This window comes from Lontra canadensis, unplaced genomic scaffold (assembly GCF_010015895.1).
Source record: "Lontra canadensis isolate GAN:19392208 unplaced genomic scaffold, GSC_riverotter_1.0 scaffold1, whole genome shotgun sequence".
In the NCBI taxonomy this organism is placed as follows: domain Eukaryota; kingdom Metazoa; phylum Chordata; class Mammalia; order Carnivora; family Mustelidae; genus Lontra; species Lontra canadensis.
The window spans coordinates 31,806,168-32,051,370 of NW_022630995.1; the positions used below are offsets into that span (position 1 = coordinate 31,806,168).

Below are 245,203 nucleotides of genomic sequence, written 5' to 3' on the forward strand. Positions count from 1 at the left end.
ACTTCACAATTGAAGATATACAAATGACAAATAGGAATATGAAAAAAATGCTTAACATCATTAGTCTCTAGGTCTTCAGGAAAATGCCAATTGGCATATTAGACTGGCTAAAAAGAAGTTCTTTAAATTGACTTTACCAAGTATTGATAAAGATGTCAAGCAACTGAAACTTTCATACATCATGGGTGGAAATGTAAATGGTAGAATCTCTTTTGAAAATTCTTTGGAAGTTTCTTAAAAAATTAACTATGCACCTACTTTACGACCCAGCCATCTGACTTCCAAATGCTTGCTGGAAAGAATTTAAAGTTTCAGTCTACACGAAGACGTGTATATGGATATCCGTAGCAATTTCCTTTGCCATAAACAAAACTGGAAACAAGCCAGATGCCCGTCAACTAGTGAATGCGTACACAAATTGTGATTTATCCATACATCAAAATTCTACTCATCAACAAAAAGGAAAGAAGTATAAATACATACAACAACATAGATGTTATCTCAAAATCATTACGATAGCGTGGAGAGAAAAATAGAATATATATTATTTCATTTACATAAAATTCTAAAAACCGAAGATGATCGTAACAGAAAGTAGCTCAGCGGGTGCCTGGAGGTAGGGGAAGTGGGGTAAGTTTCTTGAAACTAAAGTCAACATAAAGAAAATATTTGTCATTCCCAAAGTGTCCTTCTGTCCTTTGAGGACTCCTTCCATTCTTCTCTCATACACTGCTCCCTCTACCTACATACAATTACAATCGCAGCTTGTTGCAGGTCACTTGCACATCAGTAAAACTGCTCAACATATTTTTAGGGCATCTTACAGAAATGACTAAAAGCCACTCATTCCTGGGCTTGGCAACCTGCAGCCTGTACGTCAGAAACAGCCCTTTGGGTGTTAGATTGGCCCACCTGAGCTGACCGTGACTGGATCCATAGCTCCAGGAACACGGTGATGCCCTTTTCCTGCACTCACTCCTGAAAGCTCAACACGTTCAAGTTGTTGAGCAAAACCACCCACAGGGAGTAAAAGTGCCAGTTGGAAACAGCCACTCCACACGCGGCCCAGCAGGGCTCAGCTCCCTCGCCCTTCTTGTCCAGGATCCCGTGGCTCCCTGCCATTGGATCTGTGACTGAGTCTCCACTTCCAAAGTGTGTAACACCGTGCAAAACACCTTGGTACTCAGAACTTCATTTTGCTTACCTATAGAGTGGAGAATATCATATCTACCACATGAGGGTTGTTCAATAAGGATGTAGTGAGCAGCAGGCCAGAAGCAATTTTTCACAAAAAGCGTCATTCATCTATCATTACAGTTAGAGCAATAACAAGATGCTGTGGTGCAAAAGAGGCTGCTGGGGCTTGGGTTGTAGGACGTCCTTTACGTGTCAGAGAATGGTCCTAAAACCTGCATGCACTCATATTGTTTCCATTTTTGACAAAATAATTAAATACCTTTAAAAAAAATTAGGTCACAGGGCACCTGGGTGGCTCAGTGGGTTAAAGCCTCTGCCTTCGGCTCAGGTCATGATCCCAGGGTCCTGGGATCGAGCCCCGCATCAGGCTCTCTGCTCAGCAGGGAGCCTGCTTCCCCTCCTCTCTCTGACTGCCTGCCTCTCTGTCTATGTGTGATCTCTGTCTGTCAAATAAATAAATTTTTTTTTAATTAGGTCACTTTTACCGGGGAGAGGTCCACGAGTAGTAAGGCATGTAGTGATAGGTTAACTTCAGAGCCATCTTAAGCACATCCAGCAAAATAGACACAAGGAAGAAACGGTTACTACGCTATGGGGAAGAAAGTGTTCTTGAACAAAATGTCTCTTGCTCTGTTACTGAGATGCAGAGTCTCACTAATTAGAATGAATTAGCACTAGTAGTGCTCCCATGAAATGGATTGAAGACTGGCTGACACATTAATCAACACAGAGTAATGATAGATGACGGTGCGCTGAGTTGGGGTGATGTGATTAATAGAATCTATAGAAGTCCAGTCAGCCTCTTACTTGGCTTAATATTTTCCTGAATGAATTCAAGAAGCCAATATTTTAAAGCACATCAATTTAAATGAATAGGAAATAGTGGTGGTGACATATGTTTTAAACCCTCGAGAAGTCAAGCTGAAGATAATATTGCTTCCTTTGGCTCTTACTGAACTAACTTGTTTACAAAGGGTTTTTCATATTCTTTTGTTTATCCTTCCTATTGACATAATGACTTAGGCAAAGCTGGTATTAACCCCACTACATAGTAGAAAAAACAAAATTCAGAAAGCTTGGGTCACTTGTCCATAGTCAAATAGCTAGTGTGTTTCAAAGGTGGGTCTATGATTTAGAACTCTGCTATGGGGTGCCTGGGTGGCTCAGTTGGTAAAGCATCTGCCTTTGGCTCACGTCATGATCCCAGGATCCTGGGATCCCACATCAGGCTCCCTGCTCAGCAGGGAGTCTGCTTCTCTCTCTCTTTCTCCCAAATAAATAAATTAAATATTAAAAAAATAAATAAATAAAACCTAAAAAAAAAAAGAAGAAGAAGAAGAAGAAAAAGAACTCTGCTATACTTTTATCAGCTTGACACCTAGTACCTATTCTAAAAACAATATCCTGATTTTGTTTGGGAAAAACCACCACTCCTCCTCCCTTCAGGCATATACATTTAATGTGGCTAACACAACTGATAAGTTGTGTTTTGAAACTCCTACTAGATTTGTCAAGGAAAAAGAGGAAATCTCTTTTTTATTTCCTTTCCTATATAAGTTGCTTAGTGGAAACAGGAGTATCGAAAGTATGTCATATGGAAAATGTTTGCCTACCAACTCAAAATTAAAGAAGAGTAATGCCAACAAAAAGAAGGGGTAGAGGAGGAAATGAGGGATTGGGGGAGAGAAAGGAGATCATTTGGGGTCATTGTTTGACTCTCTTATTTGTAGCGTCTAGCTGTGCCCAAAACCAGACCTACTCTTAAAATTTAAGTTACATAAACCCACAAATTCCTTCTCTTTTTGTTTCATCTAGCCTGTTTTTTTTTTTCCTTTCTGTCACTTTTACCTGACTAATAAGACAAGAATTCAGATCTTGGGAGCCATATTTCGGTGTTCCTCACTACACTAGAATTCCTCTCTTGGAAAAAAGTAAATAAAACAAAATTATGATAGCACATATTTATTAAGTACTTTGTATATGCCAACTACTCTTTTAACTACATATATGAGCTCTTTTAACCCTTACAACAGCCCTATGAGTTAAAATGCAGAATTATCTGGTGAATAAGCAACACACAGAAAAATTAAATACATATATATACCAAATAAATGGAGGAGCCGGGATTTGAACCCACTCAGTCTGGCCACAGAGCCAGTGCCTTTTATTGTGAGGCTATACTCACTAATTTTTTTATTAAAACCTGGATCATTCTCTAATCAATATGAGACCAGTAGTTGAGTAAATGTTAATTTCTAGTAAGCAGTGAGTAACAAACACGAAAGAAGGAGGAGCAGCCTTAGCCCACGCTCTGGGTCTACTCAAATTAGGGCAAAATCCAATTGGGATGAAAAGTCCCTCCTCACCTGATTTGCTTTTTCTCTGCATATTCCTAGTTATCACTGAGAAATGAGCCGTGGGAGCCTTGATAAAGCTGGCACTCCAGTAGGAACAAATACATCGTATTATATGTTTTAAAGACTCCATGTTTTCCTGAGGCCTCAACTTGCCCACAAATAGGCTGTGAATACCCTGTGCAGGCAACCAACCCAGTGGGTTAAGGCTGGTCTCTGCTACAGGTTCCACTTCGGTCCTTCCCCTGACTGTGATCCAGTGACACTGAAATGCACCAGTGAAATCCCCTCATACCTTTCGCTTGAGCATTCCACCATGCCGCCCAGTGAAAACACTTCCCCACAGTCCCTCTCCTGCTCTCAGTTCCCCACCCCTGCTTGGTTGAGCCCACTCCCTTGGAGGTGCTCCTATGTGCTATGGTGTGCTATGCCTCCTTCTTCTAGGATCTGTTAGTATGATAAATTTATTTCATTCTCAAATGCCATGCTGTAGTGTTTCTCCATGTCCATACTAGACTGATCATCAAAATCCCCAATTTAAAATAATAGAATTGTTCCTTACAACACATATGCACATCTTAAGATTTTTTTCTGCATTCTACCCCTGGGTTCCTTTTCACGGTCTGCCAGGTCATGCCTAGGTTCACTTAGTGAATCTAGAGTCAGAGGATAATAACCTCAACTAATTACTCTGAAATTGAATTTTACATATTATTGAATGTGTTCCCACAAATGTTATTTCATTTGATCCCCCAACAGATCCTTGAGGCGGGCCAGGCAATAAAATCCTTATCTGTGAAGATGAGAAATCTGAGACTCATGATAGGTCTTATTCAGGGTCATCCCACGGTTGGGTAAGGAGAGAACCAGCTTCCCTTCCACTACACCATCTCACTTTTTAGAAAAGATTTAATTTATTTATTTGAGAGAGAGAGAGAGCAGAGCAAGAGAAGGAGAACAAGCAAGGGAGAAAGGGTAGAAATAGAGGAAGAACCAGACTCCCCACTGAGCAGGGAGCCTGACATTGGCTCTATCCCAGGAACCCAGGATCATGACCTGAGCCTAAGGTAGATGCTTAAACAATTGAGACCCAATACCATCCCACCTTTTATTATTTTCTTGGGTGAATTATGCTTGCTTTTAAATCTCATTTATAAAATATGACCCATTTCTATCTCAGATATGTCCAACCCCAAGCTCACAGTCTTCATCTCTAAACCATTCTCTGATGTCACTGGATGTCTTTATTTGCCCTTCAGATATTTCTACTCAGGTTTAGTGGCCTTCTTTGTTGCCATCCACCTCTAGTTTCTATATACTTCCCTGTAGATGGACTTTAGAATTTCAAGCCATGATCCACATTGGCAATCTTTAATTGAATATGACCAACACCAGTATTCTTTCTGATACTCCCTCATGCAGACTGCTTTCCACCTTCCCCAAAACCTTCAGTCACTCACTCCCATGCCCCCCAAACCTCTCACCTTGAACCTTCAGAATAGTAACCTGGTCATAGATGGTAAGGACTCCTAGTCCACCATTTTTAGCAACTTATGGCATTCTTTTCAATCTATCATAAAAAAAAAAAAAAATCAGAACATACACATGTATCACCAATGTGCTTCATTTCATAGAATAAGAAGAGACCTATATACCCAGGCCTCACCAAAATCTACTGATGAGAAAGGTCATCAAGATGACATGGCCACTGGTTGACCTATGAGCTAGACCCCTATAATCAAAAGCTCCTCACCCCTTCCCTGACCTTGGAATGCAGATTCTCCTTGCCTTCTTTACTTCCAGAAACTGTCTCAAGGACACAACCTTGAGATAATAATATGGTGTGGAACCATCTGAATGATATCTTTATTGAACTCAGTTAAGGCCTCCATATAAATTTTTAAGATTTGGCAGGTAGATGCAAAGATCTACTTGTCTTGCAGCTGCCCAAAGCAAGTGTCATGTGTATGTTCCTTTGCTTATTACACCTGCCACCTACTAATCTGGAATGGCCTGCCTTTTTCTTTGGTCTCTCCCTGCCTTCCATGTATCGAGGGCAACTTCAGATTACATCTGGGAAGCTCCCAAAGAAGTTGGGAAGCTCCCAAGGAGGGTTGCAAACCAACATGTACTCTGGTCCCAGATTCAGCATTAAACATTTTTCACCGCCCAAGAGTGTATACTCATGAGGTATTCTATAACCTTAAAGCTTACAGTACCATAGAGTTAAGAGGAATCTGATGGATAAGGAAACTGAGCTCTAGAAAGATAAGGAGGACCTCTACCACTCAGGACAGCCTAATTATTACAACCTACAACATCAAAATTATAATGACTTAGCACAATGCTACTCCACATCTCACTCAAATCATAGACCAATATAGGATGGCAGATCATACATTAGGGGCCCAGGATCTTTTATCTGAGCCCTTGGATTCCTCTTTTTTTAAACTAGTGGTTGGAGAAAGAAAAGTACATGAAACAGGAGGTTTTTTAATGGGCCTAGACTGGGAGTACCTCATGTCAGCTCACATTTCATTGACCAGAGCTCAGTTACATGCACACATCTAACAGCAAGGGAGACTGAGAAATATAATGAAGCTTTAAAAAAACACAGATTTTATTTATTTATTTGACACAGAGAGAGAGATCACAAGTAGGCAGAGAGGCAGGCAGAGAGAGAGGGGGAAAGCAGGCTCCCTACTGAGCAGAAAGCCCGATGCAGTGCTCGATCCCAGGACCCTGAGACAAAGGCAGAAGCTTAACCCTCTGAGCCACCCAGGCACCCCAAAGCTTTTTTTTTTTTTTAATTGCAGCCATCATGTGGTTTATAGGTTGCCTTATTTTACTTTATTAAAAAAGACCATTTAGAAATTTGTAATAAAGAAATCAACTCACACAGTATTAGAAGAACCTAAACAGAGACATATGTCTATTGCTTTATAGTTCAATATTTTTACCCCTTCTATTCAATCACCATTTCAACATAATCTGCCTCCATCTCTGAAATGGTTCAAGCCATTCCATGTAAGCTTCTTCATCTCTCCATCTTGGTTACCAATTTTGTCTCTTAAAAGTGTCCTGTTATATAAAGTTCTCCACAGTCTTCCAACTCTTCTTACTCACTATGGGACTGCATTGCAGTACTGATTCAGTTTTTCTCTCTACTCACGTGCCCCAGCTGAGAGTAGACCCCAAGGTATTTGAAACACTGACTGAAATAAAGCTACAGTATGAAAGCTGCAAACAGTTCTCTAGTTCTCAAGATTAAGGATTTTAATTCCTCTTTGATGCAGCTAATTCTCCCCCAAGGAAAATCACTTCAAGTAGGCTCTTCAATTATTCAAATATTAAGTCAGAAGTTAAACTGTGGTGCAGACATTAACTTAAATACCTATGTTTTACATGGACCATATGACTTTATATGTTACTGTAAGACTTCCTTAGTTTTCTACATGTAAATTTATTTATCATAGTAATATTCTATTTCTTTTCTAAGGAACAATTATCACAAAATAATGACAACACGAATTCATTACCATTCATCTCTATAGTTTACAAGTCTGACAAGGGTCCCACTGGGCTAAAATCAAGGTGCTGATCAGGTCATCTTCCTTTCTGGGGCTCTAGGGGTGTATCTGTTTCTTTTCATTTTCTGTCTTCTGGAGGCCACCCGTATCCTCAGCAGTGGCCCCTTTCCTCCATCTGCAAACTCAACAACATCACACCTGTCTGGCCATTCTGTAGTCACACCTCCCTCGGATGCTCTTCTGCTTCCCTCTCGCACTTATAAGGATCTTCATTATTATACTGAGCCCGGTGGATGATCCAGGATATTAGCTCTATTTTCAGGTCAGTTGATGAACAACTTTAATTCCCCTTTGCCATGTCAGGTCATACACTTACTCGCAGTTTAGGGATTAGAACATGGACATCTTGGGAATCATTATTCTGCCTACCAGTTATTGTGTTGGGAGAGGTACTGAAATGGAGAGATGGATTTCAATGATATATGAGTGGAGACTTGTAAGGCACTGGCCCAAATTACTGTGTATACTTGTAAAAATGAGATGCTCATGAAGACGGCAGTAAAATATTTGCATCTGTAAGAGAAGGGCCAGAGGGGAGAAGTGGAAATAACTGCTCTTATGAAAGACTTTGTAAGTCTCCAAGCACAAGGAGTGTTGATCTAGCACAAGTTTGGAAATTTTAAAAACAAGTCTGGGAATCTGAGAAATAATTGAGCTCACTCTTCCGATGGATCTTGAGTATCTCAAGCCCATTGTTCAGAGGATAGAAGCTACAGCTGAAACTTGGTCTGAAAAAATTAATCCCACTTCAAAATATCCTCAGAGACTTCAAAGTATATACCTATATCTGTATATCTATCTCACTGTTTTAATTCCTCTATGAATTTAAATTTCCTTCTATCATTAAACGTGATCAGAGCAACCAAAAAAGCATTCATTTGACTTCTGCTGCTTTTGTTTCTGTGTTTCAAGATAGAATTTTGAAGTATTGTTTTGTTGCTCTTGTACATTCTGCTATCCCTTCATTCATTTAGGCTTCAGCTGCTTGCTCCGTACATTCTTGCTTAGTGGAAATGTTGTAGGAGTACCGAAAGCAAAAGTTATTGGAAAAACATCTCCCTTGTCAGCTGTTGTTTCTCAAAGCCAAACCCACTGACAAAACTGAGGTATGTTTCCTGGAGAAATAGAGAAGAAATTTGACTTTAGAGGAGTCCATCTGAGAAATACATAAAAAGAAGATCTGGAAAAAGACCTTTCTGAAGACCAAAATAAGAGACAGATACCTGTGGTTGTCATTTGCAGCGAAGGCCTGTACGCTGCTTCAGGTAAATACCTCAAGACGGGGCCAGACTTCAGAAGGGGTTATTACACATCCCCTTAGGAATTTTAGCCATGAGACCCCAGCCTCAAAAGACGCTCATGCTTCAGGTATGACCCAAAGCAGCAGAACCAACTGGGATTCCTGCATGTCTCTACAGTGATTTGTGTCACTGATAACAGATAACAAGAAGGACACCTTCTCGTCTTTAAGACCTGGACACATTCCGATGAAATCTCCAGTGCACTGCCCTTCTCTGGAGAAAGGTGGCAGCAACAATGATGATTTGGTGCGAACGAATTGTCTAGCCCCTTCCCAACCACCTCTTTCCAACAAAAGGAAACAGAATACTCAAAAGTGAGCTAATTTTAAAAAGCAAGGGATGTGCTGTTTTATGCTAGGTTATTACCTGGCTTTAGTTCCCTTCTACTCTTTTCTCCATGATTTTATTGTTAGCGACAGGTTGTCTACAAACACTACCTCTGAATTATTACAATTATAGTACAGGCCCTACCTCTGCATCCACCCCCAGTAAAGGAATCAAAATAAATTGTTACTTTGTTTCTCCTTTGTTTCTCTACCAGTAGCACTTTTCTGAATATCTTCTCTCTACAAGGTCACTAATCATCTTCCTGGATTGCAGGTACAACCGTGACCTTGACAAGACAGCAACTTGGATGTTCAAACTGAAATAATTTAGTTATATATATAATATCTATATATTATACATACATATATAAATTCACTGGGGTATATTATATATCTCATCCCAGTGAAGGATTCATGGTCATCTTAGGGACTGAGAGCCCACACTGCAGCAAAGAAAGGTAGAATGAATGACTGAGAAAACCACTTCTCCCTACAGCCATAGAGATGAGAAGTACCCTTTTCTCCTCTCACTAAAGTGTCATAACAATAAAATTGGCCGATTTTTTAGAAATAATAGCAAGAAAAAGAAAGAAATATATGGAGTATTTTTAGAATTGAATTAGTCAGAAATAAACCATCCAATGATTTTTATATTGTCATAGGAGATGCTGAGTTCTGTTTACTAAGAGGAGAGTCTTCCAGGTCGTCGTATTGTGGGCCCAATCCTCGTTTTGATTAATAATCAATAAAAGCTTATTATTTGCATATCAGATGCTTTTAAAGTTCTTATAGATGAATGTTAGTAAAGTATTTGGAATGAAATAGAGAAGATGTGTGCAAAGCAGCAATGATAAGAAGTTCATGCTTACTACTATGTGATAAGTAATCTTCTGAGTATTTTACTACATTATCTCATTTAATTCAGCCAATCAAAACAATAGCAAGAAATTACAAATTAAAACCATGGAGATTTTAAGCTCATCCGTTTTATTTAGGGATAACATTAAACTATTGCTATTATGCCAACCTTACTATTTTGTAAGCATTTACATTATAAATTAGTAAATATTTCAATAACACTTCACATCAATGAAATTACTGTAAATTCTATTTTACATATAGCTGTTAAAACCTGAATATCCTTAGATTTTTATTTAAATACTTAGAAACATTAAATAATATGAGTGGAGGCATTCATAGATAATGTTCAAAATCCAAAAGAATAAGACCCACTTTTTTTTTTACTTTATTCTGGTACAAAATATTTAAATACAATACCCCTTTCTTTTCTGGTTAATTATTCTCAGTGACATTTTGAGATCAGAATCAGCATATAATTATTCTTTCTCTAAAACCCCTGAAATTAAAGTTAAGCTGACAAAAGAATATTTAAATCTAAGAACTTTTGAAAAATTACCTCTAAGTGAGTCAGCTAGAACTAACTTTATTAAGATTTTAATTTTTTAAAAAAAATCTTTGATTCTTCAAGGTGAATAAGAGGTCTGTGATATTGAAAAAATTTGGGGGTGGTACAGAAAAAATCTGTGACTAAAAAAATGAAGGTATTCTGAAATGCTGAGAATTAAAGGACACTAGAGATTCAGCTCCACTGGCCTTCTTCCAGTTCCTTAAATTGCAAAGATTTTGGCTACTTCAAAGATTTCCCATAAGCCACCTCTTCTCCCTAGAGTGTTTACCCTGCCCCAACCTCCCCTCAATTCTTTGCCTAGTGTCTACTTTTTCTTCCAGTCACTTCTTCTGGCAAGCCTTCCAGACCTCTCAAGCTATCTCATGCCTCCCTCTAAATGCTTGGTATAAGCATCCAGTCCTACAGCTTTTAATTATATTTTTAGTTATGCAAATTTTTGTTTGTCACCCTTACAAAATTGTAAGATCCATCCCAGGAAAGCAAGTGCTATGGCACCCTTGTTTCCTGCTGTAATTTCCAACCCTCACCAACATGTCCATAATATAACATATGTGCCATAGATATTTAATGAAAAAATGAAGAGGATAATGGGAATTTTGAGAGGAAAAAAAATTAAAGGGATTATCATTAATAAAATCAATAATGCAAAAATTATTTTTAATCCCCCATAATTCCGTATCAAAAAATAATATCAATTTCTTCATTCAACAAATATTTATGGAGCACCGGATCTATGCCAGGAAATGATGGTGAACCAGACCCCATCTCTGCACTTGGGGTATTTGTTAGTCAATGGGAGAAACATACAGTGAGAAACAATTATGAAGTACTGTGATGAGCATTACAGTAGGGTAAGGACAGAGCACCATGGAAGCTAATCAGAAGGGTATCAATTCCAGTATCTACCGCTATGTTACAAATCATCCCAAAAGAGAGTGGCTAAAACAATCTGTTGTTTTTATATTTCATAATTAGGTGGGTCAGCTGTTTGAGCAGAGCACATATAGGATGGCCTGTCCATATTCCATAATGGCTGAGACCTCAATCTCATAATTAGAATTGCTGAGGACTGGAACAGCTGCAGGCTGGCCACATACTTCTCTCTGTCTTGTCTGCCAGGCTCTATCTCTATCACTTTTCTCCACCCTTTGCATGTTGCTAGCTTTGGATTCCTCATAATATGACAACTGTAGTAGGACATCTCATATGGAGGTTCAGAGCTGTAAGAGGCAATGTTTCAAGACACAAGGAGTCAACATTACCAGTCTCCTACAATCTGGGCCTTTGGTCAAAGTGAGCATGAATGAAATGCCCATGTCAAATTCCTATCACATATCTTGAAAAGGAGCAGTGTCAAACATCTTGTGTCCATCTACAATCCACCTATAGTACTTAACTCGGGCTTTGGGGGGTTTGTCAAGAGAGGGTTGGTAGAGGGCATAAAATCTTTTCTGACACCTACAACAACTATGAGTTAAGAAGAAGTGGAGGGTAAAACAGGGGAGGCATTTCAGGCAGAGCTCAGTATGCAAAAGTCTTAGTGCAAGAATACCCACAGTCTGGCCAGAGGTAAGAAAGCTGGGGTAGGAAGGAAGAGACACTATGGTGGGGAATGATAAAACTGACTAGAAAACCAGGGATGCACTTATGATGGATCAAGCAGCTCTTCTCTCAACATATCTGTTTCAGTGGTAGCAGTCAGGATGAAGACAGTAAGTAGTATGTACAGGAAAAAGAGGATGGAGTTGGATATGCAAGGTCAGGACAAAATGTCCAGCCCAGACTCTGACACTCTATAACTATACCATCTTGGACACATTCCTTGAGCTCTCTGAGCCACAGTTACTACAACTCTTATAGGATGAATCATTTCTCTTCATCATGATATATCATATTAGTTATTTTGGTAGCTAATATTTATTGCACATGTGAGGTATTGGCTAAAGGCACATATCTTATTAAAAACCCCGCATGGTGGGTAATTTCATCTCATTTTCTAAGGAAGGAAACAGGCATAAGTAGGAAAATTTTTTTTCCTGAAGTTTCCAAAGTTTCAATGGACCATGAAGTTGGCTAGTCTGGCCCCAGAGACACTGTCCTTCTTAACCAGTTCTTTATGTTTCTATGAAGATGAAATAAGGTGTCCATTCTAAAGGTCTACCTCAGAATCTAGCAACCAGTAGAGACATTCAATACTTGATAACTTTATCATTTGAGTAGGATACCTACTTCTTAATAGCGTGTCTTAAAGATTCTTAGGAGCATGTCTAACAGTGCATGCCAATCTTTATTAATAGCAAAATTAGTTAGTATGCAAATTCAGAAAGTCACTCAACCCGCATTGAATTCCAGCTCTGTACAAGTCATGCATGGATAGAGCAGCTGGGATCTCGGCTCAGTTCACTGCAGTATAACCTAGGCTATGGGTTCCATCGGAGACAGACTCTGAGGCAAGGATTCAAACATAGTTTATTTGGGAGGCAATCCCAGGAAACAACCACAGGGAGTGGGAAGCAAAACAAGGAAATAGAGTCCAAAAGGTGCTTTCCCTAGCCTCTGGGCGATAGAACTTTACTGCAAAGAGTCAAGAACTTCAGAGTTATCCCTGACAAGGGACAAAGAAGCTGGTATATCCATTCCTCAACTTCCTGCCCATCATTAGCTGTAGGCTGCTTCTGGGGGTTTTAATTCTCTAGCACTTAGCCCACCTTGCTCTTGAGCCAAAAGCACATGGGCAGCCAAACAGCCCTCAGACCAAGAGTCAGAGGTATTCAGAGTTAACATTCTGTGTGTGGAGGCCAGACTGGGTCAAGGGTCTGTGGAAGGGGCCCTGGCAGTATCTGCAATGATAGGCATGTAAACACGAGAATAATATAAATTAGGATGTGATAAATGCTCCAGTATTATAAGGACTAATGAATGTTACACATTCTCCCTGTTGAAAATAAAGGAAAAGATAACCCCTTCCCTTCTTAGAACATTCACTTTAGAAAACTTGTCATTATATTTCTCCATCATCCTGTAATGTTTTTGAAAGCAAATTTCAAATACTTAATTTTTATAGTCTCCTCTGTCTCCCTACATATAATCCTGTACATGGAAAATCTCGGTGGCATGCGATGTATAAACCGACACCTACCTAATTCCACATCTGTGCTGTGGGGATGCGTCACCACAGGCCATGTGACATAACAAGCCTACCTTGGAGACACTCAGAATCCTCAACCAGCAGGAAATCCTTACTGATCTCAGGGGAAGAGCGACGTACTGACAAGCAAAGCTGTTTGGGCAGCCCGCCTCCGTCGCTGTCAGAGACCTAAACAGAGCATTTATAAGGGAAAGATGAAAAGCTGTGATTTTCATCACACTAAGAAAACTGTGAAGGCCATTTTACAGACTAGAGATGTTTTGTGTTGACCCCAAAACCACCAAAACCTCAAAAGGACAGTTACATGAGGTGAGGAAAAACAATACGGATATAAATAGTAAGACAGAAATTATCTCAGCACTTGAAATCTCTTTCGAATCTTTTCCTATTTTACTGGGAGCTATTACCAGGGGAAACGAATGGTTTCTGTACTCTCCCAGTAGACAATTTTCTGGGGCAATTGGCATTGGAAGTGAATGATTTATTGTTCAGCAATAGCTATTGTGGAAGGATTAAGCATTTCTGATTTTAAAGTAACAGGCAAAACAGGCCTATGTATGTGATTCATAAGCCACGTTAATAGAAAGCCAAATAGCTAAATTATAGTCAGCGATTCGTTCTCTGTCTTTGGGAAAAATCCATCACAGACTTCTGGTTTCGGTGACTTCATTTTTCACATTTGAGGCATTTCTCACCTAGTACTTTTCAAGGGCATCATAATTAATTCAACTTTCATTTGTTTGTGGTACAAATGTTTACTGGATTCTTGATAGGTGCCAAAGCCTGACACTTGACTCTAGGGACTCAGTATTGAAAAGACAGGGACCTACTCTCAGTAAGCTAAATAATCAAACAAATAATTAAAAGTAAATAAGCCAGCACAGTACAATGCAGTAAGAACTTCACTATGGGGTGATTACTGATCCAACTCAGCAAACATTTATTAAGTGCCTCTTTGTGCTAAGCAATATGTTGGATGCTGATGAGGAGACAAAATAAACCACCATTGTTGTAAACAGGACATCATCTACTGCCAATATGTACCACTGTTCATTCATAATTCACAGTATGTGCTACAGTGTGGACAGACACTTAGAGATTTACAGGTAACACCAGCTGCTCTTCAAACACAATGCAATGAAGGCCATTATCTTTGGGTAATATGCATGTCATGAAGGATTTCTCTGCAATAATTATTATACTATCAATGTCTTTAGATCATGATGAATCCCACATTCGATATCGTTTACTAACGTGGTCGTAACTGGAAAGAACTGCTGCTATTCATAGTTAACGCTTTTTACTACTTTGAAGGATGCATAAAGTCTGTCCTTTCTTGTTTGTTTATTTGCTTTTTAAAAAGAATTTCCACATCACGATATTTCAGAATGGGAAATGGCAGGTAAAGTTTGGCCCCGCATAGCAGCCCCTTTTGAGGGAGAAATGAATTTCTTTTTCAATGCATTCTCTAAAGAATTCTTTAGATCCTTTATTTAATTTGTCATACTCCTATCCCTTTTTACTTTGCCGCATCTATTTTGGAATGTGGGGCTTAAAAACTCCCTCTTAAAAAAAAAAAAGTTTACTTTTCCTTTTAACTAACTAGAGAACACACAATCGTGAACCCTTAAGTGTCTTGGTATATGGATTTTTTTTCATTATTAATGGCACGTTGAAAGGATTCACCCTCAGTATTTTGATATCAATTTCAAACAAATTATGAATCAAGTGATTATGGAGGTTGTAGACATTATAATCTCTCCTAAGGCTCAAAGATCATGGTATAAATTTTGAGAAAATCAAGTGAACAGTGTAAACGTGTAATTACATATTCATCTTCAGTTAGAGTAACTTACGATCTGCTTCTAAGATGACAAAAAGATACTCATGAGTCTGTGGTTCGGAACTCTTTTTGTTTGTATATGTGAAACAGGTAAAATAAAATGTGGTTAAAATTCACAGCCCACACACTGGTGGTCAGGAGACAGAGCAGAGACTGGACTCCAGTCCCCTCAACGTTGACTGCAAAATCCAGCCTTCCTGGATGGCTGAAACTCTCTGCCCCTTGAATAACATACAGTGCAGACAAGTGAAAGCAGGTGCGTCCCTAAAGGAGGGACTCCACTAAGAAGGCTGATAAGAGCCAACCGCATCAGTCTCTGTCAAGGTGGACCCCAGAGCCAACCTTTCACGGATTTTCTTTCCAATTATCATACTAAAAGTGACACTCAGAGGTGGAGGTTTAACATGTTAATTAGATATACAATTCCTGATAACGCCTGACCTGTTAAGTGCTCAGGTCCCAAGAAATCCCCACCTCTAAGGGCTTAAATATCATTCCTTTCCTGCTTCAGTCCCTTTAAATATTTCCCAGCTTTTGTTCAAGGAACCAGCCAGAAGGACCCTTTCCTTTGTGTTGCCTCCCTTGTCCTCCAACATGAGTCCCAGTAAAAGCCTTGCCTGGAAATCCCTTTTGGCCTCTAGTCAATTTCTATTGCTTGGCAGCCCAAGGACCACAGTCATCCAGTCAGATGAGCTGCCCTGACTGTCAGTGATTTCCAGTTCTTCAAAGATCCGCTACACTTCTGGGATCCAAAAATTAGCCAGTGCTTGATTCTTATGCATGGTCAAATTTTAACCAGGAGAGATATAACCATTTAAGGAAAACAACAACAACAACAATGTTTTAACTGAAGGAGACAAAGTCTACGATTGAAGTATATCCAGGTAAGAAGTTACTGAGTCAATAGCAATGGGCTGAAAACGCTGGTCCCAACATCTGGCATGATGTGAACTAACGATTCCATACAGTCTTTGTTAACTGATTCATGGTCTAATTCTTATCTCTGATGTTAATTATGGCATTTTTAAAAATTGAATTTTCCACTTAGGCATTTTCTATCTTTTATACTTTTGGTTAGGACAAAATCACCCAGCTTGAGAACTACTTTGCAAGAGTTCACCGGACATTATGGAAAATTGGAAAATATATTGAATTTTTACTTAATGGGAAGATAAATACACTTGATTATCTGTGGAAAGTAAGCCTTATACTCACTAAAAGATCCAAAAAAGAAATGTGATACATGATGTTTCATGTTAAGCTTGTCCTTCCAAATGGGTATATGGAAATATAATCAGAAATTTAGGACTTGACTCTTTTACTTTTAAAATTTCATTATCTGTTTCAGAGAGGTAAGATCAGAGAGGTGGTCAGAATCTGGAACCAAGTGAAAGCAGATACCACAGGGGAAAATTACGCTAATAGTAAATTATGGGAATTAAGAAAGATCAGGAAAAAAGTGACTAAAATTTGCAGCTGAGACACGGGCAGAGTATGGAGGCTTGTGGAAGTATGGCCCGCTACTCTAGCGCCATTCTGAACCCCAGGACACCCATGTTCTTGGCTGTGATGTAACCATAAAGCCTCAGGCACATTCAAGACAGTGCTGTGTGAGGTATATTGGCCCATTGGGGCAGTGTAAATGGCAGTTAACTACAATAGAATCAGAAGCTCTACTTGGTAATAATTTTTTATGACATTTAGTAAATATCCTTTGCTTATGCCACCTAACATCCCTTCCGTTTTCTTCTTTTAAAACAGTACTCCAAATTTCCTTTACACCTACTTCAATGCCATGCTAGGGAATTTGGGAGATTTGCTTCAGCAGACTGCTTTAATTATCCATAGTAATTAGTCAAGGGATGGACACATGACAAAGCCAGAGATAGTGAAACATGATGGAGCTTCTGCCAAGAATCCAGAGGAAAAAGACTCCCTCTCTCTCCCCAGACCTGAAATCTGGTTCAACATAGACAGTAACTCCTACAATCAACTTCCCTCTCATAGACACTGAGAATAGAGAAAACATATGGAAGAGAGTATTGCGAAGCTGAGAGACACAGAAAAATAACATGGGACAAGGCCCTAGTTTGAGGCTGTGGCTTGATCAAGCTACAGATGAAATCAGACTTAGCCCAGGGCTTTTCAAGTATATAAACAAAAAACTCCTTGTTTTTATTAAGCCAACTTCATTAATACTAATGGGCTTCTGCTTAAAATAAAGCAAGGTTCATCAACATAGTAGAAGAGATTTAGAATCATACACGTTTATGTTTAAATCCTAATTCTACCACTTCCAAATGTATAACTCAAGGTAAATTAATTAACCTTTTGACAGGTCAGTGTTCTTATAATTTATAAATAATATAATCCAAATAATTAACAATAAGCCTATGGAAAGCTTTTCTATAGTATATGCCATATAGTAGGTACTCAATAGATGATGGTTATTGTTTTTGGTTTTTGCTTATACCACAGAAATAATGAATCATTCCAAAAGGTCTTTATTGCCATTTATGAAAAACTAAATATATTGTGGGGGAAAAAAAACAAAGATATAATTTTTTTTATTTTATTAATTAAACTCAAATGTTCTAATGCCTACCAGTTATATGACTTTGAGAACATCAGCCCACCTTTGTCATCCCACTTGAGCTCTAAAGTGACTGGATGATGAATTCCAATTCCTCTCTCGGTACCAAACTTTTGATCTGATAGTTCTTAAATGCAATAGTTACAAATGAATAATATGTTAATCAACATGTTTCTTATATAAAAATGGAAAAACCATAGTTCATTCTCTTTATCTTGTTAGTTACCCTGAAGTAGTGATTGAATAGATAACTTAAAAAAAAATACCATTTGAGATTATAAACTCCTTAAATATAACTTCTGTCTGCTTTCTTTCTTTTCTTCATTTTTTTCTTCTAAATAATCTAGCCATTAAGAGGGGGAAGTCAGAGTTGGGGACAGTGGCAGTCATTTGGCATAAGATGTTGGAGTCAACAAGACGAAGAGTGTGTCTACTCACTAGTGAGTGCCCCTGGTAGGTTGTTAACAGAATCCCAGCAAGATAAGGACAGCATCCACATAAGGAGCAAGGGGGTTGTGACAGTGGCAGTAGGTGATTGGAAACATGCTGAGAGACTGAATTCACTAAGTTATAGATTGAAGGTTTTGGAGAAGTGGAAATGCTGGAGTTTCAAGCAAATGGTCAAGAAAGAATTCTTGAGACGTCTTTGGTGCAAAAAAGATTTTTTAAAGCATGGGAACAGGAACAGGGCAGAAGGAGCTGCACTGGAATTGTGAGGGCAGACTGATTCTATACTTTCAAGTTGGGCAGGCTTAGCAAGAGTGTCAGTCTCTAAGAAATTTTGGAAGCAAGGTTTGCAGGACCTTGAAGGAGTTACAGATTGTTGAGGAAAGGTCATTTATTATTGTCTAGTAAAACCTGAGTTATGAGACCCTTCAGATGTCTATTGGTGGGCCATATGCTTAGAGGATAATTGTTAACATATAACTTGGTGGGGTGGGGCACAGAGATAAAGGAAGTTTCTAAATGAATTTTTATGTTAAAGTAGACTGACTTACATATAATGGGTGGTTGGAATAATGTTAAACTAAGACTGCCTTTTGCTCTTAGCAAAGTGTCAACATCAAGGGAACTGAGTTTCTAGAGGAAGGTCACTCTACCTGTTTCAGAGACTTGACAGTGGGCCATAGGCGATAGAAAAATTTAATTTTTTCTCTTGCCTTTGTTTCCCACAACAATAAGACCTCTGTTTTTCCAAAGAAGAGAGTTTCAAATAGGAAAAGGGAGTAAATTAAAATGAACACTTTGTTACAGAATGAGAATTGAAGAAATCAGTTGAACTCATGGATAGATGTGGATGTAGATAGATAAATATTATACAAATATTTATATGTTTAAATGTATATATGTATTTACATACATACTTCCCCTTAACTGTCCACTGAGAAGGTCTAGAGTAGTTACAGCCTGATAACAAAAGCACAACTTGTATCTAGATCATGGTTTTTACTGAAAGGAACTAGAACTTTTTGGTGGAATGGCTTGTTTTTAAAGCTGGGGCAGAGAATAAAAAATGGACCTGAAAAGTTTTAAAAAAGAAAGAAGAAAATGCTCAAATGATGGAGACATGCTAAAAGAACAACAACAAAAAGCCTAGCTTATAAGGATTATTTGGCCACATTTAAGACAATTTGAATATCAAAATAAATAATGACCGTAACAAATTAAACACTATATAAAAAATAGGAACCCATGAAGCCATACCCTATAAATAAGTGAATAAAAGTATTCTGATAAAAGAAAACATTTTCTTTTGGCACAATCTCAACTTATAAATATAGAGTGAATGCTAGAATTAGAAAATCACAATTTGGCATAGTAATATTAATTTACCCAAGACATATCAGTGGATGCTAAAATGATTAAAGTTTATGAGCAAAGGGAATTTGCATGGTCTCAAAGTACCTCTCTACAAAATACTTATTAATCACAAAAGGGCATATGAATAATTTTATATGGAGAAACATAGCAGATGCCAGCTTAATCAAATGATCAAACTTACCACCACCAGTAACTGAACAAATTAAAATCGTGTACCGCCTAATAGGATACAGTGAAAAGAACACATTATTTCTTTGGTATTATTGCCAAAAAAAAAAAAGTATAACTTACATCTAATCATGAGAAAACATCAGACAAAATCTCAGCTGAGGAACACTGAAGGCAACTGGCTGTATTCTTCAAAAACTAAGATCAAGAAAGACAAGAAAAACTAAGTCGACTGTTTTTTTGTTAAAGGGGATTAAAAAAACTGCAACACGTTCTATTGTATACCTGAAACTAATGCAATATTGTATGTCAACTCTATTTCAATTGAAAAAAAAAAAGAACTTCGACATGCAACCTTGGTTTAAACTCTTTTGAAAACAGGTGAAATTTAAGCTTCTATAGATTCCATGGTGATCATGTATCAATGTGAATTCTGATGATTGTGTTTTGATTATGTAGAATATTCTTGTTTGTAGGAATTATACACCAAAGTATTTGGGGTAAGGAAATGTTATATTGTCAACTAATTCTTAAATAACTAAAAGAAAATTAAATTCTTTGTGCTGTTCTTGTAACTTTTATCTAAGTTTGAAATTATTTCTGAATTCTTTTAATAAATAACAAAGTAGAAGTAAATATCATGAAAGCTAAAAGCTGGAGACAACTGAAATGTCCATCAAAAAAACAAATGTGTAAAAAGATTGTAGCATATTCATACAACATAATACCACTGTAAATAAATGGAATGAACTATTGACGCATGCAGTAACATAGATGAATCTCAGAAGCATTATGCCAAATGAAATAAAACAGACACAAAAAATAATTACTGTGTTAATACATATTACTGTGTGATAAGAAATCCTAAACCAAGAAAAACTAAACTATAATAATACATATCAAATCTGTAGTTGCCTGGCTCTGGAGGGTAGAAGATCAGAGATATGGGCAGCGAAGTGGCACAAAGGAACTTTCTGGAAGGATGGAAATGTGCTGTGCTCACTGGAATAGTAGTTAGGTAGATGAACACTTTTGTCAAAAGTCACAAATCTGGGGGCACCTGGGTGACTCAGTTGTTGAGGGTCTGGACTTTCGGCTCAGGTCATGATCCCAGGGGCCTCAGATCTAGCCCCACATTGGGCTCTCTGCTCTGTGGGGACCCTGCTTCCTGCTTCTCCCTCTCTCATTCCCCCTACTTATATTCCCTCTCTTGCTGTCTCTCTCTCTGTCAAATAAATAAAATATTTTTTTAAAAAGTCACAAATCTGAATTTTAAGGATTTTATTTATTTATTTGAGAGAGACAGCACACATACAAGCGTGTGGAAGCAGCTGGAAGGGAAGAGGGGGAGAAAGTGGGAGAGGAAGAGACTCTCAGGCAGACTTCTCACTGAGTATGGGGCTCAATTTCACAACCCTGAGATCCGGACCTGAGCTGAAACCAAGAGTCAAAACTTCAACCGACTGAGCCACCCAGGTGCCTCTACATTTTATTATATGCAATTATATCTTATTAAAGTTGATTTTAAAATAAAATATTTCTGGTAATAATGAAGCAATGACAACAGAGGAAACAAAATAGCAAGTAAAATGTCAATAAAAACAAATTTTAAAAAGCTAGTTGCAACTGTTCTTTTTGGAATTATTCTTAATAAACAGCCACGAAATGGTAAATTACCTGTTTACTGAAAATCAGCTAATAAGTATAATAAGCTTATAAGTATTTAAGTTACTTATGTCTCTCAATTTCAATGCTATGTTTTAATAAAATTCTGTATAAAAACAAAATTTCTAAACCAAACCACTTCATTATGTAAATTTGCTTATATGTGGTGTTCCTTAGCCTAATAGTTTATTTAATTAGGCTTTGTTAAAATAATGTTGTGTTTTAACACCAAACAAATTCAGTTAGCAAATGGCTTGATTGGCTTGGTCAAGGAGGAGAACTCTGGCTTCATTATCCAGATCTCCTATAAATTATTTGAAATGTTTGGCACCAAAAGCTTTGTCATGACTCTAATGTACCTGAACACAATTTACCCATTCTCCTAAAGCTAAAAGCATTTTTAATTCTTACAGTACTATCGTCTTTTAAGAGCATCAAACATTCAAGGAGACAGTGGCCCTTCATATAGGAATGATGAACATATGGGAAGAAGAAAAAAAAAGAGAGAGAGAGAGTGGGATGCAAACCATAAGAGACTCTTAAGGACAGAGAACAAACTGAGGGTTGATGGAGGGAGGTGGGGGGGGGGGGGGCTGGGCTAGCTGGGTGATGGAGACAAAGGAGGGCACTTGTAAGGAGCACTGGGAGTTGTATGTAAGTGATGAATCCCTTGAATTCTACTCTTGAAACCAAAATTACACTGTATGTTAACTAACTAAAATTAAAATAAAAACCTGAAAAAAAAAAAAGAAATACATAGTGTCAGGAAAGGGAAAATGATTTATGTGATATGAGTCTTGCAGGAAAAGTATAGCAAAGTCTATAGCAGATGGGCCTTATATTCTATAATCTTTCAGTTCCTTGCAGAGAATTCACTCTAAGGAGTACTGAGAAGCTGTTCAGAGCAGGTAGTTTCAGAGTTTACTCCCCACTCACTCCTTTTAAAACAATTCTTTTCAGATTCATGATACTAGAATAAAAGAGGAAAGACATCTAAGATTTAAATATCAAAAAAATATGCACCATAATTTTGCTCCTCAATTCATAGGTGGATTAATCAGTGCCTTAAATGCCACCCCTAAATTATTTAAAAGAAACTAAGTAATCTAAATTCTTTTGTGGGCTGAATTATTTAAGGCATAAATGTTTCCTGTTGAATGCTTTCGTGGTCACATTTTGTGTCTTGGCCTAAGTGAATAAAAGTAGCTTTAATGGTATAATACAAAAACAATGGTTAGAAATAATACATGAAGTGATTGTCAAATTTTTTTCCTGAGAAAAGGATGAAGTCGATCTCGAAAATAATCTACATTTCTTATTTATTTATTTAGTTTTAAGTCAAGACTTGTGCCAACAAGAAGTTGCTCTCTTTGGTCTTTAGCTTTCTCTCACTCTTAAACTTACCTGAAAATCGGTCGTAAATATACATTCCTCTGACAAATTTTTAACTCACTTCTAAATCTGACATTGCTAGTTCAGGTTTTCTAATACCTATTACAATATTTTATATTAGGAATAATACACTTACCAGTGTGGCTAATTACCTTGTTGAAGAGAAATTGGCAATCTGTCATTTGATGTGAAATCTAGTGCATTCTCTCTGGGGCAGAGCTTTGATTATATTGCTGAGAGATAATATTGTGCTTTATTTGTCTCTCGGGCTTAGGAACAGACTACCTTGAAGTCTTACTAGAACCTCATTTTTGTCATTAAATTTAATTGTCTCTCATTTAATGCTGCTTTTAGCAAGTCCAAACCACACAGTTTGAGTTTCAGATTTTATTTCTGTTTTCATCTTATCAGTTGGGAAGATGGGATTCAGGAGGACGGAGGTCAATTAAAAGTTAATAAACCACAGGACAGCAGGAAAAATAAAAATTTGGAAATGACCAAATAAATCAGAAAAGCAGTATACTATAATGGCATTATTTTGTTCATTAGATCCTCTCTTGAATTAAATAGATACTTAAATAGATATTTAGATATTCTCTAAATTGAATAGTATTTTAAATGTAATAAACATCCCTTGTTGCTTTATGTTGCAAGTAACAGGAACCAGCTCACAAATCACCAAAGAAAAAAGAAAAAAAAAATAGGTCAGACAGGCTGAGGAGATGGAATTTACTATATGGACATATGGGATATTTCACGGAACCCAAGAGCAACAATTCTGTCTCCAACAGAGATGGAATTGTAGGAGTTGTAGAGATCTAGGGCTCTCATCATATTCCTCAGCCTGCTTCTCTCTGGACTTTATTTCTCTCTCTTCATAGATCGACTTCCCTGCCCACATGGCAGCAAAATTTGGCTAACCCAGAGTTACCAAATTCAGATCTGGTATGAGCAGGCTCACTGAAAATTCCCTGGAGGAAGAATCATTTCAACCTCCTTTGAGCCAGCTGCCTTCCCACGGTCAAATCAACTATGAACCAAGATTTCATTATGTGGCTTTGGGGACTAGGGTTGTCATAAATTTCCAGAGCAAAGGAGAGTCTATTGGTTCATGAGCTGGACAGATACTCAATATATGCTGACCACAGAAACTTATAGCTCAACCATTTTAAAGCAAATTGTCCTTTTAGGTCATATCCTTTAATAACTGGCATCCCTAAAGTAATTTACCAAACACTAAGAAGTCAGACTTCCAGAATTCTATATTTTGTCTGTGCAAGTATAAGATACTCTGTAAAATGAGTGTCCAATTTTCTCCCTCCAGTGCCGAGGTTTTTCAGGTTTTCATATCTGAAACACAATTTCCTGTCCTTCTACGAAGTTGCTTTCAAAAACTAGGCTGGAGAGTTTGCTGTCAATTTATCATGACTGCTATCACTTCTGACATCTAACCCAGGACTACAGGGAAGGACTGTAAAGGTAAGGACTATATTCTGTATTTTCTGTCATCCTTTTCTTTGTGAAGTTCTGGGTTAGAGCTTGCCAATGAAAGGCATTTGCGTGAGATTAGTAAGGAGCCCTTGTTTTCCAGAGAGGGTTGCTGTCAGATGTGTGGACCATCATGAGGCCCAGCCATTGTAGGCAGTTAAAGAACCACCAGCTTCACCACTGATGAACGAGCCTGTTGATAAGATCTTCTTCGGGATGCTTAAGGAGTATGGCAGCTTCCAGGGGAGGACTTCAGAAACATCTATATGACATTTCAGGCTAACTCCCTCTACATTGGCTTCCTGGATTCCAGCTCCTCCAACACCTGTGTATCTCTTTAATTCATAGATCAAACCTTAATATCTGTATATGCTTGGCTTCTGTGTTGGTCCCTGTACCATGTCTGATAAAAAGATTATCAAATTCTGCTATCAGCTGTTATTCATATGCTATGGAATGCAAGTGGTCCAAAGTTTATGCTCTTAATAATTCTCAAATTAAATTCCAGGCTTTCAGTTACATCATTTTCATCTTAAATAATAATTGTGCTCATATAATCTGGACTCTGGTCACTTTCACTCCAAACTTTTCAAAAGTTTTCAAACTCAGAAGTCCCATAAAACATCTACTTTATGATCAACTAATTTTTGACAAAACAGGAAAAAATATACAGTGGAAAAAAGACAGTCTCTTCAATAAATGGTGCTGGGAAAATTGGACAGCTATGTGTAGAAGAATGAAACCCGACCATTCTCTTACACCATACATAAAGATAAACTCGAAATGGATAAAAGACCTCAAAGTGAGGCAGAATCCATCAGAATCATAGAGGAGAACATAAGCAGTAAGCTCTTTGACATCAGTCACAGCAACTTTTTTCAAGATATGTCTCCAAAGGCAAAGGAAACAGAAGTGAAAATGAACTTTGGGGACTTTATCAAGATCAAAATCTTCTGCACAGAAAAGAAACAGTCAACAAAACAAAAAGGCAATCCATGGAGTGGGAGAAGATATTCGCAAATGACACTACAGACAAAGGGCTGATATCTAAGATCTGTAAAGAACTCTGCAAACTCAACACACACAAAACAAATAATCATGTCATAAAATGGGCAGAAGACATGAACAGACACTTCACCAATGAAGACATACAAATGGCTAACAGACATATGAAAAAAAGTTCATCAGCATTAGCCACCAGGGAGATTCAAATTAAAACCACATTGAGAGGGGAGGAGTCAAGATGGCGGAGAAGTAGCAGGCTGAGACTACTTCAGGTAGCGGGAGATCAGCTAGATAGCTTATCTAAAGATTGCAAACACCTACAAATCCAATGGGAGATCGAAGAGAATAAGAACAGCAATTCTAGAAACAGAAAATCAACCACTTTCTGAAAGGTAGGACTGGCGGAGAAGTGAATTCAAAGCGACGGGAAGATAGACCGCGGGGGGAGGGGCCGGCTCCCGGCAAGCGGCGGAGCAACGGAGCACAAAATCAAGACTTTTAAAAGTCTGTTCCGCTGAGGGACATCGCTCCAGAGGCTTAACCGGTGTGAAGCGCATGCGGGGTCAGCGTCTCCTCAGGTCCCGCAGGGTCACAGAAGGATCAGGGTGTCTGAGTGTCGCAGAGCTTACAGGTATTAGAACGGGGAAGCCGGCTACAGAGACAGAGCCGAGGAGTGAGCTCTAAGCTCGGGTTTACCTTGAACCGGTCGCAGGCTCGGTGAGCTCGGAGCGCGGCCAGAGGCCAGGGTGACAGGAGCAATTGGGCTCTGTTCTCTGAGAGCGCACTGAGGAGTGGGGCCCTGGGCTCTCGGCTCCTCTGGGCCGGAGACTGGGAGGCCGCCATCTTCATTCCCGTCCTCTGGACTCTACGGAAAGCGCTCAGGGAACAAAAGCTCCCGAAAGCAAACCCGAGCGGATTACTCAGCCCGGCCCCTGGTAAGGGCGGTGCAACTCCGCCTGGGGCAAAGACACTTGAGAATCACTACAACAGGCCCCTCCCCCAGAAGATCAACAAGAAACCCAGCCAGGACCAAGTTCACCTACCAAGGAGTGCAGTTTCAATACCAAGGAGAGCAGTGGAATTCCAGAGGAGGAGAAAGCAAAGCACGGAACTCATGGCTTTCTCCCCATGATTCTTTAGCCTTGCAGTTAATTTAATTTTCTTTCTTTTTCAATTTTTTTTCTCTTCTTCTGCTAAATTTTTTTAACTTTTACCCTTTTCTTTTTTAACGTTTTTTAACTAGTTTATCTAATATATATATTTTTTTTTCCTTTTTATATTTTTTCATTATTGGTTTTCTTTTTTATTTGTTTCTTTTTTCTTTATACTTTTTTTTTTCTTTTTTTTCTTTCTGAACCACTTTATATCCCTTTCCCCCACCCCCCTCACGATTTGGGATCTCTTCTGATTTGGCTAAAGCATATTTTCCTGGGTTTGTGCCACCCTTTTAGTATTTTAATTGTTCCTTCATATACTCTTATCTGGACAAAATGACAAGGCGGAAAAATTCACTACAAAAAAAAAGAACAAGAGGCAGTAGCAAAGGCTAGGGACCTAATCAATACAGACATTGGTAATATGTCAGATCTAGAGTTCAGAATGACGTTTCTCAAGGTTCTAGCCGGGCTCGAAAAAGGCATGGAAGATATTAGAGAAACGCTCTCGGGAGATATAAAAGCCCTTTCTGGAGAAATAAAAGAACTAAAATCTAATCAAGTTGAAATCAAAAAAGCTATTAATGAGGTGCAATAAAAATGGAGGATCTCACTGCTAGGATAAATGAGGCAGAAGAAAGAATTAGCGATATAGAAGACCAAATGACAGAGAAGAAAGAAGCTGAGCAAAAGAGGGACAAACAGCTACTGGACCACGAGGGCAGAATTCGAGAGATAAGTGACACCATAAGATGAAACAACATTAGAATAATTGGGATTCCAGAAGAAGAAGAAAGAGAGAGGGGAGCAGAAGGTATATTGGAGAGAATTATTGGAGAGAATTTCCCCAATATGGCAAAGGGAACAAACATCAAAATCCAGGAGGTTCAGAGAACCCCCCTCAAAATCAATAAGAATAGGTCCACACCCCGTCACCTAATAGTCAAATTTACAAGTCTTAGTGACAAAGAGAAAATCCTGAAAGCAGCCCGGGAGAAGAAGTCTGTAACATACAATGGTAAAAATATTAGATTGGCAGCAGACTTATCCACAGAGACCTGGCAGGCCAGAAAGAGCTGGCATGATATATTCAGAGCACTAAACGAGAAAAACATTAGCCAAGAATACTATATCCAGCTAGGCTATCATTGAAAATAGAAGGAGAGATTAAAAGCTTCCAGGACAAACAAAAACTGAAAGAATTTACAAACACCAAGCCAGCTCTACAGGAAATATTGAAAGGGGTCCTCTAAGCAAAGAGAGACCCTAAAAGTAGTAGATCAGAAAGGAACAGAAACAATATACAATAACATTCACCTTACAGGCAATACAATGGCAATAAATTCATATCTCTCAATAGTTACCCTGAATGTTAATGGGCTAAATGCCCCAATCAAAAGACACGGGGTATCAGAATGGATAAAAAAACAAAACCCATCTATATGTTGCCTACAAGAAACTCATTTTAAACCCGAAGACACTTTCAGATTTAAAGTGAAGGGGTGGAAAAGAATTTACAATGCTAATGGACATCAGAAGACAGCAGGAGTGGCAATCCTTATATCAGATCAATTAGATTTTAAGCCAAAGACTATAATAAGAGATGAGGAAGGACACTATATCATACTCAAAGGATCTGTCCAACAAGAAGATCTAACAATTTTAAATATCTATGCCCCTAAACGTGGGAGCAGCCAACTATATAAACCAATTAATAACAAAATCAAAGAAACACATCAACAATAATACAATAATAATAGGGGACTTTAACACTCCCCTCACTGAAATGGACAGATCAAGCAAAAGATCAACAAGGAAATAAAGGCCTTAAATGACACACTGGACCAGATGGACATCACAGATCTATTCAGAACATTTCATCCCAAAGCAACAGAATACACATTCTTCTCTAGTGCACATGGAACATTCTCCAGAATAGATCACATCCTCGGTCCTAAATCAGGTCTCAACTTGTATCAAAAGATTGGGATCATTCCCTGCATATTTTCAGACCACAATGCTCTGAAGCTAGAACTCAATCACAAGAGGAAATTTGGAAAGAACCCAAATACATGGAGACTAAACAGCATCCTTCTAAAGAATGAATGGGTCAACCAGGAAATTAAAGAAGAATTGAAAAGAGTCATGGAAACAAATGATAATGAAAACACAACGGTTCAAAATCTGTGGGACACAACAAAGGCAGTCCTGAGAGGAAAATATATAGCGGTACAAGCCTTTCTCAAGAAACAAGAAAGGTCTCAGGTACACAACCTAACCCTACACCTAAAGGAGCTGGAGAAAGAACAAGAAAGAAAGCCTAAACCCAGCAGGAGAAGAGAAATCATAAAGATAAGAGCAGAAATCAATGAAATAGAAAACAAAAAAAACAATAGAACAAATCAACGAAACTAGGAGCTGGTTCTTTGAAAGAATTAATAAGATTGATAAACCCCTGGCCAGACTTATCAAAACGAAAAGAGAAAGGACCCAAATAAATAAAATCACGAATGAAGGAGGAGAGATCACAACGAACACCAAAGAAATACAGACAATAATAAGAACATATTATGAGCAACTCTATGCCAACAAATTTGACAATCTGGAAGAAATGGATGCATTCCTAGAGACATATAAACTACCACAACTGAACCAGGAAGAAATAGAAAGCCTGAACAGACCCATAACCAGTAAGGAGATTGAAACAGTCATCAAAACTCTCCAAACAAACAAAAGCCCAGGGCCAGACAGCTTCCCGGGGGAATTCTACCAAACATTTAAGGAAGAACTAATTCCTATTCTCCTAAAACTGTTCCAAAAAATAGAAATGGAAGGAAAACTTCCAAACTCATTTTATGAGGCCAGCATCACCTTGATCCCAAAACCAGACAAGGATCCCATCAAAAAACAGACCAATATCCTTGATGAACACAGATGCAAAAATTCTCACCAAAATACTAGCCAATAGGATTCAACAGTACATTAAAAGGATTATTCACCACGACCAAGTGGGATTTATTCCAGGGCTGCAAGGTTGGTTCAACATCCGCAAATCAATCAAGGTGATACAACACATTAATAAAAGAAAGAACAAGAACCATATGATACTCTCAATAGATGCTGAAAAAGCATTTGACAAAGTACAGCATCCCTTCCTGATCAAAACTCTTCAAAATGTAGGGCTAGAGGGCACGTACCTCAATATTATCAAAGCCATCTATGAAAAACCCATCGCAAATATCATTCTCAATGGAGAAAAACTGAAAGCTTTTCCGCTAAGGTCAGGAACACGGCAGGGATGTCCGTTATCACCACTGCTATTCAACATAGTACTAGAAGTCCTAGCCTCAGCAATCAGACAACAAAAAGAAATTAAAGGCATCCAAATTGGCAAAGAAGAAGTCAAACTATCACTCTTCGCAGATGATATGATACTATATGTGGAAAACCCAAAAGACTCCACTCCAAAACTGTTTGAACTTATACAGGAATTCAGTAAAGTGTCAGGATAGAAAATCAATGCACAGAAATCAGTTGCATTTCTCTACACCAACAACAAGACAGAAGAAAGAGAAATTAAGGAGTCAATCCCATTTACAATTGCACCCAAAACTATAAGATACCTAGGAATAAATCTAACCAAAGAGGCTAAGAATCTATACTCAGAAAACTATAAAGTACTCATGAAACAAATTGAGAAAGACACAAAGAAATGGAAAAATGTTCCATGCTCCTGGATTGGAAGAATAAATATTGTGAAAATGTCTATGCTACCTAAAGCAATCTACACATTTAATGCAATTCCTCTCAAAGTACCATCCATTTTTTTCAAAGAAATGGAACAAATAATCCTAAAATTTATATGGAACCAGAAAAGACTGCGAATAGCCAAAGGAATATTGAAAAAGAAAGCCAAAGTTGGTGGCATCACAATTCCAGACTTCAAGCTCTATTACAAAGCTGTCATCATCAAGACAGCATGGTACTGGCACATAAACACACACATAGATCAGTGGAACAGAATAGAGAGCCCAGAAAAAGACCCTCAACTCTATGGTCAACTAATCTTTGACAAAGCAGGAAAGAATGTCCAATGGAAAAAAGACAGCCTCTTCGATAAATGGTGTTGGGAAAATTGGACAGCCACATGCAGAAAAATGAAATCGGATCATTTCCTTACACCACACACGAAAATAGACTCAAAATGGATGAAGGACCTCAATGTGAGAAAGGAATCCATCAAAATCCTTGAGGAGAACACAGGCAGCAACCTCTTCGACCTCAGCCGCAGCAACATCTTCCTAGGAACATCGCCAAAGGCAAGGTAAGCAAGGGCAAAAATGAACTATCGGGATTTTATCAAGATCAAAAGCTTTTGCACAGCAAAGGAAACAGTTAACAAAACCAAAAGACAACTGACAGAATGGGAGAAGATATTTGCAAACGACATATCAGATAAAGGGCTAGTGTCCAAAATCTATAAAGAACTTAGCAAACTCAACACCCAAAGAACAAATAATCCAATCAAGAAATGGGCAGAAGACATGAACAGACATTTCTGCAAAGAAGACATCCAGATGGCCAACAGACACCTGAAAAAGTGCTCCATTTCACTCGGCATCAGGGAAATACAAATCAAAACCACAATGAGATACCACCTCACACCAGTCAGAATGGCTAAAATTAACAAGTCAGGAAATGACAGATGCTGGCAAGGATGCGGAGAAAGGGGAACCCTCCTACACTGTTGGTGGGAATGCAAGCTGGTGGAACCACTCTGGAAAACAGCATGGAGGTTCCTCAAAATGTTGAAAATAGAGCTACCCTATGACCCAGCAATTGCACTGCTGGGTATTTACCCTAAAGATACATAGTGATCCGAAGGGGCACGTGCACCCGAATGTTTATAGCAGCAATGTCTACAATAGCCAAACTATGGAAAGAACCTAGATGTCCATCAACAGATGAATGGATAAAGATGATGTGGTATATATACACAATGGAATACTATGCAGCCATCAAAAGAAATGAAATCTTGCCATTTGCGACAACGTGGATGGAACTAGAGGATATCATGCTTAGTGAAATAAGTCAATCGGAGAAAGACAACTATCATATGATCTCCCTGATATGAGGGAGAGGAGATGCAACATGGGGGTTAAGGGGGTAGGAGAAGAGTAAATGAAGCAAGATGGGATTGGGAGGGAGAGAAACCATAAGTGACTCTTAATCTCACAAAACAAACTGAGGGTTTCTGGGGGGAGGGGGGTTGGGAGGGGGGTGGGGTTATTATGGACATTGGGGAGGGATGTGCTATGGTGAGTATGGACATTGGGGAGGGATGTGCTATGGTGAGTGCGGTGAAGTGTGTAAACCTGGCGATTCACAGACCTGTACCCCTGGGGGGAAAAATATATGTTTATAAAAAATAAAATTAAAAAAAAAAACACACATTGAGATACCACCTTACTTACACCAGTTAGAATGGCCAAAATTAACAAGACAGTGAGCAATATGTTTTGGAGAGGATGTGGAGAAAGAGGAACCCTCTTACACTGTTCTTGGGAATGCAAGTTAGTACAACCTTTTTGGAAAACAGTGTGGAGATTCCTTAAGAAATTAAAAATAGAGTTTCCTGAGGACCCTGCAATTGCACTATTGGGTATTTACCCCAAAGATACAGATGTAGTGAAAAGAAAGGCCATCTGTACCCCAATGTTCATAGCAGCAATGGCCATAGTCGCCAAACTGTGGAAAGAACCAAGATGCCCTTCAATGGACAAATGGATAAGGAAGATGTGGTCCATATACACTATGGAGTATTATGCCTCCATCAGAAAGGTTGAATACCCAAATTTTGTATCAACATGGACGGGACTGGAAGAGATTATGCTGAGTGATATAAGTCAAGCAGAGAGAGTCAATTATCATATGGTTTCACTTATTTGTGGAGCATAAGGAATAACACGGAGGACATGGGGAGATGGAGAGGAGAAGTGAGATGGGGGGGAAATAGGTGGAAGAGGTGAACCATGAGAGACTGTGGACTCTGAGAAACAACCTGAGGGTTTTGGAGGGGCATTGGGTGGGAAGTTGGGTGAGCCTGGTGGTGGGTATTATGGAGGGCACATATTACAAGGAGCACTGGGTGTGATGCATAAACAATGAATTCTGGAACACTGAAAAGAAATTTAAAAAATAAATAAAAATTTTAAAAAATTTAAAAAAATTGTATTTCTTTTTAGAAGGGTACAATATCACTATTTTGTTTTTAAAGATTTTTATTTATTCATTTCGTTGACAGAGAGAAAGACAGCAAGGGAGGCAATACAAGCCCTGGGAGTGGGAGAGGGAGAAGCAGGTTTCTTGCTGAGCAGGGACCCCAACGTGTGTCTTGATCCCAAGACCTTGGGATCAGGACCCAACCAGAAGGCAGATGCTTAATGACTGAGCCACACAGGTACCCCTAATATCACTACTTTAAAAAAAAAAAAAAGATTTTATTTATTTATATGATACACAGCGAGAGGGAACACAAGCAGAGGAAGTGGGAGAGGGAGAAGCAGGCTTCCCGCTGAGCAGGGAGCCCAATGTGGGGCTCAATCCCAGGACCCTGGGACCATGACCTGAGCAGAAGGCGGACGTTTAACGACTGAGCCACCCAGGCACCCCAATATCACTACTTTCTTAATGTATTTTCCCCCCTCATCTATCCAGATGCCTGTGGGAATGAAGTTTGGCAACAGATATAAGTTAGTTTTGAAAACTGACACTCCTCGGGGCATCTGGATGGTTCAGTTGGTTGGGCATCTGCCTTCGGCTCAGGTCATGATCCCAGTGTCCTGGGATCCAGCCCTACGTTGGGGTCCCTGTTCAGCAGGAGGCCTGCTTCTCCCTCTCCCACTCCCCCTGCTTGTGTTCCCTCTCTCACTGTCTCTCTCTGTATGTCAAATAAATAAATTAAATCTTAAAAATAAAAAAACCTGACCGTGCAGTAAACATGGAAAAGCTGCCTTCAAAACTTCTACCTTTCTCTCTTTCTGCACTGCTTTGGATGTGACTGCCAACCCAACTGTGTGCTCTAAAGGCTTTCAGAGGCAAAAAGATCTCTATTTTTGGAACACCTTTAGAACTCCTTTGGAACCTTCAGTACCCACTCCTGATAGGATCCTTAGCATATAACACTTGACTCATCCTTCCATACTTTGCTAGCAAGTATTTGCTTTCATTAAAACTAGTTTTGGCTGCTGGGTTTGCCTTGGATATTGAATTTATATTAAGTTCACATCAGAGCACCGGGAGAAATAGGCATAGTATAAATAAATCAAATCAAATGAATAAAGCATTAGGTGGGTTGTGCAATGGGGCCAAAGTGTCTGTATGTTTGCAGAAAATTCAATATGAGATGAATGGTTTTGGAAAACACATGCGTAGCTAGGAAAGGGCTCTAAATGAGCCGGCCAAAGGCAATGCTTTCATTCACACTTCAGTGGCGCGTCCTGCTCAAATTTGCATGTTCCTTGAAACCTAGCCATTGAAGCCCTCTTTTTCACTTTGAATCCCAAGGCGCTGGATTCTACTATGACTGTCACACATTAAAATAAACATGTCTATTGGTAGTTTATTATTCTCTTGGCTAGACTGTTTTGAAGTGATGAAATAATGTTTTTAGTTAATTAGAAGATACTAATGAGGATAGATTCATAATTATCAAGTCCTGTCTTTATGAAAGTCTTTCAGCAGAATTTGACACCCACCAGTTGGTTAAGTTTATTTTTACAGCCCTATTATGGTTTCAGGTGGAAATTTGGTTTTCAAATGGCAGAGATTTCCTTAACTTGTTTTCTTGTTATAGAATAATGTCTACACTAAAACAGGGCAGATTTCCAGGATAAGGTGTGTCAAGCAATGAAGAATAGTAGCAAAAATACAGCTCACCAGCATCCACACCTCCTTTCATACCATTAAAAAAAAAAAAAAAAAGTCATTGCATTTCACCTAGATCTGCTATGTTGGCAACAGTTTGAAAAATATTGGTAAGACTACAAAACAAAAACTGGCCATTTTATTTCAATCACATTTAATTTTGAATGTGTTCATCAACTTCGCTGTCCCCTATTTTGGAAAAAATTATAAACATAATAACTACATGTGTTGATTCTCGATGTTTCCCATAACTTAGGCAAATATGATACCACACATTCTAAGTCATCCTCACTTATCGAAAATTCAGACACGGGCATTTTAGAGACTTTACTTTTCAGACTACTGGGGAACTGTCCCGGGTATCAGCAGGAGACACATATTTAGCAAATACTCTGGTTCATCACTTGGCTCTTCTTAAGACAACAGTTTGAAGAGGAAGAAAACATGAAAAAAAAAAATCAAAGGTTTCTATTCCCATGTTCTGAACCATGAGCAACAGAAAATGGCAGGAGGCTGTCATCTATGCAGAAAAAGTGAAATAAAACTGAGAGTCCGTTAGAGAAGAGTTAGAGATGCATCCCCCTCAAACTATATTTAAGCTCGGAACATAAGAGGCAACAAGAATTTCTAAAAAAAAAAAAAAAAAAAAAAAAAGCCTATGTCTACAGTAGATCTCAGAAAAAGACATTTTACTAAAAACTTACCATCAATTTCCTTGTCAAAATTATCTACTCATGTGGGTTTTATTCTGATTTCAGAATGTCAAACCCTCCATACTGTGTTTGAGCTCATAACCTATACTGTCATCCAGAAAAAAAAAAAAAATCTAGAAACTCTAGTAGCCTTTGTGTTTGGACTTCCTAAGCAAAGAATAATTGATAGAATTATTTGGAATAACATTGTACAAATACAGTCCGAGAAAGTATATGGAGGGGGTGGGGGAATGTATTTACACATGTTGTGAATTTTTGTTCATATTTGTTTCATTGGATCATTATTTTTAAAAATCACTGAATAATTTAGTTTAAAATCTCTTTCAAAGCTGTCAGATGGAATGTCAGCACTAATAGAATCTACCAAGTAATATGTAAGTCTTATGTCACTTTTCTTAAATAAGCAGAGCTAGGTATTAGAAGAAGCACAAAGTAATAGCATTCCAGTTTTGTTTTGTTTTTTTAATTTTAAGGTTTGTCTATTGTATTTGAATAATGATGAATATCTTTCATAGCATCTTGCTGGATTTCAGATTAAAAGATTCCTGGTGTAAGAAAAGCAAACACTTTGCACTTTGAACGAATGCCTTTGAACTAGTGAGAAATATAGTAGCACACTTATACAACAATAAATTCCAATGATAAGTCAGATGTTCTATAATTTAACTTTACATTCATTATATGTTTATGGTATGCCAATTTCAAACATCCCAGAAGGTATGAGCTCTACTGTGTAGCACTGAACTTTCCAGTACCTGAATAAAAAAAGAAAAAAAAAAAAATTGGAGGGGCTAGAATAGTAGTGAATATGCTCTAGTGTGAAGAAAGTAACCGAGGTCATCAGAAACTGCAAAATACATGGATTATAATTGTATATCTGATGTTACTTAAAACATAAGTGTAAAAGTCATAGAGATAGTTTGTTTCTTTTGTTTTATAAACTAAAGGCCTCTAATCCTGTCTTAATATTTTTCAATAATCTTTCTTGAGTATTCTAATAAGTTTCATCTATTTGTTCCCTTTTAACATCCCTGTGGCATTTGGAAAGCACATTGCATTTTTTCCATATACAACATCAGGGATCAGTTAGCAAACTAGAGGGACAATTAATTCTCTCTGAAGAACAAAAAAAGTTTAGATGTAGACTGATGCCATGCGTGGGAAATTCTAAGTAATGCCTAAAAAACTTCTCATTTATAATCTGAACTGTGATTGCCTTACCCCTATTTAGAAAAGTAATAATTTTTTTTCAAACCATGAAGTAAAATTTAGGAGTGAATTACCACTTCTACATATACACTTTTTAATTCATGTTATAGCTGCACTATATTATATTATATTATATTATATTATACTAACATATAAAAATATTTATATGTTTTCAGGAAGGAAGTACATACAAAATACTATTGGCAAGAATTTTGTCTGCCCTATTATGAAGGGAAAAAAAACATGGAATTTTGCCGATGGCTTTATGAAGATGAGAATATTACCAGTTGATTCAGACTCTTGTTTAAATTCAGTGATTCCATGGGTATAGCTTTGGAGGTTATCTAATACTTTGTATTCTCTTGATGGTGGGTCTTCAGAAGCCTCATCACTACCATCCAGGGAAAATCTTTGCAAAGAATTTAATCTCTGTATATTTCATAGAGCTTTTTCTGGCCACTAGATCTACTGAGTGGTAATTACACTTGGAAGGAGAAAACGGATAAATGTGCTGACTCCCTGAGTGTGGTTTACTCTCCTCTTTCTGAGCCATTGAGCATTGCTCAGATTACAGGGGAACAGTAGAGGGAGCATAGAAACCTGAAAGTCCTCAACCTGACAACAAATGTAGTCATTTGCATGACTGCAGCACATGTCAGGTCACTGAACTTCATTTACTCTTCCTCTCCTACCTCCTTATAAGAGGATTTGAATGGGACCAAAAAGAAACAAATGATTTGTTTACAGATTTTGACCAGTTGCAGTGAGAATCAATTCCTAGGCTCTTCCACCTTGGTATGTTTCCATACTTAACAGGTTTGGGTGGCAAGAGATAAAAGAAAAAAAAAATGTGTCAGCGATCAGATAGTCACTCAGCAATTATTAGTTAGGAATATAGTATAATTTAAGCCTTATGCTTAGCATTGACTATATAAAGGTTAAAATATATTACTAACACCTACAGAAGGGTTGCAGTCTATACAGAATATTATATTACTTTACCAATCAATCAACCATTTTCAGCACTCAATTATATAAATATATTTCTGGAAAATTCAAGTGAATCAATTTCAGTATTTTAAGAATCAGCAATAAAGATCAAAAAATGACCAATACAAAACACCTTTAAAAAACAGTCACTTTTAAAAAGAAAATTGCATATAAATCTCTCAAAAATACAATTGGAAAACATAATCATTCATCATAATAATGTTAACAAAAGAAAGGAGGAGAATACATGAAATTAATTCTACCATAATTGGGGCACCTCAGTGGCTCAGTTGGTTAAGTGTTGACTCCTGATTTTTTGGCTTAGGTCATGATCTTGAGGTTGTGAGACCAAGCCCTGTGTGGGCCTCCATGCTGGACATTAAGCCTGCTTAAGATTCTCTCCCTCTCCATCTGCACTTTCCCCACTTCTCTCTCTTTTCTTCTCTTAAAAAAAAAAGAAAAAAGAAAAAAAAAAAAAGAAAGTAATTCTACCATAATTAAAAAAGCCAAACGGGTAGAATAAATAACAATAATTCTAACAAAATATTTAAATTACCTACATAAATAAATAAAATTTTACTGAATTATGTATTTTAATAAATTTACTCAATAAATATTTACTGAGTTTTTATACAAAATTGTCTTTATTCTGGCATCTTGGGATAATGAAGTGAACAAAATCTGTGCCCTAATAACAATTACATATACACTACAATAGCAGGTACCAATAAGTGTTATGAAAAAAAAAAAAAGTGGGAAACAATACAGGGTTGGGAAAGTGATAGTTTAAATAGGATAGTCAGGAAAGCGCTCTCTGGTTGAGGTGACATTTAAGCCAAACTCAAATAAAGAGCTGAAGAAGAGATAGTTCTTTGTTTCTTGATCTGCAAATAAAAAAATTAACTAGCCTGGGTGGCTATCATTGGTCCTCTGCCTTCGGCTCAGGTCATGATCCCAGGGTCCTGGGATTGAGCCCCACATTATGCTCTCTGCTCAGCAGGAGGCCTGCTTCTCTTTCTCCCACTCCTCCTGCTTATATTCCTTCTTTCCCCCCATCCATCTATCTATCTATCTATCTCTCTGTCAAATAAATAAATACAATGCTAAAAATTAGCTAGAGGAAATAAACATACAGAAAGATACAGAGTGATGTTAGCAGGATGGCAGAACAGGAGTTTCCATCATTTGTCCCCTCATAGAAACATCAATTGGAACAACTTATATGTGCAAAAAATACCTTCACAAGAGCTAAGGATTCCAGGTGAGAGATTATGGCACCTGGATAGAGCACAGAAACAAGAAAAGACTCATTCAAGAGTGTAAGAAGGACAGTTTCACCTTCCCTGCATCACCTTTCCCCCAAGCCTAGGTAGTGAAGCACAGAGAGAGATATCCTCCCTGCAGGTTGAGAGAAGAAGAGTGACATGAACAGCAGACTTCTCCCTGGACCTCAACCTCCAGACTCCCCTTCAAAGCCAGGCCAGCTCCAGTACAAAGAACTGTACCGAGCGAGGCTCTCTGTCTACCCCAGCACCTGAACAACCTCTGTGGCCCAAGGCTCCAGCAAATCCAGAGTCCAGGTCCTCTTCTCTGGACCCAGAATCTAGCACACCCAGCTCCAGGTCAGTCCTCACAGCCTCAGGAAGCAGTTCTATGGCCAAGAAATCAGGCAACAAACCTGCCCTGGCAATGAGCCAGCCTCCTAAAGACCCAGGCATCAGGCCTGCCTCATGGACCTAGATGCCAGGCCAGCCCTAGACTCAGGACAAGTCTCATCCTCAGGGACCCAGGTACCAGGCCTGATTCCATGGTCTTAGGTGACAGGCCAGCCCCAGACTCAAGACAAGTTTCATCCCCAGGGACCCAGGCACCACAGATACCCTGGTATCAGGTTGACCTCATGGACCCAGGTTTTAGGCTTCATTCCATGGACTCGGTCTCCAGGATTATCACTATGAAGCAAATCTCCACGCTGGACTCCGTGTACCCAGGCATCAAGTTTACCTACCCACTGACCCAAGAAATGCAATTTTACCAAAATTTCAATGTGTGTTTTTACAGAAATAGAAAACAACAATCCTAAAATTCATTTGGAACCCCAAAAGGAACCAAGTAGCCAAATTAGTCTTTAAGAAAGAAGAATAAAACTGAAAGTATCAAAGTATCATAGTACTTGGTTTCAAAATATACTACAAAGCTAAAGCAACCAAAACAGCACGAAACTGGCATAAGACCAGACTTAATAGACCAGTGGAGCAAAATAGAGAGCCCCAAAATAAATCCACATATATATGGTCAATTAATCTTGAACAAAGTTGTCAAGAGCACTCAATGGGGAGAAGATCATCTCTTCAACAAATGCTGTTGGGAAAATTAGATAACCACATGCAGAAGACTGAAATTGGAGCTTTCTCTCACATACAAAAAATATAGCTCTCTCACATAGCTTTCTCTACATACAAAAAATTAACTCAAAATGAATCAAAGACTTAAAGGTAAGTCAAATGCAAAACTATTAGGGAAAAAGCTTCTTGACATTGGTCTGGGCAATGATTTTTTGGGATATAACCCCAAAATCCAGGCAACAAAAGCAAAAATAGACAAGTGGGACATGGTCAAACCTAAAAGCTTCTGCACAGCAAAAGAATCAACAGAGCAAAAAGACAACCTATGGAATGGGAGAAAATATTTGTAAGCCATACATCTGAGAGTTTAATATCCAAAATATATAAGGAACTCAAGTAATTCAATGCAAGAAAACAAATAACCTGATTTAAAAATGGACAAAGGATCTTCAAATGGACAAAGGAATAGACTTTTCTTTTTCTAAAGAAGACATGCAAATGGCCACCAGATGCATGAAAAGGTACTCAACATCCCTAATATCAGGAAATTGCAAGTCAAAATCACAATATATCACTTCATTTTTGTTAGAATAGCTATTATTCAAAAGACAAGAGACAAACAAGTGTTGACAAGGATGTGGAAAAAAGTGAACCCTTGTTCACTGTTGGTGAAAATGTAAATTGATATAGTCATTTTATGGGAAACAGTGTGGAGTTTCCTCAAAAAAAAAAAAAAAAATAGAATTACTACTTGATCCAGCAGTACCACTTCTGGATATATACCTAAAGGAAATGAAATCAGTATCTAGAAGAGATATCAGTGCTCTTGCGTTTACTGCAGCATTATTCATAGTACCAAATATGGAAACAACTTATGTGTCCATCAATGCATGAATGCTTAAAGAAATGATGCATGTGAGATGTCTGGGTGGCTCAGCTGGTTAAGCAACTGCCTTCAGCTCAGGTTGTGATCTCAGGGTCCTGGGATGGAGCCCCACATTGGGTTCCCTGCTTAACAAGAGTCTCTCCCTCTGCCTGCTGCTCCCCCTGTTTGTGTGCTCCTGCTCTCTCTCTCTCTCTCTCTCTCTATCAAATAAATAAAATCTTTAAGGAAAATAAAAGAAATGTACATGCCTTTAAAAAGAAGGAAATCCTGTCATTCACAATGATATGGGTAGACCTGGAAGACATTATATAAAAAGTTAAGTAAGTCAGTCAGAGAAAGATAAATACTATTTCCTATCACTCACATTTGAGACCTAAAAATGTTGAACTCCCAGACACAGAGAGTAGAATGATGGCTGCCAGGAGCTGGGGGTTTGGGAAAATGGGGAGATGTTGGGAAAAAGACACAGAGTTTCAGTTATGCAGGATAAATAAATTCTGGAGATCTAATGTACAACATAGTGACTCTAGTTAGTAATCCTACATTGTATACTTGAAATTTGCCAAGAGGCCAGATCTTTAAATGTTTTTATCACCCCTACAAGCACACACACATGTACAAAGATAGGTAAATGAGGTAATTAAAATCAGTTAATTAGTTTGATTGTGGTAATCATTTTACAATGCATGCACATATCAAAACAGAATGTTGCACAATGTATATATATATATATATATATACAATTTTTATTTGTCAATTATACTTGTATAAAGCTGGAAATAAAAAAGAATGATCCAAATGTACACAAGTTCATACAAATACAGGTGAAAAGTTCTAAATTAAATAACATTGAAGTGTGCATTTGTGCTGTTTTTTTCCCTTTAGTTTTATCTTTATTTTATTAAAAAAAGGGTCATGTATAAATTTAATATTCAGAAGTTAGTAATTATATGCACTGCAAATCACTCCTGCAACTCAGCCAGGCAAAGAAAATCTCCTTGCCTAAAATCCTACAGCAAGATGACTGATTTTTGCAAGCAATTGCTCAAATAAGCATCTTCCCTATCATCAGGGAATAAATATCTCTCACTTAAGAATTTCTGCAAGCCCTTGGATTTTCCAAAATTCTGGGGAGATCCTGGTTTCCTGAGCTAGCATCTGATCATTCCACTGGGGGTATGATTTTCACAGCCACCAGTCACTGCTGTAGATGTATCCTGCAGAGTCCAGTGACGGGTGCTTGTCATTTCTTAGCAGGGGACACTCCCTAATCCAGATTCCTGTCCAGGATATAGTAAAATAACCACCCTGTTCTTTTTAGTTCACACTCTCATTTCTAGACCCTGTTCTCCAAAACACAATAAAGTTACCGACTGTTAAAAAGCTTTTCTTATCAGCTATGTGCTATGCTGAAAATATCTACCCCCCGCCCCGAACAAGGACCCACATCTTTGATTCTAGCCTAGGTTACTCCTAGGCCCCAAAATGAAATTATAGCTGCATTAAAGAGGGAATGAAACTAACCCAGAGACAGAGACAGTGACTGACAATGATTGATGAGGTTTTGATATGAATTTAAATATGGACTCAGTTACAAAATTAATTACCAACTCCACACTCTGCACAATAGCAGGGGAAGGTGAGGGGGAAGAAAAGACAAAGGTATATGGATACATATAGAGATAATGGGGACACTTATGGCGTATCAATAGCTACTCTGATCCTTGTTTCTACAGTGGGTCATGACACTTGGTGTGTGTTTCCAAATTTCTTGCTCATCTTATTCTATGTTAAGTCTGCCCTCTGTCAACACCTCAGTGGACCAGGTTCTTTTCCTAGTAGAGTGACCCAAAACTTTCTTTGCAGGTTATCTTACTTTTTGGTTGTCCTTCTTTTATTACAGGACTTTAATCCTCCATTAACCTTTATCAGTGAGTTACTTGTAGTTACTAGTAACTAGAAGAAATGTCCTGAGTTCCAGATATCCTCCTTCTTGCATATGTGATGTAAGCTCTCATACTATTCTCCATAGAGAAACAGGATCAATCAATCAGCCAAAAAGTAACTTATTTTCTGTAGGTTTGGTGTCATCATAAGCTAAAAATGGCCTCATGGAAGTCTCAACTTTCAGTTCAATAGACCATTGTTTGGGTCCAGATGCCAGCACTGCTCCTCCAAAAGCTAAGATATTAATAGTGTCACATCATGGGGATAAAGATGAAAATATGTTGAGCTAACCCATAAGACTAATATTTACAGGATCCATTCCTACTTCTACCTCTTGGTTCCCAGATTCATGTATTCTTTTTTAATGTATTCTGATTATTACAAGCAAAATAAAACAACCCAGCACCATTCACTGTCATTGGTTAAAAGTATATACCACACCCTGAATTCTTGAGTTATTATTCCCCACCCCCATCATGTCTTTTAATATATAATCACTTTATTTTTTCCAAACCAATCTTTCAAGGAATAAATAGTTTGACTGAAAAAGTATTCATTGCCTCCAGGATGAATACAAAGTTTTGTGCTTTCAAAGCTTTACACGACCAGTTTCTAAACTATCTCTAATCTTATATGGCAGGTACTGAAATAAATACTTTAATTCTCCCAGTAACCCTGTGAATTGGGTATTAATGTTACTCCCGTTTTGCAAATTAAAAAATCAAGGCACAGAAAGTGTAAGAAAATTGCCTCAGATCACACAGCTCATAAATATCAGAAATGAGATTCAAAACCAGATTGTCAGAATCCAGAGCCTGTGCTCTGAACCACAGTGACTCCTAGCCTGGAAGCATCATCTTTGGGGTCACCTGGAACATGGAGTGATGTTTGCCATCTTGTCAGGCACTGCACAGACAGACCATGGGCCGTGACTTCCATCTCTATCTTGGCTAATAGAAATCCTAGGTATTGCCAAAGGCCCTGCTTCATGCTAAGCCCCCCAAGAAGGCTTCCATGGTGATATATTCTGCTTATTTGAGCAACTTATAATATTTAGTACCCTTACCAGACATCTGAAAAGCAATAATTTTGTGATAGGGTTTGTGTCCCATGGTAAAGACAAAGCTGCATTATTCTCATCTTTGCATCCCTCACAATGCCTGGTATGTCTCTTGACTGAGAGTCACATGCTTACTTCGGGTTCCAGAAACTCAGGGAGTTTTCCACAATTACTTCCTCATTCTCATTTCTGGAAACATGGAAGGAGAAGAAAGTGGGAAGAGGACAAGTTTGGTGGAGGAAATGCAGCAACTGGTAGCCATTCATGTATTTATAATGACACAGGCTTCATGGCAAATACTGGAAAAAGAAAAAAAAAAAAAACCAACAAAGAGAACAGACAATTTTACCTTAGGGAAGAATGTTCTGAAAAACAGATACATTTCTCTTTCTTAAGAATAAAGCCTGCTGTAATATTTCCTAGCCAGCACACAAAAATGTGACAGAAGATGTATTGACAATTCTATCTCCAGGTAAACTCTACAGCAGACAGCAAACCACTCAAAATAGACCTCTAAAGGTCGAAGCAAATATGTAAACTTCAGTGCAACGAGGTAGCATCTGCTTCTCCAGGAAACAGCACCTTAGGTGTTGTCCTGGAGCTCCTCAGAGGGCCTTGTCGGGCTTCCCGATGGCTTTATTCAGCAAATGTGAAGCAATACACAGTATATGCGATATGTGGGCCAATTGGCAAAGTGTAAAAAAAATTTAAAAGGTCACTACTTCCACCAGTCTTAACATTTTTTCTTTTATTGTAATGAACAAGCCCTCTTTCCAGATTTCCATGCCACCACTTTCCCGATTTTGCACTTTTTGTTTTCTCTCACCTTGATTTCGAGTCCTCAGATAACATCTAGTTTGATATTCCTCAAACAAGGTTGCAGAGAGAAAAGGGTTAAGATCACAGAAAATGGAGAGAGAAAAAGTGAGAAGAGTGCAGAATGCTAACTGGGGCAGGTGCGGTGCAGAGAATCGATATGGATTTTCCAGATATTGATTAATATTAAGAGTAGTGTTCAGTTTTGCTGCATACAAGCGATGCTTTTCAGGACATCTTACATTCTTTTACGAGAGCTATAGTCCCATTCAAAGTCACCTTGCCACCAAATCGTGCATTCTGAGTTTTTCAGTGTGTTCTGTGCTAAGTTTAATGAAAGAATCCAAAAAGTTCAGAATGGGACCAGAACAAGACATTTCTGACAGAAAGAGTGATCCTTCTTTTCCTGGAGGAACTGTGCTTTAAGACAAGGATACCTGCCCAGAGTAACAGGAAAGCTTTGTCTCATCAAGGAATTTCCAGAGGTTGACAGTTCTCTAAAGGAGAGGGCTTCTTGATAAGTATCCTTTGAGATTGCTTCCAGGAAAGCACAAGTCCGCATAGCTTCATGCTCTCTGACACTCTCTCTTTTTTAAAAAGGATTATTTTTTTAAAGTTTAATATAAAGGGGCACCTGGGTGGCTCAGTGGGTTAAGCTTCTGCCTTCAGCCCAGGTCATGATCTTAGGGTCCTGGGATCGAGCCCCACATCGCACTCTCTGCTCACTGGGGTGTCTGCTGGCCCCCTCTCTCTCTGCCTGCCTCTCTGCCTACTTGTGATCTCTCTCTCTCTCTCTGTCGAATAAATAGATAAAGTCTTTTTTAAAAAGTTTAATATAAAGTACACATAAGGTGTATAATATTTTGATTTGGTATACACATACATAGTGAAAGGATTAATACAATCAAGCTAATTAACATATCATCTCCTCACATAGTTACCTTTGTGTGTGTGTGTCCGAGAAAGCACCTGAAACCTACTCTCTCAACAAATTTCTAGTATTCAGTGCATTTGTATTAACTATACTCATCAAGATGTGCATGAGATCCCTAAGACTTATTCATCCTACATAAGGCAACTTTGTACCTTCTAACACCCATTTTGCCTATCACCTTTACCCTCCTAACCACTATTCTGCTCTCTGCTTCTATGTATTCCATTTTTTTTTTTTTTTTTTTTTTTTTAGATTCTACACATAAGTGAGATCATGCAGGGAGCATTACACTAAGGGAAGTAAGCCAGACACGGAAAAAGACTGTATCTCAGAAAGGCAGGTGTGGGGGTCTTTCAGCCTTGCGGTGAGCAACGTGCCTTCCTGGGTAATTGAGTCTCTGGTCAAATGCCGCAGGCCAAACACAGCCTGTATTAGAAATGCAGGAAGCTAAGCTAGATAGCAGCTGCTGATAAGCCTGAAAGGTGGTGTGGAAGGTAATGACAAATAACCTTGAGCATATTATCAGCAGCGCCCCTGGTTACTGTTACGGTCACATCAATCCTCTAAAGCCTCCATCCACTTCACGTACACTCCAGGCTGGCAGATGCTCCCCATTCCCTCGTAATACATTCCTTCTGATGCTCTCTGCCTGCTGATGCTTGCAACCAGGAGAAATGCTCTTCTGCCAGCGGACCAATAGATCTCCCAGGATTCAGTTGTTTCTTCCCAAATCAGTAAGATTTATAACTGCATTAGTAATCATATACATAATTGTATAACTAAATCACATTAATTTTAATTAAGTGAAATTGTTATAACTCAATGTCACATGGACTGGTTAACTATGAGAGCAAAGAGATGTTTATTCTATGGAAAAAAAAGTTTAATGCCTTTAGAAATAACTTTATAAAATCAAGTACTAAAAAAAAAAAAATGTCAAATTATTTTGAGTGAGGAAACTACAAAAGATCAGGAGAAATAATCACCCAAATCTAAAAAGATACTACGCTCAGACTACTTGCCCAAATAGTCTTTAAATTTTCACTCCACTTTGAAGAACTCCAGACTGACTTCTTTACTGGGTGTGAGGCTTGTGCATGAAAGACCAGTCAAAATTCTAATCAATTTGCAATAATTTAGCCTTTTTAAAAAAGACCTTGGGATGACAAGAAGATTAAAAAACAAATATGCATTTATACTTATTAGGTATGTATCATTTTTTTAAGCTCTCCCCCACCTTGAATCTTTGTTAAAAATGTTTTCATGGACCATCCTAGCCCTGATGGCATCACTATGTGTCCTTTGCCAACAACCAGCCCTGCCTGGCTTTTGAAATACATGGAGAATTGCAGGCGGGATTGTATAAAATTCTAACAGTGTAGGAGCATGGGCCAGAATTTTCATTCCTATTCTGTTGCTTTGTGTACATGTTATCTTTGAGCAAGTTTGTTATTTGCTTCATTGATTTCCCACTTTACACCAGAAATAAAACCAGCTCACATGAACACTTAGGATAATACCACAAATTAATATGAATTTCAAGACTTTAGGAAAATGAATTAACATTCTGAATCATTTTCTTCCCAGTATGGTAAAGAACAAGTGAGACACCTTCTAAAAACCCAAGCCTACAGAAGGTGTCCAATAAATGTTAATTCATTTCCTTATCTGATTAATAAAAAGATACTGTTGATGTATAAAATTATGGTAATATGAGGTTGTTCTATGCTTCTTTGTAGTGCTTTGTGTTTTTAAAATAGATATACTTGCCTATATATTCTAATTAATCGCATGGAACGCATTGTGGGATAAATATAGATAAGATCCCTTATTTATATTTTATAAAACAGAAATGGATAGACGTGAAACTTCTAAATCAAGTTCTTTCAGAAGAGTAACATAAGTTTATGTTTAAATAAGCATATTTATGAGCTTATTATTCTCACTAACTTCTGTAACTCTATGAGATGTCTGAGGTTGTTGTTGTTTTTTTGTTTGTTTCATTACTCTTCCATAATGTTCTTCTTCAGAGGCTCACAAATAATCAGCAGAAAACATAACACTTTAATTCCATGCCAATGCATGAGAAAAGAAAAAAAGAAACAAAAACAAATTCCTCCTGAACGCAATTGAAAGAGAGCTTTTGTCCAAGATGGGACCTGAAAATTAGAATTCCCTGTAGTATTCTAATTCTCCATCTGGGTTATACCCCAGACAAGGAGGATGTGGGGACTGTGGTTGGATTTGCTGACACATAGCCAGTGCTGGAGTACTCAGGAAACTTCTGGATAGACTCTACTGCTTCATAGAATCTCAGAACCATATTGGAGCTGAGAGGAGAATTTGTTCATTGATTAGAGAAACTCTTCCCCCTTTCTTTCTTTTTTTTTTTTTCCTTAATTTAATTTAATTTTTTTGTGTGTTCCAAAGTTCATTGTTTATGCACCACACCCAGTGCTCCATGCAATATATACCCTCCATAATACCCACCACCAGGCTCACCCAACTCCCAAACCCCTCCCTTCCAAAACCCTCCGTTTGTTTCTGAGTCCACAGTCTCTCGTGGTTTGTCTCCCCCTCCAATTTCCCCCAACTCACTTCTCCTCTCCATCTCCCAATGTCCTCTGTGCTATTCCTTATGCTCCACAAGTAAGTGAAACCATATGATAATTCACTCTCTCTGCTTAACCTATTTCACTCAGCATAATCTCCTCCAGTCTCGTCCATGTTGATGCAAAAGTTGGGTATTCATCCTTTCTGAGGGAGGCATAATACTCCATAGTGTATATGGACCACATCTTCTTTATCCATTCATCCATTGAAGGGCATCTTGGTTTTTTCCATGGTTTGGCAACTGTGGCCACTGTTGCTATGAACATTGGGGTACAGATGGCCCTTCTTTTCACTACATCTGTATCTTTGGGGTAAATACCCAGTAGTGCAATTGTGGGGTCATAAGGAAGCTCTATTTTTAATTTCTTAAGGAATCTCCACACTGTTTTCCAAAATGGTTGCACCAACTTGCATTCCCACCAACAGTGTAAGAGGGCTCCCCTTTCTCCAACCCTTTCTTGACAGAAGAGAAATCTAATCTCAACTAGTGATAATTTGCACCACTGTCTTATTCTGGTCCAGTCATATTTAATTTCATCTTTCTGCCCCTTCCCTCCTGTGAGACAATTGTTCTATAGATCGATTTTGTCCTAATCTATAGTTTCATGTAAGTGGAATCACATAGTATATGTTCTTCAGGTCTGGCTTAGTTTATTCACATAATGTTTTTCAGATTCATCCATGTTATTGCTAGAATCAATAGCTTGGTCTTTTTTTATTATTGGGTAGTGTGCCCCTTTATTAATATATCATAATTTTCTTATTAGTTCTCCTGTCAGTGGGCATCTTGCTTTTTTCCTATTACAAATATAGATTCCATGAAACATGTACACAATGTGGACATAGGTTTTTTTATTTTTCTTGAATAAATAACTAAGAGTAAAATTATTGAGTGTGCAATTACACTTATTAGAAACCATCTAATGATTTTCCTAACTGGTTGTACCAATTAACATTCTCATTAGCAATGTATAAGAGATCCAGTTGTTCCACATCTACATTAACACTTTAGATCTTCAGTCTTTTAAACAATTAGCTTTTTTTTCCAAGATTTCTTTTTCTTTATTTATTTGTGATAGAGAGAGTGAGCACAAACAGGGGGAAGAGCAGAGGGCGAGGGAGAAGCAGGCTCCCCACTTAGCAGGGAGGTCTCCATCCCAGGACCCTAGGATCATGACCTGAGTCAAAGGAGATGCTTAACTGACTGAGCCACCCAGACGCCCCTAAAAGATTAGCTATTCTAAATGTGATACAGTAATTTTGCATTGTGGCTTTAATTTGCATTCCCCCAATGACTAATATATTCCCTTGTTTTCAGCCATCCAAATGTCTTCTTTTGTGAAGTTCCACTTCTTTATTAGATTGTCTTTTTTTTTAAGATTTATTTATTTATTTATTTATTTATTTATTTATTCGACAGACAGAGATCACAAGTAGGCAGAGGCAGGCAGAGAGAGAGAGGGGGAAGCAGGCTCCACGCTGAGCAGAGAGCCCAATGCAGGGCTTGATCCCAGGACCCTGGGATCATGACCTGAGCTGAAGACAGAGGCTTTAACCCACTGAGCCACCCAGGCACCCCTAGATTGTCTTTAATAATAATTTTTCAGAGTTCCTTATGTATCCTAAATAGAAGTCTTTGGACAGATATTTGTACTGTAAATATTTTCTCCCAGTTTTGTCTCCCCTCTTCATTTCTTTTTAATGAGATTTTATCATTTTCTATAGTCAGGTGTCTTGTGACTTATTCAAAACAGCTTTGCCTACGTCAAGACTATAAAGATACTCTCCTGGTTTAGCATTAACATTTAGATCAGAGTTTCTCTGTCTTGACACTATTGACATTTCAAGATGGAGAATCCTTACTGAGAGGTGGGGTTATCCTGTGTTTTGTAGGATATTTAACATCATCCATGGCCTCTAGCTACTAGAGGCCAATAGCTGGAGTGGTGGCAATGGTAGTAGTAGTAGTTTTCAATGTCATTTTTTTCCGTATGGGAATCTAATAGTTCCAGCCTTATTTGTCAAAAAGACTTTCCATTCATCATTGTCTTAAACTGGCATCTTTCTTGAAAATCAATTGACCTTATTGTATGTGTCTATTTCTCCAGTCTATTTGTTTATTTCACTCTACTTATTAAACATTTTCTTGAATACCCTAGATTGTTTGCATTTTTATATAGATTTAAAATTATGGGTCAAATTCTGCAAAAAGTCTGGTGGAATTTAGTTGAGATTTCATTGAAACTATATGTACTTTAAAATGTCATCTTCTGATCCAAAACGTGGGATGTTTCCTCCTGTATTTCAGTTCTATAATTTCTCAGCAAAGTTTACATTGTAGTTTTAAATGGGAAATCCTACACATATTTTGTAAAATGTATTCCACATCCTTAAAGATGGCTGATAAAATTATAAATTGTATGACTTTAATTTTATATTCTGTTTCTTGTGTATTTTATTTCTAACTTTTATAAAATGACCTCAAATCCAACAATATTAACTTCACCTTGAAGTTCAGTAATTTGTAGATATTTTTGGATTTTCTACAATCCAGTCGTGTTGTTTACAAATAATGAGCTTTATTGTTTCCCAATCTTTATGACCTTTTTTTTTCCTTGTCTGTTTCATTGAAGAGGACCTTCATCATAATATTAAAGAGAACCGTTAAAAGTGGACATTTATGTACTCTTCTTGATCTTAAAGGAAAGGATTTAATCTTTTTACCATTAGGTATAATGTTAGCTATAGATTTTCATACTCAATGAGTTCCTTTTTATTTTTAGTTCAAGTGTTGAGTTTTGCTCTAGCAAGCAGCCAGAGATACAATGATACCACAGAAATTTTGTTTTTGGTCTTCTGAAGGCAAGGGTGTTTTGTTTTTTCAATTAGCTTTACAATATAGCCCTTAATCCATGGCCTTAACTCTAAATATGGGGCTCTTCTGGGATTTTAAGGAAATATTCACCGTTTACCACTTCAACTCCAGATTCTGACTTTGCAACATAAGCAGCTATTGAAATCTCTGCTCTACTATCTGGTCTCTCAACTACTTCTTTCCTCTGAGTGATAGTGTGATTTATAATAAATATATATTTGATCTTTGTGTCTTTTTCTGGCACAGAGCTAAAACCCTTAAAATTTCGGACCACTTCTGAGTTGTGGAACATGTGGGGATGCTGGGAGAGTGACATGTTCAGAGAGCACTTGGAAGTTCCTTTCCCCACACTTCACCATATGTGTTTCTTTCATCTGGCTGCTCCTGAGTGATAACCTTTTATAATAAACTGGTAAACTAGTAGGTAAGATGTTTCTCTGAGTTCTCTAATCAATCTCAGATTGAGGGGTCTTTGTAACCTCGTATGTCTAGCTGGTTGATTGGAAGCACAGGTGACAACCTAGGCTTTTGATAGACATCTGAAATGGTGGTGGTGGTGATGGGAGGGCCATCTTGTGGGACTGGCCCTTAACCTCTGGATCTGATAACATCTCCCAGTAGATAGTGTCAGAATTGACTTGAACTGTAGGACCCCCAGCTAGTAACAGAGAATTGCTTGGTGGTGTGGGGAAAACCCACATGCATTGAAACTGATCCCAGAATTTTACTCTGCATGAGTAGGTTAGGAATCAGCCTGGGATTTAAGTGGAGTTAATAAGCAGATTTGGTGGCTCCCCTCTGTTTGGTTCTCTCATTTCTTAGAATTTTCCATTCAGTTCCAGGCATCCTGTAACCCCAAATGTCAATATTTATTTCTTTAATCCAGTAAGTTTTCAGTTTCTTTATGAGCTATATTCTGTGCAAACTGGGAAGTGTTCTCAGAGGAGAAGCTGGATAAATGTAAGTTCATTCTGTTTGTTTCCCTTCCCCCAGTGATTGAATCCCTTCCAATTCCTTTCCGGTAGTAGCTGCTTTCCAAAGCCTTCGACAGTTGTTTATTTTTCATTATTTTGTTCAAAATAAATGTGTTATTAGTCGAAGACTTAGCCTGCTATAAACTGTTCCTCTATTACTGATTGTCCCTCCCCATACTGGATTTCTTACCGTTCCTCCAACACATAACTTTTCTGACTTCTGGGTCTCCACATATGCTATTCCTTTACCTGGAGACCAGTCACCCTTGCTCTGTGGCTAACTTGTTTCCAATTATCCTTCATGCAGGAGTTGAAACATCAGCTGTTCAAGAAAGTCTTTTCTTACCATCTTTAACACATCTAGGTTGGTTCTCATGCTGTAATTCCCATAGCACACTGTACCATTTGTTATGGTATAAGACTCATCTTTCCTATACTTATTTAATACTTTCTTCCTTTTTAGAATGTAAGCTGCATGAGAATAAAAACCATACCTTATACCATGCTTCACCAATAAGAAAGTGTTCGGTAAAGATTATAGCTTTCTTTAATGTCAAAGTATAAAATGTTTTGATTACCTTTTCACAAATATTGAGCAAGTGATTTATTAAAGTTATTCATAAGGGAATCCATCAGGATACAGCTACATGTACAGGTAGGAATCGACCAATAATTACAACAAAATTTCTTTTTGTCCACTTTGCTAACGGTGCCTAGGTGTTCAAACTATGTCCAGCTCGGAAGTACAATAGCACCTTTTTGGAAAGCTTTCAGTGATAGTAGCACAAACCAAATATTTAAAAAACTAAGTCCAGATAAGTCTTCTGGAAGCTTTTAAATCACCACCAATAAATCCACCTGATAACGTTAATGATCTTGATAACGTTAATGATCTATCATTAATGTCATCAACTCCAAGACTGCTTTACAGCTTTAAAAAATCTACTAAGTATAAATATGATTATATTATTTTCCACTCTCCAGAGCCATCTTCCTCTCTGTAGCTGAGACACACAGAAGTGCATTATGCATCTCGAGAGTTGGATTAACTCATTTTAGACAAAAAGGTGACATGGCCATAGGCACTGTTAGATATATTCTGTCTTCTCTTCAGGAAAATCAAACACATTTAGCAAATCAAAGTTTGGATATCCTGGGATACTCCTGGGTACTCCATTAATTCCAGGCAGAAACCATAATCTAGCCCAGGGCATGGCACATCGTTGGGAAACAAACCTTTATTTAATAAATCGATGAAAATGGCCATGGCAAAAATTCAAAACAAAGGCAATTACAATAAACAAAGTTTATTGATTAGTCCATAAACATGACCTTTAAAAAAAAAGTATAAACCATACAACTGACTTTGGTTAATAAATCGAGGTGCTCCCCCGGTGGGAGGTCCACCTAACCAACACAGCTCTTACAGCGCTGAAGACCATTCTCGTTGCAGACAGTACACTTCAGAGCTTTGAAAGAGTCTGTAAAGCAGTTTCGAAACACTGACATCTTGCTCCCGTGGCAGACGGAGCACGGAAGAAAGCCAAAGCCTCCACAGGAGGGGCATTCATGTGGATGCTGTACTCTCTGTAGAGGAACAGGGAGGACAGAAGACGTGTTAGCATGACCAACTCAGTCAGTCTTCCTGTAGTTCTGTATTATGGATGGTCATAAAATAATATTGGCATGATATGGCTGTGGACTTGAAATCACCGACCATTTATGCACATTAGACCCGGGGGGAAGCTTGCTGAAGTTCTACTTATTATCCCATTGATGGCCATCAACAGCAGGTTCGTGAAGACTGGTACATTTTAGATGAAAGGGTCCATAATCCAGGAAATCTATCTTATGGACACATGCATTTACAAACCAAGCAATTCAGGAAATGGTTATTTGCATTAGAGGAAAGTACTGTAGCTTTCCCTTTAATAACTCTTAACAGTTTTCTAGTTTTGTTTATAGAAGAGTATCACTAATAGTGAGTCTGGAAAATCAGAAAACTAAAAGCTGAATAGTGGAGGAGCCACTGTCAACTGAAGATTTATTGTTGTGCTGCACAGAATAATGCTTTGGTTTCTTAAAAGTGCTTTCAAATGCCTTATTGCATAGAGCCTTCCCTAAGCTCATCCTTTACACATACAGACACCTTCTACTACAAAGCAGGTAATTCAGGCATCTTTACCCTCTTTTTTTTTTTCTTTACCCTCTTTTTATATTTAAGGAAATAGGCATTGAAATCTTAAGACATTTATCTAAGTCCATAAAACTTCCCACAATGGCTATCTACCACTCTACCTCAAGTAAAGATAAAACACCCTTCTACTAGAATGAAAATAACTATGCAGTGTGTTGAGGATAATATTTTGAAAATTATTCACACACATTTCTATTTGCTTCTTTGAGCACATATCCTTTGCTGGCATCCACTAGTGGGACTAGTGGGGGGAGATTAAGCAGGAGTCATTACAGAATGAATACAGAGAGAAAAGTGAATTAAGCCCAAGCTTCTGACTTGCAAAATAGGAGTCTGCAGCAGTGTTTGAAAGCTTGGCTTTGTGAAGGGAATAATTGCTAAAATAAGATTGGGAAGGGGTGCCTGAGTGGCTCAATGGGTTAAGCTTCTGCCTTCAGCTCAGGTCATGATCTCGGGGTCCTGGGATTGAGTCCTCCATTGGGCTCTCTGCTCCGCAGGGAGCCTGCTTCCTCCTCTCTCTCTCTGCCTGCCTCTCTGCCTACTTGTGATCTCTCTCTCTCTCTGTGTCAAATAAATAAATAAAATCTTTTTTAAAAAATAAAGAAAGAATAAAATAAAATAAGATTGGGAAATACAATCTATATGCACACACAGAGACACACTCGGACAAACATATTTTACATACACATACATATGGCGATTCCCTGGAGAGTCACAACTGCACACACTGAAGTCCCCAAAGCACCCAAATGAAAGGAAACCATTAACTAGGTTTAATCCACCATTTCCCCAGCTCATACAGCTACGATAACCCTTTTCCCAGGAAACAACTATGATTCTCTCACAATTAATACCTTAAGGAATGCACTTTGGAGAACAAACATGAAGGGCATGATTGCCTGAAAATCTGTATGTTCCCAGATTCATTTTCAGATATACATTTTCTCTATACGACAAAGTTCACTTGCGGTTACAGTTTGACTTAGCTATTAGATCAAGATGGCAAAATCCAGGCAATATCTCATTTTTAGTGGCACAGAATTACTTTGATGGAAAGTAGTGGCTGGCAAGTTGAATGAAGCAAACAAGGAATTTTATCAAGATTATAGACTCAAAACTGCCCCCAAAATATTAGATTAAGGGTGTACAGCAATCTAATTACTTTCTAGGTGGGTTTTTGTTATTCCTTTGTGCAAGAATTGACCAAAGCATGGTATAGTGAATCAATAATTTTACATAATATTAAAAAGTCTTTAGAAAAAAATCCAACAACTTCGAGTAAAAGCAAACCTAGTGATAGGAAATGAAGGGAGGAGAGGAGAAGGGAGTTGAGGGAAACTGGAGGGGGAGATGAAACGTGAGAGACTATGGACTCTGAGAAACAAACTGATGGTTTTGGGAAGGAGGGGGCAGGGGGTTGGGTGAGCTTGGTGGTGGGTATTATGGAGGGCATGTGTTGCATGGAGCACTGGGTGTGGTGCATAAACAATGAATTCTGGTACACTGAAAAGAAATTTAAAAAATAAAAAATTTTTAAAAATAAAATAAAAAGTTAGGGAAAAAAGGCAAATTATAAGAGAATTAGTAAATAATGGTGTTCTTAGTGAATTTTAGAAAGAATATGATGAAGATAGGCCCTTGACATTCATTAGAGCTATGCTAGAAGTTTATATTAAAAATACATAATGACTTGTACAGCAAGAGCCCTGACTGGTCAGAGCAAATGTTGGGTTGGCCTAAGTTCTAATGAAAGGACCTGCAGGGGCCCTGAGTCCAGAACTTCACCTATTCATGCTAGATTATAACAAGGTCTGGTTCCAAGCAGAATAAGGTTATCAAATTTTGCGACTAAAAAGATGAGATGCCCAGTTAATTTGAATTTCAGATAGACTACAAATAAATTTTTGTATGAGTATTTTCCAAATATTGCCAGACTATGGAAACAACCCAAATGTCCCTTGATACTTGAATGGATAAAGAAGATGTGGAAGATATATGCAACGGAATATTACTCAGCCATCCAAAAGAATGAAATCTTGCCATTCCCAATGATGTGGATGCAGCTAGAGAGTATTATGCTAAGCAAAGTAAGTCAGAGAAAGACAAAAACCATATGATTTGACTTATATGTGGAATTTAAGAAACAAAACAAATGATCATTGGGGGAAAAAAAGAGAGAGAGGCAAACCAAGAAACAGACTCATAACTATAGAGAACAAACATAGTTATCAGAGGGGACGCAGGGTGGCGATGGATTAAATAGAGGATAAGGATTAAGGAGTGCACTTGTGATGAGTGTCAGGTGTTGTATGGAAGTGTTTAATCACTCTATTGTATGCCTGAAACTAATATTATACGGTATGCTAACTAACTGAAATTTAAATGAAAACAACCAAAAAAGAGCAAATCCCACAGTCTTTCCTCTTTAAGAGTAGTTTTTAACCTTTATTTACATCCATGCTTGTCTCCAATAATGTATTACATGGGATCCTCAAACCAGAAAGAATTAAAAGGATACGTGCTGTGACCGAAACAGAAGTGGAACGGGGTGAGCAGGTCTGGAGTTTGCACTGCTCCATTAGCTTCCAGGAATCTCATTCCGGTTAAGTCACCCAGCACAATCTACTCCATTTGTTCTTCCAATAAAAATAAATAATTCAGTCATTTCTAGCTGTCTCCTTCAGAGAGCACTTTTGTTATAACGTTATACTTTCACTAGACTTTGGTTCCAACTTAAAAGAGTCTCAACAAAGAAAAAGAACTGGCTTGGATTCGATGTATTAGATGCAGCTAAGGAGATGGTTCTGCCCTCAGGACAGATGTTAAAAGAACTAGAAAAGTCTTCTAAACAGGGACAATGTTCTAGGAAGGAGGAAGAAGGGAGAACCAAACGTAGCAATAGTCATTATTCTTAGCAACAAAGCAGACTTCCACTTTCAATGAAGAGGTTTACTGCAGCAACATTGAACTTGAAGCAATTAGCTCTTCCATGCCCTGTAGCCCAGCAAAGTGAGAAACTATGTAGACCTGGGTGAGAATAGCACACGGAGGACTGAGTCTACAGAATGACCCTCCTTTGAATAGTGGTTTGGGTAAAGGCATGTCCCTTTGGGGTGAAATTCAAAAAGAAAGGATGGAGAAGTCATTCTCCCATTTTACCTATTTCTGTTCACATATACTTGGTGAGAGACTTTAAAAAAATAGACACTCAGTAGGTGAGACACTTTCATGTATTCCTCCATTCCACAAATACTAAGTGTCTACTTGCCAGGCACTGTACAAGGCACTGGGGATAAAGCTGTGAGGCAGACACTTTCCTGTTCACTTCAGAGTAGCTCTCAACCCCACCCTTAGGTCTTTGAATAAGTCTACTCCATACTGCAATCATCTGAATAGAAGCACAGAAGAACTCCAGACTTTCTAACAAAGGACCAAAGACAACAAGGAGAAAAGGGTGGAGGTCATGAATGGTTGTCAAATAGATTTCCTTTGTAGCACAAACTCAAATTCAGAAACATAAAGAGATTTTCCCCTTATCTAATACAGAAACATCAAAGGCTTTCAATGTCTTCCTTGAAATTAGGAAATGAATGTATTTATTATTTTTAACCTCAGATTGCCCATTCCTATTCTAATAGAGCTGGAAAGACTCTTAAGTATTCCAGCAAAGAGGAAGTAATTTATCTGAGTTCCTGTAACCATAAGCCTCATCACCCAGATTGTTTATGAAGCGAATTTATCCACATAAGAAATCGTCAAAGAGTGCACACTTGGCATATAGTCATCCCTGGACAATTTACCTCTGTCTGTGTATTTTGTTTTAAACTATATTCAACAATTTAATACAGCAAATGCTTGCTAAGTGGCTGCTAAACACCTCTCTGTCTGATCAGACTGGTAATAGACACAATCTTTCCTGATAATCAGAGTTTCCAGTGTCCTCCTTTGCAGACTTGAGAAAGAAGCCACTGAACAAAATCCAGACACAGAGGAAATTTGTAGCTCATGATCCTAAATGTGTAAGTTAAACGTATGAGTCTGATTCTTGAACCCAGGGTGATGGACTGCCACAAACGTACTTAAAAAGATGTTCAGATTTCAGAGAAAGGCAGGCAGAGTACATGGCCTGATTTCCCAGGTGAGTAGGTGGTGTTCTGCTGCTGTGGTCTATGACCATGCCATGGGCACCCCCAGTGGAAAGGGCGATCATCCAGAGCTACGCTTCTCCAGGGAGAGTTAGAACACTTTCTGACAGCTCCAATGCCCCGTAAAAATAGCCATAGCATCCTCCACGTGTAGCTGAAAATCTTACCCCTGTTCCTCATGAACAATAAGTAATCACCAGCCCTCAGGGGAGAGTCAGATTTTACAAGAAAAAAGTACAGGCAATGGACACTATATTGGCAATCTCATTAGAAATGACAAGAATGTTTGTTCATATCTTTAAAAAAAATAGCAAGGCAAAAGCATACTTGGAGCTTCTCTACCATCTGCAATCTTTTAATGCAGTATCTGCCATAACCAGGTGTTTGCTAATACATCTCAAGGCTCCCTCGGCTTTCTCTGTGTGGACACCAGCAGGATCAGTCATTCATCATGATTATTGTTTAGGGGGAGCCTGAAACACTTCTTTGCTTCTAATCTTCAGCTTGTTTATTCATATGAAGGAATACATAAATACATAAATAAATAAATTTCACTCAAATGGTGTTTTCATTTCATCCTTCTCACCCAAGCATTATCCTACATAAAATAATAATTTTTATCTCCTTTTTCAACAGTTCACTGCTTTGCCTTCTCAAAAAAGAAACCTTGAATGAAAGAGGATTTATTCATCTTTTCACTCAACAAATATTTATTGTCTATTATTTGCCAATCCCTGTTCTAGGCACTAGAAGAAAAGAATAGAACAAAGTAGACAAGGATCTTGTGTCCACATACTGCTCATACTGTGTCCCCATGGAGCTCATACTCTCATACTGGAAGAATCCCCTGTAAATTTCATCTCAGGAACAGAATCCCCACTGGTGCACCTAGCTCCACTGAGCACAAGTATCCATACCAGCTATTGCTATATTCTAGCTGCTTCTGCTGGCTTTGACCAGCTCCTCATGTGTAAGTCCACTGACAATCTTCATCAATGAATCAGGCTCACTTGGCTTCCCAGAGCCGTTTTCACTTGGGCTGGATGTATGCTAAGATTCTTCAACCAGGAAATTTTAAATTATTTGTTGACTCCATTTTTAATGGTCTAACTGCAACTGCTCTGCCTCTTTGCTCACCATCATTTGGAATAACTACTGAAAACTAGGACCTGAATTATGAGGACTAGGACAGGCGTCATCTACCATGTAGCACCAAGTTACAGCAAACTAGAACCTGGCAAGATTTGTCTGCTTTCTCTCTAAAATTATGACCAATTTACCTATCTTTCAGGATGCCCCACCCCTAGTTTCAGAGCCTAATGTTAAAATCTAGCCTGCTCCCTGGATGTAATTCTCTGTCTACTTGAGCCTTCGGTCGTACCTCATATGATCAGATATCGCAGACAGCTATATGTCACTTAATTTGAGAATCATGGAAGCATAGATTCATGCTGAAGACCATGGGCTTTGGAGTCAAGGTGATTGGAATCATGACTCAAACACTATGTGTAAGGTCTTTAGCAAGTGATCTAATCTTCTGTGCCTCCATTTCCTTGTCAATAAAATGGGGACAATAACAGAACCCAACATGTAGAACTGTTGTGAGGTTTCAATGACTTAATACATGTAAAACATTAAGAATATTACTTGCTACATAGTTAAGTTTCCAATGTTTCCAACCTCATGAATATTTAATTCCTGCTCCACTGCCAAAAGTCATGTGTAGAAGAATGAGATTGGTTTAGACCTGAATCCTGCATCCCTAGCCACTTTTATTGGCTCTTCCAATTGCCTCTCTTGAAGGTATCTTTACCTAGGTTAGTTTGCCTTAAGCCCTAGCCTCTTTCACTGGCAGAGTTTAGGGCTTTCTTGGATGGCCACAATTTCTCTACCAGTTTTGCCATATGGGAAATGCAGCCCAACAGAGTTATAGCACCTTACAGCAACTACAACAGCAGAAGCCAATACCATACAATTCTTTTCAACATCAAGAAACGTCTTAAATATTTGCACCTTATTTATGTCATCTGTAGAATAGAGACAGACTTAGTGAAGAGGACAAAAGCTTCTTTCTAAAATTCTTTGAGCTGAGAGAGAAAGGTTATATATATAGCATGATAGTGTTAACCAATCTGAATTAAGGGATTATAGACACAAAAAACAAAAGTCCATGAGTAGCTAAGCCAATCATCAATCTTCAAGAACAGTAATGAGAAAGATTTACCCTTTATGCTCTAAAAGATGCTGTTAAATGACAGAAATAAAAACAGTATGATATTGGTACAATGAGAACCGACAATGGAACGGACTAGAGAGCTCAAACCAAGACCCGAATGTACATGAGGATTTACTATGGTATAAACTGGCACAACAAAGCAATGAAAAAATGGTAGATTATTTAGTAGGTGATTTGGGGAAGCTATTTCATTATAAGTAAGAAAATGAAGGGCAACCCTGTCAGGACCCTTCTCACTCCTGAGAACTCTTTCTGTATCTTCACTTCAAAAACTTCTATCATTTTATTCACAAAAAAAAAAAGGAAAAAGAAAAGAAAAGAAAAAGAAAGAAAGAAAAAGAAAAAGAAAATGAAAGGCATTCCATATGAATGAAGACCTAGATGTGAGACATTATAAAGTTAATAGAAAGGAATATAGGATACTACCTTTGTGACCTTAAGATGAAAGTTCACTTCATTATGAGGAAGAATAATTTGATTATATCAGAGGATTTCTATTGGATGAAGGACATCGTGAAAAAAACTGGAAAAAGTAAAGGAAATATTGGCAATGACTAAAAAAAACAAAATATTAATATTTAGAATACAGAAGGAGCTTCTGAAAACCAACCAAAACAAACAAACAAAAAAAAACTTTTATGATGTAAGATGTAAGAATATACAATTCACACAAGAAATCCAAAATCTAACAAGAATAAATGAGATACCTAAACTCAGTGGTAATCAGGAAAATATAAATTAGAACAGGAAGGCAATATATATTTACACTTACTACCCTAGCAAAAATTAGAGAACAGTACATTAGAGAACAATGTAAAAAAATAAAGAATGCAGAAACACATAAAAGAATGTGGCAACACACTAAACTTCTTTCTCTACAAGAGGGAATATCTCCAAAGTGAACCATTTCAGAGACACATCTACTTGGAAAATTAAGGGTACACTTAAGCAATTTCTACTCCCAGAGAAATTCTTAAGGGAATATGTTCAAGGCTGTTCCTGGCAGCACTGTCAGAGAAGGATGTTAAAGGACATCTAGGTATCCATCAATGGAAGAGTAGGTATGTAAAAAATAGTGGGTGGTCACCATGGAGTGGCACTGTCCAAAACGGAGCCACTGGCCACATGTGGCTATTTAAATTTAATTTTAAATAAGTAAAATTAAATAAAATTAAAATTTCAGTTTCTCAGTCACACTAGCCATATTATTCACTATAATAGTGGCTATAAAGTGCTTGGTAGCCATATATAGCCTGTGGCTCCTACTTTGGATAATGCAGATATAAAATATTTCCACCCTGGAGTAGTTAGAAGAAATGGATTAAATGTTCATACAGTAACACAGATGATCCTTAAAAACATAGCACCTAGTAAAAATAATTTGCAATACCGTTAGGTACAGTACATAACAGTGGTACATAAATTAAAAATGTACACAGAAAATAACATACCTTAACCAAGTTAAATCATTTAAATAAAAAGATATGCCAGATTAATGGTTTCAAAGGGTTGGAGTCGAATATAGGGACAAAAGGAAAAAAATAATAAATCCATCCATACAGATTTTCAAGCTGAGAGGAGTGGCAGAATATGGAGTACCTGCCCTCATTGTGCTTGTCCTTTGGGAAAGATCACAGTATGAAAAAGGCATGATTCCTAAAACCAAGGAACACATAGTTCATTTGGGACATGACTCAAATAGCCATAGAAAAGTCATAAAAAAGCAAAAAGAAAAAAAATTGATAAGCATCCAACAAAAAGAGGGTTATAGGAATTCCAAGGTGAGAGAGAACCAGGTATGATTTGGGGGAAGAAGGGATACTCTATGTGGGTCTTGAAGATGGTGGAGGGAAATGAGGAGCTGGGCCAAGAGCATTCTAGTCAGACTAGACAGCTTGCCCAAAGGAATGGTAGGAAGAAGCCACACATAGTTCCCTCTTTCAAGTAAAACACAAAAAATGGTAGAGAATCAGACATGAGGTCAGTAAAGGAAACGAAAGCAAGAAGAGCCAGTACTAGCATATAGATACTGGGTGGCCATATTGCCCAGTTCACCTGGGAATGCCCTGGTTCATGTGTGCTGGCCCAGAACAATTATTAGTAGAGCCTTTTCATATTCAAAGTGTCCCAGTTTGAGCAAGAAAATATATCACTTTCCTACCAATAGAAACAGGCTGATAAAATAGTGTAACAGAGGGCTTCCTCTTTTGATACATTATATATTTTGATTTAATACATTATATATTTGAACCAATCACCGTCCTGATGCTATAATCATAAGGATTAGAACAAAATTAAAGTGTGTACTTTTGGAGAAACCATTTTGCTGTAATCTTTAGAAATGATAAGCTGGTCCATGGAAAAAATAATTTAAATGAAAATTGTAAATGTGCTTCAAAACAATTGCCTCATTCTGAAACACTCATCAACATCCCTATTATGACGAATTAGGCTCTAATAACGCTGACTGGAATTCCCAGCTAATAGTATGAGGTTGGTAGAGCCTAACACCAAAGTCACTCCAGCAGGAACAAACCTAATGGCAGGTGATATCAAAACTGCCACATGTATCCTGTTCCATATTTGAAAGAACATGGAGAGAAGAATTCAATTAGGAAAACTCAGTTACAATCAGAATGCGCTTAACATTTTGATTACTAAAAATAAGATGCTAAAAGCACAATTACCTCAATTTTGGTTAAGAGGTCTTGCAGTTCTCCTGATTCATTCATTGACAAAATTTTCTCAGCACCCTATTAACAAGAAAGGGTTGGGGAGGGAAGAAAATCCATTTTGTTAGTATTGGAGGAAACAAAGTTCTAGCCAGGAGATAGCTTAACCCACAAGATATTGAACACCATTCCTCCCTTCAGGTCTAAGTAAACTTACAACCAGGAGGCCAAATTGGGGAGTAAATTTCTTCTTCCCTTCACATATTCTCCCATTTGTTAAGGTTTAGTGGAAGCCAAAGGAAGACTGCCAGCAGGAGGTGAGAGCCAGGAAGCCCACAACTGTCAGATTAGGTCCACATATGGAAGGTTCCAGCACACCCTCGGAGTTGTTCAGAGAGCCTGAAGGCCGCTGTGCCACCTGGGAAAGGAGACCATTGAGCAAATTCCCAGCTGGGGCTGTCTCCACCCTATTCCCATCAGTGCTGACATAACCCTTATAGCCATGCATGTAAAGACAGCAGCAGCTAATAATAATAAGGAAATTAATAACACTGACACTAATTAAGCACACATTATGAACCAGGCACCCAACATCATCTGATTGGAAGTGGTTGACTCTATTAATAGCACAAAGTGAGCCTCAAAAGAGGCTCATACATACAAAGAGAACCGACACTTTCAACAGCCCCCTTGACACAAAACCTGAGCCTGACACTCACCCTAACCCATGCCCTCAACTCAGCCTTTGGGGAAGGTCACCGCAAAGCCAGCTGGTCGGACCTTCCATGCTCCTAGGCCCTAACCCTAACCCTAGGTTGGGTTCTGAGAGGTCCATTCCCAGAGGCCTGGCTCCAAAGTCCAAGGGACTAAGAAATACCGGAGGACTCAGCCTGCAACATGGAAGGAAACAGTGCCATATGGAACTCCAGAAAGGATTCAGAGCAGGAGAAATCTGAATGCAAACCTGAGCCAGTCCTAAACTTGACCATGAAAAGGAGAACAGGGACAACGTTTGCGCTTTCCAACAAACTCATGGTGTTTCTTCTTTTCTCCTTTCCTGTCCAGCCTCTTATATTCTCCTACTCGATTTCCCAAAGTAGAGGCATCGAGAGGGAAGGAAATTACTTCTGATCAAAGGCAGAGACCATGTATGCCTTGTTCACCACATCTCCCTGGCACAGAATAACAACTGCTGGCACAGAAGAGAGGTTGAAACAGTTTTTGATTAATCAACAAGAGTAGGAAAAATAGCATCACACAGTAAGTAGTTCTTGGATTCAATTCGTGCTGGGCAGGGCAGAAAACACAAAGACTCACTTAAAAATTCTTTAAAGCTCTTCGTTCTTAAGAAGGTTAGAATAGGTTTTTATGCAAACACCCAACAAAGCCAGCCACAATGTAGAATGGAAAAGAAAAGTGTCAACTGGGCAGTGCAGAGAAGGACAGTGAGGAAATCCTAACATGGGGGAAAGGATCTGCTTATTGAGGGCAGAGAGGGCGTTCTGAGGTTAGCGGCATTTGATCCGGACCCTGAAGCTGAAGGAGGGTTTCTAAGACAGTGTAGGCAATTTTCATACTGGTGTAGAGGAGCCTTGAGTTCTGGGTTTTATTTTACTTCAGTTTATCTTATAAAATTCATGTCATCTGAATCACCATCAGAAATGTCAACTTGATATATTAAAAAGTACTACAAATGAATACCCAGGGCTACAGAGAATGTATATAGATCAGGTTATTTTGTTTCCATTGGGGGTGGCTTGGCCAGGAGTACAGACAGACATACCTACAGTGGCAACCAAGGTAACAAAAGCACCGAACGAAACATGGAATTCTAAATCATAGCAATAACTGGCACTATTTTACTTTGGCTGCATTCTACTTCTTTAAAGGAGTCAGCTACGCGCTAAAATGGAAAAAGCTTCTGGGGAATCGGGTCCATGAACAAATTCAGCAAGGAGAATATATGACTCATTTTTCTTCAATGAAAGCACATGCACCACAATGACCCTAGACAAAATGAATGTACCAGAGAAGCTATCATGCATCTGCTTTCCAGCACTTTTCTTATCTCAGCCGTCAGCGGAGCCTTCATTGTTTAGAATACAATGCATAGGCGTTCTCATTACCCATCAATACATGAAATTTGCCCTGCAAAGGGCTTTCTCATTACCCGTCAATACATGAAATTTGCCCTTCCTCAGCCAAATAATTCCAGCACCATCAATAATACAAGAGCAGATTCTGCGTTTCAATAGAAACACCAGCTTTGCTCACCTTAAGCTATATACCTAAATGCATGATAGTCACCGCTCTTCAAGACACACCTGGGGTCTGGTGCATAGCCGATATACTAAGTGCTGAAGGTGGGAAAAATTCTGCTCTGTACCTAAGACCGGGGAGCTGAGTACTCGGTCCCTCTCTCCACGGCTGCTACTCAATATGGCATCCACCCACAAGTCCACCTGGCTGGCCCTCAGATCATTTCCTCGGAATGAGCACCCTGCTTTTTTGCCAAGTACTGAACAGAAACAGTAGTCAAAATCCCCGCCTCCCCCCTGGGTCCTGCGTCCCCAACCTCCACCTGACCCTGTCTTTGATGAACCTAAGTGCAAGCTTTTACAAGGCAGGACAAGGAAGTCGCTGTCCTCTCTGCTCCGAAGCAGCAGCAGGATGGGGATCTCAGCTTCGCTGGCAAGTCTCAGGAAAAAATGAGATTCCTCCCATCCTGAGGCTTGGAACATTTCTCAAGCTATCCCACCACCTACCTGGCTCTGCACTGTATTTTGCTGTTCCAAAGGTCTCATTCCCTGCAGTTTTCCATCAAAAACATTCTAATTATTACTTGGTTTATAAAAACACTTTTGTGTCCAAAAAAGGGAGTGTATTTTGGTAAGTGTTGACACTCTTAGGGAACACTCTTTTCCCGGGTGGTATTTGGCTAAGAGTATCATGTGTGAGTTGGTTAGCTTTTAAAATGTAAGTCTACCATTCAGTTCCACACAAGTGGAAAGTAGCAATTAACTAGTCTTTCTGTTCCTCGGCATAGATTACCAGGACTTCCAGGACACCAATGGGAATATTTCTAATGTATTTTTCCAATTGATTCAGAATTTTTTTCTGAAAATTAATACAATCTTGAAATTAATGATCACAAGAAGGTGCTGGGTGCTTTAGAGAAGCTGGCACTTTTCATCATCAGGGCAAAGTAAGCATTATTATCTCATTTTTTTTTTTAAATAAAGTAAAGCTTGAAGAAAATAAGGAACATGGCCAGTATCTTTTAATTCATCAACACAAAGCCTGGCCAGATCTTGAATTCAGGTCCCCCTGCCTCTAAGCCTGCACTCTTTCCACGATGCCTGGTCACTGACAGAATTTTTTAGTTGAAGAAATGCTACAGATAAATCCTATTCTGAGGAACAGGATGGTCTATGATTGGGATTCGCTGTTGACAAGGTGCCCAAGAAAATCAAGCGAGTGCAAGCTTTCACTGTAATGACTTTAAACAATCCATTTAAATGTGCTGGAGAACCTAAGAAACAGCCCAGTTTTGTTCTTATGTCAGTGTCATGCCTTATTTGGTTATTTCAAAAACACTGCATATTCCAGGAAAAAAGGTTAGCTCATTATCAACTTCAATACATAAAATTAGCTCTATTCTCAAATTCTTCCCACCTTAAAGTTCTGAGCAGTGAGCTATGACAAGTGAAGAAACCACTTTATTTTACATGTAACAAGTTCCTCACACTAAGTTAAGTCAAGACTCCATAATCGTTTCTCATATAAGTCACCAAAAAGAGACTCACACTTTCAAGGAACAAGAACAAGTTGAGAAAAGATATCAGCCCCTTGCTGATTAGGACTGCCAGACTCTCACCCACCATTTTTGATCCATGAATGTGCAAAAGTGTGCCACCATACTCACTCATACTCGTGTACACTCACTTATTTCCACATTCGACACAATTTGGAGCCTCCATGGTGGGTTAGGCACTGTGCTAAGTGTTAGAGATCTAAACAATAAACAAACAAAAAGGCTCCCTGTTCCTGAGGGAACCTAAAATCTTTTGGAGGAGACAGATGGTTAACAAAAGATCACACAAAAAATGTAAGTTTATAACTGTCATAAATACCCACAAAAGAGATGTCGGTACAAGATGTTGTAAAAGCATATATAGAAAGGTGTGATTAACCTAATCAACAAGATTGGGGAAACTCTATAAAGTAATGATTAAGTTGTTATCTTTATGAAAAAGAAAATGTAACTGAGCACATAAATGGAAGGAAGGAAGAAAATTAATTAGGGCAATAAGGTGACCAATTATCCTATGTACATGACTTTCGGTGGTCACCATTTCCTTTGATCCAAAATAAGAAAAACCACGTTCCATGAAACATGCTATCAGATTCCACGTAGTATTTTGGATTGGTGCCCTGGAAGAAATGGAGGGAAGACACCAGGCCACAGTGTAAACCATCAATTTTACCAATAAGCCGAGGAGAAGATAAAGTCGGTGTAAGCCAGCTTGGATTCATACTCTTCCAGATCTCTGTGAAGAGTTGTAGGTCAAGGGTTTCCAAACATCATCACCAAAAACCAAAATAAACAAATACAAACAAGTATTCTTTTTCTGAAGAATTAATTAAAATCACACATATAGATTTTAGCTGTCTCCAGGCTGATATATTTCCATGCTGATATCCAGGCTCTGCGAGTCCACATTGAACAACCATGTTTGGAAACCACTGACCTGTTTCCAAGATGTCCAGAAGAACTAAAGAAATGTTCTCATTAACCAAAACCAAACACAACTTTTAAGGTGCATATATATATGAGCATATTGTGAGTTATGCTTATATATTATATATTATTTTGTTTTGTTTTCTATTTACATTTATTCACATACCACTTCATCTTGCTAAGAAAGTTGCCCACAATGAAAGATCCATACAATGATATAATAAAATAAAATTTGAATAAAAATTTAGGACATAAGAAATATTCTAAATACATTTCAAAATGATAGCTAGGATTGAGCCTTTAATTTAATTCTAAGCCAGCTCCTGGGTTGAAACAAAGTTTTTCTTAGCATAGTCACCAAACAACTCAATGCCTTACTATAATACTTTAGATGATCTGGTTACTATAATAAATAATATCCCTGCTTTTTCATTAACCATAAAAACAGTTTCCAAATAAATGCCAGCACAGACAAGTGGCTCTTGACTCAAATAGGGCAAGTTTTCATCCTTCCTGCTGGCTTCAAGCAAGACTCCTTTCGCCTTTTGCTTAACTACCTCCCTGCCATATATTTCTCCCTGTTTTACTGGACACCTTACATTGCTTGCTGGAGTATCTTCTGGTGATGGGGATGAAACCCAAACTCCTCTGCATGATTGAAAAAAAAAAAACCTCTAAGATCTGGAGGTCCCAGCCCTCCCAGCCCTGTCCTTTAATACCTTATACTCATGATACTCTGAATCTCTCTCCTTCTCCTGGACATACCAGGTCTTTCCATGAGATAATATGCCAATACATGTGTTCTGTATCTTTGCCCAACATTTCTTCTATCCTTCCCACACTGTCCTGGAAATCTTCTCGACGTCCTTCCAAACTCATCGCGATGTTACCCTATCAATGAAGCTTCTTTGATTTTCCCAGACAAAAATCAGTATTCCTTCCTCTGGGCTCTCAGACCACATTATGTCCCACTGCACAGTGAGCCCAGCAGTGATGACAGGGGCTGCGACTTCTTCAGGGACCCAGTGCTTTGCGTGGGGCACCAGAGACACTCAGTAAGTATTTTCCACATGAATGTCGTCAGCCATTTTGTAGTAAATACAGCATTAAATTCCGAATGGCTGTTTCTTATCATGATGGCTGATTTAAAAAGGACAGAAAAGCAAAGACATAAATCAAAATTCACGTTGGTGAAGGTAAATGGGCAAGCTGATTTGGGTTGATGATAGAATGCCAGACCCCTAGAGGAGTGAGAGGAATGAACACGGTGCAAATGCTTTCCCCTAACCATCACTTCTTTCAGCCAGGCACTTGATGAAAAGCGAAGAGCCAACCCCTGGAGGCTACGGTCTGACGAAGATGGGGAGGCTAGGACTGCCTAGTGTCAGTTGCTAAAGGATCTTTCTGCTGTGTAATCAGGAGAGCAGATGGCAGGGCTGGCATTCAAGGAGCTCAACCAGTACCTAGCACGGCGATTGCCAAAGGATGCTCTCAATTAATGTTTTGTTTCTGGGGCTGCCATGCCCACCAGAACGGGAGGTTACATCAACCCTGGAGACAGGCCACCTGAGCCCTGCTGACAACGGCAGAATTTATTTCAGGAATCAGCTCTGGATCATCTCCAGGACATGAGCAAACTCCACTGAGACCCTGGAGTTCTACACCAAACACTAGGCCTGGAAAATGTTCAAAGCAGGTGTAGCGGTATCCCTCCAGTGTCTTATAAAACACAGTAAAACCTCCATAGAGAATCTCATTCTAAAGAGCACGGTCTTCCTCTGTCCCTGGCAGGAAAAAGAAACTGCAAAATCAACTGTAAACTAGTGGACTTGTTTTGTGTAATTATATAATACGGACTTTGGGGTTTTAAAAAATGCCTGCCAAAGACAGTGATTTAGGTTTTGGGTAATTAATGCCCAGCCATCTTTTTTTTTTTTTTTTTCAGTGTAGCTATAAAGAACAATTTCTCATGGGGGCCAATTTTGCTCTTTTTATAATAAAGCCATATGATCCAAGTAGATGATCACGGGGATATATTGTTCTCTTTTCTATTCAAAAGTCTATCTCTTTTGTGCCTTTATTTATTTATGTGTTCTTATTCCTTTAACATTAATATAAAATTATATAAAAGTGACATCAAGTTACTAGGTTTAAAAAAAAAAAAAACAATACCAGGGTGCCTAGGTGGCTCAGTGGGTTAAAGCCTCTGCCTTCCGTTCAGGTCATGATCCCAGGATCCTGGGATCGAGCCCCGCATCCGGCTCTCTGCTCAGCAGGGAGCCTGCTTTCCCCTTTCTCTCTCTCTCTGCCTGCCTCTTTGCCTGCTTGTGATCTCTGTCTGTGAAATAAATAAATAAAATCTAAAAAGAAAAAAAAAATAGTACTGGGGGCTAAGCTAGAAGCCAGAAGACTATTTTATTTAATAGACTTAAGACTGTTGTTGTCTACTGTGTCACAAAATTCTCTGCATAAATGGATTTTTAGAATGCAATGACTGAAGTTCAGCAAAAGTTTTTTTTTTAATTCAGATATAATTGACACATAACATTTTCCTAGTTTAAGGTATACAACATAATGATTCAATATCTGTATATGTTTGCAAAATGATCACCACGATAAGTCTGGTTAACGTCCACCACAGCACATAGGTACACATGTTTTCTAGTGATGAGAACTTTTAAGATCTACTTTCTTAGAAACCTTCAAATATACAATACGGTGTTGTTAACTATAGGTACGATCCTGCACATCACAGCCCCAGCAGTTTTTTATAACTGGAAGTTTGTACCTTTTGACCCTCTTCACCTATTTTGCCTCCTTGTCCTATGCCCACCTTTGGCAACCACCAATCTGTTCTTTGTATCTATGAATCCATTGTTTTTTTGTTTCTGTTTTAGATTCCGCAAATAAGTAAGGTCATACAGTATTTGTCTTTGTCTGTCTGACTTCACTGATTACCATGATGCCCTCCATTTCATCCATGTTGTCAAAAATGACAAGATGTCATTCTTTCTTATGGCTGAATTATACATATACATATAACATATATGTGTATCACAATTTCTTTATCCATGCATCCGCTGATGAACAGTGAGGTTGTTTCCATATCATGGCTATTGAAAACTTTGCTGCAGTGAACATGGGAGTGCATACATCTTTTTGAATTAGTGCTTTTGTTTTCTTTAGATAAATACCCAGAAGTGAAATTGCTGGATCATATGGTAGTTCTAATTATAATTTTGTGGGAAACTTCCATGCTATCTTCCACAGGGGCCGCACCAATTCACTTTCCCTCCAACAATGCACAAGTGTTCCCTTGTATCTACGTCCTCTCTAACCCTTGTTATTTCCTGTCTTTTTGATTATAGCCATTCTAACAGGTGTGAGGTGATATCTCATTGTGGTTTATATTTGCTTTTTCCTGAAAATTAGTAATGTTAAGCAACTTTTCATGGACCTATTGACCATCTATATGTCTTCTTTGAAAAAAAAATTTTCCAGTCAGATCATCTGCCCATTTTTTACTTGGATTGCTTATCTTTTTGTTATTTAGTCGTATGAGGGTTTTTTTAAGATTTTATTTATTTACTTGACAGACAGAGATCACAAGTAGGCAGAGAAACAGGTGGGGGGCGGGCGGAAGCAGGCTCCCTGCTGAGCAGAGAGCCCAATGCAGGGCTCGATCCCAGGACCCCAAGACCATGACCCGAGCCAAAGGCAGAGACAATCCACTGAGCCACGCAGGCTCCCCAGTTGTATGAGTTCTTTACATTTTGGGGTATTAATCTTTGATCCGATATATGATTGGCAAATATTTTCTCTCACTTGGTAGGTTGCCTTTTCATTTTGTTGATGGTTTCCTTTGCTGTGCAGAAGCTTTTTGGTGTGATGTAGTCCCAGTAGTAAATTTTCACAACCAAAGGTTTTTCTGAATAAGACTCCAGATTCAATTCTAGTGCTCCGCTTACAAATTAATTTAACTTAGAAAAATAATGTAAACTCTTTAAGATTCAGTCTTCTTATTTGTAAATTGGGTATAATTATGCTTCTAGTGTCATTGTAAAGATTACATGAGTTGATGTATAAGTCTAGAAGACCGTATGACACACACTAGGCATTCAATAAATGGTAGGTGTCTATTACAATAATAATTATTATTATTATTGAAGTCTTTTAGAAATATTTTAATTTAAGATTAATTTTGAGGGTACAAAATTTGGTCTGCAAACATTTCCTATCTAGAGTCAGTAAATAATAAAAGAAAAGTGGAGACCAACAAGATTATTACCTAGTTTTTGGATGATACCACCATAAAGTAAAGAGAATGTAATAAAAAAAAAAAAAGGAGGTGGAGTGTCATACAAACTGGGATAAAAGTGACTTATTAAAAAGAACAGTTGCATGTGGTATAAGGAGCTTTGGGTGTTATACGCAACTGATGAATTGTCTAAATTGTTGAAAACTACATCTGAAACTAATGAGGTACTATATGTTGGCTAATTGAATTTAAATTTAAAAAAGGAAAAGAAAAGGTGATATGAAATTTAAGAACCTTCTAGCTAAGTTGTAGAATTGCTGAAGTATTCCTTATTATGAGAGATTTAACTAGCTTTCAGCCAGGGCTCTCTGGAAAGTCAGAAACTAAGGACAGTCAGTGAACAATATTACCGAAAAAAAACTGAGTTGATTATTTTTCTTGGATAACATGGATATTTAATCACTCAGCAGGAAAAATATATGAGAAAGATTCACATGGTGAGGGGAATTGAGAAATATAATTAGTTGACCAAAATGTCAATTATAATTCCATTACTAGGAGGGAGCTCCTACTTAAATAGGCCTAAATCCCAGAGGGGATCCCAGGATATTTAGACATGGTCAGGCTACTGAAGATTCATCACTGAAGCTTATTTATTCAATAAAAATTACTCTATCTTTCTTATTATGAGCTAAGTGAAATAATCACCCCTACCTAACTGCTACCCAGAAAGACTTTTCTGCATTGTCCTGAAGTTCGGGGTCATGAAATGAAACAGATGTCCCATTTTTATAAGGTACTATAATGCTAAAGAGTCATGAGTTGTCTAATAATGGTTCTTTTTAAACTCATGAGAATAAGCTAATGCATCTTCTCAGATCCCAGCAGGAAACGTGGATGCCCAGAGTTTAATTGAGGAGCACTTAATGAAAGGATAATCCACAGAAGTGTGGACGACATTAAGCAAACACTTCACTTGGTGAAACCCTGGGGGTGGGCAAAAACTAAATTGTAACTAACCCTAGGTCTAGCAGTCTTGAAGAAGGTATTACATGGCAGAGTCTAACAAAAGAGATAGCCATGGGAAGGGGGCTGAGATGAACTCGGCAACTGCCAGACCTGCATTTCAGCTTGAAGGGAGCAGAGAACATAGACAGCCTCTCCATCCAGCCTCACTCAGATTCCCCCCTTAGCCTCCCTCTGACTGAAGTCAGAAGACAGAATATTCCGTGTGGGGGCATCTGTCAAGTTTGCCTTTCTTTGGCTCAGAACAGGCTAGTGAAAGGGAGGGAATGGATCTGGAAGGGAAAACAGAAAGTAACCAGCCCACCAGCCATGAATCACATGATTCCTTTCTTTCTACTGGAGTCGCTCGCCATTTGAGTCCATTTATTACGTGTCTTCAGAGCAAGAGGATATATGAGAATGTTTCTGAAAGCCTAGGGTGAAAGGAAGTGAATTGCGTGGGTAACAAGTTATGTTGGAAAGGCTGGACTGCTGGAGTTAAAACTGTGGGTTTGGCCACGTATTAAATCCTGTCTCTGCTACTTAATTGGGTGTGCAGCTTGGGCAAGTTACTTAAGCCCTCAAAATCTCAGTTTTCTCAGCTATAAAATGAAGGGGGAAATATCTGTATTGGGTAGAGTTGTAAGAAATAAATGAGGGAAGGCATGTGACATGCTTAGCATAGTACCAGGCACATATAGAGCCTTGGGAATGAGAATCATATTTGTTTATTTTTGGTTTTTGTTTTTGTTTTTGTTTTTGTTTTTAAAGATTTTATTTATTTTATTTGAGAGATACAGATCACAAGTAGGCAGAGAGGCAGGCAGAGAGAGAGGGAGATGGAAGCAGACTCCCTGCCAAACAGAGAGCCCTATGCGGGGCTCGATCCCAGGACCCTGGGATCATGACCTGAGCCGAAGGCAGAGGCCTTAACCCACTCAGCCACCCAGGCGCCCCTATTTTTGTTGTTTTCAACAAAAGTAGAAGTAGTGTATTTTCCACTGAGTCTAATGCCAAAGACCTATTTTGAAAGCCTCATTGTCAACTGTTTTCTTTCTTAAATCAACAGCAGTGACCTCCTTATTGTGGGATTATCCTCCTCCTATTATTGGTGAGGAGAGAATATTAATTACCTCCACTCCACTGTCACTATCTATTCTCCTTTTTTGTCAGAGAATCCTCTGAAATTCATTTACACACAGCTTACAGAGAAAGGCTGTTTTCCTCAGCCTCCTGTGCAGTTAAATGTAGCCATGGGTCTGAGTGAGACCTTGCCAGTGAGATGTGAACACAGCTTCCAGGCCAGCCACTTAAAAGCAAGCAGCTCGTTCTATACTTACTGTTTTTACCCTTTAACAAGCCGGAAAGAGTGTAATGAAGGTGAGCCATTTCTACCAGGAAGTGAGGACTTGCCCGGAAGGGAGGTACAATAAGATAAAAATCACTCATGGAGCAGAGACAATCTATACCATTGGGCCACTACCAGCTCAAACTCAGTTGAGAGGCAAATAAATATCTACCTTATTTCAACCAATAATCTTTGATTTGTATAAATGGTGGAAAAACACATACATACATAGATACACGTATACATACATAAGGATGGATAGTTGGACAGATGATGGACAGAGACAGATTTACATTGGGTTATAGAGACAGAGACAGAGAGAGATAGAGATAGGATGAGGATAACATAGATGTGAGTTGGAGCCTGGCATAAACTCCCAGGTACTGTTCAAAATTTAAGAATTTCTTTCAGGTATAAGATTTAAGGAAAGAAGTAAAACAGGGTAGAAATAATAGCCTTGTCCAGAGAGATTTCGAATAGCTATTTTTGACTCCTTCCCCATTCCTTTAGGAACTCTCCCTGCCAGAAATTTCTTCTCTTGGGAGGAGGACACCAAGGAACTAACTGTGTAGGCAGATCAGGAAGGATGAATAAAACTCAGGTCTCTAAATCTGAACTGAGAACAAAGCCTGGTACTCCTTTGTCATTTCCCTTTGTCTTGGCCTCTGTGGCCTCCAAAGAAAGTAAGCTTGGGATTTTCCCAAAGTTATAATGCTCCCATGATTCATCACTTGTGAATCTTGGCTGTTACAGGGGTAGGACAATGCCAGGAGGACAGTTCTTAAGGAGTGTGGGAGGGAGGGGTTCGAGCAATGGCCCTAAGTGAAGCCTCTAGTAGTCAGTCTATTGAGAACTTCCCATTAACCATGACCATGAGCACTATAAGCATTACCCATTTAATCTTTACTGCATCTCTGCAAAACATTTTTTAAAATCCTAAGTTTTAAAATAGGGAAACTAAAACTCGAAGGGTTTAGAAAAGTGTGTCACAAGAGTACTTGCTCAAGATTGCCCCACAGCTAACAGTTGTCAGGGTCAAGGTTCACATCTAGATCTATCTGGTTCCAAAGTCTATACTTTTCTTCACTGAACTTCACTTTTTCCATTTTTAAATATATATATTATATTCATATATATATAATATATATATTTTAATATCTACTTCTAAGGGATGCTATGAGAATAAAGCACGATGCTAACATATTAAGCTACAGTTTAATATAGAACATAGTAAGTACTCAATAAATAATGCCCATTGTACTATTATTCCTATAACTTTTACTATTATCCTCACACACCATGATAATAATATATTACAAATTTTGCCTGATGTTCAGTGATGGTGGATGATAAAGAACATAACTTTTAGATCGTGTCATGTCTTAGGTCCCCTAGACCGTTTCAGCCTTTCATTTATGTCATCAGGGAAGGCAAACTTCTGCTCTAAGGTTCTGACCTGTATCTCCTATTTGCCTCCCTGAAGCACAAAAGTAAATGGCTGTAAATAGAGGCCATCTGTTAAAGGATAGGTCTGTTCCAGAGCAAAACCAGAGGGTAAATATGTAGTGCTCTTATTCAGAAGGTGGGCTAATGCAAAAGTCATTTGTGAAATGACCATTTACCTTACCAACCTTAGTAAGACAAAGTGCGATTATAGATAAGAAATAATACCCAATAGCCAAAGGATGAAATAAGCTAAAAGAAATGAAAGCGTACTTGAAGCAGTAAAAAGTACAATATAAAAGTAGATTCCAAGAGTAAAAAGAAATGTAATATAATCAATGAAAACTAGATAAAATGTAGCAAATAAAAACTAAGAAAAAGATATTAGTGGAATAAAATATTGTGACCAAAGCCCCCACAGACCAAGAAAATTAAGATAAAGAGAGTCCCAGGAACATTTTAAAAATAAAACGAAATAGGAAAAAAATATTTGAAAGTAGGAAATTAACCAGTTCAAGTATTATGAGGTATGAGAATAAAAGCCAAGGGTTTTATTAGAATGCATAAATGAGGCAACCTCTAAGACCCAGTAAACCCTCGCATGGAAACTACCCAGGCTTTCAAAGCCAAAGCACCGAATTACTAACCTATAAAAGGCACCACCAAGCAGACAGTGCCTCCAACCAGCATCCTAGCCATCAACCTCGACACTACCTTTCCTCACCTTACATCCAACCCAACCAGTAAATCCTGTAGATTCACCGGCAATGTTCTTCTGGAATCCACCCATCTCTCACCACTTCTACTGCTGATATCCTACTCCAACGGCTGGACTTTTCCCTGCTTTCATTCTTGCATGCCTCCACGTCTCTGCTCCAGGGAAAGCCAAAGTAATATTCTATCAAGTCAGAAGGGTCATTTCACTTGCCAGTCTCCTGATCAAAAGCACTGAACACCTCTGCCTTCCATTCATATCAGAAGCCAGATCTCCTACCGTGAACTACAGGATCCTGTGTAAATGGCCCAAACTCTCCAACCCACCTCAGCCTCACCTCAGTCTCAAGCTCACAAACTTCCCACTGGAAGTTCCTTCCATGTTCTTTTAGCTCCTAGAACAGGCCAACTTTTTCATGCCTTAGCGTACTGGCATGTGCGTCGATGCACACAATACATCTCTACCATCAGAATGCACAACTCCCAGGACCTCTTGTGATGGCCTCCTTGCAACGCTCCAAGTCTTAGCCTCGAGTCCCAGATCCTTACACCTCCTCAGATCATCCAAGTTAATTACACTCTTTTTCTAATTACTAGCAATCCCAGATCCTATTAGCAGTTCACAGTCTATAATTGAGTACATATGTATTTACCTGCTCATCCCCCCCAGTAGAATGTAAGCTGCACGGGAGCAGAGACAATAGCTAGTTCATTCGACACTGTGCATAGCTGGCATCCAGCATGGGGCTGGACTCCTATTAGTTTCTTATAAATATTTGCTGAGTGAAACACCATGCCGTGGCTTCCTTTCCAAAGCTTTGGACTCCCTGGTGGGGAAGAATACTCAAGATTCAGAACCAAAGGCCAGAAAGCAGGATGCTTGGTCTCCTTACCTAACTTCACCCACATCTGGCCTCCCATGCACCCGTAAGTACTGCCTACCTTAGATATTAGTGTTAGGATAATTGGGTACAACAAGGTTGAATTCTGTGGCCTGTCTCCTTGATGGGTACAGTTTGCAATCTGGTCACAGACTCCCTTCCTGCAGTGGCTTTTTGTTCTTGGATAAAATAAGGTTGAATGACACGGCATTGCCATCATTGCCAAAAATGATCAAACCTCAGCAATTTGTTATTGTTCAAGTTAATACATACATATCAGTCCACAAACAAGGGAGCATAGAATTAATGCTAAAGAATGTGCTACAAATAATAAAATGCATTCAACCAGTTTCTCAAAGGCTACCATAACATGGGCATATTTTTTATGTGTATATATGTATATATTTTTTAATCTAAATTCAATTAGTCGACAAATAGTACATCATTAGTTTCAGATGTAGAGTTCAGTAATTCATCAGTTGCATATATATGGGCATATTTTTAAATAAAAGATGCCAGCAAACACTCAGAAACTGAATTCCGGTTTAATACCGGTTTTGTCTCTATCAGACCATAAGTATCAGTACCTTTTTCTATGAGACCAAAATAAACTATCATCTCTTTACCCCTGATATTTCTGGTCAGGATAAAAAAGCAGAGAGAAAATCATAGCACTGGTTCACCCAGACCAGCATTCAGAAACAAATCAGCTAAATATAAGACAGATATCACACACATGCCCAACAACGACAAGCAAGGCATTTGGAAGCCCCAGGTAAGGTACGTACACTGCTAAGAACTTACATTTTGAAGTATACAAATACATAGGTTTCTCCTCCAGAAAAACTCCACTTACTTCCAGATACCTTTCCTCATAACGCAGAATAAATGACACTGACTCCTGAATTCAGTGTTTTACAACCTATACTTTCCAAGAGTCCAAGACCCAATTGCGAGAGCATGCAGGACCCTTTGTAAAGTCTAGAACCAAACCTCAGGCCAAGCCATACCCACAGAGGCAAGATGAGCCTTAGTCCCTGCTTCAGGTGAATTCAAAAACTAACTGAACAAATTAGACAACCATTTTTAAGGCAGGCAGACAAATGAAGCAGAGACTCCCTGAACATGTATTTTATTAGAAACACAGCTCATTGAAGATCAAGGGAAGCAAATTTGGCAGTTGCACAAAGGTATCCAATAATCTTTGACAAAGAGGTAAGAGTTGAATCGAGGAAGGAGGAAAGTGCCTCCAACTACACATAGTATCCCTAGGGGAAGACTGAAAAAGTTATGAATTGGTAATAAACTCAGCCTCCTCCCACCGCGTGTTTTGATAATAACACAACCACTGCAGACTTATCTATCACCACAGGTAACAAAGGGGATATTAAGGTGAAATTAAACTCCAGCAACTATCTGAAATGGAATGTAGTGGGCTTGTCTGCTTACAGATACTTGCAAAACAGGGAGCCCGCCAAATGCTTTCCTGAGCTACTAGTGAATTAAAACTGCTTTTTTTTTTTTTAATTCAGTGAATGGCAAACTTTATGAGTTTTAAAAAATTCTTGTTGTCACCCCAAGCAAGACACCTTTAAGGGAAAAAGCTGTTTCAAGGATATGCTTTGTTGGGGGTGGGGGGTAGCTTGAGGGAAAAGGTGAGTCGAGGACAGGACAGAAGGACTGTAGAAGCCCAGAGGTGGCAAAGGAGGACAGCTCACTGCTCTTTAGGAGACAAGAAAGATTCTTTATTTTTGCTTTCAGAGAAAGAGAACAGGGAGATGGAAAGAGGGTGGGCAGGGCCGTGATAAATGCAGCCATCTAAGGCTTTGTGGTAAAGAACTTGAAGGGCCCCGCAGCCAAAACAACTTTAAAGAAGCTCATGTTTAATTGGCGTCTGTCTCTCTCAAAGCCTGTTTGTTTAGTGCAGAGAAAGTCTTGAGTAAGTTCTCCCGTTTGCTTTGGAGGTATCCTGTGCAGAGAAACAGGAGAACAGCTAAGTTTCACGCCAATTTCACCACAGTACAGGACAGAAACTGCACAGAGAAGAAATACGTCTGTGGCAGAAGCAATCTTAGTTAACCGAACATAATAAAATAAAATAAGTTTAGGGGCACATGGGTGGCTCAGTGGTTAAAGCCTCTGCCTTCGGCTCAGGTCATGGTCTCAGGGTTGAGCCCCGCCTCGGACTCTCTGCTCAGCGGAGAGCCTGCTTCCCTTCCTCTCTCTCTGCCTTCCTCTCTGACTACTTGTGATCTGTCTGTCAAATAAATAAATAAAATCTTTAAAAAATAAATAAATAAAAATAAATAAGTTTAAAAAAAGAAAGGTAAATTCAGAGCATCAAAAACAAACAAACAAAACAAACAAAAAAAAAACAAACGCTGATCACTCTACTTCATTCCCCCTTCACCCTCAAGAATTCACAAAAGGTCTTGGTGAGGATTTTGGACATGCATCAGGAATGCAGTTTTGCAACTAAACTGAAGGTCACCCATATCCGCGAGGATCAGGAGTCCCAGGCATCGCCTAGGTTTTGCTTCTGTGAAGCCATTTGTTCCTAGATTGTCATTTGAAAATACTTCTTGATGTCCCAGAAGGACCAAGTGTAGGTTCCAAATATCAAATCAACAACACGAGTTGCATTGCACAGTCAAGAAAGCCAAACTAATTGGCTAATAGGTTTTTAAAGTCAGTTCTCAAAATTTATCTGTGACAGACAAAAGTGAACAATGACGAGAGGAAAGAAGAATGATCCAAAAGCTACAAAAATGTCTTCTGTTTAAATTTCCATTTTCAGAGGTTATTGTCCCTTGAAACAAAACCCTCTGCATTATGGAGTAGTCAGAACACACATGACATTTTTAGATTAGATGATTCTCTGCTGGGAAATACAATTGTGGAATTCAAGTATGCCTGCCCAAGGGCAGACCCTGCTGTATTTTCTTTGTTTTATTTTTTTAATAAGAAGACAAAAACTTATAAAACTTGGCCACTTTGATGACTTTTTATTCAGTCATTTACAATTTTAGAATTTACCCTTAACTTCACCAAATATTTGAAGTTTCTCACAGATGGCAAAAAAAGGAAAACTAGCATAGAGGTAATCCAGATTTCAACTTTCAGTGATCTCTTTTAAGACATCATCTGCCCCAAAGTGTATCATACCTCTGGGTAATAATCTGCTATTAATATAGAATATTTTTATACATCTATCAATTAAGAGGTCCATAAATAGTATACATAGAAGTTTGTATGTCATTTATTTGCTCAATAGTCAAAATGGCTACAAACTAAACATGATAAAAGCCTGAATTAGGATATAAGGAAAAGAAGCAGAAATAACCAATATTCAGGAGGTAGAATCCAGAGTTCTTGGTAGTCAAGGGATCATCAAGGTAGTCAAGGGCGATCATCCCATTGTGAGTGATGAGATAAAAAAGAGGACTACACATGCATATTATAAGACATTCATATTTGATTAATGCCTATCTTATTAGTTTGAAATATTAACTCATAAAATTTATAGCACCTACTGGAGTTTATATTTTTATATAGTTGGGATGTTATTTTGCCATCTTCTATAATTACAATTTTGAGGGTGCGTAACAGTCATCTTCAAAACACTATAATTACGGATGACAGCTCTCCACAATAAATCTAAACTTAAAGAATTTACAGTTTTGCTATGTAAATTTGCAGAACAATGAATACTTGACAATTTTTAAAGCAAAAGTAAAAACCGATCACAGGCAAATCTGTTATTACACGGAAATTACAAAAATAAATCTTTCAAGTACATAGATTATTAGTCAAGTTTTCTTCATTGTACAAACCAAAGGGTCCACATATCAAAAAGCAGAAGTTAAAAAAACTAAGATGGTTTATTCTCCAAGTAACTTTAGGTCAAAGTTAAAGATGACTTATTAGGATCATAAAATAGCAATAGATGTAGTAAATTTATGTCTTTGCTTTGTTCCCTGTCATATTGTAACCAAAGCTATTTCTACCCTGCCATAATGTGTATTTTTAATCAGACAGTATTAGCCACAGCAGAGCAAACCACAAGTCACAAGGACAGATGACTGTAACTCTATTTATGTTAGAGATAGATTTCTGTGACACTGCATATAAGCAGGATTTATAAATCAAATTAAATTTCCACTTCACTTCCATAATAATTTTGCTTCTAATGAAATCATTTTGACCTTAAATTTCATCTTTAAAAACATGCTTGGAGAAAATATATACATTTTTCTGCAGGTTTCTAGAGTAACCACAGTAATCTGAAAAAATAATATCTACTCTTTATTGATTAAATGCTGCCCATGATAAAGTACGGTAATGAAGAAATCTGAAAGCTTCAGGTTGCTTATATCTGAAGTGTTCTCCAGTAAGACTCAACACTGGTAGTTAAGGCCTCTGGTTTTGCCTGAGCAAGGATAGCATAGTTTTGCTTTAAACAACTGCTAAGTCCTTAGACTCAATGAGACCTTGTCTTGAGCTGGCTGAATTGGCCCTCCAATTCTTAAAAGGTAAAATTCTGTTGACTTGCACATTACCTTAGAAGGGAAGAAGCATTAAAAATTTAAAATGTCATTTCCCAAATTTACCAATTCATTGTATTGACTTAAAGTGTGGCATACATATATTTCACATACTTTTTTTTTTAAGATTTTATTTATTTATTTGTCAGAGAGAGAGAGAGAGAGTACAGGAGAGGTAGCCGTAGGCAGAGAGAGAAACAGGCTCCCTGCTTAGCAACGAGCCCCATGTGGGATTGGATGATCCCACGATCCTGGGATCATGCCCCCAGCCGCAGGCAGACACTTAACCGACTGAGCCACCCAGGTAACCCTATTTCACATACTTTTTAAGGCAGCAAAGGCACCGGAGGTGCATACCCAAGCCACCCAATTCGGCGGCATGTTTAGAATTGTAGGTACGGAATCTTATGGCGTGGATGTGGTAAACTAGTGACTCCTAGTGGTTGGTACATAGTCCTGCAAATTACCTCTTTGCAGCAAAGTCAAGAAGGGGGAAAATAATATATACTGCCTCATTCCCTTCCAAAACAAGTGAAAAAGAGTTACTGCTATCAGAAATATTTTTATAAGGATAATTTCTACACATGCAAAGAGAACACATGTATAAATAAACATTTTAAAAACTCTTACTAATAAAAGTTACATTGGAAATTGTCTCAAGCAGCAAAACTAAAATTTATTGACACATTTGCTAGCTAAAATACAACTATAGCTTAATATTCTCAGCTCTGGGATTTTGTCCTAAAAACATAATTCACCAGGAACAAAAATCTATAGCCAACATTATCTATAAAACAAACCACAAAACTAGAAAGATTAATTTCCAACAAGAAGGAAATGTTTTAACAAATTCAAATATGTCACCACGATGATACGCAATAAAATCTTCTCATGTTTAATTATAAGTCCTAGGGAAAAAGATGAACACTGTTTTGGTTAACTATTAGGTTTAAAAAGAAAGTAAAAATGGTTCATTTATTATGAAATGTCACCATAAAATATATATACATATGTATATATATACTGGAAGGTACTGTAGAAAGATGGAGGCAGTAATATTATGTATTTTATGTATTTTTCTTGTTAAAGAGAAATTTCTTATTTTCTTATTATTTTTCTTATTAAAGACAATTTTTTTCCAGAGTGGTTTTAGGCTCACAGCAAAATTGAGATGAAAGTACAGTGATTTCCCATATACTCCCAGCTCCCACACATCCAGACCCTCCTCCCTGACTATCAACATCCCCGCCCCAGGGGGGCACATTATTGCAGCTGTTGAGCCTACACTGACACATTGTTATCACCAAAGTCCAGAGTTTATATGAGGGTTCACACTTGGTGCTGTACCCTCCAGGGGTTTGGACAAATGTTTAATGACACGTATCCATCATTACAGTATCATACTGGGTATTTTCCCTAAAAATCCCATGTAGTCTATATTTTTAATGTTTCAAACATCTCTTGTTTCCCCCAATTAAAAATGTTAAAGAAAAGAAAATATCTACATGTAAGCTGACAATGAACTTCTCAAAATTCAAATCTAATCGGCTGCTTCTCTCCAACGTCTATTCCCCCTTATAGCCCACTCCCTCTCACTTCCTCAGGAAAGTCTTCCCTAACACTCCAGTCTGGGTAGAAGTACTTTATTAAACGTTCTCAAAGACCTTATATTTTTTCCTCCAGAACGTCTCTCTCACTTCGTGATTACTAGAATGACTGCTAAGATTTGTGTATTTCACTAGATTGTGAGAGAAACACTGTGTACATGGGAAGCACTCAATATAATTTGTGGGATAAAATGAAGGGCAGCACATGCTCAATGAAGTATTTAACTTGTCTGCCTTTGGCTTCGTTCATGGTCTTAGAGTCCTGGGATGGAGCCCTACATGGGGCTCCCTGCTCAGTGGGGAGTCTGCTTCTCCCTCTTCTTCTGTCTCTCCCCATGCTCCTGCTCTCTATCTCTGTCTTTAAAATAAATAAAATCTTGAGAAAAAAAAAAGAATTTTGATGATCTTAGAATTATGTACTACACTGGGGTAGAGTTAATCAGAATCTCTGTCTCTTTATTTCCTCCTATCAACTCCTTATATCATCTAGAATGACATACATTGAAAGACTGAAAATTTTTCACTTGGGCCCCCTAATTTGTCTTCTGAAGCTGTTTCTCTCCCCTACCCTGCTGCATAATAACTTCAGCCCCTAACCTGTCCTCTCCATCCTTCCTGATATGGTCCTAATCAGCCAAAAGTTGTTGCGAATCTAAAAAAAAAAAAAATCCCTCCTTCAAGAATCAGTTTGGGCCAATATTCCTTAAACCTAGTGAATTTCCTCTGGCCTATGCTTGCTGAAGTCCTATAAAACATTTCCTCCTCCTTTCCTAAGTAATTTAACTGCTGCCATGCCTTATTATAGTGGGCATTATCAGGTAAAGGCTGTGCTCACAGAGTTCTGGTCCCTTTTCTTGCACAACAGCTAAGAAGCCAGTGAGAGAGAAGAGATGACACGTTTGTCCCAATCTTCAGAATGTACACAGCCGCCAGCACAGCCTACTTGGAGCCTGTCGACATTTTTCAGTTGAAATTAAGTGATTGAAAACTAAAGCTTGTTGCTCCGAAACTGTCATGATAGGCGAAAAGCAAGTCTACATCCTCACTACATTTTCCCACTTTTTCAGCTCAAGGTACAGATGCATCAAGGAATGAAAAACCCAGAGTCCAGGAAAAGCAAGGGAGGAAACAGATAATGAAGATGAAGGGGGTGTTCCTGAGATGTTTCGCAAGTGAATGGTTTCCATCTGACCCGGAGCATATTTTTCAGCTGTTCCTCAAGTATCAAGTATGTTTTGCCTGTGAGAGGTCAAATATACTGGAGTTGGAAGGAAGGAAGAAAGGAAAGGAGGAAAGAAGAAAATCCCACCACTAATTAAAGCCACATTTGCCATTTTCAAAGCTGAAATGTAGTATGTGAAATGGGAACTAAGAAAAGAAAGGAGGGAAAAAAAAGAGAGACAGAGCTTTTAAGAAAAACTACATTTTTACTCATTTTCTCCCCAAATTGGAAATATAAGAAATTTTAAAACTCGATAAACCAAAAGAAATACAAAAATGTTCATCTTCATAAAAACTGTGAAAATCTTTTTAAGAAACCCATTTAATTATATTTTATATTTAAGTAATTATATTAAAATGTGTGAACTCTACCCCCACCCACAACCACCTCACTTTAATATTCTGAAGGCACTGACAGCTATGAACAATGCAAAGTCATTTACTTAGCACGTTATGTGCTTGAATCAAACTACTAAACGTTACGGGCTTCTGGGTCCCAGTATGAAAACCAGGACAAGGGTTTCCAGGTCACTAAGGAAACAGTATGATCTGTTATGAATGTATTTAATGTAATGTAAATAAATCTTATTTTCAACTCTTCTCCACACTAATATTAGAGTTCTAAGCAGGGAAATTGTGACAACTATGTATCCGAATAATAAAGTGTTGGTAATCTTCAAAGATAGAAAAAAAATAGCAGGCAGTATAATACATCTTATGTAAAAATATATAAAGCACAAAATCACAATAAATTAGTCATCTGTGTTGTAATTAATTTAAAGTATGACTTTTGGTGTGCAGAGAAATTGACATTCCAATAAAATGATGATCCCAGGTTTGACGTGTAGCACTCCTCTTTCTCCTGATTACAAATTATCAATCATATTAAATTATTTAGCTCTCTGAAGAAGGACATTTGCTGAGTTTCATTTTAACAACATGCCTACGGTTGTGTTCCAGAAATTTATTAGGAAACAGCCATGAGTTTCTAGGTAAGATGATGGCATAACCCTATGGGTCTAACTCCTTTATCCTCCACTACCAAATATCCCCTGAAGAGAAAAAAGAATGTAAGTGTTAGGGGAAATGTGATTTAGTAATAAGGACTAGGAAGGGGTAACATCCACATGTCAGGATGGTAAAGGAAATCTTGTAAAAGAAAGAGCAAAAAGGACTGAAAGTTCCATGAACTCTGCCATTAAAGGGGTTATATGCCTGGGAGAAAAGTAGGAAATACTTCCAAACACTTGACCAACATCCACTCATTCAGAGTTGAGTGGCAGTCAGGAGACCTCTGTTTGGCAAGTGTCCTCCAAAGGGACAATGTTGTCTCCAAGGTGGTGAAAATTGATTCTTCTTCTTTTTTTTTTAAGATTTTATTTATTTATTTGACATAGAGATCACAAGTAGGCAGAGAAGCAGGCAGAGAGTGAGAGAGGGAAGCAGGCTCCCAGCTGAGCAGAGAGCCCGATGCGGGATTCCATCCCAGAACCCTGGGATCCTGGCCTGAGCCGAAGGCAGCGGCTTAACCTACTGAGCCACCCAGGTGCCCTGAAAGTTGATTCTTAAGGGTGGGAGGAAAGGATATATACTCTATAAGTATATACACACTTAACTAGGAGGCAATGATGAAAAACAAAAAGACTGAGAAACACTGATATGTATCACCAGCTACAGAGAAGGGCTTTTTGACTCAGGAACCACTGAGATGTTCACACTTGCTCACAGGGCTCTCTAAGCACCTGTGAGATGCCTTACTGAAAGAGGCAGTTTATTCTTGTAAATCCCTCCGATGCCATCCCCATCATGTTCCCCTTAGACTGCAAAGAAAGCAGAGTACATTTAACAAAAGAAAGAGTTTGGATTTGTTTTTAAAGAAAATAGAAAAAAAAATACACAAACCATAAAATAGAATGTCAACACTAAAGTAGAAAATTCTAGTGATAGGTGAATTCTCTTACTGAAACAGATTCACAGATTAGGACAAATAAAATCCAATTATATTTTTGTTTACAAAAGAGATACCTAAATCAACATTACTAAGCAAAAGAATACAGGCAAATGAAAACAAAGTACATAAATATGCCATGGGAGATATGGAGTGGGCTTTGGGAGCAGTGATATAACACAAGAAAAATTCAAGCCAAAAAGCATTGATTTATCAAAGGTGAGTTTAGAAAAACCATGAACATATCTATCTCTACATATTTAAATATATGAAGTCACACTGGTAAAGACTAAAATGCAATAGCTCTCCTTACGTATTTATGAAAAAAGGAGATTAAAATAAAAATTAGAGTATTTGAATGATATAATGATATAATTAAAATGTTATATGGAGGTTACATATTCTTCTCCCCAAGTAAATTCAAAGAAATGACACAATGAACATCAAAAGTGTCCTATCCATGCAAAAAAAGAGAAAATAATGAAGCTTTAAATTTAGAAATAAGTTTAACCAGACAGTCAAGAGAGTGAGCAGAGAATACCAATAGCTTAAGTCCTGATTATACTAAAATGTCTATGTGCTTTGTTCTAAATTTGAATTACACTAAAATGTTAATGCCCTTGGCTTTAATTTTCTCATTTTTTGAAAGTTCTCTAAAAAAAGATAGTCTAATATGTAAAAATTACATTCACACAGATATTTATTGCAGTATTTTCTACAATGCTGAACCCCAATTCTCAATAACAAGGGAAAGACAAAAAAATGTGGTATATATAATAAAAATATATAAAACCACTAAAAGGAGACTTCATAATTATGGAGACTCTAAAACCCTTTGAGGGGAGTTTATAATGTGGGTGGGAAATATTTAGCATGTTTCCTGATGCCTTTTACCACCACAGCCTGGCTCGAGAAGAATATAAGCAAAGCCAACCAGCTCCATAAAACAGAGCACAACCTGCGAATGACTCCGTTACCTCCAGCAGCCTCTCCAGTCTTACCTCCCACAGCTCCCTCTATATATTTGTGGTAGATAATATCCAATGATGGCCACCATCACTTTCTTCCCTCCCTCCCTCCATCAAGAGGTGGAGTCTGTCCTCTCACTTGAATTCAGGCTGGACTTGTGATTTGTTTGGACCTTGAGGAAGTGGGGGGATACAATGTTCTGGAACCTTGGAGTCCAGACTTTAAGAAGCCCAGCATCTTCCATTTCTTCTCTTTTGGAAGTCAGATGACATATAAAAAGTTGACTACCCTGAGATCATTATGTTGTGAAAAACCCCTAGACAGCTCCCTGGAGAGGCCATGTGGAGGAGCACCAAGAAGCTCTTTGTGTCAGCAAAAGAGAAGAAGAAGAAGGAAAGAAGGAGGAAGATGACAACGACTTTTAAGTGAAGGAAGGGTCCATGTACCTCCCAGCCCAGCCCAACCGGCTGCTAAACACAACTGAGTGAGTGGCCCTAGCAGATGCCATGTGGAGCAGAAAAATCACCCTGCTGAGTACAGTCAACACATGAAATTCTGAAACACAACAAATCATTGTTTTAAGTCACTAACCTTTGGGATGACTTGTTACAAGGAATTCCATAACTGAAACCCATCTGCTACGTTAGCCATACCAAACTATTCAGAAACTACAATGTCTGTGAGTTTGCACATTCTACATTTTTGTTCCTGCCTTTGCCCACTTTATGAACTTCTAGTCCACTTGAAAGACCCAACTGGGTATATTCTCTTTGGTGAAGTCTTCACAGATTATCTCGGGCAGTTACTCTTCGTGCCTCTAGATGTCCTAATATACAGACACAGCACATACTTCTTTCATTGCCCTGTCAGTGCCATGTCTACCTTCCAACTCTTGAGTTCCTTGTAGACAGAGACTGTGATGTTATCATTTCCATATTTCCATTGCTTAAAACAATACCTATGAGGCAAAAAAGATTATTTCTCTTTTATATATGTGGAAATTGACATACAGAGTGCTAAGTTAATGTGCTCAAGGTCACTCAGAAAGTTGAGTTAAATGTATAGATAGTATGAAAGAATGAAATTCTATGAGCTCAAGAAGTGTTTGCAGATGACTCCATCTTTCATTGATCTCTTTCTCCATTATATCCTTTGGCACTTGTAACCTGAAAAAATATCCATATGGAACAAAGAATACTCCACCTACTCTTGTCTTCAGAGTCTTACCACAAGTGTCTAGCATGCAAACATCACAGTTCATATTGCTACTTTTTAAAAAGGCCTGTCCTAGCACACAACAGGTTCTCATTCATGTATTAATCAATCAGTCATTTCCAAAGTACCAAACTAGTCAAAAAGAAGTTCAGGAAAATGTATCAAGCATTTTTCTACAAAATGAAAATATAATTAAACATTCAATTATATTTTCAACCTCCATTTATTAAATCGCAAGGTAATTTAGTTTTAATTTTTTAATTGCAAGGCAATTTAATTGCAAGTAAAATTTTAAAAATTTAATGCAAGTAAAATAAATATTTTTGAACCCAGGGAAAAGAATGATCTTGAATGAATATTCATTGCGAATTAACTCCCTTTCACTTGAGTTCTGTACTACCCAAAGTGAAAGAGCAGACTGAACTTAGCAATCTTCAGGAAAAATCATATTGTTATTTTTACTGTATCTTTTGCTGGAGAACGGACTGGGATTGGGTGTCATTCTGTGTCAGTGCTCTCAGTCAATGAAAGAATAGAATTGATTTATTTCTCATTTTAACTTATAAAAATCTGAAAATTTAAATCTTACCCTTTTTTCCTCAGGGACAAAACACAACAGACAGATAGAAGCCATGATTTTTTGCAAGAATTCCCAGAGCCAAGATAGCACCCAGATCCTTCTCACCCTCTTTACTACATGTTTTAATTTCTCCTGACATGTTCAAGGTTAAACCAGAAGACTAAGGGTCAGATTAAAGTCATTTCAAGCTCCAGAGCACAGCACTGTCCAAAAAATGGGTGACATCAGATGACCTCAATGAGAAGAACAAAGAGGGACCTCCTGCCCTCAGTGGACGCTAATGCCTTCCGGGCTTTTGACTGTCGGCCACAATGGTAGCAGGGAAGCCGAATGCAATCAACACAGAGCTAAGCTATACATCGGAGAAAGCTCATAAAAACTTTTTTCCTAGGTAATACCATTTTATAGAGGTCTAAGTTGATCTGTTATTCTTTCAGGAAAACCCAGTAAGTCCCCAGAATACTTTTACCCTGCATTTCATCACCTGGATCTTTCCCAGAACTAAACTGAATCACACTTCATTAGAAAGAATCAAAGATATTCACAAGAGGGGCGCCTGGGTGGCTCAGTTGGTTAAGCATCTGACTTTGGCTCCCTTGGGCTCTGTGCTCAGTGAGGAGTTTGCTTTTCTCTCCTCCTTCCCTCTTGCTCATGCTGGTGCTCTCTCTCTCATATAAATAAATAATACCTTAAAAAAAAAAAAGATGTTCACAAGTTAGATTTACACTAGATTTCTCTCTAGAAATCTCTTTGCTAGGAACACATATGGCACACGATTAGGGACACATTCCCACCACCTCTGATTAAAATCTTACTCATTTTGCAAAGCACAGCTCAAATGCTGTCTCCTGCTTAGAACCTTCCCTCATTGCCCTGATTGGAATATTTCTCTCTTCCCCTTCTAAACTTTTATAATGAACTTAGCGTTTAGCACAACGAGCTTAGAGTGTCCTAGCCTATATCATGCTCACTTTCTTCTTCCCTTCACACATATCTCACGTTTTGAGCCTAGATGGCAGGGACTGTGCACTTAAAATCTTTGAATCCTTACAACGTTGCACAGTGCTTTGTATAAAGAGGGTGCCCAACGTGTGCTCCATGACTGTTCACTTTATTTCTTCTAGGCTTTTCAGGATGACTACTTTTATGATAGCCCAGAAGCCATTCAAAGAGACATATACAAAGCTGCCCTTACCTGATACAGATCACGACTCCCACCCCGCATTTTAGCGATATGACCCAAGGTCCAGAAAAATACAAATAATACAAAATCCCTGAAGGGAACTGTAACCTTTTGTTTCTGGGTTTTCCCAAGTTCCTCGACTGAACCTTTTTGTTTATTTCAAATCTTTCAACAGAAATCATAGGTATACATAAAACATGTGGATTGGACGTTGTAGTTTGGTATTCCAAGGAGAGCTTGAAATCCTTCCCACTCACACCCATCAGGTGTCCTTTAAGGAAAGGTTGAAGGAACCTCTGGGGCACCACAGAGAGCACGTTGATAATCACTAATTTTGATTCACCTCTTCAGATCCTCAAATAGGCTATAGGAGTCAGAGAGTGTTGCTGAAATCCACAGTAAATGGATGAGCACTGGCCACGGGAGCCACCAAACCTTATTGATTTCCTGCAAGACAGACTTCATTACACCCAAGAGGAAGCCCAGGGTGCAGCTTTTACCTCAGCATTTCAGAGCTTATTATTAGACAGGTGCTTTGCTTCATTTTGCTCATTCTATTGATTCTTTGAATCTAATCCAGAGAATAAACACCACTAGGACCAAACATATGGTCCAGTCTTTAGCTTAATTTTTGTTTTTGGAGAGAGAAGCATCTTGGGCTGAGTTCAGCCAAGCTGGGAGCACAAAGAGTGATTAAAAACAAAACAAAACACAGCACAGTGTATCACAATCCTACCTGAGCATAAGGAAGCCTGCCACTTGGCACAGGAGCTATTTACTTTGTCAAATCCCTGTGTGAGATGTTTGCTCAGTTGTAATCATATATAATATCATGGTAACAAACTAGATGTTTATAGAAAAATATATCCTAAGGGCCATAAACTCTCAGAGAAAATACATGCACTTCGCTTTTATCTTTTTTTCCCATTCAAAATATAAATGAATGGTATAAATGTTTGATTTAAGGTTAAGCCCTCAAAGTATGAACTATTTATTACATTTGTTTTAAGTTTTTGAATGGTCAGTTTAAAATTGTTCCTGATGATTTTTTTATCTTTTCTTAAAAGGAAATCTGGGTTCAAAGCTTTGTCTATTATCCATGTATTTTCGACACTTAACTTTAATTGATCTCATTTATTCTGCTATATATTCAATGTGTTTTCTTATATGGTGAGCGCCCTCTGGTGGTTGAGAGAACACTAAATCTCTATGCTCACAAGAACAGAAATACAGTTCATTACCAACCAAAGCTTTTCCTTACTGATTTCAAGTTCTATTAGAAATGGATGTTCATTAAATTGCTATTAACTTTTACCTACTCATAGAATGGTGCATTATTTTTTTTCATTTCCTAAGATTTAAAAAAAAAAGATCTTAAATGCTTATGTTATGTCTTTAAATCCAAATAAGAAAACACTGTTAATGCACAAAAACATTTTCTTTTCAATCAGATTGGGAATAGTTGGCAATTTACATCTAAATTGAGATACAGGGAAATTGGCTTTTAGACCCTTTATTAGGTGGCATGCTCTCTGTCCTCTTTTAACTTATGGCAAAGTCACAAACAGACACAACTATTATGTATTTCCAGACTACCTAGGTCCATAGCACCAAATTCAAGACTCAGGTTGTGATATATCATGCAAGTCACTAAACAATGAACCTACCAAACACAATGCAAGTATCCCACCATACACAGAATTACAGCAGGCAAAATGAAAGGTGGCAAAGTCTTGATCAAGTGGGACAATGCATTGAAATTTGTGAAATGACAAAGCCAGGATATATATATGTGGTGAAGCCTTTCCTTGGGCATATAATTTCAGAATACTCAATGCCTGATGCCTCCAAATCTCCCTTTAAATGATTCTTAAGTTTTTGGAGTAAAAGTTGAAGAACGCAGAAACAGGTTTCCAGGTGCTTCCTGCTATATGACTCTTCATGGCATTCATTTAAGAGCAGCACCCAAAATATGAGATGAAAACATCATAATCATACTACTTCTGCATTTCCTCTGCAAGAATGAGAGCCAAACAAATCAGCAAAGCTGAAGATAAAGATTTGGTCAATGAACCAAGTACATCACAAGATGTTAGTGGGGAAGTTATTGGATTATTGTAGGAATAAGATGATGGTGTGTGACTATGAAAATCTGAAGAGGATTGGTGCTTTGACTTAGTTCCACACACCTATGCCTTGAATCCCAAACTGTTCCACAAACCAATTTCATGAGCACATGCAATGTTAAAGCATGATTAACGGACTTGGGCAAATCAAAAGTGTGCAATCCTCCAACATGAAAATGTCAGTGAACACACCTGACTCCAGCAAAAAGCCAGGATGGAGGATGTCAAAGTTTTACACTTTGGTGGTTTGTTTCAGTAATTGCCACCAATGTGTTCATACCTATTGTGTGCATATCACTCTACAACGTGATATTGGTGGTCCTCTAAGCAATAGGCAGAGTGTGTTTTCTCCATCTTGAATCTGGCCCTGACCCTATTACCTGCTCTAGTCAACAGGACAAAAACAACCATCATTTAAGCAGAGGTTTTAAATGTGCATGAGCCTCACGGCTTGCCTCTTTCACGTCTAGGAGCCCCTTTGCCACCACGTAACAAGTTCCAACTAGGCTACTATAGAGGGGAAAATCCAAGGAACCAATTTCCATGTAAGTGAGACCATCCTAGACCACTCAGCTCTAGCCAAGCCACAAGTAGACCGAAGAGAGAAGCCAAGCCCAGCCAACATTACAATCTATCCAAGAATTGTTGTTTTAAGCCTCTAAGCTTTGGGGTGCTTAGTTATGTAGCAAAAGCTAGCTGATATGGCTACTTCCATCATACAGCCCAAACTTTGACTATGATTTGTCCAAGTCCATGACCACATTTCTCTGGAGACAGAATTTTGAGTTACTTAATAAATTCTTTGCTTCCTGACTTAAGGAACGATACTAGCACCAGACTGCTTATAGAAAGAGAATGATAGTCATCAAAAATAATGGGCTGTATTTCACAGAAAAATTGTATTTCCTTATTGTCTTAGTTACTGTCTAGTAACCACACATCCATAGGAAAGGGATCTTGATACCCAGTAAAATGGATATAAAAACCAAGGATATAAGGACTTTATCTTGAGAAACAGTTTGCATAAAAGTTACATAAGTATTTTAATAGCCTGAGACTCAATGAGATCAATTGTATGGCATAGACGCTTAAAGTAAACGTAAGCTCCATTAGTAGAGCAATAGATAATGTTCACAGAGATAATCATCTAGAAGCCTGGCTCTAGCTTTGGGTGCTACACTTAAAGACTAGATTGTGTCCTAAGGAGAATAATTAGGATGTGGAAGTTCAGAGATCCAGGAGATAAGAGTAAGAGTCAAGGAAACCACGGAGAAAACTTGCCAACACTTTTGAACATGAAATTATAATTATGGATGAGGGAACACTTTGAATTTGCATCATTCTCAGTAGGAGAACTCAGACCAACAAGTGAAGGCAGAACTTTCTAATATTTAAAAGGGTACTACAATAAAATTGGTTGCATTGAACCATATTGAGGTTGTTGTCACTGGATGTGTTCAAAGGTGGTTCATCTTTGCCCAGGGATGTGGTAGAAAGAATTCCTGCACTGAGAGAAACACTAGACAAGCTGCTATCTAAGGTTCCTTCTAAATGCAAGGTTCTAGGCTTCTGTATGACACTTCTGTATGCATCTATATACATTTGTCTTTACAAAATCTAATAAAATAAGTCTTTTGCAACCTTATCATGATTGTTGCCTCACCAGTATCCCAACTTACTCTTGATCTGTGAGGATATGAGCAAAGAAAGGTGCTACCAGGAGAATGTAAGAAATTAATTCCGTCAGCTCTCCTCCTCTTACTTGGGCACACGCGTTTAAATGGATTAGCTTTGCTCTAATAACAAAGAATAAATCAGATATCACTTTTTTGGTATTTTCACATAACAAAGTGCTTTCTCAGTTGAATAAAGGAAAAATGAGATTTACTATTAAAAAGAGAAAAAAATCAGTGTCATATGTAAGGAAATAATTAAGATGCAGAGTTTCTTATATATAACTCTTATGTTTTATCTTGAGAAAATAGGTATGTTGCTAATAATTTTCAAACCTTATATATATAAAAAATTATCACTAATATGTTGTAGATATCATTGTTAGTAAAAATATTAACAATTTATCTGGTATGAGAAGAACAAATATAACATTTAAATAATTATGTTTAATATTCATGGGAAAGTGTCACGAACAGAGACGGAATATCTTTAACATCCCACACATCAGTTCACATGAATCTGAATGGCATTTGGCCTAATACCTGCTTCATATGAAAAATACTACCAATATCCAAAAGCTCAGGTGCTATGCAGCATCCTGTCCCTATCAGACCATTTGGACATTGATGTTTGAGGACAAACTTAGAATGATACTCCACCTTTTATCCTCTCATGATTTATTGATCCAGCCCTATCTTAATTCTTTTCATTCTCTCTCTTTCTTTCCACCTATACACCCTAAATATAAGCTTTCTCTAAAGTTTCTACCCGAATAATATTAGCAAATGATTATTTAGATGCACCATGTTCCAGGTACTATGAGTTTTTATGCTTCATCTCATTTAATTCTCAAAATACCTAATGTTGTAGGTATTTTATTATTTTATCTACAAATTTTAAAAAAAGAATTTATTTATTCATTTGAGAGAAAGAGAGCACAAGTGGGGGGGAGAGGCAGTGGGAGAGGGAGAAGTAGACTCCCTGCTGAGCAGGGAGCCTGATGTGGGGCTCAATCCTGGGACCCAGAGATCATGACCTGAGCCAAAGTTAGATGTTTAATATCTAGGCCACACAGGCACCTTACTACTTTCATTTTAAAGAGGATAAATAACTTGACCAACACTCATACCAGCAAAAAAAAAAAAAGAACTTATTCCAGCTACCTGCTTCCACTTTACTCTGCTACTCCTATTTTCCAGGAGGAGCTCCCAAAATGTGAAACTTAAGATCCCATAGGATACAATGTAAATCTTGGCAAGAGACCAGATATGAATAAGAGAAAGATGGTGGAGTAAAAGAAAACTGAGCTTTTGAGTGTGAGCGACTGGGAAAATTGTGGGTTCACTAATCAAAACCAGAGAACTGAATTAAGTAACTAATAATGAGGAATCATTCTATGGTATGGTGTGTGTGTGTGTGCGTTTAATGTTGAAGTAAAATATATGCCAAAAATTAAAACATCCTACAAGACTGGAGCTACAAATAGACCTGAAGACTGGAAAAAGAGAAAGATAATAATGAATGTGATAAAGAGGGAGCAGGAGATGCAATGGGACTTCTGTTTGGTGAAATTAGAAAGCATTGGGGCAGTTGGTTATGTGGATTGCAATAGAAAACCAAAAAGATATTAATAAGAATAGTAGATAATGGCCCTAGATAATGCTGACAATACAACTTTTTTGGAGACTTCTTTGCTGTGACTGAGATTTTCTCCAAAAATGCCCTGGGTTGTACTGGAGTAAAAGAGGAAAAACAGATGAAGGGGGTTGCATAGGACTGGGAATGGACAAACATGGAGATTAAGAGAGCTTTTCCAGCAGGTGGTGCTAAATGAGGTATTCTCATATTCCTGAAAGCAGTAAAGTAGGGAAACAAGTGAAACCAAAATTGTGACTATAAACTGAGAGAAGCAAAAAAAGGGAAAGGACAAACAATACATTAATGGTCGAGCAAGTTTAATAGGGAGACAAGGGGAGAGACTCAAGGGCAGAAAATCATGGCCACAGCAAGACATTTCTAAGTTCAAGATCTTGAATGTGGAGCAGTTTCAAGTGATGAAGTAATTCAGGGTGGGAATGTGCTGCTAAAGAGTATAATTGAAAGCCATGTAGATGAGGGTTAAGAACTCTGCAGCCTTGATTTTAAAGGGTCTTATCTCTAGAGTTATATGCAGCCAAATTTGAATCCTGGCTATGTCACTTGTGATCTGGGGGTATTTAAACAGTTTCTTAACTTCTCTAAGCCTTACTTTTCTTCAGGTGCAAAATTTGGGGTGGAGAGATGATAGTAGTATTTTACAATGTATTATATACATAGTACAATAGTACTATGATCATACTATTTTACAATGTAAAAGCAAAAAAGCAGGCAAAAAGCTTGGAAGAGTATATCATTCTAGTTAGCTTTTACTCTTATTCTCATTGTTGTCGATAATAAAAACTACCCTCAGATATTCAGGAGAAAAGAACAAAAAAACAATCACACAAGAAGATATTACTTAACTTAAATTCTAAGAACCTGACTTAAGGCCTAAATTTCAGACATCTCCATCTCTGTGTTTTCTGAAATAGAGTGAATGGTGAGGAACAACTACTTCATGACTTTGAAGAAGGAGGCTTGAAGATTAAACATTTACTGTGCCTATTATGAATAAGATCCAAGACAATAGGGGTAGATTTGAATGTTCAGAGATTCTCATCCATCTAGACCTCTGATGAAGTTGCTAATGATCAAGGAAATTACCACAAAAGAAAAAAGACGACTTGCAAAAGAGAAGAAGAAGGAGGAGGAGGAGGAGGAAAAGGGCGGGGAGGGGAAGGAGAAAAAGGATAGGGAGGAAGGATAAAGATCTAAATTTATTGATTCCATAATTAAATATTAAAATATCAAAATGAGCTATGATTGTACTTACTTGTGATGAAGTGGGTCACATTACTAAATAAAATCTTTAAAGACAACCAAGAAGTGGAGTACACTCCAGTAGGCACCGTCTCCGAAGTAATCCTTTTAATGAAAATTTGGGCACCTAGGGATAAATTCTCAGAAAGCCCTGATATTATAAAGAAGATTGTATACATGTATAATGAGAAGGTCTATAACTTTCATTAGATTTTCAAAGAAGAATATGACCCCAACATTTAGAAACCACTTCTTTGGTCACTTGGGTGGTTCAGTCAGTTAAATACCTGCCTTCAGCTCAAGTCATGGTCTTGGGGTCCTGGGATTGAGCCTTGCATCAGGCTCTCTGCTCAGTGGGGAGTCTGCCTCTCCCTCTCCCTCTGTGTATGTGCTCTCTCTTTCCTCTCTCTCTGTCTCAAATAAATAAATAAAATCTTAAAAAGAAAACACTTCTCATATGTATATGGTAAATATTTTCAAGAGGTTTAAAATATAATGGTCTCAAAACCTATCAAAATATTTAACTTTACATTGATTACCTTGATTGTTTATGACACTAGTTATTATTTCACATCATAATACATTCCCATAAAGAAACCAAATTGACCCAACATTCCCCATTAGTCCTCCCACCATCTTTGTAACCCTCTTAAATAGAGTAAATACTAGGGATTTGTCTGGTTCAAGGAAAGAATTAGTGTGAAACACAAAGCATGGAGTTTATTCTAGTCAACTACTCAAAAAAGTTTTATTTAGTGGCAGACACCAACTACCTACTTGATATCTGTGATTTCCTCTCTTCCTCTTAAAAAAAAAATCTGATTTTTTTCAACATATCAATGTGTCCCTCTGGAAGATCACAGTTCCCCGCCTACTTAGCAACAAAAGGTGAACCATAAAATGCAAATGGAAATTGGGCAAGATTTCTGGAAGAATTCTTCAGAAGAGAGCTCCTTTAGACAGGATGCACTTCTCTTTTCTCTTCTCTTTCTCATACCCTTCCTGCCTGGAATACAGGTATGATGTCAAGAGTTTCAGCAACTACCTTGAACCTTTGGGACGCCTCAAAGATAGACAACATGTGCTAAGAATGGCAATACCATAAAACAGAAAATCATCCCAGGTGAAATCATGAACTTTATGCCCTATCTAAAACATCTTCCCTTATGTTTTTCATGTAAGAAAAAAAGACCATAAAATTCCCAACTTTTAAGTCTTCAGAGTTTGTGGCTATTTTTTGTTTAGGGATTATTTTGTGTGTATAAAGGAATCACTGTCATTCAGAAAAGAATGTGATTCACAACTACCATAGATATCCAGCCTGAAAATTCCACTTTCCTTTGTTACATTGCCTAAGAGTGGACCAATTTCTGATCCACTTTGATAAACAATGACTTTTAATGGATTGTCTGCATGATATTGGACACTAGGCAAAAATGAACTAAGATCTCTGAGAGGCAGGAAATAAATTAGGTGAAGGGGGAATCCAAGCAGAACCTGGTGGATACCCTGTGTTGAGGAAATAAACCTAAAAACACAGAAGACTAAGACAGCTAGAGTTTACAGGACAAAGTACAAGAGAGTAAAGAGCTTCATGGAGACCTCTAGAGATAGGCAGAGAGCCCACATTCTGTTCAGCAGAGTACAGATCAGCACATGCATGAAAGAAAACTACTAATGTCTGGCAAAAGAACCTAAAAAGATTAAAAGGGACAGTAACTAGAGATATGGCTGAGAAGAATGCCTGTTCCCATCAGCCAGACTGGAAAACCTTATAATCAATGGGACTTTAGATAAAGATCCCACAATATTATGCCTCCATACTGGAGAATAATTAGCTTTGGACCAAATTATTCTGGCTCTGTCTAGAAAACCTTAAAAACAAAACCTTAAATAGCAAATTTTTCCAGCTAACTTAACTGCATCCCAGCAAAAAGTTTAAGAATATTTATAGGAATACAAAAATATTCCAACAAGGAATACTTTAACCCACCCAGGTCACATTCACAATATGCAAAATCCAATAAAAGATTACCAGGCAATCAAAGAAGTAGAAAATACGACTCACAATTAGGAGAAAAATCAATCCACTGAAACCAACTCAGAACTGACACAGATATTAGAATTGTCAGACAAGAAGATTAAAACAAGTTATTATACTGATATCCCATATGTTAAAAAAAAAAAAACTAGAAGAAATATTGAATGTGCTAAGTAGAGACATGGAATATATATTTAAAAAAATAAATGTCTAAAGATAAAATTACAATGCCTGAGATTAAAAAAAATAATCTGGATAGGATTAACAAAAGATTAGATATTTTACAAGAAAAGATTAGGGATCTAGGAGACATAGCAAGAGAAATAATCCAAGATGAAATAAAGTGAACTTTGGAACAACTTCAAGCAGCCTAATATGTATGTAAGTAAAGTGCCTGAAAAGAAGAGAAGGGGGGAAACCCTAAATCTTATTTGAAAAAATAATGGCTAAAAGTTTTCCAAATTTGATTTTTTAAAAAGAAGAAAAAAAAAATCCAAGAATCTCAATGAACCCTGAGCAAAAGAAACATGAAAAAAACTATACCAAAATATATCATAATCAAGTTTCTCAAATCCAATGATGAAAAAAAAATCTTTTTTAAGATATTATTTATTTATTTATCAAAGAGAGAGAGCACAAGCAGGGGGAGCAGCAGGCAGAGGGAGAAGCAGGCTCCCCACTGAGCAAGGAACCTGATGTGGGACAGGATCCCAGGACCCTGGGATCATGATCTGAGTTAAGTTAAGGCAGACCCTTAACTGACTGAGTCACCCAGACATCCCAAAAAGAAGAATCTTGAAAGCAGCAATGTGAGAAGATACAAATACAGGGAACAAAGATAAGGATGACAGCATATAATTTATCAGAATTATGCAAACAGGAAGACAAAGGAGCAATGTCTCTTAAGTACTGAAAGGAAAGAAAAAATAAGTTTTTTTTTTTAATTGATTTGACAGAGAGAGATCACAAGTAGACAGAGAGAGAGAGAGAGAGAGAGAGGGAAGCAGGCTCCCTGCTGAGCAGAGAGCCTGATGTGGGATTCGATCCCAGGACCCTGAGATCATGACCTGAGCCGAAGGCAGTGGCTTAACCCACTGAGCCACCCAAGTGCCCCGAAAAAATAAGTTTTAAACTAGAATTCTATACCCAGCAAAAATACCTTGTAAAAGACAAAGGTGAGATAAAAAACTTTTCAGACATAAATATGCTAAAAGAATTTATATACAGTAGACCCGCACTAAAATAGTAGCATATAAGAAGTCCTTCACATAAAGGGAAAATTATGTCAAATGAGTTAATGCTCTACACCAAGCAATAAAGAGAACAAGAAATTGAAATTGCAGAAGGTAGAGCACTTCCAAACTCACTTGATGAGGTCATCATTACCCTGACACCAAAACCAGACAAAGTCATTAAAAGAATAGAAAACTATATTGACAGAAAGATCAATGACCACCAGGGGACTTAGGTTGGAGGCAGAGATTGCCAAATGACATGAGGAATATTGGAGAGTTATGGAAATGCTCTGATCTCAAATGTGTTGATACACTTATGAGTGTACATATCTGCCAAAACCTATCAAATTATAAGTTAAATGGATACAGTTTATTATACTTAAATTGTACCTCAATATTCTGATTAAAACAAAACAAAATAAACGAAAACAGCATATCTGGCAGATACTATGGTTTGGCTCACTTCATAACCAATACAATCACCTTCTAGAATGTCTTCCTATACTGTAGAGGCCAGAAAGCTAAAACCACATTTCCCATTTTCCCTCATTGTTTACATATGTGACTGATTCAGTAACCACAGATACACTCACTCAAGGCTTTACTTAGGAACAGAATTTAGTAGAAAAAGGGGCCAGAGAACAAATCATCAATTTTGCCGGAGAGAACCAAAGATAGCATTTCTAGAGAGCCAGCCACTTTCTGATTGTGGCAGAGGTTCCTTGGAGGCCATTTCTGCAGAGAAGTTCTGCAAGTTGTCTCTAAAAACATGCCTAGAGTCTATATTTCTCATGTATAAACTACATGTTCTCAATAACAATTCCTTCATTCTTAAACTGAAAAAAAAAAAAAGAAAAACCCAGAACTTTCAATGGATACAGAATTATAAATCAGTCACCGCTCAACATCAGCTAGTTTAAAACATCTATCTAGATCCACAGTCCTTCCATTCCTCTGTTACCAGCGCCCCCACTCTGATTCATTCCATGTTTTATAGCTCAGTTCCAATGTAGGTATCATGGATTTGTACTAAAAAGTTTTATCATTGGTCTAGAATTAAGAGAGGACTTCTAACCTATTTCCTACTAGAATTTCCAAGATCATCTTTGTCCGAACAATTGAAATGCAATCTTTTTGTGTAAAGATCTCCCAATGCCAAAGCAACAGGACAATGGCTTTAAGCAAGCTTCAAGATGAACTTGCTTCTCCTCTAACCCTCTGAGCCTCCAACTCTTTGACTGACCCATCCTCTCCTGATGGAGCATCTCAGGGCAGAGGAGCTTTGTTTTCTAAAGTAATTTCTTTCCCTTGACTATTTCACTGCTTTCATCTTTACATAGAAGTTTGGCTGGGAATCAAAGTTGTCAGGGAAAAAAAGCTCAGCATTTTTGTCAATTCTTCTGCTGTCACCCATTGAACTCTGAGAGCTTCCCCTCAGTGAAGATAAGTGAATTCCCTTGGTGCCACCCATCTCTGGCTCTGGTGGCAATGATGGCAGGGAAATAAGGGAGCTACAAAATGGTCTCGTGCTCTCCCTATCCCATCTTACTGCCTCCATAGGCCTATTTCTGTCCCTATCTACCACATTTTCTGGCCCTCTCTAGTTCTCTCTCTCTCTCCTTAAAAAAAAAAAAAAAAAAAAGTTGTATTGCACAGATGATGCATACATCTTGATTTTTCTCACTCATCTAAATTTAAACTAAATCAAGTGGTTTCATGTGACTGTTTAAAACATCACAGATGTTAAGGAAATTACCAACATCAGCGTCCTTTCCTCCCTAAAAATTATGTTTCACCATGTGCCAAAACCCAGCAGAGGGCATCCTTCCATTTCAGATGAATGAATACTGCAGGAAGAAGGCTCTATGATTCCAGCAATGTCTTCCATTTACAAATGTGCCCTGGAATTTAAAATCAAGACACTTTTGTGGTAGGAGGAGAAACTGTTGTAGAAGTTGTTTTCTGGAGTGCTTACCTCCATTTCAAATTATAGATTTTGAAAAATTCTCCATTTATAAGGAAAAAGAAAGAGGAAAACAAAATCTCTGCCTCTGGTCTCTTTCCAGATTTGGGGCATTACCTTCAAATGGCAGAATCAACAAGGTAACTAACATCTGTGCGATCTTTCCTTCCCTAGGCCACTGTGTGCTAATAAAGTAATCACAGAAAAAGCAGCTGGGAAAAAACCCGCACCCTGTTTCTTTTGTCCATTGCCCTCTGCCTCTAGGCATCAAATGCAAAGAAAAATAGCATCACTGCCTGTTAGATTGCCTTAGAAGAAGGAAGAAGGTAAGTATGGTCAAAAGCAGGGTGTCAGGTAAGGCCAACCATATTACACCTGTGTAAGGAGGCAGTCACCCACTAAATTTAACTGGGCAGTTGCACAGAAATTAAAATTCTACAATGGAAAATATCTTACATCATCAGAAGAATTTTGACAGTTAAAATCACTCTTATCAGTGATTTTCTCCCTGGGGAGTAAGTTTATCAGATTCTTTCCTGGTAGAAGAATGTCATAGGGAGAGGAGGAAAGAATGTGAGAGAAGAGTATAGCAACATTCATACACCCATTCAATATACGTTTCTGAGCACGTTGTGCCAAACCCTGTCCTAGGTATAAGACCATATCCGCAAAGTATCAAAGATTCCTTCCTTGTGCTTGCTTCAGCAGCACATATGCTAAAATTAGAACAATACAGAGAAGATTAGCATAGCCCCTGCTCAAGGATGACACACAAATCTGTGAAATGTTCCAATTAAAAAGAGGAGAGAGAGAGAGAGATCCCTTTCTTTGAGGTAATGTGCAAAAAAGCAGGGGTTTGGAGAGTCAGATCTAATTTTGAGTCCTGGTCCTGTCACTTGACCAGCTATGTGACTTGGAGCAAAATAATTAATGTTTTCTTTAGCAAAACAAGGATAGTTAGATTGTTACTATTGACTTATAACTAAGTAACAAAAGATTGTTACTATTTATTAAAAACCTACTTTGTTCCAAGCATAGGAATTGAGTACTTCTATATATTATATATGGTCAAATCCTCACAATTAGTCTGTGACAAAAGTTCTATCACCATGCTCCTTTTACAAATGAGAAAACCAAGACACAGAGAGATTTATAAATTACCCAGAATCACATAGAAGTATCAGAGCAGGAATTTGAAACAAGGCCAATCTTGCCTCTCAACGAGTAGAGCAGAGAAGTGTTCTCTAAGGCTGTCCTGGGGATTAGATGAGATGAATGTATAAAGCTGAGAACACAGTATAGTAACGTTATTACTACTATTATTATTAATTTGCCATTGTTGCGGCTTTCTGGGACCTAAGGGTACATGTGGAAATATAACGAAAGAGGCTCAATGCTTCAAATCTAAATTCCTCCTCTTCAAAATGTAGTCTGTGTCCAACTCAAGTTAAAAGTAAAATTGCAGAAGGCATTGCTAGTGAATCATGGCTTCTCCCCATTTATCTTTCCATCAGATGACAGGCTGCCTCTAACAGCGATGGCTCTAGGCAGGATATCAGAAGAACAGTTTCCCTGTAACAAAACATGAGCATTTCCTGCTCTGGGTTTTTTCTAACCATCTCTGAAAGAGGAAGGTTAAGACCAAATGCAAAACAAAGCCAAGCTCCAAATATCCATCTGCCATTTGAAGGCAGCTCTTTTTTCTCTGATAAGTGATCTGGGGGAGTCAGTCCCACCCCCTCAACCTCTGGCGTCCCTTGGCTCTTTGTTCTTACCCTTTCTAAAGTGCATTCTCCAGAGCCCTCTTCTTGGGCTTCTTAGTGAGGGAGCCTGTTCATAGATCAGTGGGGCTGAATTACGCTAACCGTATTATTCAAAAAGAAATGAGGCAGTCATGTTTCCTTGATGCTCAGGAGTTTGCTCTGTTCTGCTACGGCAAGCCTAAACTTGGATCTCACACTGTCAAATTACCAAAATCCAGAATAATTTTAAACAACAAGAAAATAAAATTCTGGTTCCAGGCCTCATTTCTTACTGATTTTGTTTTGGGACTGCCATCTTAGTTTCATTAGGTAGGAAACTGAGTGTTTGATAATGGGGTGTAAGAGAATTCATAAATGTGTATCTTATAAATATTCCCTTTTTCTCATGTGCACTAAAAAATAGTTTGTATCTCACACGCTAAGCTTCATAATGCAAAACTCAAGTCAACTGAACAAGTGAAAAATGTGTTCCTATTAAAAAAGGCAATTTCATGCTGATTTTATCTCACCAGGCTTCTGTAGGGATGAACACTGTTAGCAACACATCATTTGGGATAGAAATAAGTGCTTCAATCCCTTTGGTCTGAACTCCAAAAAAATAGCAGATGTCCTGGGAGTTATGTTGCAAGTCACCTTGTCATAGGCTTACAGATTTCTAACAACCCTGGCTGGGTTCAATAAAAAAAGAAGATTTTCCTTAGCAGAGTACTTACCCCAAGATAATGGCCATCAATGAACACGACAGGGAGGGAAGGGGCTTCTGAAACACGTCGGCATCGCTCATCTAACTCTTTTCCATAGTCACCATTCAGAGCTATGTTTTTCTCTTCAAATTTTACTCGATGGTTTTGGAAGATCTTTCTAACCAGTTCGCATCTTTCAAAGGTTGTCCGTACCACACGAAGGCAAGTGGTATAAATCACTACGCGGTCAAATTCTAGGTCAATTGATGGTTGCTGAAGGAAGAACATGGTAGCGTAAATATTTTCATTGACTTTCTTCTATCTTATTAAGACAATTAACATTTTGACACATAGAAGACACTTGTCTTCTACATTAAAGGCATGCAATAGAAGTTGAAGTGCCATATTTATCAATCCTAAGACATGCTTTTGTTAGAAAATCTGTACTTGAGAAAGGGAGAACAATCAACATAATTTAAATGACATAATTTACTTGACAGTGTTTTTTCTGTTCTCAGTGGCATATCAAATAATGGCATATCTTAAAACCAATGATGTCTCACATGGCATGCCATGTGGTAAAATAAGGAATAGTTGAATTATCTTTCTCATGTTCCCTAGACAGGGTTCAGTTACCAGATTGGCCTCTTAAACCCAAGTGCAATACGTAACAGAACAGTCAGGTTAGCATTTAACCGTTTAAAAATCCTTCACCTTATCCTTGGGCAACCATCTTCTGGGAATAAGAGGATGGGTATCTTCTTTCAGCAGCACAGCATATGTGCCTGCACTCTGTCGAGTGACAGGGCTCTGACACGCAGTGAGAAGGCGATCCAAAGATTGAATGACTCAGAGGGAGTGCAGAGAAACCAACACCCTAGTGGGCAGTGGGTCAGAGCCAGGCATGGAATGGAAACAACAAAACGGGTACACTGCAACAGATGCAAACAGCTCTCAAAACCAAGGAGACGACTCCCTACGTGTGAATCTTGCTTTCTACATTTCCTGCTACATCAGAAATCAGTGACTAAGTTCCTGGGATGATCAGCCCAGCACTGCTAGGCCCTGACAACATTAGGGAAAAGCCTCTTCTTCTTTACCACAGTCTTCCTTGAAGGAGACTAAAGGGAATACAACTGTACCTTGAGTCCAAGGGATATGTGGGTTTTCATGGGGCTACAGTTGTTGCAACACAACCACACAACTTAGAAACCCCTCTGAAGTCAAAATTTTGACTGGAAACCACTCCAGATAGCTAAATACTAGAATCAGAAGAAAGGATACTAAACTTCATCACTCTGTAGTCAAAGAAATCAGCCCATTACATGCAAATATACAGAGTCCTGAGAAGGTCTTAAATCATAAAGATGGCAATGCAGTGGTCTCCACCTCACCAAGGAAGAGGTCATTTTTTTTTTCTTGATAATAAAATTTACTTCTTCCCTCAATAGAGTTCAGAGGCTAAGCTAAAAACCCAGAGACCTGGAGGAGCCAAACAAGTGTCATCAACATTGGGCCAGGCCAGGAGTAAAAGAGTTATCAGTGAGATGTAGAAAGTCAGCTGGGAGAGAAAAATGTTACTCAGCTTCCCACAAGATTCGGGCTGGCAGGCATGTTACTCAATATTGTCAGATATGATGATTTTATTTTAGTTTTTTATTTTACTTTTTTAAGACATAATTATTCTGAATATAAGCTTGAAATGTGGATTTTTATGGAAAATTTTCTGCTTTCTCAATGGCAGCACCTCATTAAAAATGTATTGAGACCATGTGGACCAATATATTTGAAGGCCGAATTTGGCCTGACACCATGAATTAACACCAGGGTGGAGAAAGCATCAGATATAATGGGACTCTGCCACTGGCTATCTGTGTATTTGGGGGAAAAGAGTGAACTAGTAAGCCTCAATTTTGTCATCTATAAAATGTGATCTACCTAACAGGTTTGCTGAGGAGGCTAAGTAATCGAGACTATGAAAACAACCAGTGTAGGGCTCAATATGTACGACTGTGCTCAGTTACCTAGTGTAAAAGATTACACTCCACAATGGGGAAGTTTCAAACTTAAAAACACAAACAAAAATAAATCAGTGTAATTAATGACAAGAAAGGGGGGGCTGTTATTACTATGCTCTAGATTAAAAAGCATTGATCTTTGTTCAGGGCGCCTGGGTGGCTCAGTCAGTTAAGGATCTGCCTTCAGCTTGGGTCATGATCTCAGAGTCCTGGGATCGAGAGTCGTATCGGGCTTCCTGCTCGGTGGGGGGTCTGCTTCTCCCTCTCCCTCTGTCTCTTCTCCTGCTCATGCTCTGTGTGAGTGTGTGTGTGTGTGTGTGTGTGTGTCTCAAATAAATAAATAAAATCTTAAATTAAAAAAAAAAAAAGCATTGATCTTCAGAGAAAGTAACCAAATGCCCAAACCTATGCTCATCTTTAGGTTCATGGTTATAAGCAAGTAGGAAATCAACAAACTCACTACAAATACTGCAGGTTTTGGAAGTGCACTCTAGTTCTCTTTTCTCTGATGCTATTATGTGAGTAAGTATGCATTGTTCCTCTGGTTGTATAATACTATAACTGCATTTGGTTCTATCAAAATGTAACACTTCTTTCAATAACTACACTTACTTTTGAAATAGTTGATAAGACAAATTTCCCCCGTGAATAGAGGTGGGAAAGTTTAAGATCAGACCAGTCTGCTGCCACATTAACCAACTCCTATGGGATTATCTCTGCTCACACAACAAATGCTAGGTAACACTTTGCTGTGAGTCTCTAAGAGATACACATTTAAAAAACAGTAACAAGATGGACCCCTATCAGGTAGCCATGTTGGATGCTGTTTAATACAAAGGGCAACAAAAATATTCCTTTACCTCCTGTTAAGGATGAACTTTGCCTGGAATCAGTGAATTTCCAAGATCGCTGGATATTAGAATAAACTGGGAAGGTTTTGTTTTAGGGGGTTTTAAGCTGGGGAGTTTATAAAAATTCCCCATACCCAGGCCAAGTACATAACAATTAAACCAGAATCACCAGGAATGAAATCTCAGAATTGTTTGTTGTTGTTTTTTTTAAGCTCCTAAGGTGATTTCAGTCTACAACCAAATTCTAGAGCTAGTCACATACGAGTTGGAAATGCAGAATGACAAGCTAGATCTACTGAATAAGAATCTGCATTTTTAACAAGTTCTCTGGGGAATTTGGATGAATGAATGAATGACAACCTAGATCTACTGAATAAGAATCTGCATTTTTAACAAGTTCTCTGGGGAATTTGGATGCACATTACATTTTAAGGCACCCTACTGTAATCACATTGACAGCTTGACTGAAAGAGAAACTGGGATTATGTCCCTTTAAATAACTGTTAGTCATTTATTCAGTTACTAGAATCATTTATTTGCTATACATGGTGACAGGTAGTAGATATATAATTGTGAGCAAACAATATCATTTGCTTACAACCTGAAGCCCATAGATTTGTTTTTTTTTTTTTTAAGTTACATAAATAAATATAGATTCACAAACTGTTAAGTACTGGGAAAGAAATGCACAAGTTGTTAGGAGAGACTATTGAAGGTGTATGCTTTTCTTGTTTCAGAGGTTGAGAAAGTGTTTTCTGGTAAATGAGCTCTGCTTTAAAGGACAGGAAGGAGTTAGAGATATTAGGTAAGAAAGCATGGGGAGGAGTATTATAGATAAGTGCAAAGATCTTGAGATGGGAGGGAGATGGCATGTTTGAGACTCTGGTTGAAAGGCTTTTGCCAAAACACAGAGAAAGAGAACTACAGTAGTACTAAATGAATCTGGACAGGTATGCAGGATAGATAACATGTTGTACTTTTATAACCACTTTAAAGATCCATGGGCTTTAACCTCAGAGTAATGGGAAATTCCTGAAGGTTTTTAAGGAGGAAGGGAAGAATTTACATTAAAAAAAAAAAAAGTAAGTGAAATATGACCAGTGTAGATAGTTGCACAGAATGTGCACTGCACAAGCCTCAGGGATGTCATTATTAGCATGGTCTAAATAAATTATTCCCTCAGGGTTGTGTAGCCCACAACTTGAGGAATCATATTCAGTCTTATTCCCAACTCTGTTGGTCTGGGAACTGAAATTCAACACAGGATAAAATCAAGGTAGAAAATTTGGTTATCTATTAGAATAAGCTATTATGTAAAATGTTCTAAAGAAGATCTCATTGAACAATTTTTTGGTTTGATTTGGAAGTAGATCATCCTAGAGGTTGTAGGTTGAATGATTTCTCAAGGTCTTTTCCAGTTTTATAATATGAATTTAAATGATATTGTCTTTGGGAAAAAAAAAATCCTCTCCTACATTCGTTTCATTTTCTTTCCCTCAACAGATTTGTCAAAGCATCTGGCCAGAAATCTAAAAATAGCCACTCAATGGTTAGCTGTCCTTCTTCTCCCTGCCTAGGGTTACCATGGGAATAGCGTAATGAAGGATGGATGCTTCTGAGACAGTGCTGAGAAGCCATTGGGATTTGCAGCCTGCTTGTTTTGAGAGAGCCGACCTAGATAATAATAAAGGTAGGCCATTTCTTCCTTTCCACTGATTAAAAAGATGAATCTTAGGAGTGGCCTGAAGCCTCACAAGAGCCTGCAGCAAAAGTAGATGTGTTGGCAAGAGATGGAAATTGCTGGGAACAAGACAAAGAGGTTACCAAATAGCCAATGTATGTCCTCAGCCTGCAACTGTTCTGCAAGTGGCACTGTGAAATGGTCATACCTCGTCATCTTGGGTCAATTCTGGAGTCCCTACACTCACAGTAACTGCCACTGAATTCAGGCCAAGAATCAGTCCCCTCTGCTCCCTGACAGAGGATCAGCTTGGAGCAGACCCAGCTCCTAAGGCTGGAGCAAATCCAGTGGGTTATTTCCACTTGACCCTTTGCCTGTCCAGCCTGGCACTGGTTTGAAAAGGTGTCCTGAAATAGGGGCCTCCAGACACCTCCAGGAATGCACTTCTTAAACAAAAATTAAAAATAAAATGGGAAGTCACACCCCAAAATTGCTAGAATTAGTACAGCAATTCAGTAATGTGGCAGGATACAAAATCAGTGCACAGAAATCAGTTGCTTTTCTATACACTAACAATGTAATTATAGAAAGAGAAATTAAGAAATCCATTTCATTCACAAAAGCAACAAAAATCATAAGATACCAAGGAATAAACCTAACTAAAGAGGTAAAGGATCTATACTCTAGAAACTATAAAACACTTGTGAAAGAAACTGAGGAAGACACAAAAAGATGAAAAAATATTCCATACTTATGGATTGGAAGAAGAAACGTTAAAATGTCTATCCTCCCCAGAGCAATTTACTCGTTCAATGCCATCCCTGTTAAAATACCATTGACATTTTTCAAAGAACTAAACAAAAAATCCTGAAATTTGTATGGAACCAGAGAAGATCCCTAAAGACCACAGGAAGGATGAAAGAGAAAAACAAAGCTGGCGGGGATCAAGTTGTCTGACTTTAAGCTATATTACAAAGCTGGGATCACCAAGACAGCACAGCATTGGCACAAAAACAGACATGTAGACCAATGGAACAGAATAAAGACTCCAGAAATGGACCCTCAACTCTAGGGTCAACTAATCTTTGACAAATCAGGAAAAAATATCTGATGGAAAAAAGACAGTCTCTTTAATAAGTGGTGGTGGGGAAACAGGACCGCTACATATAGAAGAATGAAACTGGACCATTCTCTTACACCATACACAAAGATAAACTCAAACAGATGAAAGACCTCAATGTGAGACAAGAATCTATTGAAATCCTAGAGAAGAACATAGGCAGTTACCTTTTCGACATTGGCCACAGCAACTTCTTTCAAGACATTATCTCCAAAGGCAAGGGAAACAAAAGCAAAAATGAACTTTTGGGACTTCATCAAGATAAAAAGCTTCTGCACATCAAAGAAAACAATCAACAAAACTAAGAGGCATCCCACAGAATGGGGGAAGATATTTGCAAATGTTATTACAGATAAAGGGCTGATATCCAAGATCTATAAAGAATTTCTCAAACTCAACACTCAAAAAACTAATAACCCAGTCAAAAAATGGGCAGAAGACATGAACAGACACTTCTCAGGAAAAAAAAAAAAAAAAGACATACAAATGGCTAACAGACACATGAAAAAATGTTCAACGTCACTAGCTATCAGGGAAATACAAATCAAACCACAATGAAATACTACCTTATACCAGTTAGAATAGCAAAAATTAACAAAGCAGGAAACAACAAATGTTGGCAAGGATATGGAGAAAGGGGAACACTCTTAAACAGTGGTGAGAGTGCAAGTTGGTACAGCCATTCTGGAAAACCTTACAGAAGTTCCTCAAGATGTTAAGAATAGAACTACCCTATGAGCCAGCAATTACACTACTGGTATTTACCTCAAAGATAGAGATGTAGTGAAAAGAAGGGGCGCATGCATCCTAATGATCATAGCAGCAGTGTCCACAATAGCCAAACTATGGAAGGAGCCAAGATACTCTTCAACAGATGAATGAATAACCAAGATAGGGTACATACACACAATGGAATATTATTTCACCATCAAAAATGATGAATACTCACCATTTGCATCAACATGGATGGAACTGGAGGGTATTATGCTAGGCAAAGTAAGTTAAGCAGAGAAAGACAATTATCATATAGTTTCACTCATATGTGGAACATAAGCAATAGCACGGAGGAACATAGAGAAGGGGAGGAAAATCCAAAGGAGGAGAAATTGGAAAGGCAAATGAAACCTGAGAGACTATGGACTCTGAGAAACAATCTAGGGGTTTCAGAGGGGAGGAGAGTGGGGAAAGGGGTAACAGGATGATGGGTATTGAGGAAGGCACATGCTATGATGGGCACTGGGTATTATGCTTAACAAATGAATCATTAAACACTACTTCAAAAACTAATTATGTACTATACAGTGGCTAACTGAACATAATAAAAAAATGAAAAGTCACATTTTAAGATGTTCATGGCAGACATAATTCTGGTAAATTTACATTCATTTAATCCCCATAATACCTGACATGTTGTGGCTGCTTTATTCACAGATGGAGAACCTAAGTTCAAGGGGGAATAAGTGTCCTAAACAAGATGACAAAGTTAAAAATTAAGCAATTTAGAAACCTGGACCTTTCCAAAATCCACGTTTCCACTGAGCCAAGAGGAACCACTGAACCGCCCTCTTGTTTTATTACTCCCTCCCCAGAATAAAGTTGTTGCCCAAACACAGATGGCTATAGACCTAAGTCATTGCCTGTGAGATAATGTTTGTGATTTAAAGAGGTTTGCCTCTTCACTAATTTACGCTCCCACATATAATAGGAAGTAACATCACAAGAGGTGCATTTTACTTTTTTTTTTTTTTTTCAGGCTAAAGAGATTCCTTTGAGATGGAGAAGGTGGAGAGATCTTTTCTCCTCTACCTGAAAACAAAGAGGAGTGATGAGCTCAGAGCCATATAGCATATCAGAAGGCAAACTGGGACCAGACCCAGACTTCTTGATTATCAGGCAATAGGCCAACCTGGCTCCAGAGCTGCCATCTTAAAGAGCAGGTGCATGCCCGTGGAAGCAGGGCTGTAGATCTTTACAAAGGGCAGGGAATTTTACATCTCTCTCTGTGTCTCTCCCTCTCCATGCTATTCTGTAAACCCCTATAGCTGTACGCATGTTCTGGGATGTACCCCAGGGAAATTCTCTGTGTCCCTTCATAAGACACAGGTTATAAAAATAATTATAATAACATTAGTTATGACATGTCCTTTGTGTATCTACATGTAGTGCTTAGAACCTGACATGTGCAACTTTCCTTTATCATGACATAAGGATTATAATTCAAATTTTACAGTTAAGGGAACAAAAGCTTGGTATGAACTTAAGGTGCCAAAATACCTCAGGGGAAAAGGACCAGAACCAAAATTTCCGTCTGGGTCTGCTTCCTAAGTCCTTGCTCTTACCATAAGAAGATGCTTTACATAATCCTCTTAAATACAACCAACCAATGGGCTGTACAGTTCTAGAAATGAGTGGTGGATTATACCATGGAGGGTCTGTCACAGAGACAGCCCTAGAAATTACTCCTGCTCATCCCTCTGTCATTCTATCATCTCTGGATATATGTCACCTCCTTACACAGACCTTCCCTCATCATCTCATAAAAAAAAATGGGCCTTTTATCTTCATACCCAATTCTTTCCTTTAGAATACCTAGTACTCCTAGATATTATATCGTGTTTGTTTATTGATTTACTTTTGGTTCCTCCCAAATAAAATATAACCCCAACAAAGCAGGAACTTAGTTTGGCTCACTAGAACTAAGAACCCCAAATATGACCCAGTATATAGTAGGTACTTAATAAATAGTTTCTGGCCTCTTTTGCACACATTTAATAAGAACTTGATTTGAATCTGCCTCTTAACAACTGGATAATTGTGGACTAGTTACTTAATTTCTTTAAACTTCAGTTTTCTGATCTGTAATATAGGGACATTAATGCCTCTTTCATGAGGATTTATGGGAACTTAATGATTTAATGAATAGAAAAACCCTTGGCATGAAACCTGATGCATAATAAACACTCAGTAAATGGCACCTTTGGATTTTTACTATCATTATTACTATAAAATGCTACTGACAACACCAGCAGCCACACTATCACCCTTATCATTACAACCAACTGTATGAACCAGACTGACATCATCTTGGACAAATCTGCCATGACGACCATCCGGTGACCTGAAGACTTCTTGAGCACAGCACCCTCCCTCCACATTCTTTCTTTTTGCTTAACCACATAATGACCCTTAGGTACACCCTGGAGGCATACTGTCCTTGATCCAAGCTATGACTATGACACACAACTGTTCTCAAACAGTTCCCCCAGTGGCTCCCCAGCAGTACTCTCAGGCTGTAGGCTACACAAGCAGGTCTTAACAGGAAAGAGGAGCTATGGAGATCCACTCCTCTTGCAGCAGCCCAAGACCTCTGTCCACAGGTCCCCTTAATAAACTATTTCTTATCAAGTTGGAGTTATGGGCCTTTTTCTTCAGTCTCACAGCTTCTTTGGCTGTGGGAGGTCAATTTGCACACACCTTTTTATAGAACACCAAGTCCAAATTCACATATGTCATCAACCTCAAAAGCTAGAATGGCAAAGTTAAATCTCATAATTACACAGTGATCAAAATATAAATCTCTTTGGGGCACCTGGGTGGCTCAGTTGGTTAAGCATCTGCCTTTGGCTCAGATCATGATCTCAGGGTCCTGGGATTGAGCCCCGCATAATAACCATATAAATAATAATCAATTGATCAATCTCTTTAATGACTAAAATTACCATTTACATCTGACTGAATGTGCCATCAATTCTAAGAATGAAAACAACAAAGTGGAGCATATATATTAGATGCCATAAAAATCTTTCCTTTTCTAAATTTGGGTGCCCCCTAGGTGGCATGAAAGAAATGCATGAGCACAATTTTTGCAGGCAAGGATTTCTGGATAGTGTGTTTTCTATATTTGTAATGCTCTAAGATCCTGTAAATAAGTGAATTTCCATTATTACTTTAGGAATTATCTATTTGTCCAAATCAATTATTGAGTTGGCCTAGACATTAATTGAAAAGTCAATGAACCTAATGAATTCTCCATACCAAACAAACAAACAAAAAAGATTTTTCCAAAGAGTTAAATGGAAACGATATTGATTTTACAGCACATCTGAGTTCATGAAAATGAAGGTGTCCCATTCCCCTACTATAGAGACCTTAGAAAAGGCCATAGCTCTGCTAGTTTAGCTCTAAACAAACACAGGGAGATTTCACTTGAAAATCTGGATTTTTGCCTGTTTTAGAAAAAGCAGAATCTGATAACATTAGTTCTGTTGCCTTCTTGTGCAAAAACAGTAACTGAAGCTTGGTGGCAACTACCCCCTTGAGGGGCACATGTCTCTAGAAGCCACATGTAATAACCATGCCCTTACATCTAGACAATTTCTTGCATTAACATTACCTGCAATGCTCCTTTCGATCTGAGTTTGTGATGTTGCATCTAGTCTAAAGAATCTGTACATACATCTTACATGGGGGAAACGGAGACTCCCATTTTACTTACTTGAATCAACATTTTGGGGGGAAGCAACACATAGTGGAAAGAAAATCCATCTCGAGCCAATGCTTTGGTTAGCTGTATGAACTTGGGGAAATCAGTTTACTTTTCTGGACCTAGGTTTTCTCTTCTCTAATATGGGAATAGCTGTAATCTAGCCCACAAAGGAGTTGTAGGGGCATATGTAAAATGCTTCTGAAGGCATACTGTAAATTATAATACTTTAGAAACATAGCAGCTCTCGTCATTGCCCAGTCACACAGATGGGAGAAAAGGAACTGGCCTGGAAACCACCTTCCTACCAGCAAACAAAAGCATCTCCTCCAATAGAAATATTTGGGTTTCTATAGACATTGTCAGAGATATGATTTATTGGCATTTGCTATTCTGCAAATAACACTTCAGATTAACACTGACATCAAGGTAAGTGCCCAAGTCATCATATTCTGAAGCATCCAATCCTGAAGTGATATGCTTACAACAGTAAAAAGCCAGGGAGCGAATGAATTAAGAACATACCACAAATGGAAACATTGAAAAAAATATACTTCCCCTCACATCATATGAAAAATTCAAGTTACAAAACAAGAAGAAAAGGAACTAAAGTGTTCCAGAATAATAAGTGGTTAGATAGCCCTGCCTCGACCATTTTTTTCATGCCTTTCATCTTTGTACTTTGCAAAACCCCAGTGCTCTTTCTTAAAGATACAGGTGCCTTTTTCTTCCCATTCTGCCAAATATATACATATCGTGGATAAAAACCAAACAAGGAAAGATTAAACTCTTCCTCAATTCTCTCCATCCAAGAAAATGCCTGAATAATCAGTCCCTTTTTGTGGGTTTGGATGTGATCAGAACCTACTTTAGAGGTTGAAATACCTGCATCTCCCCTCAGCTTGATGGTTCCATAACTATCAGGGTGATGAAGGGAAGGGATCTTAGTCTCTGTGGAATTCCCAGAATAGACTGAGAACCAAGTGCAACAAAGGCAGGGAAAACTCAGAAGTCGAGAAAATCAGACCTAGCCTCAGGCAAATCCTTATTCCTACCTCCTCCTTGGGTTTCCACGTATAACTCATGTCCCCCAGACTATTCTGCTTGTCATGATTCCAACCTCCTCTAAACATGCTCTTCCCCAGACTCCAAATACTGCACACAGGAGAAGAAACTGCTGGGGAGCCCTCTATGGGAAGCTTGGGAGCTGCCACTCAGAGCTGATATATGTATTTTATGAGCATTGAGTCCTTCAATTCCACAAGGAACACAGGTATGCTCATTATCCTAACTCTTCAGAGGAGGAGGCTGAGGCACAACGAAGTATGTGATAAGTCTAAAGTCAGACAACTAGCTTATGATGGTCCTAGTATTTGACCTGAGTAATTCTTAGAACTCAGATCTTTATATGGTCCTATTGGTCAAGTACTGACTCTGTTTGAATGTATCTATACCTCATCTCATCTTGTAGAGAACAAGGAATTGGAGGGACAAATACAGGACATATATGAAACTTCAGGATATATCTACATCTGTATCTATATCTACATATGCTTCAGCCCTAGGAAACTAATACACTATGTTCCTAAAATCCATAGATATATATATACATATATATACTATGTATTTAAAATCCATATATACACTATGTATCTAAAATCCATAGATATATATATGGATTTTAGATACATAGTGTATTAGTTTCCTAGGGCTGAGGCACCAAATTCCCATATTCCCAAATTTCCCAAATTCCCAAATTCCCATAAACACATTGAGTGGCTTAAAACAACAAAAATAGCTTTGCTATTCTGAAAGTCAGAAGTCCCAAATGAGACTGGGAATAAATCACGGGATCAACAGGGTTATGCTCCTCACTAAGGCTCTAGGGAAAAATCCCTTAGCTTCTTTTACCCAGCTTCTAGAGTTCACCTGCTTTCCTTGGCTCTTAGTCCTTTCCTCCATCTTCAAAGTGTGCTAGAACAGCCTCAGCTTCCATTGCCACATCCCCTTCCTGACTCTGATCTTTGTGCCTACCTCTTATAAGGACCTTTGTGATGACATTGGGCCCAACCAATAATCCAGGATAATCTTCCCATCTCCAGATCTCTAACTCAATCATATTCTCAAAGTCCTTTTTCCGTTAAGGTAACATATTCACAGGTTCTAGGAATTGGGACATAGACGCCTTTGCCGGGACTGGGGGTGGGGCCACTTCATTATTTAGCCTACCATAGATAGACAGATTTTAAGATACTGGATCATGGGTATAGAAATAAAAGGACTGCAAGTTATATAATCTTAAAACAGAAGGGAAACTTGAAGATCGTCTAATCCAACTTGAACAAAGGTACAGTGATGTCAAGAATACACTCGAGCTTCTGGTTATGAGCTACATTTTCCTCATTGTGTTTATCAGTGTGCTTTATAAACAGGAAACGAGGCAATTCTAGTAAGGTAGGCATGAAACACATTGTTCGTCTAAGACCTTCGACACAATTACTTGTAAGTAGGACATTCTCCAAGTTGCTACTGAATAAATGGAAAGGGTACTAAAAAAGAAGCAAGTGCATTAAAAAAAATTCACCTGATCTTTATCTATCCAGTGTGTTTTCTCTGTCTTTTCTACTGCTTGCTAGAAATATGCTTTGCTTCCTCCAAACAAGCCTTAGAAATTGCTCTGAAAACCAGACACTAAGCATGACCAAATGAGGGGGGTACTTTGTGTTACATGAAAAGGAAAACACAAATGAAAATGTTTGAAATTTCTACCTAAAGCCAGAGGTTGAATTTGTCTGTGTTCTCCCCAAAAGCATCGAGCTAATTTTTCAGTTCAGCTTCAAAGAGAACAAACAAATAAGATTTCAAAGGCAAGAAAATGTTGCCTTTCCATTTCTTCTCAGATTTCCCTAAATTAGGTTGCTTTAATAAAAGCAACTAAATTGTAAGGCACACAAAGCCCACAGAAGCAGATGTGAAGAATAATGCTCAAAACCTTACAAGTCCTATTTTTTTCAAGTATATACCATACTATTTGGGATGACCGATGTAATTTTGTAGAGGAAGTTTACTTGATATTGATTGCATATTCAAGCATGAAATGCAGGTGGGGTTTTGTTTTTTTTTTAAGATTGTATTTATTTATTTGAGAGAAAGAGTGAGAGTACAGTGGAGTGAAAGGCAGAGGGAGAAGCAAGCTTCCTGCTCAGCAGGAAGCACCAAGCAGGACTCAATCCCAGGACCCCAAGATCATGAACCGAGCCAAAGGCAGACACTTAACCAACTGAGCCACCCAGGCCCCCCAGTGCAGGTGTTTTTAAATAATATTAATCACAATATTAATGGAAGGAAGAAAATAAACTCCTGGAAATATTCTTCAACAGACACTGCTTGCTTTGATACCAGAGCTCCTAACTGGAGTTCATTATTTGAATTTTGGAGATTCAGTTATTAGGAAAGAAATATGACCATATTTTTGAACAAAATAATAAGTCCTGTTAAGTGGAAGATCTTATCATGAACAATTTTATTAGTGACCTGATTAATATTGGAAACAAACAAAAAAAAAACTGATGAATTTTATGTCACAGACATCATGTCAAATGAATGAATTTATTGTCATTACAAACCTTATAACATACAATGCAACAGATATCATTATTCCATTTTCACCGACAAAGTAAAAAAGTCACAGAGAGATCGCAAATTTGCTCAAGGCACATAATCATAAAAATTTTTTCCTGTTGGCATAAGTAATGCCTCCTCTCCTAGATTTTCTCTTGTATGTCAGGCTACTCCCTCTCCATGTTCAGCTAGAGCCCCTCTTCCCTTAAGAACTCCAGTTCCCATGGGCTCTCAGCTTGGTCTACCTCCTTCTCTGTGGATGATCTCATCCAAATCTCCAAGAGCTAATTGGAGAGTAATAAACGCTCAAGGATATAGCCTCAGCTCTGACTTCACTCCAACAATCCAGATTGGAAATCCTGTTATCTATAGAATATTTCTACTCGGATATACCCTCTATACTTGAATTCAGAATGCCTGGAGCTAAGCTCACCATTGTCATTATACCTACTGAACCTGTGCTTGAAATCTGGGAACAGTCCTGATTCCTCCAGAGTTTTCTCTTATCACTGCCCCCTACACTCTATAATTCAAGCACTCTTATCAATTCTTTCTTTGTATGTTTCAATCCTGTCTCCTCTCTGTCCGCCCTCCTATGACTTTAATTAGGGTTCCGACAAATTCTCATCCAGATTGCAACAGTCTCTCAACTGGCATCCATGTCCCTAAAGTAGACCCTTTCTATCCATTCTCCAGAGCATGTCATCTCTTTGCATAAAATAATAATAAACAATTGCTTCCTACAGCTTTCAGGATAAAGGTCAAATACATAAAGCCCTTTGTGATGTGGCTCTTATTTTGTCCCCTGGCTTTGTTTTCCATAACACTCATTGCCATACACTAACTGTTTATTTCACTCATATTTATAAATTCCAACTATGTGCCAAATTTTCCAGACACAGCAAAACATTTTTACCAAAACATGTCATGTCTTTCAGTTCCTCTGACTTTCTCTTCTGTCGTCCTTATGCCTAGAATACACTTTCCTCCATTGTTCACTCTTCTTTCTCAACAGACACAACCCACAGCCAGCAACACCTCTCAAGGGAGCCTCTCCCCCTCCTCCCTCCAATGGGATGCATGCTGTCCCACTTTTGCACCCCCAGCATTCACTCTGCGCCACCCTCTCTCCCCTACCATGAGACTATGAGCTTCCTAAGATTGAACGATTTGTGTTATTTAATTTTGCATCCTCTACACTTAGTAGAATGTCTGGACCATAATCAGATGTATGAAGCATATCTCTGTTGAATGGAGAACAACCTAAGATTTAAACCTCTGACCATCGGATCCTAAAGTATACGTACTTCCCAATGTAATACAATAACACAATATAGCATGATAGAAGAAAATCAAGAAAAAAGAAAACTCTCCAAAGTGATGTTTTAATCCAAAATAAGCAAACCAAAAGAAGCAAAACCACACTATTTTATTATCAGATTGATTGTTACTTAAGGAAATATTTACAGTGAATATTTTCCTATGTCATTAACAAGCTTATGATATAATAACATATTTGCTCTTAGCAAAATACTCAAGGTGAAAACGCAGGTGGTTGTTGTTGCTTGGTCATTGCAATAGGTGTATGGAATCCAGGACCGGAGAGTTTTATAGTGGTTATCTCTGATTAAGTTGAAACCACTTGCCAGGAGAAAACCTGAAGGCTGAGTGTTGCATAGTAGCAAATAGGATGCATTCAAACCAATCACCAAAGGATGATTTCACATGTTCTCATTTTATTGTTGTCAATAAAATATAGAAAAAGAAAAGACCAAAAGACTTGCATTTGCCATTAAAATTAAATAACGTAGTTTTATTCAAATTAATGATGATTTTAAAAATACCGACTATGGGGGCGCCTAGGGGGGCTCAGTCAGTTAAGCATCTGCCTTTGGCTCAGGTCATCATCCTAGGGTTCTGGGATTGAGCCCTGCATCATGCTTCCTGCATAGCAGGGAGTCTGCTTCTACCTCTCCCACTGTTGTCCTCCCTGCTTGTTCTCCCTCTCTCTCTCTGTCAAATAAATAAATAAAATATCTTTTAAAATACAGACTACGAAGAAGTACTTTAAATGTGTGTGTGTATGTGTGTGTAAAGCAGTGAAGCATGAGGTAGGATTAAAAAATAGCTAACCACCTTTAAAACAGAATAGAGACCATCATTATTCTACATTAGTCTCTCCAGTAACGCAGAGATATGGTTAAATGTGGTTAAATGATTATACAGATGTTAGCCATGCCTGAGGAAAGGCTCGCCTATTGCCTTTATTGTCCACCATCCACCTGGCAGCTGCTACTAAAATGGTATCTAAATGTCTATAAGAAAACAACCACTTTCCAAAGAAATACCAAACCTGCATGCCACAGTCATACCCTCAGCCAGCCCTGGGAGAGAGAAACCATCCTTCTCTCTGTTACCCAAGCCATGAGAATGTAAGCATAGAAGGTGCCAGGAGTGGTATTCTCATCACACCCAAATGTTGAGAAAGAAGAAAGGAGGAAAGAAGCAGACGGAGAGAAAGTTTCACAATAGTATATTCATTTTCATTTCCTTCTCCACCCCGGCCATGGCTATGGTTTATTTACATGAGCCAATAAATAAATTCCTCTTCGTGTGTGTGTGTGTGTGTGTGTGTGTGTGTGTGCGCGCGCGTGTGTGTTTGGTTTTTGTTTGTTTTGTTTTGTTGTTTGTTTGGGGTTTTTTGTTTGTTTTTTTGTTTGTTTGTTTGTTTTTTGCTTTGGTCATGTTTGTCATAACCAAACAAAGAAGCTGTTACAGTACCCAGGATTTCACCAGATTCAACGGACTATAGTGATCATGTTTTTCTCTCCAGAAATAAACATCTTTCCAAAATAACCTCCTTAGGTAAAATCAGACTTTCTAGCAGTTTTCACATGTTTGGGACAAAGCCTATTTCTACACTCATATATCATCTAGGCTTGAATAGAATAATTGACAGAAGACCTCAGAAATGCCTGGCTGGTCTCTTCTCTTTTGACTTCATGGTATTAAGAATTCTGAACTTGGGGGTGCCTGGGTGGCTCAGTGGGTTAAGCCTCTGCCTTCAGCTCAGGTCATGGTCCTGGGGTCTTGGGATCAAGCCCCGCATCAGGCTCTCTGCTCAGTGCGGAGCCTGCTTCCTCCTCTCTCTCTGCCTACCTCTCTGCCTACTTGTGATCTCGGTCTGTCAAATAAATAAATAAAATCTTTAAAAAAAAAAAGAATTCCGAACTTGGAGGTATGAAACCTAGGTTGTGAATCCCATCTCTGCTAATCTGTAGTAAAATGATCTATAACAAATTGATTCTCACAACCATATAGTAGGTAAAAGCCTCCTGCATCCACATCACCCCACTCTTATGAGGTTCAAACAAAATGGATGGCATTGCCTTATCTTGTACAGTCATGCGTAAGTAACTGCTATTGATCACTGGCATTTCTCAGGACTAAATCTTTGAATCTTTGATATCTTTTGTAAAATTATCTTCCTTGAAGGACTAACCTATTTGATTACCTTCAACTATCACCTTCCTGCTCCTGGCTCCAAGGTCAATAATGGTTTTTTTTTCCTTTCTTCTCACCTGAGCTAGTCTAACAAACATTTCCTTCTTAAAATCCTGACATAGGGGCATCTGGGTGGCTCAGTGGATTAAAGCCTCTGCCTTCGGCTCGGGTCATGATCCCAGAGTCCTGGGATTGAGTCCCGCATCAGGCTCTCTGCTCAGCAAGTCTGCTTCCCCCCCTGCTCTGCCTGCCCCTCTGCCTACTTGTGATCTCTGTCTGTCAAATAAATGAATAAAATTTTTACCAAAAAAAAAAAAAGACTAAATCTTTGAATCTTTGATATCTTTTGTAAAATTATCTCCCTTGAAGGACTAACCTATTTGATTGCCTTCAACTTCAACTATCAGGTCATGATCTCAGAGTCTTAGGATTGAGGCCCCTGTCAGTCCCCCAGCTCAATGGGAAATCTGTTTCTCTCTCTCTCTCTTTCTCTCCCTCTCTCCACAAATAAATAAATAAAAATATTTTTAAAAACCCTAACATAACCTCAAACTCAGCAAGTCTAAAATAAGACCTTTCCCCAAACCCATATTCTTCTGATCTTCCATTTCTGACTTTGGGATGTTCACCTTCTACTGGGTCCTGAACTCACCTTCTATCCATTCCTCTCTATTGATCAGACCCAATCATAAATCAGTTTCTACTGTGGTTGTCCCTATAAATTTCTATCACATCTGTATTGTTGTTCTTCTTACTGTCCCCATGCAACATTAAACTCTCATCACCTTCTGCCTAGATTACTATACCCTAACTGACTTGTCTAACCCTATTTTTCTATCCCATGCATTATCTCCTCTCTATCAATGTCAGAATAATATTCTTCAAATCTTCTTCCTGAGAACTTACTGATCATATGCATATTTATATATACACTCCTTATTTCTTTGAAAGATGAGGCAGCTGAGACTCAGAGATACAAAATGACTTGCCCTAAATCGCAGTTACTTTGTGGAAAAACCGAAGTGAACCTAGTATCTCTGCCCCCCAATCTGATCATACAAGGTCTTCTGCTAACTTGTCACATCTCAGCCCTTCCATCAAGGGCTGTTTGGCTCCCTTTCTCTCACAAGCACCTTCCTATTCTCCCCTTACCCTTCAGTCTATGCTTTCCTACATCACCTATGAATGGCATTACGTCTGACAAATAAATTGTGAATACCTTGAGGGCAACCATCAGATCTTCAAGTTTTCCATCTCTGTATTATTGTCTGCTCCTAAAATAAAGTTGAACATAGCAAAAGAGAGAGATACACAGAGAGAGAGAGAAAGAGAGAAGGAGAAAAGGAGGACTAGAGGGAAGGAAAAAGGAAAGAAGAAAATCAAATTTTCTAAAATTCTTATAGGAAACAAGATGCATTATCATCACTTCTCAGAATAAGGCCTGTAGATACCCTGTGTCACATGCCCAGGTGGTGGTAGGGTGGGGGTGGGGGTGTCCCAGGCCCCACCCCCACTGATTCTGACTAGGGAGCAGTAGCCCTAACTCTACACCAAGAACCGCAGACAATTCTTATGAACATGACAACCTGCAAATCACTGAAACCTGAAGTCTTTCCACGTTTTTGCTGCAAGACAGAATTTTTAAACAGCATATTCTATTTGTGTCCCTTGAGAGTAAACAAACATTTCATAGGAAATGTGCCTAATTCCTATGACTATCAATGGGTGAGACTGACACCTTTTTTTCATTTTCTCTTTCTTATGGAGAGAAGAGCTTCTAATTAAAACCTCCCACGGAGTCGACAGTGAGTCAGGTTCAGGCACCTACACTGTCTTGTTTTCTTTCCCCATTTTGTGAAGGAAATGTGACAGAAGATAGTGAATTTTTTTTTTTTTAAGATTTTATGTATTTATTTGGCAGAGGGAAAGAGCATAAGCAGGGGCAGCAGCAGGCAGAGGGAGAGAGAAAAGCAGACTCCCCAGTGATCAGAGAGCCTGATGCAGGACTTGATCCTAAGACTCTGGGATCATGACCTGAGCTGAAGGCAGAGGTTTAACCAACTGAGCCAACCTGGCACCTTGAAGATAATGAAATCTTATACAAAAGTCCAAATCACTGGTAAAACCCTCATCTCATCTTACATAAACCTCAACTTCTCCAACTTCTCTGCTTGTATAGGCTTCATTGCATCCAGTTCACCAGATAAGGAGTATTCAGAATTAAGGATATCATTTTTCTTCCTCTTATATTTTGTAGGAATGATTTCATTATTATTACCATGCTTATGACCAGAAGTTTCTAATTATGATGCTCTAGTCCCACACAAGTAACTTTAGCTTACTCTTTTTTCTTTAAAGTACAAACAAAACATATATATATATATATATATATATATATATATATATGATTCTATTTATTTGAGAGAGAGAGAGAACACACACAGGCACAAGAGCAAGACAGAGCACTAGCAGTAGGGAAGAGCAGAGGCAGAGCGAAAGGCAGACTCCCCATTGACCAGGGAGCCCAACTTGGGGCTGGATTCCAGAGCCCTGGGATCATGACCTGAGCTGAAGGCAAATGCTTAATGACTGAGCCACGCAGGCACCCCAGAACTTTATATTTCTTAACTGAAGTACAGTTGACATACAATTTTATATTGGTTTCAGGTGTACAATAAAATGATTCAACAATTATATACCTTACCAAATGCTTACCACACTTAAGTGTAATTACCATCTGTCACCCTACAAACTTACTACAATATTATTGACTTTATTCCCTATGCTGAATTTTCATCTTATTTATTTTATAACTGGAAGTTTGTACCTCTTAACCCTTCTCACCAGTCTCATCCATACCCCACTCCCTACCCTCTAGCACCTACCACTGGTTTGTTCTCTGTCTTTATGAGTTTGTTTCTTTTATTTCCTCTTCTAAGGACAGCACAGGAACAGGCTTGAACTGAAAACTTTGTAAGCAGATTTTCAAATGATGTGCTCAAAATGCTGTTTTAGTTTAAAGGACATGCCAAGTTAATTAAAAAAAGAAAAAATCATCTTGATGGTTTCCTAGGTTGACCCCTCTATATAGTGTTAAAAAGGGGAGGAAGACATTGCCACATACATTAAGTCTATTCATTTTGCTTTGTTTAGCTTTTTGGGTTTGGTTTTTTGTTGTTTTTTTTTTTAATTGTGAAGGTAATTTTGTCCTTAAGAATTTACACTCACCCCACTGACATGTATTATAGATTATGGGTCCATCTGAAGCCCTTCGGTCAACTGTCATTAAAGAGGGACTTGATCTAAGCAACTCCAACTAAACCAGAAGCTGTGAGGGATAAGGCCAGCCTAGGAATCAGAAGTCCTAGATCTTATTTCCAGTTTGGTCACAAGTTCGGGCTCTTTATAAAATCCCTCTGGAACTCACTAGCCACTCTATCAAATGAGAGGAGCGGACTAGGTTAAGGGCCACAAATTCAGAAGTTTCTCAGGAGCTGAGCAGGTAAAGCAAATGTAGAAGCAAAATGATAACAGAAGGCAACAGGCTGTGGTGGGGATTAACAGGACTGGATTTCAGACCCTCCGAAAAGGCACCTGAATTGGAGTACCTGGGTGGCTCAGTTGGTGTCTAACTCTAGATTTTGGCTCAGGTGAGGATCCCAGGATCCTGGGATCCAACCCTGCCTCGGGCTCCATGCTGGGTGTGGAGCCTGCTTAAGATTCTCTCCCTCCCTCTGCCTGTTCCTCCTTCCTCTCCCAGTTTAGGAAAAAAAAAAAAAAAGCATTTGAATTGGAAATAATTTTAAAACTATCTTAAGCAAACTTCTGAAAGTCAAATTTAGCCCACAAGTTACCTATGATCTCTGAACTAGATAGTTTTTCAAGTGCCTTTCAGCTTTAAGCATACATGATTCTAAAATAATAAATAATGGTCATTGAAATCACCTGAAAGCAAAGATATTTTAATTAATTAATTAAGTTTTAACACCTCTCTAGTTCTTACTCTATGCCAGACTCTTAGCTAAAGACTTGACTTATAATAACTCATTTTAATCTTCATAATTACTCAATGAGGTGGGCATGTGGTTGTAATCCCTCTTTTCCAGAGGAGAAAATGGAAACACAGAGTTTAAATAATTTATCCAAGCCAATCCATCCGTTTTTGTGTTGCAATTGCCTTATGTTTTCCTCAAGTCTTGTGATTACAATATATTAATTTTGCTTTGGATTAATTTTTTTTTAGTATAAAGAAACCAAAGAAATAGTTATTACTTACATGAGCTTGCTTCCTGGAAACGACACACCACTCCCGACATTTGACACATTTCCTGGTCAGTTTTCTATGCATTTTGGATTCCAAGATCATACTGTATACTTCAGATTTGCTTTTCACTTAGGTTTTTAACTGATATGTTTTATGCTACATATTGTCGAAAGCATTTCTCCATTTCATAAAAAATCCTTTTAAGTTTCATTTCTAATAAATGCCTAAAATACCACTTAAAGAAAATAATTACAATAGCACCATGCAATAGAGCAAACCAGGCTTAACCATTTTTAAAATGGATTAAATATTCAAGTTATAAACCTTAATCAAGAGACTTAATGAAAGATAAAAATAATACTTGAAAGTTAGGAAATATTTTGTATGTGAACATTATTTAACGTTCTATCCCATAAGTAATAAATAAAGTTGTTTTTGATGTCTCTAAATTGCTGAACTAGCATTGTGTACTTAGAGGACTAGTTGTTATTAACAAGCTAGAAAATAAGAATGCGGGTACCTTTTCACAAAAAGCGAATTATCTAAAATGTTAATAATTTTTAAAGTTAAGAAGTGTTTGATCAATGTCCTCTGAAAGTTAATAAAGTCATAGAATCAAAATTATAGAAATGGAAGAGATTTCCTGAAACCAACACTGTTCCTTGACCCATTTATTGGACTGTACTGTAGCTGCAATGAGAACACAGGAATTAACAGTTTATTTTAATCCAAAATGCCAAGTGAGATAACCATTAAAATTTGATCGTTCGGATTTCTCGTTTCTGCTCCAACACGTACAAGCGTGGAAGTTATCACTTCCATCCTTGAAACAGATAAAAGTTGGACAAAACTAAAATCCCTGAGTTTTGGGAGGAAGGCGTCCACCAAAGAACTGAGGTTGCAGGGCCAACCGCCACCCTGAATGAAGCTAGGGAAGGAGATGGATTCAGAGACACAGCGGAGCTCTGCTTACCTAGAACTCAAGTCTTTGGAGCCATAAATGGATAGGACACTTAAAGGATAATTTTGATAAGCTGCTGGTGGCTAAATGTAGACTAGCATGACAGTGTACAAGTCCAAAGAGCTGCTGGTTTAGGGGGATCTCCATACTTCCATGAGTTTTACTTCCAGGAACCCCAACAGGTTCTCACAGTGAAGAACCAGTAAAGATCCCCCAGGGTCCACCAGGCAGAGAGGGAAAAGAACGCGTGGGAAGTTGTCCTTCCTTAAGCGTGGGCTGCACAGGGTGATTTCCCTCCAAAGAGTACAGCAGGAGAGGTACGGAAAGAGGGTGAGTATACAGTGGAGAAACCTGGCAAGCACTGCTTCAGCCAGGCGGTCAAGTTCAGCTTCATCTGTGAAAAGTCAGGTCCATAGTGGGTACCTTTACATAATATGATGAAAATGGCACTTTATATCTGTGTCTTCCTCTCAAAAACACATAACCCCAGTATAATCTTGAGAAAAACACTGAACAAATCCCAACAGAGAGAAATTCTTTATCTATGCAACACTCCCCCAAATTATCAAAGTTATTAAAGCCAATTGAAGTCTGAAAAACTAAGTGTATTGTGTTATTTTACATGAAATCCTGGAACAGAAAAAGGACATTACATAAACACTGGACTTTAGCTAATAATAATGTATCAATATTGGTTCACTAATTGTGATAAATGTACTATACTAATTTTAAGATGTTAATAATAGAGGAAATTGGATGTGGGATATATGGGAAGTCTGTATTATCCTCACAATCTTTCTATGAGAACTATTCTAAATAAAACATTTTTTTTTTGACTGAGCCACCGAGGTAACCCTTTAGTTATTCATTTTTTATTGATGTATAGCACACACTTTATAAAGTACACAAATCTCATGTGATCAGTTTTTACATGCATGTTTATGTGTTAATGTGTTTTGAGTTTCTACACACACACACACACATTGTGTAACTATAACCACTATACAGATGAGGACACAAGATATTTCCAGCATAACAGAATGCTCATTTTTGCCTCTATTCTATCAAAACCCACCTATCTACAATTCCCTCCTAAAACAAGTATTCTGACTGATTACTTTTAGGAGTTATTACATTTTACAGAAAGGCTTTGTTATAAATATATTGTCCTTTTTTGGTCATCATTTTGCTCACGATTTTCATATTAATTGTATTAATCAATGGTCCCTTTTCTTTTTAACTTGTAGGCAAGTGAATAGTCCATAAAATATTGATATATTCTACCATTAATGGGCCTTTGGGTTGCTAGTTTCTGGTGATTGTGAACAAAGTTGTTAAGAATTCTTGTCTTATTTTTTAGTGGACATATTCATTCATTGCTCTTTGGTATAAATGTAAGGTGAAATTATTGGTCATAGTAGGCACATATTTAGTTTTAAGAGTTAGTATCAAGTACTATTCCAAAGTTATTATATAAATTTACACTCGCATCAACAGTATCTGAGAATTTCACTTGCTATACATCCTAGCCAAAGCTTAGAATTATTAGCCTTTTTAGTTTTAACCATTTAGGTAGTTGGTAAGTGGCATCTTATTTTAGGTTTTCATTTGCACTTCTCTGTTGAATAATGATGTTGATCATCTTTTCGTGTGCTTATGGGCTTTTGATAGCCTCTTTCATAAAATGTCTTTTGCTCAATAATTTATTTTTCCTTTTTTAATTGAAAATACTTTTCTATTTTTACTTGGGCAAATCAGGAACAGAAATAGTTACTCCTTTGTAGTCAGAATTTAATTTTTTTGCACATTGATTTATTCTTAGAGAGCTTTAAACCTTGATACATTTTATGATCATCTTTATATACATTGTAGATTTTTGACTCTGGTTCTCATTTTTTCTATCTTTTTTTTTCTTTATAAACATATATTTTTATCCCCAGGAGTACAGGTCTGTGAATCACCAGGTTTACACACTTCATAAGACTCACCATAGCACATACCATCCCCAAAATCCATAACCCTACCCCCCCTTTCCCAGCCCCCCTCCCCCCAGCAACCCTCAGTTTGTTTTGTGAGATTAAGAGTCACTTATGGTTTGGCTCCCTCCCAATCCCATCTTGTTTCATTTACTCTTCTCCTACCCCCTTAACCCCCATGTTGCATCTCCTCTCTCTCATATCAGAGAGATCATATGATAGTCGTCTTTCTCTGATTGACTTATTTCGCTAAGCATGATACCCTCTAGTTCCATCCATGTTGTCGCAAATGGCGAGATTTCCTTTTTTTGATGGCTGCATAGTATTCTATTGTGTATGTATACCACATCTTCTTTATCCAACATCTGTTGATGGACATCTAGGTTCTTTCCATAGTTTGGCTATTGTAGACATTGCTGCTATAAACATTCAGGTGCACGTGCCCCTTCAGACCACTACGTTTGTATCTTTAGGGTAAATACCCAGTAGTGCAATTGCTGGGTCATAGAGGAGTTCTATTTTCAACATTTTGAGGAACCTCCATGCTGTTTTCCAGAGTGGTTGCACCAGCTTGCATTCCCACCAACAGTGTAGGAGGGTTCCCCTTTCTCCGCATCCTCGCCAGCATCTGTCATTTCCGGACTTGTTAATTTTAGCCATTCTGACTGGTGTGAGGTGATATCTTATTGTGGTTTTGATTTGTATTTCCCTGATGCCGAGTGAAATGGAGCACTTTTTCATGTGTCTGTTGGCCATCTGGATGTCTTCTTTGCAGAAATGTCTGTTCATGTCTTCTGCCCATTTCTTGATTGGATTATTTGTTCTTTGGGTGTTGAGTTTGCTAAGTTCTTTATACATTTTGGACACTAGCCCTTTATCTGATATGTTGTTTGCAAATATCTTCTCCCATTCTGTCAGTTGTCTTTTGGTTTTGTTAACTGTTTCCTTTGCTGTGCAAAAGCTTTTGATCTTGATGAAATATCAATAGTTCATTTTTGCCCTTGCTTTCCTTGCCTTTGGAGATGTTCTTAGGAAGATGTTGCTGCAGCTGAGGTCGAAGAGGTTGCTGCCTGTGTTCTCCTCAAAGATTTTGATGTATTCCTTTCTCACATTGAGGTCCTTCATCGATTTTGAGTCTATTTTCATGTGTGGTGTAAGGAAATGATCCAATTTCATTTTTCTGCGTGTGGCTGTCCAATTTTCCCAACACCATTTATTGAAGAGGCTGTCTTTTTTCCATTGGACATTCTTTCCTGCTTTGTCGAAGATTAGTTGACCATAGAGTTGAGGGTCTATTTCTGAGCTATCTATTCTGTTCCATTGATCTATGTGTCTGTTTTTGTGCCAGTACCATGCTGTCTTGATGATGACAGCTTTGTAATAAAGCTTGAAGTCCGGAATTGTGATGCCACCGACTCTGGCTTTCTTTTTAAATATTCCTTTGGCTATTCGAGGTCTTTTCTGGTTCCATATAAATTTTAGGATTATTTGTTCCATTTCCTTGAAAAAAATGGATGGTACTTTGATAGGAATTGCATTAAATGTGTAGATTGCTTTAGGTAGCATAGACATTTTCACAATATTTATTCTTCCAATTCAGGAGCATGGAACATTTTTCCATTTCTTTGTGTCTTTCTCAATTTGTTTCATGAGTACTTTATAGTTTTCTGAGTATAGATTCTTAGCCTCTTTGGTTAGATTTATTCCTAGGTATCTTATAGTTTTGGGTGAAATTGTAAATGGGATTGACTCCTTAATATCTCTTTCTTCTGTCTTGTTGTTGGTGTAGAGAAATGCAACTGATTTCTGTGCATTGATTTTATATCCTGACACTTTACTGAAATCCTGTACCAGTTCTAGCAGTTTTGGAGTGGAGTCTTTTGGGTTTTCTACATATAGTATCATATCATCTGCAAAGAGTGATAGTTTGACAACTTCTTTGCTGAATTGGATGCTTTTAATTTTCTTTTGTTGTCTGATTGCTGAGGCTAGAACTTCTAGTACTATGTTGAATAGCAGTGGTGATAATGGACATCCCTGCCGTGTTCCCGACCTTAGCGGAAAAGCTTTCAGTTTTTCTCCATTGAGAATGATATTTGCGGTGGGTTTTTCATAGATGGCTTTGATAATATTGAGGTACGTGCCCTCTATCCCTACACTTTGAAGAGTTTTGATCAGGAAGGGATGCTGTACTTTGTCAAATGCTTTTTCAGCATCTATGGAGAGTATCATATGGTTCTTGTTCTTTCTTTTATTAATGTGTTGTATCACATTGATTGATTTGCGGATGTTGAACCAACCTTGCAGCCCTGGAATAAATCCCACTTGGTCGTGGTGAATAATCCTTTTCATGTACTGTTGAATCCTATTGGCTTGTATTTTGGTGAGAATTTTTGCATCTGTGTTCATCAAGGATATTGGTCTGTAGTTCTCTTTTTTGATGGGATCCTTGTCCGGTATTGGGATCAAGGTGATGCTGGCCTCATAAAATTAGTTTGGAAGTTTTCCTTCCATTTCTATTTTTTGGAACTGTTTCAGGAGAATAGGAATTAGTTCTTCCTTAAATGTTTGGTAGAATTCACCCGGGAAGCCATCTGGCCCAGGGCTTTTGTTTGTTTTGAGATTTTTGATGACTGTTTCAATCTCCTTATTGGTTATGGGTCTGTTCAGGCTTTCTATTTCTTCCTGGTTCAGTTGTGGTAGTTTATATGTCTCTAGGAATGCATCCATTTCTTCCAGATTGTCAAATTTGTTGGTGTAGAGTTGCTCATAGTATGTTCTTATAATTGTCTGTATTTCTTTGGTGTTCATTGTAATCTCTCCTCCTTCATCCGTGATTTTATTTATTTGGGTCCTTTCTCTTTTCGTTTTGATAAGTCTGGCCAGGGGTTTATCAATCTTATTAATTCTTTCAAAGAACCAGCTCCTAGTTTCGTTGATTTGTTCTATTGTTGTTTTTTTTTTTGTTGTTGTTGTTTCTATTTCATTGATTTCTGCTTTGATCTTTATGATTTCTCGTCTCCTGCTGGGTTTAGGGTTTCTTTCTTGTTCTTTCTCCAGCTCCTTTAGGTGTAGGGTTAGGTTGTGTACCTGAGACCTTTCTTGTTTCTTGAGAAAGGCTTGTACCGCTATATATTTTCCTCTCAGGACTGCCTTTGTTGTGTCCCACAGATTTTGAACCGTTGTGTTTTCATTATCATTTGTTTCCATGAATTTTTTCAATTCTTCTTTAATTTCCTGGTTGACCCATTCATTCTTTAGAAGGATGCTATTTAGTCTCCATGTATTTGGGTTCTTTCCAAATATCCTCTTGTGATTGAGTTCTAGCTTCAGAGCATTGTGGTCTGAAAATATACAGGGAATGATCCCAATCTTTTGATACTGGTTGAGACCTGATTTAGGACCCAGGACGTGATCTATTCTGGAGAATGTTCCATGTGCACTGGAGAAGAATGTGTATTCTGTTGCTTTGGGATGAAATGTTCTGAATAGATCTGTGATGTCCATCTGGTCCAGTCTGTCATTTAAGGCCTTTATTTCCTTGTTGATCTTTTGCTTGGATGATCTGTCCATTTCAGTGAGGGGAGTGTTAAAGTCCCCTACTATTATTGTATTATTGTTGATGTGTTTCTTTGATTTTGTTATTAATTGGTTTATATAGTTGGCTGCTCCCACGTTTAGGGGCATAGATATTTAAAATTGTTAGATCTTCTTGTTGGACAGATCCTTTGAGTATGATATAGTGTCCTTCCTCATCTCTTATTATAGTCCTTGGCTTAAAATCTAATTAATCTGATATAAGGATTGCCACTCCTGCTTTCTTCTGATGTCCATTAGCATGGTAAATTCTTTTCCACCCCCTCACTTTAAATCTGGAGGTGTCTTCAGGTTTAAAATGAGTTTCTTGTAGGCAACATATAGATGGGTTTTGTTTTTTTATCCATTCTGACACCCTGTGTCTTTTGATTGGGGCATTTAGCCCATTAACATTCAGGGTAACTATTGAGAGATATGAATTTATTGCCATTGTATTGCCTGTAAGGTGACTGTTACTGTATATTGCCTCTGTTCCTTTCTGATCTACTACCTTTAGGGTCTCTCTTTGCTTAGAGGACCCCTTTCAATATTTCCTGTAGAGCTGGTTTGGCGTTTGCAAATTCTTTCAGTTTTTGTTTGTCCTGGAAGCTTTTAATCTCTCCTTCTATTTTCAATGATAGCCTAGCTGGATATAGTATTCTTGGCTGCATGTTTTTCTCATTTAGTGCTCTGAATATATCATGCCAGCTCTTTCTGGCCTGCCAGGTCTCTGTGGATAAGTCTGCTGCCAATCTAATATTTTTACCATTGTATGTTACAGACTTCTTTTCCTGGGCTGCTTTCAGGTTTTTCTCTTTGTCACTAAGACTTGTAAATTTTACTATTAGGTGATGGGGTGTGGACCTATTCTTATTGATTTTGAGGGGGGTTCTCTGAACCTCCTGGATTTTCATGCTTATTCCCTTTGCCATATTGGGGAAATTCTCTCCAACAATTCTCTCCAATATACCTTCTGCTCCCCTCTCTCTTTCTTCTTCTTCTGGAATCCCAATTATTCAAATGTTGTTTCATCTTATGGTGTCACTTTTCTCTCGGATTCTCCCCTCGTGGTCCAGTAGCTGTTGGTCCCTCTTTTGCTCAGCTTCTTTATTCTCTGTCATTTGGTCTTCTATATCGCTAATTCTTTCTTCTGCCTCATTTATCCTAGCAGTGAGAGCCTCCATTTTTTATTGCACCTCATTAATAGCTTTTTTTTATTTCATCTTGGTTAGATTTTAGTTCTTGTAATTCTCCAGAAAGGGCTTTTATATCTCCCGAGAGCGTTTCTCTAATACCTTCCATGCCTTTTTCGAGCCTGGCTAGAACCTTGAGAATCGTCATTCTGAACTCTAGATCTGACATATTACCAATGTCTGTATTGATTAGACCCCTAGCCTTTGGACTGCCTCTTGTTCTTTTTTTTTGTGGTGAATTTTTCTGCCTTGTCATTTTGTCCAGATAAGAGTATATGAAGGAGCAAGTAAAATTCTAAAAGGGTGGCAACAACCCCAGGAAAATACGCTTTAAACAAATCAGAAGAGATCCCAAATCGTGAGGGGGGGAGAAAGGGGATAAAAAGAAGTTCAGAAAGAAAAAAGAAAAAAGAAAAAAGAAACAAATAAAAAAAGAAAACCAATAATGAAAAAATATAAAAAGGAAAAAAATATATATATATTAGATAAACTAGTTAAAAAACATTAAAAAAGAAAAGGCTAAAAGTTAAAAAATTTAGCAGAAGAAGAGAAAAAAAAATGAAAAAGAAAAAAAAAATTAAATTAACTGCAAGCCTAAAGAATCATGGGGAGAAAGCCATGAGTTCCGTGCTTTGCTTTCCTCCTCCTCTGGAATTCCGCTGCTCTCCTTGGTATTGAAAGTGCACTCCTTGTAAGTGAACTTGGTCCTGGCTGGGTTTCTTGTTGATCTTCTGGGGGAGGGGCCTGTTGTAGTGATTCTCAAGTGTCTTTGCCCCAGGCGGAGTTGCACCGCCCTTACCAGGGGCCGGGCTGAGTAATCCGCTCGGGTTTGCTTTCGGGAGCTTTTGTTCCCTGAGCACTTTCCGTAGAGTTCCGGAGGACGGGAATGAAGATGGCGGTCTCCCAGTCTCCAGTCCAGAGGAGCCGAGAGTCCAGGGCCCCACTCCTCAGTGCTCCTTCAGAGAACAGCGCCCAATTACTCCCATCTGCCTGACCTCCAGCCGCGCTCCGAGCTCACCGAGCCTGCGACTGGTTCAAGGTAACCCCGAGCTGAGGGCTCACTCCTCGGCTCTGTCTCTGTAGCCAGCTTCCCTGTTCTAATACCTGTAAGCTCTGCGACACTCAGACACCCCCGATCCTTCTGTGATCCTGCGGGACCTGAGGCCATGCTGACCCCACGTGGGCTTCACCCTGGTTAAGCCTCTGGAGCGATGTCCCTCAGCGGAACAGACTTTTAAAAGTCCCGATTTTGTGCTCCGTTGCTCCGCCGCTTGCCGGGAGCCGGCCCCTCCCCCTGCGGTCTATCTTCCCATTGCTGTGGATTCACTTCTCCCAGTCCTACCTTTCAGAAAGTGGTTGATTTTCTGTTTCTAGAATTGCTGTTCTTCTTCTCTTTGGTCTCCCGTTAGATTTGTAGGTGTTTGCAATCTTTAGATAAGCTATCTAGCTGATCTCCTGCTACCTGAAGTAGTCTCAGCCTGCTACTTCTCCGCCATCTTGACTCCTCCCTTAAAACATTTATTTTTAAAAAAGCAAAGGCTATTGCATGGAGTGCTGGATGTGGTGCATAAAAAATGAATCTTGGAACACTGAAGAAATAGAATAAAATTTTTAAAAAAGCAAAGGCTAATAAGCATGAAAACAATCTAACACTAGTCATGAAAAGTTTACAAAATAATGTAAATATTAATAGTTTGCTATAACTCAAATAATTATTAATTAAAATTAAAGAATTAGATGTTGTTCTCTCATTAAAGATCATTTTCAGCTTGGTATGTATTCTCAAATAACAGCATATTGTGCTTACAATATTTTTATTGAAATTATATTAGAAAGTAAAATGACAGTCTTGTTTTTCTAATATTTCTATTATTTGATAAAGAAACACAGTCACTCCAAGAAGGATACTTCTCATTCTTCTTCCCCTCATCCAAGAGGAGAGTGGGAAAATACCTGGTAGAGTATTTTCCCAATTTAATTTCATAAAATCACAATTTTTTCCACAGGAAAAACAGAAAAGTAGAATGGGAGGGTTTTTTTGTTTTTTCACTTTTATGTTCAGTTAGCCAACATATAGTAAGTACATCATTAGGGTTTTTTAAATATTTTTATTTTTATTTATTTATTTGACAGAGAGAGATCACAAGTAGGCAGAGAGGCAGGCAGAGAGAAAGGGGAAAGCAGGCTCCCCGCTGAGCAGAGAGCCTGATGCTGGACTGGATCCCAGGACCCTGAGATGAAGGCAGAGGCTCAACGCACTGAGCCACCCAGGTGCCCCAATCATTAGTTTTTGATGTAGAGTTCAATGACTCATTAATTGCATATAACACCCAGTGCTCATCACCACATGTGCCCTCCTTAATGCCCATCACCTAATTATCCCATCCCTTCACCCCCTTCCCCTCTGTGACCCTCAGTTGGTTTCCTGGAGTCCAGAGTTTCTCATGGTTTGTCTCCCTCTCTAAATTCTTCCCATTCAGTTTTCCCTCCTTTTCCCTATGGTCCTCTGCACTATTCTTTATATTCTACATATGAGTGAAAACATAAGATAATTGTCTTTCTCTGCTTATTTCACTTAGCAAAATTCTCTCCAGTTCCATCCATGTTGATGCAAATAGTAGGTATTCATCCTTTCTGATGGCTGAGTAATATTCCATCATACATATGAACCACATCTTCCTTATCCATTTATCTGTTGAACGGAACCTGGGCTTTTTCCATGGTTTGGCTATTATGGACATTATTGCTGTGAACACTGGGGTGCACGTGCCTCTTCTTTTCACTACATCTTTGTCTTTGGGGTAAATACCCAGTAGTGGGAGTTTTTTAATGAAATAATACATTCCTCTCTTGAAAAGCCACAGTGTACTTTAGCATAAAAGACTGAGAAGTCCTAAAGTAAAGACACTTTTTGTGGTCATTATACAGTTTTTCACGAAGCACATATTAACATCTGAAAGAACACCAGATTTCCAAATAAGAAAGTGCATTCAGATCATTCAGGAAGAACTTTAATCAAAACTTAAAATGCCCTTCTTCATCACTCCAGATGCTTCTGCCTGGCATTCATACTGCTCTGCTGTACTATCTGTTCATCTTTCATTACATGTCCAACCCCTATCTTGGACTCCTTCACCACGAAATTCAGCTCATACAAATCTCCTCTCTCTTCATCTGGAGCTTAGTTTGATTTCTGAAACTTGCTTGTGTCTACTGGACTATCTGAAATGCCTTCTTCCTTCCATCCTTTCCAACGTCTTCCCTCTTTCAAAGATTAGCTTAAGTCACACTATTGTACAAAGCTCTCCCTGACCTCTCCTGGCCCGAACCATTTCTTTCTTTCTTCTTCCTCCTACTGTCTATGATACTTACTTTGCCATTGACTGCACAATGTCCAATGACTTCATTCAATATATCTCAAAATATGTTTCCACAGACCATCCAATTTTTATTTGGTTTTTTCTTTCCCAATCAACCCTTAGTACTAGAAATTCATATACTTCGGTAGAGAAAATGCTAATTTGCTCTGAATGTTTGTGTGTGCCATGTCCTTTACATAATTGTTTGAAGCAAAAAATAAGTCCTTCACTTGACGGTAGCCTACCAAACGTAATGTTTCACATACGGTGCATGACAAATACGTGTTGCATTAACATGTTCCTGAGTAGTCATGGTTTCAGGTATTCCAAAAGCATCTGTATATCCAAGGAACATGTTCAATAATCTTCTTCCTGTCACCAGAAGCCAAGTGAATGGAGTCACCACAACCTCCAACCAAAATCCCAGTGTCAGACTCAGATCCTGGGTAGGAAGTGTTCTTAACTAAATGTATTACATCTCAAAGACAAGTGTCATTAACAATGAGAATAATCTTTGTCCAGGATCCTGAGCTTTCTCTGAGCTCATTGATGGGGTCTTCTCATCACCATTCATCTCCTATCCAAGCCCCTATCTGTACATGAATCTGTCCGAGGCACTGTTGGGGCCAATTCCACATTAAAACCTGTTAAACTCCTGGGGCCTGCCTGGGCCTACTTAGCCATAGTGACTCCATGTTGCCTAGGTAGCCATTTTGTTGTTTAATAAATGCCTCAGCAGTTATTGATACCAGTTCCAGGTAACTGTTGCTAAAACACATACCTAAAACAAGACCATTTTGTTGTTTAATAAATACCTCAGCAGTTACTAGTATTGGTTCTGGGTAACCATTACTAAAATACACAGGTAGGAGACATCCAATCAGCCAAAGCCACATACGTAGAGGTCTGCGGGTGTGCCCTATAAAACTAGCCTGTAAGACCAAGGGATCGTCGCTCTCCTCGGAGGCGGCCCTGGCCGGTCAGTCTGACTTCTAATGCTTGGCATAGAATAAGGCTTTGCATAACTTTCACTTTGCCTCAGTCTCATTCCTTTGATAATGGACCCAACAGCACTAGTTTGAGCTATTACGTATGTGGCTTTTATTTTTCCCAAAGTTTATTCAAACGTGGGTCTAATGCAAACATGGAGAAAAGGTAAGTGAAACTATTTTATAAAAAACAAAATAGAAGTCAAGTCAAAAGAAATTAACTGTGTCATGTGACAGAGCAAATATAGGACTAGGAAAATGTGTAGTTTACTGTTAGCTAGGATGGACAGAGAACATGTTTCTTTAGGTGCAGCCTCAAAATCCTCTCTGTAGATTAGCATTCTCAAGAAAACTAAATTAATTCTATGAAAAGAAGTGATGATCCATGTGTTCAGACATAAAAAAGAGACAATCCATGTGCGTGTGGTGCAGAGGCTGGGTGTTAAACTGAATTACCATTTGTCTCCTCACAAAATTGTTCAGCATATCTCTTTTGCCCTTTTTATTGCTTATTTTCTCTATTACCAAAATTTCACTTAGGATATGCTAAACCATGTGGCACTTTTGAATAGCTATAGTGTCATATCATCCATATGTAATGAGTATATTACAGTATATTCTCCACTGAACATAACACTTTTATGTTTTTCAGTTAACGGTCCCTAACTGTGCTTTATCCCACCAAATTCCCACCAAAAAGAAGAGGTCTCCTTAAGGATGCCATAACTTTCTGCTCCTTTCTGACTTACAGTGGTGTCATTTAGATATTTTCAGTAGTGCTATTGATTTTACAATTTCAGTCTCAAACCTAAAGCAGATTCTTCTCTTCCTCCTTCCTGTTCAGGTAAAATATCTCTGTGTCTAACTCAGGAGAAGGAAGGGGAATCATGGAGTCTGCTCTTTGCTCCCCATTTTCCTTTCTCAGAGCACCAGCTCCTCCACCTTATAGGTAAGGAAGAGAAAGAGGGAAAAGGAGAAATGTCTCACTTCACTAAGTGGGCATGCTGATTTCCCCTCGAGGCACCAGAGGCGTTCTCATTATAAGACGGTAGGTAGGTAGGCATAGGTGCAGCTCTAACAAGTGGCACTCCTCCACTCTGGCAGTCCCTTGTAAAATGGAACCATTTCTTCTGGATGCCCTCCAGCTTATGGATTCAGGCAACATCCTTAAGACTCATAGTTCCCTTTTTCCTTCATAATTCACTGGTTGCAGCAAGACTCCGGTATCACTGCCCTCAATCACCAACATATGGAAGGATGTCCTCTCTTCCATATCTATTTAAACTAGGAATTAGATGTGGGGTGTGTCCTGTTTTTCTCTCTGCCTTGTAATATCTCATTATGCCATCTTTCTTTAATTCTCTCTTCCTGTGCTTTAATATACATTAGCAGTTTAGAAGGTTCTCTCATGAAGCATGTGTCTAAGTCGAGCAAAGTCTCTCCTACTTTGAGGCTCCTGAAAATCATAGATGATTCTCTCATCACTCTCTCCACCGACCTTCCTTAGCTGAAAAAAAAAGAGGAGACGCCAGCCCACTTCTTCCCTCTCCACCTCAAGGGGCAAGATGGTAGTCAATGAAGGGCTAAATTCTCCTAGCAAACCCTTCTGGGAGGCAGGCATCTCCAGCTGCTGTTAGCTCTCTAAAACTCAGGACCGCTTAATTCCTTTTATACTTAGCCTTGGTCTTTCCAGGGCAAAAGGAAATAAATTCTCTTTCAACAAATAAACTGCAAACAACTGAGTGGACAGACATGACGTCACACTTCTCTTAGGCCCCACTTGTGGCACAGAGTCCTGTGCTGCCACTCAGAAAAATACTCATTTATTCATTCTAGAGCCACCTGTTGTTGATCCTTAACAATACCTCCTAGGTTTTGCATTCTGAGGATACTCACCTGATCGTGATATAAGCAAACTTTCTCTGTATGCTTTATAGGCCAGAGAGAGAGATTTTGATCCATGTTTAAATATTTACCTTTATGAATTCTGAGATGCCCTTAACTGCATTTGAAACTTCAGTGCGTGATACGGAATAAGGAAAAACACTGGTGACCAGCTTTCCAATCTTTGGTGTTGACTTCCCAAAAAGGAGTGGCAAATTAAATGAATAAGCTAGAATCCTGTTTGCATATTGCAACATGGTAGTTTCTTTAGCTTCTAGAAGACTTCTTGATTCATAGGAGGCACTTGGTCGATTTTAAACTGATAGGCCAAAAGAGCACCTAGATAAGAAACTATTTATCCAGCATGATAACATATTTAAAAGATTTCCTGGCCATTAGCTCACCATTGGACATTTGACAGAAGGATGGGATGGGACTCTTTCTGTAACAATTTTGACTGTGACCTAAAGTGGAAATAAGTTAATATGTGGCAAAACAATTCCTGTATCCTAAAAAGATATTCTCTAAAATGGGTAACCAGGTGCTGTATGAAATAGGAACAAAAGCATCACTTGAGGCCCCGTTGGAAATGCAGGATCTCAGGCCACAATGAAAAATTCCTACATCAGATCCTAGGTTAACGGCCTCCCCAGGTGATCCGTATGCATAGAGCATGCAAAAGGGCTAATGCCAACTTCAACCCTAACCTCACTGACCTGAAGTGTCTAAATGGATCAAAGCCAAAAAAGAAAAAACGGAGAGCGTTTCCTTGGAGTATGTTTGAAGAGTTGTGGTATTTCTCTGCCTTTTACCTAGTTAGAGGCAGAGAGGACTTAAAGAGAAATACTCAGAGAGAGTTTGGCTTGACTCTCTTCTCTTGGAGTTTATGAAAGTGTCTATAGGCAAGAGACTGGCTGAGAGGCTTTGGCTGCTTGATAAAGAAGTGGCATTGAGAGCAAACTGCACTAAACCAACTCTGGGAGGTTCAAGTGTTTTCTCTCTGTGGACCAAATGTGAGCCATGAATCAGGGAATCACCTGGAGATGCTGTGAATCATTCCCAGGAATGTGGCTATAGAGAAATGCATTCAAGGGATGGGGCATAAGAAGCTGGATGCCAGAGGCTGAAGAAGGAATCTGTTCAGGCCTGGTGGGGCTAATGCTACCTGCATCTAGAAGATAGCAGTTGAAAGGACCCAGAGGGGATATCATAGACAAACACAGAGGTAGCCCACAAGAGGCAGAATCAGCCTTGGAACGGGGACACTCCCTCTAATACCATCACAGATGACATTGAATCAGCCACCTGAGACCACACTTTCACCCCCAACAAAAACCCTAAAGAAGGCAAAGTGTAATGAACAAGTGGTAAGAAGAAAGAAAGGAAATGGAGATGAACTCTTCATCTCCTTCCCCAAGGCAGGCTGACCTGACTCAAGAATTCCCAACTGGAAGGCAGAAAAAATTAACTTTGAATGTAGTTCAAAAGTTTTTATTATTGCACTAGATTGAGCAGTTTATTTATGGAAATGACCTGTGACCAGGCCAGATGAAATTTTACTTTTTAAAAAGGGACAGCTGGGTAAACTGCCAGAAAATTTTGCAAAATTTCAGGAAAAATTATCCTGTAAGTTTGAAAGACATCAAGGAAATGGAGCATAGAGGTTTGGGGCTCATATTATAACAAATGCAGTTCATTCAATGTACATGTTACACAAAAAAGAAAAGATGTAGAGAGAAGAAATCAGACAATATTTTATTTTACCTTTTGTTGAACTACTATCTGTAAGCCTTAGTTTTTAACCTAGACTTCATTGACACCATTAAACTTCAATCCGAGCAAACCACTACTAGAAAAAAACACAAATTTTTATTTTGGCTCCCAGTCTCAATTTTAGTAAGAGTCAACAGCAGCACTATGACCTGGATGCCAGAGGCCAGAAAGCCAAATAGATGAATAACAGGAAAGAAGGGACAGGAAACACAGGGAACTTAATGAGTATCTCAAAAGTAATATATCCAAAACCAATTTCTGGATATGCAAACCCAGGCCCACTTCTTGGTTTAGAAAAGAGGTTTAAAGCTAATCTGCTGCAAGGAATAACCTAGAGAGAAAGGAGATAAGGTCTGACTTAGATAAAGAAATGGTCGGAGAAATCCCCCATAATGGAGAACAGCTGATGGCTTTTTAGCACTGGTGTCAAATACTAAGTGTTAATTTGATGCATTACCTGCACTGGGCTAGCCTGGAATCCCCCTCCCTCAGTCTCCAAAACTTTACTAACAATCTCCTATGCACAACGGACTTCTATTGTTAATGGAATTTTGAAGGAATGAAAAAAATGTTGGAGGGTGATGGCAGGTTGGTCAAGAAGGGCACATAAACAGAAGTGAGATAAAGAATGGACATAGAGTAGACAGAAAATCCACTAAATAACAAAGGTCAGAGCACAGAGAGCTGCTTGGGTTCATAGCTCTGTCCTGCTGTGTACTAACAGCATGGATGAGTAAGATAAAAATGGGTACTGAGAAGTGGGGTGCTGCTGAAAATGTGGAAATGGCTTTGGAACTGGGTCAGGTTAAAGACTAGAAGAGTTTGGGGTACATGCTAGAAAAAGCCACAATTGCCACGAACAAAATTGTAAAAGTGTTTCTAAGTGGAGCTCAGAAAGAAAAAGACCGCCAGAGAATGAAAGAGAAGAACCACCCTTTTAGAAAATACCTAAATGGTCATGAACACACAGTTGGTAGGAATACAAATGATAAAGACATTCTGACAGAGGCTCTGATGAAAATGAGGAATTTGTTATTAGACAGTGAAGAAAAGACCATCCTTGTCATAAAGAGCCAAAAAACATGCCTGAACTATATTCAGGTTGTAGTGTTTTGTGGAAGGCAGAACTTGCAAACAATGAAATTGAATATTTAGCTGAAGACCTTTCTAAGCAAAATGTTAAAGAAGTAGCGTACATCCTTCTGCCTGCTTATAATAAAAGAAGTGAGCTAAAGATGGAATTGTTATACAAAAGGGAACCAGAACTTAAAAATTTGAAAAATTCTCAGCCTGTCCATATTGCAAAAAAAAATGAGAAGCCATGTTTGGAAGGGAACACCAGCGGTGTGCCTGAGCAATTGTTTATAAGGAGATTAGTAAAGATGGGAAAAATCATTGACTTAATCAACTGTCTCAACAAAATTCAGCAACAGAGATGGGATTAGACCAGAAGAAACACTGTCAGGTGAGACTAAAGGAGTAATGAAAGAAGACTGTTGGACTTCTTAGATCCCAAAGGACCAGACCAGAGCACTTTTTGGTTGCAAGCATGGGATATTCTTCAAGATAAGAGAAGAAGAACCTCAAAGGCAATTCAGATATTAGGGCTGCTACTCCCATTACAGGCCCAGAAAGGCAAGGCTGCCTTCACCTTGATTTCAAAGGGCCGGGCCAGTGCCTAACGGAGCTGTGGGGCTGGTCTGCCCTGTAGAGCTCTGGGTCACATCTCTAGCTCTGATACAGCTGCAACATGAGCAGTGCCACTGCAGAAAGCCAGGGACTAGGCAGGGCTCTGCAGAGCTCTGGCAGTGATGTTACTACCCTAATAGGTCCAAAAGGTAGGACCTCTGTCCCAGTGGGTTTAGAAGATAAGATCACTGCTCCAGTGGAGCCAGAAGACAGAGCATCAAACCAAAGAGAATTACTTTCCAGCCTTAAGATATCAGGGAGTTGCCTTGCTGGGACCCATCAGCCTTCCTTCTTTCCTATTTCTGCCTTTTAGAATAAGAACGTCTGGTCCATGCCTCTCACAATTATTGTATTTCAAAAGCAGAGAATTTATTTGATTCCATAGTTTCAACACTAGAGAAGAGTTGTGCTTCAAGATGAGTCTCATTCATATCTCATTTAGGTCATAATTAAGTCAAACTTTGGACTTGATACTTTATTTTTTTTAAGATTTTAAAGATTTAAAGATTTTATTTATTTATTTGACAGACAGAGAGGCAGAGCAGGCAGAGAGGCAGGCAGAGGGAGAGGGGGAAGCAGGCTCCCCGCTGAGCAGAGAGCCCGATGCAGGGCTTGATCCCAGGACCCTAGGATCATGACCCAAGCTGAAGGCAGAGGCTTTAAACCACTGAGCCACCCAGGCACCCCTGGACTTTATACTTAAAACTGATGCTAAAGAGTCAAGATTGGGGTGGGGGAGCTTGTTGAAATAGAGTGAATGCATTTGGCACCTGAGAAGGACATGAATTTAGAAGGTGGGGGCAGAATGCAATGGACTCATATCCTCCAAATTTATATGTTGAAAGCCTAACTCTCAATGTGATGGTATTAGATGTAGGGCCTCTGGGAGGTGATTAGGTCATGAAGATGGAGTGCTAATAAATGAGATTAGTGCCCTTATAAAAGAGATCCCACAGAACTCCTTTGTTCTCATTCTGCCATGTGAGAAAATAGGAACCAGGGAATATATTCTCTTTAAACAACAAATCTGCTGGTACTTTGATTTTGGATTTCCCAATCTCCAGAACTATGAGAAATACATGTTTATTGCTTAAGCCACTCAGTTAAGGGTCCTGTTATTTTTTTTTTAAGATTTTATTTTATTTATTTGACAGAGAGACAGAGATCACAAGTAGGCAGAGAGGCAGGCAGAGGGGGGGGGAAGCAGGCTCCCTGCTGAGCAGAGAGCCCGATGCAGGGCTCGATCCCAGGACTCTGAGATCACGACCTGAGCCAAAGGCAGAAGCTTAACCCACTGAGCCACCCAGGTGCCCCTATGGTTCTGTTATCGCAGCCCAACCTGACTAAAACAGTGGTCTTAGATGAGTATTTGACCTCTTTACACTTGTTTCCTTACCTCTAAAATGAAAATTATAATAGAATTTGCTCCAAGGAGTTGCCATGAGAATATAGGAGATAATATATGTAAAGAGAGCATAAAAGCACCCAGCACTCTTTTGTTGGTGATGTGGTGGTGGTTTTGCATGATAATCTTGAGGAATACTGGGTTTCCCACCATTCATGAATCGGGGCTAAATCATTCTATTGGAGATTGCATGAAAATGTGACCTACATAATACAAAAAAAATGTTTGAGTGCCCAGGCAGCCTACCCTCATGTTACTATAAGAAAAAGCATTTCTCTGCCTTCCACCTCCTCACAGCCCCCTACCGTGTCCACCACCCCACACACACAGCAACCTCCAACTCCTTCTGCAAACAAATCTAGGTGTTTATAAGAGAACTCACATATGCTAATGAGTACAACTGCCTAGGCAGCCATCTGAGCCTGCCACGTTTCTCCTCTCCTCTACCATCTGTCTCTCTTGTCTACTGACAATATTTCTGCTGAGAAGGCTCCATGAAGTCATTATTGCCAAAAGTCCTCATGCTGAGACTCATGAGTGCTACCGAAAGTACCCTCCTTTATAGTTCTCTGCTCTTCGTGCACACTGGAATACACCACTGGGCAAACCTCCTTGTGTGATAGTTTTGCCTGCTGAGATGAATCCTTCCCAGGCCTTGCCATCCAAGATATAAGTGGTGGCTCCTGTTCATAGACTGGTCTTAATTTTCATGGTTGCAAAGTGACTGCCTACATGTGATAGCTCGTTGTTATTATATAAACTATGGGCGATGTAGTAACAGAGTGCTGATGGCAGACTAAGAAATTATACCCAGAACCCAGACATTAAATCCAGATGAGCAATTTCTGCAACCAAAAAAGATAGTATCTGGAGTTCCAGAGTTTATCATACACATTTCTTTAGTTTTCCATGTATTGTAATGGTTTCACATCTTAAAAAAGCAAAATTCTTTCTGGGGAATGACTGCCCCTTCTGGGGCTGGCCAATTTTTAGAGATGATAAAAGATTCAGCCAAGAGCATGACTTAGATATGCAAATTAACCAGTCTAGAACCCTGCCTCTATCTGTGTACCCCAAGAGACAATATTCTGCCTTAATCATCCCAAGGCCACTAGGACAACTAGAGACCACTCCCATAGTTTAGAGTCTGCCAAAATTATTCAAACTAGCCAATTCTACACTGTTTATCCTGCCCTACTTTATATTCCCCATGGAAACCCCAACAAAGTTTGCGACACAAGCTTTCTCCTCATTTCTGTATTCTGCCTCATGTCCACCCTCATGGTTTTTGCATGTGGCTTTGCATGTCACACCATGCCTCCTGTCTCTAGAAGCCATGAGTATAAAAAGCATTGTTTTCCTGAGCCTCTCCTCTGTCCTCTCTTGTGGCACTTGACTGACATCTCATAAAAGAATCTAGAACACCAAGTAAAGCAGTTATTGGAATAAAGGTTGTGGTAAGCCCCTGACCATCAGAACCTCACCCTGGGGAGGCAGAAGACCACTGCTGATAATATAAACACATCTCTTAAGAGAAAATGGAGAGACATAAGAAACCAAGCTTCCCAAACATCCCCAGGACTAATACCTTCTAGTGTCATTTGCTGAGTGTGTATCTTCTACATTTCCTGCAGCAAAGTCAATTCCTAACAGATTTAAGTATCAGAATACTTTTAATGCCAAACCTGAGAGCCTCTACAGGACTATTTCCCCACACATGCTCCAAAAGTAGGACACTGCCCCCCCCAACCCCGCCACAATCTCCCCATGCAGTGCAGTTTCAGGGTATGCCGCTGATCCTAGGACACAAACCTGTGACCTCTCTACCTGATGGCTTTCTCTCAGCTGGGAGTTCTGGGCAGTTAACACCTGTGTGGAACAGCCCTCCACCACTGATTTATGAGGGCTGGAGAATACATATCCCAGGTTCCTTGCCCTTCTGAAGTGCATACTATATTGTAGGGTTGACCTCTGGTTGTCAAGAGCAGTAACTTGCTCAATAACAATGTTTATTTCCTTCCTTCCCTACTCTGTCTTAATTTCCACTCTTCTACTGGGGCTTCCTGTGATGACTTCACTGAAACCCTTATCTGGGGAACCCAAGCTAAAACAAACATTTACCCTTGACAGGAAAATTTCCCTCCCCTCAACAAAGTACATTGCTATTCTATTTTTTTATTTCCCAGATTTCAAAGCAAGCTTATCTCAGGTCTCCAAGCTTTCCAAAGATCTTAGTAAAATGGATTTTTTTTTCCACTTTCCACTTACTTGTATCCCTTTCTACCTTGAATCCAGGCATTCAAACCATCTTTATTTTTATTTATTTATTTTTTTAGTGAAGTCTTTTTAAAATTTTTATTCATTTTTTAAATTTCTTTTCAGGGTTCCAGAATTCATTGTTTATGCACCACACCCATTGCTCCATGCAATACGTGTCCTCTGTAATACCCACCACCAGGCTCACCCAACTTCCCACCCCTAGCCCCTCCAAAACCCTCAGACTGGGAAGATGAACCATGAGAGACTGCGGACTCTGAAAAACAATCAAACCATCTTTTGCTATTACTATTGTTTCACATGTTCATCTGTCTCTTCCAAGTAATACGTAAAGAACTTGGGAAAAGGAATTGACTCTTAAACATCTTCCTACTTCCCCCAAATGTCTACTGTAGTATTTAGCACAAAAACATTCAGTAAGTGTCTGAATGTAAGTTCATAGCAAATTTATCAACTATAGTTTGATGAATACTGTCAGGTGCCAGACTCAGAGGGATTCCTTTGGAAGTATAGTCATAGGAGGGGATTTAGAGTACTTTCCCCTCAAATTTGGCCTAATAAATTTCTGCATCATCATTTCTAGTATCTGTATCTATACCTGGTTCTGCTATAGATACTTTGGTCATGGTACTCAGCTCAGAGAAAGACAACTACACTCCACTTTACTAAAACAGAACACATTGTATTTCATACTCAACTATAAAACCTAGGCAACTCTTCAAAGTCTTAGTGAAAACTAGTAGCTGGTCATCCCTACCCTACAAACTAAACTAACTCATCTCTGGATCCTTTAGATTGGTTCAGACTAACTAATGCTCTCTAAGAGGGTCCCATTCTGTATTAGGTCATGTCAATTGTGGTACAAAGGTAAAGACAAATAAGAGAGTTCAGAATAATAATAATGATTTAGATAATGGTTTGTTTTTATTTTCTTTCTCCCACAAAATCCAGAATTTATAGTATATAGTGATCAGTTTTTACATTGGCAACAATGTACTAAAAAAACACAGTAGATGCTCAATAAGCATAAGAATGGAGAATAAGTAACTCCAGCAGAAATGGAAAGAAGAAAATCACTAAATATCAATATGTTATTTAGGGATTTATTAAATATGTACTTCAGTGCAGTAAAGGTCCTATATGACAAGCCCACAGCTAACATCATACTTAGTGGTGAAATACTGACACCTTTTCCTTTTAAATCAGGAAGAAGTATGCCCACTCTCACGATTTTTATTCAACACATTATTGGGAGCAATCAGGTAATAAAAAGAAATAAATGCATGCAAATCAGAAAGGAAGAACTAAAACTGTAACTATTTGTCACTATTTGCAGTGACTGATATTATATATAGAAATATTATATATTCTCACCTGGAAAGATATACTCATAGATTAGAAGAATTAATGCTGTTCAAATGTCCATACAACCCAAAGCAATCTACAGATGTAATGTAATTCCTACCAAATACCAACAGCATTTTTCACAGAATTAGAAAACAATACTACTAGGATGTGTATGGAATCACAAAAGACCCCAAATACCCAAAGCAATCTTGAGAAAGAAAAACAAAGCTGGAGGCCTCAAATCCCAGATTTCAAGATACACTGCAAAGCTGTAGTAATCAAAACAGTATGATACTGGCATAAAAACAGCTGCATAAACCAATAGAACAACATACAGACCCCAGAAGTAAACCCACTCTTTTATGGTCAATTAATCTATGACAAAAGAGACAGGAATATACAATGGGGGAAAGATAGCATCTTCAATAAATAGTGCTGGGGAAACTGGACAGCTGCCTACAAAGGATGAAACTGGACCACCTTCTTACACCATACACACACAAAAACTTCAAAATTGGTTAAAAACCTAAACACAAGAAAAAAAAAAACATAAAATTCCTGGAAGAAAATATAGGCAGTAATTTCTTGGACATTGACTGTCAGAACATTTTTTCTAACTATGTCTCCTCAGACAAGGGAAACAAAAGCAAAAATAAACTATTGAGACTACACCAAAATAAAAATCTTCTGCGCAACAAAGGAAACCAACAATAAAATGAAAGGCAACTTAATGAATAGGAGAAGGTACTCACAAAGACTCCATCTGATAAGGGGTTAATATCTAATATATAAAGAACTTATACAACTCAACACCAAAAAAGACAAATACTCTAATTAAAAAATGGGCAGAGGACTTGAACAGACATTTTTCTAAAGAAGACATAGAGATGGCCAACAGATACATAAAACGATGTCACCATCAGGGAAATGCAAATCAAAACCACAATGAGATGTCACCTCTCACCTGTCAGAATGGCTAGATTTTTTTTAAAAAATCAATAAATAATAAGTGTTGGCAAGGATGTGGGGGACAGGGACCCTTGTGCATGTTGGTAGGAATGCGAAATTGTGCAGCCACTGTGGAAAATAGTATGGAGGTTCCTCAAAAAATTAAAAATATAAATACCTTATGGTTCAGTAATTTTACTACTGGGTATTTATCCAAAGTAAATGAAAACATTAATTGGAAAGAGATATGCACCCTTATGCTATTGTAACATTATTGCCAATGGCCTACATATGGAAGAAACCCAAATGTCCATTGATAGATGAATGGATAAAGAAGATGTAATCTACATATATAATGGAATATTACTCAGCTTTAAAAAAAAGTTTGAGATCTGGGGCACCTGGATGACTCAACCAGTTAAGTGACTGCCTTCAGCTCAGGTAGTGATCTCAGGGTCCTGGGATCAAGCCCTGCATCTGGCTCCCTGCTCAGCAGAGAGTTTGCTTCCCTCTCTCCCTCTGCATCTGTGCTCTCTCTCTCTCAAATAAATAAATAAAATCTTTAAAAAAAATGTTGAGATCTTGCCATTTGTGACAAAAATGAACCTAGAAGGTATTATGCCAAGTGAAATAAGTCAGATGTGGAAAGACAAATACCGTATGAATTCACTCATATGTGGAACCTAAAAATAAAACAAATCAATAAACAAACAAAAAGCAGAAACAAACTCATAAATACAGAGAACAAAGCGATTGTTGCCAAAGGGAAGGGAGATGAGGGGTTTGGCAAAATGGGTGAAGGGAAGTGGGGGGTACAGGCTTCCAGTCACGGGATGAATAAGTCACAGGAATGAAAGCTACAATATAGGGAATATAGTCAGTGGTATTGTAATAGCACTGCATGGTGACAGATGCTAGCTAGCTACACCTGTGATGAGCAGAGTATAATGTAAAAGTATAATGTAAAAATGTGGAATCATTATGTATACATCTGAAACTAACATAACATTGTGTGTCAACTATACTCAAAAAAATTTTAAAACAAATATCAATTATGTATCTGCAGATGGATAGAGAGAGGAGGTTAGAACCCATTTGAAAGAAACCCTATCTCTCAAGGAGATTGGAAATGTTCAATCAAAGCAGTTTATCTCATGGCAGTATTTAATGAAGTAATTACTGAGGTAGAGTTATCTGAACTTTTCCTACCTAGAAGTATCCTATACTGAAGTTTTTGCTCATTTACTTCCAGAAGTGTCCAACTTAGCTTCAGGGTCTGATTCTTGGAGGTGGTGAAAATGGTTGATGAGATTAAATGAATTAGACAAGACCCATTCCTCCACTATTTGCCTCCATCAAAGTAAGTAGTTTCTCTCCATCTTGTCCTCCCTCTCCACCTCATTAAATCCCCTTCAAACATGGTGGAAGGGTACAAACCCAAGTGTTTCCATTTCATTTATAACTTAAAGGAAGGAAATTGACTGTAAAGTTTTTATATGTACAGATTCAGCATTTTTAAAAAGGCAGTTACATCTGAGAATGTCACTCTGAGAAGATTAAGGAAATTGTTGAAATATGTTACAATAATGATCAAATTGCTGGAAAAAAAATAATAGGCAATTAAAATCAGCAAAATTCAGTTAATTGGTCTCCTGCAATTTATACTTTTTTAAAAAGTTTTTATTTTAATTCCAGTTAGTTAACATACAGTGTAATCTTAGTTTCAGCTGTACAATATAGTGATTCAACATTTCCATACAACACCTGTTGCTAGTCCCCATCACCTATTTTCCCCATCCCCCCACCTACCTCCACTCTGGTTGCCATCCGTGTGTTCTCTATAGTTAAGAATCTGTTTCTTGGTTTGCTTCCCTTTTTTTCCCTTTGCTCATTTGTTTTGTCTCTTAAATTCCACATATTAGTAAGATCATATGGTATTTGTTTCTGATTGACTTATTTTGCTTAGATTTACAATCTCTAGCTCCATCCATGTTGTTTTGAATAGCAAGATAGCATTTGTTTTTATGGCTGAGTAATAATCCATTGCATGTATATATATATATATATACATATATATATGTATATATATATATATATACATGCAATGGATGTGTGTGTGTGTGTGTGTGTCTTTATCCATTTATCTATTGGTGGAATGCTGCAATTTATTCTTAAATTGAACCTCTGATTACAATGCTGAGGCATTTCATAAAATGACTCATGTTTTATTTGCTTCTAGAATTGAATTGTCCAAAGGTTTATACACTCCTGAGTAACACAAAGTTGAGGCTTTTGTTTTTTTATCTATAGGTTTCACATTCTGCTTTCATTAGCAATTTGCCCTAATGCCATACCTAATTTCTCATTTACTCTCTCTCTTCCATCTAATTTTCTTCCTCTTTCGGAAACATGTATTATTGGTCCTCATTAAATAAGCATTCAACCTAAACACAAGATCTGTACCTACTTGCCATGTAAGGACTTAAAATCATTTTATGTATACTGAGATGCTTTCCCATGCATTTAAAGACATCTCATACACTTCTTTTTCATAATGGATGCAGATGCAGACATTGCTGCATAAAACCATGAGCTACAAAGTGCAGCAACCAAAGGTCTTCTTTGACAAATGCATCTTGTTCACAGGGCCATGGTGAAACTTAGTCACTTCAATAAAGCAGTCAAGGCCTTATAAAGCACATCAGTTTCTAGACCTCCCTGACCTTCATATATGAAGAACAATTTTACCTCTTCCCCTGACCTGTTACCTCATCCCTCTTTCTCAAATGCCTTACCTTTTGGAGATTTCCTTCATAAAATTTACCAGCATCTGAAGGTACATTATGTACTTATTTTAGGTGTTTTTTTTTTTTTAATTTGATTACCATCTGCCTTTCCAAGCCAAAGTCAGGAACTTTGGATTGTCCCTGGTGTATACATAGCACCTGGAAACATATCTGGCACAGAACAAGTACCCCCTACATTTCTGTTAAGGAAAGCAGTAAAAGAAAATGGGAGGGAAGTAAACGGTGGAAAGGAAAACTGATTTTGGAGTTAGAATGTCCTGAATTTGTGACACAATTCCATTGCTTCTCTTGTTGTTGTTGTTTCCAGCTTTAGCAAGGTACAACTGGCAAATAAAATTGTAAGATATTTAAAAGTACACAGCGTGATGATTTGATATACTTATACATGGAAAGGATTCCCCTTCATTGAGTTAACACATTCCACCACTCCACATACCTAGCTTGTTGTGTAGGTGAGAACATTAAAGTTTTACTCTGTTAGCAAATTCTGATTATACAATACAGTGTTATCAACTACAGTCACTATGTTATACACTGGATTCTCAGACCTTATTCATCTTATAACTGAAAGTTTGTACCCTTTTACCAACCTCTCCCTACTTTCCCCACTGTCAACCTCTTGGCAACCATTTTTCTACTTTCTGTTTCTACGAGTTCTATGGGTATACATATATATTTTTTTAATATTTTTATATATTTTTTAGATTCCACAAACAAGTGATACTATGTGGTATTTGTCTTTCTCTGTCTGGCTTATTTCATTTAGCATAATGCCTTCCAGGTTCACCCATGTTGTCTCACATGACAGAATTTCCTTCTTTCCTAAAGGAAGAATAATATTCAATTGTATATATATCATACTTCCTTTATCCATTTATCCATTGACTGACACTTAGGTTATTTCCATACCTTGGCTATTGTTAAATTGTTGCTAGAAACATGAGAATCCAAGTATCTCTTTAAGACAGTGATTTTGTTTCCTTTGTATATATACTCAGAAGTAGGATTGCTGGACCGTATCGTGGTTCTTTTTTTAATTTCTTGAGGAACCTCCATACTACTTTCCATAGTAGAAAATACTAGTTTATTGCTTTTTAAATGTTTGAACTTGGGCAGATTATGTAAGTTCTCTGAGCTTCTGTTTCCTTACATATAAAGTGGAATTATCTTTACTTCTTTCATAGAGTTGTTTTAAGGATTAGTTATGAAATATAGGTAAAACAATCAATTCATCAATCATTATTCCTGGCATATTCCATGCACACATGTATACACATGCACACATGTGTTTATTACAAAATTCTCACCTTGTTTCATATAAATATTTCTAAAAATTTGATATCTATATGAAAGCAAGGCAGTAGCAGCTACTGAGTGCTATTGAATCTGAAAGTGAAATATAGGACTATTTATCTAGGACCTTCCATAAATTAGGGAACCTCCCCAAAGTCAGATTTTCCATGTTTATTACAAATTCCTGCTGTCTATTGCCTTTTCTACTTTAGATCATCAAGGGAATTGCTTGTCATTTTAGTATCACAATCAGTTGTGCAATTTGTGGTAATTTTTACCAATTGTAACAATGGTGTTTGTTAATGATTTACCTTTTAATATAAAGTAGCATGAATTCAAGGTTATCCCCATAACGACTTCATGCTCAGTCACTAGCATTCTGAGATGATCCTTGAGTGAGAAAGATTAGAGAGAATGTACCCTCCAGAAGGTAGGTATCACCTTGCCTATGGAATGATGCTTAGTAAGTAAGCAATATCTATTATGTATGTCTCTGAAAAACAAACAAACATGTTGACACATCTTTGGAGATTTTTTAGGAATTGGTGTTTGCAGGAATACTGTGTGTGTGCATCGCCTATCCTAGTGACAGATGGTGATTCAGAAGCATGGGGCGAAGCTAGGAAGAGAAGGGATTAAATTGGTAATTTACATGTTGCTCGGAACACATTTTTAAGCCAAATTACAATTATACTATTTGTATACTGTGAAGTAAAAGAAAATTTCTATACACAAAAAGCAAAGATCAAGGTAAATATTTGGCTAAACAGTCCTTTTTCTTTTTAATTGGCAAAGTTACCCACTCTAATAGGAAAGATATTTGGTTCGCATGTGTGTTAGGTTATTGAGAGGTTTTCTTATTGGTTCTGGAATGGCTACTGAGACTATAAACTGAGAACAGGAGCATAAATCACCTAATAATTGGAGACCAACAGACCCTCCTGGGTTTATTAAGAGATAAAGGAGCTCTGTTATCCTCCAACCACCTCCCCCACTCAGTTCAACACCACCCACCCCACCTTATATCAACAGAAGACAAAGGGGAGCAGAGAGGATCCTTAACATAACTAGCTGTTAGGTTGCTCTGTAGATAACCCTATTCTTGCTCTCCAACAGTCATGCCCTTCCCTGTAAAGTGAGGGACAAAGGGATGTGCTTATCCAGAGCCCACAAAGACTTCTTCCCTGAGGAACACAATGGCTCCACCCAAATGGTGACCAAAACATGGCTGTTCAAAGCAGGTGTCAGGAAATCAAACAGAGCTTGAACATGTTAGCTCCAGCAACTACACACAAGTGTGCAAGGCCACAATCAGTGTAAAACAGATCTAGGCCTGGAAGATAAGGATGGTAGACTTGGGACCATGGGTGGAGAGAAGGGCTGGGACAGTTCATCCCATGTTAACACACAAAATTGCAAGGAATTCAAGAATTTTACATTTTAACCTGGCCTTGAAGATCATTATGAATATATATATTCATATCGTATCATTCATATATATATATATATATTCTCATATATATATATTCATATATATATATATACATATATCAAGATAAGCATACAGATACATTTCTTTTATACTTTGTTGGCTTGATATATAACTCTTTCATATTTAGACATAGGGTGTCTAGACCTCCATCTGTACTCATGCCCCAGGCCCCACAGATGTTAGGGCTAGGCAACAATGCCCTAGAGACATCTAGCAAAAGCCAACCAGTATTAGCCAAGAGATAAATGAGAAACACTTGTCACTTTCAATCACTTTTCTCCTTCCTGAAGCATGAGCATGGGGACTTAGGAAAGGGAGGAGGGTGAGGGAAGGGAAGGCAGATGGCATGTTCTAGAAGCAGAACACACCCTCTCATCTCCAAGTCCTTCCAGCCCTAAGTCACATCAGCTGGAAGAGAAATAAATAAGCGTTGAATGGGAAAAGAGAAGTAATGTCTTAGGAGTAGAAAAGTTTGGCATAATTATGGGATTTGTCTGAGATGTTTATGAAATAAAAAAGACATTGGATGAAAAACGTGTAAAGAGAGTGATTTAAAAGGAATAAAACCATTTATTACGTGAATCTCACCAAATTCAGACTATTCAAAAAACTATTTAGAGATTAACTAAGTCTGTATGTATGTGTATGCATTTGCAGTATTTCCCATGTACAAGAGGCCCCACGCCAACCTTCTAAGGAGAAAATACTCACCATCCTCCATCATAGTATTTCTCACAGTGGGATCTTCGGTAGCCAGAACCATGGTACTGGTTCTGACGTCCCAAATTTAGATGGTCCTTAGACAAAAAGAGGAAAATCTAGAAATGGGTAAAACTGGGGATATGGGTATAAATGGAACCTGTGTGGACCCCTCATTGTTATTTATTTTCTGGGACAGAGATTTAAAAGGAAATTATTGTAGGTCTGGATAATACCCCTAGAGCAAAGCCTATTGGCAATAATTTATTGGCCTTTGCTTACTAAAGACTGAAATGCAGAAAAACCAGAGAGAAGAGCTATTAAGATCACTATAATAAGGATTTAATCAGGGCTAATGTAATGGCTTGGTGTAGGAAATGAGAAAAGAATACACATTTGAGTTCCTGAAAATTACTTTTAAGAAATTTTTGCAAGAACTGAGAAGAGGAAAGAAGGGAGGGGAAAAGGAAGGAAGGAAGGAAAGATGAAAGGAAGGAAGGCAGGCAGATTCTTCTGGATTATTCCAATTTGATAATGTGGACGACTCACTCCCATGCACTCCACAGAGGTGGGACCTGAAGCTGAACCTCTGTACATACCTTCTAATGGGTGTTCTGCTCACACCGTGTCAACACATTCTCTAAGCTTCCAGCTCCTCTATGTATGATTACCACACATTACACTGTTATTTGCTATTTCTAAGTGGCACCTTGTCCCAACACATATATCATAATTTAGTAATTGGTTTTGAACGCTGTGCTGATGTGTGCATTAAGGGCAGATGGCAGGGGAAGCAAATTAGTTCTCACACTAGTTCATCATAAGCTGTAAAATAAAAGCCTTTTTGGCTGAATGGGTAAGCATATGATTAGAAATATTAAAATTTTGTCTTTAGTTTGGATAACTGCCAAGGAATGTATTCACTATCTATGCTCAGGGCTCATCCTTCCTCCCACACCTCCCCCTTCACCTTCCCAATTGCTGACTCCAAGTAAGGCAGTCAGTTCTAGAAGTCAGTGTATCCCTTATCCTGTAATAAACTCTTCCTGCCAGAAATGCAGAAGAAGCACACTGCAGAAAAGTCCTTCCTTGGATGGCCAGCAGTGCCTAACTCCCTACCTTCTCCTCACACGCATGTCAGACTTTTTGCTTCTCTCTCCGAGAGCTAAGGTCCTTTCCCTTGTGCCACAAAAGCCATAATGCTTTGTTCAGTGGAGACACTCCACAGGCGTGCTGGAGATATACATGATAATTCTACACACTCCATATCTCTCCGAGCAAACCGGTAGTAATCAGCCTCCTTGAGAGTTACAGAAGTCAAGGACAGGTTTCCAAATCATTAATGGAAGTGGAGAAGAACTATTATAGAAATTTACACCCCTATAAATTAAAATTTTTAGCTCCGGGAAGAAAATAAAGGGTGGGTTTGGGGAATTGGTGTTTGTTTGTTTGCTTGTTTGTTTACTCAGTACATACTACGTGCTGGGAATTGGCCAGTGCCCACTGGTTTCCTGTGTTCTAAAGCGTCCAGTGAGAGCAATCAAGAAAGCATGGCTTGTGGGTTTCTCTATCATTCAAATGTATTTTTCACATTCTGTCAAATCCCGAATTCTGAGGGCACTGATGTGAAAGGTCTGAATCTGTGTTTGGAATCACAGTACCCCAGGTGTACCCTGGAAAGGAATGATGTTTTACAGTACACCTTTACAAAACAGAAAGCAAAAGAAAATGGCACACCTTAAAAATACCATGTCCAAGCAAGGAGACGAAGAAGCTGGCCCGTGGTCTCCAATTCAGATGCCCACAGGAGATAAGCAGGCAATGTAAACAGGAGGAACTTGGACCAGGTATAAAAAACCAACAGAGTAGATATGAGGATAAATCCTGAGGACTCTTGAACTTTGGGTTAGAGACAATAAAAAGTACAAGAAGTAGCATTTTTGGAAAGTGCAACTGTGTCCCCATACACAGCTTGACCTGATGTCACCTGAGAGAGCGCAGGCCCAGATATGTCAAGAGATGCTACTAATCTGTATTTATGTAAAATCTCCTGATTTAAAAATATTAGCAACTAATAGAGGGTTTTTTTTAACCCAGAGTATTATTAAATCATATGATAGTTATTATTAAAATGTCAGCTAGTAGAGCTCCCAGCTTGAACCTAGATAGATTCACCCCAACATTTAGCATTTATAAAAGATGCAAAGGAGAGAGTGTTCTAGGACTTTATTCATGTGAGTAAATTCAGACACCTACTGGCAAATAACTCCAATGTCAGAAGAGAGATGGTCAAGGTACAAGAATTTGTTATAAAATTGATGGGAGGCAGCATGGGAGATGGGGGATCTGGGAACAAGTATCCTTTGTGTTGTCATCTTCTCCTTCAACAGAAAGCACAAAGAGTTTCATCACAGACCACATGGGCACCTGCAGGGGCAGAAGCAGGGGGTTTTTCTATGGGTTCTTTTTTTCCCCCCAGTGTTCACTTTTTAATCAATCAAATCTACCAGTTAACTGATTATAACCAATAATTACTGAAAGCCAAGTAAAATGGCACTCTGGAAGATATAAGACATGCTCTTGGGGAATATGCAGTCTAGAAAGGAGCAAGACAGACACACTGAAACATTAAGGAACGACGGCTGCAGCCAGCAACAGCAGGAGGCAGAACATAGAGCTGGAATGAGGGGAGGAAAGCGGAGGGATACCACAAAGTCAAAGGTGAGATGCAAGCCTCTCCTGCCTGCTTCTCAAACTGTGGTTTGCAAAGGAGTCCCCTGGGAATCATGTTAAAAGGCAACTCTGGTTCCCCAGGTCCAGTGGAACAAAAAATTCTCTTTCTTACAGTAAACTTTCAGGTGCAGCTGCTGGTCCTTACGTGACATGTTAAGAAGCAAAGGGGCTCAACTCTCTCTGGGAACTCTAGCGCTCCAAGGAAAAAACAAAGCTTTGTCAGGGCTGGAGTTGCTCAAGAAATACATGACAGTGACCCCGGGTTTATCCCTTTGTGAAGGTGAAGCTGGTATGGCAAGGAAGATGCTCACCAGGGCGACTTCGGGATAAATATTAGGTGCATATAAAACTGATCTCAAACCACTGGATCTATACTCCGATACGAGTCAGCACTGGCAGTGCTGGAATCTTCAAACACATACTCACCAGTGAGGTTCCGTACTGTATCTCATAACATTAATAAACTAAACATTAAGGGGCCTCTTTCAAGAACGTCCTTCCTTCCTGTCACTTTGTCTAATTCCTGTCTTGTTTCCCTGGAAGAGGACTATCGTGGGCGTTCATAATCCCAGTTGTTCCCGTTCCATCCATTAGTATTGAGGTAGCCTTTCCGCCCAGGACAGCATCTTTTAGTCAAACGTATTTGCTCTAAGAAGCTCTTATCTTAAGAAGCCCTCTGTACCTCTTTCATCCTGCCTGGCCACCTGTTTCAGAGTCTCTTTAATTAAAACAAGGGTCAGTGGCTCCATTTGTCATTCTCCCCCTGTAAGCGAGAGGAATCATGAAGTCACGAGTCGCTGCCAGTAAAGCCTTCGTTCTCGAGTCTCAGCTGAGCTTCAGACATAGAGCATTTTCAGTGGAAGTTGTTCCAGCCGTGCATTTGGGATTAATTACTCTGCAGGAGCAGTCTGCCTAGTACAACAAAACAATTTTCATTCATCAGTTGTGAGTGTGAAATTAATGAAAGCCACAATCTCATCGGAATGCAACACTAAGTTCTCATTTGTGCTATCAATACTGGAGGAAATGACATACTTTTTTCCCTCCTCTCTGTATTTCTGCTCTCAGCAATAACATCAGATTAGACTTTCATAAATGCCAAGGATACACACACACACAGAAAGAGAAAGAAAGAGAGAGAAAATACCAAATGTATTGGGAAAAGAGCAGCAACCTCTTGCTTTTGTATAAAAGCAAATTACAGAAGCTATCAGTGTTCTCTTTAAGGAAATAATCCTTAGCTTTATTTTCCCCCAAGCTTTCTTCTGTGACCCTAAACAACCACACACTATTAACGTAAAAGATCATAGGGACAGAGAGCATAGATTTCCAGTCTCAAGGTTTTTATCAGCATATACATTAATTTATTGAAAATCTCCATTTAAATTTTAATTACCCTGGAAACTGAAAGTGCCCTAGATAAGGAAGACACCAAAAGACTGGATCTCAGAGGTTCTGAGATCCAGTGGTGGTGGCTTCCTGAGTCCAAATCATTGGGCACATTCTCCCCACCAAAAGTAAGATCAACAAGGAGCAAAAATTACACATTTCAAGCATCAGCATTACTAGGAGAGAAAGAATGGTATGAGCTTCAAATTAACTTAAAAAAAAGTCCAGATTATGAAAGAGGTCCCTCCACCATCATCATTAGATTTGCTCACTGAAAGGACAGGCAAGTAATGACAGACAAGCAGCAGTGAGCAAGCCTACTACTCAGATTTTGGTTTCCTAATGCCATTCTGCACCGAAAGGTACCAAGTCTCTTTGAAGAAGTGGTTGATTCCTGAGATGACCAGAGAAGGTATAAAGTGAGCTTGGAAGGCCTTAAGCCAAAAAGTCAGGAAGAAATTGATTATTTAATCAATTTAATCAAATTGTTTAAGAAATTTAATCAAGTTGTTTAAGAAATTGATTAGGAGATGTGATACACACACACACACACACACACACACACACACACAGGAATACTATGCAACCATCGAAAATCACAAAATTTTGCTATTTGCAATGACATGGATGGAACTAGAGGGCATTATGCTAAGTGAATAAGTCAATCAGAGAATGACAATTAACATATGATCTCTCTAATAAGAGGAATTTGAGAGGCTGGGCAGGTTTTCATGAGAAGAAGGGAGGGAAAAATGAAACAAGATGGGACCAGGGAGGGAGACAACCCATGAGAGTCTCTTAATCTCAGGAAACAAACTGAGGGTTGCTGGAGGGGAGAGGGGTGAGAGGGTTATGGTGGTTGGGTGATGGACATTGGGGAGGGTATGTGCTATGGTGAGTGCTGTGAGTTGTGTAAGACTAATGATTCACAGACCTGTATCCCTGAAACAAGTAATACATTATATGTTAATAAAAAAAATTGATTGGGGCTGGGGACCTGGGTGGCTCAGTCATTAAGTACCTGCCTTTGGCTCAGGTCATGATCCCAGTGTCCTGGGATTGAGCACTACATTGGGCTTCCTGCTCAGTGGGAAGCCTGCTCATCCCTCTCCCACTCTCCCTGCTGTGTTCCCTCTTGCGCTCTCTCTCTCTCTCTCTCTGTGTCAAATAAATAAAGTCTTTTAAAAAATTGATTAAGTTGTGTCAGAAAGAGACCAGTGCTAGTTTAAGGGGTTCCTACTGGTCCAAACTGGAAGATTTAAAGTATTAAAATAAATAAGGACAGTGATGGATTATAACCCAGTGAATAAGAGTCCACAAGTCTACATGCTAATAATAAATAGATGGATAAATAAATCTATAAACAAAGGAGAAACAAAATATTTCTTACAGAAGAATACTAAGCACTGTAGGGGGAAAATCTTCATTGTGCAAACATAATTCTAAAAATTTATTTAGGTAAAAATCATCAATATGTACTTAATCTTGGGTGTACCAATTTGATGAGTAATGAGATAATCACACAACCTCAAAGTATCTCCCAATAAATTATTTATTAACAGAAGAGAGAGCCCAGAAATGGACCCTCAACTCTATGGTCAACTAATCTTCAAAAAAGCAGAAAAGATTATCCAATGGAAAAAAGACAGTCTCTTCAATGAATGGTGCTGAGAAAATTGGACAGCCACAGGCAGAAGAATGAAACTGGACCATTCTCTTACACCATACACAAAGATAAACTCAAAATGGATGAAAGACGTCAATGTGAAACAGGAATCCATCAAAATCCTAGAGGAGAACATAGGCAGTAACCTCTTCAACAGCGACCACAGCAACTTCTTTCAAGACACGTCTCTAAAGGCAAGGGAAATAAAAGCAAAAATGAACTTTTGGGACTTCATCAAGATATAAAGCTTCTGCACAGCAAAAGAAACAGTAAACAAAACTAAGATCATACCCACTGAATGGAAGAAGATATTTGCAAATGACATTACAGATGCCTGGAAAATAGTATGGAAGTTCCTCGAGATGTTAAAAATAGAGCTACCTTACTACCAAGCAACTGCACTCCTAGATATTTACCCCAAAGATACAGATGTAGTGAAAAGAAGGGGCACATGTACCCCAGTCCACATAGCATAGCAACAATGTCCACAATAGCCAAAATGTGGAAAAAGCCCAGATGTCCTTCAGCAAATGAATGGAGGAGGAAGATGTGGTTCATACATATAATGGAATATTACTCAGTCATCAGAAAGGATGAATACCTACCATTTGCATCGACATGGATGGAACTGGAGAGGATAATGTTAAGTGAGATAAGTCAAGCAGAGAAAGATGATTATCTTATGGTTTCACTCATATGTGGAATATAAGGAATAGTGCAAAGGACCATAGGGGAAGGGAGGGAAAACTGGTCGGGAAGAAATCAGAGAGAGAGACAAGCCATGAGAGACTCTGGACTTGGGGAAACAAACTGAGAGTTACAGAGGAAAGGGATAAGGTAACCAGGTGATGTGGGTATTAAGGAGGGCACATGTTGTGATAAGCACTGGGTATTATACACAACTGATGAATTGTTGAACACTACATCAAAAACTAATGATGTACTATATGTTGGCTAATTGAATATTAGCCATAATAAATACATATAAAAACAACAACATAAATACATAATAAAAAACAGCAACAAAATAAAACAAAAAAACAAGGAATCTGAAGAAAAATAAAATAAGAAAAATGACTATACAGTGGAGATACTAGACAATACCATAATAAAGTTATCACAAGTAATATTATTCATAAGGAATAAATGGACATATACCTTCAGATGTGATACCCCCCAAAAGATACATCACTTACATAATATCCCAGCCAAAAATGTGTAACCTGAATCTAATCATGAGGAAACATCAGAGAAACTCAGATTGAGGAATGTTCTACTAAATAACTGTATTCTTCAAAATGTCAACGGCATGAAAGACCAAAAAACATTGACTAGCATCTCAAAATGATGAATTTGTATATGCTACATATCGGCTCATGACTATTTTTCAGCCTGTGGTTTTCCCTTATGTTTATAATTTACTTTCTTTTCTCTTGATTAATGTGTCGATGTGTCTCAAGTAACCCATAATGTTTCCTAAATTCCAAAATTTTCTCATCTCTTGGTTTGTACCTTTCTTTTTTATAAAAGTGCATGCTTAATTTTATTTCCTGAAACGATATGAGGAAGGCAAATGCTCCTGAATCTTTGCATGTATGGAAACATTTTTGTTCTATATTTATACTTGATTAGTAGTTTTCCTGGAAGAGATACTCAAATCTGTTCAAAATCATTTTTCCAACAGATGCCCAGTCAAGATAGCAGTTACTATAAAGTTACTATACCTAGTAACTTTAGGTATAGATACACCCCAACTCAATGCATCAAGTAGTATGGGAGATTAAAATGAAAAAGGGTAGGGGCACCTGGGTGGCTCAGTGGGTTAAAGCCTCTGCCTTGGCTCAGGTCATGATCCTGGAATCCTGGGATGGAGCCCCACATCGGGCTCTCTGCTCAGTGGGGAGCCTGATTCCTCCTCTCTCTCTGCCTGCCTCTCTGTCTGCTTGTGATCTCTGTCTGTCAAATAAATAAATAAAATCTTTTAAAAACTATATTTTAAAAAAATGAAAAAGCGTAGATCTTAAAAAAAAAAAAAGTCAAAAGAAGATATTCACATCAAGGACCAGAAATAGAAACGAAGTGGTAGGTGGGGATAAAGTGACATAGTTCCCACAGCAATAGACTAAAGCCAGACTCATTACTTGAAATGGGACAAGGCTAGGACTTATCATCTCATGACAGGTACTAGGGGAGAGGGGGGATAAATTCATTAGCTGCCTAGAAATACAGCTTATACAAAATATAGCAAGACAGAGCCCTGCCAAAAAGAACCTGAGCCAAGCTACCTCCTGGTTTTGTAACTGGATACAAAACATAACCAGTATCACCAAAGAACAAAAGTCTTAAGTAACCATTTAAGATGTGCTTCTGGACTGAAGTGATGGTGCCAAAAACTCCCAGACTGGTCAGTGGAGAGAAAGAAATGTCCTATTTGAGGTGACCTTGCACACCCTAATTCCAAATGTGTGAAGAAAATGAACTTAATTCAAAGAAGTCAGTATAGGTGAAATGAAAATACCAAGGCAATCTAAAGAAGATTTTGTATCAGACACCTCTCACACACCACTTCAGATCCTCATGGTGTCACATATCACATATTCCATTCCCCACTGTGGTGATCAGCTTTGCATAGGTTCTGACCAGTTTCAAGCTGGTACAAGCCAACAGGGCTCATGGAAGTCCTGTCCTGCATCTCTTACTCCTGCCCAGTGAGTAGACTTGGGTTGACTCAACACTAGATTGATTTGTTTTTTCAAGTACAACTGATGACTTTAAATTTTGCCTTATTAAAGTCATAAGAACCATGTTCATATCACCATTATCTGTACTTTAGTTTCCCAATTTCTCAATTATGTGTGTTAGATAATAAGGGCAAAGTGCAGAATGTTGACATCACTACACAAAAACTGCCATTTCCATACTAAAGTATTGACGAACGTATACAATTCCAAATCTGGCATATGAAAATAGTTCAGAGCTGTCATTTGAATATGAAGTAAAGCATTTCCCATATGCACGAGCTATTTGTAGTTTTTTTGCCATGAGCTTTGACTTCCTTCTATTTTTTGTATTTTGTTTTTTTGTTGGTTATGCAAAAAATTCAGCTTCACATATTTCTTTGAACATTTCCAAACACATTGAAAGCAAATTACAATGTGCCAATAAAAAAATGAAGAATGAATTCTAGCATCTATCTCCAGGCCCCTTTCAGTGCTGGATTTTTATGATTCTGTGGAAACAAATATGATTTTAAACAAACAACAGTTTGTTACCAACCCATGAAATGTTTTTCTCAGTGTACGTCACATATTTATGCCAGATAATCTCCACAAATCCCTATGACCCTTGTTTAAATATCGGTTTTTTAGGTATCTTTTATCCAAACAAGACACTGAAAAATGAAAGGTGTCCTAAGAATTATACCAAGGCACTAGTTAAACTGCAGGGGAAACTAAGACATACAGTCACCTTATCTCTGTTTGCCTTCATTGCTGGCTAGAGCTGACTTTTTGGGTCCTCACTAAGAATCCAAAACAACTCTCCAGTTTTACCTCCCCCCATTTCCACACACAAACTGTCTTTATTGGCTCCCAAACATATCTTATGTCCGCTGAGACTACCTCCCCATTTTCTAAGGTAACTATACCATATGTAATAAAGCATTATATGCCAGGCACTGTTCTAATCTCTATAAACATATTCCTTATTTTAATCCTCACAATACCCACATAAATTAAGTATAATTACTAACTCATATTTAGAAATGAGGCAACTTCCTTATCCTTTCATTCCCCAGAAGACCTCAGAATCCTCTGACCTCCTAGTAAATATATTTTCTGCTAGTTATTTCCCTATTCACCCATACTACCTTACAGTATTTAGTCTCTCAGTGTGTCATCTTCTCCTCTTTATTATTATTCATAATGTTATGTTATATATTATTATTCATAATGTTATGTGTTTGTGACTAATTCTTGAGAGTATGAGTCCTATGTTTATTATTACTGATTTATTGCTTATTTTTTTAAATTTCATTGTTACTGCTTTGTTGATTTTATATATATCAAAGACATATTTGGACATCTAGTAAACTTCTTTCAAAATATATCCATGTTCTATTGTTTTGGAATGGCCTTAAATTAGATTAGATTTTCTCTGTTCAGGAAAAGCAGTGCATTGCAAAATCAAAATGTACTCAATTCATTCAGTCCACAGGTATTTATGGACATATATTATGTAGCAAGTACTATGCTAGGCACCCAGGGTATGGAAATTTAAAATATAGTCCCTCACAGATCTCTCTGTGGCAGGCTCAGCAGTAAACAGATTTCTGTGTTAGAGTTATAGTATGTTGTAATGGAGCTTTAGTAGAGTTATAATAAGGGAATTTCAAGAGCTATAGAGGCATTTAACACTAACTGGGGGGAAACATGGAAGCTTCAAGGAAAGAGGCGCATCTGAGTTTAGTTTAAAAGATTGAGTTTACTAAGAGAGAAAAGTGGCAGCATTTCAAGATTTCAAGAAGAGAAATAAGCATGCACCAAAAACAAAGGGGAAAAAAATCAGATTATATAAAAGGGCAAAGTATTGTTAGAGTAACTATATTGATACATATAGGTTCTAAGGGTTACCATGTCCAGAGATGAGACTGGAAGAGTAAAATAGAAATCAGGGAAAGCTTTGTAAGTCATGTGTATCAGCTGCCTCTTCGGTTCCATCTCCCAACCATGGCTTCGAGAAACAGTTCTACATGAACTTTGTTTCATTTTGTTCTGAAAGATACTCCCTGTGAATTTGTGCCATACATCTTTTGCTTTGAGCTCTGGGTTTTCTCCACTCCTCAGGGTGGGCCCTGAAAGAAGACCCCTTAGCTTTTAGGCATATGGAGCCTAGAAATGCGTGTGTGGTGAGTGGGGGGATAGAGATCTCTTGGGGTGATCCTCACCAAGGGAAAGTGCCCATAAAAAAATGCTTCTCCCTGTTGATGTGGATTTTGAAAGGTGTTTTAGACACTCCTCGGAAGGCCCCAGCAGGATGGGACTCAAAGAAATCCTAGTTGCTCATGGCTGTAATCAATGCACCTTTGAATTGGTTTTATCTCCTTACTTCTTCCACATTCCTCCAGCTCTCCCTCCTGCCCTGAGATCACTTTCCCAACAAACAACCTGCATGCAAGTCCTTATTTCATATTCTGCTTTTGAGAAGAACTCAGGCTCATACAGCAGGCTAGCAAGTTTGACTTTATATGTAAATGCTACAAAGAGCCATGGTTTGTTTTCAGCAGGAGAGTAACATGATTAGCTTTTCAGTTGTATGAGGAAGAATCCACAGGAGGCTGAGAAATGGAATGGGGGAGAGTTTCTTCATATCTATGGCAACATAAAGTTACTGAAAAAACCCTGGAAGTAAATGGATTTCTTTTAATGAGAAAATGACAATAATGGCCTTTAAAAATGACTAACCAGATGGCACTTTCTGATTGCATTTTGTGGAAAAGAAAAATGTGCTGGGACTAGCTTTGGCTCTAGGATAAATTATTATGTTGGTAGAGTTTGAGGTTTGGGGGCTCTCCTACTCTTCACCTTTTCCTGTTTTGACATTCTTTTCAGAAACTTTTTAGTAATAACAATGGTGTGCTGGTAAACTACTTTCAGGGAGAGGAACAAAGCCCCAATTTCCAGTGTTAGCCAATTTCTGTTTTAGGAATACTCCCACCACAGCCAATTTCAAACTGCCAAGTGTTTCACAACTGACTCACTAACTTCCTGAATATTTAACAACCCTCTCTCCCCAACACCATTGCCATTTCCACAGGAAAGCCCCTGGCTACTCAACACAGGCAACCAGCACTCCAGTTTCCTCTCTTTCTCAAAATGCTAACTGCCTTTTAGGGCTTTTCCATGAAATCTTTTCAGAAGAGATCCCAGCATCCTGAATTTTGATCCCTTCCCCATCCAGTGCTTCTCCTCCCTCCTCTCCAGATAACACCATTTTCTGTTTACAGGGTGTGGTGGGTGCTAGGGTGTATTCACACCCCTCCCCTTCTCCAGGCTGGTACTCTGTCCTCAGCTGCTGTGAATGGTGGCTGCGAACTCTTCTCAGCTGCCTCTTCCTCTGAGTAGACGATATCTCCCTCAGATGAATGGGAGCCACTTTATCCAGGAGACAGCAGGGGGTAAGGGCAGCCGACCACTGACATGACACAGGACCTCACAGTGACCTACCAGGACTAATAACTCATCTTAATAAGACCTAATGAACAAAAAGATCGGCATATAATAAGACACACTGCTCCAGAGTGTGGGCGATAAATCCCACAAAGAGCCAAGAACTTTCAACTCCTGGTGAATTATTTAGGAGTCTGGTGGACTGAGGCATGTTGGAACCTCCTCTCAAAAGGAAAAGACAAATTATTTTGCTCCTTCTACCTCTAAGAAAGAAGCAGAGTTCTTGGTAGACCTCCTCAGGTGTTAAAGGACACCTCCATTTATCACGTGGCACAGAAGCTCGCTTGTTTGGGCCAGGGCTCACACAAAGACCAGCTACAGGCTGAAATACGAGCAACCCCGAAGTGTGGTTCCTACAACCCAGCAGATTCCATGTTCTTCGAGTATCTTTAGGGAAGAAGGGCCTTCTGTCAGAATCTTTAGGCAGCCACAACAACAAAGACACAGCACCAATCCCTAGGGCTCTGGATCAAGACCAAGACCATGCCATACCATGTACCATATTGTCCAGAACCTACCACCTGACAGGTCTTCAGAGCAGCATCTTGAAGGTACAGATGATGCATCAGCTTGGAGATGACAGCCTGTGGGAAGGGGTATCCTTCTTCAGGATGCCACTTACACCTTAAGCCAGGGGTTATTCTATGGTGCTATATTGCCAATAGCTAGAATTCATGGGTCCAGGAACCAATGGGAAGATGTAGGGATGGTCCCATTCACCATTACTCCTAGGTACCCAGCTGGGGAATTCCTACCACTTGAGATGTGATTAGTTTCAAGTTCTTGGTCCCAGAAGGGAATACTTCCACCAAGTAACACAGTGAGAGGCTCACTAAACTTAGAGCTACCGTTGACATAGTTTCACCCTGACAGTACTCTAGTTAGTATAAAAAGAAGTTACTGTACTGGCAGAAAGATTTGACCCTGGTTGTCTCAAAGAGATAGAACTGCTGCTACATATTAGGGACAGACAAAAATACATCTGGTTCTCAGGAGCCTCTCTTGGTACTCACTTGGTTTTAAATGTAAGTGGTCAGGTACAGCAACCGTTGCTTGACAAGGACATAGTGATCAGAGGCTCAGACTCCACAAGGACTTAAAATATGTGCCACCCAACCAAGCAAACCACCTAGAGCAGCAGAAGAGGTAGGAGGAGGGGGTCTGAAATGGATGATAAAAGAGGGACAAAATAAATACCAGTTATCACTTCAAGACCAATGATAGTGGGGGGGTTATAACTTATCCCATTAACTCTTCCACTCGCTGTGGCCAGTTTGTGCCTGGATGAAATACACTTCATGGAAGAAGCAAGTAAATCTGAACAAGGCAAGAGGTAGACTATAGTGGAAGCTCCCAGTCTCCTTTTCACCAGGCTGGCTGACCCATTTCCCCCTGCAACCCCGACATTGTGAGTATTAGTTGCTTGAACCTCACAGCTTTTCTTTTCTCTGGATAAATGTCTCAGCAGAATGGATGACGCCTTGACACACACACATAAAATACACCTACTCGGACAGCCAATGGCCAGTGACAGACTGACACCGGCATGGCATACTAAATGCCAGCCCCTTCCTGCAAGGTGGAAACAAACCCACGATGCAATTTGCATGTATTCTGAGTCTCCAGAGGGCAGCTGGTCTCTGGCCAAGATCTCTCCCTTGCTGAGTTTTCTTCCCCTGCCCTAACCTGCTTTCTTACCCCTTTCTTCTGAGACTACTCCCTCAATAAATCACTTTTCACAAGAACCGAATTTCAGGTTCTGCTCCTAACGACTTCAACCTCAGCCTAACAGATCGCTGAAGCAGGAGAATGGGGAAAATAATGGAAAGAATTTCAGGCAGCGGATCAAAATGAAGACCAAAACCTGTGGGGACAAATTTTTTTTTCATTGTCCTTTAAATCCCACTGGGAAGTTGTCAGCTTCTATCATGCAAAATAAGTTAATATCCAGCTTGCAAATGTGCTGAGGATTCAAGAAACAGTATTGTTAGAAAGCTACCTAAGGCAATTTTTGTCACAGGTAGCCATTCAATAAAGGGTTACTCTGATTACCAATACGAATAATATTCTTTGAAATAATTGTCTTAAAAAGCGTGTTGTGACTAGCAGAACAGGGACAGTCAGAGCAGCCTTGCTGAAAGGCTTGCTGAGAGAGAGTCTGCCCTGCTCTGCATGCAGAGAGCTTTTCTATCATTGTTCTCCTCAAATGTGAAATGAGTTCCACGTCACTGACTGCAGAGCCCCTGAGGTGATTTGCTTGCGAGGGATGGGGAGGCGGGAGAGGGACAGCGAAGAGGCGGGAGAGGGACAGCAAAGGAAGAAGCTGTGGGAATGATCATTGCGATTCTGTAACTCATTGTGTTCTCTATTTTCTTTTGTTTTTGAGTCAAAGTAGGCAAGCAGAAGGGAAAAATAAAGCAATTTATGTCTGGGGGACGCTCCTCTGTGTGTCAGATGGCTCCGCTCAAATCAGATGTGGCATGCACCTTTTGAAAATGACACAATTAGCGCCCTGCTATAATGATGGCAGATAACTAACAGACAGACTCATAAAGCAGTTAGTTAGTAATAAATTGTTTACCACCTGTAGTGTCATTTGAGGTCTGTGAAGTGCTGGTGTTAGAATAATAGAATCGGGTAAAAAGCTCTAGGCCTGGGGGGCCTGGGTGACTCAGAGCCTCTGCCTTAGGTTCAGGTCATGATCCCAGGTCCTGGGATTGAGCCCCCCATCGGGCTCTCTGCTCAGTGGGGAGCCTGCTTCCCCCCCTCTCTCTCTCTGCCTGCCTCTCTTCCTACTTATGATCTCTGTCTGTCAAATAAATAAATAAAAATCTTTAAAAAAAAGAAAAAAAGCTCTAGGCCTAGAAAAGGTGGATGGCAGCCACAAATCAAAAGGAATGAATACTGAAAAAAATAAGATAAAATAAAATAAAATAAAATAAAATAAAATAAAATAAAATAAAATAAATAAGAGAAAATGAACCTGGAAAGACAGGGAAAAATAAGGACAGGCAGAATAAATGTTATGAAATATGATCACTATTAAAGTGGTTTCCTAATTCAAGTAGCATGACCTAGTGTGACTTAAATTGCATAAAATAAAAATTAAATCTTATCAAAGTTCTTGAGTAATGGTGTGGCAGACACTGTTGCTTATTTATCCAACAGTTATTTCCAAACCCATGCTCCATGCTCCCTTCCCCCAGAGAGGCAATGCCATACATATTCACATTCCCAGCCTCTTGGCATAACAAGCAGTGGCCATGAGACCCTCTTCCCACTAATGAAATGGAAGACAGAACTTCTAGATAGAAGTACTGGGAGAAGGGGCATACCTGCATAGAATGTTCTTTTTTGCTATGCTTCTTTTTCTGTTTTTGACTCTGGCTTGGCTTTAAGCTACGGCAGTCATCGAGAACCCATGAGGGAAAGACACAAATAAGCTAAGGACGAGAAAGCAGAACAGGAGGAAATGGGTTGTTCACCCTATTATCAAGCCGTCAAACTAACTGAGCACCACACCAGCCTTTTGTGGACTTCTTAACTGATATAACAAATGTCTGAGTCTTTTAAGCCACGTCTAGTAGTCTGCTTTGTGGCTTAGAGCAGAACCCATTCCATATATTTACAAATAATACCCTGATTGGTGTTGAGGGGTGTAACAACTCAATCCAGGCTATTAGTAAAGGAGAGAGAGAGTCCACCTCTGCCCGGGAGAGGCAGGCCAGGCTTTTAGGATCACAGGTGTTGTACAGGAATGCTCAGACGCAAGGCGCATGGGTGACTGGCCGAGCTCACAGGTTTAGAGCCAAGAGCAAGGCTGGCAAACACAAGGCCAAGTCATCACAGGAGTTTAAGACTGCAGAATCCAAGACAAAGACAGAGCTCGGGGGCCAAGGCCAAGATTGAATCACAGAGGAAATGGCCTCAGGAAAACAGGTTTGTGTGGCAGAGGCTAAGCCAAGTTCAAAGGCAGCAGCTGAGATTTCCCAAAGGAAAGGAGTTCAGCCAACAAAACTTGCAGTACCATAATAGCTTTTAAGGAGTGGCCCAGGGCTTTCAAGCAGCCCTTAAAAGACATTATGTGAGGGGAACAAGATTTCTGTAAGATTTACAGAATTCAGATGTCCTGCCCCTGTCCCCAAGTAAGCTCTGAGTACTTGTAATACTCATTCTTAAAATACATATAAGTATATAAGTATAAGTATAAGCATACTTAGGTAAGTATATACTTACAAGTATATTATAATACTTATAATAGTAATTAAGTTCCTCTGAGGACAGGAATCATGCTTTATTTGTCTTTGTGTCTCACAGGCTATCAGAGTACTTGGCAATGACTAATTCTATAGGGACCAATGACGGGGTCACTAAGAGGTCTCTAAGAGGGGCCATTTTGGCATGAACATCATTTTGAGTTAAAAGTAATCAAAACCCAGTAGATAAGGAAAAGCTCTCTTTCCGATCATCAATTGCCTAAATTTAAATTGGAAAGGAGAGCCTATACCAGGAAGAAAGTTATTAACAGAGACTCCCCTTTACCTAAGACTCTTATCTGTATAATAGGGCAAACTTTGTTTTTCGAAACATCTCCTTTCGTCTTCCTGCTAATGGCCTTTCTCCCTTTGTAAACTCACACACCCCCCCCAACTTAGTTCATGTAAACTTCATGTTGCCTCATTGTCCTTGGAATTCCCATGTCTGTGTGGATTCCCTTATATACACTATTAAATTTTATTTTCTCCTATTAATCTGTTTTATGTCAATTTGATTCTCTAAGTCCAGCTAGAAGGACCTTATAGAGCAGAGGCATGACTTCCTCCCCTACAATTCACATTTTGTTTAGAAGATGGATAATAGGGGCATCTGGGTGGCTCAGTTGGTTAAGTATTACACTCTTGATCTCAGCTCAAGTCCCGTGTTGAGCTCTATGCTGTGCCTACTTAAAATTTTTTTTAAAAATGGATAATAAAAATAATAACAGTATTTATTGAGTACTTACAATATGCCAGGCATTGTGCAAAATGATTTCTACACAATAGTTCATAGGAAATCATCACAATCATTATCCTGACTTCAGCAATGAAAAAACTAGGGCTTATAAAAGTTAAATAAATTTCCCCAGAAAACCCACCCTGAAAACAGCAGACTCTGCATCTGAAACCAGGTCACCTCCCTCCAGAGAATAGTGTTCTGACCCCTTCATGGAGGGAGAGAATACAAAAATCATTTAAGATATGACTTAAGAATTATGGTATTTTCTTTTTTCTCTCACAAAGGAAAGTAAGGATTCTTAGAAACTTGGGGAGATTTTTTGCCCTTGTGAATAACTGTTAGAGCTATGTTTTCAAGGGCCTGGACATAAACAAGATGAAGTTGGGTAGTTTCAAGAATTAGAGAAAGTACAAGTTGGGCATTGTGAGAAAGAACTTATGAGAAGGCAGGGGGTGGGGGAAAACTTATGTGAAGAGCCATGTGAGCTCCTACAACATCAGTGCAGCATCACGAGGCTGAACTAGCAGAGATGATGATGGATACACCAGAATCCATGACCGGGACCCTCTCTAGGTTTTCTGGCCTCTCGCAAAACTGCATCTCCTACAGATCACAACTGGTAGGGAAAGAAGCCCCAGTGATGACTACTATAGGACTTCCTGTACCCCCCCCCCTCCGAGAAACAGAAGGCAAATCATTAGTCACTTTTAATCTGGTATGGAAAAATCAAGTCAAATGCTGTTTCCAGCAGTGGTTGGTTGTGCCTCACATTTATACCTCCAACATCTCAGAAATATGAAAAACACTTCTTGAGAAAGCCAACTTGTAACTGAGGCAGAAAGCACTGGCTGTGGAGGAGGCTGAAGTAGGCATGAACTAAGAGGAATAATAAAAGAAAAAAATATATCTATGTGAAAAGAAAAATCCCACAATCAGAGGAGGAGCCCTGACCTCTGTGATTAAGTAAGAGCCTCTAGGATGTTGTGTCTCAAAGTTCCATGATTTAGTTTTTCTTATGATTGAAAAGAGAGCTGGTCACCTCAGGAAAGGATGGTTGGTTTATTTGTATTCTCTTGTAAGAGATTTCCTAATACCTCTTTTGCCTGACAAATGTGCCTAACTTTATATTGTCCTAAAACTACAGTTAAAAGCATAAGGTGCTCAGAGAGGCATATTTTCAGCCTTTGGGCTCCTGCTGCTAAATTTTAATGGCGAATGAAGTTCCATGATTCTAGAAGCCCAATCCTACTGATTACTGATTGAGTTGACCCAACATACAAAATTTGTGCCATGACTACAAGCAACCTGCTTCCCAGAAATCAGTTATTTTTCTGAGATTATAGGCAATAGGATCCATGACCCTTAGGAGACAAATGACTCCCTTCCTGAACCAAGTTTCTGGCACCGTATGAGTCATGTGTAAAGACCATTGTTAAAGAACATCATAAAGGGAAACCCCCAGAGGCTGACAGTCTGTGGTATAACCACTTACACTTCATTTATTTCTCTCCTTTTTCCATGCTAGAAAAAGTCCACTAGTTTAAATGTATTGCTTTCTAACATTTACTAAAGTACATTTGCCACTTTGTTAGGGATGCTTTATTTCCTTTAAGTTCATTTCTTTTTACTCACGTAATATTTCTCCATGCCAATAATTCACCATAATCAAAACTGTGTTCCATCGACTCCATTAAAAATGTGCTAAGGCATGGCTAGTTATAAGACCAGAGTCCAAAAGGATTAACATCTTGGACTTACACAATGAAATTAAATTTTGTTGAACATAGAATCTTGTATATAAACACAGAAAAAAGCTAACGAGGATTATATTAAATAAAAACAGATGTTTTATGGGATTGAAAGATTTAACCTCATGAATATTTTCACTGAGAAAAGATGTTGGAATGAGTCAAGAAGCCAACAATACACCAGTGTGATATGGCCACCAAAAAATTAATTTAGTCTTAAGCTATACTCACAGAAGTGGATGAGATGGCTTTCCCCTACCTGGTGTGATCAGTTTGGGTAGGTTCAATACCCATGGGAGGTGAGACTTGAGTCCAGGTCTTGCCAAAGACTCTGAATCTCTTGCCCTTAGACTTTGTAAGATCTTGGCAGAGATACGATAGAATCAGGTATCCAATGAGTGGTTGGGCACTAGTTGCTTAGTGGATAAGAGCCCAAGCTCTGAAGACAAACTTTCCAATAATTCTATCACTTACCATTGTGTGACTCTGAGCAAGGCACTCAGTGTCTGTGAACTTGTACCAACTTGCTTCTGCTGCCTAACCAACCACCCTGAGTGCTGTATAACACTATGCACTTATTGCTCACTCATGAGTCTAGCTGGCAATAGGCAGATCGGTGCTAAGCTGTGCAGGATTTGGCTTCAAACTGTTGGTTGGATCCAGGTCTGTTCTTCATGTCTCTCCCTCCCTTAGGACGGGCCAGCCTCCTGCAGCATGCCCTTCTTTGGTGATGGAAGGGGTGCAAGAGGGAAAACTCAGCTATTGTATGTGCCACACCCATGATCATTCAGTTGTCCAAAGGGAGTCATGTGGCCAACACTTAAGTCAAGGGCCGTATCCTCACATGGCCACAGCAGAAGTGTTTTGATGTGTGACACACATTAGAAAAAAATTAAACAACCACAAAGCTGTAGTTTTCTCATAGACAAAATAAGTTTACCACACCTACGGGGGTATGGCTGGCAGAGTAATGACTGTCCCAAAATCCCTCTATCCTAATCCCCACAACCTGCAAATATAGTACCTTATATGGCAAAAGAGACTTTGCAGACATCATTGCACTAAGGATCATGAGACAGGAAGATTATCCTGGATTACCGATGTAGGCTCAGTATAATCACAAAGGTCTTTAGAAAGGAAGGAAGATGGGGAGTTGGAAAAGGAGACATAACAACAGAAGCAAAGGTCAGAGTGAGGCAGGACCAGGAGCCAAAGAATGTGGGCAACCTCCAGGAGCTGGAAAAGGCAAGGAACAGATTCTCCCATAAAGCCTCTGGAGGAATACAGCCCTATAGAAAGCTTGCTTTTGGTCCCATAAGACCATTCCAGACTTCTGACCTCCAGAACTATAAATAATAAATCTGTGCTGTTGTAAGCCTCCAAGTTCGTGGCAATGTGTCAATGGGAATAAGACAGTAATATACTAGGTGAGTAACTATCATTGCTCAGTCTCCCCTAAGTATGAATATCACAGGCTTTTTTCTTTCTCATAACCACATAATTAATGTGGATGCCAAAGGTCTTGCTCCTTATCTCTGGGGACAGTCAGAAGTTCTGTGTTGCTGAAAAGGGAAGTTTTCACTCGGAATAGTATGGAAGGAGCTCAGCAGAATCTTGAAACATGAGAGGGCATCACTTCTGCCAGATGTTCCCCAAGGAGTGTGCTGACAGCTGTCAAATGACGGCGCTCATGAGTCAGTCACGAGAGGACACGCAAAGCTGTCTCTACATCCAAGGGCACCTGTAGGTAAGCACAGCTGCTCTGCCAGCACAGGCTGCTTCTGGGGCACTCGTGAGCAGGGTTCTTGTCCATGCTGACCCTGCTCTAATCCAGGAAGCCCACCCCCCATTCTCTAGACCTGCCAATTTCCCCTGAAGTCACAGCCCATCCAACTCTTCTCCCTTTCTAAAGTGACCCTCATTCAGTCTGCACCAGATTGGCACTCTTTCTCCCTGTTTGAGCTCCACTGACTTGTTAGAAAATAATTCCCCTGTGCTTTCTCTTCTGACAAAAACCATCTCTTGCAAATCAATAACCTGGCTTTCACTACTCTACCCATTTTGTGGAAAAGTCAAGCTTTCAGAATTTTCATATAATAAAGATCTTCAATTCCATACACCTAGTTACTTAAAAGGGGCAAAAGAGAGTCTATCCAATTCTTCCATGGCCTAACTGTTGGAGGAGTTAATCAGGAAGACATGACTGTCAGCTGACAGGAAATTACAGGCTTCTCACTTTGTCCCCTGTCCTTGGAAGGTATGCTCTGCCCACCCTTCTCACAGTGGGAGCTGTTTTAAGGATGAAGCCTTCAGAAAATAAGGTGCCAGAGGTCATCTGGAGAGTTTCTGTTACTGAAGCCAGTTAATGCCTCTTTATAAACTTAAAACTCTGGCAGGTATGGAAATCTACTCATCTTGTGGCCACTCAAGACAAGCTTCACATGTAGGCTCCCTGCTTATTAAACCTGCCACCTACCAATCTGGAGTGGCCTGCCTCTTTTCCTTGTCAGTTCTGACCCTCCATGTATGGGAGCTAGTTTCTGATTTTACTTGGGAAGCTCCAGAGGTTGGGAACTCATTCTAATTTTGTTGTTTAGGAATCAATAAAATACAGAATACTACTACAATTTGTTCTATTAACTATGAGGGAGAATTACATGAACAAAATGTGCATCTCATCTCTTTCTTCCTAACAAGATGTTCGAAGGCATAAATAACTTGCCAGAAATTAGGTGAGATAACAAATAATTGCAAAAATATTACTGAGCAATGAGATCCTAGCTATTACTTGAATAGACTTGTGCACGTGAACCAACATCCCTTACCAAAAATTCCTGCATGAAATTTTAGTTCTGTAATTTCTAAAATTCCTTCCAGGCAATAGCAATTGAGAAACTGACACATTTATATAGTGTGTCAAGTTATAGACTGTTCAATGTTTATATTGCTTTTATACTAAATTCAAAGTACTGGATTTAAGAGAAAATATCAGAAACTCTGTAAGCATGCATAGGGCCACCCAAAGGATGTTTATCTAATTCTGCTATTCTATTGCTTTTATAATGTTTAGAAACATCAGAATGCTAATTTCCTAATTATGTGGTAACCATTAGCTGCCAGTAAGAGTTCATTAAGCAGTTTCCAGTTATCTTGTGGAATCTGTGGTTCTGCTCAGCATGTTGTTCTGATGTCAGAATTTGGGTAAATTAATGGAGGAAGCTTCAAGCTTCCACAAATTAAAATGTCATGACAATCCCATGTCCTGATGATACAAGTGTTCTGATGAATACGGAAGAATAAAAATTATTCCAATAAGATACTCACTGAACTAATGTACTAAGATCCATAGAACTTGGATAAATGCTCATGGTCGGAGTCACTGTTACTGACTTCTGGAGCCTTGTAGGATCAAGGGAAGAGTCACAAGTTATGCAGATTACCCTTCAGTTCTTGGGCTGTGAGATGGAACTAAATCAGAAAGAAAGCAAGAAAAGTTGAAGAAAGGAACACAACAAAATGAAGGTCTAATAAAAGAGAGACTAAATGGAGGAAAATATAAGCATTGGAAAAATGAAGAATGGTTAGCAGAAGCTATGTTAGGCCAATAAAGAAAAAAAAAGAGAGAGAGAGGGAGAATCCTCTGGAAAAGGAGGAGAAAGTCAAGTTTTGTATCCAAATTCTTACAGAAATCACTTTATACAACCATTCATGATACACCACTCAATAGTTCAAGAAGCCAAGAGTTGGATTTTATTCCTCACATTATCTAGTTTAGTGCTGGCTCTATAATAGACATGCAGTAAACGGTAACTAAAAGAATGATTGAGTGAATAGAGAAGATAACCTACAACAGAAAGAATTTAATGGTGCAAGCGACTAACCCTCACCATGCAAAATCTATTCCTATCTGTAGAGAACAAAATGGAGTCTCTCACGTCATCAAGGAGACGCCTGTGTCAAGCAATGACGTAAGCAGGTGAGGTACTGCAGCTAGAAGATGTCCCTGGGACCCACATCAGCTGACTCCCCAGAACTGATAAGGAGCAGAACCAGAGGAGGTTTGCGGGGACCCAAAACCAATTAAATCCATTTCCAAAGGGAAGGATTTGAGCAGCAGACTGTCAGATTCTTTAGACCTGACCCCTTCATGTCTGACCACTTCAAAAAGGCAACCGCTGTGGAAGGTCTGCCCAATGGATCTCCAGACAGAACCGAGATCCTTCCCTGCCTGAACATCAGAAGCAGCGAGTGCTGAGAGCTGACCTCAGATCAGACCGAGGCCTCATCTCAACTGCACGTCCATAGACCGACTTCACGTTTGGTTCACGAACTTCCTGTCCCCTCCTGTTGTCTTGCTTGTTGTGGGGTTTGGCTTCTCTCCTCCTCTGTGTGCTATGTAAGGAGCTAGGTTTAATCATATGGTGAAATGTCACTGAGTTTGGAATCCTAAACCTGCTTTATAAATGTGATTTCATGGGGCACGTGGGTGGCTCAGTGGTTGAAGCCTCTGCCTTCGGCTCGGGTCATGATCTCAAGGTCCTGGGATCGAGCCCCACATCAGGCTCTCTGCTCAGTGGGGAGCCTGCTTCCCCTCTCTCTCTCTGCCTGCCTCTCTGCCTACTTTGATCTGTCAAATAAATAAATAAATAAATCTTTTTTTTAAATAAATAAATAAATAAATAAATAAATGTGATTTCACTTTGCTTTCCGACTGAATAAAGCTGACATTGGGGAAAGACACACCTCATGTGTGCACCTTCCTAGCGTGCTCCTGGCACATCCAATATGGGAAATCTCCAAACCCGGAAGAGATGGAAAAGAAGAAAATAATCACTGTGGGAGAGAATTTTGCTTCATTCATTAACTCAAAGAAAGACATTTATTGAGGTCCTCAACAGTATCAGTGTCAAATGCTGTGGCCAAGAGTAGCAAAGTGTTGGTATGTGGAAGGCGGTCAGGTCACAGCACACCAGCTGGTCTGAACCATCCCCTTGCTTCAAGCTGATGCACTCCTTGCCTGCTAACTACAGTTCATCGGCTGGAAGCAGAATTAACCTCCTCTGCTTGAGGTTTCATGGGCCTTGAGGAATAAACGGCCAGATTTTCCCAGAAGCTAAGGTCTGGCCCCATTAAAAACACCTGCCACTGATGCCAGCCAGCCTGTTCAGGGCCATGTTGACATATGATTAACTGTGTGAGCATCAGCTTCTCCTGCCCACAGCACCCACCATTTCCCAAGCCTTCTGCTGTAAACACATCCCCACTGCCCCACCTTCCCCTATACTGGGAAGATGGCCTTGGAGACATTAGCCACCGTCTCCCCAAGTTGAGGCTTCCCGAATAAACCAACCTGTCATTTGTCTCTCGGGCATTGATATTCACAAGGTGAGCAGCTGACCTGAGATTAGAATCAGTTCTCTGTCTGGTAACAACAGGACGCCCAGGCCCATCAGTTGGCAACTCTTATTTGTACATAAAAAATATAGATCAGTAGTACCAGCCCATTTTTAGCGCTTCTTTTCTTGCTTCTTGGAGAACAGTCACCCAATTTCCTAATGTAGTTTCTTGCATCATTTGGAATTTTATCAAAAACCCTACAGTTTCTTGCTACTTCCTGATAGCTAAAAGAGGCAATATTTTCATTACTAAATGCTTATTTTGATAGAACATTACATAATATTTTTTTCTGAATAAATGTGACACTGAATCCTGTAACAATGTTTCATACACAGAGAAGATGCTCAAATTATTATTAATAATATACTACCTTATAAAGTTGCTATGAGAAATAAATGGCAATGCACATAAATAATAACAGTGTGTCTGTACTTAATCAATAGTTAATATTACTGTTACTATTTTCCAGTGTGATCCAAATAACCCACTAGAACCTAGGAGTCATCAAGAGAATCACCTGGTTTTCAGTGGAATATTATTCTATTGCTAAAGCTAGATGAAGTAAACCAGAGAAGAAGAATAATACATACAGCCAGGAATTTCAGTTAATCATCCTTTCTAAAGTTAGTGAACAGCGCTGAGGACGGGTCTTCCTTGAGCTAAACCATCACCCCCTTCCTTGCAATCTCAAAACATTTTAATCAAATTATGTTATAGGGAAGATAAGATTTGCTCAATTTTAAAAATACAATTTAAAACTGGGTAGAAGCTATTTAACTCTGTATAAAAACCTTCCCTGAGTGAAAATTTGAATGTTCAATAAACAATAGATTTTAAAATCTGCTAACCAGAGGCATCTGCTCAGTGGGTTAAGCCTCTGTCTTTGGCTCAGGTCATAGTCCCAGAGTCCTGGGATCGAGCCCCGCATCGGGCTCTCTGCTCAGCGGCGAGCCTGTTTCCCCTTCTCTCTGCCTGCCTTTCTGCCTACTTGTGATCTCTCTCTCTCTCTCTGTCAAATAAATGAATAAAATCTTTAAAAAAAATTAAATCTGCTAACCAGATACTGAAGTTTCAGAAGACTAAATCATATCATAACATTGGTAACTATGATAACTATGTTATAATATGATTTAGTCTTATCAATCTTTATATTTGTAATTATGACATTTCAAAAGGTGAGGTTGAGTGTTCTTGTATATAGCATTGTACTTTGATAAACTATGCCTACATAGTGAAAGGCAGAATTCTCATGTTTTTAGCTTTGGGCCAGACACTTAATTTCTCTGACACTCAGTTTTCAACAAACAGGTATTATAATAGTCATTTTCCTGCTTATTTCACAACAATCTTCAGTACAATCCAGTAAAATAATGTATGTGAAAACCTTTGCAATATGCAAATTATTCTGCAAATGTATGATTATTTTTATTTTCCTTATCTTGAGATGTTAAAATGCTCATAAATATAAGCACATTAATCACAAATGTTCATGTACATACAAAGATGAAAGCTATATGTTTGAGTTTTTAGAAATGAGCCAGCAAATTATAGTATGTGGTATAAATATATTCCTTTTTGCCTCTATTTTTCTCTAATAATTTTAAATGTGTAAAAAAAGGGAATGAAAATTATAGAAATTACAGAGAAAGATTCTGAGTATACAACAGATTACACAAGTTTGAAGACAGGGTCAAGACAAGATTACTGATTCTTAATTACCATCTGAAATTTAATCCCAGAGGAAAATATTAGAAAAACCAAATGACCTTAATTATCTGCATCATTGACCCACTCCAAGAAACTTCGGAAATATGTTGCTACTAAGATCAAGGTGTATCTCAAATCTAATCGTGCTCTGAGTGGATGAGAGCTATGAGCTATATAGGGGTTTGGTAATTTGTCTTCCATGAAGTAACTAATTTTAAAAAAAAATTAAAAAATTTTTCTAAAATTTTCCAGTTATGAGGAGTAAAACCTTTTATCTGGGTAGGATTATCCTTACAGCAGAATATCTTGAACTAAAACAGAACACCTACATCAGAATGTTCTGTTAATTCAAGAACCATTTCTAAACCAATTAACTGATAAATTAGGATACCAGTAGGAAACAAGTCCGTCAGGATATCTTTATTTATCTTTGGCTCAGGAAAGACTTTCCTGGTAATCTAACATGATCAGAAGAACAAATAACAGATCAACACACAACTTCTTTGTTTTCCCCCTTAAATATTAAAGACATGAAGGACATTAAGGAATATTTTTATTAACGCTAGTAAACTAGATGAATTTCCCTTTCACATGCTAGGTCAGTGATTCTCAAACTTTAGTGTATGCACAAACAACCGAAACAGTGGCTAATAAATGCATATTCCAGGCCACAACTAGATCCCAGGTTTTCAGATTTCCAAACAGGCCTCTCTTGAGCATTATATTCTTGTCGTTTCTGGGAGAAATGGGAAACCCAAGCATCTGTATCTGAAGAGCCATAATCTAGACCCGCTGGAGTCCTTGAGTGATTCACAAATGAAACAATGAACCACCCCCTCTACAAGGCCCACTAAGCATCCAAGTGACTCTTTTCTTTTTACCTTCTGGTCCCTTCCTACCCACAAAAACTTTTGCACATCCTCCATCACCCAGGATTCTATAGGGTAAAGTGAAATGGGAATTTGTTCTACTATCCCTTTTATAGATAACTTTCTAAATAAATACTGCTAACTAAGAGGGGTGTCTGGGTGTCTCAGTTGGTTAAGCAACTGCCTTCGGCTCAGTCATGATTCCAGAGTCCTGGGATCGAGTCCCAGCAGGGAGCCTGCTTCTCCCTCTGTCTGCCACTCCTCCTGCTTGTTCTCTGTCTTCCTGACAAATACATAAATAAAATCTTAAAAAAAAAATAAGTACTGCCAACTAAGTGTATAAATGTTTGAGGCAAGTAATTTCAAAGACTACTCTCTGCACAGTTGAAATTTTAGCAAGATACTTGCCAATATTCTATGAGACAGGAGTAACAGAATGGGAAACTAACAGAGAGGAAGCCAAGTAATTTACAGATTCTTTGGAAGCTTTTATTTATATTTGGGGTTTCCCCAAGTTTCAAGTTGAGTGCTTTAAGATTTTATAACTTAAAACAGGAAGAAAGACCTTTTTTTTTCAATTATACTTCCTTTCTTCAATAAGATTGTGCATTGAAATCTTAATCATACATCTAAGATACCACTCCTCATTTTTTCCTCCCTGAGAGAAATTGCCAAATTACAGTTATATCCAGTTAAGTTTGCCGCTTACTTTCTGAGGGATATAGAAAATACACAGAGGTCCAGAGAGGTCATATCTGGTCCCATAGCCATAGGAGTAACTGAATGGTAACTTCTGTTTTTCGTCCCTGGGGCTTCTCTGCTACTGCATTGCAGGAAACCTAGTCAGTCACCCTAAGGCATATGCCGAAGACATTTGTCACTCCTTATGACATACCTATCCTTTAGGAAACAGCAAGCATCCAAGTTAGCTCTCTATATAATGCTAGGTTCATCGCATCACCCCAAGAGATGCTCTTTACACATCATGTGAATGGAGCCTCCTAAAATAGTGCATCTGGCAGCCCCCATCCAAGGTAGGTGCTCTGTTAACTTATGTTTCGTCCTGGAGAAATCAGAGAACAGTCCGTGACAGTGATGGTGTTGATGACGATGAAACTAATGATGATGGTCAAAATGGATGAGTTTGCCCACATTATAAAGAAAGAAGGGCCAGCTAGAAAAAAATGACTAAATATCAGACTTTGAGGGGCCTCTGCTAGTAACCACTACTGTTCTCTTAAAGCCAAGGAATGGAGTAGTGGTAAATTATTAGGAAATGACAGTTTTATTGGATTTTTTCTTAAGAAAAGGGGTGATGGAATTATGCATAGAAAAATATGCAAGTAGGGGCACCTGGGTGGCTCCGTCGGTCAAGCGTCTACCTTCCGCTCAGGTCATGATCTCAGAGTCCCAGGAGTGAGCCATATGTTGGGGCTCCCCACTCAGTGCATAGTCTGCTTCTCCCTCTCTCTCTCCCTCTGCCTCTCCCCCTGTTCATGTTCGCTCGCTCTCTCTCCAAATAAATAAATAAGATCTTTAAAAAAAGGAAAATATACAAGTAAACTATTGTAAACTAATCTAGTACTAAGATTTGATTTTGGAATTTCCTTTATCTCCTATGGGTGGATTTCTAGCTCTACTAGGACAAAGCCATAGGGAGGAAAAGTTGTTTGTTTGTTTGTTGTAGGATTTGAAAATTTAAAGTATTTATGCATAAATCATAGTTTTTTGGGGAGATCTGAACAAATTCAAATTAAAATTCTAAAATTGGTGCAGCAGTTTTATAAAACTCTCCAGATCATAAAGCAATTCAAATCATGATTCAACGAAAAACTAAATTAATCAAAATAAATGCAAACACTTTTTAAACTTTATTATTATAGAGTCTTGGTCTACACCTTGGCAGTAATAATTTCTGCAGTGGGTAAAACACAGCCACCACCAAGATGATTTCAACGTAATAGTCACATCTCTAGAAATCTATACAAGATTTTTTCCAACCTAGTCAAACATAGTCATCAGTTCCCCACCTCCAGCCTTAATCAGTGAAATCTTTCATGGGTAAATTCTAAGTATGAAAAGAACCTTTGATCTTAACTGATTTTACCCTTTGATTTCTTTTTTTAAAATCCTGGTGTTATGATCCTTCCAAATACTTCCTTCAAAATGAAAAATAATCAAATACCTTTGGTTAAAATCCTTTCTCCCTACCACTACTGCATCCTTCTATAATGCAGAGGCAATGAATAATTCATCAAGGATATTTTATTTAAATATTGAGAATCATATAAAATGGTATTACAATGAAAAATATTGGTTTGCTACCTTAATGATAGTGATTATGACTCCTATTCCTGAAATAATGATGCCTATTTTCAACCAAAAGTCATTTACCAGTGCTTTCGGGCAATTTCAAAAATTTGTCTAAACATTAGATCATTGCCAAAGGCCCCAGGACCTGAATAATACATTCCTACATTACTGTGCAGAATCTATCACATATTAAAGGCTAACGTTTTTTAGTATAAAACTGGATCTCACTCCATATATATTATAGAGGAATAACTTCTTCAAGTGCCACTCTAGAGTTCTTGTGGGCAAATGAATGAAGAAATCCACCTCAGAAAAAACCTGCAACTTCCAGAGCAGTAGGAGAAAGCTCAAGCTCATCTTTACAACTTCATATCATTCCAACTTAAGCCAGTGCAGCTGAATGCGGCACTCCAACTTCTGTTTTAAAATCTATACAAGAGATGATAAATGCTGATCTGCCATAACGAGGATGATAAACCAGAAATTAACTTCCAAATTGTGCTCAGATGTTTTGAACACTATAGTCTGTCTTTGTTTTTGTTTTTTTCTTATTGGCTAAAAAACAGATGCATTGTTTCAGCTGTTGCACACTGGAAGAAAAGACCACTTAAATGTTAGAAATTTGGCTTTGAGAATCCATCTAATTTGCTAAGCATAATGACCCTATTTTTAACCGATGGCTGTTGAGACAATATCTTCGATCGGGGAGTGACTCATGAAGTATGTAGGAGTCATGAATAAGAGAGGCTTGCTTTCAACTGGAGGGCAGAGGTACTGAGAGGGTGAGTTAGGAACAAAGCCCAGGGGGAGCAAAGTGCATTGACTTACCTGAAGTACTTTGGCCAAATTGTTAAATAGAGCTTGGCCGGCACTCACTTTGTATTTGACGCCTCTGACTGTGCCATTTTTGCTTAAAATGTTGACTCTTCTTGTTCCAAAACCCTTCTCACTGGCAGCTCTTGCTAACGCCAATAAGCTATCCTGGTCGTCCTCACACTCATCGCTTTCCGATCCCATGTGGCCATTTTGCTGTCCATCAGACTCACTCAGTCCATCTATCCCGCAGATGCTGGCACATTCGGAATCCAGAGAGCCCGAAGGCTGCCCGTCTTCATACACCTCCTTCAGCACCCGCCCGCTGTGAGATGACGCGATCCGAAACCGGACTTTCCGTGGCCTGTCACTTTCTGTCTTTATGTCCCTTTTGAGCATGATCACTTCCACCCCCACACACTGTTTACATAATTCTGGATCCCTTGTGATTGCACGAGTCCACTTGCCACATAGCAATATCAGAGCTTCATTCTCCTGACAGCAGCACCCATACGAAACTAACATCGAAAGGAAAGAAGACTTACAGTGCACCTCTATTAATAATGAATGTCTCTGTGTGTGCTATGGTTACCTTTAAACTAAAACCTGCAAATGATCCCAGCCTTTAAATATTAAATAGCTATGGGGGACTCTTTAACAGGACAAGCGCAAGAAAGCGGCATGCAATGAAACAATAAATAAGTGTGGGGCAAGGAAATGAAAGATTCCAACTTTGAAGCCAGCGATAAGTGTTGAAAAGGATGTTAGCAGACAAGGATCTCTACAATTCACTGTCAAGGGTGAAGGCCAGAGATAAAACATGGAATCTAATGTTTAGGCTGGGACGAGTCATAGCTTTCCCACAGGGCTTATATCATCTGTTCTTTCCCCTGTTAGCAAAGGATCATTAAAATGGGCAGTGGACTACATGCCACCATGGAGCTTTGAATACTAGTTCTTTAATCATCTATTAGACTTCCTCAGTATTGTATAAGATGCATTTTCAAACTACGTCTTCGTGCACAAATGATTTTGCCAAAGAATAACTTTTTAACAAACTATGAAAACAGAGAACATCTGCCTTGTTACTTTTCCACTTTGGCTAGCAGCAAATATACTCTCAGACAGAGGGAAAGGTTTTGGAAGGAAACTTAATGAAACAATCAGGGAAGAATGGAAGATCCTCTAAGCCAGCCAGATCAGGCAAAGCAGTCCATGTGATCTGTCTTAATAAATATTATATCCAAATCACCCATGCATACAGAAGCGGCCTCCTAACACTGTGCTGGTGGATTTGCTGACACTTGGACGAGTGACTGAACAATCTCTTAAGATACAAGACCATATTAAAATGTACACTATGGGGAGTGCCCCAACCTGTCAACCTCCAGAGCAAGGACACACAGCTGGCCTTCATACTGCACTTCAAGCTTTTTTAATGTTTATAGTTTTATCTGATATAAACTTAACTTACACTAATTTTAGAAAATTCAGACAATAATAGCACAGCACTGAAAATAAAAGTCAATCCAAAAAAGAAAAGTCACAAATAACCTCACTAGAGATGTTAATAATTTTGTGGAAATATTGGGGGCGCCTGGGTGGCTCAGTGGGTTAAGCCTCTGTCTTTGGTTCAGGTCATGATCTCAGGGTCCTAGGATCGAGCCCCGCATCGGGCTCTCTGCTCAGCAGGGAGCCTGCTTGCCCCTCTCTCTCTCTGCCTGCCTCTCTGCTTTCTTGTGATCTCTATCAAATAAATAAGTAAAATCTTTTTTTTTTAATTTTATTTTTTATAAACATATATTTTTTTCCCCAGGGGTACAGGTCTGTGAATCGCCAGGTTTACACACTTCACAGCACTCACCATAGCACATACCCTCCCCAATGTCCATAACCCCACCCCCCCTCTCCCAACCCCCCTCCCCCCTGCAACCCTCAGTTTGTTTTGTGAGATTAAGAGTCACTTATGGTTTATCTCCCTCCCAATCCCATCTTGCTTCATTTACTCTTCTCCTACCCCCTTAACCCCCCATGTTGCATCTCCTCTCCCTCATATCAGGGAGATCATATGATAGTTGTCTTTCTCCAATTGACTTATTTCGCTAAGCATGATACCCTCTAGTTCCATCCACGTCGTCACAAATGGCAAGATTTCATTTCTTTTGATGGCTGCATAATATTCTATTGTGTATATATACCACATCTTCTTTATCCATTCATCTGTTGATGGACATCTAGGTTCTTTCCATAGTTTGGCTATTGTAGACATTGCTGCTATAAACATTAGGGTGCATGTGCCCCTTCGGATCACTACGTTTGTATCTTTAGGGTAAATACCCAGCAGTGCAATTGCTGGGTCATAGGGTAGCTCTATTTTCAACATTTTGAGGAACCTCCATGCTGTTTTCCAGAGTGGTTACACCAGCTTGCATTCCCACCAACAGTGTAGGAGGGTTCCCCTTTCTCTGCATCCTCGCCAGCATCTGTCATTTACTGACTTGTTAATTTTAGCCATTCTGACTGGTGTGAGGTGGTATCTCATTGTGGTTTTTGATTTGTATTTCCCTGATGCCGAGTGATATGGAGCACTTTTTCATGTGTCTGTTGGCCATCTGGATGTCTTCTTTGCAGAAATGTCTGTTCATGTCTTCTGCCCATTTCTTGATTGGATTATTGGTTCTTTGGGTGTTGAGTTTGCTAAGTTCTTTATAGATTTTGGACACTAGCCCTTTATCTGATATGTGGTTTGCAAATATCTTCTCCCATTCTGTCAGTTGTCTTTTGGTTTTGTTAACTGTTTCCTTTGCTGTGCAAAAGCTTTTGATCTTGATAAAATCCCAATAGTTCATTTTTTCCCTTGCTTCCCTTGCCTTTGGCGATGTTCCTAGGAAGATGTTGCTGCGGCTGAGGTCAAAGAGGTTGCTGCCTGTGTTCTCCTCAAGGATTTTGATGGATTCCTTTCTCACATTGAGGTCCTTCATCCATTTTGAGTCTATTTTCATGTGTGGTGTAAGGAAATGATCCAATTTCATTTTTCTGCATGTGGCTATCCAATTTTCCCAACACCATTTATTGAAGAGGCTGTCTTTTTTCCATTGGACATTCTTTCCTGCTTTGTTGAAGATTAGTTGACCATAGAGTTGAGGGTCTATTTCTGGGCTCTCTATTCTGTTCCATTGATCTATGTGTCTGTTTTTGTGCCAGTACCATGCTGTCTTGATGATGACAGCTTTGTAATAGAGCTTGAAGTCCGGAATTGTGATGCCACCAACTTTGGCTTTCTTTTTCAATATTCCTTTGGCTATTCGTGGTCTTTTCTGGTTCCATATAAATTTTAGGATTATTTGTTCCATTTCTTTGAAAAAAATGGATGGTACTTTGATAGGAATTGCATTAAATGTGTAGATTGCTTTAGGTAGCATAGACATTTTCACAATATTTATTCTTCCAATCCAGGAGCATGGAACATTTTTCCATTTCATTGTGTCTTCCTCAATTTCTTTCATGAGTACTTTATAGTTTTCTGTGTATAGATTCTTCGTCTCTTTGGTTAGGTTTATTCCTAGGTATCTTATAGTTTTGGGTGCAATTGTAATTGGGATTGACTCCTTAATTTCTCTTTCTTCTGTCTTGTTGTTGGTGTAGAGAAATGCAACTGATTTCTGTGCATTGATTTTATATCCTGACACTTTACTTAATTCCTGTACAAGTTCTAGCAGTTTTGGAATGGACTCTTTTGGGTTTTCTACATATAGTATCATATCATCTGCGAAGAGTGATAGTTTGACGACTTCTTTGCCGATTTGGATGCCTTTAATTTCTTTTTGTTGTCTGATTGCTGAGGCTAGGACTTCTAGTACTATGTTGAATAGCAGTGGTGATAATGGACATCCCTGCCGTGTTCCTGACCTTAGCGGAAAAGCTTTCAGTTTTTCTCCATTGAGAATGATATTTGCAGTGGGTTTTTCATAGATGGCTTTGATAATATTGAGGTATGTGCCCTCTACCCCTACACTTTGAAGAGTTTTGATCAGGAAGGGATGCTGTACTTTGTCAAATGCTTTTTCAGCATCTATGGAGAGTATCATATGGTTCTTGTTCTTTCTTTTATTAATGTGTTGTATCACATTGATTGATTTGCGGATGTTGAACCAACCTTGCAGCCCTGGAATAAATCCCACTTGGTCGTGGTGAATAATCCTTTTCATGTACTGTTGAATCCTATTGGCTTGTATTTTGGTGAGAATTTTTGCATCTGTGTTCATCAAGGATATTGGTCTGTAGTTCTCTTTTTTGATGGGATCCTTGTCTGGTTTTGGGATCAAGGTGATGCTGGCCTCATAAAATGAGTTTGGAAGTTTTCCTTCCATTTCTATTTTTTGGAACAGTTTCAGGAGAATAGGAATTAGTTCTTCTTTAAATGTTTGGTAGAATTCCCCCAGGAAGCCGTCTGCCCTGGGCTTTTGTTTGTTTTGAGATTTTTGATGACTGTTTCAATCTCCTTATTGGTTATGGGTCTGTTCAGGCTTTCTATTTCTTCCTGGTTCAGTTGTGGTAGTTTATATGTCTCTAGGAATGCATCCATTTCTTCCAGATTGTCAAATTTGTTGGCATAGGGTTGCTCATAATATATTCTTATAATTGTATTTCTTTGGTGTTCGTTGTGATCTCTCCTCTTTCATTCATGATTTTATTTATTTGGGTCCTTTCTCTTTTCTTTTTGATAAGTCTGGGCAGGGGTTTATCAATCTTATTAATTCTTTCAAAGAACCAGCTCCTAGTTTCGTTGATTTGTTCTATTGTTTTTTTGGTTTCTATTTCATTGATTTCTGCTCTGATCTTTATGATTTCTCTTCTCCTGCTGGGTTTAGGGTTTCTTTCTTGTTCTTTCTCCAGCTCCTTTAGGTGTAGGGTTATGTTGTGTACCTGAGACCTTTCATGTTTCTTGAGAAAGGCTTGTACCGCTATATATTTTCCTCTCAGGACTGCCTTTGTTGTGTCCCACAGATTTTGAACCGTTGTGTTTTCATTATCATTTGTTTCCATGAATTTTTTCAATTCTTCTTTAATTTCCTGGTTGACCCATTCATTCTTTAGAAGGATGCTGTTTAGTCTCCATGTATTTGGGTTCTTTCCAAATTTCCTCTGGTGATTGAGTTCTAGCTTCAGAGCATTGTGGTCTGAAAATATGCAGGGAATGATCCCAATCTTTTGATACCGGTTGAGACCTGATTTAGGACCCAGGATGTGATCTATTCTGGAGAATGTTCCACGTGTACTGGAGAAGAATGTGTATTCTGTTGCTTTGGGATGAAATGTTCTGAATAGATCTGTGATATCCATCTGGTCCAGTGTGTCATTTAAGGCCTTTATTTCCTTGTTGATCTTTTGCTTGGATGATCTATCCATTTCAGTGAGGGGAGTGTTAAAGTCCCCTACTATTATTGTATTATTGTTGATGTGTTTCTTTGATTTTGTTATTAATTGGTTTATGTAGTTGGCTGCTCCCACGTTTAGGGGCATAGATATTTAAAATTGTTAGATCTTCTTGTTGGACAGATCCTTTGAGTATGATATAGTGTCCTTCCTCATCTCTTATTATAGTCTTTGGCTTAAAATCTAATTGATCTGATATAAGGATTGCCACTCCTGCTTTCTTCTGATGTCCATTAGCATGGTAAATTCTTTTCAACCCCCTCACTTTAAATCTGAAAGTGTCTTCGGGTTTAAAATGAGTTTCTTGTAGGCAACATATAGATGGGTTTTGTTTTTTTTATCCATTCTGATACCCTGTGTCTTTTGATTGGGGCATTTAGCCCATTAACATTCAGGGTAACTATTGAGAGATATGAATTTAGAGCCATTGTATTGCCTGTAAGGTGACTGTTACTGTATATTGCCTCTGTTCCTTTCTGATCTACTACTTTTAGGGTCTCTCTTTGCTTAGAGGACCCCTTTCAATATTTCCTGTAGAGCTGGTTTGGTGTGTGCAAATTCTTTCAGTTTTTGTTTGTCCTGAGCTTTTAATCTCTCCTTCTATTTTCAATGACAGCCTAGCTGGATATAGTATTCTTGGCTGCATGTTTTTCTCATTTAGTACTCTGAATATATCATGCCAGCTCTTTCTGGCCTGCCAGGTCTCTGTGGATAAGTCTGCTGCCAATCTAATATTTTTACCATTGTATGTTACAGACTTCTTTTCCCGGGCTGCTTTCAGGTTTTTCTCTTTGTCACTAAGACTTGTAAATTTTACTATTAGGTGACGGGGTGTGGACCTATTCTTACTGATTTTGAGGGGGGTTCTCTGAACCTCCTGGATTTTGATGCTTGTTCCCTTTGCCATATTGGGGAAATTCTGTCCAACAATTCTCTCCAATATACCTTCTGCTCCCCTCTCTCTTTCTTCTTCTTCTGGAATCCCAATTATTCTAATGTTGTTTCGTCTTATGGTGTCACTTATCTCTCGAATTCTGCCCTCGTGGTCCAGTAGCTGTTTGTCCCTCTTTTGCTCAGCTTCTTTCTTCTCTGTCATTTTGTCTTCTATTTCGCTAATTCTTTCTTCTGCCTCATTTATCCTAGCAGTGAGAGCCTCCATTTTTGATTGCACCTCATTAATAGCTTTTTTTATTTCTACTTGATTAGATTTTAGTTCTTTTATTTCTTCAGAAAGGGCTTTTCTATCTCCCGAGAGGGTTTCTCTAATATCTTCCATGCCTTTTTTGAGCCCAGCTAGAACCTTGAGAATCGTCATTCTGAACTCTAGATCTGACTATTATCAATGTCTGTATTGATTAGGTCCCTAGCCTTTGCTACTGCCTCTTGTTCTTTTTTTTGTGGTGAATTTTTCTGCCTTGTCATTTTGTCCAGATAAGAGTATATGAAGGAGCAAGTAAAATACTAAAAGGGTGGCAACAACCCCAGGAAAATATGCTTTAGCCAAATCAGAAGAGATCCCAAATCATGAGGGGCGGGGAAGGGGATAAAAAGAGGTTCAGAAAGAAAAAAAAAAAAGAAAGAAAGAAAAAGAAAAAAAAAATTAAATTAACTGCAAGGCTAAAGAATCATGTGGAGAAAGCCATGAGTTCTGTGCTTTGCTTTCTCCTCCTCTGGAATTCCGCTGCTCTCCTTGGTATTGAAACTGCACTCCTCGTAAGTGAACTTGGTCCTGGCTGGGTTTCTTGTTGATCTTCTGGGGGAGGGGCCTGTTGTAGTGATTCTCAAGTGTCTTTGCCCCAGGCGGAGTTGCACCGCCCTTACCAGGGGCCGGGCTGAGTAATCCGCTCGGGTTTGCTTTCGGGAGCTTTTGTTCCCTGAGCGCTTTCCGTAGAGTCCGGAGGACGGGAATGAAGATGGCGGCCTCCCAGTCTCCAGCCTGGAGGAGCCGAGAGCCCGGGGCCCCACTCCTCAGTGCGCCCTCAGAGAACAGCGCCCAATTACTCCCGTCACCCTGGCCTCCGGCCGCGCTCCGAGCTCACCGAGCCTGCGACCGGTTCAAGGTAACCCCGAGCTGAGAGCTCACTCCTCGGCTCTGTTTCTGTATCCGGCTTCCCCGTTCTAATACCTGCGAGCTCTGCGACACTCAGACACCCCGATCCTTCTGTGACCCTGCGGGACCTGAGGCCATGCTGACCCCGCGTGGGCTTCACCCCGGTTAAGCCTCTGGAGTGATGTCCCTCAGCGGAACAGACTTATAAAAGTCCCGATTTTGTGCTCCGTTGCTCCGCCGCTTGCCGGGAGCCGGCCCCTCCCCCCGCGGTCTATCTTCCCGTCGCTTTGGATTCACTTCTCCGCCAGTCCTACCTTTCAGAAAGTGGTTGATTTTCTGTTTCTAGAATTGCTGTTCTTCTTCTCTTCGATCTCCCGTTGGATTTGTAGGTGTTTGCAATCTTTAGATAAGCTATCTAGCTGATCTCCCGCTTCCTGAAGTAGTCTCAGCCTGCTACTCCTCCGCCATCTTGACTCCTCCCCTAAATAAGTAAAATCTTTAAAAAAAAAATAATTTTGTGAAATATCTTCCAGTGGGTATGAAGATGAGATGCTCTGATGACAAGACTATATTGCCAGCCTCTTGCAATTTAAAGGGAGAAGGAACAAGTACCTAGCTTTTGCTGATGGGAAGTGAGCAAAAGTAATGCATCATTTGTGGACCGAGGCAGTTAAGAGAAAGAGTCCCCTGCCCATGCTCTCTCTCTTCCTCCCCCATCTGCTAGCTGCAATGACCCCAGCAGTCCTGAAGCCATCTACTGAGCTTGTCAGAGTCACAAATTCATACCCGCTGCCATCCAGCACTGAACTATGTTATAAGCGAAAAATAAGCCTTTACTGTGTTAAGCACTTGGAGGTTGAAATTTAAGGGTTGTTTGTCAGTGCTCCCATATATAAAATTATACCATATTTAACAACTTGCTTTTTTCATTCACCATTATATAGCGAGTCATTTCCTATATCTTTATTTTGAAAAACATGAATTTAATGTGTGTATTAAAAGCCCTTCCAATAGTTGTACAATATTTTCTTTCTCTTTCTGGATGGCTAGATGTTTAAATTATTTAAAATAGTCAGTAAAATAATGCTGCACTGAATGTTCTTGTTCAAAAATCAGTGTAGATATACCTAAGTAGTTCTTTAGTGTCAATTCCTTTGGGTAAAATTGATGAGGTAGGAATATTTTTTTAATGTCAAGCTTTTGACATAAATTGCCAATTACAGATAAGAAAAGTTGTATAATTTACACTTCACCTAGCATATGAGTTCTTACTTTACTGCACTCTCACCAGTGCCAATAGTGCATATTACCAATTTTCAATAATGTTTATTTTGTCAAGTTGAAAAGCAGTATTTCAGTAACGTTATAATTTCCCAACTCTGAGCCCTGTTGATGACTTTCATTCTGAATATTTTCTTCATATAGAACTCTCACTGAAGAAAAAGATGGGAGAAAAATAGAAATGTCTGCTTCATGGCTAATTGAATTTGAATCAAATATTAGAGAATTCTATATAATCCCGAAAAAGAAGCAGGGAGAGAGGAAGGGGGAAGGAAGGGAGAGAGAAAGAGCTAGCATTATATCAACTATTTCTAAGTGACAATATTAAGAGGATTTAACTTGGCAAAGTAAAAGAGTGTATAATCAAAGTACATAACAAGAGAGCATAAGTGAGGCAATACTTAATGGGGAAGAAGAGAAAAAATAATTCATTTTTACAGCCAAATGTCAAGATCTTTAAAATACATCAAAGTGAGTGGTGAAGGCATGAATATTAACCTAATCAAGAAAAAAATCAAAATTCTTTGATCGTCCCAATTATTTTTTGCCCTGGACTCCTTATGTATTCTGCTCCTGTTCCCTTTTTCTAGATGTTTGGTTTGGACAGAGTGCTACAGCATGAGAAGAATTTTGAAGTCAAAAAGCCTAGGTTCAAATTCCAGCATACCTCAGTGAGAATGTTCTTTCCATCACCCAAATTTTCTATTTTCCCCTTAGTAGAATGGAGATAACAATATCTGCCTTAGTGAGTCATGCTTACAGAGTATCTGCAACATATTACTGAATGTGTTTGTGACGATGTCTATATATACCATGTGTCCTCTGGATGGAAACAATGAATTTTAGCCTGAATAAGGCAAGACAAGGACTACACAAGATTGCAATCAATAAATACACTTGAAGGATAGGAAAATTTCAATAGGATGATTAAAAAGTTTGTGATATTTTAAATATATATGTTAAAATATGTAGCATGCATATATATACCTATATACATGTATATGTATGCATATCTATTATTTATATACTTATATACTATCTTAAAATGAGACTAGTTGAGAGTCATCTCTCTTTCAAGGGTGAACTGAAAGTCCGGTAAACTGGAAACCAGCCTGCCACAAGTATAAGGAGGTATCTGCTATGGTGAGAATACATTTTGATAATTGCAATTCACATACTTATCTTAGACTGATAAAAAAAAATAAGCTCTTTTCAGCAGGTAACTTTGCAATTATTCTTCCATTCGGGCAATGATTCCACAAGTTGCTACTACATGCCACCCAAGGATAAGACACAGCTAGCCACTATGGCAAATATAAAGATATGTAAAATTATGCCCATGCCTTCCATTGGTAACGTTGCTGAAACAAAATAGCTAGAGTTCGATGCAGTGTATCCTAAGCTAATATATAATCCCATTTCCGTGAAATAACCAAATCAACAATCCTCTCCAGTAGAAGACATCAACAACATTCTCAACACTTTCTGCTCTCATTCTGCTTACTATTTGCTCCCAGCTGCTTGATGTTAATACAGCAACTTCTAACTACTCCATTTGCCACCTTTTCCTCGTATCAGTTTATTATTCCCTACATTTTACTCACTCTGCCAGGTTAGCCGCCTGCCTTCAGAAAGAAGTTCCTTCTTCTCTTCCTTCAGATGTACTCTTTCAATCATCTATTCATTTAACAATATTTATCAAGCACCTAAAAAATACTAGAGAGTTGCTAGATCTATACAGGTAAACACAGCAGGCATGTTCCTTGCCTTTGGAAGTAAATGGGGGAGGTGGGGATGGGTGAGCGTGGTGGTGGTTATTAAGGAGGGCACGTATTGCATGGAGCACTGGGTGTGGTGCATAAACAATGAATCTTGGAACACTGAAAAAAAAATTATATATATATATATATTTTAAAAAGTAGATAACATGGGGCGCCTGGGTGGCTCAATGGGTTAAAGTCTCTGCCTTCTGCTCAGGTCATGATCCCAGGGTCCCAGGATCGAGCCCCGCATTGGGCTCTCTGCTTGGCAGGGAGCCTGCTTCCCCCCATCTCTCTCTGCTTCCCTCTCTGCCTACTTGTGATCTCTGTCTGTCAAATAAATAAATAGATAAAATCTTTAAAAAAAAAGTAGATAATATACAATAAACAAATAAAGGTATAATATCATTATAACAAGCATTACAGAGAAAAAGAGGTGGCTATAACAAGAAATGATAAAAGAAGGGAGCCTACTTTACACAAAATAGTCTCAGCCAGCCTCTCTGAAAAAGAGACATTAAATGAGGGTCTACCAAAACTGGAAGAGATTGATCTTGTAAAGGTTTGAGGTGGGCAGGAGCAGTTGGAGGCAGTTCCTCAGCCGTGGTAACATAAGGCCCTGGGGCCGAATATTAGCAGGTTTGTTCAAAGAACTAAATAAAGGCAGAGCGGCTGAAGACAACTGTGACTCCTACTCTGCAAAGCCCTTCTGAAAAGGGCCAACTAACTAACTAACTAACTAACCTAACTAACAAGACCTTTCCTTCTTAACCCAATTCCTTAATTTATGCAGCTCCCTCAGAACATGAAACAAAAACTTGTAAACCATATTACCAATGTAGAAGTATTTCAAACACTCATAAATTTAACACCAATGGTCATCTGTTTGTTTAAAATAGTAAATTATAAACTCTAGAAGCTAAATAGAGGGCAGAACGTTGCATGAGCCAAACTAGAACTACTTTGGAAAATATTATTAATGATCAATTCAAAGAAAAAAAAATTTCCTTGCTCAATTCCCAGTAGAAATGATAACCCAGCAGCTAGACCTAGACCTGGGTATTTCTTGTTGGTGTCAATTTTTTAATCAGAATATCTAATTATTTCCTTATTTGTAGAAAAAACAGGACATCAAATTTTAATTATTATTTTACTCATCCTATCTCCAAATATTGCCCCACATACTATCCTGTGTCTGATTAGCAGTGCATGGTGAGAAGTAATTTTAACCATATCCCTGGCTTTCAGAACATAATTTTTAAAAATCCCTTGAATCATAGTAAATATATACAACATGTCTCCATTTGCTGCTACTTTATAACTATCACATTCACTATTTTGTTTTTTGGTATTGAAAACAGTAAAACTTGGTCATTGAAGTAAAGCAAAACTCTGCCTGTCATTAACAAAGTAATCGTCTTTTCTCCAGCAACACTTGTCAACCGAGAAGTAATAAGCCATGACTCATTCCCCAAGTGCTGTTCTCAGAACTCCTGTGTGGATGGAGAGAACCTATCAATTTTTATATTCTAACTATGCTGGTGACTGGAAGGGAAAAGAGATTCACTAACCATGAGTGAAATAGGGAAAATAAACTGTCCCTGAAACTTTTCAGCATATGGAATATTGAACCCTTCTTAACGCTTCTTAACATGACTTTAAAAATCAAAATTCACAGTTCAATTATTAATTTGAAGTGGAGAGAACTTCTAGCCAGAAAAGAAACTAAGTGCATTAAAGAAAGTATTCTTTAAAAGCAGGACTATTTTCTTATTATACAACAAGAGAGATGGAGGATTTCTGAATTTATATATTAGTTATGAACAGGAGCTAGGGGTCCATAAAATGGACCCATAGGGGTTTGAATCTTGGATCAGCCAACCTCTGAACGACCTTGAATCTCAGTTTCCTGATCTGTCAAATAGTTCCTACTGCATAGAATGTTTGGAAAAATTAAGTAGAATGATATATATGAAGTGTTTAGCATAGTGCTCAACAAATGATAGCCATAAATTCTTATCTGTTACTTAAACAAGCTAATAGCCAGTACATACTGTTTGGAGGACAGTGAGAAGAATGGAGCCAGGAGAGTGTAATTAACTGACAGGGGGTCAAGGCAATCCCATTCTGTTTCTGGCCTGATTCTAGAGCTTCAAGTCTCAATCAGTCTGTCCTCACCAAGGTCCTGGAGAAGGGCTCCGGTTACCAAAGCCTTGTTCACTCTTTACATCTCTGGACTGAGAGTTTACCATATGTTAAGTGCTATAGTGGGGGCAGGAGGTTTCTGTGCTGGCTTACATCCTGTCACTATGGACCCTGAGTAGGCATAGTTGTCTCAGCATCTTGGGCCACTCAGCTCTGGATTCCACATGCACCCCAGGATTTCCATTGGACAATTATATAAAGTCTCTAAAATTAACATAACCACAGAAGAAAGAAGATCAATAAAGAGTCCCCAGAGAAACTACTTCCCACTTTTATAGTTTAATTTTCATCTTTGATTCACCTCTATATCTTATAGAGTGTTTTGCAAATAAACAGGGCTCAGAGAAATATCTGCTGAATTGAAATGAGCTAAGTTAGATTTTAATGTCAGAACAAAGTGACCTCACATGTTAGGAGAGAGGTAAATAACAACTGACATGATTACTTCCGTCTCTTTCTGTCCTGCTTCCAGTTCATATGTGAGGTGGGAAATAATGGCTATTCACTTTTCAGGCAAAATATCTGAGTCATATAATGCTGTTGGTGTCATTAAAGGCACCTTCTATACTACGTTACAAATTACTGGATGCTAGAGAGTAAATAGTGTATTCTGCCTATAGAACGCAAGTCCCACTTAGCACCAAGGAACTTTATATAAGGTCAACCTTCATTCTCAAGCATGAAACTCCTTATTCCTCTTGAATAAGGAGTTTCTTGTGTATTCTGTGACTAAGATTCTTCAAACATGGAGGGGAAATAATCTCTTACATTCTTCTTCAATCAGACTGTCACTATGGAAAATGTCTATAAATATGTCTTACAGTATTAAGATTTTTAAACTAACTACATTGCATTATTACTCCAAGATACTGGTGTATGGATTCAATATTCTTAATTCCTAATAAAGACATAATCAATGGATTAAATTGTGCATACGTTTATCCTACACACAGAAAGTTTACTTCTCTTCTGCTTGGAACCATCCAAGGGAAATCCAATCACTTTGGGATGGAGAGAAGTTTGGACAGAATGAATAAACACGGCACTCGAGAATAAAGAGTAATCAGAAAGGATGAATACCCAACTTTTGCATCAACATGGATGGGACAGGAGGAGAGGATGCTGAGTGAAATAAGCAGAGAAAGTGAATTGTCATATGGTTTCACCTACTTGTGGAACACAAGGAAGAACATGGAGGACATTAGGAGAAGGAAAGGAAAAGTAAGAGGGGTGCGGGGGAATCAGAAGGGGAAAGGAGAGGAACCATGAGAAACTGCCGACTCTGAGAAATAAACTGAGGGTTTTAGAGGGGAGGGGATTGGGGGGTTAGCCTGGTAACGGGTATTAAAGAGGGCATGTATTGCACGGAGCACTGGGTATTATACGTAATCAATGAATCTTGGAACATTGCCCCAAAACCTAATGATGTACTGTATGGTGACTAACATAACACAATTAAGAAAAAAAAAAAGAATATAGAGTAATGAACAAAGCATTAAAAATACTACATCAGATCCAGAGTTACTTGAGGGATCCTACTAAGTATCATTAAGACCAGATTTCATCCCCGAGATTTTTCCAGAATCAGGATAGAAAAAGAGAACAGGGAAATTGAGTCACAGTCTTAGAAACATCAACCTAGAAAACTAAAAGCGGCTTTCCAAATCAGCAGTGGATTTCAACAGAATGTCAGTGCTGAATGTGGTAGTATAGGAATGTAAATCCCCAGAGTGGCAATTTATTTTTCTATGAGAATATGCCTGCAGAATGTGTAAAAGATTCTTACAAATTTTCCAGTGTATTGAGGAAAAATAGCAATGTTCTCAGAATCTACCCTGCTGATAAATTTTTTTCAGTTGTTATTTTTTAAATCGATGAAAGAGATAAAATGTCAAAAGAAACCTACAAAGCTGACGGGAAAATATATGTGAAAGAAATCCTTATCCTAAGACACACTTCCTTACTCTTGTCACTGAGTTTTTTAAGTCACTGAAAATTTGACATGTTATATCTTTTACCAATAAATGCCATAAATTTATCACAAATTATATTTCATAATCATGTTGCTTTTTTTCTTCCAAAAGCATGAGGCCAAAATGGAGCCCTGGGACAACCTAATTCTATTATCTTACCACCGTTCCCAGGGTAACAGGGGACTGTTGTTTCTACTGTCTGAGATGAAGGTTAAAACTGGCAAGAAGAAGAAAAACAGGGAGCCCAGACAGAAGAAAAAAACAAAAAAAAACAAAAAAAAAACAGACTGGGTTCACTCAGAGATCTAGAGATGTTTTGTTTTCTTTGTGGGATTGTAGTTTCAAGTCCACAGATAAACTAGAAAGTTTCTTAAGAGCACGAAAGTGGTCCCCAAATGACCAGGAAAACTTCCCTGAAGAGAAAGCATGATTCGATGTTGATGATGACTCTGGGCTGGGAAGGCACCACACCCCAGAGAGCAGAGAGTTCAGTCAAATCTCTCAAAGTATCAATTACACATTGAAAAGGGGACCTTTTGCTGGTATGTCTTTTTGCATCGCCTTTTGCAAATGAGTTAATGCCATTTCCAAAGCTTTTGCATATGTAAACTTGGAACTCTAAAATAATCTGACTGAGTTGGCTTTGATCTGCTCTGTTTGCAAATAGAAGCTTTTTCAAGTATGAATATATAAGTCATATTAGAGACTAAATAAAAATTCATTAATCATTTATATTGACTGCCTATTATTAACTCCTGAAGCTGGGAGTCTCTTGGAAGAGTCAATGGACTCTTGGGACAAGCCTTGACACTTTGAGACCCGGGAAATAAACTAGGATGAGGAGTTGAGAAAAGTATGGTCCCCACTTTTGTATGAAAACTGCTACATCTCTGACAGCTTGAAGATTAACAATCCCTGGGACCGTTAGAAGGTATCACCCCCCGGCATGAACACTGGGGCTTCACAAGGGGTGGGGGGCAGCAGGTGACATCTGGGAGGCTTAGCGAGGCAGCTTCAGGGCCATTGATAAGCATGAGTCAAAGGGAAACACCGGCCACAGTTTTCCATCTGAGATTCACTGAGCCCCCTTTCCTGAAATAATTATGGAGGCTTTTGGAGCAAGGGACCCTGAGGTCCAGCCATCCATCTGCTGGAGGCTCTGTAATTGAGGGACCATCTATTTTCTCCAGCTGTGGAAGCCTGCATCTTAGGGGCAGCAGTGCATAACTGAAAGGCTCAACCCAGAGCGCGATTCGGGTAGTTCAAGATCAGTTCTGGGCATCTTCGCATTGCCGAGGATTTACCTCAGGGCTACGTCAGTTCTAAGAGGTGTATTTTCTCACGTGTTAGCGTCTCCGAAATTGGTGGGCATCTGACCCTCACATAGATCCGCAATGGTCATGATGTAACTGCCTGCACATTAAAACTTAGAGACTGGTTTCCCAGACTCGGGAGAAAATCCAAGACAACAGCAAAGCATTTTAATTTTAATACATACTCTGTCACCAGTGCTTTTGATCACAGGAAGGACTGACTGCCTTGTGCAAAACATCACACACATCAATGACTCTGAGAGGAAAAGTGATTAATAAGACTCAAACTCAGAGTGCTTGGGACTATCCTAATTAATTTATTTTATATTTCTTTGCCTTTATATGTATGCTCAAGAGCGATATACAAGAACAATCTCTATATAAATACATCTAGAAGAGCTTTTTCCATATGTTTAAAAATTTCAAGCCATAATAATATATTGTGCCATGATTAAATTAGCGAGGCTTTTTTTTTTTCTTTCTCAGGGGTTCATAAAATAAGGATGCATGTTCTAGCTGATAGCATCTTAGATTCGATGAAATATGGGCATATGCTACAATTTTCATTTACATGTAACTTTTATTTAATGCTGTGCCACATTCAGAGGGACAGGCAAGAAACAACTTCATTACCAGAAGCGATGCATTCTTACCAGGGGTCTGGAGCACACTGGGAGCCAGAGCATGGGCTATTAATTTGTTTGCTATTTGCATGTCACCTTTCTAACAAAGTCAGCCTCAGAGAGGCATCCAACCTGTCTTCCTCCCCACTCCCATCTTCCCGCTGCCCTCCTTCTTTTCTGCCTCTCTGCTTTCTTCCCAAGATCTAACTCCCTTTGGTTGTCACTGTGTGTGGTCAAAGTCACTGAATCTGGCTCCTCTCACCCCTCCATGGAGACAAGCTCCAGTTTTCCAGACATTTCAGAATAGAGCTTCTCTGAAAGCCCCAAGATGTTCTCTTGCCCATATGGATTGTATCTCACAGCATGAATGTAACACGCATTGCAGGTGGGGGGAAGGGGAGGACAGAAGGAATGAACTGGGTAGAAGAGAGAACACTGCCCGTTGTTACCTTCTTTAACCTGACAACATGCCTGACAATAGGGGATTGCGAAACATTCATTTTACAGAGGGCAAAATGGGCTCTAAATGGTGAGTCGTGCATGAACTGTAACAGGGACATGTAGAATGAGGAGCTGGGGCAGCGCATTAGCTGGGATTTACACTGGGGGGAACCATCTTTCGTTTCACTTAAAATAGTAATAAGCAGAGTGTGTGCTAATAACGACCTCTCACATGTTTACAAATGTTTATGACGAATTTATGAGGCCTTATGTATAGGAGATCTAATTTGACTTAAAACAAAGCATCTATTATTATTATTTCAATATATTTTTTTAATTTTTTTTCACTGTAAAAATTTTAATGAACAAAAAAGTTAAATATAAACTTTCATATGCAAAATAGATTATTATATAACAGGCAGCCTCTGAGCCAAGTACTAAATTTTCTTCCCAATTTCAGTGGGGATGGAAAGGGAGGAGGGGGACAAAAATCCTAATGAGTACAAAACTTAATTTCGGCTTTGTATATTAAAAAAAAAAATCTTTGAGAAAAAACAGCTTTTACGTTGAATAGTATCTTTTGAAATCAACAGCCCTGGGGTGCCTGGGTGGCTCAGTGGTTTGAGCCTCTGCCTTCTGCTCGAGTCCTGATATCAGGGTCCTGGGATCGAGCCCCGCATCGGGCTCTCTGCTCAGCGGGAAGCCTGCTTCCCCCCTCTCTCTCTGCCTGCCTCTCTGCCTACTTGTGATCTCCACCTGTCAAATAAATAAATAAAATCTTTGAAAAAAAAAACAAAGAGAAGAAATCAATAGCCCAGGCCAGCCCTTACAATTCTGAGGTTTATACTCAACCAAATCTGTGATGAAAAGGAAGATTTAGGGTTTAGCGTTACTTCAAATCCAGTTTCAAGAGTAGCCAAGTCACCTCCATTCCAGAAAGAGTGGTGACGCTCTTCGGAAGATGCTTGGAAAACACTCTTTGGAAGATGCTTGGAGAACCCCAGTTCCACTCTTCCAGACCCCCAAGCCACTGTTGGGGTGACCGTGACACTCTTCGGAAGATGCTTGGAGAACCCCAGTTCCACTCTTCCAGGCCCCCAAGCCACTGTTGTCCTGTCAGACCAGACGTCTTCTCCCAGCATCCTCAAGACTCCAACACAAGATGGCCGGCTTCCAGGTGGCAGTCTCTGCTCCAGCCTTAGAGAAGTTCATTAACACTTCCTTCCTCCCCTGCTTCCCCCCACCCCCACTGCCCTCCAGATCTTCAGCTGGTAGTGGAGCTTGATTAACATTCCTTTCAAAAATAAAGAGCTCAAACAGGCAATTCAGAGTTAAAGGTCAGAGCAGCAGCAAACAGCCACTGCCCATCATGTGAGCAAATGAGTGAGCGAATGAACACACATGAACAAACACACAAAAGACAAATCATAAAGTCCTGCATTTCCCACATTCATAGGGGAAAAAAGTCTTTTAAAAAAGTTATTAATTTTTGCATTTGTTCTTGTGTGGGTTAAGCCGTCCGGGCTCTGAGGAGGCACAGGTTTACACAAGGGGTTGCAGGCAGAACCTCCACATGCCACGTCAGGACTAGGGTGCGGGAGAGGCCGGCACACACGCCCTACAGCTCAGTGCCTGTGAGACAAAAGAGGTGAGGCAGGGACTTCAGGCATGAGGTACATGGAGACATCTGTCCTCCCTGTCAGAACCACCAGCAGCTGGAGGGCCTGGGCAGGACCTTCTCACAGCAACTACTGAGGAAGGATTTCCCCCAGTCTTCGTCCAGAAGAGACATCTGATGTGTAAATGTGTAAATGTGATAGGTTTGTCCCTAGAGATATAATCTGCATATTTACAAGTAAACATCCCACAATCATTTCCATCCAACTGTTGAGGTATCTCACGTGGCTTCATGCTGTAGTGGGCCCACTCTAAAAGATGCAAATCAATATTTCTTTTGGTCTTACTTTCAACCCGTTAAATACTGAAGGCAAATCCCACAGATCCTGTGTCCCATTTGTCCCACAGAATCCAGATACTTAAGACACCTTTTTTTAGGTCTATCACCACCAGGCTCCAATGTACGTTCCTCTTCAAGGAGACTGACCCCTTTGGTCCATCTTGTCACTGCTTGGTAATCACCAGATTTTAATTTGGGATAGAAAAAAGTACTGAATGTGCGAAGTGCTGGATACCCTTGTTTTTTGTTTCTTTCCATCAGAAGATTCAAGAAAAAAATTAATGAGCTCATGATTGAGCCAGTGATAGTTCTTCAAGGTCTGGATATCCCCTCAAGTGATTTACAATTTGAAACCGCTACTTAGGACCTCATCCTGTGGGCCATGACCTAGGGCATTACTGATTTCCCTTTCGATGTCCTCTGTAAGTTCAAGATCATCCATCCTTTTATCCCTCTCTTTGCCTGAGCAATGCTTTTCTTTTGTCTCAAGTATTGACATTTTCCTCCTGAGTAAGCCATTGCTCCAACTGCCCAAGGCGGGGTGGGGCTGACACCTCTTCACGTAGGTCACGTTCCAGCTGGTGTCCCCTCCTGCCTTCATTTTCAAGTCTGATCCCAACTGTCCTCTCTGTATCAGAAATTTTCCCCCTTGAACAACATCCCTTCTCACTTCTCACTGAGCTCAGAGGTCCCCTTGTTTCAACAACCCTTTGCTGTTTTGGAACAAACTGAGTTGCTATGACTCCATGACTTTGCTCTTCCCCCAGCCTTTGGTCTTTACTGTGTCCATCTGACTTCTTTGAGAGCTGTGAAAAGTTAGAATTACAGGAGGAACAGAGTGTCCATGACCACCCTCTTTAAGTCACTCCAATAACCTTTGGTATTTCTCTCTTTCCTCTTTTTGAACATCCTCCTCATCGGTATAGTGGGGACACCTCAGACCCTTGCCACCCTCTTCAGAAATCACCTCCGTTACAACCTGTCCTTGAGGCTTCCAGGTTAAGGAACTCTCTGAAGGGCCTTTGCCATGATGACGGCCACCTGGTCTTCTGTTAATATCCCTCTGAGTTCAAAGGAAAACCAAAGGAAGGCAGGACTCTGCAGGGCTGATCTCAGGTTACCATCACTAATTCCATTAGGAGATTTATTACCCAGTTTCAGCATGTTGTTCCAGGACCTGTCAGTTCGCAAGATGAAGAGTTCGAAAATACCTCTCCTGAAGGGGTCACATTCCGTGTTCCCTTACAAGCGGAAGTTACCACAGGTTTTGTGGTCAGCTGGAATGGGAATCCAAATAAGCTGAAACCATTGAAGACACTGGTTTTGACATGGTGAATGAAATAATCCAATCTTCGTCTTTTGGCTGGTATTTCATCAGCGTCCGCTGCAGAAAACAAAGTGCTGTTCGAGCGCTGCCTCTTTAGGAGGGCCTGGGAAGGGGGCACAGGCGAGTCACAGAAACGGAAAATGATGCCGAGAATCCTAGCCGGCCATTTGTAAACACCAGGCCCAAGCAGCAGCCGTGGCTACGAGAAGCAAACCCAGAGCTGTTACTGCCACTGCTGCCTTGGCCACCACTGCCAAACTATTATTTCAATTTATAGTTACCCAATTATTTTTTTTAAAGATTTTATTTATTTATTTGTCAGAGAGAGAGATAGGCAGGCAGAAGGAGAAGTGGCTCCCGGCTGAGCAAGCAGCCTCATGCAGGACTCAATCCCATGACCCTGGGATCATGACCTGAGCCAAAGGCAGACTCTTAACTGACTGAGCCACCCAGGTGCCCCTATATATACCCAATTTTTATAGACACTAAAAGAAGGCTACAAAATGTATGCAAGATAGCAACATGCAATAAATTTAAAATAATCCAGAAAAAGGAGTCATCGGCAAAATAAAGATAGGAGGTAAATATTAATATATCCAACTTCCAGACAGAAGGAAATGAGGCATGTGAGATAAAATTATTCTTAATTGATTGCTTATCCCACCTTTCTGTGTCCTACATAATGAAACAACTGAGTTGAAGCTGAATACCAGTAACCTCTCAAAAGTCAGAAAACCAAACTCCATCTTGATATGTTCACTTTGTCCCTCAGAAACTCAACTGCTTAATTTCCCAACCGATTCATTTACTCGGCAAATACTTTTGAGTAGGTTTCTTGTACCTGGCATTGCCCTTGGCCCTGTCTGTACAAATATGAACAAGGTTAATCTCCATCAATACAGAAAGTGGCCTGCTCTACTTCTTCCTTTCTAAGATGATATCCAGTTCAAATACCAACACAGAGCAATTTGAACATAAATATTTTAACCTCCAAATGTTCGCAAGATATCTACAATTGTTTGTGGTTAAGAAGTAGTACCCAAGAAATAGTGTTCTTCACAGAAAATAATGTTCCTAGTAAATACACAAGAAAAAAGTGAGGCATGTCCACATGTCCTAGTATATAGTCTGCTTTGAGCTCCCTTATTAATATATTTGTCCTTCATAAATAAATGACTTGAATTATGCTGTCCTGATTAGCACAGTGTATAGTGAATAACAGCTTATCATCAAAAAAGAACATTTTCATAGAAGGTTATTTCATCTTTCCAGTTTTCCTCATCACTCCTTACATAAAAGTCTAATGAAATCTCAGACAAATGCAGAATGTTACATTTTAAGAGAGAATCATGATCAGCACTCATCTTTTTCTCACACTAGAGTTTCTAGTATTTCTTTTATGTTTATCATGATGTACACTGTATGCACAAGAAATCTTCAGCATAAAAAGCTGAAGACTCAAAGAAGACTTCTTAATCAAAGTCTATGGATCCGTTTAATTTTCATATGCTGAAATAAATCCTTCTTAATATCAACTCTCTTGCTCAACATGTCAACGTTGAATTCTCCAAAACCAACGTATAGCAAACCATTGATGTTCTCAGAGTATCAGTCTCACATTCAATATAAACTTGAGGATTTATATCAGAGATAGTGTGAGTAGTGGAGGAATTATCAATACGTACATCAAACATCTGAAAAGTATTGAATCACTGTAGAATTTAACAGAACTGTTAGCTTAATTTTACTCAACTTAATTAAAAAAAAAAAAACCAAAAAACCAAAAAAACACCTTACAGGAAGTTTAGCACAAATTTAGCACATAAGGAAGTAAACATATGGCTAAATGGGGAAATTTTTTTAAATGCCTCTATCATAAGGTAATTCTGATCAATGAGTCTTCCTCTGTGTAATAGGCATGATATAACTGATAGTTGTTTTTTACTTCATTGACTAAGCACATGTCCAGCAACATGATTGTCAGGACATATCATGTATAGAATTGCTCCAGAAGTTAGGTCTCCTTTTCTTTTCAGTTTATTGTTTTACCTACTGAATTATTCCTCTTAATACATGCCAAGTTTCATTTGTTTCTTCTAACCACAGAGTTATACTTAGGAATACTCCATGACTGGTAAGAAGTTGATCCCTATCTATGTCTGAGTAATTCAACTTAACAATTTGATAATTATGTTCCCTTTACTATCGACTTGTTTGTGTCCTTAGAAGCGTATTTTACCTGAATATCACAAAATAGGCTCTCAGCTAAACAAAGGATGATAGTCCAATAATTTAAGGTCTGGCTGTGATTATAACACTAGAATATTATTTTAAACATAAAAAAGGCATGGTAAAACAGTTTTAAAAGTAAATTATAGAACAAGAAAATTTCTATTAAAAAATAGAGACAGAAAACTAAATACATAAATGTTGGAGGACATGGAAAATTGAAAGCTTCCTACAGTTACTGATGGGTGTATACATTCTGGATCCCATGACCAGAAAAGCCACTCACAGTTCTATCATGTATATTTGGTAAAGGTACATAAGAGAGAAGAGAAAAATAGAAGTGGAAATAGATGAAGGGGAAATCTGGGGCTTTGCATGGGCCAGAGATACGCAGCACCCTGAATAGTAGGTTGTAATTCATTCACCTCACTGTAACCAAAAATATATATGTGATTGTCTCATGGTTGGGATGTGATGGTTAGTTTTTATTTTTTATTTTTGTGCTTTTCTGTATTTTCAGATAGGCCTATTTGACTTTCATACTTACTCGCTATAGTTATTCCACAGATTTTTGAGTTATATTTAAACAGGTTCATTTATACAAAATAAAATGTACCCATTTAGTACAGATTGGTGACTTTTAACACATACAGACAGGACTCCTTAAGATTTTTAAGTGACTTGCTTGAACCAGAGTTTCTGTACCCAAATCCAGTGTTTTTCCCACTACCTCAAAATAACTTTCACAAAATTACCCCAAAACTTCCCTTCATTTCTGTTTGTATTTCATAATAATACATCATACCATTTTTTAACCTTGAAAAATTAATTACTATAATAAATGCCTCCATACAAGTGCATGTGGGAGGACATCATTAGATGTGCCCTTTGTTAGGTGAAACAATGGAATTGAGAGAAAGTAATTTTTCACAGTGAGAACGCAGAGACCAGATAGGAAATCAGGACATCGTGGGCCTGACATTTGCTTTGGTGAATTTTAATGACTAAACTTTTTGCTGAATAGCGGTTGGCCCATCTTAAAAGGATAGGAAGCCAAGACTCCATACCTTTAAAAGTACGCCATTCTAGAAGGAGTGATAACATCCAACTCACTCCTGGTGTCCTTCTTTCTACCTGCCATGGATCATCTGGGAGATCCAGGGGAGTTTTTGGAGATATTAGAAACAGAGACAAGAGTAATGTTGAAGGGGAAGAAAAATGAGCCGCTGGCTCCAATCGACACATCACAGTGAGTCTGGACACAAGGAGATGGATACGATATGAGGTCAGCCACCCCGACGATGGGATGATATTTCTACAGCTGTTAGGACATTGTTCCCAACTAGACTGGCAACAGCTTGTAGTCTAGCTCAGAAATCAGATCTCCCTCACCCAAAATAAATTAATGAACACCCACCCCTCTGAGTTAAATAGCCCTGTCCTCCTGCCCAGCTTCTGTCAGCATTCTTTCTTCCTTAATTCCTGCTCCTTCACTGAGCTTTCCAACTGCCCTCAGCGCTACCAAGCAGACAGTTCCTGTTCTTTAATTCGCTTTTATCATGTTAGAAGATTGCCATCAAGCCTTAATAACATTCTGCAGCCCAGGGAGACATGAGCCATCCCTAAAGCCCAGCTAACTTTTTGTTACAGGCATCTGTTCAAAAGATTGACATCTGCCCAGGCTCAGTGAGCACAGGACACACACACTCCGAAGAAGCATCAGTTAGGGGGGCGACAGAAAATGGACTAGCCTCTTTGACTTTATTCTTTTGTCAGGTTTCTTATTCTTTTTAGGAATATCCAGTGATCAGCCAATACTCTTCTATAATCTAAAAGATGACCAAGGACAGTTGAGACTAATATCTTAAGAAGCATTCCCTGCCAACTTTCCAGATGGCCCTCAACGCATCGTAAAGTTGCATTGATGATGATGATGGTAACACTCTGCCTTCATTTAGTGCTTTATTTAGCTTCCAATGGCTCTCACATGCCTCACACATCAGGTCAATGAAAAGGGATCTGAAGAAGTTGATTTTGCAAAATAATCACCCAAATAGCTGCTTAGTGAGAGAAAATTTTAATTTTCAATCAGATGATGATGTTGGCAAGCAAATATGTAATTATTTGCAAACTCAGACATATATTACTTGAAGCACAGCCAGGACTACAGCCTTCTGTGGCCTGGGACAGCCTGGGAAGAGGGAAGACAGAGCCCAGTGTTGGGATAGGCTGTGAAGGCTCTTGACTGAGCACAGACACACCAGAAAGGGGCAGCGGCAGGGGTGGGGGTGGTGGCGGTGCACGAAGAGAGACTTCTCTAACTTTTCAGTGTGGCTTGACACCAATTATAAGAAACACGTCAATTTGCCTACTGTACAATGTTTCCTTCTTAGAGACTGTGCATGAAACCTATCCCTGGCCTCGGGAGACCTTAGACCTAACTAATCGTTTGGCTTTGTCTCTGGAGAACTTCTAACTTTATGCAGTGATTCTCATCCATGGTTGTAGGCATTAAAATTCAGGGTCATTCTTGGATAATTTTTCACCATATGCATGAAGAGGCCAAGAAAGCCATTTGTAGAGAGAGGGAAAGAGGATATGCAGATAAACAGAGGAAAACTGAAGCAGAGTTTGGAGTGGGGAGTGCTAGCAGGACAGAGAAACAGAGAAATGTCCCTTAGCTCCCAGTCTCATTCCCATTACTAGCTCTGGTCTGATTGCAGGAGAATACAGTTAGTTTTCTAGCCTATTTGGTTCAGACACCTCTGAGGAACTTGGGATTTGAGGAACCCCCACTGGGAAATGTTGCCAGTTCTGTCAGCCTCCCTGTTTCACATTCAGATCACAGCAATATCCTTGCCTGTCCTCTTAAAAGAGTCCTTTGCTTCTGACTTCACAGCACCCTCTTAGTGTTCACGAGTTTGCATATCAGGGTCTTTCCCTCAGTTCTAAATGTTCCAGCAGTGGGTCAGCTCTCTGCAGGATTAGGGGAATTTGTGGGCTTTACAGATCGCTCTGGATCACTGTGTTCTATCCTGAAGCTCTCCAAAGAAAGAAGCAATTAATCTATTTTATAGAAGATAGAGCTGTCAGTGAGGCAAAGCGCAAGGACCACAGACCCAGAAGCCAACCGACTGGCATTAAAATACTAGTTAGGAGTCAAGTTGTGAGACTGGTAAGTTCATTTTTCTTAACATTGCTGAACTTTCCTCTCTTTGCCTATAAAATATTAGGTCTCACCACATGAAAATGTCATTTCTGCAGGTCAAAAATGATAAAGGATAAGTAACTTCACAGGGATAAATCTAACAGCATCATACGTGTCTCACAGGTGAATGAGAATTTGAGTTTTGAATGCCTCGTGTTTTTAAGATATATAATAGAATTAAGATATAATAGAGCCACAAATTGAGCTCAGCCTTTTACCAAACAACCTCACATTAAAAAAAAATTAAGATTTTATTTATTTATTTGAGACAGAGAGAGAGAGCACAAGTGGTGGGGAGGGGATGAGGGAGAGGGACAAGCAGCCTCCACACTGAGCAAGGAATCCCAATGTTGGGCTGTTTCCCAGGACCCTGAGATCAGATCACGACCTGAGCGGGAGGCAGATGCTTAACCCACTGAGCCACCCTGGCACCCCACAAAGCAACCTCACATGAATACCATCTTTCTGCAACCACGGTGTGGAACAGGTCTTTTGGCTGGTGATGCCCTCCCTACACTGACAATCAGCTATATCAGTAGTCAGGCTCTGCCAGGGCAGGTTAGCCAGTCCCCACATGGCTAGTCCTTAGTTGCCATTCCTAAAAGAGGCAATGCCATGGTGGAGTCCTCTTCTTGTTCTAGAAATTCTAAAATTATAAATTTGCAATGGCCAAAGTCTGTGCTGAATGATTCAAGCATTACGTCTTCTTGGACCACTTACCCTTAAATAAATATATCACTTGTTCCCCAGTTTCTCCCAATCTCTGTACTTAATGTTACACTGTCAGTGGGGTGACCAGATTGTTGTCAACGGTGCCTGGGACTGGGCCAGTTGACGTCTGTTATTCCAGAATTACTAAATAGTGGTTATTTGCATACTCAAAATATCTGCATTAGAAGATAAATGGTTGGGGCACCTGTGTGGCTCAGTGGATTAAAGCCTCTGCCTTCAGCTCAGGTCATGATCCCAGGGTCCTGGGATTGAGCCCCGCATCGGGCTCTCTGCTCAGCAGGGAGCCTGCTTTCCCCTCTCTCTCTCTGCCTACTTGTGATTTTTCTCTCTGTTAAATAAATAAATAAAATGGTAAAAATAAATAAATAAATGAGGGGTGCCTGGGTGGTTCAGTAGCTTAAGCATCTGACTCTTTATTTCAGCTCAGATCATGATCTCAGGGTCATGAGATCAAGTTCTGGCCTTGGATTCCATGCTCAGTGGGGAGTCTGCTTGAGATTCTCCTTCTTCCTCGGTCCCTCCCCCTGCCTGCACACACTCTTTCTCTCAAATACATAAATGTTGAAAGAAAGAAAGAAAGAAAAAGAAAGAAAGAAAGAAAGAAAGAAAGAAAGAAAGAAAGAAAGAAAGAAAGAGATATAATCATTCTGCCTTCCCTGACAACTTAGATAAAATCTGCCACTATTTCTTTTAACCTGCCTTATTATTCTTCACATCATAATGATTTGTCTCTTACAGTCTGTCTTCCCATTGTAAACTGCTCTAGAGCGAAGACTTAAACAATTGTGATAAATGCTATATTCCAGCATTTAGAACAATCCCTAGAAGACACTTGAAAGATATTTCAAAAATCCTTATTGAATGAATTTAAAAATTAAGGATTGAGACGAGTTTCCCTTCTAAATAGTAATATTTATTTTAATTAGCTGGTAAAATAATAATAACGTTAATCAACTAAACCCATACCCAGTCTTTTCTTAAAATGCTTCAACATTCTAATACAGCAGTATTCTTTTTACAAATGTGTTGCCTTGCAATATTTCCTCCAACCTACTCACGACCCACTGCCCTCCATATTCCCAGTAGAGGATTTTGCCCACGGCACTTAGTAGGTGTATTTTCAAATGGCTTGCCTTGGGCAAGCCTCTCCAGAGTGTCCATTCCCGCAGCTCTACTAAGTTGGCAGTGGGTCATATAACCCTACCCTTTGGCTGGCCCAGCAAGATTACTTGGAATTAGAGCATAACAGTTCTGAGAGTTTCCAACAGTGAGCAAGATAAAGAAAATCACTGCCTTCACTCCTAGGGATTTGCAGCTCTTGGCTCTTCATGAGGTCTGGGATAATGTCTTGCCATGTATACCTCTAGTTACTCCACCTGTTTACTGAACTTACTTTGAATAGATTTATGTGGCTTACAGCCAATAACTGAGTCGCTTGGGAAAATTCACCAAAGGAACTGCTCCTTCTCATTTCTGTAAAGCATTATCCAGGCATAAACTCCCTGGTGAACACTTCTCTGGGACCCAAAACTCCAAACAGGAAAAGCTTTCACTCTCTGGACCTGATTAGACATAGACTGGCTTTAGGGAAATGGAACATCAGAATGAAAACATATTAATGGTTCAAAGCTATTTCATGAATTTCCTTGACGTCCCCATGCTCAGCAGACATTACCAACATGTGTGTTTCTGTTACCTAAGCATAAAATATCTAAAATAGAACATCATTATTCCTCCTTCTCTTCTTTCTAATCAGCTCCACTTCTGCGAATAGCACTCCTTTTTTAGGAGATTTAGAATTTTTGCCCTCCAACCCCATCCTCTTCCTTTGTCTCTCTCCACATGGTTACCAAACCTGTAAGTGTTACTGTGGTCCCTCCTAAATGTATCTCAGTGTATCCCTTTGCATATGCCTAAGTCCTCAGTGTGAAAAGAAAACTGTACTCAGAACTGGTAGATCTGGGTTTATTTCAAACTGCCCTGCTACCTAGCTTCAAGTCCAACCACATAAAAACTCACACATTCTGAGTTTTTAAATGTAAAAATATAGGCCAGATCATTTGAATGGAGGAAGCTGAGCTCCCAACCTATCTGAAACAATTAATATTAACTATCATTTCTTATCCAATAAATTCACTGTTCAATAAAACCTATGCGCACTTTACACCATCAAAGTGTTTCCATGTGGTGATTTTTTTCTTTCCTTTTACCTTTCCATTTACTTACTTTTCATTTACTTCTTTCCCTATGCCCATATACTGTTTCTATTTTTGAAATATCTTGTTTCAGCTTTCTCCACATTTGATTTTTATGCCCTGGCACCTGGAGAACACACGAATAAGTTCCAATTTTAGATGGTACAGCTGGGCTTTTATGGGAAATGGAAAAGGACAAAACCCCTTTTTAATAACCTGGCGAGCTCATCTGGCTTTTCTAACTGTTGCTTTATGTTTCATGCTTCAGAGGACTAAGTAACATTCTCTTGTCAACAAAGCACCAGTGGCCCTGAGTGCAATCCCTTGTTGTAAAAACAGATAGAGATAAATAACCTGGCTTGTACATTTCAATATTTTATGAATGGACTCTAGCCTCAGGGAACTATCTCAGACTCCAAGTCATAACTCAGTCAATGATTCACTGCATATGGTTAGTTAAAAGTCTGAGTCTCTCCGACTGTATCAATGGTCCATAACTGTCTCATTCTTCAAATCTCCTTTTGTACCAAATACTTCAATATCCCCTTTACTATTCTGAAATGAAAAGCATAGACTCTATAATCCATCTACACAGAAATAACACATTCCCACCACTGTTTCTTCTTTACAATTCTAAAGCACACCAGGCTTTGAAATCTGAAAACTTTTATCCAAGTTTGGCTCTTAAATTTACCTGGCTGCATCCCCCTACCTGAATTGATGAGAATTATGTATTTTCTTTTTCCCATCTGCTATGAATAGTTGCTACAACAAAATCAGTGCATTTGGTAGCAGATCCCATATTCCACAGAGAGTACTACATTCTATTAGCAGTATGTACTTCACTGGTTTTCTAAAATGTGAAAACGACTGAAAATATTTCTGGCTAAAATATTCAGAAAATGGTTTTTGTAACCATGTAACCTACCTTTACACAAAAACTCAGTATATACTCTAACTCTAGCATAAAGAAGAAATAAAGGATACTAATTTATAAAAACCCATACCTACATCATCATGTAAGCCCTTGGACATGACATAGTAGCAGATGTATTGGAGTGGACTGATGCCTGTGCCAAGTCCTAGAAGCAACCCATCACTGGGTATCATAGGCACACATGCAAACTGGCAAGAGTGGGTCATGTCAAGTCCACAACTGCATGACCAACACAATGACATAATTTTCTGAAATGAAGAATAACTTTTGATAAAATGTCCAACAAAGCAAAAATACTATACTCCCTTCAATTTACACATCAGTTGCATTTCCTGGAAAATGAACTGCATATTAAAATTTATTGGGCATCTGGGTGGTTCAGTCAATTAAGCATCTACCTTCAGCTCAGGTCATGAGGACTGAGCCCTGCATCAGGCTCCTTGGTCAATGGGGAGTCTGCTTCTCCCTCTCCTGCTTCCCCTGTTTGTGCTCTCTCTCTCTGTGTGTGTGTCATATAAATAAAATCCTTAAAAAGAACTTTATTAAAAAGCAACTTGTGTTCATACATCAGACAGAATTCATTTCAAAGCTAATATTTGTATTTGAATTTGTACAGGATAGATACACATTTGTTAGGCGGGTCTCTCCCATGCATGGCAAGACATCTAGAATCCCTGGATCCAACTTTACTAAATGACAGAGGAAACCCCTCCTTAAATTTTAAACAACAGAAAAACACTCTCCCATCATTTCCAAAATGCCACCCCCCACCCCTCAGAGGAGAGTAATTCTCTTCCTTAAAAAGCACTGGACTGATATATCTTCAGTTTCTCTGAGACCACAGTAGCCTTAGGAGGATTTGGAAAACAGATTAAATTGGGAGAGAATCTTAACCCAGTCATTGAAGATGCTCTGGAATCTCAGCTACCTCCCTCCCCAGTACATCCCATCCATATAGGAACCCTGATATCATGATTGTTAGCAGCATTCCGTCTGCGGGCATGCATATCGCCCCTGCTTCTTCCCCAAGACCCTTGTTCCATTCATTCTTCTGCTGTCCATTCCACCCATTTGATTGAGCACATATGTTAAACAGCAGGGATTCAAAACCTTGTTAAATTCCTGCCCTCCAAGAACTTCCAGTATGGTCTGAGAAGCAGTATGGTAGAGATGAAGTGCCATAGACTATGCAAGTAAATAGGAGGGATGCTTAGGCTAAGACACAGAAGGTCATAGACAGCTTCTGAGAAAAAATTAATAGTTACTGCTGATACGGTTCCCAAGAGCACTAAAGAAAAACCTTTTGCAATAAAGGCAAATGGAAAGAGAAATATTGCTTGCATGGTTAAAGATAAAAATTTACCCCTTTTCTGAGTTTCATACTCAATGGAAAGAAAACCGGATGGTAGTCCATTCATTCAAAAACATGGTTTTTAGAACACCTATAAATACAGGTTTACTGAATACCTATAAATTATCATATAACCCTAAGTCCTTATCTTCATTATTTTTTCCCAAGCTATGCTTTAGATTAAGAAAATCTACCCAAATATTTCCTTCTCAAGAGCTCTTAATATTCCACAGATGCTATCTGGTTTTGCCTCACTTTCTCTATAAAAAGGATATACATTTTTATCACCACAATTGAGGGCACAAATACCCAAAAGCACTATGTGTCCAAAGACATGTTTTTAACACTTTTAGTGACTGTCTATTAGTTTACAAATAAAGTGAGAGGATAAATAAAAAGCTTGGTGGTGGTAACTTACCATTCAATAAGTAAGATTAGCTCTTAGAATAGAAATGTTCCTGAGAAAACTGTTTTTGCTATTTTGGAAGTAATATCATAGCTGGAACACGGAACTGAGAAGTTTCTTCTCAAACGTGGAAGATATAAAAACATTTTCCATTTTCATGGCCTATTTAGATAAGTTTAGACTGGTTGCTGCTTTGAATGCCAAAATATTCTTGGTTTTTCATTTGTGAACTACATCTTTCTTAATTTCTCAGCAATTAAATTGTGCAATTTTAAATTGTGAAGTCTAATTGGAGATAAGAACCTGGATCCTTAAGAAGTATAAGTTGAAGTGAGAAACTCACTTTAGCTTATACTAATGCTTTTACTATTGGATAATCTCCATTTCAGATGCTTCATAAAAAATAAATAACAATGAGAGAAATCACATTTATTAAGGATTTTCTAGGTGCCAAAAATGCTCCATATGTTACCTCTTTTAGTTCTTAAAGTAAACCTGTGAAATACGTAATAATGTCCCAACTTTACAGATGGGAAAACTGAGACACTAAATACTTTACTCAAAATCATTAAGGCAGAACTGAGATTCAAGCACAAAACTGGCTGATTCTTGCTTTCCAGATTATAGACATCATGGTATCGGAACGAAAAGACCAACTCTTTGATGTTCCTATTCTCCCACTTCTGGCTGGAATAAGGTTTCTGCTTTCATGCTCAGAAAATGCAACTGGCTTCTTATCCTTGATACGTCCTTATTCTATGACCTGTGCTCCCCACAGCTTCTGTGCAGTAGGTTTCACTCAAATACCCCTTTTGGAAGCATCATGTAGGGGAAAAAAAAAAAAAAGTAAAAGTCTCTGAGAGATGGTAGTACAAACTCACTTGATGGTGGTAGACCCTTCATGAGTCTGATGCCAAATGTCATAAATGTTAGGAAACCAGAAGCCACAGTAATGTTTTATAACTGCTCCAGTTGATTTCATATATCATCACCTCCCAATACCTATACTTTTTCTCCCATTTCTAGGATATATGTACCTCTTGAAAGAACATGAAAACAGCAGTTCGCTAAATCCATCATGTACCAGCCCAATCGTGAGAAGGGAGATGATGGACAATGCTTACAGAATGTCAGAACTAGAAAGAAACTTAGATATCAAAATACATTTGATCAGTTTTCAGAGAAGAGAACCAGGGTGGTCTCATGGATGGTTAGGGACATTATCCAAACTAAGACTAGTTTCCAATGGAGATGTTGTTTCATTACCACTGTTCCGTGCTACCAAGTCTGAATAATGCCTAAGAGATCATATCTACACTCTTGGGTTAAGTTTTAAATTCACTTTGCTTATTGCTATTCTATGTACATTGAATACATAGCCCCCTGAGCCGGTAAGTATTGTTACGGATCCTCTTTCCTATTAGTTCCCCTGGTAGATGCTGGTCACCTGTTTCTCCATTATTTTCCCTTCTACTCCACACCTGTTGGGCTCTGCAGCCTCTGGCTTTACAACTTTACCTTAGCCTTTATCTTCCTTCCATCTCAAATTTCAGTGCAAAGCTTTATATGTTATTTTATTTGGAACAACAAGCAGGAAAGTGAAGCTTGATAGAGGCCAAGAAAAACATTAAGATCAAAGGAGAGTGTCATTATTCAGGCAAACTCAAAGGACCTACTGAAAAGAGGAGAGAGAGGAAGGAAAAAGAGAAGAAGCCAGGCATGGACAGCACTCGAATTAGAGAAAACAGACCAAAGAGGTTTATCCAGAAGAGTGTAACAAATTCATCTCCCACTCAGATAAGCACCTGTGTTCAATGGAAGGGTGGGGAGGGGAGGCATGGCAGCAGAGGAGTCTGGGGAGGGTGATCAATGCAGGGCTAATGTGACATGGGGGAGGGGACAGGGTCAGGGTTCTGACTCCTCTGGGAACAGACTCCATCATGTGCCCAAATAAATGGGAGACAGCTTACAGAAATTGATAGTAAAAAGGGAGCTAGCAAAAGAGCTAGGCCAGAACTGGTCAGGTTGTCAGAGACCCAGGAGAGTATACAAGGGTTCAGGACTAAGCTCTAGTACCAGAAGGACCTGATGCAATGATACTTGCAACAGATAGAAACTGAACTGAATGGAGGAGGTCAACAAAGGAGAAATTAAGGTAAGGCTGCAGGTCAGTGCTTTGAGGGGGCTTGCCCTGGGTCTGTGGTTCGGGCAGCAAAACTGGTCTCCCACCACCTGCCAACTAGTCTTCTACATTAGTCTCTCTTGTGTCAGGAAATGAATGGGACCTCAATGCCCAACGGTGAACTAGAGAAAGCTGAGGCTTCCCCAGGTCATGGGTAGCATGCAGAACAAAACCAGACAAAAGGGAGTTGGTGGTAAGGGTGACACAGGAGCTGAATTCATATCATGGTACTAACAATGTTAGCATACTTGCTACCCATGCAAAATAGGGCTTTGAAAGTGAGGCAGTGTCAGTTCTGGAAAGTTTGTCTTCTCCATGGAACCAGCACCAAAATCTAGCTTCCTGGAATCTGAGCAGCTCAGGACCCAGGCACCGCACAGCGATGAAATGTAAATCCACGTAGTACCTGGCAGAACCTGACAGCCTGAGAGGAACGTTCCCATGCAGTCAGTCCACTTGGGAATCCTGCCCCCATCTACACACATCCAAGGCCCAGGTCTTAAGTCCCCCACAGTGCGTGACTACTTCTGAGAGCAGGAGGCATCTTACCACATATGCTGCAGATCACAAGCAAAACCAACTTTTAAGTAGTGAGAACGACTGTGTTCCAGAATCATCTCCACTACATTTTCTTATCTTAAACAAAGAGACTGTAGCTTTCCTAAGGAAAGCACATTAAAGTAAACATAAAGTTAAAAGTGTGTTTTTAAACCTTCCCACCTTTAAGGCAGTAGGCACAGAAGAAAAAGGCTGTTCGTTCACTGTGGTAAAGAACAAAGGATATCACCAAGGAATCACATTTATTTTAGAAGAACTTTAAAAAAAATGCTGAAATTCTTATGACCTGTACTTATTCAAATGTAGTGGCTTTCTGTACTTCATGAAAAGGTTACATTTATGGTTTCTGACAGAACAGAAACATTTTACCATGTTGGCCTTAGAAAAACAGTGGATGATAAATATCAAAAGACATATAACTAAAAAAGACCAACATGTGATCTAATTTTCTTTTCTTTTCAGTCTTTCCTAGCTGTTTTGGGTAGGCCCTGCCTGGGAGGGTTATCAGTAAGGTTCTAGTCGGGAAAACAGCAATGACCCTAGGTACTTCATAGAGAGAATATTTACTAGAATTGTTAAACAGGTATTAGATAAGAGAGAATACCAGGGATGATGAGACAACTCAGAAATGGACACTGACCGTTTCATTTCTCTAGTTTTGCATGACAAAGTACCTCAAACTTCAGGGGCTCAGCACAACAATCTTTTTTTTTTTTTATCATTATTTTTCACAAGTCTGGGATTTGAGTGGGCACAGTGAGATGGCCCTCATTTGGGTTCCCTCACGCATTTATGTCAGATGGCAGTGGAGGGTGTAGTCATCTTGAAAGCTTACTTGCTTTCATGTGTGTGATGGTCAACACTGGCTGTTGGCTAGGACCTCAGCAGGAGCTGTGGGCCAGAACACTCACACAGAGTTTCTCCATGTAGTCTGCCCTTCCTTACGACATGACTGTCCCAGACTTCTTACTTTACGACTCGGGCTTCAAAAGAAGTAATCCAAGAGGAAGAGGTGACCCCCTCAAACATCACTGTCCTTTCTGCTCTACTCTGTGGGTTGATTAGTCAATATGTTTGGTTTAGATACAAGGGGAGGGGACACCAACCCCATCTTCTAGTGCTAATGTCAGAGAATTTGTGGACACATTTAAAACCACGAGACAGAGGAAGCAGCTACCAGTCCTATGTGTGGGAGAACAGAAAGAGTCAATGTTGAAAGAAACAAGGATTGTGGAATTGGAGCCGTAGGAATTGCTAAGAAACAGAAGGGAAACCAGGTTGTGCTACCCCAAGCCCACAAAAGCAATACTAATTAATACATCATACACATTGTTCTTGTTGTCTGTATCTTCCATAAATAAGCCTGACTTGACAAAGTACTGACTGGTATACTCGTAATTAATTACTAGCATCATTACTGATTTTTTGTTATGACAATATGTTCCAATGAACAACTCTATCAAAGTAAGCTGGCTGCTTTCTAAAAACTAAGTCTTAGATTTTGGGATACAAAAGTCAGGATCATAAGAAAAGACAATGGTACCAAATTAAAAATAACCCAAGAGGCATAATAACCAAATGCAATGTGTGGTCTTGACTCAGACAAATCAGTTGTAAAGGACATTTTGGCCAACTGTAGAAATTTGAATATAAGCTGGGTTTTAGGTGAGTCAGAAGTTTACTGAACAGGAAAGATGAAGATCACTGACTAAGAAAAGAAGCTTATAAAATGGAGTGTATAATACAAATACATACTAAGGTATTAACTGTGGTGATCCCTGAGGGAGTGGGAATATGATGCTTGTTTTCCTTTTAATTTTGCTTGTTTTGTTTTTAATTTACTACATCCATGTGCATTATTTCTGTAACTATAAAAAAGGTTATTTTAATAAGAGTCTTTTAAAAATAATTATGACATATAGATAGACTCACGGTCATATAGAACTTGTTTCAGATTTGCGATTTCAGAAATGCAATGTCAGGCTGAGAAACAAATTTATGTTCATGAACTCTGATTTCAGACAGAAACCAGAGACAGAGATATGACTCCGTGTGGGAATCAACATACTTTTTTTTGGATTCAAAGCGATATTAATGACTCTGAACAAAGTGCTAAAGAAAAGGAAATTGAAAAGTCTTCCTGTAAACTAATTTCCTCTCTCTTGTCTCAGCCCATGAAAATATCTAAGTCTCTTCATCCTAAATTAAAGTTGATGCTCCCCATAGTTCTTTCCTTGACATTCTTCTTTTTTTTTTATATTATATATTCATACAAAGCAGACCACCATCTACTGTGATGACTCCCAAATGTATAGTTTCATTCCTGATTATTCCCCTAAGCATGGATATAATTGCTTACTAAACATTTCCAATTGAACTCCCAGGGGAACCTAGAATTAAGTGTATCCAGCAGGAAATTTAATCATACTTTTTCTTGTAAAACATATTGACTTTATATTTCTAATCCTTATTAATAATATCAATATCAACCCAGCAAATCAAGTCAGGAATGTGATGGTCATCCTAAATTTCCTCATAATCCGACCACCCATACACATACCTAGTCATTTGTAGATGCCTGCTAATCTATCCTTGCAGAAAATCTATGTAGCTACTAAGATTAATAAGTCAGTTTTCAAAGTTTCAGGATAAAAGATCAATGTCCAAAAAGCAACTATAATTTGTATATATTAGCAAATGTTGAAGACTGCAGTTAAAAATATAATTTATAAGGGATAAATCTGTTAAAATATGTGCAAGATCTAACACGGAAAACTATAAAACATTGAAAAGAGAAATTAAAGGAGATTTCACTAAATGGAGAAATATTTCATGTCTGTAGATCAGAAACCTCAATTTACTTAAGGTGGCATTCTTGCACAATGAATATATGTATAGCTTCAACAAAATGGCAGTAAAAATCCCAGCAGGCTTTTTACAGACGTTGATAAGTAATTCCAAAATTTATTTAGAAATATAAAAGAACTAGAATAGCCAAAAGAACCTTGGGGGGGAAAAAAACAGAGTTCTTCCACCTTACTTTACTATTTATCATAAAACTAGAGTAATCAAGTCAATCATCTTTGAGACAGGCAAATTGAGCTGTCGGGCTAGAACAGAGTTCAGAAATAGACCAATACGTACATAAGCAATTGACTTTCTATGAAGTTTCAACTACATTTCAACGAATAATCTTTCAACAAATAAAAATTCATATACATATAAAATAAACTTCAATCCATACATCACACCATACACAAATATTAACTCAAAAATGGGTCATAGATAAATATATAACATCTAAACTATAAAATTTCTAAAACAAAGCATACGAGGAAATCTCTGTGCCTTGTGTTAGGTCAAAAGTTCTTAGATTGGGTATCAAAAGCACAATCCATAAAATAAAAAATAGTAAGTTGGACTTCATCAAAATAAAGAACTTCTGCTTTTCAAAAGACACTGTTAAAAGAAAAAAAAGACCCAGTCACAGGCTGAGAGAAAATATTTGAAAATCTTATATCTGAAAAAGGACTTCTATTCAAATATATAAATAACTATCAACACAAGAGGAAAAAAATGAAAAAGGTAAATGCTTTGAACACTTTTCAAAGAAGATTTGCTGATGACAGGTAAGTATATGAACAGCATCCAACATCATCTATTATTAGGGAAATGCAAATTAAAAACATAATGTGATACTACTACACATCTATTATAATGTCTAAAGTTTAAGAGACTGTCCATACCAAGTATTTGGGCAATATGGAAAAGCTGGAACTCTCTCTCACTGCTGATGGGAACATAAACTAAACTAGTACAACTACTTCACAAAACTGTATGAAAGTTTCTCAAGTTAAACATACGGCTACCATATAACCCAGTGATTCCAGTCCTAGATATTTACCTAGAAGAAATAAAAGCATCTGTATATAAAAATACTTGTACATACATGTTTACAGCAGCTTTGTTTATAATAGCCACAAACTGGAAACACCCCAAATGTCCACGGACAAGTCCATGGATATAAAAACTGTGGTTCATCCACTCTAAGGAATACCACTTAGCAACAGGAAATGAATGAACCACTGATACAAGCCATAACTTAGAGGAATCTCAAAATAATTATGCTGAATACCTCTATTTTTTTTTTTTAGTAAACACATATGCAAACCTAACAGAATAAATAAGTATTTAATATTATTATAATCTGCACACATTACACAGTGTATTGGAGATGGCCATTGAGAGGAAGGGACTGCCACCTGACCCTCAAGCTGGACCCAGGCCATCAGAGCCTCCTCATGCCTTCCCCCATTCTAGGAAGGAATGCTCTGCCTACCATAGTAGGGAACTGTTTCAGGGACTCGGGCTTGAGAGAGTAAGGTGTTGTTGAGACCATCTGGATGGCATATGTAACTGAACCCAGTGAAAGCCGCCATATAAGCGTTAAAGAGTCTGGCAGGTGGGTGCAGAAATCTACTGGTCTTGCAGCTGCCCATAGCAAACCTCCTATGGAAGTTCCCTTGCTTATCAAACCCACCACACACCAATCTAGAATGACCTCTTTCTTGGGTCTCTATTTGCCCTCCACATACAGGAATCAGTTTCAGATTTCACCCTGGGAACTCCTAAGATGTAGAACCAACATGTCTAAATAAATATGCCTACAGGGTGATTAACTCTTATGGTATCATTGAACTGAGGACTCCACTCCCCTCAATGTCAATAATGACTATACTAAACTCTTTTGTGTTCCAAAGTAGAACATTCCAATTCTCATGGTTTGCCATCATTAATTAATTCTATTTTAATATAAATGATTTTTTAAAAATATTTTATTTATTTGACAGACAGAGATCATATGTAGGCAGAGAGACAGGCAGAGAATGAGGGGGAAGCAGGCTCCCCGCTGAGCAGAGAGCCCGATGTGGGGCTCAATCCCAGGACCCTGAGTTCATGACCTGAGCCGAAAGCAGAGGCTTAACCCACTGAGCCACCCAGGCATCCATTAATTAATTCTTCATAGACAAAAACCTTTGGAGGCTTCTTAATATTTTTGAGTTAGGAGACTCAAATATGTCAACACAGCATATGTTTTCTTTTTTAGTGGACAGGGGACTCTAGTCCTGGGTTTGACTCCAACCACTCAGCAACTTACAAGTTTTCCCTAGTTTTGTACACATAGGATTTTGGTCCTCATAAATATCCTGTATGTGTAAGTGCATAAGGCCTAAATATCGTGCTTAGCGCGTGGTAAACTTTCCACAAATGATAGCTACTACTAGCAAATTTCATACAAATACTTAAATAACTTTCAGAAGATTTTTTTGAGTCCTAGTTCAAATTAATTCCAAGAAGTTCTTGGTTTCTCTCTTGGACTGAAAGCAAAATAATCCCTACTTGTCCTGTAGTATAGAATTTCCCATTTAGATTTAAATATTTACTGACTGCATCAAGATGGTAATTTTGACAGAATGTAAACTCTCCCAAGAGGGGGGAAAATATAATCATCATTTTCCCATGTGACATAGAAAGTTAAATATTTTCCAGTTTCTGAAATTTCCTGTTTTCTTACAAAGTATGTACTCTAGTAGGAAAAAACATTCTCAAAAAATACTCAGAAATGTGGGGGTTCTAGAAGAAGAAAAAAATTAAACAAACAAACAAAAAAAAACCTTTCAGTATAACTGCTAGAGGTTTATAATTAATAAAAGTGCTTTCCCCTATATGGAGAATCAAACACCCTAGATTTGCTACAAAATACAATAGGTGTTGTATATAATATTTGGTTAAGAATGGAAGAAGATGGGTGCCTGGGTAGTTCAGTAGGTTAAAGCCTCTGCCTTCCGCTCAGGTCATGATCCCAGGGTCCTGGGATTGAGCCCAGCATAGGGCTCTCTGCTCAGCAGGGAGCCTGCTTCCCCTCTCTCTCTGCCTGCCTCTCTGCTTGCCTGTGATCTCTGTCAAATAAATAAATTAAAATTTAAAAAAAAAAAAGAAAGAAAAGAAAAAGAATGGAAGGAGAAATGACTGAACATGATTTCTCCTGGAGGAGGAATTAGTGGTACGACCTCTTTATATCTTCTTTGGAGCAGACATCTCTGGGCTGTATGCACCAGTTCTAGTTACCGGCCTGTTCTTGATACATAATTAAAGCAGAGCCCAGGTAATTTTCATTCTAGACAGTCCTCTAAAGTTGATTATCTTTTTTATTGTGAAACCACAAAGGAAATTTTAGGTCAGAAATGAAGTAATATGTCTACATACAGTTTTTGAAATGACACTAAGCTTCTCCTTCTGACTCATCTTTCTTAATGCTTTCATGTTCTTTGAGTAAAGATTGCCTTCAAATGTTCCATTTCTAATCAGAAATTTTTGTATCATTCCTAAGAGGTTAGATATCTTTTTAAAATTCTTCACTGATTTATAGCAGTATAGAACTTCCTTACAGCTGGTTCAGCCATATTGAAATTTGTGGCCCAAGTCCCACCATCTTGGAAAGTTGATACATAATTAGCCCCAAAGGGTAGGCACAGTATATATAATGTCATTATGTCCCTTTTTCTTAATTTTTACTTTATGAATTAATTATTTTATATGTTTTTTAGAATTTTTAGACTTTTATGTTCATTTGCTAAGACTGCCATAAGGAAGTATCATAAATTGAGTGGCATAAACAACAGAAATTTATTGTCTCACAGCTCTGGAGGCTGGAAGTCCAAGATCAAGCTGTCAGCATAATTGCTTCTTTCTGGGGGCTGTGAAAAAAAAAATCTCTTCTATGCCTCCCCTCTAGTTTCTGATGGCTTGTTAGTAATCTTTGGCATTTACGACTTGTGTAAGTATTATCTCAAATTCTGCCTTCCTCATCGTATGATGTCCTCCCTGTATATCCGTGTATATAGTTGCCCTTTTATAAGGACAACGGTCATACCAGATTAGGCCCTAGTCTAAAGACCTCATCTTGACTTAAGTAAATACATTGGCAGTGACCCCATTTCCAAATCAGCTCATGTTCTCAGGTACTAGAGGATAGCAGATACGATTTTCGGGGACACACCATTCAACTCAGAGCATACATCTAAACATACATATGCTGCATAGGAAACTTTGTAGCATATCATCGATATATTAACATTGGCCTTCTCTTTGCCTTTTTTCATAAGATGAAGATGAGTTTCTTAAGACCATCAACAGTGTGGAACAATCTAATAGGCAGAAGTTCTAAGATAAGTTACTTCAATGGAGCTAAGGGTTCTGTTAATTCTTATAGACCATTCTGCCTGACGAACTCAACTACCAGCCACTCTGAGGCACAGGCAGTGTACACCCAGCCTCCCTCCTTAGCATCCTTTTTGGTTTGTTTGTTGTTTTCTAACTCTAGCCATATATAGTCCCTGCCTTCTAATAAATTCTCTAAATATGAAAGAATATTTACAGCCCATAGCTCTATGTGCTGCCCACACGACTTTGGTCATCAAGTTTTAAACATAACAGCTCTGTGACACTGCAGCAAATCAGACTCTTTAAATTTGTTTCGGAAGTATTCAAAGAGGTTTCATTTCTCTCTTAGTGCCAACTCCATTAAATTGAATTTCTAAATAATTTAATTGGTTTCTAAAGCCCATGGAAGAGCAGGTCATTGTAGATTCTTCTTCTTCTTCTTCTTCTTTTAGATTCATTTATTTATTTGAAAGAGGGAGAGCATGAGTGGGAGGAGCAGAAGGAGAGGGAGAGGGATTCTCAAGCAGACTCTGCACTGAGTGGGGAGCCCAAAGTGGAGCTCGATCTCACCACCGTTAGCCAAAACCAAGAGTCGGACACTTAACTGACTGCACCACCCAGGTGCCCCTCATTGTGGTTTCTTAATGTTTGCCATGAGTTGGGCTACAGGAGGTGGTATACTCATTCCATGACCCTAACTCAGCCCAAGGCACCCTAAGATAATCAAAATTACCCAAGACAACTGTACCCTAGATTAAGACAACATGATTATTCCATTCCCCAGATCCTGCTTCCCCCCAACCCAATTTCCTGTTTATGAATTACCTTCCTGCCTCCACATCATCTACTGTGTGGAGGCCCACACCAATTACCTCTCTGTCTCTACTTCATTGACCCTGTGAAATCAGCTTTGGCTTCATTTTCTGGATTGTGTCTCTTAACCTTTGCACCAAACACCTTTTGGGTACTATAGTTAGTAAACTAGGTTCTGCTAAACAGATGTCTTTTCATAAAATTCTGAAGGCAGAAATACAGTGAACACCATATTCCTGTGACTCTTGGTTGTGGCTGCTTTCAAGAAATGTCACAGAAATATAAGATCCTCCAACATCAGCGTTCCAGGGCTCGCTGTCCAGCTCCATGGGTTGAGAGGTGGGTTTATGGGGAAGGGAAGCTTCTTGCTTCCAGCAAGGCTGCAATGGAGACTTTAGAGACAATGGTCACCTAGTAGGACAGTGATCCAGTCTTCCTAAAGACATTTCTGGAAACACAACCTAGATTTCTTCCTTTAATCTCAATAATCATTATGTAGCCACCTATATTTGTGTAGGAAACCTCTTTCTGCTTCAAATGCATAGAGTGGTATTCCTCATAATAGTATATTTAACTGACTATGAGGGAAGAGTTTATGCTATGAAGAGTTTATGACTCAGAAACACAATTTCAAGAGCGTTAGACATTAGATGCCTTTCTTTATTATCATCTCTGGGTCATTTCCTTGTGGAAGTTTTCATCGGATACTTCACACTACACCAAATCCCAGCCACATGCAATCTTACTCCTTTCCAGAATATTTCTAATTTTCCAAGTTCATCCTAATTGTAGAGAAATCCACTCTCTTCATTTCCCAAGACCAAACCCAGTTTTCAAGCCAATTTTTTATATCCAAGCCTACAGAGGTACAAAGCAGCTTAAAATAACTCACATGCCAGGACCCATTCTCTTATATGGCAACCATGCTTATCCAAAACTTCTTCATCCATGAGGTAATGATCGTTGATGTGGAAGCCAACGTAACAAAGGCTTATATGTCACATGAGAAGTTTAAGGAGTGACCATCATGGCGTTATCAGGAAATACCAAGTTTCCTTCATGATATGAAAAGAGCACTACGTACTTCCCAAAGGGGTGTGATAGGGAGCAGAATGAAAAGCCAGTGCCACCAGCCTGTTTTTTCTCTCTCCCTCTCACCTTCAGCCCTCAGCTACAGAAATCAATCCTGCCTGGGCACTTTCCATCTGAATAAACAAGTCTTTTTTTCCTAGCCAGTGTGATTTTTCCCAATTGCTATTTTAATTATTATGTTTCCTTCTACCGGTTCCTTTTTCTTCTTTGTAGGATCCATATTCTCCACATTTTACAATTCCTGATGCTGTGTCCCAAATCTCTTAGCTCTTTCCTCATGATTTGATTCTCTTTGTGTTTTTGCTGTTTTGAATGTGTCACTTGACCCTCCAGGCTGATCTCACTGGTGACTAATCTCTCCTTAATTCATCCACTCCGTTTCTAAATTTTAAATTTATCAGATTTTTAACTTTCAGGAAGTCTCTATAAAGCTATAATAGAATCTTGAGTCTTTTAGAAAGCATTTTGTTGTGGTCATTCTTATAGCCATCTGTCTCCTCTAACAGTTTTATCATCATGCTAGAAGCTTTCCTGTTCCTGATTCTCCTCTCTCCTTAATTTTCTCTTCCCTCTTCCTTCCTCTTTAGTTTCTTTTCCCTTCCTTTCCCTTCTCTTCCCTTCCCTTTCCTCTCCTTTCCTTTCCTCTCTCTCTCTCCTTCTCTCTCCCTCCACTCTCTCCCTCTCTCTCCCCTCCATTCTCTCTCCCCCTGCTGTCTCTCCCTCCACTCTCTCCCCTCTCACTTCTTCTCTCCCTCCTCCGGCTTGTTTTAACTCAAAGACACTGCTGAGTCCCCTTAGATTGTGATTATTTCCTCTGCATACGCATGAGTCTATTTATATACCAAGCTAATATGGTACCTGGGAGTGATGGAAAACCACAAGAGGCAGGAAATACTGCTGTTCACCGACAGAGATGTGAGAAATGGAAACTCTTCAGTCCCCTCTGCAAACATCAGGCAGAAGCTGGACTGGGGCTCTCTTAGGCAGAATGAGGATCCCTGTGCCCCTCTGAAGCCTTTACAATCAGCAGATCCACCTGGAATGACATGCACAGGCCAGCAAGTCTTTTCTTCTTGGGGATGCACAGATCTCGAGGCCCAATCTCTCTTCAGGAAAAAAAGTTCAGCTTCTCAGCCCAGATCAACTTCAGGAAAAGACTGAGAATCATCCTAAACTTCCAGCCCATGTCAGGATCGAGGATTTCATGCATATCCTCTAGTCCAAGCACCTGTTTCTCTATGAAAACATGGCCGGCAGTTAGATTAGAGTTGAAAGTGAATGTTAGGGCAACAGGGAGGCACCAGGCCACCACAGCGTCAGAATTCTGATAACTGTGAGGCAGATGGAAAAGATAAAAACAAAGGAGACAAACAAGATCGATGGAAACAGCCAGTATTATTTGCTTTAGCCTTATCACTTTCCACAAAAGATTTAATATGACTTACGGCAGAACCCATGCAATAAACCAGCAAAATGTAAACAGAGATGAAAAATAAGAGCCAAGCAAAACATAATTTAGAAGAGGATATCTAGACAAGAAAAGAAAAAAATAAAATAAGTAACTTTTATCTGAGTCCAATTAATGGCCAGACTATCCAAGAGGTTGCCTGGGATGCTGATTTCTAATGGATTCTAGGGCATCACTGGGATCAATTCACAAAGTGTAATTGGTCTCACTCCCATTAAAGTAGAGAGAATCAAGTCAAAACTAAAAACACCCTTTACCACATTACTTTATCTTTTGAGTAATTTATCCCTACCCTTATATAATTTCAGTAAGTCCGATGTCAGCAAAGTGAGCTGAGTTTCTAAAACCAAATAAAGTCAGACATAGGTCTGCTTCTGGGGAATGAATAATTTAGCTAATGAAACGGGAAACCTGTATGACATCTTCTAAGAAACTGTCCTGGAACTCTACACTTCTATAACATCTATAAGTTAGAAAATTGTGAGAGAGATCAAAGGATTACAAAGCAGATAAAATAGCAAAGAGTGTGACAAATATTTTGGTTGGTATTAATGAATGAATACATGTCTCTGTCCATATAACTTCCTAGAAAACATTTTTTTTACCACCTCCACTACATAAAAGTTTCAAAATACATTTTTAGAGTTTCCATCTGGAAAGGCATCAAGGGATCGAACCTGTCTCTCCCTCTTCCCTGTTGTGCAGCCCAGGCAGTAACATGCTTTGTCGTGTACTTTTTCTGACCCTGTTCTACCTTATACAGAAGCCAGAATCTTGACTACAATAACCAGGTATGATCTACCTAGTTCAAGCACCTGTCTATGGAAATATGTAGGATGATTTTTATATTCATATCCCTTGAAGAATAACAGTGGTTTCTTTGAGGACTACTAAACAGAAGAAACCATCTATATTCAGATACACTTATGCTGAACATGTACACAACTTTCTTTAAATAACTCAAGAGCGTCATCCTTGAGGCTAACCAAACTTCCTTCTTAGTCATGAATTATCAGGAATTACTCTTCCTTACCCAACCCACCAAGAGAAATTCTGTTTTGGTCCGATTTGGATTTATCTTCTTGAAAATTCTGGTGGTAACCTTGTTATTTGAGCCTGTAATACTTTGACCATATTATTCTGAGACACCACAAAGGTACAAGGTTCATGGGAATGACCAAATCTATAATAATTGCTTTTGTTGGTTAGTGCGATTTTTTTTTCTCCAAACTCAGCTCTAAGCTCTGTATCTCTTTTTACTATTGTGATTATCCTTCTACACTTCTGTTCTCTACCTGGTTGTGGAACCAAGAACATATTTAGTAGGAAGAGACACATCCCTGTTGGGGTCCAAGCAGAAAACAGCTAACCCCAGGTAGTTGGCACAGAACACATGGGAAACATATTTAAGAAGCCCCCCACCCCCTTGCCACAGTGTCTCAGAGTTGTTAAATAACTGAATACCTCAAATCGTACGGGCTGCATTCCAATCCTCAGATATTAATGTTATTTCATATTTATAGAATAATATCTAAAGTGCTTTCTCACAGGCTCCCTCAACTGATGGCTGACACAACCCCGGGAAGCAGGTAAATAAGACCTAATTACCCTCATTTTATAGCTGAGGAAGCTTAGAGTCTTAAATCTATAAGTCAGGACAAAAATCCACCGTCCATAAAGCCAGACAGATATACGTTGTAATTCCAGAGCACTCACTCACAGAAGTTCTCCATCTTTCCATTCATCACAGCTTCCTCCACACTCGTAAACCAGTTGTGAAGATGAAGTGAGATACTGTATAAAGAAAAAGTACTGGTAGGATCCTGGCATTTTACTACTGGATGCTCATTAAATAACATTTCTCTCCCCTTTCCCTTCCCTCAGAGATATGGGTCTGACCATCCGGCCAATAAACGGCAGAGTTCAGAAGACAACCTAGCTTCTGATTCTTGACCAAGCAGAAAAGTATTAGCTCAGGGGCCACGATTCCCTTCTATACTCACACTTTAGAGTTTGTCCATACCATGAGAAAATGGCTGCCACAGAAAGACGGGGGGCAGATCCACGCTCTGTGCAGCCTGACACGTGACACAATTTGGAAGCTCCTTCTTTAAGAAAAGAATTCAAAATTGAGAATATAAGATTAAGTGTAACAGGGCTATTTAGTTAGAATAAAAGAAGTCACAGCAAATTATAAAATTTTTCAAGCTGACTAAAAACAAAAACATTCCAGGGGCACCTGGGTGGCTCAGTCAGTGAAGTGTCCAGCTCTTGATTTTGGCTCAGGTCATGATCTCAGGGTTGTGAGATCAAGCCCTGCATCAGGCTCTGTGCTCAGCTCAGAGTCTGCTGGAAAGTCTCTCTCTCCCTCTCCCTCTGCCCCTTCCCCCTCTCATGCTCTTAATAAATAAATAAAATCTTAAAAAAACTAAAACATTACAAAACCCTGAAAAATAATATATTTATTATCTCCTTCCAGAACTACCTCTCTACACTACCTTGTCCTACTTTTTTTTTTTTTGCTGCATTCTTTTTGATCACTTCTTCATGCACAATTTTGAAACATTACCTAAATACAGAGACTAGCAGAATAAGTCAGTCTTTCTTTGAGCATAGTCGATTGTTTTACTTTATGGAAGACAATTTTATCTGGAACTGCCAAACTATACTAAGGTAAAACATTCCATCTGATGTGCTGGAATGTGCAAAATGTGCAACTCTGCAGTTAGTCCTACTGCTTTCGGTTTATGCTCTATAAACACAGGAATTTCTACAAATTCTATTTCATATAATTCTCATCAAAAAAAAAAAAGGTGGAGTGTTATTGACTAGAAAGAACAGCTTTAGTTAGGTGTCAGTGTGAACCCCCATTTACAATTTTCCGCATCTGAAGGACAGTTGGGAGAATTTTCCAGAGTAGTTTCAGGCTCCATATATTCCAAGGTTTGTTTTATCCCTTTTCCTACATGTTTCTGGAGCTGGTTTATTGCATACTACTGTGCTTTTAAGTCAAGATGCCAGACACATCATACAGTGGGCATGGTTTGGTTAACTTATGCGTACGCCAGGGTGATGAGCAATCACATAGGTATATTCTCAGATGACAGCAAACTATGTAAAGTAGCTCATAAATTCCCCTCATCAGATCCCCCCCAAAAATGCATTCTCTGACCCCACACAGCAGGAGAGAATTCTGGAAGGGGGAACAAGTAGTCTTAACTGATTGCTGTTAAAACACCTTATGTTTTTCAAATTTTACAAAACATATGACCATTAGAACTCATTGCTAGGGCCACCCGGGTGACGCAGTGGGTTAAGCGTCCAACTCTTGGTTTTCGCTCAGGTCGTGATCTTATGGTCATGGTCATGCGTTCGAGCCCCGCATCAGGCTCCATGCTTAGCCCTGATCAAGATTCTCTCCCTCTGCCCTTCCACTCATGCTTTTTCTCTCTCTCTTGCTCTCTCTCTGAAATAAATAAATAATAAATCTAAAGAAAGAGAGAGGGAGGGAGGGAGGAAGGAAGGAAGGAAGGGAGAAAAGAAAAAGAACTCATTTCTAGGGCCCCAGAAAGCTAGTGTAGCAGAGAGGGGCATGCTAGATTTACTGCAGGGGAATCCACTCCTGGAGGGACCCATTCCAAAGCACGTTCAGGGAGCCAACTTAATGAGACGTCTCAGTTTTTGATTAGAGGGGGAAAACATTTCTAAGACCTCTGGCAATTTAAAAGGATACGTTAACTCCCCCCAAAGACTCCCTTTACCCCACTTTCAATTAATGTATTTTCTTTGACCACTCTTGCTGTTTTGAAAACTTGAGGAGTATCTAAGCAGAGAAAAGCAAAGGACTGCTAGCTAGGAAGAAAGAATGTCTAGGTATTGGTTGCTCACTCCAAGACATTTGACACTTGAGAATATTTTGTAACATTTTAGCTATAACCGCCACCCTGATCTGCCCATGTTGTATTACCATTTCAGATTCACTTTAACCCTGAAAACTCTAAGCCGAAAAGCTTCTGGGCAACTAACCACGGGTGGTTTCTGTGCTGGCTTGTTTTTATATCACCACAGATCTTTGAACAGTCACTGAGCTAATTCGATTTTCAGGCCCATTAATCTGGAACTTCCAATCAAAGGAGAGACGATGCACTTCCTGGATAGGTTTGCAGAGCAACAGCAACTGTGGCGACAGCATCTTAAAACTCCCTGGGCTGCCTCCAGATCAGAGTGTGTGCCCTTTCCCTGAGCCCCGACCTACACATGGATGGCTGCTGGAATGCCCCAGGGAAGGGGAGGGAGGCAACGGACGCTTCTGCTTGGCATTTTTTCACTGTTTGTCATCAATACAAACAAGGCTGGCCTTCCGGCACAGTGAAATGGATAGCACTTGGCTTTGGAAACCCCATGTCTTCCACTCTGAGTCTTTGGTTTTGACCACTTGGCTTCCCTTAGTGTCCAGAATTCTCTTTCTTTACTGCCTTTCTCCCCTCTAGCAGCCTGGTTTTCAGGAAGATAGCTGATCTAAAACAAAAGCAAAATGCCGATACTCAGCTATCTCAGGTGCAAATGGGCACATCTTAGTGTCCCACCGACAGCGCTGATCAACCCTGATGCCCATTAAAGTTACCTAGAGGCTTTAACAAACACCAGTACTTGGGCCCTAACCCAGACTAATAAGAGCAGACACTGGGGTCGGGTCCAAGCATGGCGATGTTTTTAGTACCTCCCCAGGTGAATCTATATGGTTATTTTGTGTTCAGAGGGAAAGGAAACATAAGAGGAAATCTGAAACTCCATTTTTGAATTTTCAGGCATCAGAAAACAAGGGAAGTATTTTAGGGAGCAGATGGCAGAGGGCTTTTCCAGCAACCTTAAAATCCTTTCAGTAGTCAATTTACTTCCCCCATTCCTAGATAGAGCCTGCTATAAAAATGCTGTACCTATAACAACCAAATGAGAATTAAACCGACCCACTGAAGTGCCAATATCTGATAACAATCCAGTCCCACAACATCTGTAAAAAGTTGCTTTTCTATTTCAACTATGGGTTTTACCAACTATGTTGTGCACATCACAAATACTGACACCAGATGTCATTCTAAAACAGAAATGTTTCTTTCTCTGCCAATGTTGTTTGTTAACAAACATTACGTGAGCACCTACTGTGGAGACATGCACAGGAAGCGATTAGAAGATTAGGAAGTATTGGCAGAAATAATCCCTCTTTTGCTATAAAATCCTATGATTACGAGGTAAATCTCTTCTCTGAATGTTGAACACTTTAGAACGATCTCTTATGAGATGGAATTCTGGAGGCATCAAAGACCAAATTATCTATCCAAATTGTCTCCTTTCTGATATGTCTGAAATTCCCATTTCACTTCGTTGAGTCAATGTAAGTTTCACAGTACTAGTTTGGAAGAGGAGGCCTACACTGTAGGACCTACTGATCCCTTGGCATATATACATCACCAAATCATCTGGAACAAATCTCTCAAGGTTTAGAACCCTGAGCTAGAATGTTCTGTAGGGGAAAAAAGGGACCAGGACAACCCAAGACTCCGTGAGACATGTGAACACTGCAGGCCTGGAAAGGACACAGACTCTCCAAAGAGAAGAGCAGAGCTTCAAGCGCATGGTCCCAAGGAAGATAGGAAACTGAGGTCAGAAGCATATCACACCACAGTCTCCACCTACTTCCCAAGTGTCACCTCGAGCAGGCTGAGCCTCTGTGTATTCAGGACAACCTGTCACCATTTGAACTTTTCTGCCTCTATGACCTTCACTTTACTTGACTTTTCTCCACTAGTTTCTATATGGCTTCATACAACCTGACTCCTGCTTCTGTCTGCTCCTAGTTTCTACCTAATTCTACCTTTCACCAGCTGCCTCCACCACTGTCTCTCATCATATATATAGATTAGGATGATATCCTTTTAAAGATTTTATTTATTTATTTGTCAAAGAGAGAGAGCACAAGCAGGGGGAGCAGCAGGCAGAGGAAGAAGCAGGCTTCCCACTGAGCAGGGAGTCCAACAGGGGACTTGATCCCCGGACCCTGGGATCATGACCTAAGCCGAAGGCAAATGCTTAATGGACTGAGCCACCCACATGCCCAAGATGATGTCCTTTTAAAAGCAAGTTGAAAAGTGAAGCATGGGTTATTGGGAAGCAGAGGAGAGGTAAGATAGGTGCTGGTCACAGGAACTGTATTTCTAAGACACTGCATATTTACTAATACATAGTAATGTCAGCAGTAAGAAGTAAATGTTCCCATTTCTAGGAATGTGCTCATCCCTACCCACTTTTCCCCCAATTCTTGTAGCACTCTCTCTGTAGAAAGAGAATGTTTAGAGCACATGTGAAAAACTCACAAAACCGCCAGTCCGAATGGGAAAGATCTGGGTATGAGCTTCCCGCTAGTTAGTGGGCAAGACCTGAGTCCAAAATAATACTATTACTGTTTTTATGCAGAAATTCTGAAGTTAACATGAGCTGTAGAATTATGGGATACAAATACAATGTATTTTTATGATGTTGTTTTTGCCTGCTATCTCCTTTAAGAAAAAATAGCATTTTTAGACCAACTGCCTTTATATAGTATCATTATAACCACACACTAAGAAAATTTATTTATGTTCTGAAATATTCTGTACTTCAAGTCAAAAACATTAATTTATGCATGCTTTTCATTCACTACTTATAACCCATATAAAATAAAGTTACTTTGAATACATTGCAAAGTAGGTCTAGATTGCCTCTCTGCCTACTTGTGATCTCTGTCTGTCAAATAAACTCTTAAAAAAAAAAAAAACTACATTCACTACATCTGTATCTTTGTGGTAAATACCCAGCAGTGCAACTGCAGGGTCATAGACGAATGGATAAAGAAGATATGGCCCATATATACAATGGAGTATTTATTATGCCTCCATCAGAAAGGATGAATACCCAACTTTTGTATCAACATGGATGGGACTGGAGGAGATTACGCTGAGTGAAATAAGTCAAGCAGAGAGAGTCAATTATCATATGGTTTCACTTACTTGTGGAGCATAAGAAATAACACGAGGACATTAGGAGGAGGGAAGGAAAAGTGAATTGGGTGAAATCGGAGGGGGAGATGAAGCATGAGAGACTCTGGACTCTGAGAAACAAACTCAGGCTTTTGGAGGGGAGGGGGGTGGGGGGTTGGGTGAGCCTGGTGGTGGGTATTAAGGAGGGCACCTATTGCCTGGAGCACTGGGTGTGGTGCCTAAACAATGAATCTTGGAACACTGAAGAAATTAAATTAAATTAAAAAAAATAAACAAAATTTTTTTAAAAATCTTCATTCAGTAGTTAATAAATATCAGAGCCTTCCATAGTTTCCTATTGTACGTTGGCTCTACTCAGACTTCTGAGTTTGGGAGACACTATAAACAGAATAAAAGATAAAGAAGATTTGGGGAGAATACATCTATTGCCTTTAATGTGACCATCTTTATAGCTGCCTAGATGCCTGAAACACCAAAAAGATGACTGTTTATTCATTCATTCATTTAACACATATACATTAAATGTTTACTCCATGCCAGGCACTATTTTTGGCACTAAACATACAGGATGAAGAAAATGAGCAAAAATCCCTGCCTTCCTAGAGCTTACATCTTTGTGGAAATAGACTAAAAAAGAAAATAATATACTAAAATAATTAAATATTAATTGTTAAATGAGTGCTATGCAGAAAGACAAAATAAGCAAAGAAAATATCATGTTGGCAAATAAAGTGTCCAATTTTAAACAGAATGGCTAGGGTAGTCCTTCTTGAAAGGTAACATCTGAGTAAGGATCTGAAGGAGCTGAGGGACGTGAGCCATGCAGGGAACTGGAGGAAAAGGGAAGAGCAAGTTCAAGGCTCCTGAGGTAGAAGCATGCCTAGGGTGTTCAAGGAACAGCAAAGAGGCCAGTGATACCAGATGGAAGAGACCAGTAGATAACATGAAGGTAGATCAGGTGGGATAAAATCAGAAAGGATAGATTTAGTAGAGCCTATGAAGGGATTACACTGCTTTTCCACTTTGACTCTGTGTAAGATGGGAAGCCATTAGAAATTGTAAACAGAGAGTTGGGAGTCAAGATGGCAGAGAAGTAGCAGGCTGAGACTACTTCAGGTAGCAGGAGATCAGCTAGATAGCTTATCTAAAGATTGCAAACACCTACAAATCCAACAGGAGATCAAAGAGAAGAAGAACAGCAATTCTAGAAACAGAAAATCAACCACTTTCTGAAAGGTAGGACTGGCGGAGAAGTGAATCCAAAGCGACGGGAAGATAGACCGCGGGGGGAGGGGCCGGCTCCCAACAAGCAGCAGAGCAACGGAGCACAAAAGCAGGACTTTTAAAAGTCTGTTCCGCTGAGGGACATCGCTCCAGAGGCTAAACCAGGGTGAAGCCCACGCGGGGTCAGCATGGCCTCAGATCCCGCAAGGTCACAGAAGGATCGGGGGTGTCTGAGTGTCGCAGAGCTTAGAGGTATAAGAACAGGGAAGCCAGCTACAGAGACAGAGCCGAGGAGTGAGCTCTCAGCTCAGGGTTACCTTGAACCGGTCCCAGGCTCGGTAAGCTCAGAGCATGGCCGGAGGCCAGGAAGACAGGAGTATGTGGGCGCTGTTCTCTGAGGGGGCACTGAGGAGTGGGGCCCCGAGCTCTCGGCTCATCTGGGCCGGAGACCGGGAGGCCGCCATTTTCATTCCCGTCCTCCGGACTCTATGGAAAGGGCTCAGGGAACAAAAGCTCCCGAAAGCAAACCCGAGCGGATTACTCAGCCCGGCCCCTGGTAAGGGCGGTGCAACTCCGCCTGGGGCAAAGACACTTGAGAATCACTACAACAGGCCCCTCCCCCAGAAGATCAACAAGAAATCCAGTAAGGTCCAAATTCACCTACCAAGGAGTACAGTTTCAATACCAAGGAGAGCAGCGGAATTCCAGAGGAGGAGAAAGCAAGCACAGAACTCTTGGCTTTCTCCCCATGATTCTTTAGTCTTGCAGTTAATTTAATTTTTTTTTCTTTTTCAACATTTTTTTCTCTCTTCTTCTGCTAAATTATTTTAAACTTTTAACCTTTTCTTTTTTTTAATGTTTTTTAACTAGTTTATCTAATACATATATTTTTTTCTTTTTTATATTTCTTCTTTATTCGTTTTTCTCTTTTTAATTGTTTCTTTTTTTTTTTTCTTTCTGAATCTCTTTTTATCCCCTTTCTCCCCCCCTCACGATTTGGGATCTCTTCTGATTTGGTTAAAGCATATTTTCCTGGGGTCTTTTCCACCGTTTTAGTATTTTACTTGCTCCTTCATATACTCTTATCTGGACAAAATGACAAGGCGGAAAAATTCACCACAAAAAAAAAGAACAAGAGGCAGTCCAAAGGCTAGGGACCTAATCAATACAGACATTGGTAATATGTCAGATCTAGAGTTCAGAATGACGATTCTCAAGGTTCTAGCCGGGCTCGAAAAAGGCATGGAAGATATTAGAGAAACCCTCTCGGGAGATATAAAAGCCCTTTCTGGAGAAATACAAGAACTAAAATCTATCTAAGTTGAAATCAAAAAAGCTATTAATGAGGTGCAATCAAAAATGGAGGCTCTCACTGCTAGGATAAATGAGGCAGAAGAAAGAATTAGCAATATAGAAGACCAAATGACAGAGAAGAAAGAAGCTGAGCAAAAGAAGGACAAACAGCTACTGGACCACAAGGGCAGAATTCGAGAGATAAGTGACACCATAAGACGAAACAACATTAGAATAATTGGGATTCCAGAAGAAGAAGAAAGAGAGAGGGGAGCAGAAGGTATATTGGAGAGAATTGTTGGACAGAATTTCCCCAATATGGCAAAGGGAACAAGCATCAAAATCCAGGAGGTTCAGAGAACCCCCCTCAAAATCAATAAGAATAGGTCCACACCACGTCACCTAATAGTAAAATTTACAAGTCTTAGCAACAAAGAGAAAATCCTGAAAGCAGTCCGGGAAAAGAAGTCGGTAACATACAATGGTAAAAATATTAGATTGGCAGCAGACTTATCCACAGAGACCTGGCAGGCCAGAAAGAGCTGGCATGATATATTCAGAGTACTAAATGAGAAAAACATGCAGCCAAGAATACTATATCCAGCTAGGCTATCATTGAAAATAGAAGGAGAGATTAAAAGCTTAAAAGGACAAACAAAAACTGAAAGAATTTGCAAGCACCAAACCAGCTCTACAGGAAATATTGAAAGGGGTCCTTTAAGCAAAGAGAGAGCCTAAAAGTAGTAGATCAGAAAGGAACAGAGGCAATATACAGTAACAGTCACCTTACAGGCAATACAATGGCAATAAATTCATATCTCTCAATAGTTACCCTGAATGTTAATGGGCTAAATGCCCCAATCAAAAGACACAGGGTATCAGAATGGATAAAAAAACAAAACCCATCTATATGTTGCCTACAAGAAACTCATTTTAAACCCGAAGACACCTCCAGATTTAAAGTGAGGGGGTGGAAAAGAATTTACCATGCTAATGGACATCAGAAGAAAGCAGGAGTGGCAATCCTTATATCAGATCAATTAGATTTTAAGCCAAAGACTATAATAAGAGATGAGGAAGGACATTATATCATACTCAAAGGATCTGTTCAACAAGAAGATCTAACAATTTTAAATATCTATGCCCCTAAACGTGGGAGCAGCCAACTATATAAACCAATTAATAACAAAATCAAAGAAACACATCAACAATAATACAATAATCGTAGCGGACTTTAACACTCCCCTCACTGAAATGGACAGATCATCCAAGCAAAAGATCAACAAGGAAATAAAGGCCTTAAATGACAGACTGGACCAGATGGACATCACAGATATATTCAGAACATTTCATCCCAAAGCAACAGAATACACATTCTTCTCCAGTGCACATGGAACATTCTCCATAATAGATCACATCCTGGGTCCTAAATCAGGTCTCAACCGGTATCAAAAGATTGGGATCATTCCCTGCATATTTTCAGACCACAATGCTCTGAAGCTAGAACTCAATCACAAGCTAGAGGAAATTTGGAAAGAACCCAAATACATGGAGACTAAATAGCATCCTTCTAAAGAATGAATGGGTCAACCAGGAAATTAAAGAAGAATTGAAAAAATTCATGGAAACAAATGATAATGAAAACACAACGGTTCAAAATCTGTGTGGGACACAGCAAAGGCAGTCCTGAGAGGAAAATATATAGCGATACAAGCCTTTCTCAAGAAACATGAAAGGTCTCAAATACACAACCTAACCCTACACCTAAAGAAGCTGGAGAAAGAACAAGAAAGAAACCCTAAACCCAGCAGGGGAAGAGAAATCATAAAGATCAGAGCAGAAATCAATGAAATAGAAACCAAAAAAACAATAGAACAAATCAATGAAACTAGGAGCTGGTTCTTTGAAAGAATTAATAAGATTGATAAGCCCCTGGCCAGACTTATCAAAAAGAAAAGAGAAAGGACCCAAATAAATAAAATCATGAATGAAAGAGGAGAGATCACAACGAACACCAAAGAAATACAGACAATTATAAGAACATACTATGAGCAACTCTACGCCAACAAATTTGACAATCTGGAAGAAATGGATGCATTCCTAGAGACATATAAACTACCACAACTGAACCAGGAAGAAATAGAAAGCCTGAACAGACCCATAACCAGTAAGGAGATTGAAACAGTTATCAAAAATCTCCAAACAAACAAAAGCCCAGGGCCAGATGGCTTCCCGGGGTCATTCTACCAAACATTTAAAGAAGAAGTAATTCCTATTCTCCGGAAACTGTTCCAAAAAATAGAAATGGAAGGAAAACTTCCAAACTCATTTTATGAGGCCAGCATCACCTTGAGCCCAAAACCAGACAAGGATCCCATCAAAAAAGAGAACTACAGACCAATATCTTCAATGAACACAGATGCAAAAATCTCACCAAAATACTAGCCAATATGATTCAACAGTACATTAAAAGGATTATTCACCACGGCCAAGTGGGATTTATTCCAGGGCTGTAAGGTTGGTTCAACATCCACAAATCAATCAATGTGATACGACACATTAATAAAAGAAAGAACAAGAACCATATGATACTCTCAATAGATGCTGAAAAAGCATTTGACAAAGTACAGCATCCCTTCCTGATCAAAACTCTTCAAAGTGTAGGGATAGAGGGCACATACCTCAGTATTATCAAAGCCATCTATGAAAAACCCACTGCAAATATCATTCTCAATGGAGAAAAACTGAAAGCTTTTCTGCTAAAGTCAGGAACGCGGCAGGGATGTCCATTATCACCACTGCTATTCAACATAGTACTAGAAGTCCTAGCCTCAGCAATCAGACAACAAAAGGAAATTAAAGGCATCCAAATCGTCAAAGAAGAAGTCAAACTATCACTCTTCACAGATGATATGATACTATATGTGGAAAACCCAAAAGACTCCACTCCAAAACTGCTAGAACTTGTACAGGAATTCAGTAAAGTGTCAGGATATAAAATCAATGCACAGAAAGCAGTTGCATTTCTCTACACCAACAAGACAGAATAAAGAGAAATTAAGGAGTCCATCCCATTTACAATTGCACCCAAAACTATAAGATACCTAGGAATAAACCTAACCAAAGAGGCTAAGAATCTATACTCAGAAAACTATGAAGTACTCATGAAACAAATTGAGGAAGACACAAAGAAATGGAAAAATGTTCCATGCTCCTGGATTGGAAGAATAAATATTGTGAAAATGTCTATGCTACCTAAAGCAATCTACACATTTAATGCAATTCCTATCAAAATACCATCCATTTTTTAAAAGAAATGGAATAAATAATCCTAAAATTTATATGGAACCAGAAAAGACCTTGAATAGCCAAAGGAATATTTAAAAAGAAAGCCAAAGTTGGTGGCATCACAATTCCAGACTTCAAGCTCTATTACAAAGCTGTCATCATCAAGACAGCATGGTACTGGCACAAAAACACACACATAGATCAACGGAACAAAATAGAGAGCCCAGAAATAGACCCTCAACTCTATGGTCAACTAATCTTTGACAAAGTAGGAAAGAATGTCCAATGTAAAAAAGACAGCCTCTTCAATAAATGGTGTTGGGAAAATTGGACAGCCACATGCAGAAAAATGAAATTGGACCATTTCCTTACTCCACACACGAAAACAGACTCAAAATGGATGAAGGACCTCAATGTGAGAAAGAAATCCATCAAAATCCTTGAGGAGAACACAGGCAGCAACCTCTTCAACCTCAGCCGCAGCAACATCTTCCTAGGAACATCGCCAAAGGCAAGGGAAGCAAGGGCAAAAATGAACTATTGGGATTTCAACAAGATCAAAAGCTTTTGCACAGCAAAGGAAACAGTTAACAAAACCAAAAGACAACTGACAGAATGGGAGAAGATATTTGCAAACGACATATCAGATAAAGGGCTAGTGTCCGAAATCTATAAAGAACTTAGCAAACTCAACACCCAAAGAACAAATAATCCAATCAAGAAATGGGCAGAAGACATGAACAGACATTTCTGCAAAGAAGACATCCAGATGGCCAACAGACACATGAAAAAGTGCTCCATATCACTCGGCATCAGGGAAATACAAATCAAAACCACAATGAGATACCACCTCACACCAGTCAGAATGGCTAAAATTAACAAGTCAGGAAATGACAGATGCTGGTGAGGATGCAGAGAAAGGGGAACCCTCCTACACTGTTGGTGGGAATGCAAGCTGGTGGAACCACTCTGGAAAACAGCATGGAGGTTCCTCAAAATGTTGAAAATAGAACTACCCTATGACCCAGCAATTGCACTGCTGGGTATTTACCCTAAAGATACAAATGTAGTGGTCCGAAGGGGCACGGGCACCCGAATGTTTATAGCAGCAATTCTACAATAGCCAAACTATGGAAAGAACCTAGATGTCCATCAACAGATGAATGGATATAGAAGATGTGGTATATATACACAATGGAATACTATGCAGCCATCAAAAGAAATGAAATCTTGCCATTTGTGATGACGTGGGTGGAACTAGAGGGTATCATGTTTAGCAAAATAAGTCAATTGGAGAAAGACAACTATCCTATGATCTCCCTGATATGAGGAAGTGGAGATGCAACATGGGGGGTTAAGGGGTTAGGAGAAGAATAAATGAAACAAGATGGGATTGGGAGGGAGACAAACCATAAGAGACTCTTAATCACACAAAACAAACTGAGGGTTGCTGGGGGGAGGGGGGTTGGGAGAAGCGGGGTGGG

General features: G+C 38.9%; 1 protein-coding gene, 1 non-coding gene and 1 pseudogene across 2 annotated transcripts; 1 reads left to right on the top strand and 2 right to left on the bottom strand.

Annotated features, from left to right (window-relative positions):
* Positions 1-53,108: 53,108 nt before the first annotated feature.
* On the bottom strand, positions 53,109-230,313 carry GRXCR1 (glutaredoxin and cysteine rich domain containing 1). Its single transcript, XM_032852599.1, has 6 exons — positions 230,271-230,313; positions 196,491-196,592; positions 186,135-186,637; positions 105,083-105,325; positions 63,028-63,093; positions 53,109-53,349 (listed from the first exon to the last, which is right to left on the bottom strand). Exons 2-6 carry the CDS (start codon positions 196,561-196,563, stop codon positions 53,170-53,172), a joined length of 1,065 nt encoding a protein of 354 aa, XP_032708490.1. The 5' UTR covers positions 196,564-196,592; positions 230,271-230,313; the 3' UTR covers positions 53,109-53,169.
* Positions 103,299-103,405, top strand: LOC116871593. Its single transcript, XR_004383444.1, has one exon. It is a non-coding gene; the product is annotated as a U6 spliceosomal RNA (small nuclear RNA).
* Positions 204,864-212,498, bottom strand: LOC116881819 (annotated as a pseudogene).
* Positions 230,314-245,203: the final 14,890 nt, after the last annotated feature.

Bases quoted from the DNA above. Each gene is read 5' to 3' on its own strand.
- GRXCR1 (XM_032852599.1), bottom strand. From the start codon at position 196,563: ATGATTGAAAGAGTACATCTGAAGGAAGAGAAGAAGGAACTTCTTTCT. The intron at 186,638-196,490 runs GTGAGTAAAATG...TTTCGATGTTAG, and splicing joins CAGGCGGCTAACCTGGCAGA to TTTCGTATGGGTGCTGCTGT. The intron at 53,350-63,027 runs GTAATTGTGCTT...GTTCCTCTACAG, and splicing joins ACCTCTTAACCAAAATTGAG to AGAGTACAGCATCCACATGA.